Source organism: Phyllobates terribilis, unplaced genomic scaffold (genome assembly GCF_046119375.1).
Source record: "Phyllobates terribilis strain yellow unplaced genomic scaffold, ASM4611937v1 Scaffold_2__4_contigs__length_985480577, whole genome shotgun sequence".
NCBI classification, from domain to species: Eukaryota; Metazoa; Chordata; class Amphibia; order Anura; family Dendrobatidae; genus Phyllobates; species Phyllobates terribilis.
In genome coordinates, this window is record NW_027362762.1 from 198,657,294 (window position 1) to 198,945,651 (window position 288,358).

At 43.6% G+C, this 288,358-nt stretch overlaps 3 protein-coding genes across 9 annotated transcripts; all 3 read left to right on the forward strand.

Annotated features, from left to right (window-relative positions):
• Positions 1-16,247: 16,247 nt before the first annotated feature.
• Positions 16,248-193,131, forward strand: KMT2D (lysine methyltransferase 2D). Of its 3 annotated transcripts, none has more exons than XM_073663778.1 (53): positions 16,248-16,749; positions 67,017-67,101; positions 68,658-68,772; positions 68,900-69,096; positions 69,780-69,889; positions 69,972-70,134; positions 70,804-70,969; positions 73,824-73,938; positions 77,552-77,733; positions 81,467-81,630; positions 82,126-82,994; positions 91,782-91,898; positions 93,235-93,345; positions 93,433-93,537; positions 93,706-93,887; positions 96,751-96,915; positions 97,004-97,113; positions 97,217-97,261; positions 97,372-97,581; positions 97,702-97,848; positions 97,956-98,072; positions 98,233-98,354; positions 106,303-106,453; positions 106,975-107,052; positions 112,302-112,466; positions 113,523-113,586; positions 114,138-114,364; positions 114,488-114,561; positions 115,763-115,813; positions 116,042-117,799; positions 117,885-118,058; positions 118,192-118,337; positions 118,736-120,615; positions 138,179-138,302; positions 142,044-142,131; positions 147,919-147,985; positions 149,947-150,179; positions 152,583-158,228; positions 163,333-163,470; positions 164,737-164,904; positions 164,994-165,150; positions 165,247-165,322; positions 165,413-165,588; positions 175,173-175,315; positions 175,425-175,560; positions 176,325-176,458; positions 178,061-179,204; positions 182,025-182,161; positions 183,657-183,787; positions 184,615-184,900; positions 185,038-185,111; positions 185,331-185,439; positions 190,432-193,131. In XM_073663778.1, exons 2-53 carry the CDS (start codon positions 67,053-67,055, stop codon positions 190,522-190,524), a joined length of 17,589 nt encoding a protein of 5,862 aa, XP_073519879.1. In that variant the 5' UTR covers positions 16,248-16,749; positions 67,017-67,052; the 3' UTR covers positions 190,525-193,131. The 3 variants fall into 3 exon arrangements, with proteins under 3 accessions (XP_073519879.1, XP_073519880.1, XP_073519881.1); XM_073663779.1 differs by having other exon boundaries at positions 165,250-165,322; XM_073663780.1 differs by having other exon boundaries at positions 115,763-115,804.
• A 102-nt stretch (positions 193,132-193,233) lies between these two features.
• PRKAG1 (protein kinase AMP-activated non-catalytic subunit gamma 1) lies at positions 193,234-213,429 on the forward strand. Of its 4 annotated transcripts, none has more exons than XM_073663781.1 (13): positions 193,234-193,331; positions 196,896-196,950; positions 197,032-197,132; positions 198,772-198,853; positions 198,931-198,989; positions 202,278-202,323; positions 202,481-202,535; positions 202,630-202,756; positions 202,857-203,022; positions 205,499-205,536; positions 205,622-205,768; positions 210,260-210,353; positions 213,319-213,380. In XM_073663781.1, the coding sequence occupies exons 1-13, from the start codon at positions 193,323-193,325 to the stop codon at positions 213,363-213,365; spliced, it is 1,026 nt and encodes a 341-aa protein (XP_073519882.1). In that variant the 5' UTR covers positions 193,234-193,322; the 3' UTR covers positions 213,366-213,380. The 4 variants fall into 4 exon arrangements, with proteins under 4 accessions (XP_073519882.1, XP_073519883.1, XP_073519884.1 ...); XM_073663782.1 differs by lacking the exon at positions 213,319-213,380 and adding an exon at positions 210,436-211,119; XM_073663783.1 differs by lacking the exon at positions 193,234-193,331 and adding an exon at positions 193,456-193,658 and having other exon boundaries at positions 213,319-213,429.
• A 15,407-nt stretch (positions 213,430-228,836) lies between these two features.
• DDN (dendrin) lies at positions 228,837-277,781 on the forward strand. 2 transcript variants are annotated; one of them, XM_073670243.1, is made up of 4 exons: positions 228,837-228,951; positions 242,215-242,450; positions 254,566-258,158; positions 277,200-277,781. In XM_073670243.1, exons 2-4 carry the CDS (start codon positions 242,233-242,235, stop codon positions 277,229-277,231), a joined length of 3,843 nt encoding a protein of 1,280 aa, XP_073526344.1. In that variant the 5' UTR covers positions 228,837-228,951; positions 242,215-242,232; the 3' UTR covers positions 277,232-277,781. The 2 variants fall into 2 exon arrangements, with proteins under 2 accessions (XP_073526344.1, XP_073526337.1); XM_073670236.1 differs by lacking the exon at positions 228,837-228,951 and having other exon boundaries at positions 242,117-242,450.
• The last annotated feature ends 10,577 nt before the right edge of the window (positions 277,782-288,358 follow it).

Below are 288,358 nucleotides of genomic sequence, written 5' to 3' on the forward strand. Positions count from 1 at the left end.
GTTTGTTTTAAATGCTTTTAATGTTTTTTTGTATGTGTTTTGTTTGCTAATAATGTTAATAAAGATATATTGTTATTTTTCTAACTACTGGGAGTGCACGGCCTTTGTCTTTGCTCTACGTATTTTTCTCTTACTTGTGAAGTTACAAATAATAGACACAATGGTCAATGAACCTACATTATATATATATACAGTATATATACACTGTTCAAAAAATAAAGGGAACACTCAAATAACACATCCTAGATCGGAATAAATGAAAAATTTTCTCATTGAATACTTTGTTCTGTACAAAGTTGAATGTGCTGATAACAAAATCACACAAAAATCATCAATGGAAATCAAATTTATTAACCAATGGAGGCCTGGATTTGGAGTCACCCCCAAAATTAAAGTGGAAAAACACACTACAGGCTGATCCAACTTTGATGTAATGTCCTTAAAACAAGTCAAAATGAGGCTCAGTATTGTGTGTGGCCTCCACGTGCCTGTATGACCTCCCTACAACGCCTGGGCATGCTCCTGATAAGGTTGCGGATGGTCTCCTGTGGGATCTCCTCCCAGACCTGGACTAAAGCATCCGCCAACTCCGGGACAGTCTGTGGTGCAACGTGACGTTGTTTACCCACAATTTTGTAAAGGTGCTGTGAGGCAGTGACTGGGATCATATACGAGGGACGTTATATATCCCCCAGAATGTGTACAGAGACCTATTAAACCCGTTGGTGTGCATTGCAGTCACAGACACAGCTGCAATGCAGGAATGAAGGTGAGCATTGACCTGGTCAGGCTATCCAGCTAAGGCAGATTAAGTAAAACCTGGCAGGGCTTTCATTTCTTGGAGGAGGCTACAGGAAGGCAGTGGGGCGGTCTCCTCCCTCCAACCCACGTTTTCCAGTGGCTCTTGACACAGGTCCTTTAAAAACCCTGCATTGAGGGGTAGTGTTGTGACCTGCTAGGAGCATAGCAGGAAAGCTCGGCAGACCTGTGAGTGGCTGAACCCACACCTGGGAAGGCTCTGCGCCCATCAGGCTCTGAGCGGCCCAGCGCGGCCGTTGCCCCTGGCAACCATTGTTATGGACTTATGTTAACCCGGCTGCGTACTGGAGGACTTTTCTGTTTACCCATGAGTCTGCTCAATAAAAGCTGCTTATTTTGAACTTACTTGGGTCACTGCCTCAATTACTGCACGGTGTGAATACCGCCGCCCAGCAGCTAGGTGGAGAATGCGGGCATTGTGACTGAGGTATACCCCACCAGCAGCAGCATGACCACAATCCGGCCGGCCACCTTTCAGCCCCACCCCGTGGACAAAATGGAGGAGTTGTTAAAGCAGTTGGTACTCACCCAGCAGCAGCTGCAGTCTCAGCGGCAACAGCAGGAGCGGGAACAGCAGCACAATCAGCAGCAGCTGCTGTCTAAGCGGCAACAGCAGCACAATCAACAGCAGCAGCTACTGTACCAGCAGCAGCAAAAAACAAATGAACTGTTGCTGCAACAGATTGCTGCCCTGCGGGAAACGGCCACAACGCCGATCCCGGAACGTCGAGAGGCCCGGGACAAGGTTCGCTCAGCGTTGAGGAAGATGGGACCGGAGGACGACGTGGAAGCCTTCCTGACCATCTATGAACGCACAGCACAGTGGGAAAACCTACCAGCCGGCCAGTGGGCGGAAGTGGGGGCTCTGTTTTTGGTCGGCGATGCCCAGAAGGCCTACTTTGACCTCAGTCGGTAATATGCCCAGGACTACCAGAGGCTAAAGGTGAGATCCTTGCCCGACTGGGGGTCAATACATACATGAGGGCTCAGCGCGCATTTTCATGGGCTTTTGTGGAGACCCGACCCGCCCGGTCTAAGGCTTATGACCTTCTACAGCTGGTAAAGAGGTGGCTCCAGCCTGAGACTTTGACTCCAGCCCAGATGGTGGAGAGGGTGGTGGTTGACTGGCTGGTGAGGACTTTGCCGGCCGCTATCCAAAGTTGGGTGGGGCAAGGGGACCCCGGCACCCTCGACCAGGTGGTCAGCCTGATTGAATGCTACTCGGCCACTCAGGACTTTATCCGGGACTCTGCCCCCTCGTGGCTGTCATGCCGATCCCTGCCAACCCAGGAACCGGGAAAGGGGTCGCGTCCCTCTGCTGAGGATAGTCAGCACCATACCCAGGCTGAAGGGGTACCCCAGAGTGAGAGTGGCAAGACACCGGTTCCCTCCCAAACAGTCACAAGAACTAACAGTACCTCCACCACTAGGTGCTGGCGATGTCAAGGGCTGGGACATGTGGTTGCTAACTGCCCCCTGACTACAGAGCCCATGGACTGCGGGTATAACCGCCAGGTCTCACTGTACACCCATACACCCAGACCGTCTGCACTGCGAGTGCTGACCCCCCGGACAGTGAACCCCAACTGTGCCAGGTACTGGTTAATGGGAACACAACAGAGGCCCTCTTAGACTCGGGGAGCCTAGTGACTTTGGTACATGAGTCGCTTGTGGCAGGAGACAACCCCAGAGGACGGACAGTCAGGGTTGGGTGTATCCATGGGGACCTCTGAGAATACCCAACTGCGGAGGTAGTGTTGTCCACGCCATGTGGGGACACGAAACATGTGGTGGGGGTAGTAAAAACTCTTCCCTATGGGACTGTGTTGGGAAGAGATTTTCCCCTGTTCTGGACTGTGTGGAAAAACAAAAAACACTCTCCCCCGGTAAAATTTATTACGGGCGCTATACCCGAAGAACCTGAGTCAGGGGTACCTGCCGTAGGGGTGTCCAACCTAGGGACAGAGTGTGACCCCGATAGGTTTCCCCTAGAGGTGCTGGCAGGAGAGGTCGAGGAGACCCCATCGATCCCCGAGCTGGAAGTGTCCCGGGGCACGTTTGGGACAGCTCAGCTACAGTATGCCACCCTGACTCGGGCGCGGGAAAGGGTGTTAGAGGTAAATGGTGTAGCTCAACAGCCCGGTGCAGATACTGTGTTTCCACGCATGGTGGTCAACGGTGAGTTGCTCTATAGGGTAGACAAAATCAGGAACGAGGTCGTGGAACAGTTAGTGGTACCTCAGTCGTACCGTCAGGTGGTTCTGGAGATGGCACACACACCTGCTGTGTGGACACTTAGGGGTTAAATAGACGCAAGAGCGTATCTTGCAGCGGTTCTTTTGACCGGGGATTTACGTGGAGGTCCAAAGGTACTGCGAATCCTGCCCCGAATGTCAGTTGACCACACCCACCGCAAGTTTCCGTAGCCCATTGGTACCTCTGCCAGTGATAGAGGTACCTTTTGAACGGATTGAAATGGACTTGGTAGGGCCCATTGTAAAATCCGCTCGTGGCCAACAACATAGACTGGTGGTCGTTGACTATGCCACCCGGTACCTGGAGGCTATACCGCTAAGCCACACCTCGGCGAAACTGATTGCACGGGAGTTGTTTGCCATGTTCTGTCTCCTTGGACTACCTAAGGAGATCCTGACGGATAAAGGGACCCCTTTTATGTCCAAGGTGACGAGAGAACTGTGCAAACTGCTAAAAATAAAACAATTGCGCACCTCGGTGTACCACCCTCAAATCGACGGGCTAGTAGAACGGTTCAATAAAACCCTCAAGTCCATGTTAAAAAAGGTGGTTTCTAAGGACAGAAGGGATTGGGACATGTTGCTACCCTATTTGATGTTCGCCGTCCGTGAGGAACCCCAGGCTTCCACAGGGTTCTCTCCCTTTGAGTTACTGTACAGCAGACACCCTAGGGGTCTGTTGGACGTAGCCAAAGAGACGTGGGAACAAGAGCAGACTTCATATAGGAGTATAATTGAACACGTGGCTAGTATGCAGGACCGGATCGCGGCGGTCATGCCCATCGTGAAAGAACATCTGTTAGATGCTCAGGCAGCACAGAGGCGTACATATAATAAAAGAGCATCCGGTCAACTACTTTGTAGCGTCGGCGTCCCTGCCCTCTGCTAGGCAGGGACGCTGTTCCCCTCACCTCTCCGCTCCGAGCCCGGCGTCCTCCTCCCGCTCTGCTGGCAGCGCGCGCTCCTTCCCGGCCACGGTGCTTAGGGCGCGCGCGCGCTCCCCCCCTCTTAAGGGGGCCGCGCGCGCCGTCCTAAGGAGTCCCCGGCCAATAGCCGGAGGACTTCACCATATATAAGGCACCTCCTCCAAAATGGAGGTGCCCGAGCAATGTTGTTGCACTGTTCACTACTCTGCTTCAGCCCTCAGGTCCCGTTTCCTGTTACCTGCCAGTTTCCTGCCAGTTTGCTGTCTGATTCCTGCCTGTTATCCGCTTACCTGCTTGCTAGCCTGAGGTCCGACGGTCTGCCTTCCGACACCTGTCAGTCTGTCTATGGACCAGCTTGCCCGCTCACCTGGGAGCGCTCATCTGCTACCTGTCTGCTAGCCTACCTGGAGTCTCCGCCGTCACGTGCTGTGACCACCTGCCAGTCCAGAGACTCTTGCCCGCTCAACTGGGAGCGCTCATCTGCTACCTGTCTGCTAGCCTACCTGGAGGCTCCGCCATCACGTGCTGTGACCACCTGCCAGTCCAGAGACTCTTGCCCGCTCACCTGGGAGCGCTCATCTGCTACCAGCCTGTTAGCCTACCTGGAGGCTCCGCCGTCACATGCTGTGACCACCTGCTTATCCAGAGACTCTCGCCTGCTCACCTGGGAGCACACATCTGCCATCTGCCTGCTAGCCTACCTGGAGGCTCAACCGTCACAGGTCGTACCTACCCTTTACCCAGAGACTGTCCCGGTCACTTGCCGTGACCTCCTGCCCGTTTACCCAGAGACTGTCCCGGTCACTTGCCGTGACCTCCTGCCCGTTTACCCAGAGACTGCCCCGGTCACTTGCTGTGACCTCCTGCCCGTTTACCCAGAGACTGTCCCGGTCACTTGCCGTGACCCCCTGCCCGTTTACCCAGAGACTGTCCCGGTCACCTGCTGTGACTATCTGCCTGTCTTCCCTGGTCGCCACCCGCTTCCTTACAAGGACCGCCCCCTTGTATAAGTTGCTCAGAGGTTCCGCCTCCCAGACCCGTTACAGTTTGCTCGGGCCATGGAACCCGGTGGCACCCAAGCTCCCTCGCTCTCTGGACCCCAGCTTTCTGCACCTCCTCGCTTCGGAGGCGACTCCGCTCAGGCTCGGGGTTTCATAAACCAGTGCACCCTGCACTTTGAACTCCTGTCCCACCAGTTTAACTCCGACCGGGCCAAAGTAGCCTTCATCATGTCCCATCTCACGGGGGAGGCACTGGCTTGGCTGAATCCTCTATGGGAGAGAGGAGACCCCCTGGTGTTCGACTTGCCTGCCTTTCTCACGGCTTTCCGGAAAGTCTTCGACGAACCCGGACGGAAGACCTCATCCGCATCGTCTCTGCTACGCCTCTGTCAGGGAAGTCTCACCGTGGGCCAATATGCCATACGGTTCCGTACCCTTGCCTCGGAGCTGGCCTGGGATAACGACGCTCTGGTATCTGTCTTCTGGGAGGGCCTGTCCGGCTGTATTAAAGATGAACTCGCCGGTCGGGACATTCCTACCACTCTCGATGACTTAATAACTCTTGCCACCCGGATTGACCTACGGTTCCAGGAGCGTGCCAAAGAGGTCACCCGTGAGAGGAGGTTTCCACGTCTAGCTCCTACCTTCCAGAAACCCGTCACTCCCTCCGTTTCTCCCCAGGTACACTCTCCTGAGCCTATGCAGGTCGACTAGACCAAGATGGTCAAAACCCGTCAGGACTTACGCCGTGCCGAGGGGAGCTGCTTCTACTGTGGCAGCAAGGAGCACCGGATCCGTACCTGCCCGGAGAGGTCGGGAAACGCCTGTGTCTAGGTTCGCTCAGAGAGGTCGACCTAGACAAGAATAAATCCTCTCCATCTCTGCTGCTGTCAGTCTCAATTATCTGCGGGGAGAACCGTTATTTCGAACTAGCCCAACTTGACTCTGGAGCAGCCGGGAATCTTATTTCACAGTCCCTGGTAGAAAAATACCGCATTCCCACCAAACCTCTGGCTGTACCCTTATCTGTCGCTGCCGTGGATGGGGGCCTCTTACCACGTCCCATCCAACTCATCACCGAATCCATTACTCTGCAGGTGGGAATGCTGCATTCTGAGAGCATCTCTTTTCATGTTCTGCCTGGACTCTCTCACGCCCTCTTACTAGGCCTACCTTGGCTCCAGAAACATGCACCCGTGCTTGACTGGCAGACCGGAGAGGTCCTTCGCTGGGGACAGGACTGCCATAAGACTTGTTTGGTTCCCGTTCATCCCGTCCGTCCTTCTCCTACCCCAACTAATCTACCTGGACTTCCGATTCCTTATTGGTCATTTGCTGATGTCTTTAATAAAAAGGAGGCAGAGACATTACCCCCTCATAGACCATACGACTGTCCTATCGACCTGTTACCCAGTACTACGCCTCCCCGTGGGCGTATTTACCCATTATCCGCTGCTGAGACCCGGTCGATGTCCGAATATATTGAGGATAATCTGGCCCAGGGATTCATCCGGAAATCTACCTCCCCGGCGGGAGCAGGCTTCTTTTTCGTTAAAAAGAAGGACGGCTCTCTCCGTCCCTGTATAGACTATAGAGGCCTTAACCAGATCACGGTGAAGAATAAGTACCCCCTTCCGCTCATTCCGGAGTTATTTGATCGTCTGAGGGGGGCTAGAATCTTCACCAAACTGGACCTCCGTGGGGCGTACAACCTGGTCCGTATCCGTCAGGGGGATGAATGGAAGACTGCATTCAACACCCGGGACGGCCACTATGATTATCTGGTAATGCCCTTTGGTCTCTGTAATGCTCCTGCCGTCTTTCAAGAGTTGGTCAATGACATCTTCCGGGACCTTCTCTACTCCTGCGTAGTGGTGTACCTGGACGACATCTTGGTCTTCTCTTCGGATCTCCAGACTCACCGGAGGGATGTTCGTCAGGTCCTGCTCAGGCTCAGGCAGAATCACCTCTTCGCTAAATATGAGAAGTGCCTCTTTGAGCAGACCTCGCTTCCGTTTTTGGGCTACATTATTTCTCAGACCGGCCTCCGAATGGATCCAGAGAAACTGTCTGCCATCGAGAAATGGCCTCGACCGGAGGGGTTGAAGGCTATTCAGCGGTTCCTGGGCTTCGCCAACTACTACCGCCTCTTCATACCGCACTTCTCTTCCCGGACTGCCCCAATTTCCGCGCTCACCCGTAAGGGCACTAATCCCAGAGAGTGGCCGCCCGAAGCAGAGGAGGACTTTCTTTCCTTAAAACAGGCCTTCTCTTCCGCCCCGGTGCTGCATCGCCCGGACGGCAACAAGCAGTTCTTCCTGGAAGTTGACGCCTCCTCCTCTGGAGCCGGAGCGGTACTTACCCAAAAATCGTCTTCCGGGAGAATGGTAACTTGTGGCTTCTTCTCCAAACTCTTCTCCTCTTCTGAGCGCAACTATTCCATAGGAGACCGAGAGTTATTGGCCGTCAAGCTGGCATTGGAGGAGTGGCGTTACCTACTCGAGGGGGCTCTTCACCCGGTAATAATTTACACTGACCACAAGAACTTGGCTTACCTCCAGCATGCCCAGAGACTTAACCCGCGCCAAGCCCGGCGGTCCTTGTTTTTTGCTCGCTTTAATTTTGTTCTTCATTTTCGCCCGGGTGACAAAAACATCAAAGCAGACGCCTTGTCCCGATCCTTTCTGGTGTCCGATCTCGAGGAAGAACCTAAACATATCATCAATCCCGCCAGAGTAATGCAGGTGGCTCCCGTGAGTCTAAATCGTCTCCCTCCCGGTAAGACGTTCGTTTCAGTACCTGATCGGGAGAAGATCCTACACTGGGGCCATTCGTCTAAACTAGCTGGCCACGCCGGTCAGAAAAAGACCCTCCAGCTTATTACCCGGCACTACTGGTGGCCTACCCTGCACAAGGACGTAATAGACTTTGTTTTTGCCTGTGTGTCCTGCGCCCGCAACAAAGTCCCGAGACACCTGCCAGCCGGTCGCCTCCTTCCGCTTCCTGTGCCTGCTGCCCCCTGGCAGCATATTGCTATGGACTTCATAACTGATCTCCCCGTCTCTGCCGGTTGTACGGTCATTTGGGTGGTCGCTGACCGCTTTTCCAAGACGGCTCACTTTATTCCCCTGCCAGGCCTCCTGTCTGCACCCGAGCTGGCTAAAGACTTTATCCGCCACATCTTCCGTCTTCATGGCCTGCCCCTCCACATCGTGTCGGATCGTGGGGTACAGTTCACCTCACGTTTCTGGAGAGCCACTTGTAAATTGCTAGACGTCACCCTGGACTTCTCCTCCGCTTACCACCCACAGTCTAATGGTCAAGTGGAGCGGATCAATCAGATCCTGACCAGTTACCTCCGGCACTTCGTTAATGCCCACCATTCTGACTGGGTGGATCTCCTGCCATGGGCCGAATTCTCTTACAACAATCACGAGAGCGAATCTTCCTCCAAATCCCCGTTTTTTGTAGTCTTCGGTCAGCATCCTCGGATCCCTTTTCCCGTCTCCACCTCGGTGGATAATCCGGCTGCGGAATCTCTTGTTAACAAATTTTCCTCCATGTGGGAGAGTACCCGGTCCGCACTCCTTCAGTCGTCCGAGCGTATGAAAAGACATGCTGACAAAAAAAGTCTGGATCCTCCTCAATTCCGTCCAGGGGATAAGGTCTGGCTCTCGTCCAAGTATGTCCGGCTCAAGATTCCTTCCTATAAGTTAGGGCCTCGGTTCATCGGTCCTCTGGAGGTCATCAGTCAGATCAACCCGGTGGCCTATAAATTGAAACTCCCGGCCAACTTGCGGATCCCTAACTCCTTCCATGTATCTCTCCTCAAACTCGTGGTACTTAACTCTTTTTCCAAGTCTACAGGTACGCCTCCTGCTCCGGTTTCCGCTGAAAACGAGTTTGAGGTAGAGAACATTCTGGCCACAAAAAGGGTAAGAGGAAAGACCTTTTTTCTAGTAGATTGGAAGGGGTTTGGTCCTGAAGAGAGAACATGGGAGCCCCGGGAGAACATCCATGCCCCTCTCATCCTTGCTAAATTTCTGTCTGGCCTAAAAAAGGGGGGGCCTAAAGGGGGGGGGGGGGGTACTGTAGCGTCGGCGTCCCTGCCCTCTGCTAGGCAGGGACGCTGTTCCCCTCACCTCTCCGCTCCGAGCCCGGCGTCCTCCTCCCGCTCTGCTGGCAGCGCGCGCTCCTTCCCGGCCACGGTGCTTAGGGCGCGCGCGCGCTCCCCCCCTCTTAAGGGGGCCGCGCGCGCCGTCCTAAGGAGTCCCCGGCCAATAGCCGGAGGACTTCACCATATATAAGGCACCTCCTCCAAAATGGAGGTGCCCGAGCAATGTTGTTGCACTGTTCACTACTCTGCTTCAGCCCTCAGGTCCCGTTTCCTGTTACCTGCCAGTTTGCTGTCTGATTCCTGCCTGTTATCCGCTTACCTGCTTGCTAGCCTGAGGTCCGACGGTCTGCCTTCCGACACCTGTCAGTCTGTCTATGGACCAGCTTGCCCGCTCACCTGGGAGCGCTCATCTGCTACCTGTCTGCTAGCTTACCTGGAGGCTCCGCCGTCACGTGCTGTGACCACCTGCCAGTCCAGAGACTCTTGCCCGCTCACCTGGGAGCGCTCATCTGCTACCTGTCTGCTAGCCTACCTGGAGGCTCCGCCGTCACGTGCTGTGACCACCTGCCAGTCCAGAGACTCTTGCCCGCTCACCTGGGAGCGCTCATCTGCTACCAGCCTGTTAGCCTACCTGGAGGCTCCGCCGTCACATGCTGTGACCACCTGCTTATCCAGAGACTCTCGCCTGCTCACCTGGGAGCACACATCTGCCATCTGCCTGCTAGCCTACCTGGAGGCTCAACCGTCACAGGTCGTACCTACCCTTTACCCAGAGACTGTCCCGGTCACTTGCCGTGACCTCCTGCCCGTTTACCCAGAGACTGTCCCAGTCACTTGCCGTGACCTCCTGCCCGTTTACCCAGAGACTGCCCCGGTCACTTGCTGTGACCTCCTGCCCGTTTACCCAGAGACTGTCCCGGTCACTTGCCGTGACCCCCTGCCCGTTTACCCAGAGACTGTCCCGGTCACCTGCTGTGACTATCTGCCTGTCTTCCCTGGTCGCCACCCGCTTCCTTACAAGGACCGCCCCCTTGTATAAGTTGCTCAGAGGTTCCGCCTCCCAGACCCGTTACATACTTGAGTAGAAAGCTTATCCCGGCAGAGAAAAACTATAGCATGGTAGAGAAGGAGTGTTTGACTATTAAGCAGGCCTTTGAATTGCTACTTTATTATTTGCCCCAATACTGTGGTATAATGAAGGGGAGGCCTGTGCCCCAATACTGTGGTATAATGAGGGGGAGCTCTGTGCCCCATTACTTTGGTAAAATGAGGGGAGGCCTGTGCCCCAATACTGTGGTATAATGAAGGGGAGCCCTGTGCCCCAATACTGTAGTATAATGAGGGGGAGCTTTGTGCCCCATTACTTTGGTATGAGGGGAGCCCTGTGCCCCAATACTGTGGTATAATGAGGGAGAGCTCTGTGCCTCATTACTTTGGTATAATGAGGGGAGGCCTGTGCCCCAATACTGTGGAATAATGAGGGGAGGCCTGTGCCCCATTACTTTGGTATAATGAGGGGGGAGCTCTGTGCCCCATTACTTTGGCATAATCAGAGGAGGCCTGTGCCCCAAAACTGTGGTATAATAAAGGGGGGCCCTGTGCCCCAATACTGTAGTATAATGAGGGGGAGCTTTGTGCCCCATTACTTTGGTATAATGAGGGGAGGCCTGTGCCGCAATACTGTGGTATAATGAAGGGGAGCCCTGTGCCTCAATATTGTGGTATAATGAGGGTGAGCTCTGTGCCTCATTACTTTGGTATAATGAGGGGAGGCCTGTGCCCCAATAGTGTGGTATAATGAAGGGGAGGCTGTGCCCCAATACTGTGGTATAATGAAGGGGAGGCCTGTGCCCCATTACTTTGGTATAATGAGGGGAGGCCTGTGCCCCAATACTGTGGTATAATGAAGGGGAGCCCTGTGCCTTAATACTGTAGTATAATGAGGGGGAGCTCTGTGCCTCATTACTTTGGTATAATGAGGGGAGGCCTGTGCCCCAATACTGTGGTATAATGAAGGGGAGCCCTGTGCCCCAATACTGTGGTATAATGAGGGGGAGCTCTGTGCCCCATTACTTTGGCATAATCAGAGGAGGCCTGTGCCCCAATACTGTGCTATAATAAAGGGGGCCCTGTGCCCCAATACTGTAGTATAATGAGGGGGAGCTTTGTGCCCCATTACTTTGGTATAATGAGGGGAGGCCTGTGCCCCAATAGTGTGGTATAATGAAGGGGAGGCCTGTGCCCCAATACTGTGGTATAATGAAGGGGAGGCTGTGCCCCAATACTGCAGTGTAATGAGAGGGAGGCCTGTGCCCCAACACTGTGGTATAATGGGTGGCAGTGTGGGCCCCATTACTACAATATATTAAGGGGTAGCCATGTGCCTCATTACTGTGGTATACTGGGGAGAACCATGTGCCCCAATACTGAACTATAATGAGGAGTAGCCCTGTGCGCCAATACTATGGTATAATGAGGGTAAAGTCCTGTACTCCAATGTTCCCCAATATTCTGATAAGATTAGAAGAATTCTTGTACCCCAATACTGAGGTGTAAGGAGGGTGAGTCTTGTGCGCTAGTACTATGGTATAACAAGGGTGTGTTCTGTGCCACAATACTGTAATATAATGGCAGGACTTCTATGCCCCAATACAGCGGTAAAATGAGGGAACCCTGTACCCTAATACTGTAGTATAATGAGGGGAGGCCTATTCCCAATACTGTGGAGTAATGATTGGGAGCCCTATGCCCCATACTGCAGTATAATGGGGGAGTGGCCTGTGCCCCAATACTGTGGTATAATGAAGGGGAGGCTGTGCCCAAATACTGTGGTATAATGAGGGGGGGGGGTCCTGTGCCCCAATACTGTGGTATAATGAAGGGGAGGCTGTGCCCCAATACTGTGGTATAATGTGGGGGGCCTGTGCCCCAATACTGTGGTATAATGAGGGGGGGCTGTGCCCCAAAACTGTGGTATAATGAGGGGGGCCTATGCCCCAATACTGTGGTATAACGAGGGAGGGCCTGTGCCCCAGTACTGAGGTATAATGAGAGGGGCCTGTGCCCCAATACTGTGGTATGAGGGCGAGCTCTATGCCGCATTACTATGGTATAATGAAGGGAGGCCTGTGCCCCAATACTGTGGTAAAATGAGGGGGGGTCCTGTGCCCCAACACTGTGGTATAATAAAGGGAGGCCTGTGCCCTAATACCGTGGTATAATGAAGGGAGACCTGTGCCCCAATACTGTGGTATAATGAAGAGGAGGCTGTGCCCCAATACTGCAGTGTAATGACAGAGAGGCCAGTGCCCCAATACTGTAGTATAATGAGGGAGCCCTGTGCCCAAATACTGTGGTATAATGAGGGGGGCCTGTGCCCAAATACTGAGGTATAATGAGGGGGGCCTGTGTCCCAATACTGTGGTATGAGGGGAGGCTGGGCCCCAATACTGTGGTATAATGAGGGGAGGCCTGTGCCCCAATACTGTGGTATAATGAGCAGGGTCCTGTGCCTCAATACTGTGGTATGAGGGGGAGGCTGTGCCCCAATACTGTGGTATAATGAGGGGGAGGCTGTGCCCAAATACTATGGTATAATGAGGGGAGGCCTGTGCCCCAACACTATGGTATGAGGGGGAGGCTGTGCCCCAATACTGTGGTATAATAAGGGGGGTCCTGTGCTTTAATACTGTTGTATAATGGGGGGGTCCTGTGCCCCAATGTTGTGGTATAATGAGGGGAGTCCTGTGCTTCAATACTGTGTAAAATGAGGGTAAGGCTGTGCCCCAATACTGTGGTATAATGAGGTGGGGTCCTGTGCCCCATACTGTGGTATAATGAGGGGAGGCCTGTGCCCCAATACTATGGCATAATGAGGGGAGGCCTGTGCCCCAATACTGTGTATAATGAGGGGAGGCCTGTGCCCCAATACTGTGTATAATGAGGGGGAGGCTGTGCCCCAATACTGTGGTATAATGAGGGGAGGCCTGTGCCCCAATACTGTGTATAATGAGGGGGAGCTCTGTGCTCCATTACTGTTTTATAAAGAGAGAAGGCCTGTGCCCCAACACTATGGTATGAGTGGGAGGCTGTGCCCCAATACTGTGGTATAATGAGGGGGGTCCTGTGGTTCAATACTGTGGTATAATGGGGGGGTCCTCTGCTTCAATACTGTGGTATAATGAGGGGGGCCTGTGCCCCAATACTGTGGTATAATGAGGGGAGGCCTGTGCCCCAATACTGTGGTATAATGAGGGGGAGGTTGTGCCCCAATACTGTGGTATAATGAGGGGGAGGTTGTGCCCCAATACTGTGGTATAACGAGGGGGGTCCTGTGCTTCAATACTGTGGTATGAGGGGGGGTCCTGTGCCCCAATACTGTGGTATAATGAGGGGGAGGCTGTGCCCCAATACTGTGGTATAATGAGGGGGAGGCTGTGCCCCAATACTGTGGTATAATGAGGGGGAGCTTTGTGCCCCATTACTTTGGTATAATGAGGGGAGGCCTGTGCCCCAATACTGTGGTATAATGTGGGGGGGCCTGTGCCCCAATACTGTGGTATAATGAGGGGGGGCTGTGCCCCAAAACTGTGGTATAATGAGGGGGGCCTATGCCCCAATACTGTGGTATAACGAGGGAGGGCCTGTGCCCCAGTACTGAGGTATAATGAGAGGGGCCTGTGCCCCAATACTGTGGTATGAGGGCGAGCTCTATGCCGCATTACTATGGTATAATGAAGGGAGGCCTGTGCCCCAATACTGTGGTAAAATGAGGGGGGGTCCTGTGCCCCAACACTGTGGTATAATAAAGGGAGGCCTGTGCCCTAATACCGTGGTATAATGAAGGGAGACCTGTGCCCCAATACTGTGGTATAATGAAGAGGAGGCTGTGCCCCAATACTGCAGTGTAATGACAGAGAGGCCAGTGCCCCAATACTGTAGTATAATGAGGGAGCCCTGTGCCCAAATACTGTGGTATAATGAGGGGGGCCTGTGCCCAAATACTGAGGTATAATGAGGGGGGCCTGTGTCCCAATACTGTGGTATGAGGGGAGGCTGGGCCCCAATACTGTGGTATAATGAGGGGAGGCCTGTGCCCCAATACTGTGGTATAATGAGCAGGGTCCTGTGCCTCAATACTGTGGTATGAGGGGGAGGCTGTGCCCCAATACTGTGGTATAATGAGGGGGAGGCTGTGCCCAAATACTATGGTATAATGAGGGGAGGCCTGTGCCCCAACACTATGGTATGAGGGGGAGGCTGTGCCCCAATACTGTGGTATAATAAGGGGGGTCCTGTGCTTTAATACTGTTGTATAATGGGGGGGTCCTGTGCCCCAATGTTGTGGTATAATGAGGGGAGTCCTGTGCTTCAATACTGTGTAAAATGAGGGTAAGGCTGTGCCCCAATACTGTGGTATAATGAGGTGGGGTCCTGTGCCCCATACTGTGGTATAATGAGGGGAGGCCTGTGCCCCAATACTATGGCATAATGAGGGGAGGCCTGTGCCCCAATACTGTGTATAATGAGGGGAGGCCTGTGCCCCAATACTGTGTATAATGAGGGGGAGGCTGTGCCCCAATACTGTGGTATAATGAGGGGAGGCCTGTGCCCCAATACTGTGTATAATGAGGGGGAGCTCTGTGCTCCATTACTGTGGTATAAAGAGAGAAGGCCTGTGCCCCAACACTATGGTATGAGTGGGAGGCTGTGCCCCAATACTGTGGTATAATGAGGGGGGTCCTGTGGTTCAATACTGTGGTATAATGGGGGGGTCCTCTGCTTCAATACTGTGGTATAATGAGGGGGGCCTGTGCCCCAATACTGTGGTATAATGAGGGGAGGCCTGTGCCCCAATACTGTGGTATAATGAGGGGGAGGTTGTGCCCCAATACTGTGGTATAATGAGGGGAGGCCTGTTCCCCAATACTGTGATTAGGGGGAGGATGTGCCCCAATACTGTGGTATAATGAGGGGAGGCCTGTGCCCAAATACTGTGCATGAGGGGAGGCCTGTGCCCCAATACTGTGGTATAATGAGGGGGAGGCTGTGCCCCAATACTGTGGTATAATGAGGGGGAGGCTGTGCCCCAATACTGTGGTATAATGAGGGGGTCCCTGTGCTTCAATACTGTGGTATAACGAGGGGGGTCCTGTGCTTCAATACTGTGGTATGAGGGGGGGTCCTGTGCCCCAATACTGTGGTATAATGAGGGGGAGGCTGTGCCCCAATACTGTGGTATAATGAGGGGGAGGCTGTGCCCCAATACTGTGGTATAATGAGGGGGAGGTTGTGCCCCAATACTGTGGTATAACGAGGGGGGTCCTGTGCTTCAATACTGTGGTATGAGGGGGGGTCCTGTGCCCCAATACTGTGGTATAATGAGGGGGAGGCTGTGCCCCAATACTGTGGTATAATGAGGGGGAGGCTGTGCCCCAATACTGTGGTATAATGAGGGGGAGGTTGTGCCCCAATACTGTGGTATAATGAGGGGGGTCCTGTGCTTCAATACTGTGGTATGAGGGGGGGTCCTGTGCCCCAATACTGTGGTATAATGAGGGGGGTCCTGTGCTTCAATACTCTGGTATAATGAGGGGGGTCCTGTGCTTCAATACTGTGGTATAATGAGGGGGGCCTGTGCCCCAACACTATGGTATGAGTGGGAGGCTGTGCCCCAATACTGTGGTATAATGAGGGGGGTCCTGTGCCCCAATACTGTGGTATAATGAGGGGAGGCCTGTGCCCCAATACTGTGGTGAAATGAGGGGGGTCCTGTGCCCCAATACTGTGGTAAAGCTGAGGACAAAGAGGGCCGCTCATGCAGTCACCCAGCTTTCCCAGGACCCGGCTGATTACACTTGGAGGACACCTGAAGGACCGGTATGAGGAGAGGCCACGCTTCTTTGTGTACCTGCCGCACAGGTAGCTGCTCCACAGTGGCCGCCCGCACAGTTTTGACCGTCAGGCTGTGCGCTGCACAGGCCTCGGTGTTATTGTTGTTATTATTGTGGTTCTCGTCACCTCCCGCCCACCACTTTGGACGGACACCGGCAGCCTCCCATCTCTGTTTCCCACGTGCTTTCGCCCACCACTAGAGCCCGGCAGTGAAGCAGTTAATCCCCCGGCGGAAGCATCCTGTGCGGAGCCGCGTCACTGCACAGTCACATCCCGAGCGGTCGCGCGTATCCCTCCTCCTCCTACTCCGCTGCCGCAGCTCTAATAAAGACCCGGTGCTGGAAAAGAGCAACGAAATCCGCCAACCGGATACACCGACAAAGACATTGGCTCCGCCCTCGCTGCCGCCTTCCCCCTGCTTCCGGACTGTTTCCCCCTGTGTGTGCCGGGAGGGGGGGGCCTGCGGCCTGAGCGCTACGATCGGGGACATCCCGGCTCCACTGGACTATTTTATCTCCGGGCAAAGGAAAATGGCGACTGAATTCTGAACGACTGAGGATTGGAAGGTGGATATCACGACAGGAAGCGAACGGCGAGGCCGGGAGGACGCAGCGGGACGGCAGAGCCGGGGCATGGAGTAGAGGAGGCCGGGGAGGCCGTAGCTGCACTCTGGGGTTCCCCAGTCCCGGGCGTAGTGTCGGGTGACGGGGTGAGATGCTGCCCCGGCCACTGTAGAGGTGAGCGGCGGGGGACAGGGTGGGAGTGTGCGGCGCCGCGCTGCCTCTTTGTGCGCCAGTCCTCGGCCTGTGTGTGCGGCCCGTCCGCTGCCCACGTCAGTACAATGCCCGGTGCCCGGAGCTGGCAGCAGCAGAGGGGGCACCGTGTGACGTGCCGGCCATGGGCAGGCGGCCCGGCCTCCCGCGGGGCTTTGTGCGCCATTTATACTGCTCCTTGCACAAGTTTTATAGTTCTCTGTTTATTCTGCCACATTCGGTGATTCCCGGTCCTGGAGGAGCAGTGGGCACAGCCCGGGTGTCAGACCTGTGCTCCCTGTAACCATGGCCGGGTCACCCGGTGCCATGTCCGTGCCCCATACCTGGCGGGCACCTGCACGTACAGCTCTGTGTGGCGGAGGTGCCATGTGCTGGGCAAGATCCTCTCCGCTGGTGTTTATGGCAAAGTTTTATCCATCATCTCACAATGCAACTTTCTTGTTGACGCATCATCTCCCTGGTTGAATGGTAAACCCGCCCCATGGCGGGCATGTGAGGTGTACGGCGTGGACAGGGTGCGTACCGTGGGCATGGGTAGCGTACGGCGGGTGTCCCTACATGTGCTGGAGGGACTGATCTATGTATTTCTAGAGGTAAGAGGAGCGTTGGTACCATCACTAGGACAAGTAGATGGGATCCAGTACTGGCGCCAATGGATCCGGTCACGATAACAAGGCCGATCCTATATAATGCGCAGGGGACATCATGTCACCTAAGAAAATAATCAGAAAACCTTCTCCTGAGGTGGCACAGAGATTCTGACACGTTGTAACCTGGTGGGCTGCCCTGTCAGTGTGTGGTTTGTGTGGCCGCGGCATGGGGTGATGATAGGATGGCGCAGAACAGCAGGGCATAGTTTTCATATCATCGCTGCTATCTGTTTTTGTTCTGATATAGGAACAGAATTGTCACAATACCACCACTGCCGCCCTCCTGCCCTGGCACCTGGTGAACCTCCTTTGTTTTTTTGTTATGGTGCCACACGTTGTACCTGAACAAATAGTGCAGTGAGTTGAGTTTAGTGGTGGTGGGGATCTGTGACTGAGCCTCATACTGTTAATGTGAACAGGGCTTTGTAGAAGCAGCTGCTCCCGTCTTCTGGCACTTGCAGTGTTGGTAAGGCCGTGTGGCTCTAGGCTGGAGTCAGACCAGCGTGCGACAAAGCGTCCGATTATTGTCATATGCGGGATCAAATACAGTTTCTGAGGTTAATAGCAAAAATTGGATGCTATATGGTTGATCCGGATGGGATATATTTATTTTTGCGCGCCCATAGACTTGAATGGGGGAGAATAGTGCATGCTGGGATTTATATTTTTCCCACACAGATACTCATACTACTGTCATCTGAACGCCCTATTGGATGACATTGGTCAGCGTGCCATCTGATTTTGACCCACACAGCGCACGTTTGTATAATACGCTCGTCCTTAGTCATATTTGTTGCCTCTTGTTTATATATCGGCAACATATTCTGCAGCACAGTACAGAGATTGTCCCCCTGTTGTGTGTGGGGTTTTTTTTTTGATTGTTGGAGGAAACACATGCGTTGAATCTGACCTGTAGTGTGGATTATCACATCTGCAGCATGTTATGGAGTCTCCAGACAAAGATTTCACCCCGTTTCAATAAAGTGGAGAGGTCTGCCGCCTGTGAATGTAAGAGAAGTTCTTACCAGTGTCTTTTTGGAATATTAATCATTGTGGTAGTTTCTCTACATGTACTTACAGTCTATGGGGGAAAAAACTGTAGCAGGCAGTGGAGTGGACTCATCCTCCCTGTTTTTTTTTTTTTTTTTTTTTTAAAGAGCTTTTGTCTTTTCTGACATGTACATCCAATCTAATATTGAGCAGCTATTGTTGCACGTGTTTTGGTGAGATGGTAGCCAGGGTGGTCATTCAGATGTTGGCAGGGCTGTGGAGCTGTTGGAGTTGGTCCATTTTATACCGACTCCACCAAAATGGACTCGGACTCTGACTCCACAGGCATGCTTTCTGATCATCACGGTGTCATCCCACAAGCCATCATGACGTTTCTTTATGAAGGATGGTGATCTCGAATCAGTGCCCGCTAGTTGTAAAAAAAAAAATGTAGCAGTTGTAAACACAGACCACTCTTTAGGACTAAATTTAATAAAGATTTTTTTTCCCCTGATCATATCTGGTCCTTTAGGCATCACTTGTAATGATTGTTGCTCTTCACTGGCGCATCCAGAGCCATTAGATCTGTGACTGGCAGCTCTGTTGGTCTATGGTGCCCTTTTCACATGTAGAATTATGTCAATAGGACTGTTTATCTGTGACAATTTTATTTTTTTTTTTTCTTGACCATATTGACTGTCATTATATAATGAGGCATAATGCAAGGAGTAGGGAGCTCTTGGCAATCACATGGACTCTATGAATCAAAGCGGACTACGGCTAACCCTGGTGTCATGGATGGAGTAGCATAGCCAGCTACAGGCATCTTCCTGCAATGCACACCTGACAGAAGGAAGGCTTATTGGTGACTTTTTTTTTTTTTTTTTTTTTAACTAGCTTATTAAAATCAATGGGAATGTAAAAATAACGAGTCAGAATACCCTAAGAATTGTTGCTATGGATAACTATGTCTAATTTTTGTACACTAGGCCAGTGCTGAGCTATGGAACACACGTTCATTAGTGGTTCTGAATGTTGGGTGTTCTTTGCCTGGTAGTTGCCGTGTCTTCATATGTTTAGAGTCTCGTTACCCTTTGCCCAACTTTATTTAAATAAAATTTTATAGAATTTCAATTGCATAGGTTGACTTAATAATAATCAGTAGCAATGATTAAATTCAGCACAGAAGAGTTCATATCTTAGAATTAAACATGGACAGGACAGTGACACAGAAGGAAGAAAAGGGAGAAGAGTTGAACAATTCTAGTCCGACACTTACGTTTTGTGACCATGTTCAATAACAGTCTCTTTATACCCAGTATATGTCCCAGGGGGCCCAGACCACCTCCTAGTGCTCGGTTGTGTTATTTAATAAGGCTGTGAGATATTCCATGCTTCACACATCCTATATACGCATGTGTATTTCTGTATTTGATGGAGGTTGAGTCAATCTACACTTTCACGCAATCCGACATCTAGCAGCAGTGGTCATGTGAAGTAAAAGTTGTCGGGTTTTACGACTGATTTGAAATGATGGGATGTTAAATACATTTTAGGATCGAGGGGTACTTGAAGACCAATGATCTTTAATAGATTTCCAAAAGCGTAGAATACCTGTACAAGACCAGAATAGGTGCGGTAAATCCCCCTCAGAGGTGACACATCTCCAACAGCAGTTGGGAATATTAGGATTAAGTTTCTGTAATAGGGAAGGAGTGTGATGCCAATACATAAGTAGCTTATATTGATTTTCCCTATGGGTGAAGCATGTGGAAGTTTTAACTGCGCTCTTCCATATTCCTTACCAAGCACTAGGTAAGAGGGATTCCCTCAGAAAGCTTTCCCATTCGCTCATGTATGAGTGTTTAGTGTGATCATCTATGTAGGGGTTAAGTAATATCCGATAAATATCTGATATTAATCCTTTAGTTGATTCACCAGCTCTACATATCTTTTCAAAGTGGGTAGGCTGGGAGACTGAGGGAAGAGAAATGAGAGGACATATAGTGATAAATAGGGTATGTAAGCAACATTGTAATGTTGTAAAACCCTAGAATGCATATAAACTACAGTCACAGCCGACAGTGTTGGCACCCTTGAAATTGTTCCAGAAAAGAAGTATTTCTTCCAGAAAATTATTGCAACTACACTTTGTTATACCCATGTTTGTGTGTATTGGAACAACATAAAAAGAGGGGGGGGGGGAATTGGACATAATTTTATACAACCCCAAAAAATGGACTGGACAAAATTGTTGGCACCGTCAGCTTAATATTTGGTTGCACACCCTTTCTAATAACTGCAATTAATCGCTTCTTACATCTCTCAACTGGAATTTTGGACAACTCTTCTTTTGCCAGCTACTCATGGTCTCATATTTTGAAGGGTGCCTTCTCCCAACAGCAATTTTAAGATCTCTACACAGGTGTCCAATGGGACTTAGATCCGAACTCCTTGCTGGCAGTGGCCACTCCAAAACTCTCCAGCGCTTTGTTTCCATCCATTTCTAGGTACTTCTTGAAGTATGTTTGGGGTCATTGTCCTGCTGGAAGACCCATGACCTGGGACGCAAACCCAGCTTTCGGACACTTTTCTGCAAATACATTGTGACCCAAAATCCTTTGGTGATCTTCAAATTTCATGATGCCTTTCACCCAGTGCCAGAAGCAGCAAAACATCCGTGAACCTCCACCATATTTGACTGTAGGTACTGTGTTCTTTTCTTTTGTAAGTCTCATTCTGTATTCTGTAAAAAGTAGAATGATGTGGTTTACCAAAAAGCTCTATCTTGGTCTCATCTGTCCACAAGACTGTTTCCCAGAAGGATTTTGGCCTACTCACATACATTTTGTCAAACTGCAGTCTAGCTTTTTTTGTCTGTGTCAGCAGTGCGGTCCTCCTGGGTCTCCTGCCATAGCGTTTCATTCAAATGTTGTCAGATAGTTCGTGCTGACACTGATGCACTCTGAGCCTGCAAGACAGCTTGAATTTCTTTGGAACCTGATTAGTGCTGCTTATCCACCATCCAGACTATTATTCTGTGTTGCAACATTTCATCAGTTTTTCTCTGGCGTCCACTTCTAGGGAGATTTGCTACATCGCCATGGGTTGTAAACTTCTTTATATGTTGCGCACTGTGGACTAAGGAACATCAAGATCTCTGGAGAAGTACCCTTGAGATTGTTGATATTTTTCAACAATTTTGATTCTCAAATCCTCACAGCTCTCTCCCCCTCTTTCTGTTCTCCATGCTTAGTGTGGCACACACAATGCAAAAATTGAGTCAACTTCTCCCCTTTTTATCTGGTTTCAGGTGTGATTTTCATATTGCCCACACCTGTTACTTGTCACAGGTGAGTTTGAACGAGCATCACATGCTTGAGACAAAGTTGTCTACCCACAATTTTGGAAAGCTGGCCCATTTTTGGATTTTGTGTGATTTCCAATTTGCTTATATATATATTTTTTTCTTTGTGTTCCTATACACAAGGAATTAAACGTATATAACTAAATGTGTAATTGCAATAATTTTGTGGGTGCACTGCATTTTCTGGAACAATTTCAAGGGTGCCAACACTTTTGGCCATGACTGTATGCCTGCAAAACAGAAAAGTTGCTCATTAAACCACGGTGTTCTGAAACTACCATTCACACAATCAGGTATTGCAGTATTAAATGGGAATGAGGTCATAGGGGAATGCGCAGACATTAATGGGAATTTCTTAGAACATGTATCCCAAATCATTATAGTAAAAATGATTAGTCCCAACATGTGAGAATCCTGCTTATTAGAAAGTCGCCCAAAGGTAAGAATTTGGATGGATTGGGGCTAGCAGCCATCCGGTACACCTAACCCACCCCGCATTTTGCTTGTTAATAGAATTAGATTTTATGCCTTTTTATAGGCCCAGATGGACTGGAGAATAGATGACTACAAGCTTTGTAATTCCCTATAGGGAACATGAAGGGGTAAAGTTTCAAATAGGGATAGAAGCTGCGCTACTGTCCTCTACCACCCTCCATCCCTCATGTTTTTTCTAAAGTGGTGACAAGTTTGTTTCTTGTTTAGAATCCAAGAGAGATGATGTTGTGGCGTTTTTCTCCATAGGCTTTTCTCGTGCTGACAAAGCTGCAACTGACCCCAAGGCCTCATTCAGATGTCCGAATGGCACGTACATGCTCTGTCTGTTTTTTTTTCACAAATACAGTACATACCCATTATAATCTACGGTGCTATTCTCATGACTTTTTTTTTTTTTTTTTTTTCTTACGGACCATGTGTGCATGCAAAAGTCACGGAGATATGTCCTCCCTTTTTTTTTTTTTTTTTTTTTTTTTTACTTTGTGTAAACTGGCCTGTGGTGCCTGTTTCAAATCCACAACATGTCCAATTTATTTTGCAGGAATGCTGTTTTATTTGTGGATTCTTCATAGACTTGTATTAAATGCAGGTTAGTCCACACACGTTTTTTAGTGTTACCACATAAGAAATGTATAAAAAACAACCTGCATTTAATCCGCACATGACTGTATCGATACAGTTTTGTCAAAGCCGAATACCAGGAAGTATCAAAAACAAAGCAGCGTTATTTAAAACCTGACAAACCGCAGCGTCAAACATGATAAAAATGCATTTTTAAGTTCAAGTGACCTACAGTAATTTACCTAATGGCTACAGAAGTAAAATATGCTAAAAAATTCCAAGAACCAGAACGCTGTTTAGCGTCTGAACAGTGTCATTAGAGTAAGATTCACATGTTGAGGATTTTCTAGTAGGATTTCTGTGACTGAAGATCTTTCATTCTTGTGAATGGGGTCGTTTCAGACGAATACGACAGTAGCATAACTTTCTATAACCAAATCTGCAGTAAATCCACATGAACGCCTCCAGAAATATAAACGGTGGCTGCTGGTTTTGTATTATAACTAATGGCTATTCCCTGCACTACCTGTTACCTCTTCCAATATAGTTTTCTCTTAAACAATTATTTGACCTAATGTAGATGGCCCTTTTTTTCCCATGGATATTTAAAAGTACTGATCCCTTTAATAGCAGCTGACGGACAGCTATACCTACCGAGTCTAGTGTGCATGTGTTTCCACTGGGGATGCTGGAGTCAGTCGCTGCCAAGCGCCTCTGGTGGTAGCTTATCTCCATTGATAATAGGCTTGACTATTCTGTTCCTTCAGACATCACCGTCCCAATGATATTTACGATCATGTGTGGCTACCCTTTTAAAGCTGTGTTCTTGTTATTCTTCTTGTTAGTCTTCTAATGAAGGATAATTTTGTGATAGTCATCTTCAGCCAAAGGCTATGACCTGCAGTTTATAGATAATGTGAACAGAGCCTAAGATGGCAGTCAAACAGGTCTCTCCTGGCTGACTAGTAAACGACAGGCTAGCTTGTGTCACTGGTTAAAGAATATGCTGTTGTTAAGCCCCCATTTACATTAGACTAATGTTGGCTCAACCCAACGATTTCGACAGGTTAGTCTGACAAGTCTAATGTGTATGGGAGCCCCGGATAATTTATTGTCAAGGGAGAAATAACGACCCATCGTGTTCAATTTTTGGACTGCCAATCGTATTGTTTCACACAGATAAGCCTCCAGCAGACAAGTTCACACGTTGCATTTTTTTTTAAGGCTATGTGCAAACAAAGCGTTTTTTTGATTTGGAAATTTCCGTTCAGGATTACCATTGCGGGAAAAAACGCAGTTTCCACCGCAAGTTCACGCCCATTGACTCGAATTCAACCGCAGCAAATCCGCAGGTATAATTTTTATACCTGCGGAGCTGCAATTCAATTAAAGCCAATAGGTGCGAATTCACGGCGGAAATGCGGTGCGTGTGGTACCGGGGATGGGAGAGGAGGACTACTACTCATCCGACCGCTGCTCCCGCTGATAACAGCGAGAGCGGGTCGGCTGGGGAGAGCAGTAGTCTGCTCTGCTGAGCTGGCGTGCCTGCGGAAAAGAAAAGTAAAAATTAAAAAACAAACAAAAAAAAAAAACAACAACTCGCTATACTCACCTGTCCAGCTCTCACCGGTGTCCTCGGTCCCTGGCGTTGCTCTCTGGCCGGTGGTACACTGCGGGGAGCATGCTCGCTCCCAGCAGTGTACTGCGCTGCCAGGACCTGCAGTCACATGATCGATCAGCTCAGAATGTTCCCATGGTGTTGAGCTCATCGGGGCCGATCTACTGCTGATGAACCCCAGTGACCTCATTCTAGCATGTACACTGACAGGAGTGATTTTACACCCCTGTCAGTATACATTTTCTGTCTTCGACAGCAGTGACATCAGTGATTGCTGATGTCACTGCTGTAGAAGTGCCCCTTATCGCCGAGGTACAATCATTGGCGTAATCGTGGACTGCTTCGTGACAGCGGACAGGTGAGGGATATGGTGGTTTTGTATTTTTACTCATTTTTTCAGAAGATCGAGGGCTTCATTTTATTTCTTTAAAATACTTTATTCTGGCCGTGTCTTTTATTGAAAAAGCGGCGATAACTTTACTACGCAGTTAGTAATGGGGACGTCTTATGGACGCCCTCCATTACTAACCTGGGCTTCACATCAGCCGCCAATACAAGGCTGACGTGAACCCCAACCCCATTACTCTACTTTCCTCCACTACAGGGCAGTGGGAAGAGCAGAGGCTAAGCGCCAGATTTGGCGCATCTTATGGATACACCATTTCTGGGACTGCTGAGGGGTGATATTAATAGCCGTGGAGGGGGCTAGTATCCATGGCCCCTTCCCTAGCTATTAATATCAGCTGTCTGTTTAGCCTTTTCTGGTTAGATTTGATAGGGGAACCCCATGTCAACTTTTTTTTCTGGCGTCCTTCTGTAATGCCAGTAAAAGGCTAAACAAACAGCTGCCATTCATTGAAAAATGCTGGTATGAGGATACGTGTCTCACCAGCTTCCTTCCATTTGTGGGTGTCAAAAATTTGTTATACTCATGTGTAATCAATCGTCAATAAGAAAACGATTAAAACAAACTTGATCTTTGCATTTTCTGTAAAAATAAGAGATTTCTAAACACTAGGGTATAGGAAACCCCACATCACCAGTTGCGTGACAAAAACCCCACCTCACCAGTTGAGGGTTATTATCCAGGGAACATTTTTGGCTAATGGCCCCTTCCCCGGCTACTAATATCAGCCCCCAGCGGTCGACTTTCCCTCTGCTGGTTATAAAAATGATGCGTGAGCCCATGCCACTTTTCTTTTTGAAATTTTAGGCTCTCCGCCCACGATCCGGACGTAGCAGCTCTTTGGACTGATATTTTTTGCTGTGTCCAAAACTTTGCATTCTATTGAACGCAGGCAAATCCACATGTGTTCACTGAACCATGCGGATTTAGCGCATTCAGTACATTCTAGTGGACAAATTTGTGTTGCGGAGACTAGTGACTCTGCAAGAAAATTTGACATGCTGCTGTCGTGAAAGACGCGCGGCATGTCTGTGTCCAAGGGTGATCCGCAGCCTCAGATGCACGCATAGTGGACATGGGATTTTTAGAGATTCCATCCACAATGCTGTACCATCTGGACGCTGCGGGTTTGACGCTGTATAAACACGCATCGTCAAACCTGCAGCGGCTCCTTACCGTGGCCATGTACCTAAACTCACCCGCAGCATGTCAATTTCTGTAGCGGACACTTTAGTCTCCACTGCAGATTTTGACTGAAGTGTAGTTATATGCGTTGTATTCACAAGTACCGACAACAAAATTGTGGCGTTAGAACGCAGTGTTTTGGACGCAGCAAAAATACGCTGCGTCCAAAGCCCTGCTGATTGCTGATCGGGGGGATGTAGTGGCTAACGAAACAGCTGTGAGCTGTTAATAATGGCCAGGGACCATGTTTGCAAATGGCACCTTCCTAGGCTAAAAATAGCTGCTCACAGCTGCTGCATAAATGAGATGAATGGAAATGCTAATGAGATTGGGTGAATGTGATTAGCTGACACCTAGCTCTTAGGTTTGGTGATGAAGGGGTCTGATTAACACCTTGTCATCACCAAACAAAATTAAAGTAAAGTAAACACGCAAACAATTTATTTGAAATACAACAGACACATTATTTAATCATTTAAATTAACCAATATACTCACCCCAGTTTTGATGGTAATCCAAGGGCTTAAGCAATGTCCGACCAAATAAGTTTATTTAGCTCCAAAAATCATTCACTGATGTACAAAAACGTGTCAAAACCGCGTGGTTTTTCCACAGCGTTTTTGCTGCCAAAGAGAGGCAGAGACGCTCAGGAAATTTCTGCTTCAAATCCTGACTATGCGCACATAGCCTTAATTTGCAATAGGCTATGTGCCCACGATGCAGAAATGAAGCAGAAAATTTCTGCGTCTCCCTGGCAGAAAAAACGCATGCAGATTGTGCATGCGTTTTTCCTGCAGAATACATGCGCATTCACATGCTTATCCACATGCGTTAACGCATGTGTTTCCGCATGCGGACTGACAAGCACTTTCCAGGCGATGTCAAGCACTTTCCAAGTGATGCTAACTAGGTCACACTGTATAAATCCATGCAAACGGCATGGATTTATACAGTGTGACTGTAAAAATAAAAAAAATAAGCTATACTCACCCCCGATGCCCCGGCGTGTGCTGCAGCGCTCATCCTGGCTTCTTCCGGGTTGCCGGCATCTCGCGAGACAGCCTGCGGTCACATGACCGCGACGTCATCTCAGGTCCTGGAAGGAGAAGCGCTGCCGGCATGCAGAGAGAAGCCGCCGGACAGGTGAATATAAACTTTATTTATTATTTTATTCTTTTTTTCACAGGTACAATGGTACCCAGGTCTGGATGAGAGTCTTCTCTCCTCCAGAACTGGGTACCATCCGCACATTGAAACGCATATAATCCGCGTGTACAAATGTACAGACGCGGATATAATGCGTCTCAATGCAAGTCAATGGCGGCGCTTCCGCAAAATTAATGAACATGCTGCGGATTTATGAGCGCTGCAGAAACGCTGCGGAAAAATCCGCAGCATGTGCATTGACATTGGGGACCATGGGGTGCGGATTACCATGCGTTTTTGATGCGTTTCCGCTGCGGAAATTCCGCAGCGGAAACGCATGAAAAACTCATCGTGTGCACGCAGCCTAAAAGTTGCTTTTTACAGTACCAGCAAAAGATGAGATTTCAGAAATCTTATGCACATGTGTGGCTTTTTTTTTTTTTTTCTCTCCCCTCCTGACAGAAATGACAGGCTGCGGATTTCCAATTCAATCAGTGACTTTTTGCAGCTTTTTTTTTTGCCCTTAGCTGCGTTTTTGCACTCATTACTTTCTATCTGTTTTTGCTGTGTTTTTGGTGAATAAAACTAACTTTTTATTAAACATGTATGTACTGTAGACAAAGTACACAAGTAACCTGCACCAAAAGAAGAAAAAAAAACACAGCAAAAACGTTGCGAAGATGCTTAAAAATGAGCATTTTGAACTTGGTGTTTTTTTTTTTTTTTTACTGCCATGAGAGCGGGTTTTGGCTGTAGAAAAAAAAATGGCAGAAGCGCAATGTCTGAACATAGCCTACTACTGCTCCGGTGTATGGGAGCGCTGGCAGAACCATCCTTTTGTCCTTTTGCCAACAGCCATCTAATGTGTATGGCGGACTTCAGATATCTCTGGCTGCACTTATCACTTGTGAAAGAAAATAATGGGGCCTACTGAAAACCAACCTGCCTGATCCTCCTTTACCCAAATGACAGACAGCAGATGCCTTCAATACACATATAGCTAATAGAGTGGAGCAAAAAGGTTTGCAGCACCCTGGCCTAGGTAAATACCTCCTGAGAGCAGCGCTATCGCTGACCACCAGGCATCACCTGACCCCATCTGCAGCCGGCTATGGCAATCGCTAATGTCACGTCAAGTTCTGGCTGCAGCCAGGTGTGACCCAGTGACCCGCTTCCCACTGATTGATGGGCTGTGGGCGGGGTTTCACCACATGTCACAGCCCAGCATCTACGGCGCGCTTTCCCTCCTCTGCATTCATTGGGAAAGCGTGGGCTGGACAACCTTTTAACTGTACAAACATGAATGGTGCCAGGTGAATAGTAAGTGGGCATAGGTTGACAGGTGTTTTTGTTCCACCTCTATTCTCAGACCATTGGTTGCTGTGAACATCACATCCGCACACAATAGTTTTGGTAAGGTGTGTGTGTGTGTGTGTGTGTGTGGTTTTTTTTTTTTTTGCTTTAACTCTTTTAACTCTCCAAGTTTTTGCCGAGTTTCTGCTTGAAAAACAGGGCTGAGGGGTCGGTACGCCAAACCACCGACTTCCGACTACTCAGTTTCCCTGACTTCCGACTCCACAGCCCCGCTCAACACTGAGCGTCTACATAAAGTTCAGCACAGATTCATCTCAACTAAAAGTCGAGATCCTTAGATCAGGAACAGAACAGACATTTATAGGACATTTCATAACTTTCCCAAATTCTTATGAAAATATTTACAGCACATCCTGCGCTAAACTAATGTACCAATTTATTATGTATGTTTGGAGTCTGTCCATTTTATACAGACTCAGACTCCACCAAAATGGACACCGACTCCACAACCCTGTTTGAAAACTCAACAAAAAACTGAACACACCTATAGGACGTGTTCATACTTAGTTTAAATCCTGTGGTTTTTTTTGGCAGAAAATCCATATGTGATTGTCCAAGCAAAGTGGATGTGATTTCATGAAAACGCACAGCGGCATGTGTTTTGAGAGTTTCACAGATTATAATGGGTGTGTGTTGTATGTAGCTGTTCACATGCCCATGATGTGGTTTTGATCCCTGTTGTGTATCAAAATTACCTATACAAGTCTATAGGTCTGTGAAAATCAGACAACACACGGATGGCATCAGCTTGCAATCTGAGGTTAATATTACAATAAATAGGAGAAGCTTTGCAACTTATTTTTTTTTCATACGTGTGCATTTTTGTTGTGGGTTTTTTTTCCTCCTCAAAAGGGAGCCCAAAAAAAAAAAAAATCTGTTGCTTGAAGTGCAGAATTTAGTTTTACTATACTATAATGGTTTCAAAAGTCAAATCGGCACCAAAAAACATCAAATAAGTGGGAAAATGCATAATAGAAATCCTTCAAGAACCAAAGATAATTATCTTGTCTAGTGCAGATATCTGCAGTAAAAACTCAGCATTTAGACTGTGTGAACAGTGCCAGAGGATGAAAAAATAACCATGCTATACAGTTTCTTGTCCTCGGATGGCACCATATGAAGAACAGAGTAATGATTAATAGCTAGGTATCCTATAGTGTGTGTGTGTTTTTTTTTTTATTTTTTTGAGGGGGGGGGGGGTGTCTTGCAAGTGAATAGTTTGTGAATTTATTTGCGCTTCTCATTTGATCATTCACTGACCTGCCTCCTATTTTTCCTAGCCCCGCACTACTAAATGCATTAGGTAAAATGGGAGGCGGGTCAGTGAACGATCAGTGAGCTGTCATAAGAGCATACAGATGAATATGTAAGCGGAGCAGCAGATAGGGCGCCCACCACAGGCACCCCAGAGCATGAGCATATCATTATCATCAAACTGAAATGAAAGAACCACAGGATGGATTTCATCAACCAAGGTATCATTTTAATCAGTGTAATGTTGCCCACCTGACAGTGTATGTAGTTTGCTGAGCATAATCCTGCTGACAGGTGCGTGTTAAGAAGAAAAACAAATGGGTGTTTAGTTACTTTTTAACAAATGTTAAGTTGGGTAAATTATCACAGCCCTTGTTACCACCATATAAGAAAATGTGACCATTTCAGGACTTGAAAGTGAGTTTTGTTCGTTTTGTGTGTCCTAGCAGACTAGATTATTCCCTTGTAGGAGCTGAGCATTGCCGGTATGAAAGCATACATGGAACAGTCAGGTGTCGTCCTTTCAGAACGCGTTCAGTATTGGCCGTAGTACTGCTTGTTCTGACACGTGAAGATTGGTATGAAGGTGTTATGGCAGATTTTACACATGATAATATTTTCACTTTCCTGTGAAATGTATAAGAACACAATAAGTGTACACTGAGGGCCCGGATACTTTACATCATGCTGTCAACCTTCATTTAATTCTTTTTCCCGCCTGTTTTAAAAACTGACAGCAGACGAACCAATGTAAATGACCTGGGTAGTTCAGGTGAGCGTCCGCCTAGTCCTACATGGATGGAAATGCAGTATGTGTAGTGTGGTGTGTGTGTTTTTTTTTTTTTTCTTATTTTAACTGTGGATGTAAAGTGTATTCTTGCTGTACTGCTCTCCGAATTGGGCATATACATATGGAAAAAGACATACGGATGAAAAGTTGCCCCCCCCCCGGACATAAACAAAATCAGACAATACTTGATATGCTTGCCTAAACCCAGGTTATGGTGCTTTACCTTGCTACTGCAGAATCTGTCTGTACGACTCTTTTTTTTTTTTTTTTTTTTTTTGTTTCCCTCTCCAATTTAGTGGTAGTGTGATTAAATTGTCAGAGATGGCAGATATTGATGCAGGCACCAATTTTGTTTTTTAAAAATTCGCTAGTGGAAAGATTTGTACCTTCATAGAGTAAACAGTTGTTGGGTGCCTCTGTATTGAGTTTATAAAAAATCTATGTATTGTGCTATATATAATTTCCTACACAGCCTGTCTTTAGAAGCATTATATGTAATGACTCTTTAACGTTAAACGGGGAGGAGTGAAGTCTGGCCCTGAATTATGTGAGATTTAGGCTGGGGCTACACAGCAACTTTGGCTGCAATACAAGCTTCCTAGGTGCAGGGCTGTGGAGTCTTTAAGCCAAACCCCCGACTCCTCAATTTCCATGACTCCGACTCCCTCATACATGGCTCATGTTTAAGTGATACATTTACTGTAGAACAGATTCATCTCAGCTAAAAGTAGAGACCCTTAGATTAGGAATAGGACAGACATTTATAGGACATTTCATAACTTTCCCAAATTCTTATGAAAAAATATTCCCCACAAAATGCATTGAACTACTGTATCCAATGACTGACTGTGAACAACTAACATCTTTGGCAACATTGCGTGATGATTTATCTTCTTTTAAGAGTTTGATAATCCTCTCCTTTGTTTCAATTGACATCTCTCATGTTGGAGCCATGATTCATGTCAGTCCACTTGGTGCAACAGCTCTCCAAGGTGTGATCACTCCTTTTTAGATGCAGATCTAATTTGTTGCAGGTGTTCATTTTGGAAATGAAAATTTACAGGGTGATTCCATAATTTTTTCCTTCTGCTTGGTCTGATAAAAATTACCGTTACGGAGTATCACATTTTTAATCTTGATTTTCTTTGTGTTTCTTAAAGCCCTAAAGTTGCCATTTGAAATGACTTTAGTTTTGTGCCATGTCTGTGATCTGCTTTTTTTTTTTTTTTTTTCAACATTAAACAACTGAATGAACATCCTCCGAGCCCGGTGATTCCATAATTTTTGCCAGGGGTTGTAGCTGTGTGTTGACTCTGCACCGCAGCTCACAACTTGTCTCCTCTTTCCTCCTTTTATTGTTTCCTTTGAAAATTGCATTTCTTCTGGCCTGTTTTTATTTTCCATTAAAATCAATGGTGTTAAATCGCATGAAATCACTGAGATGGAAAATCTATTTCATTCTTGGCTGTTAAATAGTTATTCCCAACACTGAACAATAACACCGAATAGGATAGGTGATCACTTTCTGATCGTTGTGGTCCCACTTGAATGGACTTCTGAAAAGCTTGTGCACCACTGCTATATTTATGCTTTATGGCTCTGCCAAAGAAAGCCCATTGGTGTGGACCCTCACTGATCATATACATTTTCAGAAATGCATTAAAGCTATATTATGAACTTCCCCCAAAGAAGGTTGGTGGTAAAAGTGTAAGAAAACATCACTTTATTTAAATTTGTTGTACAAGTGAATATTGATCATCGTCTGCTTTATTTTATATGCAAGTTGTTGCGTTTAGCTCTGATGTCGCTATTTGGATATGTAGCTGATGTGCCTTGTAAAATCAGACTAAAGGCAGCAAATCCATGAAGGCATACACGTGGAAACACGGACTAAAGAAACGCATATGAAGGGAGACTATACGAGAATATCGTATATTCTTTCTTAAATTCCATAAAAATTCCCCCTTTTACTCTGACAGCTTTTACGGTACTTTTTAGATGTATATTTTTCAGCCAGGAAATGTATTTGTTTAGGCTCATTTACACTCCTAATATTCTGATTGATATCCTTACTTGTAATATGTATCTCTTTATGGCTTTACCTGATTGGTTCTGAGCACAGTAGTTTGATTGGAGCAGGAGGGGGCTTCACACAGGAAAATAACTGCACATAGATCACATCATGTTACATATGTGCCAGATGTTTTTCTGTGACTAGTCTTGGGCCCTGTGTTGGCTACTGGAATGATAGAACTGGCCCCTAAAGTGCAGTATCTTGTTCACCTTGTTATTGGGATGTTGTGTTTTAAGTTTGTGAATAGAAATAGCATTCCCAAAGCAGCAGTCCTAGCATTGACCTTTCCTCACATTTAAAGGGGTTGTTTATTTAAAACAAGTAAACCCGTATACACCTGATAACTTACTTATCAGTTGGGGTTTGGCCGCTGGGACCCGCAGTGATTGGCAAAAGGGAGAACTTTTATAACTGCTTGAGTGGAGTGGCAGGGCGAATGTGCGACTTTGTCCGACAGCCTTTTAAAGAATGAATGGAGCTTTGGTGAGGCGTCCAACCTGCCACCCCATCTTGTAACAGAGGTAAAAGTTCCCCGTCAGGGATAAAACTTCCCCAGTCTGCTGATCAGTGCCTGTCCCAGTGGTGGGATACTCATCTTGTTGGGTGATAACTTGTTCTGACTGAACAACTCCCATTAAGAGGGCTTTCCAGTCTTCTGATATTGATGACCTGTCCAAGCAATAGATAATCATTATCTTATCGGTGGGGGTCCGAAACCCCCACAAATCATGAGTTTTCTGCTCTGTCTGGATGAAAACTGTGCACGGAGCCAGAACAGAACATATGTATTCGCTGTGCACTGACCTTTCCTGGGTGCTGACTCCCAGCTCCCATTGAAGTGAATGCAGTGTGCAGTTTACATCCGGCCGGAGCTGAAAACTGCTTTTTGTTGGGTTTGTCAGACCCCCATCGATCTGATATTGATGACCTGTCCAAACAATAAGTCATCAGTATGTTAATACTGGAAAACCCCTTGAATCTCTAAACACCATTTTACATAGAGACTTAATCTCTAATATTGAAGAAAAAAACAATGTATTGCAGATACATTGCTTTAATTTTAGCTGTAACCACAGTTTTGCTAGTTACTACTAGAAAAGTGAGCTCTCAGGAAAGGAGGGGTAACTATGACTATGACAGGGGTCTCCCTTTTAGTTAATAAATAAAAAAAACAGCCCGCCCCAAAAACATGGGAACTGCATCTTTTGGAAAGTTACAATTTACTGTTGCTTTGCAATAATGTTCCTACAACGGAACACTCCTCCCTTTTTAGGACATATGTGAATTGATCAAATGACGAGCGGTGATTGAATAGTTTGTTGGTCACCTCTTTCATGCCAAAAAATAGAAAAAAAATCAGTTTTTTTTTTTTTTTTTAAATTGGTAAGTGACACCTTCACTTGTGTAAATGGACATCTGCCTTTGTTCACGCATATCTCATCTTCCCTCCTTTCAAGCTCCTTTCTTACAATCATAGTTACAAAAAAGATACAGTATTTGTACTTTGTAAACAGGGCTTTTGGAATCTGTATAAAATGGACTGACTCCTAAAATATATATAATTAAATTGGGTACAGTAGTTCAATGCAGGATGTGCTGTAAATGTTTTCATAAGAATTTGGGAAAGTTATGAAATGTCCAATAAATGTCTGTTCTGTTCCTGATCTAAGGATCTTGGCTTTTAGTGGAGATAAATCTGTGCTGCACTTTATGTACACGCTCAGTAGTGAAGCAGGGCTGTGGAGTCTGAGTCTGTGGTTTGGCTTACCGACTCCACAGCCCTACCTGTAAATGCAGGTGCCTGTTAGTCTTTGAAGACTTGTTAGAAATATCCCTTTTATACGTATTTGAAACAGAATAAAGAGGGTTCTAGGTGCAAAATCTGCAACTAACTTTTTAATATAAATCCATGATGTGTGAACTTGGTGCACTAAGGTCTCTAGTCTGGAAACGGCACTTTCTGTGCTGCCTGCACTATTAGGTATATAGGGGTGTGTAAAATATTAAATATTTTTATATATACGAAACGGCAAACATTATCTTTTACGTAAAGCCCACGTATAGTTGCGTTGTATCGTCATAAGGAAAGATTGGAGAGTGTATGTAGAGAAGCTTGGATGGATTGCCTTTGCCATATGTGCTGATTCCACTTTTGGAAAGAAACTGTTAAATTTACTTTAAACTTCTTGATTCCCTCTTTTTTTTTTTTTTGTTGGAGCTGGGTGAAAATGGCATGAGAATCCTGTAAAATGCAAAATTTTAGTGCAGCCTCATGTTGCAACAAAATAATGCGTCTTTTCAAAGCTTTTTACTCCAGAATTCTGGCGTAAAAGTTTTGGTGAATTGGATCCTACAGAGGACAGAGATGGATGGAATACCAGTAGGTTGGAAGGTGCACTTCTTTGATCGCGTCATCATGCCCCGATCTTTTGAACAGTCATTTTGTGCTGAAAGACACTCTTTAAATTAAATAAAAAGAGCAGCCCAAGAATAGTGATGGATACTTTTTTAAATAGGCCGTTCTCCATTATCCCATCTCTCCAGTGTAGGACTGGATTCCATAGTGTTTTTGATGTTGGTGTCTTTAATTGTCACGCGTGCATGATAATTCATCAGATTCCACAAAATTTAGATTTAAGGAGTTGCCTCTAATTCTTAAATGGTTAAAATTGCTAAATATTTCTCAAAACAAGCAACTTTGCAATTTACCTCTTATTAACAATACTCTATTCCCATGGAAAGACTAGAGGAAAAATTTTTAATTCTATAGTTTAACCTAGGCAATAAGTAGTAGTAATCTGTTTGTGACCAAGTTGAGGAGCGTGACACTTGCACAGAGGTGCGACCGGGCCGAACTGTCAATTTTCAGTTGTGCACTCCCAGCTCCCCCCCCCCCCCCCCATATTTCTGAACCGTTGATCACCAGTTTGGGCAAACATGTCCTACATCCTGAAGATCAGAACTTTTTTTTTTTAAATATAGTTCCGTGACAAATCTGAGGTGTACACAAGCCATATATACAGTTTAGTCTTATTTATTATACTTAAACAGCGCCATTATTTCCTCAGCACTTTACAGACATTATCGGCACTGTCCCCATTGGGGCTCACAATCTAAATTCCCTACCTGGGTACGTGGAGTAAACCCACACAATTTCCTTTCAGATGTTGTCCTTGGTGGGATTTGAACCCAGGGCTGCAAAGCTATAGTGCTAGCCACTGAGCTACTGTGCTGCCCAGGTTTATTAAACAGGTTTATTGTTATTCGTCTGTAATACAGATTAGCAATTAGGATATATAATGAAAGCGGATGCATCCTTGAGTCGAATTTTTCCCTCCTCCCGAGTTCCCACACTCCTACTCCAAAAAAGCATTGAATGCAGAAACATATCCAGTACTGATGCATCTGTATACTAAGGCTGTGTGCCCACTATGCGTTTTCCAAGCGTTTATGCTGCGGAATTTCCACAGCATAAACGCTTGGGAAACGCATGGTAATCCGCCCCCCATGGTCCCCAATGACAAGCCGCAATGTCAATGCCCATGTTGCAGATTTTTCCGCAGCATTTATGCTGCGCTCAAAAATCCGCAGCATGTCCATTAATTTTGCGGACACTCAGCGTAATCTCCGCCATTGACTTGCATTGAAACGCATAATATCCGTGTCAGTACATTTGTACACACGGATATTATGCGTTTCTATGTGCGGATGATACCCAAGTCTGGAGGAGAGGAGACTCTCATCCAGACCTGGGTACCATAGAAAACTGTAAAAAAAAAAAAAAAAAAAAAAAAAAAAAAAAAAAAATGAAGTTTATACTTGCCTTCCGTTGTCCTCCCGGTGTTTTGTCTGCTCCCTCCGATGTCTTGCAATGTTCGCGCTGTTGTGAAGGACCTGCCATGACATCACTGAGTCATGTGACCCATCACATAGCTCAATGACGTCACCGCAGGTCCTTCACCCCACCGGGAGCATTGCAAGACGCCGGAGGGAGCAGACAACGGAAGGCAAGTATAAACTTTATTTTTTTATTTTTTACCATTCTTATTCCTTTTTTTTTTTTTTTTTTTAACTACAGTGGTGGCCAAAAGTATTGACACCCCTGCAATTCTGTCAGATAATACTCAGTTTCTTCCTGAAAATGATTGCAATCACAAATTCTTTGGTATTATTATCTTCATTTAATTTGCTTGCAAGGAAAAAACACAAGACTGAAGCAAAAATCAAATCATTGATCATTTCACACAAAACTCCAAAAATGGGCCAGACAAAAGTATTGGCACCCTCAGCCTAATACTTGGTTGAACAACCGCTTCCGGTAACCATCAATAAGTTTCTTACAATGCTCTGCTGGAATTGTAGACCATTCTTCTTTGGCAAACTGCTCCAGGTCCCTGATATTTGAAGGGTGCCTTCTCCAAACTGCCATTTTGAGATCTCTCCACAGTTGTTCTATGGGATTCAGGTCTGGACTCATTGCTGGCCACCTTAGAAGTCTCCAGTGCTTTCTCTCAAACCATTTTATAGTGCTTTTGGAAGTGTGTTTTGGGTCATTGTCCTGCTGGAAGACCCATGACCTCTGAGGGAGACCCAGCTTTCTCACACTGGGCCCTACATTATGCTGCAAAATTTGTTGGTAGTCTTCAGACTTCATAATGCCATGCACACGGTCAAGCAGTCAAGTGCCAGAGGCAGCAAAGCAACCGCAGAACATCAGGGAACCTCCGCCATGTTTGACTGTAGGGACCGTGTTCTTTTCTTTGAATGCCTCTTTTTTTTTCCCTGTACACTCTGTTGATGCTTTTCCCCAAAAAGCTCTACTTTTGTCTCATCTGACCAGAGAACATTCTTCCAAAACGTTTTAGGCTCTCTCAGGTAAGTTTTGGCAAACTCCAGCCTGGCTTTTTTATGTCTCGGGGTAAGAAGTGGGGTCTTCCTGGGTATCCTACCATACAGTCCCTTTTCATTCAGACGCCGACGGATAGTACGGGTTGACACTGTTGTACCCTCGGACTGCAGGGCAGCTTTAACTTGTTTGGATGTTAGTCGAGGTTCTTTATCCACCATCCGCACAATCTTGCGTTGAAATCTCTCGTCAATTTTTCTTTTCCGTCCACATCTAGGGAGGTTAGCCACAGTGCCATGGGCTTTAAACTTCTTGATGACACTGCGCACGGAAGACACAGGAACATTCAGGTCTTTGGAGATGGACTTGTAGCCTTGAGATTGCTCATGCTTCCTCATAATTTGGTTTCTCAAGTCCTCAGACAGTTCTTTGGTCTTCTTTCTTTTCTCCATGCTCAATGTGGTACATACAAGGACACAGGACAGAGGTTGAGTCAACTTTAATCCATGTTAACTGGCTGCAAGTGTGATTTAGTTATTGCAAACACCTGTTAGGTGCCACAGGTAAGTTACAGGTGCTGTTAATTACACGAATTAGAGAAGCATCACATGATTTTTCAAACAGTGCCAATACTTTTGTCCACCCCCTTTTTTAGGTTTGGTGTGGAATTGTATCCAATTTGGCTTTAGGACAATTCTTTTTGTGTTTTTTTTTTTTTCATTGAAGACAAATTAAATGAAGATAATACCAAAGAATTTGTGATTGCAATTATTTTCAGGAAGAAACTGAGTATTATCTGACAGAATTGCAGGGGTGCCAATACTTTTGGCCACCACTGTAACTTGATCACACTACTATAAATCTATGCCGGTTGCATGGATTTATATAGTGTAACCAAGTTGTCAAGCACTTTTCCAAGTGATGCTAAAATCGCTTGGAAAAGCACTTGATAACCCGCATGCAGAAATGCATGCAAAGACGCTTCTACCTGGCGGGAAAAACGCATGTAAAAAAAACGCATGCGTTTTTCCTGCCAGGGAGAAGAGGAAAAAATATGCAGCATTTCTGCATCGTGGGCACATAGCCTTTGGCTGTGTGCCCACGTAGCATTTTTCAAGCGTTTTTGATGCGGAATTTCCGCAGCGTAAACGCTTGAAAAACGCTTGGTAACACGCACCCCATGGTCCCCAATGGGATTCCGCAAGTTCTATGCACATGCTGCGGATTTTTCCGCAGCGTTTATGCTGCGTTCAAAAATCCGCAGCATGTCATTTAATTTTGCGTTTCCGCAAGCAGAATTGCCTTTGTTCAATGCATAAAAAACGCAAGGCAATTCCGCATGTGGAAAACGCGTGATAAACGCGCGAAAAACGCGCGATAAACGCGTGCGGAATTCCGCATGCGTTTTTCCGGGAGAGGACTTGCATTAAGGCTGTGTGCCCACGTAGCATTTTTCAAGCGTATATGCTGCGGAATTTCCGCAGCGTAAACGCTTGAAAAACGCATGTAGATCCGCACCCCATGGTCCCCAATGGCATTCCGCAATGTCAATGCCCATGCTGCGGATTTTTCCGCAGCGTATATGCTGCAGTCAAAAATCCGCAGCATGTTCATTAATTTTGCGGAAGCGCAGCGGAATCAATGTGCGGATGGTACCCAAGTCTGGAGGAGAGGAGACTCTCATCCAGACCTGGGTACCAAAGAACCTGTAAAAAAAAAGAATAAAATAAAGTTTATACTTATCTTCTGATGTTTTCCCTCCGTCGCGCTGTTGTCTGAAGGACCTGCCACGTCATTGAGTCATGTGACCCACCACATGACTCAATGACGTCACCGCAGGTCCTGCACACAACAGCGTGAGCCGCTCAAGACTCCGGACGGGGCAGAGAATGCATCAGAAGGTGAGTATAAAGTTTATTTTTTTATTTTTTACCATTCTGAACAAGTTGTCAAGCACTTTTCCAAGTGATGCTTGGAGAAGTGCTTGATAACCCGCATGCGGAAATGCATGCAAAGACGCCTCACAAACGCTTCTACCTGGCGGGAAAACCGCATGTAATATCCGCATGCGATTTTCCCGCCAGGGAGAAGCGTAAAAAATATGCTTCAGGTCCGCAACGTGGGCACATAGCCTTAGACTTCAACAGGTGTTGTATAAAAAGTTATCAAAGTAAAACATGTTACATTAAAAAAAAGAAACAAACTGCCTCAAATGCCCATGTGAGTAGCCCTATTGGTTTACACTGACACATTAGTATTTCAATCTGCAAAAAACTGATGGAATATAGATTAAGATGTGCTCTTCTGAAAGAGGCATAAGTCACTTTCTCACTTTGTTACAAATGTCAGTTGGAGGTAGTTAGTAATGAGATTTTCTGATAATGAGACTTGGCAAAATAAATGTATGGCTGTATACACAAATACTGGATTTAAGCTACAGTTTTATGTTGTGCAGCTTTTTTATTTAAAGAGAACCTGTCACCAGGTCAAAATTGACCAGTCTCTGCTCTTAATTTAATCGAGGAATAGCGGGAAAAAAATATTTTTTAAATCCGCTATAAAGTTTCATAAATGGTTTTTGATTTTTTTTTAAAATTTAATGTACCGTATATTCCGGCGTATAAGACGACCTGGTGTATAAGACGACCCCCCTACTTTCCTGTTAAAATATAGAGTTTAGGATATATTCACCGTATAAGACTACCCCTTTTCCAACGCATACCAAACACCGGTAAAAAAAAAAAACAAAAAAAAACAGATTTGAATTTAACATGGTCCTTTTTTAATTTAAATTCTTATGACATGCAGGTATATAGCAGGAAAACTGTCACTCATAAACATAAGGCATACAACAACAACATTACTATCATCCATTTTCATCAGCGGCATACACCGGTACCCGACAATTTACAACAGAAAGAATAGAGCTTCACACATAGATTAGATAGATAGAAACATGTCAGTCACATATATATGAAGTACAGTGACATTGTTGCTTACTGTACTTGTCATTTAGTGTAAAGGATTTATTAAAAAATATAATAGTGTTTTCGTGCACCGTCTCTTTAAAAAAGCCGGCCGGCAATTCAGCATCTGTACCCGACAATTTAGAATAGAAGGAATAGAGAATCATACATAGATTAGATAGATAGAAACATGTCAGTCACATATATATGAAGTACAGTGACAGTGTTGATTACTGTACTTGTCATTTAGTGTTAAAATAAAGGATTTATTTTAAGAAAAATTGGATTGGGATCCCCCATAATTATAGTCTCTAGCGGAGGTTAAGCAGACAGCTGGGGCAGATGTTTGAAGCCTGGGAAGGGGGTAATACCCACGGAGCTTCCCAGGCTACTAATATCAGCCCCCAGCTGAATACCTAGCCTTTACTAGCTATTAAAATGGGGGACCCCCCCCAAAAAATGACGTGGGGTCCCCCCTATTTTAATAGCTAGCAAAGGCTAGGCAGACAGCTGGGGGCTGATATTAATAGCCCAGGAAGGGTGGCATGAATATTGGCCCCCTCCCAGGCTAGAAACACCAGCCGTCAGCCGCCCCAGAAATGGCGCATCCATAGGATGCGCCAATTCTGGCACTTAGCCTCGCTCTTCCACGCTGCCCTGGTGGGGTGGCAGGGGGTAATAGGGTTGGGGTTCATGTCAGCGCCAGCTGCCATGAAGCCCAGGTTAGTAATGATGGGCGTCTATAAGACACCCCCATTAACTAACCTACAAAGTGTTAAAAAGAAAAAACACACACTACACCAAGAAAAAAATAATTTATTTGAAATAAACCACACCATTTTATTTAATTCTTAGTTTACTAAAAAAAAAAGTTACCTGTCCACGTTCCTGCGCTGATCTCCCATGCACAGCTGTCACATCTGGAGATGGTGACAGCTGTGCATGGCTGCTGTAAGCTCACGCTGCCGGGAACACGTCCGCTCCCGGCAGCGGGAGCCCCTGACTGAGGTCACCGGAGTGCATTCAGTCAGCGCAGCTCCGGAGACCTCCTGTACCGTGGGAATTTCTCACGATACAGCAGGGCCGTAAAGCAGCTAACCGGAGCAGTGCTGCCTGAACTCCGGCGAACCCGCTTATGCAATGACGGGGCTGCTTTACGGCCCCGTCATTCTAGCGGCGGCAGCGGTTCAGAGCGGTCACATTCTATGTGGCTGCTCTAAACTGGAGATCATCGTGGGACACTCGTGGACTACTACGGAGGGGTAAGGATAAGGTTGTGGTTTATTATTTTATATTTTATTACAGGAGATCGATGGCTTCGGGGAATTAAGTGTCTAGGTGAGTATAGGTGTAATTTTTTATTTTTTACTTTATTTTTGGTGGCGATCGGCGGGGACAGGTAATGAACTAATTTATTGTAGGTAACCACTGGCCACCAATGACATGTATTTAACATTTATTGGGGACACAGTAGGGCAATTTATATAGCAGTATCAGGCTGATGGGAACTACTGCTCCCATCGAGCTGATCCTGCTGGCAGGAGTGGACGGGGGACAGACATAGGCCGATGGGAGTAGTAGTGTCACATCGGCCTATGTCTGCCTGCACGCACACACCCGCAGACATCGCACAGACACCGCACACACCCCCAGACATCGCACAGACACCGCGCACACCCGCACAGACACATCGCACAGACACCGCACACACCCGCACACACTCGCAGACATCTCACAGACACTGCACACACCCGCAGACACCCCACACACACTCGCAGACACACGCACAGACACCTGCACACACCAATCATGACGGGTCTGGGAGGTGAGGCTGACCTGTGCGGCCGTGGGAAAGTTCATGTGAGTTCATGCAATGCAGTCAAGCATGAACTCACATGAACCCTCTGAGGGCACCGCGGCGACTTCAAATGAACAGCTGATCGGCATCACCTGATACCTCAGCTGTTCATTTGAAATAACCGGCGGGAAAGCGCAGCACAGAACGGGAAAGCCGGCGGTGAAGTCTTTTCACTGTCACTGCCGGCTTCCCCGCCCGGGTCCTTCACTCCCCGCTCCTTTGTGCTGCACTCCCCGCCCGGTCCTAACTTACGATCGGGATGGGAGGTGGCGAGGGGAGCGGAGGATCGGGGTGGGAGGCTGCGGGGAAGCAGTATGGGGCTGTATGATTGTTTAAAAGCCGGCGGCTTTTTACCGCCCGCCGGCTTTTAAACAATCAGGAGAATTCTCCCACGCTGGGATGGCATTCTGATGACAGGCTGGATCTCAGCTGAGCTCTGCCATCCAGCTTGTCATCCTTCAGAGACACTGCAGAGCGCAGGCATTATGGGAACTTCCGATTCCGGTATTCGATATTGTAAAAGTATCGGAATTAAGTATCGGAATTCCGATACCGCGAATATCGGCCGATACCCGATATTACAGTATCGGAATGCTCAACACTACTTGTCACAGAAGCGATGCGAACTTCCCAGCTCCGGACACAGCGCAGCGCTTCTGTGACAAGTGAAAGCTGTGAAGACACTGCGATGTGTCAGAAAAGTTCGCTAGGTTCTGTCTGTCTCCGCTGCTGGGAATACGCTGCGCTGTGTCCCAGGCCTGAGAAGACACAGCGCAGCGATGTGTCAGTTTCAGCACAGAAGCGCTGACTGTCTGGACCCACCGCCGCCGTATTTTAACTCCCTCCACCTTATATTAACTCCCACATGGCAGGGATACGGCCACGGCAGCTTATTAACACCCCCAGAGTATCCCCGCATGTCAATTTCTGAAAGTTCAAAAACATTACCGGCGTATAAGACGACCCCAGACTAGGCAGAAGATTTTTCAGTCTTCAAAAGTCGTCTTATACGCCGGAATATACGGTAAATTTTTGCCTTAAAGGGGGCGTGGTCACATGATTCTCTGGGGACGTGTCTTATGTCTACTCTGTAAATTTACCTTTAATGAGAAATGCATCCTGGGTGAAGACAATAAAAATTAGTGGTACATAACAGCCCATATCTCTGGAACTGTATGGTGGATTTAATAGTCAGGAATAAAGTAAGAAAACTGGACAGTTTTGACCTACTGAAACGTCCTTTTTAAAAGGTTATTACCAGAATCACAATTTTCTTTTTCCCCACATTGCACAGTTAATGCATACTCCTTATTAACATTCAGATTAAAGGGGTTGTATACTACTTTATATTACCCCCTCCCATACCCCCCCAATGTCTCTGCCCAGGGCCCCTAAGACTCTTTGTAAATACCTTCCATTGCAGCTAGCGCCGCTCACAGGCATCACGTAACCCCCGGCTGCAGCCGGCTCTGACATCCGCTGCTGGGTGTGTCGGTCTTCCGCGTTCCACGTGGATGCCAGGCTGTGCCCCCCCCCCTCCCCCGTGTCACACCCAGCATCCACCGTGCGCTCTGCCTCTCCCCATTCATTGTGAAAGCGCGCGGTGGATGCTGGGTGTGACGCGGGGTTTAACCCTGACCACAACCCAGCAGCCACCGCGTGGACCCCAGCACTGAGTCACGCCTCACATGTCATGACGTCAGTGCGGGGGTCACGTGATGCCTGTGAGCGGCCACCAATAGCGCCGCTCACAGGCATTATCTGCAACAGAAAGTATTTACAAAGTCTTAGGGGCCCCGGGGGGATACATTGGGGGGGGGGGGGTAATATAAAGTAGTGTACAGCCCCTTTAAGCTGAATGTTAACAAGGAGTATGCATTAACTGTGCATTGTGGGGAAAAAGAAAATTGTGATTCTACTTGGGGGGGGGGGGGGGGGGTAATATAAAGTAGTATACAACTTCTTTAAGCCCAAAATAACGTTTCTTGTACCCTCTTTTTTGTTTCTTTCATCTTTCCTTCATTTACGTTATGCTTTTTTTGCGCTGTCTTGTCTTATATAGTACCACGCCAGACCAATTTTATTTTCTACTTTGTGCATCAGTAAAGCTGCAATTGGTTTTGCATCATTTACTGATTACAGCAGAAATCAACTACTGTGCGATTTTCCACAGCGACAGTGCAGTGTTATGTTTGTCTCCTGCTGCAGACAGATCTGTGATGTGAAACTGCAAATGCTGCTCTATTGATGCATATGAGAGAAGATAATCCTCTGCCATATACATCAAGAGAAAAGAATATGCAGTTTCACATCACTGAACTCCGCAGCAGGCAACAAACAACTAAACTAATCTGCCCCTATACACAGAGCCCCATGCTACCCATTTTTGTTTGTCGCCTCTATATACTACCCCATCCTGCAGTATATTCACTTCTTTAAGCCCACTGTATACATAGCCCCCTCCTGCAGTATATCTTCTGTCCCCTGTATATATATAGGCCATCATACAGTACATTATTCCACTTGGTTACCAGCACACAAGTTCACCGCTTCTTCCTGGTATGAACTCTGCACTGTAATGAAGGAGGCTACCTCATCCCTCAAGGTAGAAACTCTATTGTGGACACAGTTCTGCAAATCAGGCCAGCATGGCTGAGAGAGACTGCTCTTTGCAGGATAGACCCTGGCTCTTGAAGCTACAGAATAGTTCCAATGGCAACTAAAGGATAACTGGAGTGGCATCCTTAGGGTGATCTGTGCAAAACGAATGCAGATTTAAAAATGGACTATATTGGCATAAATTAATACTTGTGTACATTATTATAAGACCACATTGTGATTTTGGGAATAGCCCTTTAAACCAGAGCTACCAAGCTGCTGTGACAATGGGACATTAATCTGAACCTTTTGGACATTTAGTCATAAACTGCATTCGACTTTGCATATTACTTGAGTTATAATCCATACAATCTGGCTCTCTGTGTAGCCTTAGGGTGCTTTCACACAGCGTTTTTGCCCACACTCGTTGGTCCCGGTGGGGCCCACGTCAACCCCCAAATCCCACCCCCCCCACCACCACCCCTTCCCCGCGAAAAGGGATTCAGATATATGCCCCAACAGGGCCATAAATTAGAATGGTGCCTACAGTCATCGGGTGTATATGCTCACTGGAGGTGGACAACCTGACATAGTAGACTGTGCCCGAGTGTCCATCTCCAGTAGTTGTAGAGTGTCCATCTCCAGTAGTTGTATACGCCTGTAAATGATGCATGACAGCTCACACATGGACTTAGTCTGCGCATATATATATGTGTGTGTGTGTGTGTGGGGGGGGGGGGGGGGGGGTCTGGGGAGTTCGGACACAAGTCCTGGCAGGACCAACTAACATGGGCAAAAACGCTGTGTGAAAGTGTCCCTACCCGTATTGGTTTCTGTCAAATCTACATGCAACTTTTGCAAGACTTGTGTTGCTGATTGTGACTGGAACAGTTCCAGCCAAAATCAGCAATACAAAGTGTCATTCATTGAAAAGACTCGTAACCCTATTAATTTACTTAATTTATTCTCTAAAAGTTCTGGTGCTTTTTTATGACCCCGCTGACATTGTACCATTTCCAGTTTTTATCTTTGTTTACTGTAATTTTACTGTTATTTAAATAAAACATCAATCTGTTTATCATGTACACACACTTATGTAAACACTCATGTTGTGTTTGTGTGTGACATATATTATATTGTATAATAATGCTGTGCACTATGAAGTCTATAATCCAGGCAGGCATGTATCTCTAATTACTGCCGGTCCCGAGAGCAGTGTTCAGTTTCACTTCACCTATCTGGATGTGGAGAACAGGAAGCGCTGCCAGAAGCCTTTGTGTTCCTCGGCCATGCGGCTCCGCCAGCAGCATGGATTTGGAAGAAAACTTTGTTCTACTTGCTTGACTCACATTGTTGCATAAAAATACATTTGTTTCTTTGAAAAATTTATAACAGGTAGAATTAATACGAATGAAGTTTTCCATTGTCTGTTATTTATTACTACTGAGAAATTCCCGTAATCAGAGTCTAATACATGTTTATTTCTAGGTAATTGTAAGTTTATTGACCAGAGTGTCAGCTATAGGATGCCCTGACTGTGTATTGTATATGACCTTACTTACCAATGGGTCTGCATTATATAGATGATGCAGCATAATCTGTATTTCTGCACACTGGATTATGTATGGAGAATCTTTTTAGTGATTGTCCTCTAAAACACGACTTCCTGAATCATGTTTCTTGGATAATCTGTTCACATCTTGTCACGTTCGTTTTACCTGCCAAGTTTTTCCACATTTCGTGGAGCAGACTTGTGTCACGAGTGTATATTGAAGTATATAGTCTCTTATTGCAGAGGTGCGCTGCAGAAGAAGGGTCTTTTTCATTTCTTTACAGTAGGTAATGTGCCACTGTGTGACTTACATTTTGCATACATTCAAGCTTTACTTTTGATTACAAATGAGATGTGAACAGAGCATTACTAGCATCATGTTAAATATGGTGTCTCCTTTCTGAAATCTTTTCTGCATAGGCTCATTGAAATAAAATATCAAACTATGCTTTACATACCCTGCTGGGTCTGTTTTGTTTGGCTGCAGTGCTGACGTGTTGTAACTTCTGTAGCCAATCGCTGAGCTCCATGATTGGCTGCAGCACTGTCGACTTGACATCATCGCAGCAGCCAAACACCACAGTCCAGGGCAGAGGTGGAGACAGTACTTGACTCTGGAAGGGTAACTAAAGCTAAAGCGTTGCTTATTTTACAATGGACTGAGCCTATGCAGAGACATTTTCTGGAAGAGGACAACCCCTTTAACTTGTTGCAGGAAATGGATCATGTACAGATCTGTTGGCTTATTTAATGGGCATTTTCTTTCTGTATTACCCTTTTTATCCCTTTTACCCACTGCCACTATCTTTGATTATCAAGAAAGAAGGAATTGTGCGGTGTTAGTGAAGCGCTAGAACAACTAGACAGGGGATTGGGTTATAACACACAAACCTTTTGTTTAGTACGCTCTCTAACGCCACGACGCGTTTCGATAGCAGATGCTATCTTCCTCTTGGCTGAGGCGAAGCATTTTAGGCTGCGTGTCCACAATCCTTAATAGCAGCGTTTTGGACACAGTTCACCTGCGCTGCGTCCAAAACGCTTGAAATCCAATGCCCACTTGACACTGCGTAAACTCATCGGCGGTGCGGGATTACGAGCCGCAGCATGTCAATTTCTGTTGCTGAGACGCTAGTCTCCAATACAGAAATTTCCCCATTAGAATGTATAGGGTGTGGTAACTCCCCATGTGTTCAATCAACACATGTGGATTTACTTGCGTGATCGGCGCAGCTGCGTTCAAAGCGCTGCTATAACCTGATCATGGGCACATACCCGGACTGGTTGTGGCCTCCCCACCCCCTCTCAACACCCACACAAATGACTTTGGTGGGCATTTCAATATTTCATTTATTTTTTTTTATACTGCTAACTCTCATGTAACAGTTACTGGGCAAATACAGCCTCCTATCTTAACTATGGAGCTGATCTGGGTTTGTTGGTACACAGTGGCTACTGTTCCCACCTGGCATACAATGTACTATATACACAGCACTCATGAAGGTACAGATGGCAATAAACCATCTCTGCTGTCTCTATTGTCAGTCCAGCCATGTTTGACAGCTCCTGCTAAGCTATAACTTACCAGGGTGTTAGTCGGCTCTATGTGTACACTGGCAAGAAGTTGTCACCTCTCAAAGCAGCAGCAAACCTGCTGGGACCTGTAGTTGTCTGCTGTGGTCAGGTGGCTTCTGCGGCACGTATTTTAATGACATCACTGACGCACTGCAGAAGTCACCTGACCGCTGAGACCAATCAGATGCCGGTAGTTCTGCTGCCGTTTTGTACAGAGACGGCTTCCTGCCAGCCTAAAGAAAAATTGCAGAGCGGCCTGCGCTGCAGCCCTGTATAGTCCAACTTCACATAACATTGTGACTCGGGAATTATTTTTTTATTCAATGAATTTAAAACCTACATTTGCGCAGAAAGTCGCATACGAGCAGAATAATGTAAGAGGTTTTTAAAATTAATTTATACCACATATGCTGAAAGAGGTCATCCATTAATCTTATACCCCAAACACTATTTCTGCCATAATCTACCTTGTGAGTTCATAACATGTTAATATTTAAAATACACCTTCATGCAGTTTTGCATCCGAAAGTGATTGAGCCAAAATTGCATGAAAATGTCAATTTGTGACCATAATGTCCATTGTGCAGACCTCCTATGCCAACATAATGCCTCTGCAAAACCTAAAATGTCAAAGAGTTTACACATCTGCAAAGTCTCATTTAAATGTCCTTTTCTTTAGTCCGTGTGCTGGAATTCAATTTTCATCTATTTTTGGTCCATGTGTGTCCAACATCATTGTGCCATCTCCTTTCTCATATGCAAAAAAACCCAATCTTCCATCCATTTGACCGTAAGAAACTGGCAAAACGTAGATGATCTTCAAGTGTAATCCATTTTTTTTTTTCCACTGACCTAGTCACTTGAACAAAAGAGCTGAATCCGCAAGTTAGATTCGAAAACTGACTTTTTTTAGTTTTAACAAGTCCATGGAATATAATAGTTGTGTTCTTTCACTGAAACGATTGTCTGAAGGAGACCATAACTGCTTAAAGGGAATCTGTCACCAGGTTTCTGTTATGTAATATGAGCAGCTTAGGCTATGTGCCCACGATGCAGAAATGCTCCGGATTTTTTCCTGAGCGTTTCTGCATCTCCCTGGCAGAAAAAAATGCATGCGGATTGTACATGCGTTTTTTGCTGCCAGGGACAAGCGGACGTGAAGCGTTTTTCACATGCATTTCCGCATGCGGGTTGACAAGCTCTTTCCAAGCGATTTTAGCATCACTTGGAAAGTGCTTGACAACTTGGTCACACTATATAAATCCATGCAAACAGCATGGATTTATATAGTGTGACCTTTAAAGAATGGTAAAAAATAAATCTATACTTACCTTCTGATGGCCCCCGGAGTCTTTATTCGCTCCGTCCTGGCTTACCGGCAGCTCGTGGTACATTGAAGGACCTGCCGTCACATGGCGAAATGACGTCAGCGCAGGTCCTTTAGTCCACCGTGATCTGCCGGCAAGTGAAGACAAGGAGACCGGGGGCCATCAGAAGGTAAGTATAATATTTATTTTTTATTTTACTCTTTTTTTTTTTTTTTTTTTTTTTTTAATGCAGGTTCTATGGTACCCAGGTCCGGAGGAGAGTCTCCTGTCCTCCACACCTGGGTACCATCCGCACATTGAAACGCATGGATTCCGCATGTACAGATGCAGTGATGCGGATTCCATGCGTTCCAATGCAAGTCAATGGCGGCGAAAACGCAGCGCTTCCGCAAAATAATTGGTAGTGCTGCGTTTTTTTTTCCGGAATGATAATCCGCAGCGGAAATTTCCGCAGCATGTGCAGAGCACATGCGGATTATCATTGGGGAACATGGCAGGCCTTCTACCATGCATTTTTTTAAGCGTTTCTGCAGCATTTTTGCCGCTTAAAAGCTTAAACGCATCATGGCCACACAGCCTTAATGTAGAGCCCTGATTTTAAGTGATGTGCCACTTATTGGGCTGCTTTCTTTAGTTTTGATAAAATCACAATTTTATCTGCTGCAGATCTAGCAATTCTCTGAATGCTGAACTATAATCCTTCCCACAGCACTGATCTGCAGCTTTCTGTCAATGCACAGTGTAATCAGTGGTGTGGGCGAGGTTGTATAGACCAGGAGGACTACATGGCAGGAGACAACTGGTCCTTTAGTGATGATCTCCTGCTGATAAAACACCGATTTTATTGTAACTGCAACCAGCAGCCCGGTAAGTGATACACTGCAGAAAACCTGCTGACAGATTCCCTTTTAGTAAGCTATGACATACATTTTCGTCACAGGTCGCTAAGGCAAGTATGAAGAAGACTAAGGCTGTGTGCCCACGTAGCATTTTTCAAGCGTATATGCTGCGGAATTTCCGCAGCGTAAACGCTTGAAAAACGCATGTATATCCGCACCCCATGGTCCCCAATGGGATTCCGCAAGTTCTATGCACATGTTGCGGATTTTTCCGCAGCGTTTATGCCGCGTTCAAAAATCCGCAGCATGTCATTTAATTTTGCGTTTCCGCAAGCGGAATTGCCTTAGTCCAATGCATAAAAAACGCAAGGCAATTCCGCATGTGGAAAACGCGCGAAAAATGCGCGATAAATGCGTGCGGAATTCCGCATGCGTTTTTCCGGGAGAGGACTTGCATTTATGCAGCAGAAATTTTCTGCTTCATAAATGCAACGTGGGCACATAGCCTAAAGAGCTGAACCTGCTGCATACCTTCATGCTCTGAACACAGATGCATATTTCAATGCATGTCTTCTCACAGTGTGAAATTAATCGCTAATGACATAAGGTTTATAGAACTCAAGCAGTGGGAGGTCTTCTTTATACATAACATAGGACTCACTGAGAGAGACTGCTGTATATACATCACATAAGGAACACTGAGACTGCGGTGTATACATCACATAAGGGACACTGAAGGGGAAATTTGCAGCCTGCAGATGCTAATTCAGTTCAGACTGACTGGCTGCAGAGCTACAATGGTAGAAGCGGGACAGCCAAGCAGTGTTTTAACTCCGCCAGCAAAGAACATACTGACGCCAATGTCTGACTTAAACCAGTGTTGGTGTGCTGTGGTGGTAATCTGTTCTGTGTTCGCACTTTGCAAAGAAATTAAAGGGCTGGTAGCCCACTATGCATTTAAGCACTGCAGCCCACCAGGAATCTTCAGGAGTGCTAGACCAAATATGACCTGTGGGCTAGACGTTCCCCTCACTCCTAACCATCAAAAAGCTTCTTTCACCACTCAACTCTTCTTTTGCAGACTGCTCCAGGTCTCTCATATTTGAAAGGCGCCTTCTCCCAACAGCAATTTTAAGCAGGTGTTCAAAGTGATTTAGAACTTCAGAACTCTCCAGTGCTTTGTTTCCATCCACCTCTGGGTGCTTCTTGATGTATGTTTGGGGTCATTGTCCTGCTGGAAGAGCCATGACCTAGGACAGCTTTCTGACACTGGGCACTACATTGCGACCAAAATCTTTTGGTAACTTTCAAATTTCATGATGCCTTGCACACAGTCAAGGCGCCTAGTGCCAGAGCAGAACAACCCCAAAACATCTTTTGAATCTCCATCCATATTTAACCCCTTTAAAGCCTGGGGCGTATTAGTACACCCCATGCCATCACCACTGGTTCAGTGAGGGCTCCGGCGCTGAGCCCGCACTGAACCGGGCACATGTCAGCTGTAAGAATCAGCTGACATGTGCCCGCAACAGCCGCGGGTGGAATCGCGATCCACCCGCGGCTGTTAACCAGTTAAACTCCGCTGTCAATCTCTGACAGCGGCATTTAACAGCATCGTCGTCACGTGATCGTGGGTCACTGATGGGTGGGCATGGCAACCTGGGGTCTGCAGCAGACCCCTGTGTTTGTCATATCTCGCTAGCTATGAGTGCCACCTCGTGGTCGGCGCTCATAGCACAAGAGCATTTCTCCTGCATACAGGCGATCTGCTCCTCGCCTGTATGCAGTAGAAACGATCAGGAAACTACAGCTTCTAGTTTCCTAGAGACTATTCAAGCATGCAGAAAGTGTGTGTGTGTGTGTGTGTGTGTGTGGGGGGAAATGTTAAATCACCCCATTCAAAATAAATTAATAAAAGAAAAATTCCCACATACACACATTTGGTATCGCCGTGTTCAGAATCTCCCAATGTATCAATAAAAAAAATAATCCGATCGGTAAACGGCGTAACGAGAAAAAAATTCTAAATGCCAGAATTACCTTTTTTTGATCATCACAACATTGCAATAACGGGCGATCAAAACATCGGATTTATCCCAAAACAGTATCAATAAAAACGTCAGCTCGGCGCGCAGAAAATAAGCCCTCACCCGGCCCTAGATCACGAAAAACGGGTCTTGGAAAATCTCGCCTTTTTTTTTTTTTCACCACTTTAAATAAAAAATAACCTATACATGTTTGGTGTCCACGAACTCGTAATGACCTGGAGAATAATAATGGCATGTCAGTTTAAGCATTCAGTGAACGTGGTTAAAAAAAAAAAAAATCCAATCAACAACTGTGGAATTGCATATTTTTTTTTTTTTTTTTTGCAATTTCACCGCACTTGGAATTTTTTTCCAGAGTTCCAGTACACGATATGGTAAAACCAGTGATGGTGTTTAAAAATACAACTCGTCCCGCAAAAAATAAGCCCTCACATTGCCATATTGACCGAAAAATAGATAGGCTATGGCTCTGGGAAGAAGGAGAGCAAAAAATGAAAACTGGAAAACCCAAGGTCCTTAAGGGGTTAACTCTAGGTACAGTAGAATGATGTGCTTTACCAAAATCCTCTGTCTTGGTCTCATCTGTCCACAAGACGCTTTCTCATGTACATTTTTGGTAAACTGCAGTCTAGCTTTTTGTCTGTGTCAGCAGTGGGGTCCTTATGGGTCTCCTGCCATAGCGTTTCATTTCATTCAAATATCTGATAGTTTGCGCCAACACTGATGTACCCTGAGCCTTCAGAATAGCTTTTTTTTAATTGGAACTTGATTTGAGCTGCCTATCCATCATCCAGACTATCCTGCGTTTCAACCTTTCATCAATTTTTCACTGCAGTCCACATCCAGGGAGATTAGCTACAGTGCCATGGGTTGTACACGGTGAGCAACATAATCAAGAAATTTACAAAGGAACATCAAGATCTCAGGAGATGCACTTGAAAACCAAAATTGTTGAACAATAACAATCTCAAGGTTACAAGTCCTCAGACAGTTCTCTTCTCCTCTTTCTGTTCTCCATGCTTAGTGTGCCCCACACACACACAATGCCAAGATTGAGTTAATTTCTCCCCTTTTTATCTGGTTTCAAGTGTGATTTTTCATATTGCCCACACCTGTTACTTTTCATAGGTGAGTTGGAAGGAACATCACATGCTTGAAACAGTTGTTTACCCACAATTTTAACCCCTTAATGGCCAAGTGTCCCTTTGAGGTAGCAACTCTGTAATGCTTCAACGGATCCCAGTGATTCTGAGATTTTTTTTGTGACGTTTTGTACTTCATGATGTTGGTAAAGTTTCTTTGATATGAATATGTTTATTTGTAAAAAATAAACTAATTTCGTGCAATTTTTAAACGTTGAATTTTTATGCCCTTAATTCAGGGTTATGTCACACAAAATAGTTAATAAATAACATTTCCCACATGTCTGATTTACATCAGCACAATTTTTGAAACAATTTTTTTTTGTTAGGAAGTTATGAGGGTTAAAGGTTTACAAGTGATTTCTCATTTTTTCCAACAAAATTTACAAAAAAAAAAAAACATTTTTTTATGGACCACATCTTATTTGAAGTGACTTTGAGGGGTCTATATGACAAAAAATACCCAAAAGTGACACCATTCTAAAAACTGCGCCCCATAAGGTGCTCAAAACTGCATTCAAGAAGTTTACTAACTCTTCATATGCATCACAGGAACTGAAGCAACGTGGAAGGAAAAAAAAAAAATGAACATTTAACTTTTTGTTCAAAAAATGTTTACTTCAGACCCAAATTGTTTTATTTTTACAAGGGTAATTTTGTTTTGCAATTTCTCCTGAGTACACTGATACCCTATATGTGAGGTAAAACTACTGTTTGGGCGCACGGCAGAGCTCGGAGGGGAAGGAGCACCGTTTGACTTTTTGAGTGCAAAAATGTCTGGAATAGAAAGCTTATGCCATGTTGGTGTGGAAACCCTCCACAAGAGACACTATTTTGGAAGCTAGATATATTCTTTGATGTGTCTAGATATTTGGTGGGCATCTTGAACCCCCAGGTGCTTCACAGAAGTTTATAAAGTAGAGCTGTGAAAATTTAAAAAAAAAACAAATTTTTCCCACAAAAAATGTACTTTTAGCCCCAATTCTTTTATTTTCACAAGGGTAACAAAAGAAAATGGACCCCAAAACTTGTTGTGAAACTGCTCCTACGTACAAAGATACCCCATATGTAGGGGAAAACTATTGTTTGGGTGCACGGCAGGGCTTGGAAAGGAAGGAGTGACGTTTGGAACGCAGACTTTGATGAAATGGTCTGCGGGTGTGTGTGCATTTGGAGAGACCCTGATGTGCCTGAACAGAATTGCATAACAAATTATGGGGTCCGTTTTCTCCTAACTTGTTGATTCCCCATATGTCATCAAAAATTACTGTTAGGTCACACGTCAGGGCTGCGAAGGAAGGAGCACTATTTGGCTTTTGGAGCATAGATTTTGTTAGAATAGTTTGTGGGTGACATTTGCGGAGCCCCAAAGGTTTCAGAACAGCAGAAAAACACCAAAAGTTACCCCATTGTAGAAATTGCACATCTCAATAAACACAGGTCTCCAAAAAATACAATTTCAAGGGCTGTTTTGGTTATTCCACTTTAATCCTTTGTTTTTTGGTGCGCTGAATCAAAAAATTACCTCCGTTTTGTCATAGGACATCACGTTTCCTGACAATTTAGGTAGCTATGTTAAATAAGGCAATACCGCCAAATAAATGAAAATAGACTAATAAAATTCATTTTTTATTACAAATTTTTCATAAATCATATTTGAACTGAAATGAGCTCACTAAAATCAATTTTTTTTTTCTCCCCTGTGAGGCTCCTTTTGGTACTTGCGCTTGTGAGTAGCATTTGGAATGTCTCTCTGAAGCATCCAACAATAGTCTGCCATCATTGTAATGCTCCATTTTCCCTGGTATCTCTCCATCTCTTTAATGTGTTGGTGGAATCGTTCACCTTGCTCTTCACTCACAGCTCTTCCCTGTCTCTTGGAAGAAATTTTACGAATTACTTGAAGCCCAATTTTATATGGAGAGGTGGTAGAAAAACGTTATAAAAAGGTACCAAAGTTTCTCGGAGGACATTTTTTTTCACCGACTGTGAGCACCCTCGGCTGCCAACTTGGTCGAGTGATTTTGTCCGTCTCGACTGTCCCACAGACACAGAAAACAAGGGTATTTGGTATACCCAACTTGGTGCCAGAGCAGCATGCACAAGACCTTCAAATCCAAACACATTTTCCAACTGTGGTCTTCATATTTAAGATTACGAAGAACCAATTCTAAGTTCTCGTATGTTTCCTTCAAGTGTATGGAATGGCCTACAGGGATTGAAGGGTAAAAAACGCCATTGTGGAGTAAAATTGCTTTGAGGCTGAGTGCCCACGTAGCGTTTTTCAAGCGTTTATGCTGCGGAATTTCCGCAGCATAAACGCTTGTGAAACGCTAGGTAATCCGCACCCCATGGTCCCCAAGGGGATTCTGCATGTTCTATGCACATGCTGCGGATTTTTCCGCAGCGTTTATGCTGCGTACAAAAATCCGCAGCATGTCATTTAATTTTGCGGAAGCGCAGCGGAACTCCCGCCATTGACTTGCATTGAGACGCATAGAAACCGCGACTGTACATTTTTACAAGCGGCTTCTATGCGTCTCTATGTGCGGATGGTACCCAGTTCTGGAGGAGAGGAGACTCTCATCCAGACCTGGGTACCATTGTACCTGTAAAAAAAGAATAAAATAACAAATAGTTATATTCACCTGTCCGGCGGCTTCTCTCTGAATGCCGGCATCGCTTGAGGACCTGCGGTGACGTCAGTCATGTGACCGCAGGCCCTTCACCGCTCTGTCTCGCGATATGCCCGCATCCAGGAACCAGACAGGAACGAGCGCTGCAGCCACGCCGGGGCCTCGGGAGTGAGTATAGCTTTATTTTTCATTTTTACAGTTCACACTATATAAATCCATGCTGTTTGCATGGATTTATACAGTGTGACCTAGTTGTCAAGCACTTTCCAAGTGATGCTATCGCATGGAAAGCGCTTGTCAATCTGCATGCGGAAATGCATGTGGATCCGCATGTATTCTGCAGGAAAAACGCATGCACAATCTGCATGCGTTTTTTCTGCCAGGGAGATGCAGAAATGCTGCAGAAATTTTCTGCTTCATTTCTGCATCGTGGGCACATAGCCTGAGACTTCTTTTTGAAGAATCTATAAAAAGACCCCATTGCGCTGAATCATATTGGATTTTGAATTGACCCATGAAACCTTTGACATCGATGCAATAAACCAACTTGTCTTCCTGAGCAAAGTAAGGAACGAACTCTTTCACGATCTCTGAACCATAAAAAAGACATTCCTGGTAAAACTAAATTCCTGCTTTTGAGCCTTGATCTGAGTAACTCGGTGGCATCTTTGGGAAGATTCAAGTTTCTTACTAAATCCTTCATCTCCTCCTGGGAAAAAATGTTTGGTCTTGTATCCTCTTCAAAGTCAGAACTTGATTCGTCATCAGGTTCAGGTATGATTCCACCTTCATCTGAGCTAGGTGTCTCTTCCAAGGTAGCAGCGGCCTTGGGTACTGGTATATCTGTGCCATGGGGGGATTGGATTTATTGTTGAGTGAAGATTGTGGTATGAAATGGAATGCTTCCATTTGGAATTATACCCTTTCACATTGCATGGTTGCAATGGTTCTTTTGCTCTCGCCATACCATAGGAATCCCATAGCGGAAAGCTTTTTTTTTTTTTTTTTTTTTTTCTTTTCTTCTTACCCTTGAACCAATTTCAGAGGTCCAAACACACCTTTTGCACACTTTGAGGCACCCAAACTTTATCTTGATCTCCAAGTTTTTGTCCGAAGTATGCGGAGTATACTTTTTTCACAAAGTCTGTAATATTCAGCTGTTGATTCAACACTGTATATTCACCACAAATGAAACAAACAGTCAGGCGAATGAATACACTTCCGCAAAGCCATAACGCTAATTTGGGGAGACACGGTTGATGAATGAAATTCCAAGCATAAGGACCTTTCATTATGTCACTAACCACCTGACTGCCACCAACCAATCAAGCAGTTCCTATTGATGTTAATGGGGAAAGAAAATAAGCTGCCTGCTAATGATTCAAACCAGAGTTTGCCGAAGAACCTATAGGTTTGATGCAAGTCCTGACTTTTAGGACTTTTTTCAATATTTTTTTCGTTATCTAAACACCAAAATACATGGAAATTTTATATGAAAATAATCAAACGCCTATCTACGGCTGCAGTGCCTATTATGTGACATCCAAGCCAGGCTTTATTCTGGAGAATTGCAAATATGCCAGTTTAGTGCCCATACATTGTGCCCCCATACATTTCTCCTGGTGACAGACACTCCGTAAACTAATTGCTATCCCCTCTACAATAATGCCAAACATGTCAAACAGGAGAAACAATGGAGTATCTCTTTTTTTTATAAAAATATACACGTTTTTTTATTAGAGAAAATCACATTGAAATCACATAAAAATAGACATGATAGACAGAAATGGTAATAAACATTCCAGGTACAAGCCACAGTGACCAAAAGTTTGATTGTCACATTAATAGTAAATCTAGGATAAGGAGCAGAGGTAACATAAATATAAATTTATATGAAGAGTTGTTTTTTTTTATAGTATAGAAATTATGCCCCAAGTAATCCTAAGATCTTCATGAATAAGTAACCTTACCCATTATTAGGAAACCAATCTGGCCCAGCCCGGAGTGCAAAAGGCTGAAAAATGCTGCCCCAACGCACGTTTCGCGTGCCACCCGCACGCTTTCTCAAGGGGAAGTGAGCAGAAAGATCACCTGCAGGACCTTTATACCATGTGACCATGTCACATGGTTTCCCACTCACCAATAGGAGCAGCCGTCCTGCGCATGCGTCAATCGTCGCCCCCGCGGCACGCTCACCCCGGCCGTCAAGCCAATCACAGCAGGCCCGGAGTCCGAAGCACACCCGCGCCCGACGGGACTGACCTAAAGACGCCGGGGAGCGGCGCACACACGGGGGAGGAGAAAAGAGGCGCGCGCACACTGCTCCCACAGTGAGTGCATAACAAAACAGATAACAATTTGCTTTAAAGTGCGATTATCCAAAGGATCAGTACAAGACATTATCAAACCCTGAAGTATGGGTAATCATGAGAAAAAAGAGGGGTAAGGGAAAACAAGAAGGAGAGGAGAATTAAGGAGCTACATTAAACAGCAAAAAGGTATATTGGCAATATAAATACATCTCTTTAAGTAAAAGGCACATATAATTGCTAGTTTAACATGCATTATGTATAGACAGCAGTATATATAAACTGATGCAATTGCCGCCGATGTCCATCCCGACTCATCATCCTCAAATCCTCCATGCAATATCCTCATGTATGCATGTGTAGGTCCATAATTCACCAAAACATGCAACCAATACCGTATAAGGGTTGATAAAAAAAAATAGGGTGTGGAGCAAAAAAGGAACTGCAGGTAAATCAACAGAAAAGAATCATAAATGTCAAAACTGAAAAAAATCATGAACAAACATAAGGTGTTAAAATATATATTAACCCCTTCAGGACCCAGCCTATTTTGACCCTAAAGACCTTGGCATTTTTGTCAATTCTGACCAGTGTCCCTTTACGAAGTAAAAACTCTGGAACACTTCAACGGATCCTAGCGATTCTGAGATTGTTTTTTCGTGACATATTGGGCTTCATGTTAGTATTAAATTTAGGTCGATAATATTTGCGTTTATTTGTGAAAAAATCAAAAATATGGGAAAAAATTTTAAAATTTTGCAATTTTCAAATTTTGAATCTTTATTCTACTAAACCAGAGAGTGATGTGACACAAAATAGTTAATAAATAACATTTCCCACATGTCTACTTTACATCAGCACAATTTTGGAAAAAAAATAAAATTTTGGTAGGAAGTTTGAAGGGTTCAAAGTTCATCAGCAATTTATCTTTTTTCCAGCAAAATTTACAAAACCATTTTTTTAGTGACCACATCACATTTGAAGTCCCTTTGAGGGGTCTTTATGACAGAAAACACCCAAAAGTGACACCATTCCAAAAACTGCACCCCTCAAGCTACTCAAAACTACATTCAAGAAGATTATTAACCCTTCAGGTGCATCACAGGAACTAAAGCCACATGGAAGAAAAAAATGAACATTTTTATTTTTCTAACAAAAATTTTCTTTTAGCCTAAATTTTTTAATTTTCACATGGGTAACAGGATAAAATGCATCCTAAAATTTGTTGGTCAATTTCTCCTGAGTACACTGATACCTCATATGTGGTCATAAACCACTGTTTGGGCACACGGCAGGGCTCAGAAGGGAAGGAGCGCCATTTTACTTTTTGAATGGAAAATTAGCTCCAAAAGTCAAATTGCGCTCCTTCTCTTCTGAGCCCTGCCATGCGCCCAAACAGTGGTTTATGACCACATATGAGGTATCAGTGTACTCAGGAGAAATTGACCAATACATTTTAGGATGCATTTTATCCTGTTACCCATGTGAAAATTAAAAAATTTAGGCTAAAAGAAAATTTTTGTGAAAAAAAAAGTACTTTTTTGTTTTCACAGATCATTTTGTGAAGCACCTTGGGGTTCCAAGTGCTCACTATGCATCTAGATAGGTGCCTTGGGGGGTCTAGTTTCCAAAATGGGGTCACTTTTGGGGGAGCTCCACTGTTTAGGCACATTAGGGGCTCTCCAAACGCAACATGGTGTCCGCTAACAATTTGAGCCGATTTTCCATTCAATTTGTTAGCGGACACCATGTCGCGTTTGGAGAGCCGCTATGTGGCCAAACATTGGAGCTCCCCCACAAGTGACCCCATTTTGGAAACTAGACCCCCCCCAAGGCACCTATCTAGATGCATAGTGAGCACTTGGAACCCCCAGGTCCTTCACAAATTAATCCGTAAAAATAAGTGTGTTTTTTTCCACTTTTTCATTTTTATGAATCAATTTGTGAAGCACCTGGGGGTTCCAAGTGCTCACTATGCATCTAGATGGGTGCCTTGGGGGGTCTAGTTTCCAAAATGGGGTCACTTGTTGGGGAGCTCCAATGTTTGGGCACACAGGGACTCTCCAAGCGCAACATGGTTCCAATTTGTTAGTGGACACCCTTGTGTAGTGTATGTCAGGTTGGTGTGCGGTGTGGTATATTGTAGTGTATACACCACACACACACACACACACACACACACACACACACACACACACACACACACACACACACACACACACACACTACAACACACACACACTACAACACACACACTACAACACACACACCAACCTGACATAGCCTCCTAAGCTGAGTACGCCCTAGACTGGGATGAGTGGGACGGGCGGGACATTTTGTGTGCTGTGTGCGTGTGTAAAAAAAAAAAAACAAAAAAAAAAAAACGAAACTTTATTATAGTGTGAGTGTGTGTGTGTGTGCTTGGTGTAACCTTCTGCAGTCACGTGTGGGGGCTGTCAGGCGTAGGGGGGGGGGGCTGAAGAGATGGAGGAGCCAGCAGCTGCAGCAAGGGGGGTGATCACTGGGGAAGGAGCCGGCAGCAGCAAGGGGGGTGATCACTGGGGCAGGAGCCGGCAGCAGCAAGGGGGGTAGGAGGCCGGCAGCATCAGGGGGGTGATTACTGGGGAAGAAAGCTGAGCAGGAGCCAGCAGCAGGGGGGTGATTACTGGGATGGGGGGGTGCACACTGGGGATGGGGAGTGAACACTGGGGACAGGGGGGGGGGAGAACACTGGGGACAGGGGGGGGGTGAACACTGGGGACAGGGGGGGGGGTGAACACTGGGGACAGGGGGGGGGGTGAACACTGGGGACAGGGGGGGGGGGTGAACACTGGGGACAGGGGGGGGTGAACACTGGGGACAGGGGGGGGGGTGAACACTGGGGACGGGGGGGGTGAACACTGGGGGGAGGGGTGATTATTGGGAGGTGGGGTGATTATTGGGAGGTGGGGGGTGATATCACTGGGACTGGGGGATGGTGGGCTTGATCACAGGAGCAGGGCATTTACACTGAGCCTGCTGCTGCTGTGATCACAGTCCACCGGCTGTCAGAAGGAGAGCAGCAGCCGGTGGATGAAGACGTGGGAGAGGGAGCGGAGGTCGGGGTGCAGGTATGAAAGTGGAGGGGGGGTCGGGGGTGGAGAGGGGGTCGGGGGGGAGCGGGGGCAATACTACCTGATGCAGATCAGCGGCGGCAGAAGCGATCCACGGGGGGGGGCAGCTGCAGAGGGTCCACGGGGGGGGCAGCTGCAGAGGGTCCACGGGGGGGGGCAGCAGCAGAGGGTCCACAGAGGGCAGCAGCAGAGGGTCCACAACGGCCGGCACACGATCCATGGACGGGCAGTTGCGGCCATCATTAAAAACTCCCTCCACATCTGATTGGGGCTAGTATCCATGTGACGCTCGCCCCCCAATCAGATCTGGGGGGAGGGGGGGGGGCAGAGGTGACAGTCCCCCCAGCCAATGGCTGATGCTGTAAGCATCAGGCCATGCCCAGATTTAAATATTACACCAATTTTCATTGGTGAAATATTTAATTCATACCGATTGGCTGTTTCATTTTCACTTTTAATGAAACTGCCAATCGGAGGGGTCCCAGGCACGGGGGGGTTAATCCACCCCCCGGGGGGTCGACTTCAGGATGTCCAGTTGCAGTAGCAACTGTGAAACCTGAGCGACCCCGCTCGCAGGCGCTGCAGGGGCTCTTTCCCTCCATGTCACAGACGCTGTGACATGGGTCGGGAAGGAACTGTTTTCCATGTCACAAACGGTGTGACACGGGTCGGGAAGGGGTTAAAAACAAGCAAAATAATAACATAGCGCACAAAATGTACAGCCCAGTTATAGTGATGGCAAGTGTGTCAATTTACAAAAAGGACGAAAAACTGAGTGACTCATTAAGGCCAGATGGTGCCAACGTCCCCAAAGTGACAATCCATCTGGTCTCACATTGTGCCAGGCGTTTGCCTATATCTCTTCCCCTTATACCAGTATGGATGAGATCAATTCCTCTCACCCGGAAGGATTTGGGGCTACAGTCATGGTGCATCTTGAAATGTCGGGAAATGTTTTTAATTCTGACATGTCGGACACTGACCTGGCCGCAGCAATGTCCCTCACGTGTTCCCTCACCCGTATTAATTCACGGGACGTAAGTCCAATATAAATTTTAGAACATCCACAAGTTGCGTAATGAATTACGTTTATGCTAGTGCATGTGATATGATGTTTTATTTCAAAATGGCGGAGTCCATCTGCTGAAGAGAATGAGGAACTACGGATGACATTGCTGCAGGCCAGGCAGCGGCCACATGGAAAGAATCCCCAAATAGGACCTCTGCTCCCGAACAAATTTACCACAGGAGGTGTATAGTGGCTTTTGACAAGTAAATCTTTTAGATTTCTACAACGTCTTTGTGTCATCAGGGGTGCGGTGGGAAGGCTCGACTGAAGAGCAGGCTCGGTTTTGAGAATGGGCCAATGTTTTTCTAATATAGCTCTCATATTACGCCATTCATGATTGTATGTCGAAATAAAACGAGTCCTCCCATCGCAACCCCGCCGTTTCCTTGATGTATAGAGGAGCGAATTGCGCGTAGCATTTTTCGCCCGACTATAAACTGCCTTGATGCACCTCTGACTGTAGCCCCTATCCTCAAACCGAGATCTCAAGTCCCTCGCCTGTTCTTCAAACCTCGCATCGGACGAGCAGATCCGCCTCATCCTGTGGAACTGACTCACTGGGACAGCCCGAATAGTTGCTGCACAATGTGCAGATGATGCATGTATAAGCGCATTGACAGAGGTGGACTTCCTGAATACATCTATCTGCATGAGTGCATCATCATCCACCTCAAATTTTATGTCCAGGAAGTCCAATTTCCTCTTGTCAGCCCTATACGTTAATTTGATGTTAAATGAATTCGCATTAAGGCGACCCATGAACTGGTCAAGCTGCTCCACGGTGCCCTTCCAAAGAAAAAATAAATCATCAATATATCTATACCAGCACTGGATGGGTTCCATGGCATGTGCGCCCTCGTCACGAAAGAGCGTCCTCTCCCAATAACCAAGGAAGAGGTTGGCGTACGAAGACGCACATGCCGCACCCAGTGCAGTGCCATGTGTCTGTAAATAAAATGAATTTTTGAAAACAAAAAAATTATGAGTAAAGACAAATGCCAAACATATGGCTGCTTACTGCGGTTTAGGCACAGAGGGGTTCTGAAGGAGGGGGCATTTGGGTTTGGGGGCGCAGAATTCACTGTATTTTATTTTAAGGGGGTGGGAACTGTCGCTTTTCCAGAGTCTTTGTTCTACCAGTAACGTGGGACCCCTATAGTTCCAGTGACAGATGACGGACCTAAGTGGGGGCTGGTATTGTGTGTGATAAATTAGGGTTTTATTGGTAATATTTTGGGGTACATAATTTTCGATTGTTTCCAGAATAAGACTGGATCGCTAGGCTACGCTGAGCACTTACGTCTGTTTTCTGTGTAAATTCCACAAAAATGCGATTCAGATGGAACCACCCACCATAATGAGGCAAATGGAGACACGTTACCATTTTGATGTGTATATGTTTGTGTTTATATTTTTTTAGGATTTGCTATTTTTACATACTAAAAACAATATTTTACAAAAATGAATTTGGTTTTGCATTGTCATATTCTGAGAGCTTTAATTTTTTTGGCCGAATGAGCCATATTATGGCTTGTTTTTTGTCTTTCGAAGGTTTGGCGTTATTTGTATAATTTATTATTATTTTTTTTTTAAATATACATACAGGTGCATATCACTAAATTAGAATATCAAAAAGTTAATTTATTTCAGTTCTTCAATACAAAAAGTGAAACTCATATTATATAGAGTCATTACAAAGAGAGTGATCTATTTCAAGTGTTTATTTCTGTTAATGTTGATGATTATGGCTTACAGCCAATGAAAACACAAAAGTCATTATCTCATTAAATTAGAATATGTTATAGCAACAGCTTGAAAAATGTTTTTAAAATCTGAAATGTTATCCTACTGAAATGTATGTTCAGTAAATGCACTCAATACTTCGTCGGGGCTCCTTTTGCATCAATTATTGCATCAATGCGGCGTGGCATGGAGGCGATCAGCCTGTGGAACTGCTGAGGTGTTATGGAAGCCCAGGTTGCTTTGATAGCAACCTTCAGCTCATCTGCATTGTTGGGTCTGGTGTAGTGTTGAGCGAATATGTTCTAATAACCCTTTCGCCGAGTATGCTCGGGCCGAGCTCCGAGTATTTACAGCTGCTCGGTGATATGTTTGAATCGCTCCTGTGTGCATGATTTGCGACTGTTTGACAGTTTTACTACATGTGAGGAATGTCTATTTCTTACACATTCCTCACATGTAATAAAGCTGTCAAACAGTTGCAAATCATGCACACGGGAGCGATTCAAACATATCACCGAGCAGCTGTAAATACTCGGAGCTCGGCCCGAGCATACTCGGAACAGAACATACTCGCTCAACACTAGTCTGGTGTCTCTCATCTTCCTCTTGACAATACTCCATAGATTCTCTGAGGTTAAGGGCAGGCGAGTTTTCTGGCCAATCAAGCACAGTGATACTGTTGTTTTTAAACCAGGTATTGGTACTTTTAGCAGTGTGGACAGGTGCCAAGTCCTGCTGGAGAATGAAATTTCCATCTCCAAAAAGCTTGTCGGCAGAGGGAAGCATGAAGTGCTCTAAAATTTCCTGGTAGACGGCTGCGCTGACTTTGGTCTTGATAAAACACAGTGGACCTACACCAGCAGATGACATGGCTCCCCAAACCATCACTGATTGTGGAAACTTCATACTAGACCTCAAGCAGCTTGGATTGTGGCCTCTCCACTCTTCCTCCAGACTCTGGGGCCTTGATTTCCAAACTAAATGCAAAATTTAATTTGCATTAACTTAGTGTGTTAATGACTGCCTTCTGGACATCTGTCAAGTCAGTAGTCTTCCTCATGATTGTGGCGCCTACTGAAACAGACTAAGGGACCTTTTTAAACAGGTGGGCAGCCTTTACATGTCTTTTTTGATAATTATTCTAATTTACTGAGATAATGACTTTTGTATTTTCATTGGCTGTAAGCCATAATCATCAACATTAACAGAAATAAACACTTGAAATAGATCACTCTGTAATGACTCGTATATTATATAGCGTTTCACTTTTTGTATTGAAGAACTGAAATAAATTAACTTTTTGATGATATTCTAATTTAGTGAGATGCACCTGTATTTTTATACATATATTTCACATCTTCACAAAGTCCCACTGTGGGACGTGTCATTTTCAGTTTGATCGCTGGTCTCATACACTGCAGTACTCCTGTACTGCAGTGTATGAGACCTGTCAGTGAGTCACAGCCTCCGCATCACTCTGCCTGTGAGATCGCGTGTGTGTGTGTGTGTGTGTGTGTAAAAAAAAAAAAAAAAAAAAAAAGGGTAAAAGCCTCCACCAAGAACATGTGAGTTTCCGCATTACATACAGGTAGAGCAAACGCTGCTAATGTCAATGTATTGTGTCCTGAAACAGGAAGTTAGTCTTTAAAAAAAACAAAAAACTGCAGTGTGAAAACTGAGCGAATACAGTTTTTACTTTATATGGACATTTTTATGGGAAGTTTGGTCTTTTTTAATACCTAAATACATGCAGATTTGTCTGGAACTCAGTTTTACAACCTGGTTTTATTAACCCATTTGGTCCTTTTTATATATCAAAGGACATAGCTGGCTGTAGAACGAGTTTACCTTTTAATCCATTCTGAGGAGTTTCTCACTGTTTTCCATCTTTGCCTGAATTTTTTAAGCTGATTTATGACTTCATCTTGGTTTATCTCAACTTTGCATAACTTTGCTATGTACATATTTTAACAGTAAATATAGTATTTTCATAAATCAGCAGTACTAGTGAAGATAAGAAACTGTCATATTTTATTAGAGAAAAATGTACAGTCACTTTTTGTTTCCACGCACTGATTGTTCACACTCAATCTGCTCATATCTGCCCACAAATCTGTCTGCAGTAAGGGAGCAAATTAAACTGCAACTACTCTTTTCAGAAGTTAACTGAAAGTTCTGGCCTTGTCCTATAGTTTGCGCTCGTCACATGGGCTGTAATGTCCCACATTTCACCCTTGTGGTTTTTTAATCCAAACTGTACTGACCAATGTATGGTACTGCTTCAGTTAGTCTGTGCCCTGTGTAGAAGTTCTAGGATCGTTCATCAGCGATGCCCGCTCTGTGTCCTTCATAGTAGCCAGGATCGAGCGTGAAATGAGTGAGGAATGCCACAATAACCATATAGTAAGATGTGATTAATCATTATACTTTTGGAGGTGGAAGCCAAAAAAATTCCCATGTTTTATCGGTATAAGCACTGTGATTTTAAAAATTAAAAAAAAAGGCGAACCCTCCAATAAATCTATCAAAATTTCCTTTGCCATGGTGTATTGAGGGCTTGTTACATTTCATCACCTCCAATCCGCTGTGCGGCACTGTGCTTTGATATAAAGAATTATTAGTATAATTTCTATTGTTTCTTTTCTCAGGTTCTCAAATATAGGAATGTTTTTGTAACTGTTATTTATATTTATCTGTAGGTCGCCCTAAAAGGGATAGTCAGTTTTCGGCCAGGGATGGATGATCAGAAACCATCCAGCGAGGACAAAGAATCTGAAGCGTCAGGTAATGAAACTTTAATTTAGCAGAGGTTATTTATTAAAATGCTGCATGCTACTCTTACCCTTCAGCAGATCAGTGTGTGGGATTTATTAGGTGGCACATTGTGCCATTCTAATTTTCTTTAAAAACCAGCTGTGGTCTAGACTGGCATAGTAAAGGTCCTATTGTATAGAGCAGGGGTGGGCAGTTTATTTTCCTGAGGGGCCACATGAGAGACCGTGACTGTTGTGGAGGCCGAACCAATAGGCTGAAATTAATGCTGCTCAATAATTATATAAATATATTAATTATTATATAAACAGAATTAACTATGCTGACATCCCCCTATATGTTTAGTTTGAACCCGAATACAGCCCCTTCTATATATCGTATGAGCTGCGCACGGCCTCCCCGTGTCCAGCGTGAGCCGCGCACGGCCTCCCCGTGTCCAGCGTGAGCCGCGCACGGCCTCCCCGTGTCCAGCGTGAGCCGCGCACGGCCTCCCCGTGTCTAGCGCGAGCCGCGCACGGCCTCCCCGTGTCTAGCGCGAGCCGCGCACGGCCTCCCCGTGTCTAGCGCGAGCCGCGCACGGCCTCCCCGTGTCTAGCGCGAGCCGCGCACGGCCTCCCCGTGTCTAGCGCGAGCCGCGCACGGCCTCCCCGTGTCTAGCGCGAGCCGCGCACGGCCTCCCCGTGTCCAGCGCGAGCCGCGCACGGCCTCCCCGTGTCCAGCGCGAGCCGCGCACGGCCTCCCCGTGTCCAGCGCGAGCCGCGCACGGCCTCCCCGTGTCCAGCGCGAGCCGCGCACGGCCTCCCCGTGTCCAGCGCGAGCCGCGCACGGCCTCCCCGTGTCCAGCGCGAGCCGCGCACGGCCTCCCCGTGTCCAGCGCGAGCCGCGCACGGCCTCCCCGTGTCCAGCGAAACCTCCCATACACATGGGGGAAAAAAAATAAAATCTCATATTCTCCTCGCTTCCCCCGGCGCTCTGCTTCTGCTCTTGTTTCCAGTGCGCTGACTCTCCGCACTACACCGCTGACGTGCCGAAATGACGTTATCGTGTCAGTTGTCTCACGACCGTGGGTCGCACTTTGCCCAGGTCTGGTATAGAGGGTAAGGGTATGATCACACATGACATTCTACAGCTTTCTGTCTGCAGTGGAATACTCGTAAAGTGGACACGATTTTTCTAACCTCATCTACAGGCTTCTTTTATTCTCATTCCCCAAATTGTCCTATTTCGCTACACAAAACCTGCAAGTAGAAAATTGGAGAAGAGGGGGAATGAAGTTTAAAAAATAAGTTGCATGTGATGAAGCATCGCTCCAAATGCACTGCCACGGATGCCCCGCTAGGAACAGAGGTATAGCCAGTGGAGGTGCATGCTACATTCACATGATTTCTAAGTATCTGCCACTTGGACTTCACTACAGACTGCTGTGAAAAGTGTTTGCAGCAAACCAAAAAAAAAGAAAAAAAATACTGTTAGTGTTTTAAAAAAATATATATAGATTTTTATAGTGAAACTATCGTAATGAAAGTTATAAATGTGTATATGTGAACCCTGTCATTTTTTGCACTTAGCTGATGAAAATGCCTCCGATGTGGCCTGTGAAGCGGAAGCAGATGAGCCCTGCAATCTATCGCCAGCCGCATGTTTTGTAGGGGATGGCGCTGTCCCGGACTCACCACGTGGCAGGTACATTGTGAGAAATGTGCTTATTATGTATGTACTTTATTGTAAATCCTTCACCTTACTCTTCATTACTGCAGACAATATTCCTCATTTGATTACGGTTCTGATTATCTATTGGTTGCCCCTGTAGGCGCTGTGCTCTCTGCAATTGTGGGGGATGGAGTCCACAAGGACAGCGGGAACTGCTGCGGTTTGATCCTTCTCCAGGCCGCCCACAACTGGATCCTGCTCTCTGTCGGGTACCAGAAATTGGCACGGAGTACTTGGACCCTTCGGTTATTGGGTTTGCCGAGTCTGTGTTACCGGAGGAGCTCTTTGAACCTTCAGGTTAGGATGAAATGTAACGTGCCTAGCTTATCCTGCATTTGGCAGATTATTGATTTTTTTCTCCCCGCAGTCTATTTCATATTTTTGCATTGCCTTCCAGGAGCCATAAGGTTGTGTGTGTGTTTTTAACATTACGTATGAGGGCTTGTTGTGTTTTTTTTTTTGCAGGATGAGTTCTCTTTAAATAATACAATTTTTTATTCTACATAGTGTGCTGAAAAATTTGGGAAAAAATATTTGTGATAAAATTTTGAAATGGTACTGCCAGGTTTAGATTTAATATTAAAAATGGGAAACTTGTAAACTTCTCTTTTTTTATTTTTTTTATTAATGTATCACCTCTGTCAAACCATATAGATACTGCAGTTGTGTATGATCTTGTCATCTAAGTGGTTAAATTGCAAGCAGTTGCAGTCACGTGTCAGCTGTGCATCGGGCAGGCTGCGTTCACTTCTTGTGCAAATATGGCGTACATAACGTCGCCAAGGGTTTATTTAAAATAAAGTTTTTGTGCTGCTATTCCACTGACCTTCTACTGGGGGGTTTCCTTTTTATAGAAGTTTCTTGTTTTCTACCCTTGTAGTACAGGACTGGTGATTAACATTCCAGCTTGTTAGATTGAAGTAATAGAGACTTGATTTCCTACGAGCTCTTATTCAAGCTTCCATTTATCCCATACACAGGTCACTGCTGGGTTCACTACTGGTGTGCGTCTTGGTCCTATGGAGTCCAGCATGTGGAAGGAACTGGACTGACTAATGTGGATATAGCTGTATTCTCAGGGATATCACAGGTTTGTAAGCGACTGAGCGTTACAGCCTTTGTCAGATTTGTTTTTAATACAAAGAGATCAAGCTTCTTATTGTCTCTTCTAGAAATGTGAATACTGTAAACGGATGGGTGCTACCATTCAGTGCCACTCGACAGGGTGTTTGCGCCGATATCACTTTCCATGCGCAGCTGCGAGTGGATCCTTCCAGTCAATGAAGACCTTAAAATTGCTGTGCAGCGAACATGTGGCCGAAGCAGCCGCAATGGGTTAGTTCAGACTCCTCTTTACGTTACATGTTGTCATCCCATTTTCTCTTTTTCATGCTAGTTTCAAATGGGAAGTGTATTTTCAACAGATTTTGGTTAATTTAACAGTACAGGTGAATTTAGAAACTTTGTTAAAGATCTCAACAGAGAAATCTGCTTCTTTATCCACTTATGAGCCAGTTTTTACTCTCTTCCTGCCTGCTGAACTTGCCATCGACTATGAAAAAAAAACACCCAAATCAATGCCAGCTCAGTGAGGTGTCCGTTTACACTTACTAATATACTCTATATAGAGGAGGAGGAGGGAGACCCAGGAAGGTGCTGCTGAGCTTTCTAACAAGTCATTGACACCACCCAAGAGCTGGATTTACATTTACACTGCTCAGTACTGCTGTTCAATTTCCTTTGTGCTGCAGCTTTTGTCTGCGTGCCAAGAAAATAGTGAATAATGTAACAGATCTGAGATTCTCTTGTCAAAAATTTCAAGTACTTTACATCTATTTTTACATTTATTATTTATTCTATGGCTCTTTACATGTGAAATGTATAGATAGATAGATGTGTATATAGATGGAGATATTTTTATGAATTGCTCGCTTATGGTTATAAAAAGGAATATTAGTCGTTCATTATGTAATATATTTTATTTTCCTGTTCGTCATGTGTTAGACGACTCTTGTTGCGTGCTATGTAACAAGCCCGGTGACCTCCCAGACCTCCTGTTCTGCGCCAGTTGCGGACTGCACTATCATGGTTCTTGTCTGGAGATTACCCCAACACCATTGAAGCGGTCTGGCTGGCAGTGTCCTGAGTGTAAAGTGTGCCAAAGTTGCAGGTAGGAAATAAAAACAAATTGTTTAATTAGTTGCACAATGATTTTAAGCCAAGACAAAAAAAATAAATAAATAAATAACAATCTAAATATGTGATGTAGATCATCTTGGAATAGTTAGTAGCGGAGAGAAATGAGTGACATCTTTACCTTCCTTGGAATTTTTTTTCTCTCACTCTATAGATTCTGGTAGACATTATATCTCAGGATGTGCATTACCTTTGTAAATTTAAATTCTATGTAATACAGAAAAAAAAAGTGAAAAACAAATTGCTAGCATTTCTGATTCTTATTCTCATTTTCCTATCTTTGGAATGTGTTTGTTATGCATTATAACTCCTTACATAAGAGCCTTGATCACCCGTGTTATTTTGGAAGTTCTGAGCACCTGCAGTATACATGGATATTGGCATTTTATCATTTTTCTAGAATATGTTTGGAGCTCAAGTTCACAAGGAGGTTGGTAACCTATACTGCTCTAACTCCTCAGCTGCTCCAAGACCAGGCAATTTTTTCCCAGTTCATGAACAGGTAGATTTTTGGGAGGTTTTCTACATGCAGATTAAAGAGCTGTAAAAAAAAAAAAAAAAAATTCTCGTTCGGATATTCAAACAAACTTGTGGATTTTTTTGTGTTATGTGGGGCCTAATTGTGTTATTTTCATGCTCCCCTTTTTTGCTGATATCTGTGGGAAAATAAAGGAGATACTGGTCTGTTTCCACTTTTTTGATGACTCGAAAAGACGTCTGTGTCTACCTACCTACCTACAGTTAAAACCAGAAGTTTACATACACTATATAAAAAGACACATATGCATGTTTTTCTCAATATTTGACATGAAATCAGAATAAACCTTTCCCATTTTAGGTCAGTTAGGATTACCATGATTTTTAATATTTGCCAAATGCCAGAATAATGAAAGAGAGAATGTTTTAAGGCATTTTTATTACTTACTGCAAAGTCAAAAGTTGACATAAATTTTATTAGTATTTGCTACCATTGCCCTTAAACTGAATGACTTGGGTCAAATGTTTGGGATATCCTTCCACAAGCTCGCACCTGCCTCTTCAGCTTTGCCCATAATTTTTCAATAGGATTGAGATCATGGCTTTGTGATGGCCTCTAAAAAAAACATTGACTTTATTATCCTTAAACCACTTTGTTACCATTTTGGCAGTATGCTTCAGGTCATTGTCCATTTGGAAGACCCATTTCCGCCCAAGCTTTAATTTCCTGGCTGATGTCTTGAGATGTTGCTTCAGTATTGCCCCATGATCTTCTTTTCTCATGATGCCATCTATTTTGTGAAGTGCAGCAGTCCCTCCTGCAGCAAAACAAACCCACAACATCAGGGCTGTGGAGTCAGTAAGCCAAACCTCCGACTCTTCAATTTCCATGACAGCAAATCCAACTCTGACTCCGACTCCCTCATACATGGCTCATGTTTAAGTGATTAAGTTTACTGTAGCACAGATTCATCTCCGCTAAAAGTCTAGACCCTTAGATCAGGAATATGACAGACATTTATAGGACATTTCATAACTTTCCCAAATTCTTATGAAAAAAATATTCCCCACAAACTGCATTGAACTACTGTACCCAATTTATTACATATTTTAGGAGTTGGAGTCGGTCCATTTTATACGGACTCCACCGAAATGGGCTCCAACTCCACGACGCCTACTCCACAGTCCTGCGCAACATGATGCTGCCACCCTGTGCTTCACAGTTGGGATGGTGTTCTTAGGCTTCCAAGCCCTTTTTCCTCCAAACGTAGCGATGGTCATTATGCCCAAAAAGTTAAATTTTAGTTTCATCAGACCACAGGATATATCTCCAAAAATGAAGGTCTTTGTTCCTGTGTGCATTTGCAAACACGACTCTGGCTTTTGTATGTTTCTTTTGGAGTAATGGCTTCTTTCTGGCTGAGTGGCCTTTCAGCCCATGTTGATACAGTACTCGTTTCACTGTGAATATTGACACAATCTTGCCAGCTTCCACCATCATCTTCACAAGGTCTTTTGCTTTTGTTCTTTGGTTGATATGCACATGTTGGACCAAAGCACATTCTTCTTTGGGACACAGAACCTGTCTCCTTCCTGAGCGGTATGATGGCTGGACATTCCCATCTTGTTTGTACTTGCGTATAATTGTTTGTACAGATGAACAAGGCACCTTCAGGTATCTTGAAATTGTACCCAAGGATGAGCCAGACTTGTGCAAGTCCACAATTCTCTTCAGGATATCTTGGCTGATTTATTTACACTTTCCCATGATGCTACACAAAGAAGCAGTGTGTTTCAGGTGTGCATTAAAATACATCCACAGGTGTGTCTCTAATTAACTCAGATACACTATACAACTGATTGTGCAAGGAGCCACCAACATTTTTGCATGGAGGTGCGAGTGGCTGAGAGTTAAAATTATGGCATACAAATGATATGCGACAAATTTCACTTTTTTTTTTACACCAGCTTTTGGTATAACATTTAGAATTTTTTTTTCACCATGTACCCCAAAATAGTACCATTAAAAAAATATAACTTGTCCAGCAAAAAACAGGTCCTCATATGGCTTGTTGGAAAAATTAAACGGCTACGACTCTTAAAACACAGTAACTTTAAAGTAAAATAATTAAAATTGCTATGTCCTTAAGGCTACAAATAGCTTACGTGGTTGTGGCCAACACCTTCTGCTCTGTCTTCTTTTATTTTATTTTCAGTGCCCTAATTTTAAAGAGTAGCTGAAAAGGAAGCGAGCACTTTAGACATGTTGCCATATGTTACATGAGCTGTGCATCCAATGGTGACACTAATATGCCGTGTCTCTTATTTACTCCATATCTTCTCCTCTACAGAAAACCTGGCAAGGATTCAATGATGTTGGTGTGCCATGCTTGTGACAAAGGATATCACACTTTCTGTCTGAAACCTGCTATGGAGGATCTGCCTGCCGGCTCCTGGAAGTGCAAGGTATTTAGATGTAGATCACGGTTCACATCATGTTGGTGTGATGTATGTTGAGCGTGTACACCCCCAAAAGTCTCCCAAGTTTTACATAGCTCTAATATAGGCCTGAAGAGTGTCACTTTGGCCTTCATCCTGCTGGTATATTTCAGCCTAGAGGTTACATTTGCCCTCTGTCTTGCCTTAGTTTACCTTACATTTTTTTGGGCCTTCATCAACCTGTGGAATAACAAAAAAACAAAACAACTATAAACATTTTTCCTACAATTGCACCCTTAGTGGGACAAATTCCACAGCCATAAACGTGTAGTGATCTGGGTTTTATTCATGTTCTAATTGTAATATCATCAAAGCGAGCTGTTTCTCCTCTGTTGTAGAGGCTGTAAACTTGACTGAGCACGCCAATATGTGTATGGGGGTTCCCGACTTTCTCCCTTGTGATGATTTGCACATGAATCAACGGTTAAAGGATCTGGGAATGTTTAGCTTGCAAAAAAGAAGGCTAAGAGGAGACTTAATAGCTATCTACAAATATCTGATGGGCTGTCACACTGTAGGGGTATCATCCTTGTTCTCATTTGAACAAAGACTAGAAGCAATGGAATTAAACTAAAAGGGAGAAGATAAAGATTAGATATTAGAAACAACTTTTTGACAGTGAGGGTGATCAATGAGTGGAACAAGCTGCCACAAGAGGTGGTGAGTTCTTCTTCAATGGACGTCTTCAAACAGAGGATGGACAGACATCTGTCTGAGATGGTTTAGTGAATCCTGCATTGAGCAGGGGGTTGGACACAATGACCCTGGAGGTCCCTTCAAACTCTAACATTCTATGATTTCCGAGAAGAACAGGATCAGGATGTTGGATTTCCAACGACCGATCCTTCTGTCCTCCTTGAAAATAAGTCGCTGCCAGGAGTCTGACTGTGACTCTATCGTAGAACACCAAGAAAGCTGTCAAACAAATGATCACCTGGTTTATAGCAATATAATGTGTAAAGTGGCCTTAAGTTTTGCCATTGATTAGCCTAGAAAAGCTATCGTAGAATCGTAGAACCCCAGTGATATTTTTATGTATGACTTTTTTTTTTTTTTAAACCTTTTATTAAAGCAATTTTTTTCCCTTCCCCATCTTATATACTTTACACCAATATAACATGGAATCAAAATGAAACCAAACACCCTCCCCAAAGTAATTTAATTTAAGAAATACAAAATGCTTTTCAAAGCATATAAAGTACTAGACTTTAGCATGCTGTCAGCTGAGGAAAGGTTTGGCCGATTTTTCAGCCAGCAGCCACCTCACCCAATTCTCCTATACACACGATCGGTCCTGTGTTCTGAGAGCCGCTACCAAGCTTCTCTGAAGGCTGCTTATCTCTAGAGAATAAAAGGATCGGCAGTCTGAAATCGGACTGATCACTATCTTCCCCAATAATCTGTTAGGATGGTGATTGGGGAGGGGGGGTTCTACTTCTTCCTCCTCCTTCCACCTGAGCTTGCCTTCCATTCTCAATAAGGAACCTGTCAGTTGATTCGTGCTGTCTGGCCCATGGGCAGCATGAATCGGACAGCGGATACTGAATTTTAACCCCTTTACAGCCTGTGACGTATTAGTACGCACAGGCTGTAATCCCCCGGTTCAGTGAGGGCTCCGGTGCTGAGCCCGCACTGAACCGGGCACATGTCAGCTGATTATTACAGCTGACATGTGCCCGCAACAGCCGCGGGTGGAAATGTGATCCACCCGCGGCTGTTAACAACATGTTAAATGCCGCTGTCAATCTGACAGCGGCATTTAACAGAGCCGCGCCGGAAGCTCATCGGTAACCCTGTCACGTGATCGCGGGTCACCGATGGGTGGTCATGACAACCCTGGGTCTGCAGCAGACTCCAGTGGTTGTCATGAGCTGGTCGCTATGAGCGCCTCCTAGTGGTCGGCGCTTATAGCACAGGACCATTTCTGCTACATACAGGTGATCTGCTGATCATCTGTATGTAGCACAGCCGATCAGACAAGTGCTGCTTCTAGTCTCCTATGGAGACTATAGAAGCAAGCAAAAAGTGAAAAAAAGTGTTTAAAAAATATAAAAAAATATAAATGTTTAAATCGCCCTCCTTTCGCCCCATTCAAAATAAAATAATAATAAAAAAACATACATACACATTTGGTATCGCCGCGTTCAGAATCGCCCGATCTATCAATATTAAGAAAGAATTAATCCGATCGGTAAACGGCGTAACGAGAAAAAAAATTCTAAACGCCAGAATTGCGTTTTTTGGTCGCCGCAACATTGCAATAAAATGCAATAACGGGCGATCAAAACATCGGATCTACCCCAAAATGTTATCAATAAAAACTTCAGCTCGGTGCACAAAAAATAAGCCCTCACCCGGCCCCAGATCCTGAAAAATGGAGACGCTACAGGTCTTAGAAAATGATGCCTTTTTTTTTTTTTTTTTTTTAGCAAACTTTTGAATTTTTTTTCACCACTTAAATAAAAAAGAACCTATACGTGTTTGGTGTCTACGAACTCGTAATGGCCTGGAGAATAATAATGGCAGGTCAGTTTTATCATTCAGTGAACGTGGTAGAAAAAAATAAAAAAAACCATCTGTGGTATTGCACTTTTTTTGCAATTTCACCGCACTTAGAATTTTTTTCCCGTACACGATATGGTAAAACTAGTAATGGCATTGAAAAGTGCAACTCGTCCCGCAAAAAATAAGCCCTCACATGGCCATATTGACCAAAAAATAAAAACACTATGGCTCTGGGAACAAGTGGAGCAAAAAGCGAAAATGCAAAAAACGGAAAATCCCAGTGTTGCGAAGGGGTTAAGATTTTAGCTTTTACTCTGAAGCGCTGCATCATTTCAGAGAAAAACACAGTGGCAGCACAGCCAGGAAAGAGGTGACTAGATAATGGGGCAGTTTCCCACCTCCTCCTAGTCTGCTCAGCTAAACTGTCTGGTCTCTACCTATACACACACATAGGGAGAGCCTGTCATTCTGGCTTAGTGAGCGGGTAGAAGCCAGTGGGTATCTTCCTCTTGGACTAGTAAATTTTTTTCCCAGCCATACTTTCGACTATTTTACAGGAGTCTGCCTCTGTTGCATTCAAGCACTATGAATCAGCTGACAGCTTTCCTTTTAAACTTTTTGGAAGAAGGGGGTAGATATGAAGAGCAGAGTGATAAAAAAAAAAGGGATGCAGCAGAGGCAGACAAGACAGGACTATCATGCTACAGTCATGATTTTATGTTATGCCAAAGCTGGACTCACAGCCACACAGCTTAGTACTTCTGTATAATCTTTCATGCTGCTACTTTTGAACATGTGCTAAACAGAGAAACAGGAGGGATAGTGCTTCTTTCTGAGTACTGTCTATCGGACACCTCACCGCAGCTTTTTACCCACTGGTTCAGATAAAACTGAAAATTAGAAATGGAGCTTGCAGGGGAGAAACTGGTGTGGGATACAAGTCATATAATGGGTAGAAGTAGTGTCACTATCATGACTTCTTTTTCTGAAATGTTACTTTGAAATGACAGGAACTCTGTAATAATTTGAATAATCTTTATTCCTGATAAATGATCGTTTTTACAATGTTTCTTAGAATTGCCGTGTCTGTCGACTCTGCGGCTCTCGCACATCACAGTTGGAACCTGGAAGTTTATGGTATGAGAACTTCTCTGTGTGCAAGAAATGCCAAGCGCAAAGATGCCTAGTGGAGACCTGTGTTCAGTGTAATCAGTCCGGCTCCTTGGAGAACATGAATCAGTGCCCCAAATGCTTAAAGTATGATTCTCTTCTATTTCCTTCTTAATTATTTGTGTGAAAACATAGAACACACACTATACAGAATTTTTATATGGTGTTCAAGATTTGTCATTTTAAATCTGTCACCAAATGTCATAATGCAAACTGCTTATATTATTAAATGGATCTCTCAGACTTAATGAAGCTGGTGGATTTATTTTGAAAATCCGCCAGAATATCTGTACAATAATATGATAATATTGAGTCCAGCTATGGAGGAAAAAAAAAAAAAAAAAAAAAAGGATTCATTAGCTGTTTGAATCTGCCTGACTGCCCGCTCGCTATTTTCCTAGGCAGTGTGATATCTCCACAGCAGGGAGGAGGGACACTGAGGAAGCTATCAATCATCCTAGGTCGGCGGAAAATAATACTAAAGCATTATCCTGTCTTTCTGACGTGTGTTTTCAAAGTAAATATAGGATTCTTATCAAGTCCAAGAGATCTATTTAGTAATTTATGCAGTTTGTATTGTGAAATCTGATGACAGATCTGCTTTACAATGTTTATGAAATTGTGTCCCAATGACTGAAATAAAAATGGCTGTTTAAGCATTGCTGCCGATGCCTAACATTTCTTGAATTGCAGTAAGTTGTACCATTTGTCATGATACCAATTCATTACAATTATGTAATATCTAGTAAAAGAGTGTATTCAAATTGAGTGCACACTCCCGAGGTGATGCGAATATGAAGTATCTTATTCATATAGTAAGTGTCACACAAGGATTAATCGGGTCAATTCAGTGTTACTGGCGACAGTAAAGCTTGTTCATTATTTCTACCCTCCCGATTTTTTTTATCATGGTGTCTCAGCACTAGTGTGATGAAATGGGCCAGGAGGAAGTGTTCCCTGTGCAGCGCCAGGTACTGCTTCTTTATGGTTTCAAGAAACACTGAATTAATCTGATTATACTTGTGATAGCCTTGTATGATTTGCCTACTATACAGTGGTGGCCAAAAGTATTGGCACCCCTGCAATTCTGTCAGATAATACTCAGTTTCTTCCTGAAAATGATTGCAATCACAAATTCTTTGGTATTATTATCTTCATTTAATTTGTCTTCAATGAAAAAACACAAAAAGAATTGTCCTAAAGCCAAATTGGATATAATTCCACACCAAACCTAAAAAAGGGGGTGGATAAAAGTATTGGCACTGTTTGAAAAATCATGTGATGCTTCTCTAATTCGTGTAATTAACAGCACCTGTAACTTACCTGTGGCACCTAACAGGTGTTGGCAATAACTAAATCACACTTGCAGCCAGTTAACATGGATTAAAGTTGACTCAACCTCTGTCCTGTGTCCTTGTGTGTACCACATTGAGCATGGAGAAAAGAAAGAAGACCAAAGAACTGTCTGAGGACTTGAGAAACCAAATTGTGAGGAAGCATGAGCAATCTCAAGGCTACAAGTCCCTCTCCAAAGACCTGAATGTTCCTGTGTCTTCCGTGCGCAGTGTCATCAAGAAGTTTAAAGCCCGTGACACTGTGGCTAACCTCCCTAGATGTGGACGGAAAAGAAAAATTGACGAGAGATTTCAACGCAAGATTGTGCGGATGGTGGATAAAGAACCTCGACTAACATCCAAACAAGTTAAAGCTGCCCTGCAGTCCGACGGTACAACAGTGTCAACCCGTACTATCCGTCGGCGTCTGAATGAAAAGGGACTGTATGGTAGGATACCCAGGAAGACCCCACTTCTTACCCCGAGACATAAAAAAGCCAGGCTGGAGTTTGCCAAAACTTACCTGAGAGAGCCTAAAACGTTTTGGAAGAATGTTCTCTGGTCAGATGAGACAAAAGTAGAGCTTTTTGGGAAAAAGCATCAACATAGAGTGTACAGGAAAAAAAAGAGGCATTCAAAGAAAAGAACACGGTCCCTACAGTCAAACATGGCGGAGGTTCCCTGATGTTTTGGGGTTGCTTTGCTGCCTCTGGCACTGGACTGCTTGACCGTGTGCATGGCATTATGAAGTCTGAAGACTACCAACAAATTTTGCAGCATTATGTAGGGCCCAGTGTGAGAAAGCTGGGTCTCCCTCAGAGGTCATGGGTCTTCCAGCAGGACAATGACCCAAAACACACTTCCAAAAGCACTATAAAATGGTTTTAGAGAAAGCACTGGAGACTTCTAAGGTGGCCAGCAATGAGTCCAGACCTGAATCCCATAGAACAACTGTGGAGAGATCTCAAAATGGCAGTTTGGAGAAGGCTCCCTTCAAATATCAGGGACCTGGAGCAGTTTGCCAAAGAAGAATGGTCTACAATTCCAGCAGAGCATTGTAAGAAACTCATTGATGGTTACCGGAAGCGGTTGTTCGCAGTTATTTTGGCTAAAGGTTGTACAACCAAGTATTAGGCTGAGGGTGCCAATACTTTTGTCCGGCCCATTTTTGGAGTTTTGTGTGAAATGATCAATGATTTGATTTTTGCTTCATTCTCTTTTGTGTTTTTTCCTTGCAAGCAAATTAAATGAAGATAATACCAAAGAATTTGTGATTGCAATCATTTTCAGGAAGAAACTGAGTATTATCTGACAGAATTGCAGGGGTGTCAATACTTTTGGCCACCACTGTATGAATGAAATGCTTCATATTTGCATCACCTTGGTTGAATTTCAATACATGAATTAAAGGGAACTCAGCCATGTCTACTTGTACCCCATTATTATGAGGGCACTCCAAATTATCCTGATTCTGTACTTAAAAAAAAAAAAAAAAAAAAAAAGTGTGCGCTTAGAAGCCTATGTGTGGTGAGCAGCTTACATGCTATTTTTGTTTTTATATTTAACATGGCAGCCAGCAGGTTATAAATGAGTTTTGGGTGGCACAGTAGCTGTGGTTAGCACTGCAGCCTTGCAGCGCTGGGGTCCTGGGTTCAAATCCCACCAAAACATCTGCCAACAGCTGCAATGAGTTTGTATGTTCTCTCCATGTTTGTGTGGTTTTCCTCCCACTCTCCAAAGACATCCTGATGATTGTGAGCCCCAATGGGGACAGCGTTGATATGGTCTGTAAAGCGTTGTGGAATTAATTGCTCTATTTAGGCAAGTAAAATAATTGAATGCATAAAAGTTTTTGCACCACCTACAGTAGATATGCCAGGTTTAGGACGCATAATACTTCCTAACATGTCCTACAACACAAAAAACTTAGTGGTTGACCACTACTTTACCACTGATGATCTATCCTTAGAATAGGTCATCAGTGTCGGGGTCCGACACCTGGCACCCCCGCCAATCAGCAGTTATAGGTGTCAGCAGCTGCCGGCCGGGAATACTCACTTGTGGAGCTGCTCCATCTTCTGATAGTGGCCGAGGCTGGGAACTACACATCCGCCTCTTATTCAAATCAATTGGATGACAGCTGATTGGCAAGGGTGCTGGGTGTCAGCCCCGACCGATCAGACTTTGACCTATCCTAAATGTAAGTCATCAATACTAAAGTGGTGGACAACCTTTTTTTAAAGAGCTAAAAACCACATGCGGCAATGGAACAAGATGTGTAGACTTGCCATAGCTTTTTTTTTTGTGTAGTGTTTTAGTACACCTTGTTCCTGCGTAGGAGCTGACCTTTTTGTAAGCTAGCATGTAATTTTAGTTTTTCCTTAGTTATTCCCATGCTTAACAGTGTTTTGTGCTCTATGTACCTGGATTATGTAATTTTGTGCACTTGTCTTAAACGACTCTATTTCTTTTGTGGGCTTCTCCAGGTTCCATCATTCACTTTGTGCACAGAAGTGTGACTCGCTAGCACGCAGCACGAGTTGTCCGTCATGTAGCAAACAGCAGGCTGCCTTACAGAAGAAAGATGAAAAGGACAAGAGTGTTGAGATCCCAAATACAGCCCTCTCAGAATGTGAAGCCATACCACTAGGTTGGTATTAAGTAGATGTCTTGTTACTTTTGCACATGACATTTCTTACAATGGAATATTTTTAGTAGTGTATTTTTTATTTGCTTCTTCCGCTTTAAGGATGTAATATGGTTGGTGTGGGGTTGTACATTCTGCATATCGTAAGGCAACTTACATAAATGGTTATGATGGCATATATTACTTTTTAGATGGCAGCTTTCTCCAGAGACCATTGGAATAAGTGGTAGTCTAGGACAGAGATTAAGTTGATGTAACAAGCATCACTTTTGTATATGCACGAACATTAAAGACGAGCACGCTTGTGTTCTGTGTAGGAGAACTGGTGATACATAGGCAGAAAGTAGTTACTCTGGATGATTGCAGTACTTGTGCATCACTGTATAACATTGATACTTTGTCAATAATAGGGAATACGTATAATATGTAACCTGTTATGTTCCCTTGGGAAGTAATTAATGTTACTGCACAATTTTTTTTTTTCTTTCAATTTTCTAGAAGTTTTAACAGCAGATGATGATTATGATGATGGGCTTGGTGCCTCGGACAATGAAGCTGCTGAGGCTCCAGACATGCTTCCTAACACACCCTCGCTGCCAATTGAGACCAGAAGTCCTCCTCCTTTGGAAGCAGAACCATCACACCAGGAGAGGACATTTGACCCATGCGCATCACTTGAGGAGGCTCCTGTACTAGTTACAGTGGAAGATGAAGATATGGAAGTTGAGGAAGAAGGCACAGAGAACATTAAGGAACAGAAACAAATCGTTTCTTCACTTTCACAAAGTCCTCCTCGCCAGACATCATCAGTTATACCTTCACCTCCTGATAGGACTCTAGATGAGGATACACAACCTATGGATTCGCTGAGCATAGATGATGGAACCTGCCAGAGTCCTGCCAGGACTAAAGAGAACCCTTCCAATATTTTTTGTCAGCATCCTTCTGTTTTAGACTCTGAAATGATTGTGGACTCTGAAGAGCCTCCCTGTAAGTCTAGAACGAGAATATTAAACAACGATAATGCAATAGGTCAAGATGTTGCAGGGGATTTCTCTATGGACAGAGTTCGAATGCCCATCAGATGCACGATCATCAAGTCAGACATTGTAAATGAGATCTCCAATTTGAGCCAGGGTGATACAACTGGTAGCTTTCATGGCTCTGATCCTTTAGGTTCACCTGACCCCGAGGGCGGGTCCCTCTGTATGGAGATGTGCTTGCACAAGGAGGATGGGTCTTTGAGGCTGTGCACAGACTCTATGCCAGAAACGGACGACTCTCTATTATATGACCCTTCTATTGGGAAATCGGATGGTGAGAAGTCAAGGCGAAAATGCTCTCCAGGTCGATCAAGAGTCAAACATGTAAGTGATAATTGTGTCGGGAGTGTGACGTGCCTTCAGAAAATGATCTGTTCATAACATCAAGGGTTTATTTTAAATGCTTTTTATTGTTGGTATTTTCTTTTTTCTCCTCCCTTGACTTGACCTATAACAAAATCAATAAAGTTCCTGATCCTTGCAAATTACACTTTGGCAACTAAAATTTAATGTCACAAAAAGTAATAATACAGTATTGAATCCAAAGGATTTTTAGAATCAATCGAGATTTCTATAGCATACAAGAATCAAGTGTTCATCCATATAAATTGTGACTTCTCAAAAAAAAAGTGAAAATGTCAGCTGTGACTTTTCAATAAAAAAAAAAAAAATATATATATATATAAATATGTGGTGGGTTGGCTTACATGTGTGCGGTAAATAGTCATGTGGGAGGAGTCAAGTGTTTAAAAAAAGAGAAAAAGAAAAGTGACTTGGTGCTTTGGAATATGTGGCTGTATGTATAATGCATAATGACATTGTGAAGGATGATAAACTACATGGATATGTCTGTATTAAATTTAGAAATGGTAATAAACAAAGACATTATGTAGAAAGAAAAAACACGTATGAGTAAAAAGGGAACAAGATAAGAGGTGTAGAAAAGAAAAATCATATTAAATGAAGTGGAAGAAAACAAAAATAAGAAAATGGGGAAAAAATTGCTGGAATATGTGATAAGCATTGAAGATCGAAAAGACCAAGAAAGCCAAAGTATGAGGTGATGGTTATACTACCTGGCAGGAATCAATCAACTGGGTTAATAATTGCGATCAGATCATCAATCATATCCTCTATTGAGTCCTCGAGGTTTGAGTGTCTTCATGGTGTGTATCCAGTAGGACTCTCGGGTTTTTTAGGGCCCTAATGTGATTGCCACCACGTTTGCTCAATAATCTGGAATCTCAGTTGAGATAGTGTTTGGCGTTAATAAAATATTCAGGGAGAGGGAGCCATGTTTTCATACAACGAATAGTGGATTTATGGTTCGAGATCCTGTCCTTGATCATTTGCGTCATCTCTCCTATATATAGTAATCCACAGACATTTTATTAAATAAATCACGTTTCTGGGTTCGAATGTGTAATTGTCCTCTAATGGAGAGAAATTGTCCTGTGTGAGGATGTAGAAACGAGTCCCCTTTTATAGTGTTAGAGCAGGCTTGGCATCTAAGACACGGGAAAGTGCCATTATGCCTTGCTTTAAGGAATTGTTGATATGTAAGTTTTTTTTAAAACTGCCTATATCCGCTCTTATAATGCGGTTTTTAATATTAGGGGGTCTCTTGAGACACATCAATGGTTTGCTGAAAGTTTAAATTTCCGGATAAGCTTTGTTCAAAATTAACCAATAATGACTTGTTGGATCTTGGTAATAAAAGGATGACACCTGTGGATACATGGTAATCAATTAGCATTATACCTGGTAGTTCTTAATTGTTGGAGAGATGTAGATTCTATTAATTCTTTATTTAGGAGATTTTTTTTTTTTTTACTTAAATTTAATGGTCAGACCTCTATTCTGTAGAGATCCCCTTTCAGTAGTCATCTCATTATTGCCACAGGTTGGATTACATTGAACGATCGAACACAGGGTTCATTATTCACATTAGGTGATGTTCACAGCTCACCTCATCCCCCTCACTGCACGATGACCTCTGAACAGATCACAGAGCATGCCCAGAACAATCTCCATTAGAAGTCCATAAACCTCTGTAGATTACTGCTGCCTATGGTCCATATTGCTGTCCTATAACATATCTCCACACTAGTTCAGGCGAGAATGCCGCCCCATGTACAGAGAATAAATGATCTGGTTTTAATCCAATTAAAGCTACTGTACGTGATACATTCTCTTGAGGTTTACATGTGACTAGTTAAGGTAGGACTTGAGATCTACAATTCTGATGCTCATTGCGTATTAGTACAAGAGCATGCAGTCACCATAACCGTTTCTAGGCCGTAGAATGACGCTTACTCAGCTTTTAGTGACTGCCATAGCTACCACTTTCCTAAGGCAGTTTATGATTTTGCTTTCATGGTGTATGTAGTTATTTCCACCTCACAGTAACGGTGCAGTCATGATTACTAGGCCATACAAGCCCACAAGATGGGAACGCTGAGTGGTGTATTGCTTTAAATAGTCTGTGCTTCATGGCGCTCCCTGCTGAATGCCAAACTGGCTGTGAATGCGGCAGCAACATAAGAAGCGTCGGACTGTGGAGTGGAAATGCACTTCGCGGGGAGATTCCCCACACTCCACTATGTGGCAGATGCACATACCAGATCTTCCTTTTTTTGGCTAGATCTGCAGCACGAGAGAAGTCTAAGTTTGGGTCTGGTTGTTTTTTTTATTTGAAACCAAGGAGCTAAAGCCCAAATCACCAGTGAAGGAAAAGCTTAATGTTCTAGCGTATAAAGACATTCCAGAGCAACGTGCTTCTAATGTTGTGGCTACAGTTTGGGCAAGGCCTTCTCCTGCCCATGACCGTGCTGCTATGCACAAGGGCCAGTGACAAAGCTTCAGATGCTAATGCACAGTACAGTGCAATGACTTGCCGACATATCTTTGTGCGCAGCCTTAAAGGGGTTATCCAAGATGGTGATATTGATTCCCTATCCTTTTCCATAGGTAATCATTATAATTAATGGAGCACCCACCAACTCTATTAATCGGCTGTTTGTAGCTTTTGGCAGTAACCAAATATAGACCGTATAGGGAGTCTGAACAGTGCGGCTCCGTACACTGTGTATTTGCTGTTTTTTGGGTTCCCATTCACTTCAGTACGAGCAGAGGTGCAGTACCGGGAGCCATCACCAGTCTGTGTTTGGCGCTGTCCGATGTTCTCCATGGACTCATTGACTTGCATGGCTGAGTGTGATCATCAGACTATCTGATGAAACCTGGGCATGCAGTGTTTCCTTCCCCCCCACCCCTCCCCGTTCCTTCCATCTCCCTTGGATGGACTCTACCTGAGATAAAATAAAGAAAAAAAAAGTGCATGGCCCCATAGCATTAGTCCGAGTGCAATCCAGTGCTTTGTCCCTTAGGTTTATCCATTTATTATGCTGTTAGAATCCAACCACTGCCATCCCCCTGATGGCTCACACAAGGACATGAATTCAAAAATCATCACAGAAAAGAAACAGGCCTTCCCAACACCAGGTCAGATTACCAAAGCACAAGCAGGACGCGGCAGACCTGGTAATCTGACCTGGTGTTGGGAAGGCCTGTTTCTTTTCTGTGACAATCCCCACTGATGCCAAGAACGGGGGAGCCTTGCCCTCTTGTGAGCTTGGACTAATTGTACATACCCATACAATAAATCTATACCATTATTTATTCCACACAGTGAACGGCGTAAAATGAAGAAAAATGGCACAATTGCTGGTTTTTGCTCATCCAATTTCTCACACAAATGAAATCCAAAGTCATGTACACAAAAAAGCACCAGTGAAAACTACAGCACGTCTCTCGCAAAAAAAACAAAACAAAACAAAACCCAAAAGCCTCATATAATGCTGTCCTTAGAAAAGAGTTAAAAAGAAAAACAAAATATCTCAGCATGTAGAAATCCCCCCCCCCCCCAGAACACTGTAATACCACTAATGAGGTACTGTCATTATTCAGATTGATCTGCAGAAAGTTAACATGTCAATTAATACTATACGAAGTTGAGTTTAAAAAAACAAAAAATCAGGATTAGTTTTTCACCACTCAAAAAGTGTGTGATCAAAAAGTTTGTATTTATCAGAAAATAGTACAACTGAAAACTACATTTTGTCACTTAAAAATAAGTTCCTTTGACAGAAAATTGTAAAAGCGTGTGGGTCTCAGAATACGGCAATACAAGCACAAAAGACATACGGTATATATTGAAATTCCAGAAAAACAGCTACTCTGCCCAAGTGGGTGCAAATCTCCCCCAAGATAACAAAGCTTCCTGGGAAAGAAATAACATTACATACACAGTGGCATGTAAAAGTTTTGGCACCCCTGGTCAAAATTACTGTTATTGTGAATAGTTAGGCAAGTGGAAGATTAAATGATCTCCAAAAGGACTAAAGTTAAAGATGACACATTTCCTTTTTGTATTTTAGGCAAAAAAAATATAATATAATGTATTATTATTATTATTATTATTATTATTATTTATATATATATATATATATATATATATATATATATATATATATATATATATATATATATATATATATATATATATATATATATATATATATATATATAATATAATATAATATAATATAATATAATTTTCATCTTTTTTACATCACAGCTTGTAAACGCTTTTTGTAGCCAGCCATGAGTCTTTCAATTCTTGTTTGAAGGATTTTCATCCATTCTTCCTTGAAAAATTCTTCCAATTCTGTGAGATTCCTGGGTTGTCTTGCATACACTGCTATTCTGAGGTCTAGCCACAGATTTTCAATGATGTTCAGATCAGGGGACTTCAGCTTGCTCCTTTTGAGGATTGTGGATTTTGATGTGCATTTAGGATCATTATCCATTTGTAGAAGCCATCTTCTTTTCAAGTTCAGCTTTTATTTTTTTTTTTTCTTCTATACAGCTGGTTTGCATCAAGAATTTGTTGAAATTTCATTAAATCCATTCTTTCCTTTACCATGAAATGTTCCCCATTTCATTGGCTGCAACACAACCCTAAAGCATGATTGATCTACCCCCATGCTTAACCCCTTTCTGACATGTGACCTAATAGTCATGGTGACCTGGGCCGATTGGACCAATGACGCACTATTGGGTCATATGGCAATCGCCGCCAGGTGTCAGCTGATTGTCAGAGCTGACACCCAGTACTATGTGCAGGGAGTGGTCCCGCACCGCTCCCGGCACATTAACCCCCTCAATGCTGCGATCGAAGTCTATCGCAGCATTGCGGGGCAAGGGGAGGTGATCGCAGATACTCTCCTCTCCTGCCGGCGTCCAACGCTGTGTGCTGCGGCTCCCGAATGTTGCCATGACGACCCGATGTTGTCATGACAACATCTGGGTCACCAAACAGCAGGAAGATACTTTGGTCACGCGCAGTGCATGACCAAAGTATCTTCTCCCTCCATACAAAAAAATGCAATAAAACTCTATCAAAAAGACTAATGCAAATAAAAATTGTACCGATGAAAACGTCATCTTGTCCCGCAAAAAACAAGCCGCTATACAGCTCCATCGGCCGAAAAATAAAAGTTATAGCTCTCAGAATAAAGCGATACAAAAAAATATTTTTTCTATAAAATATTTTTTGTGTAAAAGCGCCAAAACATCAAAAATAATATAAATGTAGTACCGCTGTAATCATACTGACACGAAGAATAACGCTGCCTTATCAATTTTACCACACATGGAACGGTATAAAAAATAAATAAATAAATAAAATATTCCGGAATTGTTGGTTTTTGTTTATTCTCCCTCCAAAAAATTGGAATAGAAAGCGATAAAACGCCATGTGCCCAAAAAATGGTACCAAGAAAAACGTCAACTTGTCCCGCAAAAAACAAGCAGTCACATGACTGTCGGCCGAAGTATGGAAAAATTATAGCTCTCTAAATATGGCGATGCAAAAACCTAGTCTTTGCAAAAAAAAAAAAAAAAGTCTTTTAGTGTGGGACAGCTGTCAATAATAAAAAGCCGCTATGAATCTGGTATCTCTGTAATCGCACTGACCCGAAGAATAAAGCTTTCTAATCACTTATACCGTATGAGGAACGGCCTAAAAAATAAACTCTATGGTTAGGGTTAAGGTTGTGCTAGGGTTGGGATTGGGATTTTTTCAAAAGTTAAAAAAAAAAAAATACGATATGGCGACTAATGTTGAGCGCAAGTGCTCGCTACTTGAGTTTGCATCGGGTGCTCTAGTATGCACCGAGTATAGCGGGTGCAGGAGTGACATGCTCGAGTCTCCTCCCCATATGTTTTGCAGCTGTTATACCGCCCCCAAAAAAACCTTGCGGGAATTGCCTGCCATGCACGAGCGATCCCTGCATATTTGTGTGTTCTTTTGTGTCTAATAACCGTGAAACATGTGGGCGGGGACTCGAGCATTTCACTTGAGCACCCGCGATACCTGGTGCATACCTGAGTACCCGATGCAAACTCAAGTAGTGAGCACTTGCGCTCAGGACTAATGACAACTTATTCAATATGATGACCTAATGTTATCAAATTCTGTGTCGTACCTCTGGGTTCAAAATGTTCACTATACCCCTTTGATAAAATCCTTGAGGGGCTAGTTTCCAAAATGGAGTCACTTGTGGGGGGTTTCCGCTGTTTAGGTGCATCAGGGGCTCTCCAAAAGCAACATGGCGTCCGCTAACTATTCAAGCAAATTTTACATTCAAAAAGTCAAATGGCGCGCCTTCCCTTCCGAGCCCTGCCGTGCGCCCAAACAGTGGTTTTCCCCCATATATGGGGTATCGACGTGCTCAGGAGGAATTGCACAACAAGTTGCATGGTGCAATTTCTCCTGTTATCCTTATGAAAATGCAAAATTGGAGGCTGAAAAACATTTTTGTTGCAAAAAATGTGAAAATTTTATTTTTACGGATCAATGTTCTAAACTTCTGTGAAGCACCTGGGGGTTCAAGGTGCTCACCACACATGTAGATAAGTTCCCTGAGGGGTCTAGTTTCCAAAATGGTGTCACTTGTGGGGGGTTTCCACTGTTTAGGCACATCAGGGGCTCTCCAAACGCAACATGGCGTCCGCTAATTATTCAAGCAAATTTTACATTCAAAAAGTCAAATGGCGCTCCTTCCCTTCCGAGCCCTGCCGTGCGCCCAAATAGTGGTTTTCCCCCACATATGGGGTATTGGCGTGCTCAGGAGAAATTGCACAACTCATTTTGGGGTCTGTTTTTTTTTTCCTGTTACCCTTGCAAAAATAAAAAAAAATTGGGGTCTAAATTAACATTTTTGTTAAAGTTAAATGTTCATTTTTTTTTCTTCCACATTCCAAAAATTCCTGTGAAGCACCTGAAGGGTTAATAAAGTTCTTGAATGTGGTTTTGAGCACCTTGAGGGGTGCAGTTTTTAGAATGGTATCACCTTTGGGTATTTTCTGTCATAAAGGCCCCTCAAAGTCACTTCACTTCAAATGTGATGTGGTCCCTATAAAAAAAAAAAAGTTTTGTAAATTTTGTTGGAAAACTTAGAAATCGCTGGTCAACTTTTAACCCTTATAGCTCCCTATCAAAAAAAAAATGTTGGTTCCAAAATTGTGCTGATGTAAAGTAAACATGTTGGAAATGTTGTTTATTAACTATTTTGTGTGACATCTGATTTAAGGGCATAAAAATTAAAATTTTGACAATTGCTAATTTTTCGCCATTTCCGTTTCTTTCACAAACGCAAGTGATATCGAAGAAATTTTACCACTATCATGAAGTACAATATGTCACGAAAAAACAGTCTCAGAATCAGGGGGATCCGTTGAAGCGTTCCAGAGTTATTACCTCATAAAGTGACAGTGGTCAGAATTGTTAAAATTGGCCCGGTCATTTAACGTGCAAACCACCCTCGGGAGTAAAGGGGTTAATGGTTGGCGAGATGTTCTTTTCCTGAAATTCTGTGCCATTTTTTCTCCACACATACCTTTTGATCATTGTGTCCAAAGAGTTCTATTTTAACCTTATCGGTCCACCGGACTTGTTTCCAAAATGCATCAGGCTTGTTTAGATGTTCTTTTGCATACTTCTGATGCTGAATTTTATGGTGAGATGCTGGAGAGGTTTTCTTCTGATGACTCTTCCATGAAGGCCATATTTGTGACTGTCTCTCTGAACAGTAGAACAGTGTACCACAACTCCAGAGTCTGCTAAATCTTTCTGAAGGTCTTTTGCAGTCAAGTGGGGGTTCCGATTTGCCCCACTAGCAATCCTACAAGCAACTCTCACTGAAATTTTGCTTGGTCTTCCAGACCTTATCTTGACCTCTACTGTTCCTGTTAACTGCCATTTCTTAATTACATTTTGAACTGCGGAAAGGACAACTTGAAAACGCTTTGCTGTCTTCTTATAGCCTTCTCCTGCTTTATGGGCCTCCACCATTTTCAAAGTGCTAGGCAGCTGCTTGGAAGAACCCATGGCTGCTGCTTTTTGGCACATGGTTAGACTAGGCTGGGTTTTTATAAAGCTGGGAAATTTGCATCACCTGGCCTTTCCGAACGATGATGGTGAACAAGCCATAACCCTAACAGGCTAAGGTCTGAAACCTTGGTCAAAGTTATCTGAGCACACAAATCTGCAAGGGTGCCAAAACTTTTGCATCTGCACATTTTCCTTTTAGTATTTTTTTTTTTAATGTAAAAAATTATTATTCTTTTTTTGCTTTTTTTTTTTTAATGGCTAAACTACAAAGGAAATATCTTTAACTTTAGCACTTTTAGAGATCATTTCATCTTCAACTTGTTTATCTGTTCACAAGAACAGTAATATTGACCAGGGATGCCAAACCTCTTACAGGCCACTGTATTTCCTCCGGGATAAATAAAGTATATCTTATCTTATTATATATAAAATTATACATGATATTGCGGTGAGACTTTGCATGTGAGTTATTGTGCTGGTAAGGGGATCATGTTCTGGAGTGTAATGCGCTGCTCTCGCGATGTGCACGTGGTAGAGCATTGTCCCTTTTTATTAGAGATGCAATACTACAGCTTGTTTCATGTGCTAATTCTCCATGTTTGACAGTGTTTTTTGTACGTTTACATTTTAATACTGTAATGTCATATTTATAGGGTCGAAGCAGCAGCTTTCCTGGAAGACGGCGACCTCGAGGAGGTAGTGGTGTTGGTAGTAGGGGTAGAGGCAGGTCGAGATTAAAGTCTACAACCTCTTCCATTGAAACTTTGCCGGTGAGATTTGAGAAATGCCTACATACATACTCAAACTTGTGTTTTAAAAAAGATTCTTATGGGACTACCAAGCAGACCCAGATGTGTACTGTTGGGGTGGGAAGTTTGGGAATGTCCTTTTTTTCATGGGAAATGAACCAGATATTTTCAAACCTGCTAGAAATTGTTAGGAAATCTGTCATTCATTTTAGCCAAAAATGTAGAGCGGAATATAATGCCTTACCTATGACGCACCAAAAAAAGGAGTATGTGCAAGACGAATTGTGGTAAAAGCATCATGATTTCATTAATAAGCTCATTAACACACACAGATGATATTAGAGGGAATCCAGAGAGAGCTATGAGGGAATATAGGCAGAAGGAAATGTGTGTAAATAATGACAAATTAAAGAAATAGTACAAGCCATAATGGTCCCTATTACAGAGCAAAATGCAGATATGACCGACATCAAGCAATCAGACATGATCACATACTGCCTTAAGGCGCAGACAGCCAACCTTTCCCGAAGCGCGTTTCAACTGAAGCCATTACATGGACTCTGCAAATGGCATCTCCAATCCAGCCAAATCTGGTGGTGCTTACCTTCAGAGCCCTGCCGTGTGCCTAGAAAGTAGTTTCTGAAATTCTGTAACTAAATTGTAGTGTTTAATTTCTCATTTTACCCCTTGTGTAGATTAATTATTTGGGGTGAAATCACCATTTTAGTGGGAAAAATTAAATTTTTCATTTTTTTTTTTTTTTTTTTTTACTTTTCACTTTGATAACCAGTCAGGTGTTTCACATAAATTAAATCACACTTTTTTCATTTATGGATTTGAGGTCTTTGAGGGTTGCAGTTTTTTATAATGTCTTGCCTTTTAACAGTATTTAGAGCCCTCAAAGTCACTTAAAAAAATGAATCTATATATTTCCTTGACGATATGAAAAACTGCTGCTGAGTGATTACATTTTCTTAAAAAATTAAAATGCGCTTTAAATCATGCTGAGTTAAGTATATACATGGTAAATGTTAGTTAACTATTTTGTGTGGTACGACAATTGGAATTTGTTTTTCCCTTTAAAACAAAGTTTGAAAATGTGCTCATTTTTCTTAATTTCTGCAAATGTCAGATATTTCATAAAATGAAAACCTATATCCCATTAAATGTACCACTAACCTAAAGAACAATGTGTCACAAAGAAACCCAGTCTGAGAATCACTGGGATATGTAGGAGCAGAGTTATTGCCCCATGAAGTGACACTGGTCAGATTATAATAATGGCGCTGAAATGCAGTCTGCTTCTTAGGATTGTCATCTGGCATTTCTCCTTTAAATGTAATCCCTGTATTGTCAGATGGCAGATGCTGAATGCTCTCCAGGTAAAGAGGAGGAGGAAGAGGAGGATGATACCATGCAAAACACAGTGGTGCTCTTCTCCAACACAGACAAATTTGTGCTCATGCAGGTAAGGTGTTTTTATCCTTCAGGGTCATTTTGTCCCTTTTTTGTCAATGTTCGATTTCAATGGCTTTTTATTTTTTTTGTCTTTTAGGATATGTGTGTTGTGTGTGGCAGCTTTGGACGTGGGTCAGAGGGGCATCTTCTCGCTTGTTCCCAGTGCTCACAGTGCTATCACCCCTATTGTGTGAACAGCAAGGTATGTGCTCTTCTCTTCCCTCCCTGTATAATATTCTCCTTTTTCTTTCTTTCCCTCAACCTGCAATTTGATGTAGAGAAATAAAACCGGTGTATGTCGCAATTGCCAAATTCATCAAAAATTCTTCAATTCTTATTTTTTTTTCTTACAATGTGCCTATATATCCAGATTACAAAGGTGATGCTCCTGAAGGGCTGGCGATGTGTGGAGTGCATTGTCTGTGAAGTGTGTGGGAAGGCCACAGACCCGTCCCGCTTGCTGCTCTGTGACGACTGTGACATCAGTTACCACACATACTGCCTCGACCCTCCTCTGCACACCGTACCGAAGGGAGGTTGGAAATGCAAATGGTGAGTAAAGCCTTGAAGAATAATATCTTTAATAATTTACTATATCAGAAGTCTGTTTTGTCCACATTCATAACCTGTTTGGCTTTGTTCTTAATCTTAAAGGGGTTGTCCAGTCTAAATTGATAAGTATGCAGTCACTTTGTTTGGGCGTGGCGGCGCTCAATACAAGTGTATGCAGCGAGGTCGCGTCCACTAGATGGGCTCTGCCCAGGAGTATGTATAATGCATACCTACCCTCTGGTCCTGTGCGTGCGCTGGGGGGGATTCAGAAGTCTGCTGTGATGTAGAATGCCTGCAGACTTAGTGATTTAGACCAGACAACCCCTTTAACCAATAAATGTTGTGTAGAAGCTCAATCTGCTCCCCTGGTATGTTGTAGTAATTGCTTAGATGATTTTTTCATTCAATGACCAATCTGGAGCATCTTTTCTTATTAGTGTATTTAGCTGTTCCTCTGTGGTTCCTACTAGAAATTTACGAATAGGCTAGGGCTATGTCACTGCACTCTCGGGTGCTGGCTGTGCAGGGACTTGCCCCATTATTGCAGGGAAAATTGCAACACCCAGTAGTCTCTTTATGCCGTTCCAGGAAAAATTACAGGGTAACAGCACAGCAGAGTCCTGATGCCAAGAATGGTGACTATTGCCCTTTAAAGGGAATCTGTCACCAGATTTTTGCCATGTTGTGTGAGAGCAGGTATATTTGATGTAATGTAGGGGCAGAGACTCTGATTCCAGTGATGTCACCTGCTGGGCTGCTTGCTGTCATTTTGATATAATCACGGTGTTCTCTTGCAAATCTAGCAGTTATGAAGCATACACCCAGTAGCACTACATTGTGACACATACAAAGACCGCTCCGCTTTCTTACATCACATTTTTTCTCCCCTTTTTGAGTGACTTTGCTATATTCTAGAATATACCAATGGGTAAATTGGCCTCTTATGAAATTGGTTGTCTTGTGAAAAATGCTATTGTGAGTCCTATTCAATATGTGCAATGTTCTAAAAACCAAAGCCTACTCCATTATACCTAATGTACAGGGTATCTAGCACCCCTAGTTTTCTCCACAAAATGGGAATTGGGCCCATTCTGTGTCCTAGTTGTGGTAAGGATAAAGCCCATGTAATGCACATGCTATGAGAATACACCAGAACTGGAGCAATTTGGAAAGAGGCGGTACCTCTGATAGAGTGGGAGTATTGTATAAAACTTTGGTTAGATCCAAGAGTGTGTATTTTGGGTGTGCTGGAAGAGGAGATGGACCCCGGGGCCTCGATAGTGATAGTTGTGCTTCGTATTTTTATTCCAAGCTTGCAAATGACTTGCATTACACTGAATAGATTCTAGTCCTACTACTACTGCAGAATTAATAAATAATATAAATAATACACTGCTTTTTCAATTATTAGATCTAAAAAGAAGTGCTCTACACAAATTGAACATTTTTTGAGGAAAAATGGTTGCGGTTGCCCTGTATTGCTTTAGTGAAAGAAGGGATGATGCAGACTTTTTCAGCGCTTATATATGATGTATCTAAATGAAAACTGATAGCAATTGCATTTGGCTTTTGAATATAAATCCTATACTAATGGAAGGCTGGATTGGGGAGGAAATTGCCAGTTTTCCTTTGCCTAGACATAGAAAATACTTTTATTTAGTACTTTGAGTTTAACGATAGGCTTGACCCAGTGTTCACATAACACAATTTGAAAGTTTCATTTTTCTTATCTGGATAATGCCTTAAGTGTTACTGTATTTCCTTTTAGTGTTTTTGTTATGTTTTGGAAAATGTAATTTTTTTTTTTTTTTAATGAAAAAAAAAAAAAAAAGATCCTATTTAGAAGCAAAAAAACGGACTTCCTCTTCTGGAAGTGAGGCCAGTCCAGGTTCCAAGGAGAGCAGTTAAAGAGGTTGTCCATTACTTTTAATATTGATGGCCTATTCTTAGGATAGGTCATCAATGTCTGAAGAGTGGGGGGTGTGGCACCCGACACCGCTGCCGATCAGATGTTCTGTGTCAGCGGTGGCAGGAACTACCCACCTAGTGAGCTGCACAGCACATCTCCTGCTGAATAATTTGCTGCGTACTGAACATCCGACCCCCTATTCAAATCAATAGGGGGCTCATGTGCAGTACCCGCTACGGCCACTATTCTGCCGACACCAAGAACAGCTTATCGGCTGGGGTGCCGAATGTTGCACTCTCACCGATCAGGCATTGATGACCTATCCTAAGGATGGGCAGCACGGTGGCTCAGTGGTTAGTTCTACAGCCTTGTATCGCTGGGGTCGTGGGTACAAATCCCACAAAGGACAACATTTGCAAGGAGTTTGTATGTTCTCCCCATGTTGTGTGGGTTTCCTCCCGGTTCTCCGGTTTCCTCCCACACTCCAAAGACATACTGATAGGGAATCTAGATTATGAGCCCCAATGGGGACAGTGCCGATATTGTCTGTGAAGCGCTGTGGAATTAATAACGCTATATAAGTGAGTAAAATAAATAGGCCATCAATGTGGATGTAGTGGGCAACCGATTGATGGAGCTGAACCAACAAAATAAGTTTGTTTACAGAATTGTGACAGTGCGCCAAGGCCTTTTTGCTGTGGTTTCCCCAATAGTGCAGCTCCCCCATCACTGGGACCTATCTAATACAAGAGTCCAATACTAGGCAGCCTAATAATCTCTTTCAGCGCTTACTCATTTTAGAGTTTAAAGTCTCAATCATTGAGCCAAATTTTCAAGTGTAATACCTGTGCTCCTGAAAAATCACCCCTTATTGTATGGTTTTCCATGTGACAAAAAAAATCAAATGGGATTTAAAGCTGTGAAGACAATCAGAGTAAGTTGTGCTTGTTGCAGGTGCGTGTGCTGCATGCAGTGTGGCTCCATCAGTCCGGGATTCCACTCAGAATGGCAGAACAATTATACCCACTGCGCACCCTGTGCCAGCTTGGTCTGCTGCCCTGTATGCCACCTAAACTATATGGAGGGTGATCTACTGATCCAATGTCAAAACTGCGAGAGGTAAGCAATGACGGATGCGCTGTCATTTTGCGCCTTTGTACTTCCATCTACAGTGCGCACTAAGTGATTTTCTGCCTCTGGTAATCAGGTGGTTGCATGCGGTTTGTGAGAATCTGTTCACTGAAGAAGAGGTAGAAGATGCAGCCGATGAAGGCTTTCACTGTACATCCTGTCAGCCATTCATTATAAAACCAATTGGTATGTAGAGATCGGAGTTCAGTTTGTTTCCTTTATTATTGTGTTACTTGCAGATACGCATTAAATCCACTTTTTCCCCCCCCCCGTACCTATATTCCACTAGTTCCAGTAATCCTTCCACCAAGTCCAATTAAGGTGAAAGAACCTGGTGAGTTTGTCGTACTCTTCTTAATTTTTCCTGCCTCCTAGCACTATACTTTCCTTGGAAAGAATGCGGTTATTTTTGAGATAGCTGATTATAATCACCTTTGCTTGCAGAGCCTCAGTATTTCCGTTTTGAGGGAGTTTGGTTGACCGATGCGGGCATGGCATTGCTGCGTAGCCTCACATTATCACCTCTCCAGAAAAAGAAACCTAGGCGGTCCCGACTGAGTACTGGTGGAGAGATTTACTTGGACGGTCCGGAGCATGGCGCATGTGATGACAGGAAGGAAGGGGATGCCGAGTGTGATGAACAGAAAGCAGACGGTGAGCCCTTTTGGCAGAAATGCGCTGCCTGCACTCTCGTTCTCTGTGCTTATGTTTGCTTAGTTTGGTCTTGTGAACTTGTCTATTCTCCTAAGACATTTTTTTTCTAATTTTTATTAGGTGGCAATAATGAACCCATGGAGTGTGAGATCAAGTTAGAACCCCCCGGCACTCCTGAGCATGAAGCTGGAGGAGAAATGGAGGTCATAAAGGGGGCTGAAGATGCAGAAGACTTAAAGAAGAAGAAAAGAAAACCATATAGGCCAGGTAGGAACCTACAATGGTTTGGGCTTGAAACATACATACTTTATTTGATCAGTTTTGTTTTTTTTTAGTTGCATTACTAGGTCACATATAACATAATTGTTGTTTAGGAATTGGTGGATTCATGATCAGACAGAGAAAAACTCACACACGCTCCAGGAAAGGCCACGCAGCATTTTTGGAGGTCTTTCGGGAAAACCCGAACCAAGATATTCATCCAGATGATCGTGAGTTTCTTCCTATAAACACAAACTTTCTTTTTTTTAGCCTGTTATGCATCTTACATTGAATTATTTATTAGCTATACTAATATAAATACACCTTCCACATATCCCTAAATTTGTATCCATGGGGTATAAGACTAACGTGACACTTCATTATTTACAGCCTCTCAAGAGGCCCCTGCAGAAGGTGGCCCAGAGCCAGGGACAACCGAGACAGAAGAAAAGAAGAAACGAAGAGGCAGAAAGAAGAGCAAACTTGAGGATATGTTCCCAGCATACCTGCAGGTGAATGTCCGTGTACTAAACTGGGTCGTGCATAATGTATATTATTCCTGTGAGTGTCTAAGTTACTCATACTTTGTAAACTTTGTTAATTAAACCTACTAAGGACCAGGGAACTTTTTCTTTTTGTCTTCATCACCTTCCACCATTGTACTTGCAACATAGACATATGAGGACTTGCTTTTTTTGTGGCACAAATTGTAGTTTTGACTGATCCCATTAAATTTGCCAGTATAATGTACTGATAAACAAGGAAAAAATTCCAAGTGGGATGAAATGATGAGAAAAAAAAGAGTAACTGCATTTTTGGGGCTTTTGCTATGATGGAGTTCAATGTGCAGATACAGTGTCCTGGTAACATGAAATTACCAGGTAGGTGCACTTACGGCGATGACAGAATTTCACCTCCCCCCTCCCCATGATTTTAAGTGATTAAATAAAAAAAATTATTTCTGAGTCTCCATTTTCCGAGACCCTTAACATTTTTATTTTTCTGTTGATGGAGCTGGGTAAGTGCTTTTTCTTTATCGCTTCATTGGGGGACACAGGACCATGGGTGTATGCTGCTGTTGCTAGGAGGTTGACACTATGCAAAAAAAGGAAAATAGCTCCTCCTCCGCAGCATGCACCCGCCTACAGTCACCAAGCTCACCAGTTTAAGCTTAGTGTCTGTAGGAGGTAGACCTGGATCTTCACAGATCCAACCCTGTTGTGTTTATTAACCTTTCTTTTTTCTTTTTCAGATACAGCTCTTCAGGCTAACAGGGAACATTGCGTCCCCTGTTAACCCACTAGCGACCGAGAGAGCAATGTGGCTACCCCTACTTATCCCCTGTCACCTTAGAGTGTCTCAGGGTGATCTCGGTGGCCAGTCCTAGCCTGTTCCCCACCCCAGCCCCCTCCTCGGAGCGGCCTGGGTGGGAAGACGGTGGTCCCTGCCGGTGACCTTCCCCCAGTTTCCTGGGGTTGACACCCTCTCCTGCACTGTCCAGGACTGGACAGTGCGGGAAGGAGGAAAAGCCAGGATCCCCCCCCTATCCAGGAAGGCATCCTGAGACCATCCTCAGAAGGAGAAAGGAAGGGACGGTTCCCAGACCCGCTAAGACAGGTACTCCCTGCCTTCTAGCTGCAGGTCCCACTCCCCCGGTGTTACCTGCCTCCCTCCCCCTCTCACCAAACATGGCGCTTAACAGCTCTTCCCTAGGCCGCATCCTCCTTCTCCTTCATAATGCGCGGCAAATCTGCCGCGCTTTTCTCCGTCAAGGGTGTGTGTGTGTGGGGGGGGGGGGGGGGCGTGTCCGGCTGCTCCGACGGCTATAAGCCCACCCCTTTTGACCAACCAGGGCCGAGGTGCATAGTGACGCTTCCGTCACGCCGTCGTGCCTTCGGCGGACCTATCACGGCGGGCTTCTCAAGCCCGCCCCCCCTTCCCATCTACCTATCGCAGCCTCGTCGCGCTCCGTCATCAACTCTGCGTCCTCTGCACCGACGCCATCTCTCTGCCGCACGCAGCTCCCCGCTCCGTCGGCACCTATTGACCCGCTCCAGCCTCACCTTCGGAGCCTTCAGGGGGACACGGGACCGCTTCTCTACAGGATCGGGTAAGCTCTGTCCTGACACAGACTCCCCTGCTCACAGAGCTCCCCTCTGCAGTATCCCTGGTCAGGCACATATGCCCAAACCCAGGGAGCCCCCAGTCCGTCCCTCTCACATCGTCACATACTACGCCTGTGCTCTTTGCGGTACTAAGTGGCCCCTGGGTCTCACTACGGCCTTCTGCTCGACCTGCAAACCTCCCGCCATGCTGGCACCCCAAGATTCCCCCGCCGCTCAGGTCGTGGTAACCCCCGCCCCTCCGGAGTGGGCTGTTGCTATGTCACAGTGTGTCTCTGACCTCACCAAGGTTTCTCAATCTCTGGTGCAGGTCTTAGAACGCTTGCCAGAACGTTTGCCTATGCTATCCACGGCCACCAGCGCTCCGAACGTCCCCACAGACTATTCGCAGGCACCCCTGCCCCCTCCTCAAAGGGGCAGACTGACAGCACGTTCTCAAAAACGGACCCACGCAAGCTCATCCTCCACCTCTCCAGACTCCAAGATGCTCCCTGCGTCTCACACCTCTTCCCCGGAGGTCGCCCAGGGATCTAACTCTGCTTCAGATTCAGACTCTGGTTCTGACTCAGATCAGAATTCCAAGGTCCAGGACATGATAGACAGCCTTATAACGGCTGTCAATCAGACTCTGCATGTTACAGAAGACGAGAGCCCTTCCCGGGATTACTCAGTTTCCTTCAAAAAGATTAAGCGTCCTGCACGCTCCTTTTCTAACCATGCAGAATTTGACAGTGTTTTTCAAAGCATCCAGAAAAGCGCTTTACAGGAAAGAAACAGTTAAACGTCCTATACCTATTTAACCACGACCTTGTCAGCAAATGGACGGAGTCCCCATCTGTGGATCCTCCCGTCTCTCGCCTTTCCACCAAGACGGTACTGTCTCTTCCGGATGGTTCTTCTCTTAAGGATACCATGGATAGACAGGTGGAGGCCCTCACCAAGTCAGCCTTTGAGGCTGCGGGCACCTCCCTCTGCCCTTCCTTATCCTCAACTTGGGTATCAAAAGCGGTGTCCGCATGGGCCAAACAGCTCAGACAGGGCATCCTAGTAGGCGCCTCCCTGGACGATCTGGCCGACTTAGCTGATCAGATCGGCCATGCCGGAAAATATTTACTTACGGCGTCCCTCGACTCCTCTGCATGCTCAGCCCGGGTTTCCAGTAATCTCGTTGCCTTACGTAGAATTCTTTGGCTTAAAGCCTGGAACTCTGACCCGGCTTCCATAAGATCTCTAACTAATCTTTCTTTTCAAGGTTCCAGGCTGTTTGGATCCAAGCTAGATCAGATCATCTCCGATGCTACTGGGGGTAAGAGCACCTCTCTTCCCCAGCCCAGACGGAGACGCCCCCTTCAATTCCGGTCCTTTCGTCAGTTCGCTCAACCAAACCCCTCCTCTCAACAGGACCGTACTCCAGCACAGCGGGACAGTCGTAGACCTTCCTTTAGGCCCACGCCTAACTGGCGCCCAAAGAATCGCTCCTCCAAGTCCTCTGGATCACGATCACGATCCACCAGGTTTTCCTCAACATGTCGGGTCACTCCCACCTGGGACTTCTCCCAGGGTGGGCGGCCGTCTCCTTCTGTTCACAGATTCTTGGCTCCCGGCAGTAGAAGATGCCTGGGTAAAAGAAATTGTGACGACTTCCGGCTACAAAATCGAGTTCAATTCCAGCTTTCTCAGGTCCCGCCCCCCACAACCATCTCTGCTTCCCGGTTTCCTCCAAGCCATCACCTCTCTTCTGCTCTCTGGAGTCATAGTCCCGGTTCCCGTTCAGGAAAGGTTTTCCGGTTTTTACTCAAATCTCTTCGTCGTCCCAAAAAAGGACGGCTCACTACGTCCGATTCTGGACCTTAAACAGCTAAACCGACATGTACGCATCCGACAGTTCAGGATGGAGTCCCTCAGGTCTGTAATCGCCTCGATGGAGGCCGGGGAATATCTATGTTCAGTGGACATTCAGGATGCATACCTTCACATCCCAATTTGCGCGTCACATCAGAAGTTCCTACGCTTTTCCTTCAAGAACGCGCATTACCAGTTCACTGCCCTCCCCTTCGGCCTCGCCACAGCCCCGAGAGTTTTCACGAAGGTGATGGCGACAGTTATGGTCATTCTTCGAACAAGGGGAATTGTAATCATCCCCTACCTCGACAACCTGTTAATCAAAGGCCCCACGTTCAAGGACTGTCTCCACAGCCTCCAGATCACCTTGAACACTCTCTCCCGGTTAGGCTGGCTGATCAACACGGACAAATCCTCCCTGGTCCCATGCCAACGCCTAACAATCCTAGGGATGCAGTTCGACACGACCCGTGCCCGGGTCCTCCTTCCGAGGGAAAAGATAAACTCCCTACGACAAGCAATCCACATCCTCTCCGACCCAGATCCACACTCCCTTCGCCTATGCATGAGTGTCCTGGGAAAGATGGTAGCGGCCATGGAGGCAGTTCCGTTTGCCCAGTTCCATACCCGGTCTCTTCAACTAGCCCTTCTCTCAGCTTGGGACAAGAATCAGTCATCTCTAGATCGACGCATCAAGTTACCTTGTCAAGTAAGACGGTCCCTAACCTGGTGGTCCCGCCCTTCTTCCTTCAGACCCTGGAGATCATTCCTTCCTCTTCGCTGGCAGGTAGTCACGACCGATGCCAGTCTCATCGGTTGGGGGGCAGTTTTCCTACAACACACGGTCCAGGGCCGGTGGAGTCCCCACGAAGTCTCCCTTCCCATCAACATTCTGGAGATAAGGGCGATTTACCTGGCGTTGCGTCACTGGCAGAAGATCCTGGCAGGGTCCCCAGTCCGGGTACAATCAGACAATGCCACGGCGGTGGCATACATAAACCATCAGGGAGGAACGCGCAGTAAGCCCGTTTTAAAAGAGGTGGCAAAAGTGCTACTTTGGGCCGAGAAAACGGTCCCGGCATTCTCAGCAGTCCACATTCCAGGGGTCGACAATTGGGCGGCCGACTTCCTCAGTCGGCAGGGCCTCGCCTCAGGAGAATGGTCTCTCCATCCCGAGGTGTTTCACCAAATCTGCTTGCGGTGGGGCACGCCGGACGTCGACCTCATGGCGTCCCGGTTAAACCACAAGGTCCCGTCCTTTGTAGCTCGGTCCCGCGATCCACTAGCAATCGCTCAGGACTCGCTAGTCATATCATGGTCACAGTTCCAACTGCCCTATCTCTTTCCACCTCTACCTTTGATCCCTCAAGTCATAAAAAAAGTAAAGACAGAAGGAGTACCAGTTCTCCTAGTAGCCCCAGATTGGCCCAGACGCGTCTGGTACGCAGATCTGGTAAATCTGCTTGTCGACTCCCCCTGGAGACTACCAGACTGTCCGGACCTCCTCTCTCAGGGTCCTATTCTTCATCAGAGTTCTTGTTCTCTGAATTTAATGGTATGGCCGTTGAGGCCGTGGTGTTGAAGACGGCGGGCTTTACTGACAATGTCATTCAGACCCTAATTAACGCCAGAAAACCCGCTACCTCGCGCATATGCCACAGAACTTGGAGAGCCTTTTTTCGTCACTGCGAACAAGATCAACTGACTCCTATGTCCTTTTCTTTGCCAGTCATTTTGGCTTTTCTTCAGTCTGGCCTAGAGGCGGGACTATCTCTCAGCACTCTCAAGGGCCAAGTTTCGGCCTTGTCCATTCTATTCCAATGTAACTTAGGTCCTGACCTGAGGATGGCTAGCTTTCTACAAGGTGTGGCCCACCTGGCGCCCCCGTATCGCCCACCAGTGGAACCATGGGACCTTAATATGGTCCTAAGCGTCCTACAACAGCCTCCTTTTGAACCCATTCAGGACATTCCAGCCTCTCTCCTTTCCTGGAAGGTGGCTTTTCTGGTGGCTGTTACCTCTATTAGAAGGGTCTCAGAACTCGCAGCCCTCTCTTGTCGGTCGCCTTTTCTGGTATTCCATCAGTACAAGGTAGTGCTCAGGCCGGTGCCTTCCTTTTTGCCAAAAGTGGTTTCCGCTTTTCACATTAATGAGGACATCGTTTTGCCGCCTTTTTGCCCTGCTCCAGTGCATCCACGGGAGAAGTCTCTGCACAAACTGGACCTGGTCAGAGCTCTACGTGTGTACCTTTCCAGAGCGGCCTCCCTTCGGCGCTCGGATGTCCTTTTTGTCATCCCTGAGGGGCATCGCAAGGGTCTCCCTGCTTCCAAGTCTACCATCGCCCGTTGGATACGTTCGACCATCTTGGAGGCACATCGCATCTCGGGCAAACCTCCCCCTCCCGGAGTAAGGGCTCACTCCACCAGGGCGGTGGGGGCCTCTTGGGCGGTTCGCCATCAGGCTTTGGCCTCTCAAATCTGCAAGGCCGCAACGTGGTCTTCTCTTCACACCTTTTCAAGGTTTTACAAGGTCCACACTTATTCTTCGGCTGATGCCAGTCTTGGACGGAAGGTCCTGCAGGCGGCAGTTGCCGAAGTCTGACATAGTCTGTGACCATCTTCTGTTCTCCCACCCAAGGGACTGCTTTGGGACGTCCCATGGTCCTGTGTCCCCCAATGAAGCGATAAAGAAAGAAGGATTTTGGGTACTCACCGTAAAATCTCTTTCTTGGAGCCTTCATTGGGGGACACAGCACCCTCCCTGTGTTTGGACTTATGTCCCGTTGGCCCTGTTGGGCATCTCATTTAGTTTTTCACGGTTGTGCCCCGTTGGGCATTTCATAGTTGGTTTTTATTGTGTGTCTCCTACTGCTCTAGCCACTAACTGGTGAGCTTGGTGCCTGTAGGCGGGTGCATATTGCGGAGGAGGAGCTATTTTCCTTTTTTTGCATAGTGTCAACCTCCTAGCGACAGCAGCATACACCCATGGTCCTGTGTCCCCCAATGAAGGCTCCAAGAAAGATTTTGCGGTGAGTACCCAAAATCCTTCTTTTTTTAATAATTTGATTAGTGAGCTGACTTTTTTTAATCCTATTTGGTGTACAGAACATATTTTGATTGCTTGTTTTTCACATTTTTTTTAGAGATGTGGAGTGACAAAAACATTGCAATTCTGGCATTTTTATTTTATATTGTATTTTGTTACTCAAGTTGTTTACCATAGAAGATACTTCTATATTTTGATCTAACTTTTACGGATGTGGCAATACAAAATGTCTTAGTTTAGGTTATTTGAATTGTTATATTTTTTACTTTAATTCCCCTTATGGGATTTGAACCTGTGATCATTTGGTTGCTTGCACTATATAGTGCAATACCATTGTGACTGAGCTTCACAGAAGTACTGAAATACCAGCATTGGAGGACTTTACGGCTGCCATTGTAACCCCTTCGTTTCCCACGATCACGATTAGAGCCGATTGACAGCAGCATCTAAATAGTTAATAGCTACTAGAGACAGATGCTGGTTATGTAATATAGCTGGTTCTTGCAGATACCTTCCCAGGATATTAATTCACTTCCTAATGTGGGAAAGGGTTAAAAAATGTTGTAAATACAAGGGAGAGAAGAGGAACATGTCCCTGTACCCCATATATTTTCTGAAAGTCTGTGTCCAGCAGCTTACACTCAAGCATATACTTTCTTGCCTTTTTTTTGTAAAAATGCACGCAGTTCTTCCATTCTGCTTTCATGTGCATATTACACCCCTCCTTTAAACAGACTAACACCGATACAGCCAGTAGACTATAAAAGGTGCAAAAAACAAAAAAAATAAACATGGATAGAACTCGTACCTGAATGAGCCTTTGACTGGTATTCCTTTCAAAGCAATTGTTTAATTTAAAGGGATTGTCCCATACTTTAATTGGATGAGTTATCAATACCTGATTGGTAGAGGTCCAGCACTTGGGACTCCCTCTGATTACCTGTGCTGGGTGAATGTGCTTAGTAGTTGAGCTGCACAGCACAGCGCTGTCAGCTGCATAGTGGCCACAGCGGGGTACTGCAGGTTCACTCCTATTCTTTCGAATATCGGGTGGTGTGCAGTCCTGGACCAGTTACTATGGTATTGATCACCTATCCTAAGGATGTTCAATACTTTAATATTGATGGGCTAACTCTTTTAATAGCATTGCATTCTTGCCAGTAAATTGCTTAATGTGCTTATGTTCCATAGGTTTTGTGCATTGTATTATCAACCTCTCTAAAATGATGAATGATGCAAACTAAGTCAATATTTTTATAAAAACCATATTTATTTGCAAGACTTTCTAAGTGACAGATTGATAATAGTCTGATAATGATTATTATAGACTTGTACTGTTGTACTTTCATGTAGAAACTAATTTTTTTTTTTTCATAGTTCTTTTGTCATTTTATTTTTTTCTTTCTTTTAAAATAAAAATCAGATAACCTATTTTGTCCTCTCGCCATAGGAAGCATTTTTTGGCAAAGAGTTGATGGAACTCAGCAAGCAAGCCCTTCTTGCTGCTCGTCCTGTACCCCAAAAAGCAAAGACTGTGCAGGGTATACCATGTCCGGCATCTGGAACTGCGCTGACGCCACATTTGCTCCAACAAAACACAGGTAACAGCCAATTTCTAGTAACTTTCTTTATTGGAAATCTTTTTAAACCAATTTATTAAAATTGTAATGGGTGGTTGTCAAATGTAAAATGATCCGCTGGTCTAACATTCATGGTAATATTATAAATGCACACTAATAAGACTTGTATAGGGCGCCAGTCAAGCTGATGCAGTGCACAGTGTCTGGCTTACAGCCTATTAGTGACTCCCATACTATTAGATCAGGCGGGCTGCCCAGCACTATATAAGTGCACCCCACAGAGACAGGCACCCAAATTTCCCAAGCCAACACCAAAGGGCCCAACTGCACCCTGCAAAAGGTGAAAAAATGTGCCCCAAAAGATGTATAAAATGCATGACACCAATAAATTTCATAGTGATCTGTTAGGACTTTATCTGTTTGAAAACTATTCTGCCATTACTGTGTTGGCACCATCATAAACATGATTATGCTAGTGTGTACGGAGCCTTAGTAGATGTCAATCACTTTTGTTTTTTTTGTTTTTTCCCCCCCTAATTCAGTGCTGACTACAGCCGCCACTAGTTCTGCATTGCCTCATGATGACTCTGACAGCAATGAAGCAAAGCTAGAAAATTCAGGTTAGTAATATCAAACCGCTCTATACGTTTTATCCTATTTACAAAGATCATGCATGTCCAGTAAAGGAGTAAACTCTTATTTCAAGCATGCATTTTACCAAATTCTCAATAATTTCCTCCTGAAACATTTCAGTTACTGGTATTCACTGTTTTGTTTTGTTTTTTTTCTCATTATAATTTGCAAATTGTTGCCTGAGACCACTGAAAGACATGTCTGCAGGAATAAATCAGTCCCTTGGCCTCCACATGTAGCCTCTTGCTGCTCTGTGCAGTCCACATTGTGCCTGTTCTATAGAAGCCCCAGCGTAAGAAAATCTGCACTGTGCCAAGGAAAGAAGACTTTGTGCCTGCACATAGCTGGAATCTATGGGGGAAAGGAAAAGACTTCCTCTAATATAGAAATAAGAGTAAAAACTGCCCAGAAAGCTTCTGGTGTCAAAACAAATGGAATGTTTAAGGTGGAAAAGCATAAAGGCTGTCAAAGCCAGACTGCAGTATTGAAGTGTTAGCATGAGCAAATAATGTTTAGGTAAGGAAGGAATAAAAGGGTTAATCTATGACATATTCCACCGGAGATCTAAATTTTAAAAAACTGCCATGACTCATTGAGTATGGATTTCGGCTAGCGTCTGTCTCTCCTTTCCTTTTGCCTGTCTTTTTGAGACTTGGGCATAGTTATTTACCTGCCATCCCCTCCCCGCAGAGGAAGCGTCAGAAACCAAGGCCCACCTGAGTATTGCAGCTTCCTACACTGGAGAGAAAATTCTGATGACTCTGCCAGAGGGAGCCCTCGGCTCGGATCTGGAGAAAATCTCCACAGAGGGTTGGTCTCTCACAATTGCCCTAAATTTCCTTCTATTTTGTGATGTGTTGGGTATGCAGTGGTTGATTTAATTCCTTTGCACCAGGTCTCCCCAAACCGTCCCTTGCTGCACATCAGCTGTCACCTTCCCTTATGTTGTAATGTGCCTCCGCATCGATCACTGCTGTCCAGCAATGTGGTGGTGTTTTTGTCTGGTAACATGAAGGGATTCAGAGCCTCGGACTTATTTCTTGATTGCTTATCCATTAAAGCAGGTGCGGGCAATTAATTTTCCCAAGGGGCCACATGAGAGACTGTGACTGTTGTGGAGGCCAAACCAATAGGCTGAAATTCTGTTCAGTATTAATATTATAATAAAATTAATTTATATTAAATCACTTTAATATTGAGTAGAATACAGCTGCTCCGGTCTCCTCTGCACTGAGTCTCATCAGCAGCGCGATGAAATAACTTTATTGCGTTTGCTGTCTCACACGCTGGTTGGTGGAAGATGGATCCGGCAGCCTCATCTTCCACCAATGTATTCGCCACTTTCTGCATCCTGAGGATGGATGGCGGGCGGGGGAGGGCATGGTGCTGCCGTGGGCCACTGTTTCAGCCATTCGGCTGTCTGTCTGCAGGCCAGACTGGAACAACCAGGGGGCCTAATGTAGCCTGCGGGCCGTACTTTGCCAAGGTCTACGTTATAGGGACTCTTCTGGAGAAAAAAAAAGACATTTTTATTAAACTTTCTATTTTTTTTTTTTATTAATTTTTGGCAGTGCTAGGGCATGAAAGTGAAATAGAAATGTTCTTTTTGAACAATGATTTCAGAAAGCTAATAGTCCTCCTACATGGAGGATTGGAATTCCGGACGGATCTTTGCTTCTCTTTATAGGCCTAGATAAGGATGGCCTGAATGGACAGGGACAATGACCAATACAAAAGTTCTGTTGATTCACACATTTTCCTTTTACAAGTTAACAAGCATTTTCTCCTGAAAAGATGTCCAAAAAGTAGAAGTCCTTGCAGCGTCCTTCCATCGTACATTTCTATGTGGGCATGACTTGGTTATAAAGTTGAGAGTTGTATGTCAACCTATGTGGTCACCATTACAGTTGGGATAGTCACAAGTCCTTGGAGCTAATATAATTTATATAGAGAACGTATGATTGATTGAATTTCTAGATGGATTTCCTATTCAGGGGTTTGGGAAAGCTGTGTGAGCGCCCTGCCAGAACGGTGCAACTAAATTGCTTGTCACTTAGCTTTACCAGGACCAGATATATTAAAAGAAACCTATGCACATACACACTTTACATATATAGGTGTAAAAATGGCATAAACATATTTTCTACCAAAGAACTCCAGAAAGCTAACTAGGTGTGAACATATCCTAAAAAGGAAAGGTGATTTAATCCTTTTCCTGATTTTGAAATTTTGGCAATGTATTTCTTCACACGGTTAGAAGAATTCCTATTCCTATATGAGGTCTCATGTTTTGCAAGACGGCTATATTTTCTTTAGGCAAAAGTTTGCCACACACATTTCAGTGTTATATTTATATCAACCTGCACTGGGCAAAGGGCACAAAACAAAGCCGATCATGTCATTTTTATTTACACCATTTATCGTTCACCAGAAATGTGTTCACTGTACTGTGCAGGTTTTTACAGTTATGGGGATGGCAACTAGGTCTTTATTTTACTGCTTTCTGGTGCTAATCAGAATTTTTTGCAACGTTATACATTGAAATATTTTTCCATAAAGTTGCTACTCTTCAGCTCCCTTTTCTTTTACCTAAAATGTACTGGTATGTAGAGAACTTTGTGTGTGTATATACCAGTATTTTATGTCTGTAAAGAATACTGTTAGAGAAAAATCTCCATTGGAAGAGGTTTTCCCTTCTATGCCACATGTGCTGGAATTGACAAAAACTTCCGATGTATTCATTATAAAAGCAACTATTTAGCACTGGAGGACCCCTACTCCAATATGTGTCATCTTGTATTGCGGAGGAGAAATTCAGTAGTCTGGTACCTTTGCTTGGGAGAGCATCTGGGTTATAATTACTAGAAATGTGGTGCCCTTGGCAAAGGAGAGTTAAAGGGGTGGTAGCATCTTGTTAAATGGGTAAAATTGGAATGTGCTCGTATAAACAAGCACTTTTGCATTTTACCTTTTGAGTAAAAAACCTCTCCGTTCTCAAGAATGGATGGGTTGTTTAATTCTATAGTTTTAGTTTGTTGTAGCAGCGGTTTCCTAGGTAATCGGCACACACTTGCAGGCTCCTTGCTAAATTTAGCCTGCAAGTACTTCTTTGAAGGTGGCCGGATAGCTGGATTCCATCAGCCGCAGTGCCCCTGCACTCCTCCCATGCTGCAGAGGAAAGTCTACCTGTGGGAACAGCATGGGAGAGCGCTCATTCCGGAACATCAATGTGACCGTAGATCGCACCAGCGGCCAGGAACGCTTCCCTCCCTCCTACCTCTAACCTGCAGAGTCTCAGCAATTCCACATAGATTTAAAATACTAATTCAAACCTGGTGAAGGATTCATGTTTACAGAGCGGTGAATATGTTGCCAATGCACTTGATGTGATTTATACATGATTTAAAGGGGTGTTCTGGTCTAAAGCTACAAGTCTGTAGTCACTTTGTGACTGCAGACTTGTAAATCCTCACATTGCGTGCTGTGAGGATTCTCCAGTGCTGGAGCGGTCCTGTGACGGAACATTTGCCATATACATACTTTCTGCCACATTCCGACTAGATGGGCTGGGTCTCGTGCAATACAAGTGTATTGAGCCAGGCCGGAAACGGTCTAGTCTGAATGTGGCCAGAAGTATGGATATCAACCGCCACTCCCAGCATCGAAGAATCCTCACAGCGCCCAGTGCGCGTGACGTGAGTGACTGTAGACTTGTAGCTTTAGACCAGACAACCCCTTTAATGGAAATGAAGAATTTGAGAATACATTGAATATAATCGGAGGAAAGTTTTTTTTTTTTTTTTTCTTTTTAATTCTTTAAATGGGTGGACTTACTGGCATCAGCCCTGTGTACAGTCACTGGGTTCAGTGGTCATGTCACAGTTGCCTATAAACATAGGCTGATGGTGGACCACAGGGGCATCGGCATGGGATTTACATATCCAGACAACCCCTTTTTCTTATATATTGTGAGATCTATTTGAAAAGGCTGCTAACCATGATTGATCTCATTTTGGGTCCAGTAGCAGGTATGCGAGGGTTTTGTCAAATTTAGAAGTTAAAGGTTTAATGCACCTTTTGCATAAATCCATATAAAAACTTTGTAGACATCAGCTCTCCTAGCCCATGTACGTCTCTTCATGTACAAGCACCTTAAAGGGAATCTGTCACCACTTTGGAGTTATCAGACCTCTACTATGGGCCATACAGGGTATAGAAAAGTAAATCTATACATACCTGTGTGGCCCATATTAGAGGTCTGATTGCAGAGAAATCTGTTTTTATAAACTCCATTTTGCACAGGCTTGGCGCCCCCCCCCCCCCTTCCCCTTCCCCCAAGCAATCCTTGCCCATCTGTTTATTATTCCCGGAGATCCCCGCCTATATGCTTAGTTATCATATCCCCGCCCCTTCCTCCCCTGCACGTCACAAGGCCCTGTGACATGCACTGTGCTCCCTAACTTCCGGTAATGCGCAAAGCGCCGCTCACATAGAGCTCACATAGCGCGTGCTTTCCTTCATCTCGGCCCCGTCTCTCCATGCTCTGCGCTGCAGGTTTCTATTGCGCAGGCGCTGGGAAGTGACAGTGACGCCCTGACGCCTGCGCAATAGAAGCCTGCGGCACAGAGCACTGAGAGACAGGGCTGGGATGAAGCAAAGCGTGCTCTGTGAGCAGCGCTCTGTGCATGCTCGGGAAGTCAGGGAGCACATTGCACATCACAGGGCCTTGTGATGTGCAGGGGAGGGGGGGAATATGATAATTAAGCATATAGGAGGGGATTTGGGAGAATAATAAGCAAATAGGTGGGGATTTCTTGGCATCCCCCGGACGCCAAGCCTGTGCAAAACAGAGTTTATAAAAACAGATTTCTCTGCAATCAGACCTCTACTATGGGCCATACAGGTATGTGTAGATTTACATTTCTATACCCTGTATGCCCATAGAGGTCGGATATCTCCCAGGGGGTGACGGATTCCCTTTAAATTGTAGCATGTGTTTTGCTCAATCTGTCCTATAAAAAGAATTGTGATGGCTTTGTTGTGCTCTTGGGGTTACTTGCTAAGAATTGGTGTTTGACCATTGTCTTGTTCTGTGGTCAGTACATGGGTGTAAAATGTTAATTCTGTATTTTGTTAGGGTGTGTTTGTCTCCTATTGTAAGTCAGTTGCTTTCCCCCTTCCCTATGTATGCATGGACATAGATAGCAACAATCCTAACTTTGCTTTGTGACCACAGAGATACCCAAGATGCAGAATACAGACATACAGCAGATGCTAAAGGATGTGCTCGGTCCTCCTGATTGTGAACAACCTGTCGCTAGGCCGGCTGGGAGAATCGAAGGGCACATGGCAACTGGATCAGTAACCCAGAGTCCAAGACCCTTTGTTCAAGCCATAGCAGGTCAGTGTTTGCATTAAGTTCATCTGCCTTCAATCTGCAGAACTGGCTGCCCTGGTATACTGAAGTGTACCAAGAGATTCGTATGAGGAGGAGTATGAAGCTTTAGTAACGTAGATCTTGTGTGGTATTGTTTGTGCTGCAAGGACTTCTCTCTAGAACAGAATCTGCATCATGTGAAAAGCCCATCTAATATATTTCTCATTACGATCTGTGGTCTTAGACAGATATGTCATGATCATTATCTGGTCCTAACCTAGTCAAATGCTCTCAATACCTTCTTTAACCCCTTAATATACATTCTGGTATTGAGGAGTGGTGCATTACTTGATCATAATGCAGAATAAAGATCAAGTTTCTCCCCTTCCATCCACAGCCCCGAATAGAAGTGAAGTAAATGTGGTACCCTCTAAATGCCTATATTAAATATTAGGAGTAGGGGCTCGTCTTGAGGATGGAATCAGAAGATTAATAGAAGGAAACTGTCCGATCCTACGGGCTTGAACACTCTGGCCCTTGGCTGTAATACCATCTGTGCGGCCCTGCTGCTGGCAGCCTTTCATCTTCTTTTTTTTTTTTTTTTTTTTTTTTTTACAGAGACTAAAAGGCAAGATTTACTACAATTGTCTCTAATTTTTAGACAGTGTAAACTTATAAGAAATAATCACACAAGCAAAACTGTTCTGAAACCACATGAGCTGCTGTGATTAATTTGGTCTTGTCCAAGTTTCCACCACCTATTGATTTTCTTACTCTGTGCCTGAAATTTGACCGGTAATGTCGGTGTACTTTCTTTCATATTAAGCCAAGCCTCTTTATCTTGTGAACCCCATCTAGCGAACCTCATAAAGTGTCCAAAATGAATAGGGGTGGGTTTTTTGTTTGGCTCGGATTCTGATGCTTTTGGCATAGTCACTCTCTGCCCGCATGTGACTAAAAACCATCCAGAGAAGGTCCGTGGAAAAAGCACTTGCTTCTGCAGGCAAAAAGTCTAGGGCCAGTTGACTGTGCATGATGGATGGTTGTGTGATTATTGATTGAATGACTTGTGCATTTTAGGTGTAACACTTTCATCGAATGTTCAGTTGGATCCTTTTTCGCCGTCTGGCTTCATGGACTCCAGGTATGTGCAACTGACCTTTTCTTTTAGGTCTTGTGACTTCATTATCGTTTTGTTACTGCAACTGCCGTGTTGGTTATTGCATTAGGTTTCATTCATTGACTTCAGCTAGAGAAAAACCTTCTAGATGGAAAGCTGATCTAAAAACCACTTGTGTGGTGTCACATGGCAGAGGTGGATTAATTTACTTCAACAGGTTTTATAATTTTTTTCCATGCCATGAAGTGAACTGCTGCCATACAGATAGCCAACCCAAAAGAAAAGAACTATAGGATGGGATTTATTGTACGGAGGCACATCTCCCAATAGCTCAGACCATAGTCGGCTGAAATGTTTTACCCATAATCAGGCAGTTCTTTATATCGGTCTTTAGCATTCAAAAAGTGATTGGTAACAAAAAGCTTAGGTGATGTGGCCTGTTGTTTGGACACATAATGAATAGCATATGTCTTCTACACCTTTCCATTGTCATCAGTTCTTACATTTAGTGTCCAGCTAATTCAGTAGGGTTTTTATAGGGTTTATCTTAACCTGGTGACCTTTTCCATACATAGGGACCGGAGTGGTTTGTTCAGTCCTGAGCACTGTGACACTGATGGCTCGTTGACAACGGCCTCTACCCCTACTACACCGACCACAGAGGGAGAAAATGATGGCCTTTCCTACAACCAGCGCAGCCTGCAACGTTGGGAAAAAGATGAGGAGTTGGGGGAGCTCTCTACCATATCACCAGTTCTTTACGCAAATAAAAATTTCCCAAATCTTAGGAAGGACTACCCAGGTGAGTTGATGCAGTTTTCTTGTATGCACGTAATTGTAGAAAAATCAAGCGGTTTACATAGTGACTTTACAGACAAAACCACCAGATTCTTAATCCCATGCTAATCTAGTCTTGACATTTTAGACTGGTCAAATCGATGCAAGCAGATCATGAAGCTCTGGAGGAAAGTGCCAGCACAAGACAAGACTCCTTATTTGGCAAGTGTTGAATGATTCTTTTAAACTTGTATTTAATGTTTCCCACTAAAACTCCATAATTTTTTCCAAATGGGTTAAAAATTAAATTTTGATTTTAATTTCTTAAAGCGTTGTCTCGTGTTGATTAATAATTAAAATTGCAAAGTGCCTGTAAAACAAGTAACTTTGCAATTTACTACTTGTTAAAAATCCTCTAATCTTAAACGGAGGGATTTTTAATTCTATTGTTCAGTGTTTGTTGCCTAGGTTACCAGCCACCTTTTAGAGTGACCAGTTTCCTATGTAAGAAGCATGCTTGCAAGCTTTTTCCTATACAGCTTGGGAGCTCCCCTCTGAAGCTGGCTGGATTGTTGGATCTGGCGAGCTTCAGTGTCCCAGCGCTACTCCCATACTGCAAAGTCAAAGCTTGCCTATAGTAGCCGCATTGGAGACTGAACAGTCCAAGCAGCGGAACAACTGTGTGGCCGGCCCGAACTGTCACTTTATGGAGTGCAACGCCCCCAGCAAGCAGGAAGCCGCAAGGCAGAGGTTCATGCCTGAACCATGGGCAACATCTAACAGCTGAGTTTTACTGTGAAACGTGTTGTGTGTCAGAGAGTACGGTTTATAAATGAGTACGGCAAAGGGAGAGTGTCACCCATGGCGACTCCATGTCGGCATCTCCCCAAATGGCTTGACTTCATTGGCAGGTTTCTCTCTATAGACAAATAGATGCCAAGCCAGGCAGAGAGAAGCCGGATGTCAGCCACCTCCTAAATTCCTCTCAATTGCTTTTCTGGTTTGTTTTTAAACTGTTTTCTTTGAAATGCTGCAGTGTTTCACACTAAGGCCACGGCCCCACTATCCGTATTCAGTCAGTATTTTTTCTCAGGAGTGGGAGCCAAAACCAGGTGAGGAACAATCAGAGAAAAGGTATAATAGAAACAAGTCACCAATTCTGCATTTATCACCCACTCCTGGTTTTGGCTCCCACTCCTGAGAAAAAACACTGACCAAATACTGGTAGTGGGGCCGTGGCCTAAGGTTGTGTTCATACATCAGTGTGTTGGGCCGGGATGTCCAAACTGACCGCAGGTCCCCAGTCCTGAACTTGACAGCCAGTTTTGCAAAAATAAATATATTTGTTTGGTAATGTTTCAGGAAGAAACCGTTTAAATGTGGCGGGTACCAATACTTATTTTACTATTGATCTTTTCTATAGCAAAAGGCCAAAGACAATCGTGCGGCACATCGTATAAACAAGGTACAGAAGGTAGGCGCCTGCTTTATAGATAGTAACTAACCTCGCCACTAGTTTCTCTAGTCTTATCTGCTGCTTGCTATACCTTATTAACCAATATAATCCAATCTTGCATATGCGTATTTATCTTCTGCCCGTTCAGCAAGCTTGTAGTCATATAGTTATATTGCATAGTAATGTATACCCTGAAGCCTATACAATATATTTTACTTGGTGTATATTTTGCTTTGGTCTCTATAGCAGGCAGAGAGTCAAATCAACAAGCAGTCCAAGGTAGAAGGTGTACGAAAAGCAGAGCGTCCAGTTCTTCAGCTTCAAATTCCCATGCACCCTGGTTCTCAGTCTGGATTAAGCCATGACTATCGAGGTGCATCTTCAGGAGGACAGGATGTCTACATGTCTAGTGGCTCTGCAATGTCTACCTCCTCAGACTTGTTTCTAAAACCTTCTTCTGCAGGCACTCCTGGAGCAGAGTCATCTGCTGACATTTTCTTCAAATTGCCTCCACAGTCTCCATCTCAGGAGCACTTTCCTAGTTCTCCTGCATATTCATTGGACTCCCGATATCAGTCTTCCTTGACACAGTCACCAGCCTCTGTAGGGGCATTTCAGACTCTTTCTGGGGCAGAGCACCAACCTGCACTGAATACACAGAATGCAGCCACTTGTGTGGAGTATCCGCCTTCCCGTGCAACCACTCCTCATCAGTCGGAGCCATTTGTCAAGCCACGATATCCGACTGGATCCCTTGATAACCTTTCATTAATAGGGAGCCCTAGTTCAAGGTCTTTTCAACCAAACGAGTCCTCCAGCAAACCTGACACCATGATGTCTCCTACACGTTACAGTGATAACAAGAGACAAACTGATGGAGTCCTCCTTCAAATAAAAAAGGAAGAAGTTGGGCTTGGATCTCCTGGCTTTCCACACAGCGCTGGTTCTGATGGAACACCTGAGATGAAATATGATGTGTTTAAAGCGCCCCTAACACCTCGAATGTCTCAGTTAGAGCCGCACAGTCCTGCTCAGTCACATCGGGAACCACATATGCAAGCACAAATGGCATCACCTCAACATCATTCAGAAATGTACAGACAGACTTCAACAACACCATACAATGACCCTTTCTCGCAGCCTCCATTAACTCCGCGACCTCAGCCCATAGAAAGTCGACCTTTGTCTTCTGACCCTTTTGCTCGTGTCCCAACAAGTCCACAATCCCAGGGAAGTTCCCATTCCCCTTTAACCCCTAGGCCATTGTCAACCGAAGCATTTTGTCCCTCACCCGTTACACCACGATTTCAGTCCCCAGACCCATATTCTCGTCCACCATCTCGACCCCAGTCGCGAGATCCATTTGCACCACCTCATAAACCTCCCCGTCCTCAGATGATAGAAACTGGTTTTAAACCAACTGCACAACTTTCTCACTCCAATCCCTCGGGTACAAACTACCAACAATCACTAGATGTTCACCAAAAAGCTCAAGTTGGCCAACAGCAAAGTTTATTTGCTCGTTCACCAGGAGCAAGTGTCTATCAAAGTTCTCAAAACCAGCTATGCTTTACTTTTCCTCATTCTCCTGGAGATGGTGTCAAAAGTTCCCCTTCCCACCAGCCGCATGCAACTCCTACCCATTCCTTGAACAGCCATTTTACCCCAAACAAGCCACAAATCTACACTTCTCCGAGCAGCAGTACCGTCTCCTCCTTCCACCCCGCAGGTAGTCCTCACTCGTCTGGCAACAGTAACACTTCAGATGCCTATGTTCAATCTCCACTCCGACCTCCTTCAGTTTTACCCCAAGATGCACCCTATCAGTCCCCAGTCTCTAACCAGCGTGCAGGTCTCAATTCTCCAGCAGAAAAACCTAGAGAAGATATGGCCGTTATTCCAAATGCTCTTGTCAGTACTGGTAGGGATGTGCCGGAGCTACAAGGAACAGCTGATGCTTCCCTAAGCAATCTCAGTCAGTCTGAGCAAGAGAAGCAAAGACAGGTATTTATGTGTTTGTGTTTGTTATAGAAATAATGTAAAAATATATATAATATTACTAATTTTGAACTGCCCTTATTTCATCCAGCGTCAAAGACTTCGAGAGCTCCTCATTAGGCAGCAGATCCAAAGAAATACCTTAAGACAGGAAAAGGAGGCTGCGGCTGCAGCTATGAATACTTCACAAACTGGATGGAGTGGAGAACCAAGCGGACAAGGCTATGATCAGTCAGGTCGTGTAGTGATGTATCCACCTACACAGGTAAGTTGATGTATGCTAGTCGTAATGGATTGTTCTGGTGTGACAATTATTATACTAGACTTCAGGTTGACTTTTGCTTAAGAGAATTTCATGGTGTTTTTTCCCCCCCCCCACACTTTTGCTTGCAATGAAGGAAAAGGGTCTTGGAGTGATCAGTGCTTCTTCAGGGGCTGCAAAAGTTCCTGGGCAGGTAGTAGCTGCAACATCATTTCCACAAGAGGAACGTTTGAATACATCTTTGCCTTCTCCATCTTCTGTTTCTGTTGATGGTTCTGCCAGGTAAGCACAAATCGTAGACGTCTGCACTTACAGAATCTGAGACAATTTACTCTAGATGGTGGCTTTCTCTATGAACACTTCTGTTGAACATAAGTGTTAAATGCCTTATTCCTATAAAAATCTTTCTTGTTTTTCTCAAGCAATAATACCATTATAAGTAATGGACAGAGCAGACTGAATTATATGACCTTTTCTTACTCGTCTGAATCGGTGCCTTGTAAAATACCGTGTTAACCTTTCAAAAGTGATCAGATGATCATTGAGAAATGTTAAAATTAAATAACCTTCAGGTCACATTTCTATGCCACTTTTGAATCATGTAATATGTAATGATCTTTTATTTCACATGGTGATATAGTCTGAATGTAGTATCTGATGATACCTGTTTCTCTCTTTAGACATTTGGCTGAAGGAACTCAAGCCCTGTTTACAAGGGGATCTTATTCTGATCAGCAGCATGTTTGGCCATCACCAGTTACAGGACAGAGGACTCTGGCTCCGATCCGTTTTCCGGAAGGGAATAGGCCACCATCAAGCCCAGCAGTAAATAGTGGAGGTGTAGTTCGCCTGCCATTTCCTGGGGATCAGGTCACTGTTGGTGGGGCACCTTATATTGAATTGCGCCATCATGGACAAAAACTGCCTATTGGAGTTCCCTTTTCACCACCTGGTCCTCTAAATAGGCCTCGCTTCTATGTGCCAGGTGAAGGTGCCAATCCCACTGTAATAACAGGAGTAATGAGAGGAGATGGAAATCCATTGCAAGTACCTGTAATGAGGAGTCCTTTAATGCAGCCCCAAAAAACATTGGCTCCAACTATTCCTCATGCAGTAAATGTAGGAGTCTCACAGGCTATACAAACAAAAGTTAGATCTGCGACAGAAATTACACAGCAGCAAGCCAATGTTCCTCCACAAATCAATCCTCCCACTGGAAGCTCTAAGATAGGATCTGCTCCTGGTCTTGTAAGTGGGAGAGTCCAGTGTGAGGATCCTTCAGAATTAGATGTTGTTTTTGATACGCACAAAGACCTGGAAGATGACGATCTGGCTAATTTAAGCCTTGATGTTGCTAAAGCTGATGATGATTTGGACAATCTTGATAATCTTGAAACAAATGACCCCCATTTAGATGATCTTTTAAATGGAGATGAATTTGATCTTCTTGCTTACACAGACCCTGAGTTGGACACTGGTGACAAAAAGGACATTTTCAATGAACACTTGCGCTTAGTTGAGTCTGCAAATGAGAAGGCTGAAGAGGAAGCAATGCTTAAGCTGGAGCCGGATATTGTAGAAGCGAAAAAGGAAAGCCTTCCAAATGAGTTGCGAGCTAGTGAAAAATTGGAAATGAGCAAAGATAGACCACCAGGGGGTATGGGACTGAATTTAGGTTCACATCTTTCAGGTAATAGTAACACTTCTCAAGTTCCTTCCAGTGAGGAAGCAAAGCAGTCTGCATACACAGGAGATTTAAAGCCAAAGCTAGAAGACAGTGACCTGAAGACCAACACCTGTCAATTTTCTGGTAGCAATAAGATAGTTAAGAATGAAATGTCTCACAATGCTGCGAAAGCCTCATTTGGAGCAAGCATATTAAAAACAGGAGCTAATGTGCACAATTCAAATTCTGTCCAAACAAGCAGTGCTACCCTCTTCCCTAGCAAAGATTCCTCTACTGCGGCTAATCCAAACAGCCTAATTTTGGGAAAATTTGAGTTAGATGAAGGCCCATTGGGTCTGCCATGTTCACGCCACTCTCCTGCAGATGATCTGGATAAGATGGAGAGCTCTCTTGTAGCTAGTGAACTTCCACTTCTTATTGAAGACCTTCTTGAACATGAAAAAAAGGAACAGCAGAAAAAGCAGTTATTAACTGCACAGCATTCAGAAAATGCACAATCCCATCCAATGATCAATACTGCAATGTCCAACCAGCCAGGGCCTCACATTCAACAGGAAGGTCATCAAGCAAACCTCGTAGGACTTGGGATTGTGCCCAGACATCAGGGGATGGGGTCTACGCAACAACTATTAACTCCTCAACAGCAGGTGCAACAAAGACTTATTAGTGTGCAAGCCAACTCTACTTTGGAGTCTCCCATGCATACGTCTGCTAACCAGAGCCATGTGCTTGGTGGTCCGCACTTGTTACAAGCTAGTGGACCTCAACAACAGTCGCTCCCTCCCAAGCCAATCATGGGGCAACAAATGGTCATGAAGCAGCAACCGATAGTGGTACAGCAGCAGCTGACAAATAACTTTTTCCCTGACACAGGTATGTGTAAGATATTAGGATGTGATGCTAAAATTGCTTTTTACTCTTTCAGGATGCAAGCTTGTTTTAGCTAATTCAAGTGTCATCTGATTATGTCAGTGCTTATAAAACTCCACTTCTCAATAGACAATCACTATAAGGATTGACCATCTCTGATGAATGTTGCTGTGTGTTTATGGCCATAATCCTTTCACAAACATAAAGGATGTTATCTGTTTTTTGAATAGCAAGATGTACTCCAAAACAGTGTGCGGTAAGGAGAGATAAATGGGCTGCTGACATTTGGCAGTAGCTTAACTGCCATTAGGTAAAAAGTGTTATATTTTTTTTTCTTTACCTAAAATTTGGGACCCCAACCCCATGCACATTAATGTTTTGATTTCCAGCTGTCCTGCCAAAATTGGATACTAAGGCCAACATTCATATCACTAATGTGTATGGGCACCCTTTAAATATATTTTGCAACAATGCAGTTGTTCGATATGCATGTGGATTAGATCAGCGATCAGGGCAGCAAAGGTTGATGTCTCATCCTGGGACAGGGCAAAAGAAGTTTTTTTTTAAAAAAATGTAAAAATATAAAGAAAAAAAATCACATTAAAGAAGTGTATATACAGTACAGACCAAAAGTTTGGACACACCTTCTCATTTAAAGATTTTTCTGTATTTTCATGACTATGAAAATTGTACATTCACACTGAAGGCATCAAAACTATGAATTAACACATGTGGAATTATATACTTAACAAAAAAGTGTGAAACAACTGAAAATATGTCTTATATTCTAGGTTCTTCAAAGTAGCCACCTTTTGCTTTGATGACTGCTTTGCACACTCTTGGCATTCTCTTGATGAGCTTCAAGAGGTAGTCACCGGAAATGGTCTTCCAACAATCTTGAAGGAGCTCCCAGAGATGCTTAGCACTTGTTGGCCCTTTTGCCTTCACTCTGCGGTCCAGCTCACCCCAAACCATCTCGATTGGGTTCAGATCTGGTGTAGCACCCCATCACTCTCCACAGCCTGGAGGTGTGTTTGGGGTCATTGTCCTGTTGAAAAATAAATGATGGTCCAACTAAACGCAAACCGGATGGAATAGCATGCCGCTGCAAGATGCTGTGGTAGCCATGCTGGTTCAGTATGCCTTAAATTTTGAATAAATCCCCAACAGTGTCACCAGCAAAGCACCCCCACACCATCACACCTCCTCCTCCATGCTTCACGGCGGGAACCAGGCATGTAGCGTCCATCCGTTCACCTTTTCTGCGTCGCACAAAGACACGGTGGTTGGAACCAAAGATCTCAAATTTGGACTCCTCAGACCAAAGCACAGATTTCCACTGGTCTAATGTCCATTCCTTGTGTTATTTAGCCCAAACAAGTCTCTTTGGCTTGTTGCCTGTCCTTAGCAGTGGTTTCCTAGCAGCTATTTTACCATGAAGGCCTGCTGCACAAAGTCTCCTCTTAACAGTTGTTGAAGAGATGTGTCTGCTGCTAGAACTCTGTGTGGCATTGTCCTGGTCTCTAATCTGAGCTGCTGTTAACCTGCAATTTCTGAGGCTGGTGACTCGGATAAATTTATCCTCAGAAGCAGAGGTGACTCTTGGTCTTCCTTTCCTGGGGCGGTCCTCATGTGAGCCAGTTTCTTTGTAGTGCTTGATGGTTTTTACAACTGCACTTGGGGACACTTTCAAAGTATGCCCAATTTTTCAGACTGACTGACCTTCATTTCTTAAATTAATAATGGCCACTCGTTTTTCTTTACTTAGCTGCTTTTTTCTTGCCATAATACAAATTCTAACAGTCTATTCAGTAGGACTATCAGCTGTGTATCCACCTGACACAACTGATGGTCCCAACCCCATTTATAAGGCAAGAAATCCCACTTGTTAAACCTGACAGGGCACACCTGTGAAGTGAAAACCATTTCCGGTGACTACCTCTTGAAGCTCATCAAGAGAATGCCAAGAGTGTGCAAAGCAGTCATCAAAGCAAAAGGTGGCTACTTTGTAGAAACTTGAATATAAGACATATTTTCAGTTGTTTCACACTTTTTTGTTAAGTATATAATTCCACATGTGTTAATTCATAGTTTTGATGCCTTCAGTGTGAATGTACAATTTTCATAGTCATGAAAATACAGAAATTTCTTTAAATGAGGTGTGTCCAAACTTTTGGTCTGTACTGTGTGTGTATATATATATATATATATATATATATATATATATATATATATATATATATATATATATATATATATATATATATATATATATATATATATATATATATATATATATATATATATGAAAAAGTTTGGGCACCCTTATTAATCTTAAGCTTAATGTTTTATAAAAATTTGGTGTTTTTGCAACAGCTATTTCAGTTTGATATATGTAATAACTGTTGGACACAGTAATGTTTCTGCCTTGAAATGAGGTTTATTGTACTAACAGAAAATGTGCAATCTGCATAGAAACAAAATTTGACTGGTGCATAAGTATGGGCACCTCACCAGAAAAGTGACATTAATATTTAGTAGATCCTCCTTTTGCAAAAATAACAGCCTCTAGTCGCTTCCTGTAGCTTTTAATGAGTTCCTGGATCCTGGATGAAGGTATTTTTGACAATTCCGCTTTACAAAACAATTCCAGTTCAGTTCAGTTTGATGGTCGCCGAGCATGGACAGCCCTCTTCAAATGATCCCACAGATGTTCAATGATATTCAGGTCTGGGGACTGGGATGGCCATTCCAGAACATTGTAATTGTTCCTCTGCATGAATGCCTGAGTAGATTTGGAGTGGTGTTTTGGATCATTGTCTTGCTGAAAGATCCATCCCCTGTGTAACTTCAACTTTATCACTGATTCTTGAACATTATTGTCAAGAATCTGCTGATACTGAGTGGAATCCATGCGTCCCTCGACTTTAACAAGATTCCCAGTGCCGGCATTGGCCACACAGCCCCAAAGCATGATGGAACCTCCACCAAATTTTACTGTGGGTAGCAAGTGTTTTTCTTGGAATGCTGTGTTTTTTGCCGCCATGCATAACGCCTTTTTGTATGACCAAACAACTCAATCTTGGTTTCATCAGTCCACAGGACCTTCTTCCAAAAAGAAATTGGCTTCTCCAAATGTGCTTTTGCATACCTCAGCCGACTCTGTTTGTGGCGTGCTTGCAGAAATGGCTTCTTTCGCATCACTCTCCCATACAGCTTCTCCTTGTGCAAAGTGCATTGTATAGTTGACCGATGCACAGTGACACCATCTGCAGCAAGTTGATGCTGCAGCTCTCTGGAGGTGGTCTGAGGATTGTGCTTGACTGATCTCACCATTCTTCTTCTCTGCCTTTCTGATGTTTTCTTGCCTGCCACTTCTGGCCTTAACAAGAACTGTCCCTGTGTTCTTCCATTTCCTTACTATGTTCCTCACAGTGGAAACTGACAGGTTAAATCTCTGAGACAGCTTTTTGTATCCTTCCCCTGAACAACTATGTTGAATAATCTTTGTTTTCAGATCATTTGACAGTTGTTTTGAGGAGCCCATGATGCCACTCTTCGGAGGAGATTCAAACAGGAGAACAACTTGCAAGTGGCCACTTTAAGTAGCTTTTCTCATGGTTGCATACACCTGGCTATGAAGTTCAAAGCTCAATGAGGTTACAAAACCAAAAAAAGTGCTTTAGTAAGTCAGTAAAAAGTAGGTAGGAGTATTTAAAACAAGAAAATGATAAGGGTGCCCATACTTATGCACCTGTCAAATTTTGTTTGAATGCAGATTGCACATTTTCTGTTGGTACAATAAACCTCATTTCAAGGCAGAAACATTACTGTGTCCAACAGTTATTACATATATCAAACTGAAATAGCTGTTGCAAAAACACCAATTTTTATAAAACATTAAGCTTAAGATTAATAGGGGTGCCCAAACTTTTTCATATAACTGTAGATAGAGAGATACACATTATATATCTATGTAATTTCACACACACACACATACACCTATAAAATTGCCCCACTAGTTAACCCCTTCAGGGAACACCGTAAAAAAAAAACTGCTTGTTCATCAGACCGCTGAACAAAAAAAAACGCAGTCAAATGTAAATGAAAAAGGTATCACTGAAAATGTCATCTTGTCCCTTAAAAAAACAAGCCGCAATACAGCTCCATCAAGCAGAAAAATAAAAAAGCTATAGTTCTCAGAATAAAGCGATACAAAATTGTTTTTTTTATTTTTTATAAAATTGTTTTTATTGTGTAAAAGCGGTAAAACATGAAAATTTATATAAATGTGGCTGTAATCGTACTGACCTGAAGAATTAAGCGGTCTTATCACTTTTACCACATGGTGAACAGCATAAAAAAACAAACAAAAGACAATTCCTGGATTGCAGTTTTTGTTCTTGCTGACTCCCAAAAAGCAGAATAGAAAGCGATGAAAAAAATGTGACCGAAAATGGTACCAATAAAAACGCCAACGCATCCCGCAAAAAAACAAGCCCTAACATGACTGTTGGCCGACATATAGAAAAATTATAGCTCTCAAAATATGGCGATGAAAAATGGTTTTACAAAAAGTGTCTTTTAGTGTGTGACAGCTGCCAAACGAAAACATAACAAACAATATGTAAATCTGGTATCCTGTAATTCGCACTGACCCAAAGAATAACGTCATCTAATCACTTATACCGCATGAGGAAAGGCATAAAAAATAAAACCAATTCTTCACCTGTTGATTTTTTTCGTTCAGTCTCCCAAAGAACGCAGTAAGGCTCAGCTCATATTTATCCTGCTCTGATCGCTTACACCGGGGTTTCCGTGTAAATCTCTGAAATGCGTGATTCAGACTGAACCCACGACAGAAGATTCCCTATGATGAGGCAGATAGGGACACTGTGGATGCCAACTCGCCTATGATCCGGTGATGCCCACAGTTTTGTGCACCTCTGAAAAGGACACAGAGGCCAGACAGAGTAACTCTACTGCATCATTATAGTGAATGGATCCCTAGGGGGTTTCATCTGAATCGCGTCTTTCAAAGATTTAGATGGAAACTCCAATGTAAAGCTTCAACTCAAGCCACACAAAAAAAAAATAAAGTTCCCACTCAGGTCCATCATCTGTCAATGGAAATATAGGGGGCTTCCATGTTACTGGTAGCACAAAAGCTCTAGAAAAGTGCTATGGGCTATGGCTCCTCACCCCCCCCCCTCTCCCCCAGAGAAATCCAGCGACTTATGCTCGCTCAAATCGAAATTCTTCTGAGCCCCATAGTGTGCCTAAACCACATTTAGCGCCTAAATGTTTGGCATCTCTGTAGCGATGAGAGCCTGTTTAATTTACGGGGTCCATGTCTCCAGAAGCAAGAGCTGGGTACAATGTACGGGCACAACAACATACAGCGTCAGATTTGCAGTATTCACTGCTCCTTGTTTCTGACCACCTGTAGATAAATTCGCAGAGGGGTGTAAATTCCAAAATGAGGTCACATGAGGGGGATTCTGCTCTTCTGGCACTTAGGAGCTCTGTATATGGAGTCCGCAAACTATTCTACAATAATTTGTTCTCCAAGAAGCAAATAGTTGCCCGTCCCTCCTGAGTCTCTCCATGTGGCTTAGCAGTACTGTACAGCCACATATGGGGTATTGCCACGTTCAGCAGAAACTGTGATAAATTGTATGCCATTTTACCCATTTCCCTATTTGAAAGTTTAAAATCTGAGTCTATTTCTTCACCGCCGAATGGTATAAAATTGTGACACACCTGTGGTGTCCATATGATCACTGCACCCCTAGATGAATTTATTGTGAGGTGTAGTTTGTAAAATGAGGTCACTTATGGGGGGTTCTGCTGTTCTGGCACCTCAGGGCCTCTACCAGTTTGACTTGGCACCCTCAAACCATTCCAGCAAAATCTGCACTACAATATGGCGCTCCTTCCCTTCTAAGCTTTGCACTGTGTCTCAAAAGTTGTTTTCGACCACATATGAGGTATTTTGTGTTCTCAGGAGAAATTTCATAACAAATTGTTAATTGTCCATTTTCTTCTATTATCCCTTTTGAAAATGTAAAACTTGGGACCAAAGTAACATTTTAGAAAAAAAAAATGTTTTCCTTTGACTCAGCCCAATGTTATACAATTCTGTCTGTCGCCTGAGTGTTGAAAATGGATGAATTCCTCAAGAGGTGTAGTTTCCAAAATGGGGTCACTTATAGGGGTTTCTCCTGTTTTGGCATGTCAGGGGTTCTTCAAATGTGACATGGCTTTCCCAATCTATTCCAGCAAAAATTGTGCTCCGGAATTCAGTTGGCGCTTCCCTTCCCTGCCATGCGCCCAAATAATAGTTTTTCCCTTCACCCATGACAGCACACCTGAGAGAGAGGGATCCGCCCACCAAGGACAGGAAATCTTCTGAAATAAAAGGGCTGTACCCCCCCTCCCCGCTTCAGTTGGTTTCCTGTCCTTGATGGGGATCCTTGTATAGAAGACAGCGGAAGAAGAGGAGAAGTACTCACCCAGGCCCGTCCCGGCGCCGGAAGAACGGGCTACGTGCCTGTGGCGCCGGCCTTCGGGTGTCTGGAAGTGCCGTTCACAGGTTCCCTGGGGACTTACTGCACGTGCTGGTGGTGGAAAGGTCCCGGGCTTCTATCGGACCCTTGCTGCACGCCCCAGTCCTGCTCCGGAAGTGGCTGGGGAGCTCAGCGGTGTTGCGTTCACCTCTGATGTCACGGCGCAAGGCACGCTGGGAAGGGCGTGCCTGAGTGATGTTGGGGACGGCGCCGGAAACAAGATGGTGGCGCCCTGTGCTTCGCCGGCCGCCACTTAAAAATGGTGGCCGCAGCTACGATGGGGGAGGGGAAACGTTAGAGGACTGGAAGATGGTGCTTACCCCACCCATCCCCTTGTTTAAGAAGGATCAGCAGTGTCAGGAGGCTGCTCATGTGGTCTGTTCACTATGGACGATCAAGACAGGGAGCCGCAGCCACCACCGCCACTATCATCTGCTCGCCATCCGAGAGGCAGCCGCTCGAGTGGTAGGAGCATCAGCGTTCCAGCCAGAGGAGCAGAGCTTCTCAAGACTCCTCGGTATCCAGAAGGGATGCGTTGCGTTCACGTGACAGCCTCCAAATCCAGTATCTTCAGTGAACAGCGGGGGTGAGATCTTTGTGAATGTCACCATATTTTTGCTAGTGGGCCTCTTGTGTGCTTTAATCACTAGGAGTGGGGACCCAGGAAAGTTACCGCCAAGAAGCGGAACAGGGAATGTGTGCTATGCAAAAAACCTGGTAGCAGCCGACTGGCAGAAAGCGCTCTGCTCAGACTGCATTCACAGGACTATCAGTGAGGGTACCCCTGACTTTGCAGCTAGCCTCAGGTCCGTCATCAGGTCTGAAGTAGAGGGTTTCCTGGAAACACTATTGAAGAAAAGGAGAAAAATCCTATTGGAAATTTCTTCTGATCCTGACTCCTCTACGTTGTCGGAAGGGCAGTGTTATAGCAATACCTCACTCTCATCCTCCTCGGACAGTTACAGAGGAGGCAGGCCGTACTTTCCAGTAGAGGATACTGACAAGTTGGTAAAAGCTTGAAAGAGGACAAAACAGCTAAGTCCCCAGAGGACATAATGTTTGGAGGGTTAGAGGAAAAAAAAAAATGCACCTTTCCGGTAAATTCTAAGGTCCAAGCACTCATTAAGGTTAAGTGCACACTGTGCGTTTTTGATGTGTTTTCGCGGCATTTTTCCCCCCGAAAATGCATCAAAAACGCTATGTAATCCGTCTGCCTGCTAATGCAATGACAGTCCTGATGTGCTGTGCACATGGTGCGGAAATTTCCGCTCAGGATTGTCATTGCATTTAAATACGCAGCATGTCCATTCTATATAGCGCTTCTGCAGCGTTTCCCGGCCATTGACTTTAATTGAACCACAGCAAACCTACAGGTATAAATATACTTGCGGATTTGCTGCGGTTGTTTGCTGCGGATTTGACTAGTCAATGGGTCAAATACGCAGCAAAAACGTACATAGGATGTACCCGGGCCAGCTGGGGAAGACTATTTCTCCCATCACCCGACCACCGCTCCCGCTGATTACTGCTTCCCTCAGCCACGCCACTCTCGCTGTTGTCTCCTCAGCCGGGGCTGTGCGTGGTGAGTGTAAATAAATAATAAAAAAAAAAAATCTATGCTCATCTGTCCGGCATCCTGATCACCCGGCGGTACAATGACGGGAGTGCGCTTGCTCCCAGCAGTGTACGAGAGTTCACAGCTGAAGATCAGCTGAGAGCTCCAGGACCTCAGTTTACGACATCGGTGCTGCGTGGGAACATCATGAGAATGTTCCCACGTACCACTGATGCAGTATGGGGTCATCAGAGTTGATCAGCTGATGAACTCACCTGACCTCAGCCTGCAGCACAGCCATGTACTTTTACACTCCTGTCAGTGTACAGTGCTGTCTTCTACAGCAGTCACATCAGTGATTGATGTGGCTGCTGTGGAAGTGACCCGGATCGCTGAGGAACAATCTAGATTACGTCGTGATCAGGGCTGTGGAGTCGGTAAGCCAAACCTCCGACTCCTCAATTTCCATGACACCAACTCCGACTCCCTCACACATGGCTCATGTTTAAGTGATAAATTTACTGTAGCACAGATTCATCTCAGCTAAAAGTCTAGACGCTTAGATCAGAATTCTTATGAAAAAATATTCCCCACAAACTGCATTGAACTTCTGTACCCAATTTATTATATATTTTAGGAGTCGGAGTTGGTCCATTTTATACCGACTCCACCAAAATGGGCTCGGACTCCGACTCCGACTCCACAGCCCTGGTCGTGACGATGGACAGGGTGAGGGATATGGCTTTTTTTTTGGGGGGGGGGGGGGGGTTTACAGAAGAACAATGGCTTCGGGGACTGGCAGTATACTGTAATAAAATGAAAAAAATTATTAAAACCGTGTGGAATTTTATTTCAATAAAATACTTTATTCTGACCGTGTCTTTTATTGAAAAAGCACAATAAACCTTACTACGGGGTTAGTAACCATTACTAACCTGGGCTTCATGGCAGCTGCCAATACACGGCAGTGGGAAGAGCAGTGGCTAAGCGCCAGATTTCGCGCATTTTATGGATGATTGGCTGATATGATTAGCCGTGGAGGGGTCTAGTATCCATGGCCCCTTCACTGGCTATTAATATCAGCTCACAGCTGTCTGCTTAGCCTTTGCTGTTTAGATGTTATAGGGGGACCCTACGTCAATTTTTTTCTGGGGCCATCATGTAATCTAGCCAGTAAAGGCTAAGCAAATAGCCGTGAGCTGATATTAATAGCCAGGGAACATTTTTGGCTTATGGTTCCTTCCCCTACTACTAATATCCGCTCCCAGCAGTTGGCTTTCCCTCTGCTGGTTATAAAAATGACGCGGGAGCCCACGCAATTTTTTTATTTTAATTTTAGGCTACATGCCCAGAATTCAGACTTGGCAGTGCTTTGGACGCATATTTTTTGCTGCGTCCAAAACGCTGCCTTCTATTGAATGCAGGTAAATCCACATGTGTTCACTGAGCCATGCGGATTTACCGCATTCTATACATTCTAGTAGTCAAATTTCTGTTGCAGAGACTAGCGACTCCGCAAGAGAATTTGACATGCTGTGGTCCTGAAAGACGTGCCACATGTCAGTGTCCGTGGGTGATTCGAGCCTCAGATGGACATGGGATTTCTAGAAATACCATCCACTATGCTGTAACATCTGGACGCTGCTGGTTCAACTCTGTATAAACACGCAGCTTCAAACCTGCAGTGGCTCCTGATCGTGGGCACGTACCCAAACTCACCCGCAGTATGTCAATTTCTGTAGCGGACACGCTAGCCTCCGCTGCAGATTTTGACCGATTTGAAGTGTCATTATATGTGGTGGATCCCCGCGTATTGACCACAAAAGTGCGGCATTAGAACATCGCATTTAGGATGCAGCAAAAATGCGCTGCGTCCAAAGCGCTGCTTGTTGCTGATCGTGGGGACGTAGCGGCTAACGAAACAGCTATGAGCTGTTATTAATAGCCAGGGAACATGTTTGCCTAATGGCACCTTCCTAGGCTAAAAATAGTTGCTCCCAGCTGCTCCAGAAATGACTTGAATGGAAATGCTAATGAGCTTTGGGTATATGGGATTAGGTGACACCTAGCCCTTTTGTTTGGTGATGACAAGGTGTCAATCAGACCCTTTTCATTACCAAGCCCAATTAAACTGAAGTAAAGAGTTAAACACACAGACACAGAGCAAACACTTTAATGAATGTGTTTTGTATTTCAAATAATCATTTAAACTAACCAATATACTCACCCCAGGTCTGATGGTAATCCAAGGGTTAAAGCAATGTCCCACTTTTCTTTTTTCAAATAACTTTGCTCCAAAAGTCATTCATTGATGTACAAAAACGCATCAAAATCGCAGCAAAACGCATGTTTTTTTTCTGTATCGTTTTTCCTGCCAAGAGATGCAGAAACCTCTGCAATCAAATCCTGAACGTGCACACACAGCCTAATACAGAGTGGAGAAAACTGGTGCCTTGCCTTCATCCTCAGAGGAAATATGCCTTTGAGGAAAAAGACTCGGAATCTTGGGCTATGGGTCCTAAAATTGATGGTGCTGTATCTAGGTCCTCAAAAAGATCAGCACTCCTCTTTGATGATTCAGGAGTAGTTAGAGACCCCTTAGACAAGAAGGCAGATACATTCGTAAGACATACGTGGCAAGCGGCGGCAGGAGATCTAAAATCCGCAATCACAGGAACTTGCACTGCCCGTTCCCTTATGGTTTGGTTGCAACAGCTGGAGGATAAAAAGACCTCATGGGATAAGATTCTGTCAAATCTACTCCTGTTACATGGTGCTGCAGCCTTTCTAGCGGACACATCTGCCGATTCTGTGAAACTTTCAGCCAGATCGGCCGGATTTTCAAACGCGGCAAGACGGGCCTTATGGCTTAAGGGATGCCTGGGGGACCTACAGTCAAAAAATAGGTTGTGTTCCATACCTTGTGACGGCCAATTTCTTTTTGAAAAGACATTGTATGATGTCCTTGAAAAGGTGGGTGATCAGAAAGGGAGTTTCCCTGGGTTTTCGGGGGACTCAGGGAAAAACCTATTTTCGGAGCAGGAAATTTAATAGGGGATGCCCCCCCCCCCCCCCAGGAGAAACAAAGGGAAGTGGGATTTTAAGAATAAAAGGGAATCCGGGTACATGTTCAGCGATCCCTCCTCCACTTCCAAGAAACCCTCCCAATGACACCAGGCCACGAGTAGGGGGAAGGAAGGCTGTCCCGCTTTGTTCAGGCCTGGGAGAACATCTCCTCCAGCACCTGGGGCCTGAATATAGTGAGGGAAGGCCTAAAAATACAATTCTACCAGCAACCACGGCATTCATTAGTAATAACCCCCATCAGGAAGTCGCCAGAGAGGCAACTTGCCCTGGAAACAGAGATCTTGCGCTTAGTAGGAAAACAGGTCCTATGCGAGGTCCCGGACAAACAAAAAGGAAGGGGATTATATTTCCCCTTTTTTTAAAAAAAACTCGACGCCTCATTCAGAACAATTATAAATTTGAAGAGAACCATACGCTCAAGATAGTCAATGAATTCGGCCATAAAACTCCTATCACAACTGTTTTATAGTGTAATCGATCTAAAAGATGCATATTATAACATCCCAATTCATCTAGATCATCAAAAATACCTAAGAGTTACTCTTTACGTACAAGGCATGTGCAGCCATTTCCAATTCCAAGCCCTCCCTTTTGGGTTGTCAATAGCTCCAAGAGTATTCACCAAACTGATTGCCGAGATGACTGCTTTTCTACGCATTCAAAATACAGTCCTCGTTCCTACCTAGATGACTTCCTTATAGTGGGGAGTTGAGAACCACTGTGCTACATAGTTACAAGAAGCGACAGTCGTCTTGTAAAACCTAGGCTAGATGGTGAATACCCAAAAATTGAGACTAAAACCCGCAAGAGTTCAGACCTTCCTGGGGTTTATGTCCTTAAGGAAAGCTATGTCCCTACTAGGAACCCTAACATCCGGCAGTCAGATGGGTCCCATTCCACACGAGACATCTCCAGTGAGAAATCCTGTCTGCACAGAAATTGTTGAAAGGGTGTTTGGAAGGGAAGGTGCATCTCTCCTTAGAGGTCAGAAACTCCCTCTCATGGTGGACAAACAAGGCGAATTTAGCTTTAGGAGTCCAATGGGAGACACCAATATAAAATCTCATAACAACCGATGCAAGCAACTCAGGTTGTGGGGCACATCTGAGGAGCCACATGATTCAGTGGTCTTGGACATCCCCCCGAGAAAAGAAGGTCCTCAAGCCTAAAAGAGTTGTGGGCAGTAAAGAACGCTCTAGAGAGCTTCCTCCCTCTACTCCGGGATCGCCATCTTCAAGTTAAGTCGGACAACCGAGCTACGGTGATAGATATATATATACTGTACAGACCAAAAGTTTGGACACACCTTCTCATTTAAAGATTTTTCTGTATTTTCATGACTATGAAAATTGTACATTCACACTGAAGGCATCAAAACTATGAATTAACACATGTGGAATTATATACTTAACAAAAAAGTGTGAAACAACTGAAAATATGTCTTATATTCTAGGTTCTTCAAAGTAGCCACCTTTTGCTTTGACTTCTTTGCACACTCTTGGCATTCTCTTGATGAGCTTCAAGAGGTAGTCACTTCACAGGTGTGCCCTGTCAGGTTTAATAAGTGGGATTTCTTGCCTTATAAATGGGGTTGGGACCATCAGTTGTGTTGTGCAGAAGTCTGGTGGATACACAGCTGATAGTCCTACTGAATAGACTGTTAGCTGCTTTTTTCTTGCCATAATACAAATGCTAAGTAAAGAAAAACGAGTGGCCATCATTACTTTAAGAAATGAAGGTCAGTCAGTGCGAAAAATTGGGCAAACTTTGAAAGTGTCCTCAAGTGCAGTTGCAAAAACCATCAAGCGCTACAAAGAAACTGTCTCACATGAGGACCGCCCCAGGAAAGGAAGACCAAGAGTCACCTCTACATGCTTTACAGATGGCGTCAGGCACTCTTCCAGCATCTTTTCAGTTGTTCTGTGTCTCACAAATGTTCTTTTGTGTGATCCAAACACCTCAAACTTTGATTCGTCTGTCCATAAAACTTTTTTCCAATCTTCCTCTGTCCAATGTCTGTGTTCTTTTGCCCATATTAATCTTTTCCTTTTATTAGCCAGTCTCAGATATGGCTTTTTCTTTACCACTTTGAAGGCCAGCATCCCGGAGTCGCCTCTTCACTGTAGACGTTGACACTGGCGTTTTGTGTGTACTATTTAATGAAGCTGCCAGTTGAGGAGCTGTGAGGCGTCGATTTCTCAAACTAGAGACTCTAATGTACTTGTCTTGTTGCTCAGTTGTGCAGCGGGACCTCCCACTTCTCTTTCTACTCTGGTTAGAGCCTGTTTGTACTCTCCTCCGAAGGGAGTAGAACACACCGTTGTAGGAAATCTTCAGTTTCTTGGCAAATTCTCGCATGGAATAGCCTTCATTTCTAAAAACAAGAATTTGTTTTCACATGAAAGTTCTCTTTTTCTTGCCATTTTGAGCGTTTCATAGAACAAACAAATGTAATGCTCCAGATTCTCAACTAGATCAAAGTAAGGTCAATTTTAGACCTTCTCAAATCAGCCAAACTGTTTTCCGCTGGGCTAACATACTTGTGCAAGGGCATCTAGGGTTTTCTAAACATCCATTAGCCTTCTTACACAGGTAGCAAACACAATGTACCATTAAAACACTAGAGTGGTGGTTGTTGGAAATGGGCCTTTATACACCTATGTAGATATTGCAACAAAAACAAGACCATTGCAGCTAGAATAGTAATTTACCATATTAACAATCTATAGAGTGTATTTCTGATTCATTTAATGTTAGCTTCATTGAAAAAAAAAAATACCAACATCCCGCTCCCTAATGGAAGCAGTGAGCAGACTTTCAGATAGCAACGCAACATCTTCTGTCCCTTACAGCACTACACATACGGGGTAGAGAAAACACTAGGGCAGACTTTCTAAGCTGCAACAAGCTAAGGCAGAAGGAATGGGCCCTCAACCCTGGAGTATTTCGTATACGTAGTTGAGCTATGGGGGTTGCCAGAGATGGATTTGTTTGTCGACAAGAAAAACAGAAAGGTTCATTAGACCCAAGGGGAAAACCCGTATGCGAAAGATGCTCTCCAGATCCCCTGAACTTCGAGATGGCTTATGCGCTCCCTCCGATATCTGATTCCAGTGGTAGTGTAAAAGATCAGGGAGGATCAGGCGAGAGTGATTTTCATTGCCACCTTTTGACCAAAGAGACCATGGTTCTCCCTGCTGAGGATAATGTCACTATCAGATTCATGGATCCTGCCAGAGATCCCAGACCTTCTTGCACAGGGACCGATATTCCACTCTCGAGTAAAGGGCTTCCATATTGCAGCGTGGAATTTGAGAGGGCGATATTGAGTAGCAGAGGTTTCTCACCAGGCTTGGTTTCCATTCTGTTAAAAAGTAGAAAGCCTGTAACTACTAGAATTTTTTTTCACGTTCTACTGTAAATTCTTAGATTTTTGGGGGGAAACCGTTGAATCAAAAGCCTCCAGTTGATTCCATCTTGGAGTTCCTGCAGAAGGGATTCGAGTTGGGGCTAGCTACCAGTACGCTTAAAGTCCAGGTATCAGCCTTGGGGGCATTATATAACTGTAACCTTGTGGCCAATAAGTGGATTGCAAGGTTTATAAAATCCTGTGATAGATCCAGGACGGTCTCAATCCCTAAATTTCCCCCATGGGATCTGAACCTGGCGCTTGAAGCATTGACCAAGGGAACCATTTGAGCCAATTTAGGAGTTGTCGGCGAAATACCTTCCCCTCAAAACTATTATTTTGATAGCTTTGACATCAGCCCGTAGGGTAAGCGATATACAGGCCCTGTCTATAAATGCTCCATATACATAAATATATGAGGATAGAGTACTGTTAAGACCTGATCCAGCATATCTCCCTAAGGTAGCGCTGAAATTTCATAGTAGTCAAGAAATTGCTCTGCCCTCCTTTTGTAACAACCCGAAGAGTCCAGGGGAATAGAAATATCATGACCTTGATGTTAGAAGGGCACAATTGCGATATTTGCATGTAACTATCCAGTGGAGACTAGCCCAATCCCTGTTCTTAGCCTTTCAGGGAAATAGGAAGGGTTACGGGGTAACAAAAGGCAACATTGCAAGATGGATTAGGGAGGCCATTAGTTTAGCCTATTCTGCTAGTGGCACTCCGATCCCTGACGGCATCAAGGCTCACTCCACCAGAGCCGTGGCTACTTCCTGGGCTGAGAAGGCCGAGGCATCAATAGATCAAATCTGTAAGGCCGCTACCAGGTCTTCACCATCTACCTTCTTTAAACACTATCGGCTGGATCTGTCCTACTTGACTGACTTAACGTTTGGTAGAAGGGTGCTACAAGCGGTGGTTCCCCCTAAAGTGTTTCAATTCTCCAGAAGTCTCAGGTGTGCTGTCATGGGGGGGAAGGGAAAACACCAAGGTTTCTTACCGGTAGCTGTTTTTTCCAGAACCCTTGACCGCACCCATATATCCCCCCCCCCCCCCCCCCCTTTCTCGCCATATAGGTGTGCACTATAGTTTGGGTGTTATGTGATGTGGTGATGGTTCTTTGTTTAATTTTTTTTTTATGGAGGTCCTCTCATGCTCTCTAACCAGTTGAAGCGGGGGAGAGGTACCACCCTTTTATTTCAGAAGGTTTCCTGTCCTTGATGGACGGATCCCTCTCTCTCAGGTGTGCTGTTATGGGTTCTGGAAAAAACTGCTACTGGTAAGTAACCTTGGTGTTTCAACCACATATGGGGTATCGGTGTACTCAAGAGAAATTGCACAACTAATTGTATGGTCCATTTTCTCCAGTTGCTTTTGTGAAAATTGAAAAATTTGGTGCTAACGCAACATATTTGTGGGGAAAAACGTGTTTTTTTCATTTTCCCGGCTCAACGTTATAAAATTCTGTGAAGCACGTATGGTTTGAAAGTGCTCACCACACCTCTAGATAAGTTCCTTGAGGGGTGTGGTTTCCAAAATGGGGTCACTTGTGAGGAGTTTCCACTGTTTAGGCACATTAGGGGCTCTGCAATCGCTACATGGTGTCCAGGGCTGTGGAGTTGGAAGCCAAACCTCCGACTCCCAACTCCTCAATTTCCATGACACCGACTCAGACTCCCTCCTACATGGCTTATGTTTAAGTCATACATTATCATGAATCTGTGCTATAGTAAATTTATGTAAAGCGCTGCAGAATGTTAGCGCTATATAAAAATAAAGATTATTATTATTATTATCGTTCATCTCAGCTAAAAGTCTAGACCCTTAGATCAGGAATAGGACAGACAATTATAGGACATTTCATAACTTTCCCAAATTCTTCTGAAAAAATATTCCCCACAAACTGCATTGAACTACTGTACCCAATTTATTATATATTTTAGGAGTTGGAGTCGGTCCATTTTATACAGACTCCACCAAAATGGACACCGACTCCAACTCCACGACTTTGACTCAGACTGCACAGCCCTGATGGTGTCCGCTATCTATTCCAGCCAATTTTGCCCTCCAAAAGTCTAGTGGCGCTCTTTCCCTTCTGAGCCCTGCGTTCTATCAAACAGTAGTTTTCCACCATATATGATGAATCTGTGTGCTCAGGAGAAATTGCACAACAAAATGTTCATTGTCTCCTTGTAAAAATGCAAAATGGGACTAAATGAACATTTTTGTGGGAAAAATTAAATTAAAATGTTTTTTTTTTTTTTCCTTCCACCTTGCTTTAATTCCTATGAATCACCCAAAGGACTAATAAACTTCTTGAATCTGGTTTTGAGCACTTTGAGGGGTGCAGTTTTTAAAGTGGTCACTTTTGTGTTTTGTTTTTTTTTTGTCATACAAACCCCTCAAAGTCACTTTAAACATGATGTGGTCCCTAAAAATTGAAAAAAAAAAAAGGTTTTGTAAATTTTATTGTAAAATTGACAAATTTCTGATTTAACTTTTAAACCCTTCTAAATTCGTAAAAAAAAAAATTGTTTAGAAAATGATGCTGATGTAAAGTAGACATATGGAAAATGTTATTTATAAATTATTTTGTGCAACATGATTAACTGGTTTAAGCATATAAAAATTAAGTTTGAAAATTGCGATAATTTTTGCCAAAATTCCAACATATTCACAAATAAATGCAAAGCAATTTGACTGAAATTTATCACTAACATAAAGTACAATGTGTCACGAAAAACAATCTCCGAATCAGTGGGATACGTTAAAGCATTCCAGAGTTATTACCACGTAAAGTGTCGCTGGTCAGAATTGTAAAATTTGGCCTGGTTAGGAAGGTGAAAACCGGGTCGGGGCAGAAAGGGATAATAGTAAAATCTAAGTCTACCATTCAGTTTAATTGTAATTATTCAGTGTTTTTTTTCTTTTTAATAATTGCAGATCTTGACAAGTTTGCTCCAGAAGACATTATTGATCCAATTGCCAAGGCAAAAATGGTTGCTTTAAAAGGAATAAAAAAGGTGATGGCACAAGGTAGCATTGGTGTCACTCCAGGCATTAACAGGTATGAAGCAATTTTCCATTTTTTCCCCTTCCTTGTAGTAAATAGTAATTGTGTATGAAAACCCCCTGTGACTTACTCCACAAGTAACCGAGGGCTGTATGCACACCACAGTGCTGAATGTACAAATGCATAAAATGAAAATTGTTATATTAAATTGAAAAAAATAATTAAGGGGTCGTCAAGTTTTTTTACATTTTTTTTTTTTATTGTGGTTAAAATTGGAAGGAGCTTGTAAAAACAAGCAACTTTGCAGCTTACCTTATTTTTCGGACCATAAGACGCACCTAGGTTTTAGAGGAGGAAAATAAAAAAAAGAAATAAAAAATTAAGCAAAAAATGTGTTCATGATGCACTTTTAAGGGGGAGGGGGTCTTCTGCTGACACTGGTAAAGGGGTAATGTCCCCCAGTTCTGACAATATCCCCCATCCTGGTATATATGCCCCCTCCCCCTTCCTTTTACGCGCGGTCCCCATCCCCATCCTGGTATGCCTGGCATCCCTCCATCCTGGTATGCATGGCACCCCTCAACCCTATCCTGGTATGCATGGCACCCCTCAACCCTATCCTGGTATGCATGGCACCCCTCAACCCTATCCTGGTATGCATGGCACCCCTCAACCCTATCCTGGTATGCATGGCACCCCTCAACCCTATCCTGGTATGCATGGCACCCCTCAACCCTATCCTGGTATGCATGGCACCCCTCAACCCTATCCTGGTATGCATGGCACCCCTCAACCCTATCCTGGTATGCATGGCACCCCTCAACCCTATCCTGGTATGCATGGCACCCCAATCCCCATCCTGGAATGCATGGCACCGCAATCCCCATCCTGGAATGCATGGCACCGCAATCCCCATCCTGGAATGCATGGCACAGCAATCCCCATCCTGGAATGCATGGCACAGCAATCCCCATCCTGGAATGCATGGCACAGCAATCCCCATCCTGGAATGCATGGCACAGCAATCCCCATCCTGGTATGCATGGCACAGCAATCCCCATCCTGGTATGCATGGCACAGCAATCCCCATCCTGGTATGCATGGCACAGCAATCCCCATCCTGGTATGCATGGCACAGCAATCCCCATCCTGGTATGCATGGCACAGCAATCCCCATCCTGGTATGCATGGCACAGCAATCCCCATCCTGGTATGCATGGCACAGCAATCCCCATCCTGGTATGCATGGCACAGCAATCCCCATCCTGGTATGCATGGCACAGCAATCCCCATCCTGGTATGCATGGCACAGCAATCCCCATCCTGGTATGCATGGCACAGCAATCCCCATCCTGGTATGCATGGCACAGCAATCCCCATCCTGGTATGCATGGCACAGCAATCCCCATCCTGGTATGCATGGCACAGCAATCCCCATCCTGGTATGCATGGCACAGCAATCCCCATCCTGGTATGCATGGCACAGCAATCCCCATCCTGGTATGCATGGCACAGCAATCCCCATCCTGGTATGCATGGCACCCCTCATCCTTATTCTGGTATGCATGGCACCCCTCATCCTTATTCTGGTATGCATGGCCCCCCTCATCTTTATCCTGGTATGCATGGCCCCCCTCATCCTTATCTTGGTATGCATGGCACCCCTCATCCTTATCCTGGTATGCATGGCACCCCTCATCCTTATCCTGGTATGCATGGCACCCCTCATCCTTATCCTGGTATGCATGGCACCCCTCATCCTTATCCTGGTATGCATGGCACCCCTCATCCTTATCCTGGTATGCATGGCACCCCTCATCCTTATCCTGGTATGCATGGCACCCCTCATCCTTATCCTGGTATGCATGGCACCCCTCATCCTTATCCTGGTATGCATGGCACCCCTCATCCTTATCCTGGTATGCATGGCACCCCTCATCCTTATCTTGGTATGCATGGCCCCCCTCATCCTTATCTTGGTATGCATGGCCCCCCTCATCCTTATCTTGGTATGCATGGCCCCCCTCATCCTTATCTTGGTATGCATGGCCCCCCTCATCCTTATCTTGGTATGCATGGCCCCCCTCATCCTTATCTTGGTATGCATGGCCCCCCTCATCCTTATCTTGGTATGCATGGCCCCCCTCATCCTTATCCTGGTATGCATGGCCCCCCTCATCCTTATCCTGGTATGCATGGCCCCCCTCATCCCCACCAGGCTGCTCATAAAAAATAAACACTCCTGCTCTCCTTTCTTCTCTCCTCCAGCGCTGCGTCCTGTCTGCCCTAACTGATCTCTCCATGTGAGCCGCACATGACGTCACTGCCATGCGCGGCTCACAAAGAGAAAGATCACCTGCCGGAAGTCACTGCTCCCCACGCCGGGACTGTGTGTGCGGGGAACCGTGACTTCATGCTCCTTAATAGCTGACACACAGCGTAGCCGCAGCATGGCTCCTGCTGCTGCCGGGCTATCGCATGTGCCCGCTTATTAAAGGGCATGAATATTCACCCCTTCCCACGCCCATAGGTGTGGAGAGAGGTTGAATATTCATGCCCTTTAACAGCGGGCACAGGCGATTCCGGCATTAGCAGGAGCCATGCTGCGGCTACACTGTATGCCGCTATTAAGGAGCATGAATATTCGCTGCTCCCCACGCCCCACGGGCGTGGGGAGCAGTTAATATAATATTCATTTTCTTTAGCAGCGGGGACAGTGTAGGCTGCAGCAGGCGGCTGCTGCCTCCTGTGCCCCGCTCCGCTACCGCACACCCCACAGTGTATGTATGTGTTATATAATATATACGTGTGTGTGTGTATATATACATACACACACACTCACAATATACATACACCCCCACGCGCCCCCAACATTCAGACTATAAGACGCACCCCCCATTTTCCTCCAAAATTTTGGAGGAAAAAAGTGCGTCTTATAGTCCGAAAAATACAGTACTTATTTTTAAAAATCTGCTCCATTCTAAAGAACGGTGGCCCTTTTAATTTTTTAGCGTACATCTCTGCATCCTGAGAGTGACCAGCTACTTAGGTCAGGAGCTCGTGCTGCCAGCTGGCTCACTGCTTTATATTCTTGCACCGTTCTGAGGCTGGCAGGATACAAGCAATCTCCGTCTTCTTGCACTTCTCCCATACTGTAGAGACAAATCTGCCTCTGCCAGCACAAAACTCAAATCAGACCAGTGGCACCACCATGCTGCTGCTCCATACTGTCACTCTTCAGTAGTGCACTGCCCTCTGCAAGACAGTAAGGTGGGGGCGTTGCAGTGTGTTTCTGAAGTAAAGAAGCTGAGACAACCCCTTTAATATAAATGAGTGAGTGCACTGATGACCTGATTTCACTGCCTACCATGTCACTGGAAGTGCAGCTTCTTCTGTGTAAAGTAATTCGTTTAAACACAATCGGAGATCTTCCTCTTCTCCCTGTGTGTCAGTGACGGGCATTAAGGAACTGGCCAAGCCCCTTCTGCATAAGCAGCGATCGAGAAGGTGGCTGGCATAGCTAATGAACGGAGCCCAGCAGTCAGCACTGCCTTACACATCGGTGATGCACTCAGAAGGGAAGAAAGCTCTTTACTATGTCCTGATATCTATTCTCGTATAGCAGAATCTCCAGATCCTTGGCCATGACTTATGCAGTTATAGGCATTTTTTTCAAATGTTTGTATCTATCATTACCATACAGTGCAAAACAAAGTGTAGGCGTGACAAGAGCCGAACTATGGGCCACAGTTAACAAAAACGTTTCTCCTAATACTAGCCTGTCTTTTTGTTTAGGCAACAGGTATCTCTCCTTGCCCAAAGGCTTGGAGTTTCCGGAGCCACTGATTCTACCACCCAAGGTCCAGGTACTGCAACTTCTCAAGTAAGTTTTAGTGTAGAATTACCCATATATTAGATGAAACTTTGTCAGTGTCCACAGGCTGCCATTAATCTCAGCAGTGCAGGTTCTGTTTACACAGGACTATGTGCCACTCAAAAGCTAATTTCACTTGATGAACAAATGTTTTGCTCGGTTGTCGACTCATTTGCAGCCTGTTTAGACTGCAAGACTATCATGAAATGAACGTTCTTAGGAAGGAGTTTTCATGACAATCTTGCAAACGGACATGAAAGGTGATGTGATCTACTTTCAATAACGTGGTCACCAAAATGTGTAACGTACATAAGATAACAAACTTATCATGTACTCGAACTCCCTGACTCCAGCGCAGTTTTCCCGCTGCTGGAGTCCCAGTATTGACGTCCCATTAACTGCACGCGTTCTCCATCTAGCCAGTCACTGAACTCCGTGCTTTTGCAGTGGATGACAGTATGCGTTGCTGAATCCAGTGACTGGCTAGAGATGTGACGTTACTACTCCAGCCAGCCAGTCACGGTGTTCCCTGGCTCATGCTCTGAGCTTAGCGTCACGTGCCGTAAACCTCTGCGTGAGCACGGAGTTCAGCGAATGGCTGGAGCAGTGACGCGCACTGTTGACATGACATCACCACTCTAGTTCCAACACCGTGACGCGCTGGGAGGGTGAGCACTGTTGTTGAGCGAGTATGTTCTATTAACCCTTTCGCCGAGTATGCTCGGGCTGAGCTCCGAGTATTTACAGCTGCTCGGTGATGAGGTTAAATCGCTCCCGTGTGCATGATTTGCAACTGTTTGACAGCTTTATTACATGTGAGGAATGTCCATTTCTTACACATTCCTCACATGTAATAAAGCTGTCTAACAGTTGCAAATCATGCACACGGGAGCGATTTAACCTTCTCACCGAGCAGTTATAAATACTCGGAGCTCAGCCCGAGCATACTCGGACAGAACATACTCGCTCAACCCTAGTGAGGACCTAAGTTTTTTTTTTTTTTTTTCTTTTTATGTACTTTATACACTTTGGAAACCAATTTTTTGATTGGCCTCAGTCTACCTTTTTTATAGAACAATATAGATATAAAGAAATAGTCGGCACTCCGTAGTCCTTGTTAGTGGTTGGTGGTGCACGTGGAGAGATAGATTGCAAGCAAAGAAGAAAGATTCCGGCACTCGCGTGTATACGATCAATTCATTTATTCCACATGTAGGAAAACTACAACAAAACGTTTCAGCCCCTTGCAGGCTTTTGTCAATTGTGGATAACAAGACAAATTCCACACATATATAGAGAAATTTAGAGGAAATGACCTCATACAAAGGAAAATATAGAAAACCACAACGGAGCATTACACTACAATCACAAAATATAACCTCATACATTAAATTATAAATAAACAATAAAACAAAAAATAGACATCAAAAAATGACATCATAAATTTAACATAGTATCTCCATACCAGTACAACAAAATACTGAATACAAAAACCTGAACATTCTTGTATAGAACACCAAAATTCCTCCAAGTATCAACCCCTTTACAGCCTGGGGCGTAATAGTACGCACCAGGCTGTCACCCCCTGTTCAGCGCGGGCACCGGCGCTGAGCCCACACTGAACCGGGCACATGTCAGCTTATTTATACAGCTGACATGTGCCCGCAACAGCCGCAGGTGGAATCGCGAACCACCCGCTGCTGTTAACCAGTTAAATTCCGCTGTCAATCTCTGACAGCGGCATTTAACAGCGCCGCTCCGGAAGCGCGTCACTGTCCCCGCCCATCGGTGACCGTCTCACCTGATCGGGGGTCACTGATGGGTGGGCATGACAACCCTTGGTCTGCAGCAGACCCCAGTGGTGTCATGTACTGATTGCTATGAGCGCCACCTAATGGTCAGCGTTCATAACACAGGAGCATTTCTGCTACATAGAGGTGATCTGCTCATCACCTCTATGTAGCAGAGGCGATCGGACAGTTGCTGCTTCTAGTCTCCTATGGAGACTATAGAAGGAAGCAAAAAGTGTAAAAAAAAAAAAAAAGTTTTTAATTTTTTTTTAAAAATATAAAAGTTTAAATCACTCCCCTTTCGCCCCATTCAAAATAAAATAATAATAAAAAAAAACCCACATACACATATTTGGTATCGCCGCGTTCAGAATCGCTCGATCTATCAATATAAAAAAAAATTATCTGATCGGTAAACGGCGTAATGAGAAAAAAAATTCCAAACGCCAGAATTACGTTTTTTGGTCGCCACAACATTGCAATAACGGGCGATCAAAACATCAGATCTACCCCAAAATGGTATCAATAAAAACTTCAGCTCGGCACGCAAAAAATAAGCCCTCACCAGGCCCCAGATCCCGAAAAATGGAGATGCGTTTTTTTTTTTTTATTATTTTTTTTTTTCACCACTTCAATAATATCCCGAAAAAATTGCAGCATTGGATGAGGCCAATAAGAATGCGACCTCCAGATATGGCCATATTTTGCAGCAGTGAAACATATTATAAGGGGTATAATATTATATTCCTGTGATTTCTCTTATTTTTTGTTGGTTATAATTTAATGTAACCTATTTTGACAATAGAATTAGTGGTAGGAGTGACTAGGAACATGATTAGGTGGAAATTTAATAGTTTGTGATGCTATAATTATGGCATGATCTTCTATAAAATGATCCGATTATCGGTACTGTTTCTTTGAGGATTAGTGTCAATGAATTAAAAATAATAATTAAACTGAGTGAGCATTATAAAATTAATAAAAATTATAAAGTTTTTAAAAAAATCTTTAATAAAACAACTTTCAAAAAATATTTTCAAAGTTTTTTTTCTATAAAATTGCATTAATTGTAATAATTATGGATTTGATATATGTATGTTTATACACTGTGGCCCCCATGCTCCCCTGACCTCAACCCCATTGAGAACCTCTGGAGCATCATCAAAAGGAATGTCTATGATGGCGGGAGCCAGTTCACATCTAAGCAACAGCTCTGGGAGGGTATTCTGTCCTCATGCAAAACAATTGAAGCAGAAGAGTTTTTTATTTTTTTTAAAAATATACTGTTATCATAGGCAGTTTGTACAAAAACCTTTCAATTGTACTCTAATAGTTATTTGACTGGAAAATTACAATGACTGCAATTCATATAGGTAATTTGGGAAAATCTGAGAAAATATTATTTGCATAATAATTTGGAACACAGTGTATATTCTAGATAGGTGAATTAACAATGGGATATTTAATACTTGGAGGAATTTTGGTGTTCTATACAAGAATGTTCAGGTTTTTGTATTCAGTATTTTGTTGTACTGGTATGGAGATACTATGTTAAATTTATGATGTCATTTTTTGATGTCTATTTTTTGTTTTATTTATTTATGATTACTTATTTAATGTATGATGTTATATTTTGTGATTGTAGTGTAATGCTCCGTTGTGGTTTTCTATAATATTTTGTATGATGTAATTTCCTCTAAATTTCTCTATATATGTGTGGAATTTGTCTTGTTATTCACAATTGACAAAATCCTGCAAGGGGCTGAAACGTTTCATTGTAGTTTTCCTACATGTGGAATAAATGAATTGATCGTATACACGTGAGTGCCGGGATCTTTCTACTTTACCTTTTTTATAGAAACCCTCCCAGCAGGAAATGTTATGTGACTCCTATGGGCTGAGATACCAGTGTGTTATGTCTCATAATTTTCAGTTACTTTTATCAACATTTTCGGTGGAAAACTGATTGCAGTTGATCTCTGTAAAGCATTTTCTGTTTTTTTTCCCCCCTAAAATAATTAGGTCTGGAAACTTTTTGTTGCGGTATCCCAATTGTGTTTTATAAATGTTTTTCCGAGTAATCTGGTAAAATGAGATTAGATGGCTGATTGTCTGGATAATCGTTTAGTGTAAAGCCCCCGTCTCACATAGCGAGATCGCTGCTGTGTCACGGTTTTGGTGACGCAACAGCGACCTCACCAGCGATGTCGCTATGTGTGACACTTTGCAGCGATCAGGCCCCTGCTGTGAGGTCGCTGATGGCTGCAAAGTGTCCTGGACCATTTTTTGGTCGTTGCTCTCCCCGCTGGTCAGCACACATCGCTGTGTGTGACCAGCGGGAGCAGCGATCAGGCTGGTAACCATGGTAAACATCGGGTTACTAGGGGCACACGCGCACCTAGTAACCCGCTGTTTATCATGGTTACGAGCCTGCTAAAGTGAGCGGTAACCTCCCGCTCACCGTAGCAGAGTGGTAACCATGATAAACAACGGGTTACTAGGTGCGCGTGGGCCCCTAGTAACCCGATGTTTATCATGGTTACCAGCCTGCTCCTTCAGCAGGCTCGTAACCAGGAGCAGGACATCGTGGAAAGATTCTTTCCACGATGTCGCTGCTCCCCTGATCGTTGGTGAGCCTGCCTGTTTGACAGCTCACCAGCGACCACATAGCGACGCAGCAACGATCCCTGACGGGTCGTATCGTTGTCGGTATCGTTGCAGCGTCGCTAAGTGTGACGGGGCCTTAAGGCTATGTTCACATGTTGTGTTTTAGCAGCGGTTTCCCCCTGCAGACAAAACTTGCTCTCTTTACATTAAAGAAGCAACGTAACAAGCCTTTTTGCGTCGGTTTTGCTTTTTTTTTTTACTGTGGTTTTGTCAGTGTTCATTTGGCACCAAAAACACAGCAAAACCTGATACCTTTTGTTTTTTGCAGCGTTTTATATGCTTTCCATGGGTGAAAAAGGCTGCAAAAATGCTGACATAAGGGACATGCTGCATTTTGCAAAAACGCAGCTCTTTAACAAAACAGGAAAAAAAAAACAAGGTGTGCGCATGAGATTTCTGAAATCTGAGGCTTTGCTGGTACTGCAAAATGCAGCTGAAAACTTGCATAAAAAAAACAGGGCCGTGGAGTCAGTAAGCCAAACCTCCGACTCCTCAATTTCCATGACAACAAATCCAACTCTGACTCCACGACTCAGACTCCCTCACACATGGCTCATGTATAAGTGATAAATTTACCGCAGCACAGATTTATCTCAGCTAAAAGTCTAGACCCTTAGATCAGGAATAGGACAGACATTTATAGGACATTTCATAACTTTCCCAAATTCTTATGAAAAAATATTCCCCACAAACTGCATTGAACTACTGTACCCAATTTATTATATATTTTAGGAGTTGAAGTCGGTCCCTTTTATTCCGACTCTACTAAAGTGGACACCGACTCCACAGCCCTGAAAAAAATGCTGCAAAAACGCAACGTGTGAACATAGCCAATAGTTTTAAGTTTTACCTAATCAATAGAACAAAGAAAATAAGCACATTTTGTAATGGATCTCATCAGGGAAATATGATTTATTTATTTTTTTTTTTTTCTCTTCTGGATTGATCTATTTTTTATCATGGATAAAATCTGCATTCAGTGGAGACAAATTATCCCATTACTAAGATAGATGACAGTGCTTTTAAAGTTCTATAGAGGCAGACCGACATTCTACTGCACGGTCTCCTGAAATACAGTTACAGTTCTCCATAGATCTTTATGAGCACCAACTGTCTCTGCTATCTCAGTAGTGGGATTATCTGTAATCACTAAAGACAGATTTTACCCGTGAGTTAAGAATTTTGAGAATAAATGATCTATCCAGGAGACAGACACAGATTTCTCTAAGATATATTACAAAGATTCTTCTTCTCAAATATGTAATTGATTTATGGAAAAAAAAATATTTAAAACAGTTACTCTTCGGTCATTTAATATTTGTGCTTTTTCATCTTTTAGGAAAGAACGCCTCTTGATCCCACTCAGCCTCGACCCAATCCTCCTTCGTTTGTCCAGGGAGTGATCAGTATGTACTGACTTCATTTAGTTGGTTCTTCTCTGTTTCAAAACTGAGGCTTTGACCAGAATATTGCCATTCTTTTTTGGGCCAATTACGTCCTCTGCTTGGTGCACTCTTCTTTATTGAAAAATAGTCGCTGCCTGCCATAAAAATATATAGGCAATGAATGCTGCAATTTTTTTCCTCAACCCTCCCCCCCCCTCCCAACACAGAGCTATCGAGGGAGATGTGTGATCTTTTTGCAGATGCATCCATACACATGTTAGTTCATATTTGCTATTGCAGTCCTTCAGAATAGCCATACAATGCTCCGGTGAAGAACTATCTTTCTACGTGTATTATTTCAAAGAAACCTTTTTCATCTCCCCATTTGGACCAAAAAAAAAAAAATTCAAATAGCCCTTTTGTGACCAGTCGGCTAAAGCTGTCCTGCATTGTTCAGTTTCACTTGATGAAAATTAGTTATGGTTGTAATGGTCCATTTTCCTCAACTTTTTAGTTTAATTTGTAGGAGTGGCATTAAAGCCAACAGAGATTTCTAGGAAAGTTTTACTTTAGGAATGGCCAAAATTGATGTTAACATATCTGGTTTATCAATGGTCTTGCTGGTAAAACATATGCTCTATGTAGTTTGTACAGTGGTCCTTACTTATAACTTACAATATCTATCTATCAATGTCTTTTCTTAAAAGGGCAGATTGGTGATCTTTAACCAGTTCAGGACATTTACCTTCCAAATCAGACACTTTATTTTTTTTCATACATGCAGCTTAAGGAGCTGTAAAAAAAAAAAAAAAAAAAAAAAAAAAAAAAAATATATATATATATTTCCGGTTTGGATTGTCAAATCATTTTTGCCTCTTTTTTACATGATACATGGAACGTAACGTTTGTTATTTTCATGTTCTCTTTTCTGAAATCAGGTGATATCAGCAAGAAAATGCGTTTTGTTGTTCAGATTTCTCTTCTTTTTATGACCACAAGTGACCACCACGATACGGTTTTTAAAATGTGTCCCCTCTCTCTGTAACAAGTGTGTGTATGTATGTATGTGTGTATATATATATATATATATATATATATATATATATATATATATATATATATATATATATATATATATATATATATATATATATATATATATATATATATATATATATATATTAAAAAAAAAAAAATATATATATATTAAAAAAAAAAATATATATATATATTAAAAAAAAAAATATATATATATATTAAAAAAAATATATATATATATATTAAAAAAAATATATATATATATAATAAAAAAAATATATATATATATAATAAAAAAAAAAATATATATATATATATATATATATATATATATATATATATATATATATATATATATATATATATATATATATATATATATATATATATAATATAATTTGTTTGTTTCGCATATGGTGTCCCACTCTCCCATGACCTATTTCAGGCATTTGAACATTTAAATACTTTTTTTTTTTTTCCCTTGCTACTAGATCTGGTACATTAGCCCCAGTTACAGTGGAAATGCAGCCTCCTGCCTGTATAACAGAGCTGACTGTGTCCCCTAGGACTTAGCCGCTCCTACTACCTCCCTACACCCAGCGGTCACATGACCTCTGGGTCAGGTAGCACTCCTATTTCTGTATACACAGAGCTTCTTTACCGCCATGTAAACAGCAATTGAGAAAGCAGAGACCGTAATAAATCTCTGCCTTCTCTATTGGGAGCTCAGTGGTGTCTGACAGCAAACTCCCCACTTCCACAGCTGTTTCTGCTATACTATGCAGTGATGTTTTAGAAGACCACTGCAGATAAGAATGCGGACCGGCCAGACGTTTAAAGGCTTAGGGGGTTCCAGAAGTGTTTTAGGATCTTTCTAGATGGTGTTAGTGGTCTAATGTTTTATATTTTTAGGGCTACTTACACTGTTTGTTGCTATCTTGCAGATGAAGCAGACCAACGTCAATATGAAGAGTGGCTTTTCCACACTCAGCAGCTATTACAAATGCAACTGAAAGTGTTAGAAGAGCAAATTGGGGTCCATCGGAAGTCCCGCAAAGCTCTGTGTGCGAAACAAAGAACTGCCAAGAAAGCTGGGCGAGAGTTCCCAGAGGCAGATGCGGAGAAGTTAAAACTGGTCACTGAACAGCAAAGCAAAATACAGAAGCAGCTGGACCAGGTGTGGATTCAACTGAATAAATACCAACTCACCTGATACTTGACTAAAAAGTTTAGAGGTTGTCCACTACTTTAGCATTGATGACCTATCCTTAGGATAGGTCATAGTATAATCTCTTTTTATTGAAATAGAAATATATAACATACATTAATAAATGCCGGTGTTTAGTCATGGCGATCAAAATAACATATTCTCTATGACTTCTCTGATAAGACTCCTACACCTCTTATCTAATAATGTAAACATTACTTTTTATCCTATCCAACAGTGCAGACCACTACATAAATCAACAATACAACAGTACAAAAAGAGAAAATAAAGAAAGGGGGGGGGGATAAGAAAGGAGGGAAGGATAGAATGGAAGAGAAGGAGAGCATAAACTAAGGCTCATTTTTAGACTCTCTAATTAGTTCCCAGCACCAACCCAGATCCAATTCGCCAATTCATCAGTCTCGCACTCAAACAGCCTATGAAACTCCGATGAGTCCTGAAATAGAATCCAGACACTCCAGATCTTCCTGAATTTATCAGCACATCCATTAAAGTCAGCAGAAAGTTACTCCGTTCTGCAGATATTAACCATTTCATTATACCATTCTGAAATTTGGGGGACTTGAGGTGATTCCCAGTAACGTGGGATCAACGTGCGAGCTGCTGTTAAACAGAAAATCTTAAGATCTTTTTTTTTTTTTTGAGATCCTATTGATGAGGGCAGGATAGAAAGCAGAGCTATCTCAGGACGATTTTCGACCCTACTTCCGGTAATTAGATTATAATTGGAAAATATTTTTTCCCACAAAGGTTTGATCTTACTACACTCCCACCATATGTGAAGCATAGATCCTTTTTCCACTTTACATCGCCAACATAAGTCTGAGGCTGCTGGAAATATGGTGCGAAGTTTTACAGGATACTGATACCATCTTGCCATAATTTTGAAATTTTTCTCCTCCGCATAACATGTGACCTACATTTTGTGTGTAAACAAGAATCCTTTTTCCCAATCTGTTGAAGATATGACTACCCCCAATTCTTGTTCCCACATGTGTTGAAATTGTAACTTTCTGAGATACTTTCCCCCAAAAAATAATTATAAAGCACGGATATTATATGATTGGGGGGAGATTCCTGTAAGAACAACCTCTCAAAAGAAGATGGTATACACTGGAATGGGGGTGCCATCCTCTGAGAAAACAAGAATGATTGCAACTGTAAATATTTCATCCACAGCAATTTTCTAGATGGAGACCTATCCTGTAATGTATTGAATGACGGCATTTTACCATTTTCTAATATCTGTAGGAGGCGAGTGTCCTCCATAGCTCTCCATCCTAAGAAAGATTCTCGCAGATATCCAGGAGGAAAGGAAGGATTAGAGAAAAGTGGCGTAAGAGGGCTGAATGTTCTAGAGGGATGGTATTTTTTCATGGTTGCATGCCAAACTTTAATTGTTCCCCTAGTCAATTCTGTCAAGCCTCCTATCGAGAAAACATCAGAGGCAAAAAGCCAAGGAAGGTGCTTCAAAGGAACACTCACCCCTCCCTGCTCACTAGTGACCCATTGTTTTGTCAGAGAGTTGAAATGCCAGTCTATAAAGCGACCTAAAACAGAAGCTTGGAAATATACTTTAAAATTCAGAAATCCAGCTCCACCAGCTATTTTAGGGCGGTTTAATGTCTGCTTACTTATCCTGGGTCTATATTTACCACACACAAACCTGATTAATGCTGTACATAGTTTGCTGAAGAAGCTGCATGGGGTAGAAATGGGAACAGTTTGAAAAATATATAAAAAGTGGGGCAATATATCCATTTTTACCACGTTCATTTTCCCAAACCAGGATAGTCAGTTTACTGTAATTCTGTAGGTCTTTATATGTACGATCCAAAAGCGACTGGTAATTTAGTGCAAAAAGTTTTGAAAAGTCAGGAGAAATGAGCACGCCGAGCAGGTGGAGGCCGCCGGCCGGGAATACTCAGTTGCGGAGCTGGCTGTCTTCTGATAGTGGCAACGGCTTGGTACTACACATCCGCCTCCTATTCAAATCAATAGGAGGCGGATGTGCAGTACTCTTCGGAGGCCACTATCAGAAGACAGAGCAGCTTTGCAAGTGAGTATTTCTGGCCGCTGACACCGATAACAGCTGTTCAGCAAGGGGAGCCGGGTGTCGCACCCCGACCGATCAGACATTCATGACCTATCATGAGCATAGGTCATCAATGCTAAAGTAGTGGACAACCTCTTTAAATAGTTATAGCTGCCTGTTATATAATCCAAGCATGGTTAAAATATTAGTTGTGTGAGCGTATCATCCCACTTCATAATTGTACAGTATTGCCTTCTCCTCTTTGCAGAGAATACATTGTTACCTCTTTTAAGTTAATGTCACCTTTTTAATTTCAGGTTCGTAAGCAGCAGAAGGAGCATACAAACCTAATGACTGAGTATAGAAACAAGCAGCAGCAACAACAACAAAACTGCGGTGTCCTTCCTGTTAGTCCCAACCAAAACTCGAGGGTGTTAACCAAAGCTCCAGGTTCAATTGTCGGTGGACATGGTATACAGCCACACAACCAGCTTGTCACACAAGCTGCAAATCTACGTGGTCTGCAGCCAGGTTTAGCCATGCAAACACAGCATGGTGCTACTTATGTCAAGTCAATACCCCAGCAGCATCAAGCTCAGGGAAATAATACTGTCATTCCTGGAACATCAGGTGCTTTTTATTCAACGCCTCAGTCTCTACAGGGACTTACTGCTGAGCAGCGGATGATTCAGCAGCAGAGGCTGCAGTTGGTACAGAAGCAGCAACAACACCAGAATTTCCCACTTTCTTCTCAGAGCAACTTATCTCAAACCATGTTGGCCAAGCAGCATGGGTTGATTGGAAACTCACATGGATTGGTGGTACAGCAATCTCCCTCCCAAGTTCCTCAGACTGTTATGGGTCACCCTCAGCCATCTGTTTTACAACATCACACAGCCCAACAAAGACATATCTTAATTGGACAGCAGCAGCAGAGAATTTTGGGCCCGTCACCTATGGCACAACAAAATGTTGTGGGATCTCACCTTGTTTTGTCCCAACCGCAGCAAAACTTGATTGGCATGACACATATCCAACAGCAGCCAGTGTTAAGTCAAGGAGGAGGCATATTAGGGCAACAAGCTTTAACTGGGCAAACTCAGTCTGCAACTTTAAACTTACCTGGTCATCCTCAAAATATTCACACACCCCAAAACATGAATGCAAAGGATACCAACTTGAGTGACGGCTCACTGCTTCATGACAGTCCCGAAACTCAAGGACAGCAGCTTGTTATTCAGCAGGCAAACAGCAGCCCTGGAACACAAGAAACTAGTGATCAGTCAACTTGTGAACCACGAAGTCATAATTCTGTTGGCCCAATGAATCAAGAAACTGATATGCAACCTCCTTTAACAGCAGAGGACGGCCATAAGTTAAATCAGTCTTCTGATCAAGAACATGCTCTCTATGACTCACGCAGTCCATTGCAGCAATCCGTAAGACAGCAGCAGCATGGTATTTTGTCTCCTCAACAACCACATGTGCAAGGTCTTGGGACACAGTTGAGGTCAGATCAGGTACAAAACTCCACTCAAAATCCTCTCAATCAAGAAAACCCACACATTTCTGCTGCAGTATCCCAGCAACCAAATTTGGTTCAGGTACAGAGAATTGTAGGCCAAAGTCCAGTACAGACGCAGGGAAATGAACAGGCCAAAGATAATTTGGGGCAGCACCTACCCAATACGTTAGGTCAACCAAGACCAACGCTAAGTGGGCAACAGAATCCATATGCTTCTAATCTAATGACATTACAAAACACACAGCTCATGGCTCACATAAGAGCTCAGATTCAGGGTATTATTGCAAAGAATCCACAATTACATCATTTAACGCCACAACAGCAGCAGCAATTACAGGCAATTCTTATTCAGAGACACCAACAAGCTCAGAACCAAGCTCTTAGACAGACTACAAGCCAGGATCCACTGCAATCTGCACATTCCAGTTCTACAGTTCAGAATGGAACCACCGGAAGTCAGACGCCCCTAGGGGGTGCTTTCCAAGTACGCCAGGTAGGAACTGAGCAAGTGCAGTCAAATTTCGGTGAAGAAAATTCTTCTGTAACTACACAGAAAGTTACTCCAGAAACCACCAGTGAAATGCCTCAAGCTGCTGAACTTGATCAGTTAAAATCTTCAGTGGCAAGGTATAATTCTAGTCAACATCAGGAGAATTCTTCAAGTCAGCAATCTCAGACTACTGCAGGCCTAAGACTTATGTCGCATCAACCTCCACCTCAGTATAGATTGCCTCAACAAATACCACCTTCTCACAAAAATGCTCCACAGTATCAAATGCAGCAGCAGCAAACCCCACATCATCAGCTGCAGCAGCCTCAACAAAATCAGCAGTTACAGTTGCAGCAAACTCCACAAGGTCAGCCGGTCCAAATGCAGCAAGCCCAGCAAATACAACAGGTGCAGCCACAGCAGATTCCACAAGTACAGCAAGTTCAACATCAAATTCAACAGCCCCTCCAAAGTCAACAGCAGCTGCAGCAAATACAACAGTCTAAGCATCAAATACAGCAAGTACCGCAGCAGCTCCAGCAAGTGCGACAGCAACAGTTGCATGTAACTCAGCAGCAGTTACAACAAACCCAAATGACGCAAGTGCAACAACATCCGTTACAAACACAGCCATTGCAACAGCAGCAGGTCCAGGTTCTACAGCAAACTCCACAACAATTGAACTTGACTCAACAGCAGCAATTGACTCAGCAGTTGCAGCACATGCAGCAACAGCTTCAGCAGTTACAGAAAACTCGGCAGCAACTTCAACAGTTACAGCAGTCTCCTCAGCAGCTTCAGCAATTGCAGCAGGTACAGCAGCAACTGCAGCAAACACAGCAGCAACTACAACAGTTACAGCAACAGCTACAGCAAATTCAGCAATTGCAACAAGTGCCACAATCTCAGCAGCAGCAACAAATTAGTCAGTTAGCACAGCAGCAGCTCCAACAGTTGCAACAAGCTCAACAGAAACAGCAACTCCAACAATTACAGCAGACACAGCAATCCCAACTCCAACAGATGCAACAGTCCCAACTCCAACAGTTGCAGCAGACTCAACAACAGCAGCAGCAGCAGACTCGACAGCAACAGCTCCAGCAGTTGCAGCAGACTCAGCAGCAGCAGTTCCAACAGTTGCAGCAGACCCAACAGCAGCTCCAACAGTTGCAGCAGTCTCAACAGCAGCAGCAACTCCAGCAGGAGCAGCAAGCTCAACAGCAGCAGCTCCAACAGTTGCAGCAAACTCAGCTCCAGCAGTTGCAGCAGACTCAGCAGCAGATCCAACAGCTGCAGCAGACGCAGCTTCAGCAATTGCAGCAGACTCCGCAGCAGTTACAACAGACTCCTCAGCAACTCCAACATTTACAGAAGTTACAACAAATGCCACAGCAGCTCCAGCAGTTGCAGCAAACCCAACAGCAGCAGCTTCAATTGCAACAAAATCAGCATCAAGCTCAAGCACAGCAACATCTTCAGCTGCAGCAGACACAGCAACTCCAGCAGAATCAACAGCTTCAGAAGTTACAGCAGTCTCAACAGCAGTTTTCACAAATACAGCAGACTCAACAGTTGCAAAATGTCCAACAGCAGCAGGTGCAACTCCAACAGCAAGTTCATCAACTGCCACAAACACAACAGCTGCAACTTTTACAACAAGCAAAGCAACAGCAGCAGCTCCAACTGCTGCAAGTGCAGCAACAACAGCTGCAGCACTTGCAACAAAAACAGCAGCTGCAGACAGTTCAGAAAACACAGCCAACACTAGAAACCCAGCAAATACAGCAACAGATACAACAAATGCAGCAACAGTTACAGCAAACACAGCAGCAGCAACAGTTGCAGCAACAACAATTACAGCAAACACCGCAGCAGCAACAGTTGCAGCAAACACAGCAGCAGCAACAGTTGCAGCAACAATTACAGCAAACACAGCAGCAGCAACAGTTGCAGCAGCAGCAATTACAGCAAACGCAGCAGCAGCAATTACAGCAAACGCAGCAGCAGCAACAATTACAGCAAACGCAGCAGCAGCAATTACAGCAAACGCAGCAGCAGCAATTACAGCAAACGCAGCAGCAGCAACAATTACAGCAAATGCAGCAGCAGCAACCGCAAACGCAGCAGCAACAGTTACCGCAAACGCAGCACCAGATTTTGCAGCAAACACAGTTAACACAGCAGGTTAAACAATCACAGGGGCCACACATGCAGCAGGCTGTGTCTCAAGTACAGCAGCATTTACAGATTGGTCAAGCAAGAGTTCAACAATCGCCAAAAGTAGAAAATTTAAATCAACAAAATGAAATACAACAGAACGAGTCCCCGTCGCTTACTCATCAAATACCACTAACACCAGAACAGGAGAAACAGGAATCTCCACATCTTGAAAATCCGGAGACAAGCCAACACATTGACCAAGCACAGGATTCAAAAGAGACTGAACTGGCGAGCCAACAAAAGGAGCATGGTCTGATGCAGCAGCAGACACAGCCAGTACAGCTGCAACAGGGACAAAAGTCATTATCCTCTTTTCCAGTGATGCCACAGCAGGGGCCTGCTCAGCAACATCTACAGCAAATACAACCGTTGCAGCAGATTAATTTGACTCATTTGCAGCAGAGTTCCCAATCCGCGCAGCAAGGTCATCAGCTACAAGCCTTGCCAAATCAAACATCTCAAGCCTTACAGCAGTGCCAGCAAGTGCAAGCAACAAACGTACAACAGCAGATGCAGCCTCAAAACAAAAATAAAGCGCAAATGCAACTTCAGCTGCAAAATATGCAAGTAGCCCAGCAAGTCTTACACCAACAAATGCCCACACAAAATTCACAACTGATTCAGCAGATGGCACATCAGCATAACCAAATACAGCAAAATCAATTGAAACAAATGCATCAGAAACAAGCTGGGCAGATACAGCTTCACCAAACCCATCTGCAGACTGTCACACAGCTGTCTTGCGAAACAAAAACTCAGCTGCAACAAAATTTAGTTTCGATGCAGCAAGTTCAGCACAATCTACAGCAGCAGTCACCTCAGGTTCAGCCACAGCAGTTAAAGCCGAGTCCAATGCAGCATCATAAGCAGCTTCAGCCTCATCAAATTCAGCAAGTGCAGCACATTCTACAATTAAAACAACAAATGCTCAATCAACCACCCCAGAAACAGCTCCAGTTACAGCAGCAGCTTCAGATGCATATACAGCAGTTACGCCAGCAACAAGCACAGATGCAACTAGTGTCTTTACATGAACCAAAGAAAGAGCCTCCTGAAACCTCAGCTGCATGTTCTGCGCCAGCCCCAGAAACAGAAGGTCAGAACAGATCCCCCAGTGAGCAAGGAAATGCTGCAGAGTCTGGTGCAAATCCAGTAGTGGATCAATCTGGCCAATACAGTTTGGTACAAAAATTAACAGAAAATTCTGATTTACCGGCAACTACTACAGTTGAATTTACCCAGATTGAGAAAATGGCTGAAGTGAATACTTCCACTGATATTACAGCTGGAGAGCCACTATCCCCCGTAAAGGAGTCAAAAGAGATTGAAGATGTTGATTGCAAGTCTTGCCCCAATGAAATGGCAGAACCTTCCTCCAAGGAGGAGGGCATGGAAATAGACCAGACTGTTCAAGAAAACAAAACTGGTCCTGTTGATCCTCTTGACAGTCCAGAAGGGGTCCAGATGGCAAAACCGTCTGAAAAGTCTGTGGAGGAGAGTCTAACTGGCAGTGAGAGCATTAAAAGTGAAGCAAACAGTGAGCCACAAACTATTTCAGCCAAAGGAGAAGCTAGTCATCTCCTCCTGCAAAAACTGCTGCGCGCAAAGACTGTCCAGCTCGCATCACAGCGCTCTTCAGACGGCATCCATGCCGACATAAATGGTCATATTGACAATAAGTTGACTGTTCTGGAGCAGAAACTACAAAGTGCACCATGTGTTAAGGAGGTATGTTACTCTTTATTTTTAACAATATTTTATTTTAATGCATGTTTCAAACTCATTTAATGAAGCATTTTGTACGCAGGTATGGTCCAAACAACTTTAGGGTGGTTACAAGTCCTCTTCGCTTTCCCCTCGTAAAACAATTTAATATTGGCTTTTTACACCTTTTTAGAAGTAAAGCTCAGATATAACGTCTCCAGTTCTTAACCCCTTCCCGACCCGTGTCACACCGTTTGTGACATGGAAAACAGTTCGTTCCCGACCCATGTCACAGCGTCTGTGACATGGAGGGAAAGACCCCCTGCAGCGCCTGCGAGCGGGGTCGCTCAGGTGTCACAGTTGCTACTGCAACTGGACATCCTGAAGTCGACCCCCCGGGGGGTGGATTAACCCCCCCGTGCCTGGGACCCCTCCGATTGGCTGTTTCATTTTCACTTTTAATGAAACTGCCAATCGGTATGAATTAAATATTTCACCAATGAAAATTGGTGTAATATTTAAATCTGGGCATGGCCTGATGCTTACAGCATCAGCCATTGGCTGGGGGGAGTGTCACCTCTGTCCCCCCCTCCCCCCAGATCTGATTGGGGGGCTAGCGTCACATGGATACTAGCCCCAATCAGATGTGAAGGGAGTTTTTAATGATGGCCGCAACTGCCCATCCATGGATCGGGTGCCGGCCGTTGTGGACCCTCTGCTGCTGCCTCCTGTGGACCCTCTGCTGCTGCCCCCCCGTGGACCCTCTGCAGCTGCCCCCCCGTGGATCGCCTGCTGCCGCCGCTGATCGCCTGCTGCCGCTGATCTGCATCAGGTAGTATTGCCCCCGCTCCCCCCCGACCCCCCCTCCACTCCACCCCCGACCCCCCCCCCCCCACTTTCATACCTGCACCCCGACCTCCGCTCCCTCTGCTCCCTCTCCCACGTCTTCATCCACCGGCTGCTGCTCTCCTTCTGACAGCCGGTGGACTGTGATCACAGCAGCAGCAGGCTCAGTGTAAATGCCCTGCTCCTGTGATCAAACCCACCATCCCCCAGTCCCAGTGATATCACACCCCACCTCCCAATAATCACCCCTCCCCCCAGTGTTCACCCCCCCTGTCCCCAGTGTTCACCCCCCCCTGTCCCCAGTGTTCACCCCCCCCTGTCCCCAGTGTTCACCCCCCCTGTCCCCAGTGTTCACCCATCCCAGTGATCATCCCCCCCCCCCGCAAACCCAGTGATCACCCCCCTTGCTGCTGCCGGCTCCTGCCCCAGTGATCACCCCCCTTGCTGCTGCCGGCTCCTGCCCCAGTGATCACCCCCCTTGCTGCTGCCGGCTCCTGCCCCAGTGATCACCCCCCTTGCTGCAGCTGCTGGCTCCTCCATCTCTTCAGCCCCCCCCTACGCCTGACAGCCCCGTACGCCTGACAGCCCCCGTACGCCTGACAGCCCCCGTACGCCTGACAGCCCCCGTACGCCTGACAGCCCCCGTACGCCTGACAGCCCCCGTACGCCTGACAGCCCCCGTACGCCTGACAGCCCCCACACGTGACTGCAGAAGGTTACACCAAGCACACACACACACACACACACACACACACACACACACGTACACTCACACTATAGTAAAGTTTCGATTTTTTTTTTTTTTTTTTTTTTTTTTTTTTACACACACACACACACAGCACACAAAATGTCCCGCCCGTCCCACTCATCCCAGTCTAGGGCGTACTCAGCTTAGTAGGCTATGTCAGGTTGGTGTGTGTGTTGTAGTGTGTGTGTGTGGTGTATACACTACAATATACCACACCGCACACCAACCTGACATACACTACACAATGGTGTCCACTAACAAATTGGAACCATGTTGCGTTTGGAGAGTCCCTGTGTGCCCAAACATTAGAGCTCCCCAACAAGTGACCCCATTTTGGAAACTAGACCCCCCAAGGCACCTATCTAGATGCATAGTGAGCACTTGAAACCCCCAGGTGCTTCACAAATTGATTCATAAAAATGAAAAAGTGGAAAAAAAAACACTTTTTTATTTTTACGGATTAATTTGTGAAGGACCTGGGGGTTCCAAGTGCTCACTATGCATCTAGATAGGTGCCTTGGGGGGTCTAGTTTCCAAAATGGGGTCACTTGTGGGGGAGCTCCAATGTTTGGCCACACAGCGGCTCTCCAAACGCAACATGGTGTCTTCTAACAATTTGAGCCGACAATTTGTTAGCGGACACCATGTTGCTTTTGGAGAGCCGCTGTGTGCCCAAACATTGGAGCTCCCCCACAAGTGACCCCATTTTGGAAACTAGACCCCCCAAGGCACCTATCTAGATGCATAGTGAGCACTTGGAACCCCCAGGTGCTTCACAAATTGAGTCATAAAAATGAAAAAGTGGAAAAAAAAACACTTTTTTATTTTTACGGATTAATTTGTGAAGGACCTGGGGGTTCCAAGTGCTCACTATGTATCTAGATAGGTGCCTTGGGGGGTCTAGTTTCCAAAATGGGGTCACTTGTGGGGGAGCTCCAATGTTTGGCCACACAGCGGCTCTCCAAACGAAACATGGTGTCTTCTAACAATTTGAGCCGACAATTTGTTAGCGGACACCATGTTGCTTTTGGAGAGCCGCTGTGTGCCCAAACATTGGAGCTCCCCCACAAGTGACCCCATTTTGGAAACTAGACCCCCCAAGGCACCTATCTAGATGCATAGTGAGCACTTGGAACCCCCAGGTGCTTCACAAATTAATTCATAAAAATGAAAAAGTGGAAAAAAAAACACTTTTTTATTTTTACGGATTAATTTGTGAATGACCTGGGGGTTCCAAGTGCTCACTATGCATCTAGATAGGTGCCTTGGGGGGTCTAGTTTCCAAAATGGGGTCACTTGTGGGGGAGCTCCAATGTTTGGCCACACAGCGGCTCTCCAAACGCGACATGGTGTCCGCTAACAAATTGAATGGAAAATCGGCTCAAATTGTTAGCGGACACCATGTTGCGTTTGGAGAGCCCCTAATGTGCCTAAACAGTGGAGCTCCCCCACAAGTGACCCCATTTTGGAAACTAGACCCCCCAAGGCACCTATCTAGATGCATAGTGAGCACTTGAAACCCCCAGGTGCTTCACAAAATGATCTGTGAAAACAAAAAAGTACTTTTTTTTTCACAAAAATTTTCTTTTAGCCTAAATTTTTTAATTTTCACATGGGTAACAGGATAAAATGCATCCTAAAATGTATTGGTCAATTTCTCCTGAGTACACTGATACCTCATATGTGGTCATAAACCACTGTTTGGGCACATGGCAGGGCTCAGAAGAGAAGGAGCGCAATTTGACTTTTGGAGCTAATTTTCCATTCAAAAAGTAAAATGGCGCTCCTTCCCTTCTGAGCCCTGCCGTGTGCCCAAACAGTGGTTTATGACCACATATGAGGTATCAGTGTACTAAGGAGAAATTGACCAACAAATTTTAGGATGCATTTTATCCTGTTACCCATGTGAAAATTAAAAAATTTAGGCTAAAAGAAAATTTTTGTTAGAAAAATAAAAATGTTCATTTTTTTCTTCCATGTGGCTTTAGTTCCTGTGATGCACCTGAAGGGTTAATAATCTTCTTGAATGTAGTTTTGAGTAGCTTGAGGGGTGCAGTTTTTGGAATGGTGTCACTTTTGGGTGTTTTCTGACATGTACACCCCTCAAAGGGACTTCAAATGTGATGTGGTCACTAAAAAAAATGGCTTTGCAAATTTTGCTGGAAAAAAGAAAATTTGCTGATGAACTTTGAACCCTTCTAACTTCCTACCAAAAATTTTTTTTTTTTCCAAAATTGTGCTGATGTAAAGTAGACATGTGGGAAATGTTATTTATTAACTATTTTGTGTCACATCACTCTCTAGTTTAGCAGAATAAAAATTCAAAATTTGAAAATTGCAAAATTTTCAAAATTTTTCCCATATTTTTGATTTTTTCACAAATAAACGCAAATATTATCGACCTAAATTTAATACTAACATGAAGCCCAATATGTCACGAAAAAACAATCTCAGAATCGCTAGGATCCGTTGAAGTGTTCCAGAGTTTTTACTTCGTAAAGGGACACTGGTCAGAATTGACAAAAATGCCAAGGTCTTTAGGGTCAAAATAGGCTGGGTCCTGAAGGGGTTAATGTTCATGTTAAGGGCTTGTTCACACTTATCATTTTTTATGCATTTTTTGATGTGCGGATTAAACTTGGTTTATAATAGCAAGATCTAATGAACATTTTAAAATGTAATTCAGTGTTTTTTTTCCTTGTGTTTTTTGACTTGCGTTGCGCTTAAGAGAAAAAAAAGAGAGGAAAAAAAAAAGATCAATTCTTTAATTTTTTCCCTTTTGAAATAAAACTGGATTAACATTAAAAAAAAGCCTCAAAACCTCCTTAATTTTAATGTAAAAAAATGCATGAACAAACACTACGTGTAAACATGTCCCAAGTTTCTACATTACGTCCATGACTCCATATTTGGTTCCGTCTGCATTCTCAAAAAATGTTTGCAACTTTGAACCTAGTTTGAACTTTCATTCTGGTGATATCTGTATTTTTAGCTGGAAAAAATAACTAATAAGTCATGGATGGAAATCAAAAGCCTATGGTGACCCCAGCTTCTGGGATCTTGCTCTGGCAAGAATATTGGTAGGGAAATTGGTAGGTTGCTCCCTTTTGTTCACAGATGTTAATTGTAATGCAGATAGGTTTTCTCAATCTAGAAACAGGCTACTAGATCACTAGAACACCATAATGCGCATTCACACATCCATGCTGATGGTCCAAGGACGGACTTTGAATCACGGACTGGGGCACAGGTCTCTTCACCCAAATGGACAACCTCTAAATTAGGAAAAAAGCCATTGTGAGAAGCCTGCAATAACTCAGACTACGGACTACAGGAAAGCTCTGTGCATACAAGTTTTTACCTGCTCATTACCTTTACAATTTTCATCTCCTTCACCCTTTCATTGGTACATACAGCCCTATAATTTTTTTTTCATGTCTGATGGTTTAGTCACTACAAGGCAGAATGTCGGTCTTGATTAATGTTGGGTCTTGTAAATCAAAATTAAGTTTTAATTTTATTTTTTTTAATTAGGACATTTGTGCAAAGAAGACTGCGACCAAACCAAAAAGGACACAGAAAACCAATGAGAGAGTACCCAACTCCCGCAAAAAGATTCGTAGGGAGGACAGTCTGAAATCTCCAGAAGCAATTGTGAAACAACTGAAACAGGTATTTTACTGAGAATTTGGGGAAAAATTACTTATTGTATAGCAAAAAAAAAAGTTAGTGTTTGGTTGTATCAGCTGGAAGTCGTAGGCAAAACAATGAATCATCCTCAAAAAATGATGAGTTTTGCATGTTCATATATCAATAATATATGCATTGTGTGTACTTCTCATATATAAATAATGATGATAAATACCAATATATATGTGGCATCTGCTGCCAAAGTCTGCGCCAACATCTGTCCTCCGCCAGTTTTTCACTCTATACTGTATAAAGAGCGGGCATGAAGAATGAACATGTCACTTATTTTAAATGCTTTAGGGTTTACAAAACTTGAAGTGGTTAAAAGGGACATTAACTGGAACATGTGCAGAGCAATGTGGTTTTTACATTACTGTGCACTATGATCAGTTTTATGGAGCGTTTTCTGAGATAAATTTCAATTTCCCAGACATAATTGTGAAATAATTGAAATGGGTATTTCACTTACATTCAGGACATAAAAGAAAACCTATAATTTACACCCCAAAAGTATTGGAGGGTGTAGTCTCACGTGTTACAGGAGTAGAAGCCTAGATGCATCTTACCAGTCACTTCCTGCTGTCTCTAAGGGAGGGCGCTGTACTCAATCACATTAGTTGTATGTTCACACGTTCAAGTTCTCCACTTCAAAAACCAGGAATGGATTCAAGAGGAATGATCTATTCCTGGCTTTTAGTTTCAAAAGTGGCATCAAACGTGGCATTTTACCCCATGTCCAGTTTTTGTTTTAAAAGTTAAAAAAAAACAAAAAAAAAAACTTTTTTTGTTTTTTTTTGTGTAGATGTATAAATTTTATCCTCCAAACTTCTACCTATTAAACAGTAAAAAATGGACAGCACTAGGATACTAAGCAGATGGCGTCTGTGTGCGGTCTGAGTTTTTCATAGGCTTGAATGTGCCATTTTTGGTCTGTGAATCAGATCCAAATCAATGTCTATTGTCTTCTGCTTTTTTCTTCCAACACTGCGTCAAACCTCGGAGCTTTAATTCATTTCCTTTGTTGACAAGCTGCACGGACTGTACAGGAACATGTAGGGAGCAAATATGTTTGTAACGTGAAGAAAATGGTCACATAGAAAAAAATAATCTTATGTGGTTAAATTTATTAAAACTTAAAATAATTGATATGTTCCTTTTAAACAAAATTGTTCTTTGTTTTTAAAGTGTGGATTTAAAAATATATATATTGGTCTTTAACATTTATTGTATCTTCTGATCCGTTTCCAGGAGCTTTCCCTGTTGCCTCTGATGGAGCCTTCAGTTACAGCAAACTTCAGCCTATTTGCTCCTTTTGGCAGCAGTACACCAGTTAATGGGAAAAGCCCACTTAAAGGGTCGTTTGGCAGCGGCGCTCTGGATAGTATCCCAGACTACTACACTCAGCTACTAAGCAAGGTACTTAGATGTATCTGATACCTAGATGGAATAAAGTTTAACCAGGGCTGCTTATTAAATGTGTAACTTTGGCTTAATTTATTTTAAAGAACAACCTCAGTAATCCCCCTACACCTCCTTCATCCTTACCTCCAACTCCACCTCCTTCGGTGCAGCAAAAAATGATGAATGGTGTAACAGCAACTGAAGATCTGAATGAAACAAAAAAGGAATCTGAGAGCAGTGCAGAAGCAGAAGTTAAAAAAGGTGCTCGGAGTCAGCTAGAATACAGTACACGTACATGACAAGCAGCGTAAGGAAAGTCTATTTTATATCTAAGCAACTTCTTATATCTTTGTTCAGCAGGTACAGATGAACGGAGCCTGGACCTTTTGGCTGCTCTTCCCACTCCCCCACACAACCAAAGTGAGGATGTCAGGTGAGATAACTCTGAACGTGTCTTGGTAGACTGTTTACTTCAAGCAAGTTGGTCTTATGTCGAATTATTAATGTCTTTTTCTTCACTTAGGATGGAGAGTGATGAAGAAAGTGATTCCCCGGACAGCATTGTTCCGGCCTCTTCCCCGGAAAGTGTTATTGGGGAGGACACACAACGCTTTCCTTCCTTGTGCGATGTGAAAGAGGAAGAGGAAGAACGAGCCTTGTCGCCTGTCATACCGCTCATTCCTCGATGTCCCATACCAGGTTGGCTATCATCATACAGCTTTCCAATCTTAAAACAAAACAAATTCACCAGACAATTAGCTAATCTCCACATGTTCTTCTCTGACCTAAAAATTAGACAACCATGTAATAAATGCTTACACCAGGTCCACCAGACCATCTCCCTTAAGGTATATTAAAATAGATTTTCTATATGCAAAAAAAAGTCTATGGTTTCGTTCACATGATGAGTTTTTGTCCCTGAAAATTTTCATTTGCGTTGTGTTTTTGATTTCCACAACAGGTGCAAAAAAAAATCTTCATCAAAAACTCAAATACTCATCATGGGATCGTAGCCTGAAGGGTATGCTTTCTAAAGACACTCTATGGAAATGGATTCCCGTGGGTCCAGCTTCTCCAGCTCTGGCCCATACACTTCCTCTGCATTTTGCTGTGGAAATCTGTTTTTACCTGGCAGCCATTGATAGGAACAGCTGTCCGTTTGATGCATGGACAAGCGTGGTCTGTAAGAGTAGGAGTCTCTTATATAGGGGGGCTTCCAAATAATATGTGCCAGCCATGTGCCTTTTGTATGGTCACCAATCTAGTTTACAAAAGTATAGTGCCAAAAATGTGCATTGTATAGCCTAGTCAGGGGTTCCCCACCAGCGGTCCATGGCTGGCTGCTCAGGTGAGTGTTACTCTCAACTGTATTGGGACACACAGAGGGTATTATTACTTGGTATGGGAGCATTTTGGCATTCTAACTTTTTTAAGGGGCACTTAATACATTTTTACGCGATAAGGGGCACAAGCAGGTACTAAAAGTTTTCAAGGGGTCACTAAATGGGCATTGTTACTTTATAAGCGGCACTCGGGTCATTACCACTTTTTGAAGAAGTCTTAATTTTAAAGAAGGCTCATATTACTGTATAAATGGCTTACTCAGGCCATTACTACTTTTATAAGGGGACTCTTGGGGAATTGTTATATTATAAAGGGACACTCGTAGGTATAAGCATTTTATAAGAGTAAGGGTTTTCGGCAATTGTAACTTTATAAGGTGGCACTCAGTGCTTGGGCCATAATTATTTTATAAGGGGGTATCACAGCATTATTACTTAATGAGGGAATACTCGAGGAATTATACCATTCAATGAGGCACATGTAGCTTTTCGGATTTCTCGGTCGCTTCATTGGGGGGACACCGAATCATGGGATAGTCTGCTGCCATCTGGTGGCTGGCACTATTACATTCTAAATAAAAATGTTCTCCTCCCCAGCAGACTTTACCTCCCCTGCTAGACTCAGGCTCCCTCAGTTTTGTGTAGTGTCATTTGGAGGCGAGGTCTGTCTCTGACTGGTCTTAGTCGTTAGGTCTCTATTGATTTTTTACAGCTGGATTGTGTTCAGGTTAACAGGGTGTAATTGTGCACTCTGCGTGGGTGAAACAGTGACTGAGAGTACAGGCTGCAATTGAGCAGTCCGTATCCTCTCACATAAGTATGGCTGGACCAGATTACCTAGACACAGTCTGTGTCGGGTACTGAGGCGACGGTTCGTAAGCCAGCAAGCTCCTGTCCGCCCCATATAGTTCGCGTGTTGCATGGAGTAGAAGATTGAATTTCGAGTCTTCAGGACAGGTACAGTGCTGGCCAAAAGTATTGGCACCCCTGCAATTCTGTCAGATAATACTCCGTTTCTTCCTGAAAATGATTGCAATCACAAATTCTTTGGTATTATTCTCTTCATTTAATTTGTCTTCAATGAAAAAAAACACAAAAAGAATTGTCCTAAAGCCAAATTGGATATAATTCCACACCAAACCTAAAAAAGGGGGTGGACAAAAGTATTGGCACCCTTTGAAAAATCATGTGATGCTTCTCTAATTCGTGTAATTAACAGCACCTGTAACTTACCTGTGGCACCTAACAGGTATTGGCAATAACTAAATCACACTTGCAGCCAGTTAACATGGATTGAAATTGACTCCACCTCTGTCCTGTGTCCTTGTGTGTACCACATTGAGCATGGAGAATAGAAAGAAGACCAAAGAACTGTCTGAGGACTTGAGAAACCAAATTGTGAGGAAGCATGAGCAATCTCAAGGCTACAAGTCCATCTCCAAAGACCTGAATGTTCCTGTGTCTTCCGTGCGCAGTGTCATCAAGAAGTTTAAAGCCCATGGCACTGTGGCTAACCTTCCTAGATGTGGACGGAACAGAAAAATTGAGAGATTTCAATGCAAGATTGTGCGGATGGTGGATAAAGAACCTCGACTAACATCCAAACAAGTTCAAGCTGCCCTGCAGTCCGAGGGTACAACAGTGTCAACCCATACTATCTGTCGGCGTCTGAATGAAAAGGGACTGTATGGTAGGATACCCAGGAAGACCCCACTTCTTACCCCGAGACATAAAAAAGCCAGGCTGGAGTTTGCCAAAACTTACCTGAGAAAGCTTAAAACGTTTTGGAAGAATGTTCTCTGGTCAGATGAGACAAAAGTAGAGCTTTTTGGGAAAAAGCATCAACATAGAATGTACAGGAAGAAAAAAGAGGCATTCAAAGAAAAGAACACGGTCCCTACAGTCAAACATGGCGGAGGTTCCCTGATGTTTTGGGGTTGCTTTGCTGCCTCTGGCACTGGACTGCTCGACCGTGTGCATGGCATTATGAAGTCTGAAGACTACCAACAAATTTTGCAGCATAATGTAGGGCCCAGTGTGAGAAAGCTGGGTCTCCCTCAGAGGTCATGGGTCTTCCAGCAGGACAATGACCCAAAACACACTTCCAAAAGCACTATAAAATGGTTTGAGAGAAAGCACTGGAGACTTCAAAGGTGGCCAGCAATGAGTCCAGACCTGAATTCCATAGAACACCTGTGGAGAGATCTCAAAATGGCAGTTTGGAGAAGGCACCCTTCAAATATCAGGGACCTGGAGCAGTTTGCCAAAGAAGAATGGTCTAAAATTCCAGCAGAGCATTGTAAGAAACTCATTGATGGTTACCGGAAGCGGTTGTTAGCAGTTATTTTGGCTAAAGGTTGTGCAACCAAGTATTAGGCTGAGGGTGCTAATACTTTTGTCCGGCCCTTTTTTGGAGTTTTGTGTGAAGTGATCAATGATTTGATTTTTGCTTCATTCTCTTGTGTTTTTTTTCTTGCAAGCAAATTAAATGAAGAGAATAATACCAAAGAATTTGTGATTGCAATCATTTTCAGGAAGAAACTGAGTATTATCTGACAAAATTGCAGGGGTGCCAATACTTTTGGCCAGCACTGTAGGTATAGCCCAGTTGTGACTGTGTGACCCTCACCCCATCCCAGCACTTCTCTACCACTTCCTTCCTCACTTTTTTCCCTCCTCCCCCACTCACTGTCTTTTAGAGTAATTAAGAGGGTGCGGATGGCTGGGACTGGGGGTCAGTGGTTACAGGGAGTGCTCAGGTCTTTGCCCAGCTGTTGGGTCCTGCTGACGGCTCAAGGTTCTGCTGCGCTGCAGGGTGGGGTGAACATTTTCACTGCTGTGGCGGCGAGTCGTTTCGGTCCGCTCTGCTAGCCTACAGGAATCTCCTCCCTATTTTCTGGAGTGGATTGTGCGCTGCGGTCCTGTATGCGGTGGTCCTGTATGCGGTATCGCCGGTGCTATGGCAGCGCTGTAGCTGGGCCTCCGACTCGCTGCTGGCCAGTCGGATTCTACTGCGTGCTATGGCCAATCCGCGCAGCCACTGAGTTGACCAATCAGTGCGGCTAGCAGCCAGACACGTCCTATCAGCAGCGCTTTCCAGTGCCTACCTCTTTAGCCCTGCCCCTTTTTTTCCAGCGGCGCTATATTGTGCTGCAGTAGTTTGAATATGGCAGGGTGTCCAGGACACTAGTTACTGTTGTGGAGCGTTTACCAACAATTGCTGCCTTCCTGGGAGCCCCGACCGCCGCTATGAGTCGGACCCTCCTGCGTTGCCGCACCACTAAGACCGATCCCGGACGAGATCCAAGCTGCCTTGTTTTCCTCATCCTCCAGGTCTCCCTCTTGGGGAAGACGTCCAAGATCTTTCTCCCCCTCTCAGGACATACACTCCCCCCAACGCTTTGACTCTAATTCCAGCTCTTAGTCCATGTGAGACCCATATCAGATGGGGAAATTGAGGGAGATGGTAAAAGGTCTGGTCTTGGCTGTTGACTCATCTCTAGGGGTGTTGTCAGAGGACCCCGCCCTCCACTGAAGCATGTTTTTTTTTTTTAGGAGAGGCAAGCGCGTGGCTACATATTTTTCTAATCACAAGTTATTTTAAGAAGTCTTACAGAAGACATGGGAATGAGAACACCCTGACAGGAGTTTTAAAAAATGCAGTCATATGGAGGTGTTATACCCGTTTTCTGCGGAGTTGGTGGCATTCTGTTCCGCCCTGCCTGTGGTAGATACGCCTGTATCTCGCCTATCGAGGACAACCACATTACCTCTTGCCGAGCTAGCGGCACTTAGAGACCCCACAGACAGACTTATAGTGTCTGTGGATAAGTCAGACTTTGAGGCAGTGGGCTTTGTCATCTGCCCTGCTTTCGCTGCTTCTTGGGTGTGCAAGGCAGTTACTGCTTGGACGAAGCATTTACGGCGCAGTATTCTGGCTTGTTCCCTGGAGGTGAACCTTGCTTATTTTAAAGATCAGATCGTGCCGGCAGATATTTATGTTTGGCATCATTAGATGCGGCTGAATGCTCTGCCCAGGCGGCAAAAGATAGTGTGCCCATTTGTTGTATTTTGTGGCTCAAAGTATGGAGAGCAGATTTGGCTTCAAAGAAGTCACTTACAGGTTTACCCTTCCAGGGGTCTCGCCTGTTGGGTACTAAATTAAACAAGATTATTGCAGATGCCATCGGCAGTGGAAGCACACTGCTTTCCCCGGCCAGGCCCAGCTGACCATTTTGAAGACGGAGGGCTTTGCAATTTCATCCCTTTCGTCAGTTTACTACATCAGAAAATTCCGGTCCTCAGGTCAAATCCAGAGTCTCAGAGGTCGTGAAGATCATCTTTTAAACCCACCCCTGCCGTGTGTTCCCTCGGTCTGGGTGGTAGTAGAGGAGTTAACATATGAAGGGCGGCCCCCACTCAGGGTTTCTTCCCGGGTGGGTGGCCACATCTTCCTCTTCAGAGAGGCATGGCTGGGGGCAGTCAGCGATTTATGGGTCAGAGTTCTGGCTACAGAATAGAGTTTGTCGCTCTCCTGCTAGAGTTTTTTCAGATCTAGTCCCCCCCCTGCTTCGATCAGTCATGAGGGTTCCTCCTTCAGAACATTTCAGAGGGTTCTATTCAAACCTATTCTTCATCCCCAAAAAGGCTGGTTCAGTTTAGGTTCTAAGACTTGTGAACAAATGGGTACAACTCCATTACTTCAAGATGCTGTCGCGCCGGTCAGTCGCGGCATCCATGGAGGCCAGCAAGTTTCTGTCCTCTGTAGACATTCTGAACACCTATCTTCATGTACCTATCTTTCTGGCTCCATTTCTTCGCTTTGCTGTCAACCAGGAGGATCACTTTCAGTACAGGGCTTTTCCCAGAATCTGGAGCGTTTGCAGATTGTTCTAGATACCCTGGAACAATTCGGATGGATTGTCGACAGGACAAAGTCCGCTTTAGTACCCACACAGCGGCTTCTGTTCCTTAGGATGATTTTTGATACAGTTCAAGTGTCAATCTTCCTTCCAGAGGAGAACAGGCTAGCACTGCAATCCTCTGTTCGAATTCTGAAGTGGCCAGAGAGACTTTCTCTTCGGTTTTGCATAAGAGTCTTAGGGCAGATGGTAGCAACGTTCAAGGCAGTCCTGTTTGCACAATTTCATTCAAGACCACTACAGAACACCCTTTTGGCCTGTTGGGACAGGTCAATACAGTCTCTAGATCAGGTGTTGAGGAGAGCCATAGGATCAAATACTTAATTAACCTCAAGACATAGATTGAGAGAAAAGACCCATAAAGTGTATTATTTCACCTTACATAAGCTTGTTTAGATCAAAATATGGCTGCCATTTCCTGTTTCATCACACCATGCTCTGTTATGCAAGATGGCAACTGGACCTATGACTACATCCTGTTGTACGACAGGATGTAGTCATAAATAAAGTCTCCACCTTTGCCACATGTACAAGGAAGTTCCAAGAGGAAGCTGAATTCTATAGAAGGACTAACCAATCACAGAGCGACACATCGCTTGGAGACACCCACCCTGATGACCTCATGGGTGACCTCGTGGACCACGCCCACCCCGACGACCTCGTGGACCCCGACGACCTCGCGGACCACGCCCACCCCGACGACCTCGCGGACCACGCCCACCCCGACGACCTCGCGGACCACGCCCACCCCGACGACCTCGCGGACCACGCCCACCCCGACGACCTCACGGACCACGCCCATGGACTAACCAATGAATATTTCTGGTTACTCACATTCTAGGGCTAACCGAGCCCCTATTTACAGTATATATATTTACAGTTCGCGTTGAATAAAGACACGTGGAGCTGTGCCATAGCTGATCAAGGAGAGCTTACATCCAACTGTGTGTGTCTGATGTTATTCTTTCTTGCATGCACTTGATCATATACATTAGGCCAGGAGCAGGCAACTAGTGAACATATCAAAATGTTCGCCCTAACACAGGGATGTCAAACTCCAATACACAGAGGGCAAAAATTAAAAACTTGGGTAAAGTCGCAGGCCAACCTTGATATTTATTAAAAACATGTCTACAATTGAGGAAATTTTTCCCTATCATTCCAACAGAATAATGGGTCCCACATAGTCCTCCATACTTTATAGTGGCTCTACATAGTCCTCCAAAAACAACAATAATAATAACAAAAATAATCACCCTGCGGTCCAAATTTTGTCCCTCGGGCCAGAGTTTGACATGTGCTCCTTCGACTTCAATTTCGCCAGTCTCTTAGGTTGTGGTTGACGTCACCCCTATTAATCCACGGTCGCTCCTTCAACCCAATCCAGTGGCATGTTCTGACCACAGATGCCAGCCTTATCTGGTGGGGTGGCCATCTTCCTCCACTTGTTGGTTCAGGGATCTTGGAACAGTCAGGAAAGACTCGGTGTGTTGTAGCTCAGAGCGATCCTTCTGGCTCGCAGCACCTGGTGCTAGAATTGCCCATCAGGATCCAGTCAGACAATGCCATGGTAGTGGTCTATATCAACCGTTAAAGAGGGGCTCAGTCTATCCGCCATGTCAGAGATGGCAGAGATACTGGGATGGGCAGAGGACAAGGTTCCTTTGATCTAAGCGGTTCATATACTCGGAGCAGCAGGTAGCTGTGGGAGAATGGGCTCTTCACCCAGAGATTTTCAAGCAGATTTGTCGTCGGTGGGGCACATCGGCCGGTTATCTGTTGGCATCCAGACTAAACCACAAGGTACCAAGATTCGTCGCAGGATCTCTGGATCCTCAGGCAGTAGCGACTGACACATTGGCATTTCCCTGGTCCCAGTTCTCCCTGACTTGCCTATTTCCACCTCTACCTCTTGTATTGAGACTCCTCAAGAAGATCAAGGCAGAGGGAATTCCAATTATCCTCACCAGATTGGTCTCGGAGGGCCTGGTACGTGGACGTGATCAACCTTTTGGTAGATGTCCGTTGGACTCTTCCACACTGTCCAGATCTTCTGTCTCCGGGTACGTTCTTCCACCAGAATTTACAGTCTCTCAATTTATTTAACGCCATGGCTGTTGAAGCCGCGATTCTGAGGAAAGCGGGTTTGTCAGAATCCGTTATCCAAACCCTGATCGGGCACGGAAGCCCTCCTCGCTGCACATCTATCACCGCACTTGGAAGGCCTTCTTTCGTTTTTGTGAGTCTTCTGGAATTTCTCAAATGTCCTTTGTCTGCCTGTACTACTCTTTTTCTTGCAGTAAGGGTTGGTGCTTAGTTCTACCAAAGGACAGGTGTTCGCCTTGGTTGTTTTGCTTCAGAGAGATGTGGCCTCTAGACCGCAGGTCAGGACTTCTCTTCATGGAGTAGCGTTCGCTAGAACACCCTATTGGCCTCCCCTTGATCCTTGGGACCTTAATCTAGTCTTGGAGTCTCTTCATTCTCCATCATTTGAGCCTCTCGGAGAGATTTCTGTGCTTCATCATGCCTATAAAGTAGCTTTCCTTATAGCCATCACCTCGATTAGTTGAGTATCGGAACTTGCTGCTCTCTTATCGAGCTCCTTTCCTCATACTACACCAGGATAAGGTAGTGTTAAGACATTTACCGGTCTTCCTCCCCAAGGTTCTGTCAGCTTTCCACCTTAACGAGGACATTGTCTTGCCTTTCTTTTGCCCTGTTCCTTCTCATCTGATCGAGAGAAGTCTGCACAAATGATATGTTGCCAGGGCCATATGGTGCTATTTATCAGCCACGGCCCCATTTAGACATATTCCTTGTTTGTCATACCAGATGGCGTCGGCAGGGGCAACGAGCAATCGTAGTCTTAGAACAGCCATCATTCAGGCCTATAGAACGAAGGCCAGGGCGCCTCCTTTTAAGGTTAAGGGGCACTTTACGCAGATGGTGTGGGCTTCCTGGGTAGTTCGCCACCAGGCATTGGTCCTGCAATTCTGTAAAGCAGCAACTTGGCCACCAGTTCATATTTTTTCCAAGTTTTACAGGGTCCACACTTTTTGCTTCTGCAGATTCAAGTCTTGGCAGGAAGATTTTGCAGGCGACAGTCGCTCATGCTTCGGCCTGAACAACAGTGGAGAATTTTGTGGTAAACAGTATTTTATTTATTAATTTTCCAACCCCAGAGACTGCTTTAGGTTCTGTGTCCGGTAATGAAGCACCTGAGAAATTAAGATTTTTGGTACTCACCATAAAATCTGTTTCTTGATAGTCTTCATTGTGGGACACAGGACTCACCCTTTAGAGGGGTTTTCCCACGAACAAAAGTTCATTTTAAAAATGGTCCATCTCTGACCATGTATGGAACATACCACATCTCCTGGGCAGGGGAGGAAGACAATAGAGACATTACAGCAGGGGATCGCAGAGGATTAATTTTGTGAGGTAAAATATTTCACTGCCAGTTTATAAATAATATTTTACCTCAGGAAATGAATCCTCTGCGATTCCCTGCTGTAGTGTCTGTATTGTCTTTTGCTTCCTCCCCTGCCCAGGAGATGTGGTATGTTCTGTATACGGTCAGACACAGACAATTTTTTAAATGAACTTCTGTTCGTGGGAAACCCCCTTTAAATGCACGCCCAATGCTTCTTCTTTGCGTCTCCTACTGTTTTCTCACTAAGGCTATCGGGCAAGGTATAATCTGCTGGGGAGCTAATTTCATTTAAAATGTAATAATAGTGTCAGCCTCCAGGTGGCAGCAGACTATCCCATGGTTTTCTGTTCCTCAATGACAACTATTGAGAAACAGATTTTACCTCGAGTACCAAAAATCGTAATTTCTTTGCATAGAATGCGGCTTTCGACCATCTTTCAGAGCAGAATCTTTTTCTCAAGGTTTCTAATATTTAGTCTAATGATGACATGTAGTCAATGGTAGGGCCTGTTGGTGGAAGATTTGTGTTCAATAACATAATTTTTCCTTCCTCCACCAATTATCATTAATAAGTTATTATTACAGTGTTCCCAGATGTGAAACCTACAGAATCCCCGGAGTCGGCTGATAAAACAATTTTAAATGTTTCTGGAGGAACGGTATCGTGGGATAAAACGAAGGGCAGCGAAGTGTCTGTCATGTTAACAGTGTCTGCAGCTGCAGCAAAGGTATATTATGTTGTACCCATATATATATATATTTATATACATGTGTGTGTGTATGTAGATATTTTGCACCATGAGTTGTTTAACTTTTGGATTTACCTTTTCTCTTTAGAATCTGAATGGTGTAGTTGCCGCAGTGGCCGGTTTACTGAGCATCAAGTTACCAAATTCATACGAAGTGCTTTTCCCAGAGAGCGGTCTAAAAAGTAGTGTCGACATCGAGAAATCTTTAGACGCTTCCACAGAAGGTGAGCAGACTCTAGTGTACCATGTTTTTTTTTTTATAACCACTTTTTCATATTCCCCTACAATGAAGTTAACAATATGCTTTAATAATATTTAGTACATATTAAATAAAAGCTATTTCAAGCAATTCGCTCCACCAAATAGTGTTTAACCACTAACCACTTCACTCCTGGGCCATTTACCTTTTTCTTTTTTTTTTCCCTCCCCTTCTTCCAAGAGCCATAACTTTTTTTTATGTATCCATCGATATAGACATATGAGGGCTTGTTTTTTGCGGGACAAGTTGGAGTTTTGAATGCCACTATTGATTTTACACTCCGCTGTCATGGCAACCCATGGGTGCATGCAATGACGCGCGCCCCGCTTGCACGTGTAAAATGTTGCTGTCAGAGATTGACAGCGGGATTTAACAGGTTAACAGCTGAGGGCGGAGCATCCGCTTACATGTGCGGGGAAAGATGCAGGCTCATCGTCGGAGCCGCATCAAAGTCAGGGACACGACATACGACGTAAATATACGTCATATGTCGTGAAGGGATTACATTGTTGTTTTTTTTTACGTTTTCCAGCTTTTGAGAAGTTAAAATGCTACATGAATGCTATGAAGACCCAGACTGAAGGGATATTCATTCCCCTTTTGTAAAGTGATGACATGCAGATATTTCTAGGATATGCCAACACTTTCCGATCTATTAGGGCCTAGAGCGCTGGTTCAGCACTACATGTCCTCCTATGTCCCTTCTCAATCAGCGCCGTATGATTGCAGGTGATTCCAGTGACAAGGACAAATCTCAACCAGGAAAACTAGAGAATAGCACAGACTGGCTGAAGCAACTTGATGCAGTACTTCCCGGATACACTTTAAAGAATGAGCTGGATATTCTGACTCTTCTAACACAGGTATCTTTTGTCATTTTCTCATCGCATATATTCTGATGGTTTAATTTTTTTGAATAAAAGAACCAGCAAAAAACTTGTATTATATTTCCCAGACAAATGCTATTATGATTTCCTGATGTGCAACTTCATTGCATAAATTTTGTAGTGAGAGTACGTGTCTCTGTATTTAAAGGAGGTTTTCCACCATTATATTTCATATTTATTGTATAGATAATAAAGAATAACAATATTGGCTAGTGAAGCATCACTACAATTAGGCTACGTTCACACTAACATTGAAGCTCCTATCTTTATAATGTAAGCTTCAACACACTTCTGGATCCGTTGTATAATTTATGCCACTGGTGCCCAACAGGCTTTATTGACTTCTAATAGGATCCATCAGATTCTGTGGGAGACTGTTGACAACTTAACCAGTTTAAGATCAGACCATTTTTCCCTATTCCTGACATTTTCTGGGTGTTTTTTGTACCTGCAGTACATTTAAAATGAAAAAAATTCTCACTCGAATGTTCAAATTTTAGCTTTTTAATATTGTGAAACCTATGACCTAATTTTTATATTCATATTTTTTGGGGGAGGAAAATGTGTGATATTTTGGGTGGGAATAAAGGATGTGTGTGTCTGTTTTTCATATTTTTTTTCTTCCTTCTGATCGCAAATGACCACTAAAATAGGCTAGCTATTTGGATTGGCTTTGTTTGTTTTTCCTGCCTTTTTATTATATTTTTTTTATTTATTTCAGATACTATTCCCCCCCTCCACCCCATCCAATAGGTCATAATAGACCTTTGCGTGATGGCATTTCATCATTTTAAATAATTATCTGATTTTCCCTGTAACTGAGACTGGTACATTAACCTCAGTTACAGGGGAAGTTCAACCTTCTGTCTGCAGAGCAGAGCTGAATTGGTCTCCTGCTCCCTCTCTACACCTAGTGATCACATGACTGCTGGGTCCAGAGGAGGAAGTGCTGTCATCTCTGCCTATTACTGTATACATGTCTTGTTCAGCGATGGGCAAGGCAATAATAAACCTCTGGTTTCTCTATGAGGAGTCTGCCTGTCTGACAACCTTTCCTGCTCATGCAGCTGCTTGATCTCGTGCAGCTGCTTGATCTCGTGCAGCTGCTTTACTATACAGTGGCAGTTTAGAACATTACCCTGCAGTAGAACATGGACAGTCTGGACGTTTAGTCTATGGGGAGGTCCAATACTTGAACTTGAAAACCATGTTGTCAGCTTCCAGAACTTGTTGTCAGCAGCACAGATTATTGGAACCACCAAGGGAGGCAGAATAAAGAAGCAATTATAAAGAAAAAGTTGTTTGTTTTTTTTTCATTTTTTTTTAAGCCAAAGAACCCCACAAATTACTTTACAATGGCTATTGATAGTCCTTTAGAATTTTGGCTATAACTGTGATTGCTAGAGAAGGCCTGTGGCTTCATAAGCATTAGAGAACTGCTCACTCTCCAGGGTTCACACCCACAAGTCCAGGGTACACACACAAGTCAAGTGTCTTGTATCCGCTATCAATATAACCTCATTTATAAATGGTAAACTTTGTGCTCTCGCCTTAAATTATGTATCTGATGTTTTTTAGGAGGAGACGATTGTAGAGAAGGCTGTAAATCATTGTTACATTAATAATGTGTCCAATCTGGATGTTCGCCAACTTCCTGTGTTACCTGAAGAAACTTCTCCTCCGCCTTCTCCATTTTCACCTTCACCTGCTAGTCCTGTTGAACCTCCTGCACCAGAACCAGAACCAGTTCCCACTCCTATACTGTGTCTTCTGCCTCCACCTCAGTCACCGAGTATTGATGAATCTATGGAAGCAGCTAAAATTAAGCAACGTGCACGTCCTTCTGAGGAGGGTGTGGAAGAATTGCGGCCAAAAATTAAGAAGTGGAAAGGTCTTCGTTGGAAGAGACTGCATATCCTAATCACTTTCCAAAAAATCAACTCTCGTAATTGTGAGAAGGAAGTGTGTGAGGTAATAGAAAGACTTGGCACTACACTAAAGCCTGACACCTTGCCTCAAGATCTCCGAAAGTGTTGCTTCTGTCATGAGGAAGGTGATGGGGCTACTGATGGACCTGCACGGCTTCTGAACCTTGATCTTGATCTCTGGGTTCACCTTAACTGTGCTTTGTGGTCTACAGAGGTATATGAGACCCAAGGGGGTGCACTGATTAATGTGGAAGTGGCACTGCATCGTGGGTTGCTTACAAAGTGCAGCCTGTGCCAGAAAACTGGTGCCACAAATAGCTGCAACCGCATACGTTGCCCAAATGTATATCACTTTGCCTGTGCCATCCGTGCCAAGTGCATGTTCTTCAAGGACAAGACTATGCTTTGTCCAATGCACAAGTTAAAGGGGCCTTGGGAGCAGGAACTGAGCTGCTTTACAGTCTTCCGGCGAGTATACATTGAACGCGATGAAGTCAGTCAGATTGCCAGCATCATTCAGCGAGGAGACCGAATTCACATGTTCAGAGTTGGGGGACTTGTTTTTCATGCAATTGGCCAGCTTCTGCCTCATCAAATACAAGACTTTCACAGTGTCACCGCCTTATATCCTGTGGGATTTGAGGCCACCCGAATTTATTGGAGCATGAGACATAGTCATCGTCGATGTTCTTATCGCTGTAGAGTGTGTGATAACAATGGTCAGCCTGAATTCACTGTGCAAGTTATTGAATATGGTTATGAGGATGTGGTGCTGAAAGATTCCTCTCCCCAAGGTAAGGGTTTTTTTTGTTTGTTTTATACATAAATGTGATGACATTTGGTAATTCTTTGCCAATTAGAAGTCCCAGCATATTATAGGAGACCTTTCACAGTTTAGACCTTAAAGTGCCTATACACCAGGTTTTGGGGACAGATCTTCTACTTGATCTATTGGCAGGGGCTGATCTCCTTTTAGGAGCAATGGATTAGGCATACTGAAATTCAACCTGTCTGATCATTCTATCCACCAACTTTTGCTGTTCAGCCAAAAAAAATGCTTTGGGCTCATTCACACTGACCCAGGTCTACGCAGCTTGAAAGCACCACTCCAGCAGTTTTTGCTTTTTCTGTGCCGGAGTTGTGCCATCACCGCTGCATCCGTCAGTTTGTGACCTGCCGGCTGCTCTAGTGTTTCATGCAGCGAGCCGGAGGTCACAACTCCATAAAAGTTTGAGAGCTTCGTTCTGGCTCTCATAGACTTGCATTGAGAGCTTGTGACATGACTTCCGGGCAGTCAGAAGTTGCGGTCGCAAGATAATGCTGCAGGACTGGAGCAGTGCCATAAAAAGGTGAAGACTCCGGAGTATAAGACCGGGGGCAGGACTTTACATTAGAAGCACCACTCCAACACTGCAAAGGAAAAAAAAAAACACAAGCTGGAGTGGTGCTTAAATCTGAAGGGCTCTTTCTTCTAGTAAAAAATATATACTGTTCTCAAACTGACCTATAGCCATGTAATAGAGTTAGTAGACTGGCGGATAATCTGGTCTTATAAGCGTTAGTAAAATGTAATACATTGTTAGAGAACTTTCCCTGACAAAGGGGTTTTCCCACAAAAAAAGTTCATTTTATTCAATATATATTGGAATAATAATAATTTCCACAATTGGATGTATTTAAACAACAAAAAAAAAATCTTCCTGTGCTGAGATAATCTTATAAAATGTGTGCCTGCTGTGTCCTGTATAATGGCTACATCTGACCGTACCGGAACATGGTCTGGTCATACCACAGCTCCTGGGCAGGAGAGCATGTAAAAAAAAGTATACAGACATTACAGCAGGGGATCGTAAATAATAATTATTTGAGGTAAAACATTTTTTAAAAAACAGGCAGGGAACTGTTTTACCTCACAGAAAGAACCAGCTGCGATCCAATGCTGTCCTGTCTGTATGCTCTCTTTTGTGTGTTCGTCCCCCCCTGCCCAGGAGATGTGGTGTGATCAGACCATGTTCCTGCACGTTCAGACACAGCCATTACACAGTACACAAAAGGGGCACATTTATAAGATTATCTCAGCACAGGAACATTTTTTTTTTAAAAAAAACACATCCAATTGTGGAAATTATTACTTTAAAATTAACTTTGTTCATGGGGAAACCCCTTAGGTCATTTTCAAATTTAAGTCCTAGAGTCTGTCTTTTTGTGAATATTTTGGTATATACACAAGTTTTTACCAGCTTCACACATGAGCAAATCAAGACGTCCACGAAACCTAGTCAGAGCGTGGAGCATAATGTCTGGACCGGCCGTGTCCCTCCTGACTCTGACTCAACAGACTAAGGGCTCTTTTGCACATGGCCGTATTTTCGTTCTGTGGGCAATCTGACAAAACAGCAGATCGCTCTCGGACCAGTGTTATGCTATGGGGCCGTGCACATGTCCGATTTTTTTTTCCTGGGACCAAGTCTGTCCGAGGAAAAGAAAACGCTGCAAGCCCAGGTTTGATCTGATATTCGTATTGAACTCAGCCATGCAAGTCAATGAGTGCTCCAAACCCTCAGACTGCACTCAAATTTATTTTGAGTACACTTCGATTTACACGGACTGGTAGAATGGAAAAGAGGGAGAAAATGGTTTTGCTCCACCTTCTCCTCATCTGAGAGAATCTGATCACACTGATCAAACGCCTGATCAGAGTGTGATTACAATAATCGGCCCGGGTGAGAAAATATACGATCTTATGCACTTGGCCTAATATGAATTTATAATAAACCTAAAATGTGTAAATAAATGTCCCAAAAGAAGACCTGACAAATACAAAGCACAATATCGCTACACAAAAAAACCCATGGGACATTAGACAAGGTTGAAATCAAGTGGAGGAGTACACAGGCCAAACAAAGATGGCATTTACATACAACATGTTAATTGAATAGAAATAAATAATTGAGCAATAGTAGTTATGATAATGTATCCATGCTTAATTATCCCACAACATATTAGTGATAGAAGCTGGGTGAAAAAAAAGAATACTTTTATGATTTTAATAATTGCTAATTCCCAGGAAATAAAGAGAACAGATGTGGCTGAATAACAATATACCACTGATTTGAAAAGTGTATTATAAGGTATAAAGTGGCAAGTGCTGCAATTATAGTAAGTATTCAAAGTGGGAAAAAATCGGAGTAGTTGAAAAATAAGGTTGAACAGTTCATATTAACAGTTGAATAACATGGGCTGCTCCCCCTCACCAACACTCCAAAGCGTGTTTCGCTACCTTCCTTCGTCAGGGAGTCAGAGTATGGACCATGATGTCCCGACCGGCCGTGTCCTACTTGACCCAGACTCAACAGGCTAAGTAGGAATTTTTTAAGGCTGTTGTGCTTTGGTCAGCAGACCCTCATCTAGTCCGGACATTATGGTCTGTATATGTGCTGTTTCACGGATGTTTGAATTCTGCCTTATTCAGGCTTTTAGTTAAGAAGAATAGCTCTGGCTAGAATCTGAAGACTGCAATGTATCACATTCTTTCTGTTTTATATGTATTTTTTCTAGTTCATTGACAATAACGACAATTAAAAAATAATAATTCTGTTTTCTATCCACCACAGCTCTCTGGAATCGCATTGCGGAGCCTGTTGCACGCATGAGGAGAGAAACTGGAATGCTTCGCCTTTTTCCAGAGTATTTGAAAGGGGAGGAGATGTTTGGACTGACATTGCATGCGGTGCTGCGCATCGCTGAATCTGTAAGTTATACAAGGTAGTGATGAGCGAAAAGATTCGCTTTATCCTGGTCCTGTGTCTTTTGAAACTCCGTGGCAGCCAGTCCAGGGCAGTGCAAACTTCCTTGGCCATCACGCTAATGCATCCTGGGCGCCTCTTGGGACTACTAGGTCTCTGCAATGTGCAAGAGGCACTCTGAATACTGGCCCGAGAGCGACGGCTGAGGAAGCTTGCTTTGCCTTGGTCCAGCTGTCACAAAGCTCCAGACCAGGGTAGTGTGAATCTTTGCCTGTCTCTAAAGTTGTTTTTTTTTTTTTTTTTAAATCTGTTTTTTTCACTAAAAATGCAAAAAGTCTATTTATACAAAGATGATTCTTTTTCATAATACCAAGCAATTGTGCATGAGAAAAAAAGAACCCGCTGATTTTTGCTCCTATAACAGCCCTCCTCTTCCACTCCTTCTCCACCCTCAATACGGCTACTTTCCCATATTGATCAGTCCAGAGTTGAGTCGTGTGGCCTTGTTTCCATGTCAAAAATATGGCTTTTGGCCTCAATTCCTCAATGAAGACCACTTCTGGACAGGCTTTGTAGATTATTAGCTGGGTCCCACATGTTGCTGCCAGTTCTGAGTTGGGGACAATGCTGGCCATTTTCCGATTTCGAAGAGGTATAAGCATGATGTGTCTTTCATCCATTGCACTGTTTCCTTGGCCAAGCGCTGCACCTACAACCACTGTGCCAGGTTGAAATTCACCATGTCTGATCCGTCTATCCACCAACTTTTGCTACTCAACCCCAATAAAATGCTTTCGGTTCGTTCACACTAACTTTTGACTACCCTGCTTTAATCTGATGAGTGCTTTCTTCTAGTACAAAATATACTGTTCTCAAAAACTGATATACAGCCATGTGATAGTTTGCAAACTGATAGATAATCTGGTCTTTTAAGTGATAGTAAAATGTTAGAACTTTCCTCCACAACAGTACTCAACATTGCCCATTTCTTGTTGCTTCTTCAAAAGTGTGAACAGCACATCTTGAAACTCCAGTCTGTTTTGAAGACTGGCTGATGCAGTATAACTACTGTGTGTCTTGTTGCTGTACTCAGTCTTCTATGGTGTATGACCTGTGATATGAAACTGTCTTCCACAACCTCACCTTTGCTGAAGAGTTAGGCTGTTCCTCTCCCAGTTTAAAGACTCCAATACAGTAGTTTCCATTAATAACTGTTTTAAAGTACATATGAAACTGATGATCATTATCACCTGTTCTGTATAAATGGTTACTCATACACATGACTATAATTTTACAAAATCACTGACCTGCAGTGTACCTTGACTAATTAATGCTGTTTTGAAGGCAAAAGGAGGTCACGCCAAATATTGATTTGATGTTGATTTCTCTTTTGTTCAAAAGGGGGACTAAAATTGCATTACATACTTCATCAGTTGTGTCCAACGGAATCTTATTTATTGATAGTTTTCATCTTGTATTTTTTTTTTGTCTTATTTCTAGTTACCTGGAGTAGAGCATTGTCAGAACTATCTCTTCCGGTATGGTCGACATCCTTTAATGGAGCTGCCGCTCATGATCAACCCAACTGGCTGTGCCAGGTCTGAGCCCAAGATCATGACCCACTATAAAAGGTAAATTTTCTAATAGGAGGTTGAAATCGCTGCTATAATTGCCTTTCATTACAAGTGGCGTTTGTACTGCTATATGGTTTGAAAAGTTTTCCTCATGAAATATTATAAAATAACTAATACCCCTTAAATTCCCCATTTCAGCACCACTGCTTTGATGGTCCTTGCCGGTTCTGCAGGTGCCACAAACTGTGTCATTCATGGGACTGATCTCAGAAGTGACACCTGCATAAACTGCACATAAATGATGTCCGTATGTGATTGTGCAGGACCAGTGGAACACCCTGACTTAGAGGTTGTCCACTACTTATACATTGATGCCCTATTAGTAGGATAGGGCATCAATGTCTGATCTACCGGGGTCCAGCACCCATGCTGATCAGCTGCTATCTGTGTCGGTGGCAACGGCCATCTGCCAGAAGTACTTACATGCTGAGCTTGGCCGTCTAGTTGTAGTGACCGCCGTGGAGTACTACACATCTGCCTCCTATTCAGTTCAATGGGAGGCGGATGTGTAGTACCCCGCGGCGGCCACTACAACTAGACTGCCAACCTCAGCAAGTAAGTAATTCCGGCCAGCGGCCACTGACACAGATAGCTGCTGATTGGTGGGGGTTCCAGGTGCCGGACCCTCGCCGATCAAACATTGATGCCCTATCCTATGAATAGTGGACTACCTCTTAAATTCCTGAATAGGTTTTTAGGTTTTTTTTTTAATGGTTTGTTTTTTAAATTACATTTTCTACCCAGGAATGCATGTATATTTTTGTTTTGTTTTTTTTGGGGGTGTGAATTTTTTTTTTTACTTTTTTTTTTTTTTTCCCTTACAGGCCTCACACTCTTAATAGCACTAGTATGTCCAAAGCTTATCAGAGCACCTTTACAGGGGAGACAAATACACCTTACAGCAAGCAGTTTGTGCACTCAAAGTCCTCCCAGTACCGTAGGCTGAAGACCGAATGGAAGAACAATGTATATCTAGCTCGTTCTCGAATACAAGGACTAGGGCTATATGCTTCCAAAGATCTGGAGAAGCACACCATGGTGATAGAATACATTGGCACTATCATAAGAAATGAAGTTGCAAACCGTCGAGAGAAAATCTATGAAGAGCAGGTGCGTAAATTCAGGAAATATCTCAGCTAGTGCTTTGTCAGTGTTCCCTCTAATTTGTAGAAAAGCATAGCTTTTTTTTATTTTAATCTCACAAATTCATGACTTTAAAAAAAAAATAAAAAATCCTGTTTTCACAGAACCGGGGAATCTACATGTTCCGAATTAATAACGAGCATGTGATTGATGCCACGTTGACTGGTGGCCCTGCTAGGTGAGTGTACAGGTTCTAGACAGAAAAGAGAAAATTGGCAGAAGAGACTTATTGAAGTGTTGCCTCGATGTTCATGGACTTTGGTAGATATTCTTTCACCACATCTGTATAGCTGACATTACCAAGTCTGTCATTTCTCCTGCTTAAAAAAAAAAATGAACCACATGCCATTTACACATTGTAAATTAATATCTTTCTCACTACTGTTCAATATTACAGGTACATCAACCATTCCTGTGCCCCTAATTGTGTTGCCGAAGTAGTCACGTTTGACAAAGAAGACAAAATCATCATCATCTCTAGTCGTAGGATACCAAAAGGAGAGGAGGTACGGATTCCACTGTTTGTAGGGGTCTTCTAGTTTCCTGTAGCCTATTCTGTCGTTTGTAAGGCACGCAGCCCAATTTTTAGAGGGGTATTCCCATCTCCAAGATCCTATCCCAATATGTAGTAGGTGTAATAATATTAGAAAATGCCTCCAATTAGAAATGTAGTACAGTTCTTCTGACTCGCTATGTTGCTTACCCCGTACAGTAGCTTAGGTATCCATGGTTATGACCACTCAGTGACAATTAGCTGTTAGTGGTTGTAACCATGGATGCCTAAGCTACTGCAATGCCCTGCTCATGGGGTAAGCAACATAGCGAGTCAGCAGCAACTATACCACCTTTCTAATTGGAGGTATTTGCTAATTTTATTACACTTACTACATAATGGGATATGACTGAGTTGTAAATAAATGTAAAGTTGCATGTTGTGTGCCACTTGCATTTAAGTCTATGGCAGTTATGTCTCGAGCAACTTGTCAGAGGATCCAACACATCTGGAAACATTTGCAACTCTGTCTTATTCACAGGTCGCAACGTGACACAATAGTAAATTATTACATCAAATGTTGCCATGTGTTGCTGCAATTTCAATGTCGTGTGACAGCTGCCATGAGGCCCCAGCTTTAAAGGGAGCCTGTTAGGGGGAAAAAATGTTATTAAGCTGGAGATATGGGGTTAATCTGCAGATTAGTAGTGTTCAGACTGTGCAGCTGCCGCACTGAAAGCCTGGCCCCCATGTGGAATTGATCTTTATTCCTCCCGGCAGCCTCGGGCTTTCAGTCAGAGGTTTGTCGGTGCGGCTTTAGTCACCACTCAGTACATAGTGAGTGACGGCGTCAGAACACAATTAACCTGCAGATTAACCCCATATCTGCAGGTTAGTAGCTGTTTTTCACATGACAGGTTCCTGTTTAAGCCAAATAGGCCCAGGTTGATGTTAGAAATAAAAATTTTAATATATGTACATTACTCCTGGACCCGCGTCTCTACTCACACAGTACTGTGCCCCCCAATAGTCGCCTGGCATCAACATCCACTAGCAGTGTTTCAATCTGCGGTTGCAGCTTTCATGTTGCTTCCATACAGAAGAGAGACTAGACTGTGTGTGGAGGAGGGGTATTGGTCTAGGAGGTCATACATTTATATTTCTTACACCACACTCAGCCTACTGAGATTAACTTAGTCGTGCAAAGCCCATTTAAACTGAATTTGTCGGCTGTTTCATGCTGCCCAAACCATTGACAACATAATGTGGAAAGGTTCCCTCATTACAGAAATCTGTTTTCTCTGAAACCCTGCAACATTTCAGAGAAATTATAGCCAAAAAAGAAGCCAAGCCTAGGGCGACAAGGCCCCTCTGCGTTCTGTAAAGAAGGAGCTTGTCTGTAGGTTATGCTGCCATGGTTTGGTCAGAATGAAACTGACAGGTTCCCTCTAAACATGAATGTTTCTAAGTTACCAACCACATCAGGTAGTGTTGTGATCAGAATTTTTCTAACTCCCCCTCCCCCCAATCGCAAATTGCATAAGTTGAAAAAGACGCAAGACAATCAAGTAACAAGAACAATTATCAAAATTCATCACAAAATGCCACTTTTATTGACCACTGCAATCTCCGAAATATTGAACCCCTACATGATCAAGCGTCTTTAGTACCTAGTAGAGCACCTCTTGCTGTTATGACCTGCTGCAAATGTGCATCACCAGACATCCGTTTCTGTCAGCGTTCCTGTGGAATCTTAGACCATTCCATTGGAAATGGCCTCCGGGTCATTAGTATTTGTGCTGCAACAGCTGCCTTCACATCCCGCCAAGACACCAGTCAGGTGACTCGCGGCCACACCAGAATAGTCCAGGACTTCTTATGAATCCAAGCCTTGTGTGTGATCATTTTCCTATTAAAAAGGTCTGTTGAGGCCCAAGTTTCAGCTTCCTCACAGAAGGCATGACATTTTCTCTTAGGGTTTCCTGATACTTAATTAAACCCATGTTGCCCTTCCCAAGTTTCAAGTTTCCAGACCCAGAGCATCACTGAGCCACCACCATGCTTCATTGTAGGCAGGGTGTTTTCAGCTTGTGCTTCATTCTTCTCCCTCCAGACTTACCGCTGATCCATAACTATGAAAAACGTGCTTTTTGCTTCATCGCTCCATAGAACAGAATCCTCAAACTTCTGTGGGTTATCTATATGGTTTTGAGCATACTGGAGTCAAGTTTTCTTGTGCTTTTGTCTCAGTGGAGGTGACATCTTTGAGTGGAAACGGACAGTGTTTAGTATGTGACTAAGGCCTCATTCAGACTTCTGTTTTCTTTTAATGTATCTAACAACGGACAGAGTTTCATCCGTGACATTGGTCAGAGTTTGGGCAAACAATCAGATTTTTTTCCTCGGACCGAGTGGTACACGCAAAATTATGGAGATGTCCAATATTGATCCGAGTGTCAGATTAAAATCAGCAATGCAAGTCTGGATCAGTGAAAAAAAATTGGACAGCATTTGGATGCCATCCGTGTGCTGTCAGTTTTTCACTGACTGATGCATAGTAGAAGGTGGAGAAACGGGTTTGCTTTGGTTTTTCTTTTTCTCATCAGTGAAAAAAACTGATGAAACTGACCAAACTCTGCTGAAAATCTGACGTTCAGCCTGTTTTTCTTGTACAGCCAAAAAAACTGATGCATGAATGAGTCCTTACTGTGCAAAATAAAACCCCAGTCCCTGCTGCCACCAAGTCTTACTGCAGGTTTTTTGCAGTTGCTCGAGATTTTGCACCAAACCAGGAATCGGGGCAGTCTGTGATCGCTTCCTCTTTCTGCCACGTTGGGTAGTGTAGTCAGTTTTTTTTTTAAAAAAAAAACTTGTGAACTCTGCTTCCAACATTGTCTCCGGAAATACTTAAATGCCTTAGTTATCTTTCTGTATTTTTCTTGTTTGTGTGAAAGGTAATGATCGCTTATCTTACCTTTTTGGACCGCTCTCCTATTTCTAACATGCAATCAAATGTCCCCCGTAACCAGTCCAGGTGATTGATGGTTTCTCAGTCGCACCTGATGCAACTAATGAAGCCCTTAATTGTTGGCATCAGGTTTAGAGCTTGACAGCATACGAGTTGTACTCGTATGACGGAGTCTATTCAGGGGGATGAATTATTCTGAGACTGCAGTAGTCATTAAAACTGGCATTTTGAATTTGGAGAAATGTTATGTTCTACTATATAAGGCTGTGTGTCCACGATGCGTTTTTTAAGCGTTTTTGCAGCGGCAATTTCTTGGTTAAAAAACGCTTGGTAGAAGGTCTGCCATGTTCCCCAATGATAATCCGCATGTGCTGTGCACATGCTGTGGAAATTTCTGCTGCGGATTATCATTGCGGAAAAACACGCAGCACTACCAATTATTTTGCGGAAGTGCTGCATTTTCGCCGCCATTGACTTGCATTGGAACGCTTAGATTCCGCATCACTGGATCTGTACATGCGGAATCCATGCGTTTCAATGTGCGGATGGTACTCGGGTGTGGAGGACAGGAGACTCTCCTCCGGACCCGGGTACCATAGAACCTGTTAAAAAAAAAAAAGAATAAAATAAAAAGTAAATATTATACTTACCTTCTGATGGCCCCCAGTGTGCTTGTCTCCGCTTGCCGGCAGATTGCAGGTCCTTCAGTGTACCGCGAGCTGCCGGCAAGCCAGGACGGATCGAATAAAGACTCTGGGGGCCATCAGAAGGTAAGTATATATTTATTTTTTACCTTTCTGTACGGTCACACTATATAAATCCATACCATTTGCATGGATTTATATAGTGTGACCAGGTTGTCAAGCACTTTCCAAGTGATGCTAAAATCACTTGGAAAGCGCTTGTCAACCCGAATGCGAAAATGAAAGTGAAGAACGCTTCACATCCGCATGTCCCTGGCAGGAAAAACGCATGTACAATCCGCATGCGTTTTTTCTGCCAGAGAGATGCAGAAACGCTCAGGAAAAAATCCGGCACATAGCCTTAATCATTCTTGTTTTGGTTTATTGCAGAAAGCTTTAAAGCACCACTCCAGCTTTTTTTTTATTTTTTTTTTTATTTCAGCCCTGGAGTGGTGCCAAGTTCCCTGACGCTGGTCTTATACTACTGGCCATAATCTTCAGCTGTTCCTGGCGCTATCTTACGACCGGAACTTCTAACTGACCGGAACTTAGAGGTTAACAGTCGTTCTTGCGCTCATAGACTTGCATAGAGCTGTGACTTCTGGCTCGCCGAGCAAACACTGGTGCGATCCGGCAGGTCACAAACTGCCAGAGATCGACCAGAGCGGTGCTGGGAACAGTTGAAGACTGCGACTGATAAGTAGAAGACTAGCAGCAGGGAACTATAATTAGTAGCACCACTCCAGCCCTGCAATAAAAAAAACTACTGGAGTGATGCTTTTAATTTTGATAATGAACCTAATTTGCATTGGGGTTTTAATCATCTTGAGCACAATTGTGTCTTGAAAGTAGAGAAGCATTAAAATCCAGAGTATATAAAAGTGGACCTATTTCTTGCTCAGAAAAATTGAGATAAATGCCTTGTAGAAATCCCTGAGCTCCCCTGATTCTGCTGCTTTTTTCTGTTTTGCGCTGCATCACTCCTTTGCAGAGAGTCGCATTTATTTCTTCTGGAGTACAATATGTGAAATCTCTACTTTGCAGTCCAACTGGGTGTTACTTCAGTCTTCTCTGGGGACGTGTACTTTCACCCCTCTCTCCCAGATGCTGCCAATCATAGCTCAACAAAGCAGAGATTTGACATGGTGCGCTCCAGAAAAAAAACAAATGTGACTCTGCAAAGGAGTATCAGAATGGAGAAATCGAAGGGATTTTTACAAGATATTTAAGTAAATTTTTCTGAGTGAGTGACAAGTCCTCTTTAAAAAGTAGCAGAACTTTATTTTAGTTTCAGATTGTAAATATGAGACACAGCTAAATTGTAAAACTTGTTCTCCTTTATCTTTCCTCCTAGCTAACCTATGATTACCAGTTTGACTTTGAAGATGATCAGCACAAGATTCCTTGTCACTGCGGGGCATGGAACTGCCGCAAATGGATGAATTGAACATGGTGAACTTCAACTGCCTCCAGTCATCCCTCATTAATGTGCCCTGTCTATGAAAAGCCTAGGAGCCGAGCACAGAACATCAGCGTGTCTCTACCATCACTTCATCCTGTTATCTTTTGAGGCCTTCCTGGCCAGTTTTACACGCTCTCTGCATCATGATAATAGAAGGTGTGGTGATGTTACCTGTCCGAAGGCTTTCACTGTAGTGGATGGAAGAAACTGCAGGAGGACGCTCTTCTGCAAACACACGTTCTAGCGGGGCATATGTTTAGTGTGACACCACTTTCTTCCTCCAAGTAACATATGATCTAACTAGGAAGAAAGGTGGTTTTTATTTTTTTTCCTTTTGGTTTTTACCTAAATGAATATTTTGCGCTATCGTCTCAAAGTAAACGAGAATACATAAAAAGAGAAAAAAAAATAGTCATTAGTTAATAAAGCAGTTTGACAATCCTAAATCTACAGGACCCTCCGAGCGCAAAAGAGAGCACATAAGACTGCAGAATAAAGAGCACAGGAGATGCTTTCGTTGAGCGCGAGAGACAGTCCCTTGACTGTTACCTGTCACAGCTACCCAATCCCAGAGGCACCTGGCCAGCACCTACCTCATCTGCCTGTTGGATACTAATGTGTATATGTGACACTCCCACGGCAATCTAAGATAGATAGCACCTCATAAACATGGACACAGCTCTTATGATGGGACTGTAATTGAGACCTAAACCACCCATCCCAGACGGTCACGACTAATTTTTTAAAAAAATTTTGTTTTATTTTAAACCCCCTCAACTGAAGCTTTTTGACCTGCTTCTCGGCCATAAAATGTCTCCTAGCAGGTAGGAGTGCACTAAGGATCGTGTTTTCTGCTAACTGCCTGCTTGTGGTCTGTCCTAAGCAATCCATATTCTCCCCTATTCTGTGCCTGAAACCTCACCCTTCTCTATACAGTATATGGAATATGAAGTGTAGTAGAAACACCTAATTTGTGATGGGGTAAACTGCTTTTAATGGCAGACGTATGTGTGTGACTGTATGTTTACCTTGGTTTATATTCTTTTAAAAAAACAAACAAAAAAAACCCTGTGCGTTTCATGAAACTCGGTAATCACAGTATTTCTGTAAAGTCCCTGGTGGAGCGGGCAAAGGAAGTTAGTATATTTTGTCACCATGGGCTTCTGGTTGTAGAAATGCACTGCTGCGTCTTGCCCAGCCGTAATTTTTCCATTTTCTTTTTTTTTTTTCCACTTGCATTATTCTGACGCTGCTGTCCTTCTCTTCAATATATGTAATTCATATCCTGATTATTATTTTAGCACAGTACACGGGGTGGGAATAGGTGAAGGGGCTTTATTTATTTGTACATGTAATTATATTTATGTATTACAGCCTTGCGAGGGAAGTACAGGGTCATTTTCTATGACTGGCATGGTGTCCTAGATTTTGGCATATGCTACACACTCTGTGATCAATAATCCTATCCTATGGAGGAGTAAAATAGGGTGACGCTCCAAGTGTCTCATCCGCCGCAGAGTAGGTCACAATCCTCTGGCTTCCATACTAGATTTGTTTCTAGATCTGATTGCTTCCTGCACCTGAGCAGAGAGTGATCTTCTACCCACCTCTACCCCTACCAACCTACTATGAGCTGCATTTTTTTTTTTTTTTTATTAACCCCCCCCCACCCCCATCCCCAGCAGTTTAAGGTGATTTTTTTTTTTATGAGCGCACAGAGAAAAAAATAAATAAAGGAATCAACGGCGATCCGCATCCAAGGGCATTTAAAATCAAACCTAGTGTGAATATGATAAAATATTAAGTGCTGTTGCTTTTTAACACAAAGCTGCTTCCACAACTGTTTAAAAGCTGCAAAATTGTACAAAATAAAGAGAAAATGTAAATAAACGATACAAGAAAAATACCTTAAAAAAAAAATAAAATTAAATGTTGTGCATAGTCGGACACCGTATTATTGAGAAACCACTGGACACTATGAAAAGCCTGAAAATTTGAATTTTTCTTTTTAAAACCATAAATTTGGAAAGATCCTCAACCTTTTCATTGGAAGCTGGCGGACTATCCCCGTCAGTGCTATTAGCCTATTCTAGATATGACATATTGTAATGTAGCTTTTAGGTAAACCCTATACAGTTTTTATTTTTTTTATATATATAAATATATATATAAACTATAATCAAACCCATGCTTGAAATACTTGATTTTATTTCCCCTCCCCTGCTTGTACAAACACTTTAATTTGCCGTGTTTTTGGTTTTTATTTGGTCTCTATTTGCAAGTACGTTTTTCATCCATTGTTTTGTTCTTTTCTTTCTTAAACCATTTCCCCTTTTTTTTTGTGACGAGATTCCATAGGGAGCTGTAATTTGTGCGGTGAGGATTCTGTACAGAAGATTTGTCCTTCGTAGAAAACATAAAATTATTCCTTTTTTAAAAAAAAAATAAAATAAAAACTTGTACGTGGCATGTTTTGTATTGAATATAATTTTGAAATGTATATAATTTATGTGAAAGAGGCAAGTAAGAAAAGCTTAATTGCTTCTTTTGGTTTGTTTTTAAAGGACAAATAAAAATGCATTTTAAATACTTCGAGGTGGAGGAATTTTTTTTGTTCACATTTGTACTTGCACTCATCGGTGTTGTAGTGGTTAACACTGCCCCAACAAAGATGGCGGCCGGGCGCACCCAATCAAGGATGTGACGTACACTGAGGGCGGAAGTTTACTTAGCTTAAGGGCGGAAGTTGCCTGCGGTGTGTTGTGTCTGATGAAGAGGCCGCAATGGATTCGGTGAGTGTGGCTGAGCTGAGCTCCGGACTCGCGGTGTCAGTGACTGGGGATGGGCTCAGGACGAGTCTGCGCTCTCCGCTCTCCTGGCCGTTAAAGCGTGCAGCCTGCACGGTGGCTGCCGGGAGCCGCACTTCCGCCTTCAGTCACTGTGCGGCTGGTATTAGAGGGAGCTGCTGCTGCTGGTGGGCGGCCACAGGTTGTGGTTAGCCCCGGACAAAGCGGGCGAGCGGCCAAGCGTCATATGGCTTGTGGCTGAACGTGACTGGCCCGGGGTTACTGATACACTGGTAACGACTGCTCCTATACTGTATACAGCCCGGATCACTGGTAATGACTGCTCCAATACTGTATACAGCCCGGATCACTGGTAATGACTGCTCCTATACTGTGTACAGCCCGGATCACTGGTAATGACTGGTCCTATACTGTGTACAGCCCGGATCACTGGTAATGACTGGTCCTATACTGTGCACAGCCCGGATCACTGGTAATGACTGCTCCTATACTGTGTACAGCCCGGATCACTGGTAATGACTGCTCCTATACTGTGTACAGCCCGGATCACTGGTAATGACTGCTCCTATACTGTATACAGCCCGGATCACTGGTAATGACTGGTCCTATACTGTGTACAGCCCGGGATCACTGGTAATGACTGCTCCTATACTGTGTACAGCCCGGGATCACTGGTAATGACTGGTCCTATACTGTATACAGCCCGGGATCACTGGTAATGACTGCTCCTATACTGTGTACAGCCCGGGATCACTGGTAATGACTGCTCCTATACTGTGTACAGCCCGGGATCACTGGTAATGACTGCTCCTATACTGTGTACAGCCCGGGATCACTGGTAATGACTGCTCCTATACTGTGTACAGCCCAGATCACTGGTAATGACTGCTCCTATACTGTGTACAGCCCGGAATCACTGGTAATGACTGGTCCTATACTTTGTACAGCCCGGATCACTGGTAATGACTGCTCCAATACTGTGTACAGCCCAGATCACTGGTAATGACTGCTCCTATACTGTGTACAGCCCGGGATCACTGGTAATGACTGCTCCTATACTGTGTACAGCCCGGGATCACTGGTAATGACTGCTCCTATACTGTGTACAGCCCTGGATCACTGGTAATGACTGGTCCTATACTGTGCACTGCCCAGATCACTGGTAATGACTGCTCCTATACTGTGCACAGCCCGGATCACTGGTAATGACTGCTCCTATACTGTTCACAGCCCGGATCACTGGTAATGACTGCTCCTATACTGTGCACTGCCCAGATCACTGGTAATGACTGCTCCTATACTGTTCACAGCCCGGATCACTGGTAATGACTGCTCCTATACTGTGCACAGCCCGGATCACTGGTAATGACTGGTCCTATACTTTGTACAGCCCGGATCACTGGTAATGACTGGTCCTATACTTTGTACAGCCCGGATCACTGGTAATGACTGGTCCTATACTTTGTACAGCCCGGATCACTGGTAATGACTGCTCCTATACTGTGTACAGCCCAGATCACTGGTAATGACTGCTCCTATACTGTGTACAGCCCGGGATCACTGGTAATGACTGCTCCTATACTGTGTACAGCCCGGATCACTGGTAATGACTGGTCCTATACTGTGCACTGCCCAGATCACTGGTAATGACTGCTCCTATACTGTGCACAGCCCGGATCACTGGTAATGACTGCTCCTATACTGTTCACAGCCCGGATCACTGGTAATGACTGCTCCTATACTGTGTACAGCCCTGGATCACTGGTAATGACTGCTCCTATACTGTGCACTGCCCAGATCACTGGTAATGACTGGTCCTATACTTTGTACAGCCCGGATCACTGGTAATGACTGGTCCTATACTTTGTACAGCCCGGATCACTGGTAATGACTGGTCCTATACTTTGTACAGCCCGGATCACTGGTAATGACTGGTCCTATACTTTGTACAGCCCGGATCACTGGTAATGACTGGTCCTATACTGTGTACAGTTCGGGATCACTAGTAATGACTGCTCCTATACTGTGTACAGCCCGGGATCACTGGTAATGACTGCTCCTATACTGTGTACAGCCCAGATCACTGGTAATGACTGCTCCTATACTGTGTACAGCCCAGATCACTGGTAATGACTGCTCCTATACTGTGCACAGCCCGGATCACTGGTAATGACTGCTCCTATACTGTGCACAGCCCGGATCACTGGTAATGACTGCTCCTATACTGTGCACAGCCCGGATCACTGGTAATGACTGCTCCTATACTGTGTACAGCCCGGATCACTGGTAATGACTGCTCCTATACTGTGCACTGCCCAGATCACTGGTAATGACTGCTCCTATACTGTGTACAGCCCTGGATCACTGGTAATGACTGCTCCTATACTGTGTACAGCCCGGATCACTGGTAATGACTGCTCCTATACTGTGTACAGCCCTGGATCACTGGTAATGACTGGTCCTATACTGTGCACTGCCCAGATCACTGGTAATGACTGCTCCTATACTGTGTACAGCCCGGGATCACTGGTAATGACTGCTCCTATACTGTGTACAGCCCAGATCACTGGTAATGACTGGTCCTATACTGTGCACAGCCCGGATCACTGGTAATGACTGCTCCTATACTGTGTACAGCCCGGATCACTGGTAATGACTGCTCCTATACTGTGTACAGCCCGGGATCACTGGTAATGACTGCTCCTATACTGTGCACAGCCCGGATCACTGGTAATGACTGCTCCTATACTGTGCACAGCCCGGATCACTGGTAATGACTGCTCCTATACTGTGCACAGCCCGGATCACTGGTAATGACTGCTCCTATACTGTGTACAGCCCGGGATCACTGGTAATGACTGCTCCTATACTGTGTACAGCCCGGGATCACTGGTAATGACTGGTCCTATACTGTGTACAGCCCGGGATCACTGGTAATGACTGGTCCTATACTGTGCACAGCCCAGATCACTGGTAATGACTGGTCCTATACTGTGTACAGTTCGGGATCACTAGTAATGACTGCTCCTATACTGTGTACAGTTCGGGATCACTAGTAATGACTGCTCCTATACTGTGTACAGCCCAGGATCACTGGTAATGACTGGTCCTATACTGTGTACAGCCCGGGATCACTGGTAATGACTGGTGCTATACTGTGTACAGCTCAGGATTACTGGTAATGACTGCTCCTATACTGTGTACAGCCCGGGATCACTGGTAATGACTGCTCCTATACTGTGTACAGCCCGGATCACTGGTAATGACTGGTCCTATACTGTGTACAGCCCGGGATCACTGGTAATGACTGGTCCTATACTGTGTACAGCCCGGGATCACTGGTAATGACTGGTCCTATACTGTGTACAGCCCGGGATCACTGGTAATGACTGGTCCTATACTGTGTACAGCCCGGGATCACTGGTAATGACTGGTCCTATACTGTGTACAGCCCGGGATCACTGGTAATGACTGGTCCTATACTGTGTACAGTTCGGGATCACTAGTAATGACTGGTCCTATAATCCATGCCATCATTCTGTATTTCAGGGTTCTGTTGTGATACAAAACAATGAGGAAGGGAAATGTGTTTCTCCTTCAGAAGGTGAGATCGCTCGCTGTGTTGCATGGCCAATATTTGAGCAAGAATGACCTCCAGGGGTAACCTCTGTGTATTAATCCTCAGAGTCCGACAGTGAAGTGTACACTAGGTTTATGAAGAACCACAAATGCTACGACCTTATCCCCATCAGCTCCAAGCTGGTTGTGTTTGATACCTCCCTGCAGGTGAGATGACTTTGTGCCAGCGTTTGGTGCGGACCATATTTGTACTAAAATGTCGGCTTGCCTCCACTTTTGGAAAGTGGGTGGAATTAATAAGAGGGGACTTGCTGCCTTGCCCCACTCAGATGTATCATTAAGGAGAGCGAATTATGCACCTTCATGCGCAAATCACAGTTTTATTTTCTGTCGTTAGAACACTTTTAGACTATATATGAAATGCCGGACCTTCGCGGATCAGTCACCAGCTTTTACTGTTATTTTCTTCTCACTTCTCTGAGCCTTTTTTATTTTCTTTAATCCTAACATCTAGTTCTGGAAATATTCAAATTTTACGGTCCTTATCTGGAGGGTGTTGCTTACAGGGTAATAATGAAAACTGCTTAAAGACCCCTTCAAAGAGTTCTGAGAGTCACTGCCCCATGTAAAGCCCCAAAACTTTGCACTAAGTACAATAGCCCCTATCTGTGGAACCTCTTGTTGGACTAAATTAAAAGAAAAAGGCTATATTCAGTGGAGTAGTGGGAGCAAAAACTTATCACTTTTGACCTGGTGACAGGACCTCCTTTAAATGGAATCTGTCACCCCCTGGGCGATATCAGACCTCTACTATGGGCTTGCAGGTTATAGAAAAGTAAATCCATACTTACCTGTATGGCCCATAGTAGAGGTCTGATTGCAGAGAAATGTAGTTCTCTTCTTGGTTTTTCACAGGCTTGGCGTCCCCCGGACGCCAAGCTATCTCCACCCATCTGCTTATTATTCCACCAAATCCCCACCTATGTCCACGTTTACCATAAACCCCCCCCCCTCCCCGCACGTTACTGTGACTCCCGGCGCCTGCGCAATACAGCACTGCTGCACTGTGCTCATCCTAACGGGCCCGGGAGGAAACCCAGCACACTCCCTGTTAGCCGCGCTTTGCGCATCTGCCGGGAGGTGAGGAGGAAAAAAGTGCACGTCACAGGGACCTGTGACGTGCGGTGAGGGGGGAATATGGTAAACGTGGGGATTTGGTGGAATAATAAGCAGATGGGCGGGGATAGCTTGGCATCCGGGGGAAGCCAAGCCTGTGAAAAACCAAGGAGATAAAACTACATTTCTCTGCAATCAGACCTCTACTATGGGCCATACAGGTAAGTATGGATTTACTTTTCTATACCCTGTATCCCCATAGTAGAGGTCTGATAACTACAAAGTGGTGACACATTCCCTTTAATAATTTCATTTTACCCTCTAGACATTTGTAGTTTCTTTTATTTATTTTTTTTATTTTAGAACCGAACATGCAAAAAAAATTTTTTTTTTCTGTTCTAAAACAGACCCCATAATAATCAATGGTCCCCGCTGCTTCCATGTATATAACTAATGTAACCAATCATTTGTTATCCTAAGGCCACGGCCCCGCTATCAGTATTCGGTCAGTATTTTTTTCTCAGGAGTGGGAGCCAAAACCAGGAGTGGATGATAAATGCAGAATTGGTGCACTTGTTTCTATTATACCTTTTCTCTGATTGTTCCTCACCTGGTTTTGGCTCCCACTCCTGAGAAAAAATACTGACTGAATACTGATAGTGGAGCCGTGGCCTAAAACTGAAGAGACAAGAGGAATGTCTAAACCAATCAGTTTTAATGAATCTTTCAGGTGAAGAAGGCTTTCTTTGCACTGGTCAGTAATGGTGTAAGAGCTGCGCCCTTGTGGGATAGCAAGAAGCAGAGTTTTGTGGGTAGGTCACCAAACTACATAACACTCTTCATTTCTGAATGCCCTTCCTGATTGCGTTTTGTTGTTTTTCCAATGAAGGTATGCTTACCATCACTGACTTCATTAATATTCTGCATCGATACTACAAATCTTCCATGGTAAGTTTCCTGGAAAGCACTGCATAATAATTATAATAGTAAGTCTAATAATTATAGTCCAAAAAAATCACTGGAGTCTTCATGTACATCACAAGCCATCCTTTTAATTTCTCTTTTCTTTTGGTTTTCTTTGAGCTGGCTCCATTGAAGGGGTTGTTCCCTTTCAGAAAATATTTTACCATATGCTCAGTTAGTTGTAAAAAAAAACCAATGAGCTTTCCTTGCCCTCCCACTGGTCCAGCGTGGTCTCCGCTGCTGCAGCCAATCCCTGAGCTCAGCGGCTCTGCCGATGCACTCGACCCCGGGAGGGTAGGTATGGCTCATTCTTTTTTATAATCACGCCCCTGTAGTAAGCCAACAAGGGTCTGTGCTGTGAATGTCAAAGAATTGTATTTATTGCTTATATAGCGCCATTAATTCCACAGCACTTTACAGACATTATAATCACTGTCCCCATAGGGAATCTAGACTATGAGCCCCAATTAGTATGTCTTTGGAGTGTGGGAAGAAACCCACACAAACCCGGGGAGAACATACGGACTCCCTGCAGATGTTGTACTTGGTGGGATTTGAACCCCGGACCCCAGCGATGAAAAGGCAGCAGTGCTAACCACTGAGCCACCATCATGCTGTCTAGAAGTATTGTATAAGAGTTTAGGAGTCTGATGGATGCGTCACATTGCAGAGCACAGACAGTTTGCTGACTAACTTCAGGAAAGTGAAAGTGTGTTCAGAGATAAGAATTACAGCCCCATTCACTAAAACCAACATTTCGTCGGGGCATGCAGGAATAAGATATGCTGAATTTAAGAGGTGGCTGCCACTTAAGATGCATCAAACTCATTATCAGTGATGTGCGCCTCCCCAGAAATGTTACTCCTGTCAGAGACTGGAGTGACATTTCTGGTGTAAGAAACGCTGCCAATATAGATGACCACGCCTTGTCCGGCTCCTCCCCTCCCATTTTGAAGGAGCAGCCTAAAACTTGCATGCAAACACCTAAAATTGCAAAATATTTGTACAACGCAGTGTGAGTACCTTGTTAAAGAATCACTCCTACTCACTCTTCTATTCAGTAAATGTGTGTAGGTGCTTGTAATGTAGTGAGTGTTTTAATATACTCGCCTACTTCTGCTTTCTCTGGGATACAGTGCTATCCCGCTCCTTTTCGCTGTGACGTCACCTCTCTGCATACTGGCCGGATCATGCTGCGTACAGAGCATCGGGAGTGGCTCTATGGAGCGTCAGAACAAGGCCCCATAGGCTTTCATTGTAACAGCGTCTTCCGGCTCTGCATAGACTGAGCTGGGTAATCGCAATTGCGGTGATGTCACTGAGAAGAGAAGAACGACGCAGGACACCGGAGAGAACTGCAGTAGGTGAGTATATTAATACAGTCAGACTACATTACATGCATATACAGTTAGGTCCATATATATTTGGACAGAGACAACATTTTTCTAATTTTGGTTCTAGACATTACCACAATGAATTTTAAACAAAACAATTCAGATGTAGTTGAAGTTCAGACTTTCAGCTTTCATTTGAGGGTATCCACATTAAAATTGGATGAAGGGTTTAGGAGTTTCAGCTCCTTAACATGTGCCACCCTGTTTTTAAAGGGACCAAAAGTAATCGGACAATTGACTCCAAGGCTATTTCATGGAGAGGTGTGGGTAATCCCTTTGTTATGTCATTCTCAATTAAGCAGATAAAAGGTCTGGAGTTGATTTGAGGTGTGGTGCTTGCATTTGGAAGGTTTTGCTGTGAAGTAAACATGCGGTCAAAGAAGCTCTCCATGCAGGTGAAACAAGCCATCCTTAAGCTGCAAAAACAGAAAAAACCCATCCGAGAAATTGCTACAATATTAGGAGTGGCAAAATCTACAGTTTGGTACATCCTGAGAAAGAAAGAAAGCACTGGTGAACTCATCAATGCAAAAAGACCTGGGTGCCCACGGAAGACAACAGTGGTAGATGATCGCAGAATAATCTCCATGGTGAAGAGAAACCCCTTCACAACAGCCAACCAAGTGAACAATACTCTCCAGGAGGTAGGCGTATCAATATCCAAATCTACCATAAAGAGAAGACTGCATGAAAGTAAATACAGAGGGTTCACTGCACGGTGCAAGCCACTCATAAGCATCAAGAATAAAAAGGCTAGACTGAACTTTGCTAAAAAACATCTAAAAAAAGCCAGCACATTTCTGGAAGAACATTCTTTGGACAGATGAAACCAAGATCAACCTCTACCAGAATGATGGAAAGAGAAAAGTATGGCGAAGGCGTGGTACAGCTCATGATCCAAAGCATACCACATCATCTGTAAAACACGGCGGAGGCAGTGTGATGGCTTGGGCATGCATGGCTGCCAGTGGCACTGGGTCACTAGTGTTTATTGATGATGTGACACAGGACAGAAGCAGCCGAATGAATTCTGATGCATTTAGAGCCATACTGTGTGCTCAGATCCAGCCAAATGCAGCCAAACTGATTGGTCGTCGTTTCATACTACAGATGGACAATGACCCAAAACATAAAGCCAAAGCAACCCAGGAGTTTATTAAAGCAAAGAAGTGGAATATTCTTGAATGGCCAAGTCAGTCACCTGATCTCAACCCAATTGAGCATGCATTTCACTTGTTAAAGACTAAACTTCAGACAGAAAGGCCCACAAACAAACAGCAACTGAAAACCACCGCAGTGAAGGCCTGGCAGAGCATCAAAAAGGAGGAAACACAGCGTCTGGTGATGTCCATGAGTTCAAGACTTCAGGCAGTCATTGCCAGCAAAGAGTTTTCAACCAAGTACTAGAAATGAACATTTTATTTTCAATTATTTAATCTGTCCAATTACTTTTGGTCCCTTTAAAAGCAGGGTGGGACATGTTAAGGAGCTGAAACTCCTAAACCCTTCATCCAATTTTAATGTGGATACCCTCAAATGAAAGCTGAAAGTCTGAACTTCAACTGCATCTGAATTGTTTTGTTTAAAATTCATTGTGGTAATGTCTAGAACCAAAATTAGAAAAATGTTGTCTCTGTCCAAATATATATGGACCTAACTGTATACACAGATTCAGTGAATGAAAAAATTAGTGGGAGTGCATCGTTAATGTATCTACCAATATGACGGTCCCCCGGGGCACTGTATCATGGGGGGTTACTGTAGTAATACAGTGGTTGTCGTTGAGCAATTACTGTTACATTGACTAGCAGAGTGACTTTTTATACAACTTGCGATTGATGAGTAGTTAATAGTTACCTTGTTATCTCCGTGTTGTCAGGTGCAGATTTATGAGCTGGAGGAGCATAAGATAGAGACGTGGAGAGGTGAGTGCTTACTGGGTACATAGTTAATATTTGGCAGGAGGCTATACCTGTATTCTATTGTAGATGGACAGTTCTGATTAGCCACAAGGTCATATTTTCTAATGAAGGGATCAGATTGCTGCATTTTTATAATTATTCAATTGTCTGTTTTCTCCAGAGGTTTATTTGCAAGACTCCTTCAAGCCTTTAGTCAGCATATCGCCCAGTGCCAGGTGAGGAGGCATTTAATGCCAGCCTTTGTTCCAGTAATAAGAATGATTGTTGCATTGCTCAAACACACTCATACATATATTTTTTATCCATTAGCTTGTTTGATGCTGTGTCTTCCCTGATAAAGAACCGTATCCATCGCCTTCCCGTCATTTCTCCGGACTCTGGAAATACTCTGTATATATTAACACACAAACGCATTCTTAAATTCCTCAAGCTTTTTGTGAGTCCATTTCCTTTCTTGATGATTTTTTTTTTTTTTTTTTTTTTGCAATTTTTGATTCTTGATTACCTTATTCCTGACCTTCTGATTTTATCCACAGATGTCTGAAATGGAGAAGCCAAGTTTTGTGAATCAAACATTAAGAGAGTTGAAGATTGGCACTTATGATAACATTGCCAAGGTTCATCCCAACACTCCTGTATATGTTGCTTTGGGGATTTTTGTGCAGCGTCGGGTCTCTGCTTTGCCCATTGTGGACGATTCTGGTAAATATGGAATAACCTTTATGGAAAGTTTTTTATAGCAAAATATTAAAATGTATTTTTTTTTTTTTTGCTTTACGGATATAATCCTTATTCATACGCAGGCTCGGTTTCAAAGATAGAAGTGTGGCATTCCAGTACTGCAGATCCTCTTCTATCCTTTTGGGGCTGAACTGCAGTACCAGGCACACTCGCCCCTATAGAAAAGCCAGCGTGCCCGTGTAATCTGTGCCGATAATACAGTGCTCAGAAAAGCACAGTGGTGGCCCCCTAAGGTCATCTGATCAGGCCTTCATGGTGTATTTTAAGTGCTGGAAAACCTGTGTAACGTATACTGTATGTGCCTTCTCAGAACTTAGTTTACAGCTTAAATCACAAAATACTCAGCAGTCCTGCAACCAAAAAAAGAAAAAAAGGAGTTTATATATTTCTAATTAGCACCGCATGGACATGGATCGATGGATTGGTAGATACCTAAATGTCTGAGCAAGATTAGTGGCAGAAATGTCAAGGGTCACTACTCCTTACCACCGACTATTGACCCGTCTTATTAGGCCAGCAATAGCCCAACAAATGATCAAAACCCTTGTTTGTCGGGTGCGAGGATTTTAATAACATGATATTCTGGTCGGCAGGTCTAAACGGGCCATTAAAGGGAAACTTTTAAATGATACATGCTGCTACTCTTTCATTAAAGCTTTATTAGCAGTGATGAGCGAGTATGTTTTGTTAACCCTTTCGCTGAGTATACCCGGTGCTCGCCCGAGCATACTCGGCGAAAGGGTTAACAAAACATACTCGCTCATCACTATTTATTAGACGCTTCATTGAATGAGACCGGAATCATGGGTATGCTGCCACCTAGAGGCTTAGAGTAAGAATACATTTTAGAAAAAAGCTGACTCTTCCCAACAGCCTACACCTGACACCCAGCTATTCAGTTAAGCTTAGTCTTCCGTCCACATCTTTCCTGAGATCTTACCTTTGCGTCTATGGATACAAGTGTTGGCAGAAGGTACCATAAGCCGCAGTTGCTCAGGTAGTTACCTGAAGAATTGCTATTCTTCCTTCTGCAGTACTGGTATTCGTTTTCCCACCCGAGGTGCAGCTTTAGGACATCCCATGGTTACTGTGTCTTCCCAATGAAGCGTCAGAGAGATGTAAATTTTTGGCACCGTAAAATCTTTCTCATAGCCTTTAATGGGGGACACAGCACCCTCCCTTGTTTTGGGGGGTCTTGGTTTTGTTCCTCCTGCTTTTGCAGAAACTGAATAGCTGGGTGTCGCTTGGGCAAATGTAGTCTGGTGGGCAGGAGTCAGCTTTTTTTCTAAGATGTATTCTTGGTGTCAGTCTCCAGGTGGCCAAATATATCCCCTTGTTCCGGTGTTCCCCAATAACAAAAATCTTCATTTTGCCACACACCTTTAATTAGCCGCCCCAACACATTGATTTATGTATGATATATTGACAAATGTAAGCCAAACAGTATGCTCTAGTGGGCAAGGAAGGATTGTGCATGTTGAATATCAGCATGTGCAGTCTTTTGGGCTGAAAGATAAGATGTTGCCAGAAGGATCACATATGCTTATGAACTTATGAATGGACATTTCCATCATTACCATTACTGCTGCCATTTTTGAAAACACATCTGATTGTGACTACGTTCCCAAAGTCTGAAGAAAGCATTTACGCTGTACAACTTTACAAATAATGGTAATTTTTATGCATGAAACATGTTAAAAGCGGCTGTGGAACTCTGAAACCTCACGTTACATAGTTAATATGGTTGGAAAAAATGACAAATGTCTACAAGCTCAGGGATGGGACATAATAAAGGGGACGGGGTATATGTACCACCATAATACATTGTCCAGTCTGCTCCAAAAGAGCTAATACTTCCCTCCTGTTCCTAATTGTCGATTATAAGATAATAGCGTTGCAAAGCTGCACTGAAAGCCGGACTACTGGGAGGAAATTAACTCTTTTCATGCCTTTGCATTGACTGATAGCCAGCTCTGTACTTATGCACTGCTGAGCCGGCTGTCAGTCAGTGCCGGGAGCGCGGTTACAGCTGCTGCTCATTATGTACTGAGCAATGACTGAAGCCGCGCCTCCATGACTGAAAGCCGGAGGCTGCCGGGAGGAATCAAGTTAATTTCCTCCCTGTAGCCGGGCAGCTTTGGAACGCTATTAAACTGCAGATTAACCCCACATCTGCAGGATAATACTTCTACTATGTAATGGGGTGTTTTCACTGTTAAGACTGGAAATATGTAATGCAAAGGGTGATTTGATTTATTTATTTTTTCAGTTTGCTAAAATGCAGACTACTTATATTCTCCTGAAAATCATTTACGTTAATAAATGCAAAACTATGTAGAGAAAAATGCAGCTGCGTTTCATATTTGTCTCCCATGTATTGTCTTTTTTCTTTCCTTTTCATTGTAAATATGAAAATTCTTGATTTATTTCCCTCCAGGCCGGGTAGTGGATATTTATTCCAAGTTTGATGTCATTGTAAGTAACCTTTTAGTTCCTACCTCTATTAATTCCTAGCATATTTATATACAGTACCCTTTACTTTTATCACTTTATGACCTAGAATTTAGCAGCTGAGAAGACCTACAACAATCTGGACATCACAGTAACGAAGGCTCTTGGACATCGTTCTCACTATTTCGAGGGTGTTCTTAAATGTTACCAGCATGAAACTTTTGAAACCATTATCAACCGCCTTGTAGAAGCCGAGGTAATGTCTAGCCCATATAATAGAGGCGTTATTTCTCGAAACGGCAGAGGTGTTAAAACCTCTAGTCAATAGTTTAAAGAAAATCTGTCCTTAGATTTAACAATACAACCTGCAAGCTTTATTAAATGGCTATCTTAATGGGCATTTCCATTGCAAGATTATCAAAAATGAATTCTCATAGGAACGCTCATTTCCCGATAATCTTGCAGCCTAAGCGGGCTGCCAATCACCTGATGGATGAGCAAAACATTTGTTCAGTTGAAATGATCTTTTTGTTTTGCACAAAAAATCATTGTTCTTGACAGCACCTTGTTCTGTGTAAACAGGACGCGTGCTGCCGAGCACAATGTCAGCCTGTGTGCACTGAGCGATCGTTCACTGCACATTAAGCACGGCCTTCCGGACTATTAAATAACCACCAATCGGTATATGATCAGTGAACGTTTAACACTTCAAAATTGCGTAATGTAAACCCACCCTTACACCCAATGAGGCTGTTGAACTTGGTGTGAAAATCCACATCCAAATGGTTGCATAATTCTGATACTAAAATGAGGCTGAAAAACTGGAAAAAGTATTATGCAGCCGTTCTGTGATGGATTATCAGTAGTGATGATTGAACGTTTTCTATTAACCACTTCGGCGAGCACGCTCGGGTACTCGCCGAGTATTTTGGCGTGCTCGGAATTTCTTTTAATGTCCCCGCACCTGCAAGTGTGACAGCTGTTTGACAGCTGTGACACATGTAGAGATTGCTGTCTGACAGACGAAGGGGTTAATTGAACACGCTCGATCATCACGAATTATCAGCTAAGTCTTAGATCTATTCACTATTGTACACCATGTTATAATGACACTTGGTGACCGCTCCTGGTTTTACATATTCTACAAAAGTTAAACAGTGTTAGCAGATGTCCTAGGGAATGTGCAAAAAATGAGAACGATCATCACTAAGGTTATTCTACACGGATTGTGATGCCTAATGATCACCTGGTTATGTATTGCATGGCTTTGATGGAAGTTTTGCATATTGTATACTGTATATTTGAAGGTATTGCTTTAACACATGCAGTGCACTTGAGAACTGGAATTGAGGAGATGAGTTGTATGGATCGGTGCCTGAGCAATGAAGTACTGAAATTTGTTTTTGCTATGTATACCCCTTTTTCACATGTAAAGCGCCATGGAATAAATGGCGCTATAATAATAATACACGAACGGGTCAGCCATACTTGCTATTGGTGAAGGGTCCTAACATCTCAGCCCCATTGGATCTTACATTTTCACCTATCTAGTGGATAAATGTAAAATATTTAATATTTTCGACCAAACTTGTGGGCCTGTGTCCTGCAAATAATCTGTTAGCATTTTTTTTTCGCAATCTAGTTGTGCATTAGGCACCTTTCACACCTCTGATTTTTTTCAGTGTTTTTTTTTCTGTATTTTTCACGTATAAAATACATTCCCGGATAGTCTATGGGGCTGTTCACAGGTCCCTGTTTTATTTGGAGGTTAAGTGTCTTCCTTACAACCCCCCCACTCTCCCTAAAAAAATCTAATAAATGAAGATTTGATCCAAGTCACTGATTAAACTAACCCATACAAGTCTATAGGTATGTGAAAAACAGAAAAAACTGATGCCATCCTAGTGCTGTCCGTTTCATTGACTGCGAGTAGAACCTTGGGAAGTTTCCATAAATTTTTTTTTTCTTTTTTTTTTGCTTATGAGATAAAATGCTAATGGTAAAAACTGACATACTGATGAAAATTATTTTGTTTTTCATGAAAAAAATAGACCTTATTCACAATGGACTAATAAGTTCTACATTTGGACGTTCTAGAATACAAAGCTAATGCTCGTCAGGACAGCTATTCTCACTAGTATTTTACATCTGGAATTGAAATTGAGATTTTTTTTTTAATTCCTTCTCACCCCCCTTTAGTGAGAATTAGTGCCACGGCCCCACAATCAGTATGTGGTCAGTATTCGGTCAGTATTTTTTCTCAGGAGTGGGAGCCAAAACCAGGTAAGGAACAATCAGGGAAAAGGTATAATAGAAACAAGTCACCAATTCTGCATTTATCACCCACTCCTGAGAAAAAATACTGACCAAATACTGATAGTGGGGCCGTGGCCTTTAAAGCACCACTCCAGCCTTTTTTATTATTGCAGTACTGAAGTGGTATTACAACCCCTGGCAACAATTATGGAATCACTGGGCTCGGAGGATGTTCATTCAGTTGTTTAATGTTGTTGAAAAAAAGCAGATCACAGACATGGCACAAAACTAAAGTCATTTCAAATGGCAACTTTATGGCTTTAAGAAACACTAAAAGAAATCAAGATTAAAAATGTGGTACTCAGTAAGGGTAATTATTTTCAGAACAAGCAGAGGGAAAAAATGATGGAATCACTCAATTCAGAGGAAAAAAATATGGAATCATGAAAAACAAACACACAAAAGAACACTCCAATACATCACTAGTATTTTGTTGCACCACCTCTGGCTTTAATAACAGCTCGCAGTCTCTGAGGCATGGACTTAATGAGTGACAAACAGTACTCTTCATCAATCTGGCTCCAACTTTCTCTGATTGCTGTTGCCAGATCAGCTTTGCAGGTTGGAGCCTTGTCATGGACCATTTTCTTCAACTTCCACCAAAGATTTTCAATTGGATTGAGATCCGGACTATTTGCAGGCCATGACATTGACCTTATGTGTCTTCTTTCAAGGAATGTTTTCACAGTTTTTGCTCTATGGCAGGATGCATTATCATCTTGAAAAATGATGTCATCATCCCCAAACATCCTTTCAATTGATGGGATAAGAAAACTGTCCAAAATATCAATGTAAACTTGGGCATTTATTGAAGATGTAATGACAGCCATCTCCCCAGTGCCTTTACCTGACATGCAGCCCATATCATCAATGACTGTGGAAATTTGCATGTTCTCTTCATGCAGTAATCTTTATAAATCTCATTGGAACGGCACCAAACAAAAGTTCCAGCATCATCACCTTGCCCAATGCAGATTCGCGATTCATCACTGAATATGACTTTCATCCAGTCATCCACAGTCCATGATTGCTTTTCCTTAGCCCATTGTAACCTTGTTTTTTTTTCTATTTAGGTGTTAATGATGGCTCATGTTTAGCTTTTCTGTATGTAAATCCCATTTCCTTTAGGCGGTTTCTTACAGTTCGGTCACAGACATTGACTCCAGTTTCCTCCCATTCGTTCCTCATTTGTTTTGTTGTGCATTTCCTGTTTTGGAGACATATTGCTTTAAGTTTCCGGTCTTGAAGCTTTGATGTCTTCCTTGGTCTACCAGTATGTTTGCCTTTAACAACCTTCCCATGTTGTTTGTATTTGGTCCAGATTTTAGACACAGCTGACTGTGAACAACCGACATCTTTTGCTCATTGCGTGATGATTTACCGTAACAGCTCTCCAAGGTGTGATCACTCCTTTTTAGATGCAGACTAACGAGCAGATCTAATTTGATGCTGGTGTTAGTTTTGGAAATGAAAATTTACAGGGTGATTCCATAATTTTTTCCTCAGAATTAAGTGATTCCATAATTTTTCCCTATGCTTGGTCTGAAAAAAATTACCCTTACTGAGTACCACATTTTTAATCTTGATTTCTTTTAGTGTTTCTTAAAGCCCTAAAGTTGCCATTTGAAATGACTTTAGTTTTGTGCCATGTCTGTGATCTGCTTTTTTTCAACAATATTAAACAACTGAATGAACATCCTCCGAGCACTGTGTTTCCATAATTTTTGCCAGAGGTTGTATATGTAAGTCCTCTACACTTGGTCTCATACTTACCAGCCGACGTCTTCAGTTGTTCCCGGTGCCATTCTTGACGGTATCCAGCAGTTTGTGACCTGACGGATCTCTCCAATGTTTGCTGGGTGAGCCGGAGGTCACTGTTCAAGGTAAGTCTAAGGGGCAGAGCAAGGATCTCATAGACTTGCATTGAGAGCTTGTGACCGTTGCCTCGGACTCCCAGTCAGTTCAAAGTTGCAGTCACAAGATGGTGGATCGGGACCCGAGCAGCGCCGGGAACAGTTGAAGACGGTGGCTGGTAAGTATAAGACTAGGGGCAGGGAACTTTGATTAGTAGCACCACTCCAGTGCTGCAATAAAAAAAACACACTGGACTGGTGCTTTAATGGACTGAACCCATAGTTGAGCTGGTATAGATTCTTTGATGGAATAAGCAATAATCAGTTTTGTTAGGGATTTGCAGGCTCAGCTTTAAAATCCCTTCACGGCTAGTCCTTTAATGGTTCCATTGTGATCTACCGATCTGTTTACAAATCTGCAATGACGTGACTTCCCACCACGTGGCTGTGGCCGCAGCTGGCCGTGGTAGTGGCGCACCAGCGTGAACTCACTACTACACTCAGTGACTGCTTCAGTAGGGACACTGTACCCCAAAGAATCTCAGGAGCTTTGACTTGATTATCTCTTTTCTGATTAGGTGCACAGGCTGGTGGTGGTGGATGACAATGATGTAGCCCAAGGAATCGTTTCTCTCTCTGATATTCTACAGTGTCTGGTTTTGACAGCTGCAGGTGAGATGTCACTGAAGGGTTACATAAGGTGCAAATGACGTGTGGGGGTATTTCACGCCATGTATCTTGATTACCACTGTAGATGTGAAGAGCCTGTGATTGACCTGAACCTGTTCCATCACGTCCGAGCTGTAGGAAAGTCCATGCTCCTCTTCAGATCTGGACTTTGATTAGCAATAAAAGGACCGGGCATCTGGCTGCAACCTGAGGAGCGTCCTGTATCTGCAGAATTGATCTTAAGCAATACTTGAGGGCATTACTACAGATGAACCAATAATAAGAATTGTGAGAGCCTGGTAGACCAGTCATGGTGAAGTACACAGTATTGACGACTGAACAGGAGTCACTCTGAACTCTGTTTTCTATACATGGCACTACTCTTTCTACTGTTTTATATAGCCTTTTCATATTTTGGAGAACAGAATGGAGATGACCCAATGATTTTGGCAGCTTTGTTCATTGTGGTTTATATGTAATAAAGTCCCATGATAAGTTTGCTGCACTTTACATTGGGGACTAATCCAAACTTTCCACGTGAGGTTGAATATACTTTGCACTTGGCTGACTGAAGTCACATGCCACTTTCTTTTTGTATTTTCATATTTTTTTGTCGACTGTCTCTTGGGAAATGTAGTTGCTGTTGTTTGCGTAGAAATATATATTCCCTATTTTTGAAGCCCAGTTAGGAGATTTTTCATGTCCATAATTTCAGAGTGGACAGGATGTCCCCATTGTGTACAATTAATAAAATTGACTTATTTGCTAATTGGTATGTATTCTTGACAAATAGGCTCCACACCACAATGTATAACTAATGGTGTTAAAACATTTGTGCACAGGATAGATCTCTACCTACCTATGACCACATACCTATCCTCTTCATATCTATCATTTGGGCTATTATTTTTGATTGGTGGCCCATGTTAGTCATAGTGGCTTATATAGCTCTGTATGTCCGGTGCAGGATCAGTATATGCCCACATCTGCTCTTAACCATGTTCCTGTCATGTAAAATATTAGCCATCTTAAAGCGTTGTTACAAGATCTGCAGGTTTTGTATTCTGCTTTTCCCAAAAGCATTGTAGGACGCAGCATACTAGACTGCCCTATTTCACACACAGGCATTCAGTAAAAAACAGTGTGTGGTGTACGCTCTATTAGAGACATATATGACTGCAAAGCTATACATAACAGCCTTTTTAGGGTTTTACCATAATGAAAGAAGACTTAAAGGGGTTGTCCATCTTTAGAGGCCTTTTTTTCCGTTAAATGTATGTATTTTGGGCTAAAAAAAAAAATTGCTGTTTCTTTAAAATTAAAAATTTTGCTCCATTTGGCTTTTGCAGGCTTTGTTTTCCTGCGCATTGAGACTTTGATGTGGATTGAGCTTAAAAAAAAATTACACTTAAGCATTACAAACTCCCCGTTAGACTGTCATGGGGAACTCACTGACAGATTCTCAGTAAACTCATTCTGCAGCCAAAATAGACAGAGGCTACAAAAGGCAAATGATGCAAAATTCTTAATGAGAAACCATAGCAAAAATTTATTTTAGCTCAAAATATATATTCTTTTAAGTAAAAAAAAATATATAATTGACCTCAAAGGTGGACACCCACTTTTAAATGTTTTGAAAGAATCTTACAGTACATGGAAGTGGGCAACAAGCAAGCTGATCCTCCCACAGGTAGAGCAATATAGATGCATGAGCACCTCAGAACTGTGCTGTGTGTATAGGCAGTAGTTGATGCATGAATGGTGATGGCTTGTCAGAACTTGGGTTGCTTTGATCAGTCTGCAGAAAAGGGAACTTCAGTCCCAATACAAGTGCTCATGTAGGGTCCAATCCCTTATACCATAGTATAAAAAACTTGGCACTCCCTTTCTAATTGCAACGTTTCGGTCAGACTATATGACCTTACTCATACATCGGATTGCAGGAGCTAAGCAGAATGCAGTAGAGGAGCGGCCGGTGGCGGTGTGACCGCTCTGGTGAGAGGCGCATTTCCTCTTCTGGCTCCGGTAATGACAAAGCTGTCAAGGAAGAGTGGAGCAGAAACAGGTGGAAAGGTGCGCGGAGCTCTGCCAAAATATTACATATTTAGGGAAATTAGACATGGTTTGCATAAATGAATGTGCACTTGTCAAATGTTTTCCAGGTATTTGACTATAAAAAAAAAAAAAAAATCTTCTATAAACAAATCATTTTCTGGTTTCCGACTGTGTAGAGCAAATAAAACATTATGCATGTATTTAGTAAACTGCAACTCTTCTCTTTCCACAGCAAGAACAGACTTGTTAAATTTCAGCATGCCTGATCTTTTGCACACTACCTATTCAAATCAAATACGCGCTCGGCTGAACCAAGCATTTGGCTGTCAGCTGTTGTGTGTTTGTCCCCCTTTTAATTAAAGTTCATAGTCTAGTTTATTTTCTATGTGGACTAAATAGACAATTTTTGCTGATGCCCCAGAAACTTGTACTTATCAGGGCTGTGGGGTCGGTAAGCCAAACCTCCGACTCCTCAATTTCCATGACACCGACTCCACGACTCCGACTCCCTCATACATGGCTCATGTTTAAGTGATAAATTTACTGTAGCACAGATTCATCTCAGCTAAAAGCCTAGACCCTTAGATCAGGAATAGGACATACATTTATAGGACATTTCATAACTTTCCCAAATTCTTATGAAAAAAATATTCCCCACAAACTGCATTGAACTACTGTACCCAATTTATTATATATTTTAGGAGTTGGAGTTGGTCCATTTTATACAGACTCCACCAAAATGGACTCCTACTCCACAGGCCTGGTACTTATTGTTCCTTGCCTTTCAAATCAATTTTTATTTATATTGCTTATACAGCGCCATTAATTCCACATCACTTTACAGTCCTCATCACTGTCCCCATAGGGACTCGAAATCTAAATTCCCTGTCTGTATGTTTTTATACTCTGATAGGAGACCCACGCAAATACCGGGAGACCATACAAACTCCTTGCAGATGATGTCCGTGGTGAGATTTGAATCCAGGACCCCAGCGCTGCAAATCAACAATGGTATCCACTGAGCCACCATCAGAATTTAGTGTAAAAGAGCAATCTACAACCAATACTATGTTTTCCTCTGTTGCTTCCAAAAATGACAAATCTTTTCTATGCAAATGGTCATATAAAGAGAATCTCTACAGAGAATGAACATTTGCTTGCAGTTCAGCAGATTACTATAATCTGTATGATCTTCTAGTCTTAAAATGGAAGGTTGGAAGGTTCCTCTACTGACTTGATTGTTCTTGGAAAGTCTGTTAATAGACTGTTGTTAAACTCCAGATTTACACTAAGGAAAATCCATAGAATATCCAACCCTTTGAACATGGGGTTTCTTAATTATACAGCAATAAAATATTTAACCTCTTCATGATTACATAGTGTAAATATACATCATATTGATACGGACCGCTCTATATAACGTAGTAGCCGGCTGTATAACACCTATGTCAGCAGCGATCAGTGCTAGCTCTGATCACTTTGGGACTGCAGCGTCCAATCTTTCAAAATCTAAAATTATTGATTAGAGATGAGCGAACCCGACCTTGAAAGTTCGGCTTTTGTACCAGACCGGTACCAGAACCCAAACTCCCACTATGGGTCTTTAAATATGATGACGAAAAACCAAAATTTTCTTTACAAAGTTCTGAGTTTTTAAAAGCTTTAAGTTAACAATTTCTTTATTTGTTTTTGATTGCCTAATCATTCTAAGGCTATGGTCAGACGGCGGTAAATTCTCTCATCCGAGATAATCGGGCCGATTATGCAAATGACACTCTAATCAAACTCCAATCAGAGTTTAATCTGAGTGTCAACATAGTATGATCCGATTCTCTCGGATTGGATGATCTGAGAACACTGTGAGAAGATGGAGAACAAAATTTCTCAATTCTGTGAGTCCGCTGAAAGCGGACCGCACTCGGATGTCATCCAAGTGCACTCTGATGTTTTACTATAGATTTTAATGAGTTAGTGGCATCCGATTTCAAAGTGAAATCACAGCGTGCTGCGATTTTTTTCACTGACAGATTCTGCACCAGCACTGCCCCATTGAATAACCTTGGTCCGAGTGCTATCCGATAAAAAATCTGAACGCACTCGTCCAATGTATACGCAGGTGTGAGCGAGCCCTAACCTGGAGAATCAAATTACTGCGTCATTGTTGGAATTGCAGGTTTTTTCTTTCACTATTTCCTCACACTTAGATTTTTTTTACTATTTCTGAATACATTATATGGTGTTATTCAAAGTTACGAGTTCCACAGAAACAAGGCCGCATACGACTATGTCAATGGATAGAAAAAGTTATGGTTACTCCTGGAAGGACGGAAAAATGAAAGCAAAAGTACGAATACGATCATTGGTGCCGTCAGGAGGGGTAAAGCGTTTTCTCCATTACACCGTATAAGCGCATTTATTATCAAAGTACCAAGCTGAAAGTATTGCTGTGATTACACTGAAGATGGCACAGATGCCGACACTAAGCCCGCTGCCCCTCTCCTCTTCTGTTCCGTTAGCTGGGGAGTTGTTTTCTCTGTTGTGCTAGTGGACAGGCTGAATTCTGCTGAGTACGAGGACCTCTTGTGCAGCTAAATCCCTGTCTGTCCAGTCCAGTGAATTCTGTACAAAGCAGTGTCCTTTGCTGAGTTGCGGCACAGTTGGATGGAGGCTTGTACAGTGAGGTTTTGCAGTCCCTGCAGGTAAGTGTATACGTGTCCGGCCATACATGCAATGGTACACAAGTCCAGAAGGTCCACAACTAGAGCATTGTGGATTTTACGAATAACAGAATGTCTCCACACTGGACAAATAACAAGTCCTCACAGGAGAACAGACTTCTTGTGTCTTAGCTATCAGAGGGCTGGTCCTGATGAAAAGGTGACATCCTTGAAAGGTCTATAGGCACCTAGTTCTAATAAGTGATTTAACAGCCTTCCTTTTATAAATGTACAGAGATGGTGGGCAGTCACTGATTAGGACCTCCCCCTTGACTTTTAAGCCCAGAATGAGCAGGGATTACACTTAATAAATAGTTATATACATTTGTAAGAAAAAGTTCAGTATATCAGTCTGTTCATCTTCTTGTGCTCTATAACTTTCCATACATAGATTGCACATTGTTTCCAAGCTGACTTTAATCATTGGTAAAAAGTTGTCATTCATACATACATAAAGAAATATTACTGTATATTGAACTCGTGGTAGGAGGTCAGGCAATGTAATTGGCTTCTGATATTGTATGGTGCCATCTCCTGTCGAGAGGCAGGCTGTAAGTGTACATATGAATTGCATGTTTTTGCGTGTGTGTACACACACACATATATATATATATATATATATATATAATGTACATACAATACCATTCAAAAGTTTGGTGTCACCCAGACAATTGTGTTTTCCATGAAAACTCATACTTTTAGTCATCAAATAAGTTGCAAAATGAATAGAAAATATAGTCCAGAGATTGACAAGGTTAGAAATAATGATTTTTATTTGAAAGAATAATTTTCTCCTTCATACTTTGCTTTCGTCAAAGAATGCTCCTTTGCAGCAATTACAGCATTGCAGACCTTTGGCATTCTAGCTGTTAATTTGCTGAGGTAATCTTGAGAAATTTCCCCCCTTGCTTCCTGATCCCCTCCCACAAGTTGGATTGGCTTGAAGGGCACTTTTTGCGCACCATACGGTCAAGCTGCTCCCACAATAAGCTCAATGGGGTTGAGATCTGGTGACTGCGCTGGCCACTCCATTACAGATAGAATACCAGCTGCCTGCTTCTTCCCTAAATAGTTCATGCATAATTTGGAGGTGTGATTTGGGTCATTGTCCTGTGTAAGGATGAAATTGGCTCCAATCAAGCGCTGTCCACAGGGTATGTCATGGCGTTGCAAAATGGAGTGATAGCCTTCCTTATTCAAAATCCCATTTACCTTATACAAAACTCCCACTTTACCAGCACCAAAGCAACCCCAGACCATCACATTACTTCCACCATGCTTGACAGATGGCATCAGGCACTCTTCCAGCATCTTTTCAGTTGTTCTGCGTCTCACAAATGTTCTTCTGTGTGATCCAAACACCTCAAATTTTGATTCGTCCATCCATAAAACTTTTTTCCACTCTTCCTCTGTCCAATGTCTGTGTTCTTTTGCCCATATTAATCTTGAAGGCCAGCATCCCGGAGTCGCCTCGTCACTGTAGACATTGACACTGGCGTGTACTATTTAATGAAGCTGCCAGTTGAGGAGCTGTGAGGCGTCGATTTCTCAAATTAGAGACTCTAATGTACTTGTCTTGTTGCTCAGTTGTGCAGCGGGGCCTCCCACTTCTCTTTTCTACTCTGGTTAGAGCCTGTTTGTGCTCTCCTCTGAAGGGAGTAGTACACACCGTTGTAGGAAATCTTCAGTTTCTTGGCAATGTCTCGCATGGAATAGCCTTCATTTCTAAGAACAAGAATAGACTGTCGAGTTTCACATGAAAGTTTCTCGTTTTCAGCTGGGCTAACATACTTGTGCAAGGGTTTTCTAAACACCCATTAGCCTTCTTACAAAGTTAGAAAACACCATGTACCATTAAAACACTGGATTGGTGGTTGTTGGAAATGGGCCTCTATACACCTATGTAGATATTGCAATAAAAACAAGACGTTTGCAGCTAGAATAGTCATTCACCACATTAACAATGTATAGAGTGTATCTGATTCATTTAATGTTAGCTTCATTGAAAAAGAATGTGCTTTTCTTTCAAAAATAATGAATTTTCTAAATGACCCCAAACTTTTGAACGGTAGCGTGTGTGTGTATATATATATTTTATATATATATATATATATATATATATATATATATATACGCAAGTATACACACACACATGTAAGTATTCGTATGAATTGCATGTTTTTACGTGTTTACTTATGTGTATGTATAATATATATATATATATATATATATTATACATACACATAAGTAAACACGTAAAAACATGCAATTCATACGAATACTTACAGCCTGCCTCTCGACAGGAGATGGCACCATACAATATCAGAAGCCAATTACATTGCCTGACCTACCATGAATTTAATATACAGTAATATTTCTCAATCATGGTTATTGGTTGGGTGAAGCCATTTATTGTCAGACTACTGTGTTTTCTCTTCTTAAATATTAATGACCACCAAAAACATTGAAAGGAACCCTGAACAAAAGTTCACATACCCCAGTTCATAATACCGTGTATTGCCCCCTCTAACATCAATGACAGCTTGAAGTCTTTTGTGGTAGTTGTGGATGAGGTTCTTTAATTAAAGCTGCCCATTTGTCTTGCCAAAAAGCCTCCAGTTCCTGTAAATTCCTGGGCTGTCTAGCATGAACTGCTTGAGATCTCTCCAGAGTGGCTCAATGATATTGAGGTCAGGAGACTGAGATGGCCTCTCCAGAACCTTCATTTTGTTCTGCTGTAGACAATGACAGGTCTACTTGGCCTTGTGTTTTGGATCGTTGTCATGTTGGAACGTCCAAGTGCGTCCCATGCGCAGCTTCTGGGCTGATGAGCTCAAATTTGCCTCCAGTATTTGCTGATAACGTGCTGCTTCAACTTTTACCAAGTTTCCTGTGCCTATGTAACTCACACATCCACAAAACATCAGTGATCTACCTCTGTGCTTTACTGTAGGAATGGTGTTCCTTTCATCAAAGGCCTTGTTGACCTCTCTCCAAATGTAATGTTTATGGTTGTGGCCAAAAAGTTAAATTTTGATCTCATCACTTCAAATTACCTTGTTCCAGAAGTTTGAGGCTTGTCTCTGCGCTGTTTGGCTTATTGTAGGCGAGATACTTTGTGGCATTTGCGCAGTAATGGCTTTCTTCTGGCGACTCGACCATGCAGTCCATTTCTCTTCAAGTGCCTCCTTATTGTGCATCTTGAAACAGCCACACCGCTAGTTTTCAGAGAGTCCTGAATTTCAGCTGATGTTATTTGTGGGTTTTTCTTTGCATCCCGAACAATTTTACTGGCAGTTGTGGCTGAAATTTTTGTTGGTCTACCTGACCATGGTTAGGTTTTTACAGAGCCCCTGATTTTCCATTTGTTAATCACAGTTTGAAAGCTGCTGACTGGCATTATTAATTCCTTGGATATTTTTTTTTGTATCCCTTTCCTGTGTTATACAGTTCAACTACCTTTTCCCGTAGATCCGTTGATAATTCTTTTGCTTTCCCCATGACTCACAATCCAGAAACGTCAGTGGCTGGATGAAAGATGCAAGAGTCTGTCTGCATCCCAGAAACTCACTCAGCTTTTATGCACACACACTGATTACAAGCAAACAGGTCACAGGTGAGGATGTTACCTTTAGTAGCCATTCAAACCCATTTGTGTCTGGCCAAGAATGGAAAAATTCTGCCGGGGTATGTAATAAATAAATATATATATATACATATAGACAAACTGTGGCAAAGTGCTGGTGGGGAGATGTGTAGCACTGAGATTGTTAGCTCCAGTAATATAAACATATGAAAAATATTCCAGCACCCAAAGTGATGAGGGGATAAAATAATGGTGTGGGGTGGGTCTGGAGGTGAAAGCTCTGGAGCTGTTTTCCCATGTGAAGGAAAGCTAAACCTTGGGGTTTTTGTTCCTGAAGCGGGTAGCAACAAGGACTTTGCCATATGTTATGTTTTGTTTTTCCTGGTAGGCCATGTTTATTTTTGCAAACATTGCTGTGGTCTATGTAGTTCCCTTAATAAACCACAACAGAGGATTTAAAGAGACAGTGTTCCTGTGTCTACCTCTTTGTTCAGCCGAGTGAGGTGATCTACCACAGTTGGTGTTAGAAGTGTGGGCAAGATCCCCAGGAAGCAAGTGTGACGGCTGGGAACAAACTGCATGCCCTGTGTGAAAGCGACTGTAAGGTGGTAACAGCTGTCAGACAAAATGGAGAAGTTGATCAAGCACCTGGTCCAAAGCCTGCAGCCCCAGTTCCAGCAGCTGCAACAGCCGGCACAACAGGAGACAATTAAGCTGCTTATGCAACAGCACCAGCAACAACACCGACGATAGCAGCAGATTTATTTACTCAGAGAGGTGGTTTGTGGCACGACATCAGCTTTGACTTTAATGTCAGCTGATGATTCCTCTGTCTGGAAGGGCGGGGAGGAGAGCCTTGCAGAAAATGACCCCGGGTGATGACATAGAGGCCTTTTTAACCATTTTTTAAAGAGTCGACGATGGGGAGAAACTCCCGCCAGAGCAGTGGGCGGAAGTCCGGGCGCCATACTTAACGGGAGAGCCTCCAAAAGCCTACTATGATTTAGCCTTACAGGATGTCAAAGATTGTGAAAAATTGAAAACAGAAATTTTAGCATGCTTGGTGGTGACAATGTCCGTCAGGGCACAACTGGTCCACCGCTGGGAATATCACTGTGAAAAACCCCCCTCGCTCCCAAATGTTGATCTGCTGCACCTCATCCAAAAGTGGTTACAGCCGGAGTCCTCTACACCAGCCCAGATGGTGGAGCGAGTTGTAATAGACCAGTTTCTGCAGTCCCTTCCGAGCCCGGTGCAGACTTGGGTTGCCCAGGGAAATCCCCGGAACGCCGATGAGTTGGTCAGACTGGTCAAAAGGTATCAGGGGATCTACTGGTCTTTGGGGAGACAACCCATTCCATACTGGGGGGCGGAGGTTAAAAAAGGGGTGGGGCGGAAGAGGTTATGCCAAGGCCCTCATCGGGGGGATGTAATTTGCTGGAGATGTCACAACCCAGGTCATATAGCTGCCCATTGTCCCCTGACCACTGAGTAAATGGACTGTAGCATGGCACACCGATGTTCATTCTACGCATATCCAGCTTGCAGTGTGGACTGTCCAAGCTTGTCCTGTAAAAGTGAATGGCCTGCAAATGACTGGACTACTAGACTCAGGTAGTTTGGTGAACCTGCTGAGGGCACACTCCCTTTTGAATTGATTCCTGGGAAGAAGGTGGGCATCCACTGTGTTCACGGGGATGTTAAAGACTATCCGGTTGCCAGAGTGGTCATTGAGACGGCCCGAGGTACTGAGTCCCATGAGGTCAGCGTGGTCCAGGATTTATTGCACCCAATATCATAGGCCGGGACTTTGTGTTGTTTTGGGACTTGTGGGGGAGGAGCGGAGACCTCGATTGCTTGGTAAGAAACTGGCTGGCCCTAAAAAATTCCCACCAACCCCAGAGTCTGACGAGTTTCCCTTCTGTGAAATAGGTGAAGAGGAGAAGATAGTATCCCCTGAGGCAGACATTCCTAAGATAGGGGTGACCAGAGAAAATTTAGGGCTCACCCAACATAGGGACCTAACTCTAAAAGAGCTGTTCAATAAGGTAACCGTTATAAATGGCATAACACAGGGGTCGGGAGCTGACACCAGGTTTCCCTATTCCTTGTTGAGTGGGGACTTATTGTACCGGGTTATTAAGGTGAGGGAGAAGATAGTGGAGTAATTGTTGATACCAGGACCCTAGAGACAAAGGGTGTTGGACAGAGCCCATTCACATGTCTTGGGTGGCCATCTGGGGGTAGACAAAACTCAAGAACGGTTTATGCCGGAGATACTATTGGCCCAGATATTATCGTGAAATCCTAAGATATTGCAGTTAACTGCTGCCACCTCTCCCTTCCAAAATCCTCTTGTGCCGCTATTCGTCAAGGCAGGGCAACAGAGAGACCCCGTTGAAACTCCATGTTGGCTGGACAGTTCAGAAGGTGACACTAAAGGTGTCACCATGGCAGAAACACGGTCACCGGCCCAGAAACAACAGTGCCGAGAACTGCTTCAGCAGAACCAGGAATCTGTTTTCTGAGTTGCTGAGACGTACGTAGGTTGGTGAACATGGAATCCTGACGGAATCACATGTGCAGGTGAACCAGAAGCGGTATTGAATCCCCGAAGCCCACTGCAAGGTGATTTCGAAGGAAGGAGCTTATTTTGACGTGTATCCGGTACCCCGCGACGATGAACTCATATCGAAGCTAGGGTCAGCCAGATACATCATCTCCCTGTTCCTAACGAAAGGTTACTGGCAAATCCTCCTCTCTCAAAGTGCCAAGAAGAAGACTGCTTCTTTTACACCTGACGCTTGCTTCTAGTATACCAGAAGCCCATTCAGGCTCCAAAGAGACCCAGCTACCTTCTGGAGGGGCAGAGACCGGATATTAGCCCCTCACAAAAAGTACGCTGCATCTTACCTCGACATACACAACACATTTGGCGGGCACCGCTCAATGATTAGCTATAAAAAATTTTGCACAAAGGGAAGCTACAGTAAACCCACACTTGGAATCAATTAGTATACAGAAGAGAAATGGGCGTAGGGCAAACAAAGACCATGCACTCCCAAATGTAATGCAAAATATCAAAAAAAAATTATTAATACTACATCAACAACACAAAACAGACAAGTTTTTTTAAAAACACATAACTTGTGTAGAAAATATTCAGATACAAGAGGTATGTGAAAATACTCCAGCAATGCAGAAAACCTCTAAACTTTGTAGGTACTGTGAAAAGTCAACTATTTATTGAGTCCAGCTAGAAAACAATACCTTAGGTCACTGACCACTGGATCAATATATTAATAAACAATATTTGCGGTAAAAAACATGACCTTGGCAGATGAAAGCATTATATATAGGATCAATACATATAGTTACCTACAAAGTGAATGGACCCAACGCGTGTCGCTGCTCACCAGCAGCTTCATCAGGGGTAATGAGGTAGTGTGTTTCTCATGTTTAAATACCCATAATCAAAGGAGCATGTGACCATTGTCAGGTGTAATGAATGAGAGGGAAAAGGCATTTGCAGTCCTGGTACAGGTATACGTACCAGGACACAAACCGCGCAGTGTAGATAAACCGCCATATAGGCAGCAGCGGTGTGAATAAACCGCCATAGAAATAGCCGGAAGTGCCATGCGTTCCACCGTGTATCACGTCTTACCTCGACGATACTGTGATATTCAGCCCGGATTGGCAAAGTCATCTGCAGAAGGTCCAGGCCATGCTGGATGCGCTGAGGAAAGAGGAGTTTACCATAAACCCAAAGACATGTGCCATCACGAAAAAGAGTGAAAATACCTGGGCTAAATCATTGGAAGAAGCAAAGCCGCAAGTGAATAAGGTGGAAGCAGTCCAAAATTGTCCAAAACCAGTCTCCAAGGATCAGGTTCGGGCATTTCTGAGAATGGTGGGATGGTATCAGCGGTGTATCCCGAATTTCGCCATGGTAGCGCACACCTGACCGACCTTCTTAAGGGCACAAAGACATCAATGGGCAAATGGCCTCTTGAAGCGGAGATGGCGTTCCAAGAGTTGAAACTCAGGGCTACAGGTCTTCAACTTTCCTGTGAAACACAGGCCTGGGAAGCTGCACAGAAATGGCAAAGTACTAGAGGCGAGCTACGTAGCACTGAGATTGTTAGCTCCAGTAATATAAACATAGGAAAAATGTTCCAGCACCCGAAGTGATAAGGAGTAAATCAGCCATGTTTAGTGCTAGGGTGATTAAACACCTGGAGAGAGGGAGGAGTTAAGAGGATAAATTCCCAGCCTTTTAGAGCATTTGGTGTGGGGTGGGTCTGGAGGTGAAAGCTCTGGAGCTGTATTGCCTTGTGAAGGAAAGCTAAACCTTGGGTTGTTTGTTCCTGAAGTGGGTGGTTGCCCGTAGCAACAAGGACTGTGCCATACGTTATGTTTTGTTTTTCCTGTTAGGCCAGGAATGCCGTGTTTGTTTTTGCTAACATTGCGGTGGTTTATGCAGTTCCCTTAATACACCACAACGGAAGATTTAAAGAGACAGTGTTCCTGTGTCTACCTCTATGTGCAGCCAAATGAGGCGATCTGCCACAATACATATATATATATATGTAGAAATTACTGATGGGTTTTGAGTGTGATATCATCCCATTCCATGTTGCTCCCTGTGTGAAGAGTAAGCTCATGATGGCTGTTGCTTTTTAGTGTAAGAAATAAGAATTTTTTTTTTGGGGGGGGGGGTGGAGGCTTTTGAATTAGGCCAACGCATAATAAATGATCAGATTGATCTGGTTGGTCGGGGAGTCTTAAGACTAAGGGCTCGCTCACACTGTTGTATCACATAGCTGAGTGCTCTCTAATGTTTTATTGGATAGCACTCGGACCAATGTTATTCTATGGGGCTGTGGTGATCTACGTTTTTTTCTCATGCTTAATTCTCATGCCCGAAACAATCACGGTATGCTGCAATTGACTCCGCAAATCGAATCATGCATACCCATACAAGTCTATGGGTGCGTGTAAATCATCGGACTGCACTCGGATGTTATTCGATTTATGTGGACTTGGGCAATGGAAAAGATTTAGAAATGAAGACCTCCGTCTTCTCCACACTTGTGATAGAATTCTCTCATGCGAGAGAGTCGGATCACAGTAAAGTGAAACTCTGATCAAACTCTGACAGAGTTTGATGAGGGTGTCAGTACTATAATCAGTCCTGATTGTCCTTAAAGAGAGAATAATCACTCGTGTGAGCAAGCCCTTACAGAGATCGTCACTTTCAGGAAAATGTGACCCAAACTTTGAAACATACCTAAAATAAACTAGGTATTCTCACCTTCCCTGGGTCCTGTACTGGCTATCCGTCGCTGCTCCGGTCTGAGTTTTGGCTGTAGTGGTGACGTCACCGCTGTAGCCAATCATTGAGCTCAGCCACACATACCGTTTAATTTTTATTCCCTAGCGTGTTTACGTGCAGTATCCCTTTTCATTACATAATCAGAAATCGGTTTATCTGATGAAGGTCAGTTGTGACCAAAATGTTAGTGTGGATTGCAATAAAATATCACTTAAGCAATTTATTCAGTACCAAGTTTTGTTAATGATTTTAATCCAAGTCACAGATCAAAATCACACATACAAGTCTATGACAAATCACTGACAGCACACTGATACCATCAGTTTTTAACATTACATTGGATAGGAGAAGCTATGCAATATATGTTTTTGCATACGAGAAAATCACTGATGAAACAGTGATAGTAAAAACTGTAAAGATCTGGGTTGTAAGTAATCACCTAGGCAGGTTAACGATGCAACAATATTTTATTAATCACAGCCGTGGTAATAAAGCAATTCCAGGTAAATGGCCAAAATACAGTTCTCTCAGTCCTCAAGTTCCCAATCTGGGTTCAGTAGTTCCACTGGCTTTGTATCAGGCCATACTCACTGTCTCCCAACTTTTGGTTGGCCCACAGATTTCGTATCTCCAGCCAGTATAGTCTGTAGCCACAGTCCATGTTCCTCTAGACAACAGATAAAACGATGAAAGCACAGGTATCCAGTAAGTGGTATACTTAGTCTTTAGTAAGTGGGCAGCTCCTCACATACCTCCCCCACTTTTTCAGCATGGACACGAATGTAAGAGGTCTCGCCTTTATGAGAGCGAAACTTTGTATCATCCAGTTTCCTCAAAGCATATTCCATGTCGTCCTTGCGAATATACTCCACAGTCCCCATTCCACCCTGGTAAATGTCAGTGTAATAGACATCTCCAGCTTCTCTCATATGGTCTTTCAGATCCTGCCAACTTCCCGATGGGGGAAGCCCCGAGAAAAGGACTCTGTATTTAGTTCTCTGGATCAGGGATCTGTCCTTTCCACGGGGTCCTCCATATCCTCCCCCTGATCCCCAGTTTGTCCTGGGAAACTCCACACGTGCCCGATGAGAACCAAACTTGTATCCACTGCGACCCACCCCAGAGTGCGGACACCCAGTTAGGGGGATGGTCACTTGGCGGCCTGGTAAAGGGAGCTCTGGGGGAACAGTATCTGGGCTGACCAGGGTGAGGGTAGATCCAGTGTCCCGAAGTCCCTGGGCCTCCTCCCTGATGTCATTTAGCTCCCCCAGATTACATTCCTTCATTGTGACAGTCATTGCATTTTGTGAATTACCACAGGTGGGGGGTTAGTCTGCAGATAGTGCCGCTCCCTCTCGGCTGAAGCAGTGAGAACCGGTCTTTGGCTTTGGGTTACGACATTGGCCCAGTGGCACACCAATCCTCGTCCTAGATTGTGATGTGGGCTAGAACGTTCCCAGCATTCCCTGGCAAAATGCCCCATGCGGCCACAGTTATGGCAGTTTAGCCCTCCTCGCCTCAACACAGACCGAACTTGGGGGCTTGGGAAACCTCCCCCTCTTTGTGAAGTCCAAAATCCCTGCAGTTCCTCATCTGGCCGATCCATGGGTCTCGATGGCCTCCCTGTAAAATCCTGTTCCTGACTCGCTGGGGCTGTACTTCCACGTTGCCCTGGTCAATTAGCAGACCAATCATCAGCCAATCTTGCAGCCTCATCCAGGCTGAGTGGTTTTCTATCTGCCACCCATTCTTTTAAATTACCTGGGAGCTTTGACGTAAATTGTTCCAGCATGACTACTGTATATCCATTACATGTTCTGCTTCCCGAGCCCCTAGTCCTTCTATCTACTGAGTGCATGCCGTACGTAGTGTGTTAGCAAACTCCCGATGCGTGTGTGCAGCGGGCTTGTTAGTCTCCCGAAACTTCCTCCGGTAGGTTTCCGGCGTTATGGCATACCTCTCTAGTAATGCGCTGCGAATGGTATAGTAATCTCTGATCCCCAGAAGACAAGTTATTAAAAGCTTCTCTTGCTTTTCCGGTCAGGCCAACACTCAAAAATCTGGGCCAGTCACTGACTGATACATCATGCAGCATGCAGAGGTTCTCAAATAACCGGAGATGTTCATCAATATCCGAGGTGTCCTCATTGAACTGTGGTATATCCCGGTACCTTAAAGATGCGGGCCCTTCTCTCCTGTTATCCACTGTCCTCTGCAATGGGGCGGGTTGGGGTACTGCTACATGCACACCCAGATATTTGCTTAACACTGCCGCCCGCTCTATCTCCGTAGCCCGATCCTAGTCCTAGCGCATCCAGCAACCGCCTCAACTCAGTCGGTCGATCCTCCACCATCTGGATGACAGCCCTGGGCTGTTGTCCCTCATCCACGTCAGAACTGACCTCATGTGGATGTTCCTGATCCCAATCGTCCAAGCGTTGCATTAGGATCGCCCGATTGTCCTCCGGCAACCACTCTAGTTCTCTCTCAGAGCAAAGGGCTCTCAGATCCTCCTTATTGAGCCTCTTGTAGATGGAGTCTACCATCTCTTCTGCCAAGTCACCTCTCAGTAACTTTCCCTGGTATGCTGTCCAGAGATAGGTGATCCCACCGCTTGCCACCACTTGTAAAGATCTGAGGTTGTGGGTTGTAAGTAATCACCTAGGCCGGTTAATGATGCAACAATATTTTATTAATCACAGCCATGGTAATAAAGCAATTCCAGGTAAATGGCCAAAATACAGTTCTCTTAGTCCTCAAGTTCCCAATCTGGGTTCAGTAGTTCCACTGGCTTTGTATCAGGCCATACTCACTGTCTCCCAACTTTTGGTTGGCCCACATATTTCGTATCTCCAGCCAGTATAGTCTGTAGCCACAGTCCATGATCCTCTAGACGGCAGATAAAATGATGACAGCTCAGGTATCCAGGAGCAGCAGTACTTTTAAGAAAGTTTAAATTCAAACGACATAATCCATAATGGTAACATGTTTATCCATCCATCCTTCCAAGTCCACGGTCTCCATCTCCTTCCTTCACTCCTTCCACACAACTCTCACTAAAAAATGTCTCTCCTCTACTTCCCTGGGGTCAGCCCCCTCCCAGGTCAGAAGTGCTGACACCCTTCCCCTTAAGCATTTACTGTTCGCTAAAACAATGAAGAATATTCTAGAAGCCTTCATCTGAGACTGCATGTAAGACCCCCTGTGGTGACGGCTCCACTGTGTCTCAATCTACACTCACCTAATGAGATTATTGGCTGTTGAAAAAATGGACTCCTGAGATAAAGATGATATTAGTGGAATGCTGGACATTTTACAAGTGAATCTTACATACTGACAAAGTAAGCAGAACTATATAAAACATAACAAGTAAATCACTAATAAAACACAATAATAATATTGACAAAAATGGTGGTCCGTTGCTGGAAAAGTATCATAGTCTTTAGTAAGCGGGCAGCTCCTCACAAAAACTGACACACTGACCAAATACTGATGAAAATCTAATTCAAAACACTGATGAAAATAAGCCTGGTTTTAACGGATTAAAAGTATACAAAGAAAGAAACTTGTGCGGTCAAAGGTTTGTTAAAATGTTACCGAAACGCCGCACTACAGCTATCAAACAAAAAAAACGCTGTCAATAAACATGTTCCTATTCTTCATTCTTTCCTTCTATTCTGCTTTTTCTGAATATCACAGCGAACCTGGATCCCGGCAAATCAATTTTATTATTAAGGTCTCTTTAAGATGTCCATTTTTTTATGTATGTGTTCTATTTGTATTTTTCACAGATAAACCTTGTAACCGTTATAGTCTATGGGGCTACTTAGGTATATGTTTTTTTTTTTTTTTTCTTTTATGGACCATGTGCCCGACTCATCAAGGTTTTCACGCCAAAATTCTGGCATAAATGCTTTAAAAATGTGCAAAATTTAGGAGCAACTTGGAAGTACACCTAAATTTTGCAACTTTTAGCGTTTTCACTCCGGTTTCTCCCAGCTACGACACTATGGGCTGGGACGGGACGCCACAACTAGTCTAGTTCATAATGGCTGTAGCGTTCCCTACTCCAGAAATCTCACTCCGACTGGAGTAAGATTTCTGGTGTGGCTCATGGAGACACACACCGCTTGTCAGATGTCCCAGATTCATAAAGAGGCGTGCACCTCTTTATGAATATGGAGCATCTGAATTGAGCGCGCCCCTTCATCAAGACCGACATGAATAACGCTGGTCTTGATAAATCAGGCCCTGTGTGTATATGCTAAAATTTCGGAGACCTGTCTGTTTTTTAACATCACAGATGAAAAGTACCAATACATGTCTATGGGTCTGTGGAAATCAGGGACAGCACATGGATGGCATCAGCGAGCGATCTGTGGGCTGTCCATGATTAACGTTTTAATGAATAGAGGAAGCTTTGTAATGTATTTTTTCCTTACATGAAAATCACTGATGGTAAAAACTGACACACTGACCAAATACTGATGAAACTTGGATCTAAAACACTGATTACATTCGTACTGTTTTTTTGCATATGTGAGCAAACACGGACGTTTGAATGAGGCCTAAAAGAAATATTAAGATGATGCAAACGCCTTTATGTTTGTGCCTCTTTGGATCAGCTGTCGTGTGCACCCTCTCATTAGAGAACATGGAGGAGTTTGTATGGCGTTAATGAGACTTCATTATTTGTTTGCCTACCACATATTACAGACAATAATTGGGATTCCTTCGTTCAGAGGAGGCAGCCCCAATAGTGATATAACTCGAGGAAGCATGCTGACATTGATATTTGTGTGCACTGTCGTGTGCTGCGGTGCCTGCGCTGAGCTTATAGTTTGCATATTCTCTTAATCCAGCTGTAGGAATTGTGCTGTTACATCCAGTCCTCGGTGTCTTGCAGTAAGTACATTTTACTTTCCATATTTAACTCGTATGTATTATATTTCAGGATGATTTTACTTTTTCAAGTGCACGGTATATCCACCTGTTTAGTTTATGGGCGGCATTAACGGCCATTCTAATACTGAATTTAAAAATGCTGTCATTGTTGCAAATATTAAAAGAAGCTAGCCATATAAAGAAAGAAGAAATGTCATCTGTGTGCTAGGTTATGCTATATATTGCAGTGGATCAGGAAAAAAGAACTCCGCATAGAGTAAAAATCAATTTAATAATAATAAAAAAAACGTACCCAAACTGTTAATCACTTTACAGAATTTGTAAGGATTTGGCAACTTTTACCTTCAGTATTTTTGTCAGGATCTGCACATTTAAAAAGCCATGATTTTTTTAAGTCTATTTTTATGTTGATGTAAGAGCATGATGTAATTTTTGCTGGCTATTAGGGTCACAGCTATACAAAATTAATATTACTACTTTTGTTTTTTTTTAAATGGTGAGTGAATTTCCTTTATCAATTCTTTGATTTGATAGCTTCATCAGAACAATACATGTGAAACTCTCGTATTAGTTTTTATTTGAGGCGGATGCTTGAACAAATAACTGCATTTCTGCCATTGCTTTTTTATATGGTATTCATTGCGTGGGATAATTAAATCTATAATTTTCTACTATTTGTTGTTAGGGTTGTTGCTATACCAATTATGTGTTGTTTATTTTTAACATTTTTTTTAGTCCCACCAAGAGAATTCAACATGCAAGACTTTGATTGCCTCAATAATACACTGCAATACATACGGACTACTAAGCTCACAGACATGGAGGCTTATAGCGACCTCTACAATAGCTTTGTGGACGCACAGATGAGTCCTTTCCCTGTCTAACCTTTTAAAACTCATGTGGCATCTAAGGGGTTAAACAGATATGATCAGAATTATCTCCAGTCCTTGTCAATGCATTGAGTTGTCAGGTGCAAATAATCAACTGATGAAGGTGCAAGGAACAGTTATTGAACATGCTAACGGGTTAGTGCTCCAGACGATGGGAGGAAGAAGATCAGTTGGTGGAGCATTGTATCTTTCCATGTGCTTTAGGAACCCGCTTAAACGGGTGATCCAAAGCTAACATTTATTTTAATCCTAAATCTCTACCTATTTAGTGTCCTAATTTAATCTTTTTTTTTTCTAATATATTTTAAGTAAAAAGTCTCTATTGTTCCATCACTACTCTAACTGCTTTATTTATTTATTTTACTACTTCCTGTGTGGTGACCGATCGTTTGACAATCTCAGTGAATGTTCTCCTTACAATGAGCACTGACAGTGCACTCTCTTGCCCGCTCGTCACTTCTCATCAGAGACAGAAAGAGAGTGCACTGTCAGTGCACATTGTAAGGAGAGAACGAGCAACAGAGGCCAGTGCCACCTCCACAAGAGTCGGCGAGAAAGTGCATTGTCACTGTGCACTGAGAAGAATAGTGCACAATGACAAGACCCTACTGAGCCTCTGTCGCAATTGACAACCGACACAAGCTCAGTACAGCAGGGACTAGCCCAGCACCCCGAAACGGACGTCACTGATGACGCTTCGTTTCAGGGAGGGGCAGAGGCTGCGGTCACTGCATGCACTAGAATTCTCAAACGAAGCACCATCAAACACGAAGTAGTAGAAAAAATAAATAAAGCAGTTAGAATAGTTAGGGAACAATAGGGACTTTTTAATTAAAGTGCATTAGAAAAGAGATTAGATTATGACATTAAATAGACATTTAGGATTAAAATACATTTTAGTTTTGGACCAACCTCTTAACAATGCTAACAACATGGAGCATATCAAATGACACATGCTTGCCCCATACATAGTGCTAGACACATGCCCAACCAAAAGTACCTGCGTTATGTCCTCCATATACAGTGCGGACACATGCCCCCTATATTTCCCAGTCACAGCTCCTTATCCCTATGTGGAATACTCAAGAGCTCATACAAAGTCCTCATTAATGGTCTTGGCGTATATTTACACAGTGCCGCAGTTGTAGCAGGGCATCCGAGAACCACGTCGTAAAAGCTGCACAAGGTTTTATTGCACAGAGCAAGTACAAGTTTGGTTTAAAAAAATATATATAATGTATTTGAACAATTTTGAGAAAAAAAAGCTAACATATCCTCAAAAAGCAACAAAATTTTATTAATGATAATTAAAAGCGGACATGACAAATACCCAAGGTGCGAACATACCCAGGACACTTATGGACCACCTAATACCCAAATAGGGTGATTAACAAGGTTCAGGCCTGGAATTATGCCTCTATCACTCCTGCTGACCAACTCCACTTTAGTGTCCTGAGTTAATAAAAGTGACAAATGTGCATAAAGTGATGAAAGGGTATACATAAAAACAAACCAGATAAGTATCATATATATACAGTGCCTACAAGTAGTATTCAACCCCCTGCAGATTTAGCTGGTTTGATAAGATGCAAATAAGTTAGAGCCTTCAAACTGCAAACGAGAGTAGGATTTATGAACAGAAGCATAAATCTTACAAACCAAAAAGTTATGTTGCTCAGTTGAATTTTATTAAATTTTAAACATAAAAGTGTGGGTCAATTATTATACAACCCCTATGTTTAATATTTTGTGGAATAACCCTTGTTTGCAATTACAGCTAATAATCGTCTTTTATAAGACCTGATCAGGCCGGCACAGGTCTGTGGAGTTATCTTGGCCCACTCCTCCATGCAGATCTTCTCCAAGTTATCTAGGTTCTTTGGGTGCCTCATGTGGACTTTATTCTTGAGCTCCTTCCACAAGTTTTCAATTGGGTTAAGGTCAGGAGACTGACTAGGCCACTCCAACACCTTGACTTTTTCCCTCTTGAACCAGGCCTTGGTTTTCTTGGCTGTGTGCTTTGGGTCGTTGTCTTGTTGGAAGATGAAATTACGACCCATCTTAAGATCCTTGATGGAGGAACGGAGGTTCTTGGCCAAAATCTCCAGGTAGGCCGTGCTATCCATCTTCCCATGGATGCGGACCAGATGGCCAGGCCCCTTGGCAGAGAAACAGCCCCACAGCATGATGCTGCCACTACCATGCTTGACTGTAGGGATGGTATTCTTGGGGTCGTATGCAGTGCCATCCAGTCTCCAAACGTCACGTGTGTGGTTGGCAACAAATATCTCGATCTTGGTCTCATCAGACCATAGAACCTTGAACCAGTCTGTCTCAGAGTCCTCCAAGTGATCATGAGCAAACTGTAGACGAGCCTTGACATGACGCTTTGAAAGTAAAGGTACCTTACGGGCTCGTCTGGAACGGAGACCATTGCGGTGGAGTACGTTACTTATGGTATTGACTGAAACCAATGTCCCCACTGCCATGAGATCTTCCCGGAGCTCCTTCCTTGTTGTCCTTGGGTTAGCCTTGACTCTTCGGACAAGCCTGGCCTCGGCACGGGAGGACACTTTCAAAGGCTGTCCTGGCCGTGGAAGGCTAACAGTAGTTCCATGAGCCTTCCACTTACGGATGATGCTCCCAACAGTGGAGACAGGTAGGCCCAACTCCTTGGAAAGGGTTTTGTACCCCTTGCCAGCCTTGTGACCCTCCACGATCTTGTCTCTGATGGCCTTGGAATGCTCCTTTGTCTTTCCCATGTTGACCATGTCTGAGTGCTGTTCACAAGTTTGGGGAGGGTCTTAAATAGTCAGAAAAGGCTGGCAAAAGAGATCTTTAATCCACACATGTGAAGCTCATTATTCTTGGTGCCTGAACTACTTCTTAATACTTTTGGGGGACCAAACAGAATTCTTGTGGTTTGAGGGGTTGAATAATAAATGACACTCTGAATTAACTTTTAACGTTTTTAAAAAAAAACAAAAACAAAATTTGCTGCAGTGCATTTCCCACTTCCAGGCTGATCTACAGTACAGATGTCACAATGCCAAGTTAATTCCGCATGTGTCAACCAACTAAATCTGCAGGGGGTTGAATACTACTTGTAGGCACTGTATATATATATATATATATATATATATATATATATATATATATATATATATATATATATATATATATATATATATATATATATATATATAATGACTATCCAGGTCCTGAAACAACAAGCCAGGGAGAGCTGCCGTGGAGCGGAGGCGCCATATCGCCAGCTTTAACTAGGGTGCCAACCTCTGCTACTAGGCAGGTATCAGTGGATAGGCATGTTGTTGCAGGGCCTGGATAGTCTATCTATGTGTATATATATATATATATATATATATATATATATATATATATATATATATATACAGTTAGGTCCATATATATTTGGACAGAGACAACGTTTTTTTAATTTTGTAATTTTGGTTCTAGACATTACCACAGTGAATTTTTAACAAAACAATTCAGATGTAGTTGAAGTTCAGACTTTCAGCTTTCATTTGAGGGTATCCACATTAAAATTGGATGAAGGGTTTAGGAGTTTCAGCTCCTTAACATGTGCCACCCTGTTTTTAAAGGGACCAAAAGTAATTGGACAATTGACTCCAAGGCTATTTCATGGACAGGTGTGGGCAGTCCCTTTGTTATGTCATTCTCAATTAAGCAGATAAAAGGCCTGGAGTTGATTTGAGGTGTGGTGCTTGCATTTGGAGGGTTTTGCTGTGAAGTAAACATGCGGTGAAAGGAGCTCTCCATGCAGGTGAAACAAGCCATCCTTAAGCTGCAAAAACAGAAAAAACCCATCCGAGAAATTGCTGCAATATTATGAGTGGCAAAATCTACAGTTTGGTACATCCTGAGAAAGAAAGAAAGAAAGCACTGGTGAACTCATCAATGCAAAAAGACCTGGGCACCCACGGAAGACAACAGTGGTGGATGATCGCAGAATAATCTCCATGGTGAAGAGAAACCCCTTCACAACAGCCAACCAAGTGAACAACACTTTCCAGGAGGTAGGCGTATAAATATCCAAATCTACCATAAAGAGAAGACTGCATGAAAGTAAATACAGAGGGTTCACTGCACGGTGCAAGCCACTCATAAGCATCAAGAATAAAAAGGCTAGACTAGACTTTGCTAAAAAACATCTAAAAAAAGCCAGCACATTTCTGGAAGAACATTCTTTGGACAGATGAAACCAAGATCAACCTCTACCAGAATGATGGAAAGAGAAAAGTATGGCGAAGGCGTGGTACAGCTCATGATCCAAAGCATACCACATCATCTGTAAAACACGGCGGAGGCAGTGTAATGGCTTGGGCATGCATGGCTGCCAGTGGCACTGGGTCACTAGTGTTTATTGATGATGTGACACAGGACAGAAGCAGCCAAATGAATTCTGATGTATTCAGAGCCATACTGTGTGCTCAGATCCAGCCAAATGCAGCCAAACTGATTGGTAGTCGTTTCATACTACAGATGGACAATGACCCAAAACATAAAGCCAAAGCAACCCAGGAGTTTATTAAAGCAAAGAAGTGGAATATTCTTGAATGGCCAAGTCAGTCACCTGGTCTCAACCCAATTGAGCATGCATTTCACTTGTTAAAGACTAAACTTCAGACAGAAAGGCCCACAAACAAACAGCAACTGAAAACCACCGCAGTGAAGGCCTGGAAGAGCATCAAAAAGGAGGAAACACAGCGTCTCACAGTGCTAAGCATCTCTGGGAACTCCTTCATGATTGTTGGAAGACCATTTCCGGTGACTACCTCTTGAAGCTCATCAAGAGAATGCCAAGAGTGTGCAAAGCAGTCATCAAAGCAAAAGGTGGCTACTTTGAAGAACCTAGAATATAAGACATATTTTCAGTTGTTTCAAACTTTTTTGTTAAGTATATAATTCCACATGTGTTAATTCATAGTTTTGATGCCTTCAGTGTGAATGTACAATTTTCATAGTCATGAAAATGCAGAAAAATCTTTAAATGAGAAGGTGTGTCCAAACTTTTGGTCTGTACTGTATATATATATATATATATATATATATATATATATATATATATATATATACACATACTAGTCTTTATCGTAGAGACTGGTGGGATACTTATCTGGTTTGTTTCTTTGTATACACTTTCATCACTTTATGCACATTTGTCACTTTTATTAACTCAGGACACTATAATATGCTATATCCAGGCTTCATCATAGTGACTAGTGGGATACTTAGCTGCTATTTTTTTCCTCGGACAGACTTTCTGGGGTTATGTTTTTTTGCACCATTTTCAGCAAATTGGCACGTATTTATTTTGATTTAACACTAGTTGCTGTAAAAACTTATCAGCGCCATCCAATTATACCCTTACAACCAGAGAACTGCTCTTATCTGATCTTTAAGAAGAGGGAGGGAATGTCTGATTTCCTGATACAGTATAAACAGTTTTTTTTATTTTGCAGGGTGCATTTACACTGGGCGATTATCCTAGGAATGGCCTTTTCCCGATAATCACATAGTGTAAACAGGCTGCCAATCACCTGATGAGTGAACAAAAGAATTGTTTGTTGGGTGGAATGATTTTTAAAATCATGTTTCTTGGAAGCACATCATCCTGTGTAAACTGGTCACCTGCTGCCGAGAACAATGACAGTCCACGTGCACAGAACGATTGTGTTAACAATCGTTCTGTGTGCATGGAAGTGTGTTCGATCTATCTAAACAAGTTATAAGTAGTGTTGAGCGATACCTTCCGATATCAGGAAATATTGGATCGGGCCGATACCCAAAAAGTATCGGATATCGCCGATTCCGATACCGGAAACCAATGCAAGTCAATGGGACACAAATATCGGAATGAAAATAAACTCTTTCTTTCCTTGTAGGTTAATTCTACATGAAGGAAAACAACGAACTATAATGTAGAATATATTGGGGGAGGTGGTTGCCCAAATCGATGGGAACAGTGCTCACAGTGAAACATGAAAAGCCGGCAATTCAGCAGCGGCATACACCGGTACCCGACAATTTAGAACAGAAAGAATAGAGCTTCACACATAGATTAGATAGATCGAAACATGTCAGTCACATATATAATAAGTACAGTGATAGTGTTGCTTACTGTACTTGTCATTTAGTGTAAAGGATTTATTTAAAAAAATATTAGTGTTTTCATGCACCGTCTCTTTAAAAAAGCTGGCCGGCAATTCAGCAGTGGTACCCGACAATTTATAACAGAAAGATAGAGCATCACACATAGATTAGATAGATAGAAACATGTCAGTCACATATATAAGAAGTACAGTGACAGTGTTGATTACTGTACTTGTCATTTAGTGTTAAAATAAAGGATTTATTAAAAATAAAATTGGCGTGGGGTTCCCTGAAATTTTAGTCTCTAGCGGAGGTTAAGCAGACGGCTGTTGCAGATGTTTGAAGCCTGGGAAGAGGGTAATACCCACGGAGCTTCCCAGGCTACTAATATCAGCCCCCAGCTGAATACCTAGCCTTTACTAGCTATTAAAATGGGGGACCCCCCAAAAAAAATGACTTGGGGGTCCCCCCTATTTTAATAGCTAGCAAAGGCTAGGCAGACAGCTGGGGGCTGATATTAATAGCCCAGGAAGGGTGCCATGAATATTGGCCCCCTCCCAGGCTAGAAACACCAGCCGTCAGCCACCCCAGAAATGGCGCATCCATAAGATGCGCCAATTCTGGCACTTAGCCTCGCTCTTCCCACTGCCCTGTAGCGGTGGCAGTGGGGTAATAGGGTTGGCGTTGATGTCAGCTTATAATGCCAGCTGACATCAAGCCCAGGTTAGTAATGGAGACGCGTCTATAAGACACCCCCATTAATAACCCCACAGTCAAAGTTAAAATAAAAACACAAACACCCAGAATAAAGTTCTTTAATTGAAATAAACACACAATTCTTTATTGTTCTAAATTAAACCATACTTACCATCACGCCCATTCCAGCTGAAGCCAACGATCTCCTGCAATAAAAGAAAAATAATAAAGCAACATCATCCTTACCTTTCCATAGTTCCCACGACAGCTTCAGCTCTGCTGCATCGAGATGACAGGCTGGACCGCAGCAGAACGCTGCAATCCAGCCTGTCATCCCGCAGACACTGAGAAGCGCAGGCATGCTTGCGCTCCTCAGTGTCTGGCTGTGACGGCATCCAGATGAGCCGACAATGAACTCAGCTCACCTCATGCACGTCACTGACAGTGTGGGAGAATTCTCCTGCGCATGCGGTGAGCGTGAGAGACTCGGCTCATCGGGATGCCGTCACAGCCTAACACTGAGGAGCGCAAGGTATGCCTGTGCTTCTCAGTGTCCGCGGGATGACAGGCTGAATGGCAGCTTTCTGCTGCGGTCCAGCCTGTCATCTCGATGTAGCAAAGCTGGAGCTGTCCTGGGATCCATCGAAAGGTAAGGATGAAGTTGCTTTATTATTTTTCTTTTATTGCAGGAGATCGTTGGCTTCAGCTGGAATGGGCGTGATGGTAAGTATGGTTTAATTTAGAACAATAAAGAATTGTGTCTTTATTTCAATTAAAGGACTTTATTCTGGGTGTTTGTGTTTTTTTTTAAATACTTTACTAGAAATTCATGGCGGTCATGTCTAATATTGGCGTGACCCCATGAATTTCGGGCTTAGGGCCAGCTGATAATGCCAAGCTGGCCTTAATCCCTTTATTACCCAGTGAGCCACCGCACCAGGGCCCTGGATGAGTTGGGTACAGCGCCAGAAGATGGCGCTTCTATGAACGCGCCATTTTCCGGGGTGGCTGCGGACTGCAATTTGCAGCGGCGGGGGCCCAGAAAGCTTGGGACTCCCTGCGCTGCGGATTCCAGCCCCCAGCTGCCTAGTTGTACCTGGCTGGACACAAAAATAGGGCGAAGTCCCACATATTTTTTTTGTTAATTATTTCATGAAATTCATGAAATAATTAAGAAAAAAAGGGCTTCCCTATATTGTTGTGTCCGGCCAGGTACAAATAGGCAGCTGGTGGTTGGGGGCAGCCCGTTCCTGCCTGCTGTACCTGGCTGGACACAAATATAGTGCGAAGCCCCACATCAATTTTTTTTTAATTATTTCATGAATTTCCTGAAATAATTAAAAAAAAATTGACGTGGGGCTTCGCCCTATATTTGTGTCCAGCCAGGTACAGCAGGCAGGAACGGGCTGCCCCCAACCACCAGCTGCCTATTTGTACCTGGCTGGACACAACAATATAGGGAAGCCCTGTTTTTCTTAATTATTTCATGAATTTCATGAAATAATTTAAAAAAAAAATACGTGGGGCTTCGCCCTATTTTTGTGTCCAGCCAGGTACAACTAGGCAGCTGGGGGCTGGAATCTGCAGAGCAGGGAGGCCCAAGCTTTCTGGCCCCCCCCCCCGTGGCAAATTGCAGTCCGCAGCCACCCCGGAAAATGGCGCATTCATAGAAGTGCCATCTTCTGGCGCTGTACCCAACTCATCCAGGGCCCTGGTGCAGTGGCTCACTGGGTAATAAAGGAGTTAGGGCCAGCTTGGTATTATCAGCTGGCCCTAAGCCCGAAATTCATGGGGTCACGCCAATATTAGACATGACCGCCATGAATTTCTAGTAAAGTATTTAAAAAAAACACAACACCCAGAATAAAGTCCTTTAATTGAAATAAACACACAATTCTTTATTGTTCTAAATTAAACCATACCTACCATCACGCCCATTCCAGCTGAAGCCAACGATCTCCTGCAATAAAAGAAAAATAATAAAGCAACATCATCCTTACCTTTCGATGGTTCCCAGGACAGCTCCAGCTCTGCTACATCGAGATGACAGGCTGGATCGCAGCAGAAAGCTACCATCCAGCCTGTCACCCCGCAGACACTGAGAAGCGCAGGCATGCTTGCGCTCCTCAGTGTCAGGCTGTGATGGCATCCAGATGAGCCAAGTCTCTCACGCTCACCGCATGTGCAGGAGAATTCTCCCACGCTGTCAGTGACGTGCATGAGGTGAGCTGAGTTCATTGTCGGCTCATCGGAATGCCGTCACAGCCAGACACTGAGGAGCGCAAGCATGCCTGCGCTTCTCAGTGTCTGCGGGATGACAGGCTGGATGGCAGCTTTCTGCTGCGATCCAGCCTGTCATGTGAATGTAGCAGAGCTGAAGCTGTCCTGGGAACCATGGAAAGGTAAGGATGATGTTGATTTATTATTTTACTTTTATTGCAGGAGATCGTTGGCTTCAGCTGGAATGGGCGTGACGGTAAGTAGAGTTTAATTTAGAACAATAAAGAATTGTGTGTTTATTTCAATGAAAGGACTTTATTCTGGGTGTTGTGTTTTTTTTAAATACTTTACTAGAAATTCATGGAGGTCATGTCTAATATTGGCGTGACCCCATGAATTTCGGGCTTAGGGCCAGCGGATAATACAAAGTTGGCCCTAACCCCTTTATTACCCAGTGAGCCACCGCACCAGGGCCCTGGATGAGCTGGATACAGCGCCAGAAGATGGCGCTTCTATGAACGCGCCATTTTCTGGGGTGGCTGCGGACTGCAGTTCGCAGCAGGGGGGGCCCACAAAGCTTGGGCCACCCTGCGCTGTGGATTCCAGCCCCCAGCTGCTTAGTTGTACCTGGCTGGACACAAAAATAGGGCGAAGCCCCACATATTTTTTTTTTTTAAACTTATTTCATGAAATTCATGAAATAATAAAAAAAAAGGGCTTCCCAATATTGTTGTGTCCGGCCAGGTACAAATAGGCAGCTGGGAGTTGGGGGCAGCCCGTTCCTGGATGCTGTACCTGGCTGGCATACAAAAATATGGCAAAGCCCACGTCTAAATTTTTGGGTAAAATTAATTAAAAAATAAATAATAATTTAGGGACTGCATCTTTATTAACCCCTCAAGTGTTATTTAGTGTTAAAATAAAGGATTTATTAAAAAAAAAATTGGCGTGGGATCCCCCATAATTATAGTCTCTAGCGGAGGTTAAGCAGACAGCTGGGGCAGATGTTTGAAGCCTGGGAAAGGGGGTAATACCCACGGAGCTTCCCAGGCTACTAATATCAGCCCCCAGCTGAATACCTAGCCTTTACTAGCTATTAAAATGGGGGACCCCCTCAAAAAAATGACGTCAGGTCCCCCCTATTTTAATAGCTAGCAAAGGCTAGGCAGACAGCTGGGGGCTGATATTAATAGCCCAGGAAGGGTGCCATGAATATTGGCCCCCTCCCAGGCTAGAAACACCAGCCATCAGCCACCCCAGAAATGGCGCATCCATAGGATGCGCCAATTCTGGCACTTAGCCTCGCTCTTCCACGCTGCCCTGGTGCGGTGGCAGGGGGTAATAGGGTTGGGGTTCATGTCAGTGCCAGCTGCCATGAAGCCCAGGTTAGTAATGATGGGCGTCTATAAGACACCCCCAATACTAACCTACAAAGTGTTAAAAAGAAAAAACACACACTACACCCAGAAAAAAATAATTTATTTGAAATAAAACACACCATTTTATTTAATTCTTAGTTTACTAAAAAAAATAGTTACTTGTCCACGTTCCTGCGCTGATCTCCCATGCACAGCTGTCACATCTGGAGATTGTGACAGCTGTGCATGGCTGCTGTAAGCTCACGCTGCCGGGAACACGTCCGCTCCCGGCAGCGTGAGCCCTGACTGAGGTCACCGGAGTGCATTCAGTCAGCGCAGCTCCGGAGACCTCCTTTACGGCACTGCTGTACCGTGGGAATTTCTCACGGTACAGCAGGGTCGTAAAGGAGCTGACTGGAGCAGCGCTGCCTGAACTCCGGTGAACCCGCTTATGCAATGACGGAGCTGCTTTACGGCCCCGTCATTCTAGCGGCGGCAGCGGTTCAGAGCGGTCACATTCTATGTGGCTGCTCTAAACTGGAGATCATCGTGGGACACTCGTGGACTACCACGGAGGGGTAAGGATAAGGTTGTGGTTTATTATTTTATATTTTATTACAGGAGATCGATGGCTTTGGGGAATTAGGTGTCTAGGTGAGTATAGGTGTATTTTTTTATTTTTTACTTTATTTTAGGTGGCGATCGGCGGGGACAGGTAATGTATAAACTAATTTATTTTAGGTAACCACTGGCCACCAATGAAATGTATTTAAAATTTATTGGGGACACAGTAGGGCAATTTAAATAGCAGGATCAGGCTGATGGGAACTACTGCTCCCATCGAGCTGATCCTGCTGGCACGAGTGGACGGGGGACAGACATAGGCCGATGGGAGCAGTAGTGTCACATTGGCCTATGTCTGCCTGCACGCACACACCAATCATGACGGGCTGATGGTCTGCGAGGTGTGGCTGACCTGTGCGGCCGTGGGAAAGTTCATGTGAGTTCATGCAGTCAAGCATGAACTCACATGAACCTTCTGAGGGCACCGCGGCTACTTCAAATGAACAGCTGATCAGCATCACCTGATACCTCAGCTGTTCATTTGAAATAACCGGCTGGAAAGCGCAGCACAGAACGGGAAAGCCGGCGGTGAAGTCTTTTCATTGCCGGCTTCCCCGCCCGGGTCCTTCGCTCCCCGCTCCTTGGTGCTGTGCTCCCCGCCCGATCCTAACTTACGATCAGGATGGGAGGTGGCGAGGGGAGCGGAGGATCGGGGTGGGAGGCTGCGGGGAAGCAGTATGGGGCTGAGTGATTGTTTAAAAGCCGGCGGCTTTTAAACAATCAGGAGAATTCTCCCACGCTGGAATGGCATTGAGATGACAGGCTGGATCGCAGCTGAGCACTGCCATCCAGCTTGTCATCCTTCAGAGACACTGCAGAGCGCAGGCATTATGGGAACTTCCGATTCCGGTATCCGATATTACAGTATCGGAATGCTCAACACTAGTTATAAGTGACCATCCATTGATTTCTATGTAGCCATTCACTGGTCGTTTAATGCCGTGAATCAGCTATTCTAAATCACCATTAGTTTTGAAAGCCATTTGGGGCAAAATAGGATAAAAATTATTAAATTGTGTTTTAACTGAATTTTACAGATGTCTTTATATTTTCTACATTTACTGTTATTTTAGATCAATTCAATGTAAATCATTCATGGCTTCAACTGGTGTTTTTCTATATTTTCTATTCCGTAAAACACTTGGATAGAGTTATATTCTTCCAATTATACTTTACCGAAGTGAAAAAAAAACATACAATCCTAAACCATCTGGGTTTGGTTAATGAGACAATAGTCTTCACAGCACGGCTAAACAATATCCTTACATGCATTCACAAGGAAGTGCTGGTTACCCCTCATGTGAATAATGTTTCACTAAAGAATTCCTATTTTTCTGCAGTTTTTATAACCTTTTACGATGGACAGCCACAGAAGGATGGACTTGGACGGCTCATGGGTGTACAGTACAAACCCCAGAAGGCAACCAGACAATCTCCTCAAATACAGTACTTTACCAGACAATCTCCTCAAATACAGTACTTTACCAAGCCGAAATCACGATAATTACAGAACAGTCGCTGATGGTCATGGAAGATCATTAGAGGACAGAGGGAAATATGGCACTATACCCGGCAGGTAATATATGTATGGAAGTAGTTATTTTGTAAATAAAACATTATTTTGTTTATTTGGTTGTTATTTAGGCTGTATTGGGGTTTTGCTTTCACATTACTATTATTCTACAACTGATAATGAGTAGGAAGGGTTGGAAACAAATGTTTGGTATTCATGGCAATTGAAGCCTTTGCTATTTTCCTTGTGTATATTTCATGCTTTTTTCTTTTTTCATCTTTTTTTTTTTTGCTTTATAGTGTTGGTATATATATTGGTATATATATTTTTGTTATAATAGCTTAGTCGTGGAGGCTGCTTTGGGATCAGTTTATTCAATATTAGAAAATTGCTGAGCATCTCAAGAGATTCATACGATCCATCCCATTGTGTGCTTTGAAACATGTAAGACTTATAATGCCTTATTAGATTACTAGGAGGTTGTGGATCCAAAGAAGAAAATTCTAAAAATCATTAGAGAGGAGTCACACTAAGCAGAAATAGAAGAAGGAACTGAATTTTAGCTTATGTATTTATTTTATTTATTTCTTACTATCTCGTTCTCTCTCTTCCATCCATTTATTCATTTGTTCTTACACTCAAAAGCTGAATAATTACAAAATAAATCAAATTACGCCCCATTTCTATTTTTAAAAATATTTTAAAAGTTGGACCCAAGCAGAGATGTAAACACTTCCTCAAGATAAATATCCAAGGTGTGCAGAGTTCATATTTCCCACATGTAATTCCTGATTGGTAATAAAGAAAAGTTCCTGTATCAACCTGTGATTAGTGGAAGCTATACAGTGGGAGAGATGACCGTAACAGGCTGTGATCTTTCTTTCTGATGTTATTTGCAATTTCCCTTCTTCCACACCAATTCTAACTTTTTCCCGGCTCTGAAGAAGAATTGCCGCCCAAACCCTGCACATAAAATATCGAGCCAGATAAAATTCTGGGCTCTAATATCATGCCAGGATGTTAGCTCTAACCCTAAAATCTAGCTGTATTCATGGCAGTGAGAGGGTTAATGGGTTTGGAGGCTTTATGTAAGTTACAGGAATATAGAATAATAATAAGAGTTAAGCACTGTATAAATAAATGTTCTACAATTTTGTAATATTCTTTTGCATTTCAATTCCTCAACATTTCCAATATATTTGCTAATAATTAAGGAGAACTCAGTAATTCAGGGGGCATTCAGACGTCTGTACAAATCGGTCTGAGATCAGACCCCAAAACACGGACTGGTCGCATATATTTTTCTGAAACTGTCACGCTCGGGTCGGGAGACTTGCGGCCAGTCCATGCACTACAGTCCAGTCTTGGACCGATTTGTACAGACGTCTGAATTATGGTCAGACGGTCATAGATTCTGTCGTCCGAGAGAATTGGGACGATTATGTAAATGACACTGAGATCAAACTCTGATCAGAGTTTGATCCGAATGTCAGCTTAGTGTGATCAGATTCTCTCAGATGAGAGAATCGTAGCACAGGTGAGAACAGCATTTCTCCATCTTCTCCATTGTGTGAGTCCGCGGAAATCGGACTGCACTCCGATGTCATCCGAGTGCAGTCTGAAGATAGACTTGAAAGGGTACGTGCCATCCGATTTGCGCAGAAACTCGCAGCACGCTGTAATTTTTTTTTTCATGCCGTTTCAGAATGAGGAAAAAAACGCTGATCAGTACTGCCCCATAGAATAACATTGACCTGAGTGCTATCCAATAAAACATCGGATAGCACTCAGCCGAACGAGCCCTTACATTTAGTGGCAGCAAACCATTACATACCAAGTCCTGTTCTTATGTATACACATGTATACCATGGTATATAGTCTAGGGTCAGTTACAGTAGTAATCGGACTGAGATGCACTTTGGTTGCCCCATAAGGTATCAGCAACAAAGAGGTCGGTAACTGTATTAGTCTACTAATCAGTGGTTGGCATCAGTCTGCATCGGAGCCCAAGATTCTCAAGTTGCAACTCTAACTACGCAGTTTACACGGACTTTACCCTTACATTAAAGGGAGATAATACAGTATTTAAAATCATGGTAGCCATGCAGTCTTAGTATGTAAATTATAAAATGAGATGAGGAACAATACGTGGACCCAGACTACTGGTAATTCCATGGATCTGGGCCAGTATAAAGCTACAGAATATATTGATTGCCCATCTGTACAGTATGTCTTTTATGTATCATACAGGTTTATGAGCGTTAATGCAGTTTTATACTAGGAGAACAAGTCGAGAAGTGTTTATTGCTCCTTCGCTATATCTCATTAAATAGTAAGTTGTAAGATTACATTTGCTTGTGCCCTTTGAAGCTGAGATCAAAACTAAACATATTCCACCCGGGTGGAGGAATGAATGTAGGCTAGCCCGTCAGAGCTGCAGGTGGACCACCGTCCCTCAGGATGGCAGAGACCTGCTGCCCAGGTGAGAAAAGGTTTTGATACAAAGTTTGGACATGTCTGTGTAATATCAATTCTAAAGTTTTCCTAAACTGCAGAGATGCTGTATCTTACTTTTTTTTTTTAATAACTAGTCAAAGTAAATACAGACTGATACATGTGGTAAATGTATAGAAATACATAGATTGCAATGCATGCGTTTGGAGTTATTTATAAAACAAAAGTAAAAAATATGATTGTAGCTACCAATTTCCATAAACTAAAGTGTTACTGGCTATGACAATAGTTTGTTATATGTTTTTGGCAGGTGGCAGATCCTCATGGATTGGGTAGGATTAGTAATGTCTTTTTAATATCACTTGTATGTTTTGATAAACAAAGCAAATCTATCTAACATCCAAAGTTATGGAGATTTACTATATATTTTTTTTATTTAAAGTTTTCTGTGATGTTAAAGACCTACAGAGCACAGATCACCTTGGAGCTTGTTTTCGAGGGACCAGAGTGTATTCTACTAATATTGCTCAGAGTACCACTTTAAAGAGGACCTGTGACCAGCATCAAGTGTGACCAGTTATTGCTCTTAATTTATTACCGCTGCACCCTGAGTATTCTGTTTTTTGTTTTTCTGAAATCCACCATATAGTTCCAGAGAAATGGACCTTTTTATTTAGTGCTAATTTTTATGATCGTTACAAGGGGGCGTGGCTCACAGAACTATTTGGGGGCGTGTCATTAGACTGCTCTGCATTTTACACTGTTAGCCACGCCCCCTTGGCAAAGATAATAAAAATTAGTAACAATTAAATATGCCCATATCTCTGAAACTGTATGGCGGATTTCAGAAAAAAAACAAAAAACTGAAAACTCAGGGGAGCAACGGGAATAAAATTAGACCTAAAATTGAATACTTTTGACTTGGTGAAAGATCCTCTTAAAGATAATATTACAGCTTTAAGCATTTAATACATATCCACCTCCCCAGTCTCATTACCGCAACTTGGAGGAAGTTCAGCAGACGGGTGGTCAAACCTGGAAACTGACAATCCATTCAAAGACTGACAACCAACCAACCCCACCGACCTACCATCTACTCCTGATCTAGTGCTAGATGGTAATTGCTTCTGGTTGCAATATCTTTTACATAAATATTTTCCATTGATAGGTATAAAAAAATTATATCGAGTGTGATTCAATGTTGAAACGTCGAACAAGTAACAATGTCGAATCGCAGACAATCTGATTATAGTTTTATAAAACTTATAATTTTACTTGTTTCTTTGAGTTTAATTTGCCTGAGTGGGTCCATAATTAAATCTGGAAATGGAGCAGCACTTTCATGAACAACTTGGAATTCAACACAAATAGTTCTTCAAGTGAGACCCACAAAACCACATTAATAACGGTGAACCTTTGCAATTCTAACATCTTCCAATTTGCAAGCATATGTGTCAGAGTGCAACTCTTAAATCAATATTTGCCAACTTTTTTTTTAAATTAAAGCATCACACTACTGTGTTTTTTTTTTTCAGCTCTGGAGTGGCGCTTTTAAGTGTAAGCACCTAGCCCCCCGGTGATATACTCACCTTCCGGCGTCTACCCTGGTTTTTAGCACCGCTCCGGTCCCGCAGCGCCATCTTGTGAGTACAGCTTCTGACAGCTGGGGAGTCTGAAGCTCCGCTCACCAGCTCTCAATACAAGTCTATGAGAGCCAGAACGAGGCACTCATAGACTTGTATTAAAAATTGACCTATATATAGATATATATATATATATATATATATATATATATATACAGTATAGATGTATATAGATATAAATATATCTATATATCTATACATATATAGATTGTATATACCTTCTGGTATAAGAAGTCAGTAGCCGCTGGAGAGAATGAGGCATTACAAAACAAAATGTAATTAGAGTAGCCGGGAGAAAATTATATTATTGTTATTAGATTACAAATGATATATTTTGTAAGCAGAATTAGTTTTGAGCACTGTATATTTAAATATTTAGGGCCAGATAAAGAGGGGTCAATCTGAGCAGTTAGGCTATGTTCACATGCAGCGTTATGGTAACTTTTTTTTTTTTCCTGCATTTTTTTTCTGCAGAAAAAAGCTGCATTTTACAGTATCAGCAGAAGCTCTAAGATTTCATAAATCCCATGCACACGCTTGTTTTTTTCTTGGCTGAATTTGAGCACTGCTGCAATTTTGAAAACTGCAGCATGTAAATTCTTTCAGCGTTTTTGCAGCGTTTTTCACTCATGGAAAGCTATGAGGAAATGCAAAAAAAACCTGCAGCAAACAGGTTTTACATTTTTTGCAGTTTTGTTGCCGCGTTTTTAGTGAATAAAACTAAAGTTATTAAACATGCATTGTAGACAAATCACACGTAGTCTCCGCAGTAAAAACACATTAAAAAAGAAGCAAAAATGTAGCAAAACCTGCGTTTTGAATACTGCATGTGAAATAGCTTTCTAGGTCCAATCTACCTATATTTAGTTTTTTTTGCAATGAAATTAGAGTGTAAGCAAAGGACACATTAGGGAAATGCTTCATATTACTGTTAGTGTTGAGCGATACCTTCCGATATCAGGAAATATCGTATCGGATTGGATCGGGCCGATACTCAAAAAGTATCGGATATCGCCGATTCCGATACCGGAAACCAATGCAAGTCAATGGGACACAAATATCGGAATGAAAATAAACCCTTTCTTTCCTTGTAGGTTAATTCTACATGAAGGAAAACAACTAAGAATAATGTAGAATGTATTACATGAAAAGCCGGCAATTCATCTGCGGCATACACCGGTACCCGACAATTTACAACAGAAAGAATAGAGCTTCACACATAGATTAGATAGATAGAAACATGTCAGTCACATATATATGAAGTACAGTGACAGTGTTGCTTACTGTACTTGTCATTTAGTGTAAAGGATTTATTTAAAAATATAATAGTGTTTTCATGCACCGTCTCTTTAAAAAAGCCGGCCGGCAATTCAGCATCTGTACCCGACAATTTAGAATAGAAGGAATAGAGAATCATACATAGATTAGATAGATAGAAACATGTCAGTCACTTATATATGAAGTACAGTGACAGTGTTGATTACTGTACTTGTCATTTAGTGTTAAAATAAAGGATTTATTTAAAAAAAAATTGGCGTGGGGTTCCCCTTAATTTTAGTCTCTAGCGGAGGTTAAGCAGACGGCTGGGGCAGATGTTTGAAGCCTGGGAAGGGGGTAATACCCACGGAGCTTCCCAGGCTACTAATATGAGCCCCCAGCTGAATACCTATCCTTTACTAGCTATTAAAATGGGGGACCCCCTCAAAAAAATGACGTGGGGTCCCCCCTATTTTAATAGCTAGCAAAGGCTAGGCAGACAGCTGGGGGCTGATATTAATAGCCCAGGAAGGGTGCCATGAATATTGGCCCCCTCCCAGGCTAGAAACACCAGCCGTCAGCCGCCCCAGAAATGGCGCATCCATAGGATGCGCCAATTCTGGCACTTAGCCTCGCTCTTCCCACTGCCCTGTAGCGGTGGCAGTGGGGTAATAGGGTTGGGGTTGATGTCAGCTTATAATGCCAGCTGACATCAAGCCCAGGTTAGTAATGGAGAGGCGTCTATAAGACACCCCCATTACTAACCCCATAGTCAAAGTTAAAAAAAAAAATACAAACACCCAGAATAAAGTCCTTTAATTGAAATAAAGACACAATTCTTTATTGTTCTAAATTAAACTCTACTTACCATCACGCCCATTCCAGCTGAAGCCAACGATCTCCTGCAATAAAAGAAAAATAATAAAGCAACCTCATCCTTACCTTTCCATGGTTCCCACGACAGCTCCAGCTCTGCTACATCGAGATGACAGGCTGGACCGCAGCAGAACGCTGCCATTCAGCCTGTCATCCCGCAGACACTGAGAAGCGCAGGCATGCTTGCGCTCCTCAGTGTCTCTCTGTGACGGCATCCAGATGAGCCGAGTTCATGTCCAATGAACTCAGCTCACCTCATGCACGTCACTGACAGCATGGGAGAATTCTCCTGCACTCAGCGCTTCAGCGGGAGAATTTTCCCACGCTGTCAGTGACGTGCATGAGGTGAGCTGAGTTCATTGTACATGACCTCACCTCATTCACGTCACTGACAGCGTGGGAAAATTCTCACGCTGAAGCACTGAGTGCAGGAGAATTTTCCCACGCTGTCAGTGACGTGCATGAGGTGAGCCGAGTTCATTGGACATGACCTCGGCTCATCTTTATGCCGTCACAGAGAGACACTGAGGAGCGCAAGCAAGCCTGCGCTTCTCAGTGTCTGCGGGATGACAGGCTGGATGGCAGCGTTCTGCTGCGGTCCAGCCTGTCATCTCGATGTAGCAGAGCTGAAGATGTCGTGGGAACCATGGAAAGGTAAGGATGAGGTTGCTTTATTATTTTTCTTTTATTGCAGGAGATCGTTGGCTTCAGCTGGAATGGGCGTGATGGTAAGTATAGTTTAATTTAGAACAATAAAGAATTGTGTGTTTATTTCAATTAAAGGACTTTTTTCTGGGTGTTGTGTTTTTTTTAAATACTTTACTAGAAATTCATGGTGGTCATGTCTAATATTGGCGTGACCCCATGAATTTCGGGCTTAGGGCCAGCTGATAATTCCAAGTTGGCCTTAACCCCTTTATTACCCAGTGAGCCACCGCACCAGGGCCCTGGATGAGTTGGGTACAGCGCCAGAAGATGGCACTTGTATGAACGCGCCATTTTCCGGGGTGGCTGCGGACTGCAATTTGCAGCGGGTGGGGCCCAGAAAGCTTGGGCCTCCCTGCGCTGCGGATTCCAGCCCCCAGCTGCCTAGTTGTACCTGGCTGGACACAAAAATAGGGCGAAGCCCCACGTATTTTTTTTTTTAAATTATTTTATGAAATTCATGCAATAATTAAGAAAAAAAGGGCTTCCCTATATTGTTGTGTCCAACCAGGTACAAATAGGCAGCTGGTGGTTGGGGGCAGCCCGTTCCTGCCTGCTGTACCTGGCTGGACACAAATATAGTGCGAAGCCCCACGTCAATTTTTTTTTAAATTATTTCATGAAATAATTTTTTAAAAAAAGGGCTTCCCTATATTGTTGTGTCCGGCCAGGTACAAATAGGCAGCTGGTGGTTGGGCGCAGCCCGTTCCTGCCTGCTGTACCTGGCTGGACACAAATATAGGGCGAAGCCCCACATCAATTTTTTTTAATTATTTCATGAATATTGGCTCCCTCCCAGGCTAGAAACACCAGCCGTCAGCCGCCCCAGAAATGGCGCATCCATAGGATGCGCCAACTCTGGCACTTAGCCTCGCTCTTCCACGCTGCCCTGGTGCGGTGGCAGGGGGTAATAGGGTTGGGGTTCATGTCAGCGCCAGCTGCCATGAAGCCCAGGTTAGTAATGATGGGCGTCTATAAGACACCCCCATTACTAACCTACAAAGTGTTAAAAAGAAAAAACACACACTACACCCAGAAAAAAATAATTTATTTGAAATAAAACACACCATTTTATTTAATTCTTAGTTTACTAAAAAAAAAATAGTTACCTGTCCACGTTCCTGCGCTGATCTCCCATGCACAGCTGTCACATCTGGAGATGGTGACAGCTGTGCATGGCTGCTGTAAGCTCACACTGCCGGGAACACGTCCGCTCCCGGCAGCGGGAGCCACTGACTGAGGTCACCGGAGTGCATTCAGGCAGCGCAGCTCCGGAGACCTCCTTTACGGCACTGCTGTACCGTGGGAATTTCTCACGATACAGCAGGGCCGTAAAGGAGCTAACCGGAGCAGTGCTGCCTGAACTCCGGCGAACCCGCTTATGCAATACCGCAGACATCGCACAGACACCGCACACACCCGCAGACATCGCACAGACACCCCGCACACACTCGCAGACACACGCACAGACACCCCGCACACACTCGCAGACACACGCACAGACACCCACACACACCAATCATGACGGGCTGATCGTCTGGGAGGTGAGGCTGACCTGTGCGGCCGTGGGAAAGTTCATGTGAGTTCATGCAATGCAGTCAAGCATGAACTCACGTGAACCCTCTGAGGGCACCGCGGCTACTTCAAATGAACAGCTGATCAGCATCACCTGATACCTCAGCTGTTCATTTGAAATAACCGGCGGGAAAGTGCAGCACAGAACGGGAAAGCCAGCGGTGAAGTCTTTTCACTGCCGGCTTCCCTGCTCGGGTCCTTCGCTCCCCTCTCCTTGGTGCTGCGCTCCCCGCCCGGTCCTAACTTACGATCGGGATGGGAGGTGGCGAGGGGAGCGGAGGATCGGGGTGGGAGGCTGCGGGGAAGCAGTATGGGGCTGTGTGATTGTTTAAAAGCCGGCGGCTTTTTACCGCCCGCCGGCTGTTAAACGATCAGGAGAATTCTCCCACGCTGGGATGGCATTCTGATGACAGGCTGGATCTCAGCTGAGCGCTGCCATCCAGCTTGTCATACTTCAGAGACACTGCAGAGCGCAGGCATTATGGGAACTTCAGATTCCGGTATTCGATATTGTAAAAGTATCGGAATTAAGTATCGGAATTCCGATACCGCGAATATCGGCCGATACCCGATATTTCAGTATCGGAATGCTCAACACTAATTACTGTACATTTGATAAAATGATGTCCCTAGGGATAGGGGAATAAGAGGGAGCATTGTCTAAGCGTAGTTTTTTAGTTGTACATGGAATCAGATGACAGATGATAAATATATGTTCACCTGGTATGGTTGTGCTAGCTAAGGCACAACTCAAGAATAAGATCCAATGTGTGATCCTGATGTGGATTGCAGCCGACTTAGTAGAACGTGGAAGTTCCTCCAATGGAGTTCCAGCGGCACTAGGAGAATGGAAATGATCCAGGAATTGGTGCTTCCACCATGAGTTTGTTGGTAATAATCAAGTAGGGAAAAATAATCACAGATCAATGGACCCTCAAAAACCGGTAGTGTTTATTAAAAACACAATGTGTTTCGGCTAGATCAGCCTTCATCAGGGCCCATTGCTCTATGATGGTTTTTCCCTTCTTGATTATTACCAACAAACTCATAGTGGAAGTGCCAATTCCTGGATCATTTCTATTACTGTACATAGTGACCTTAGCTTATCATAGCTTTTTTCCAGCACTATTTTTCTGCATGCAATAACTAAATTTAATGTAGTATGGAAATGCAAAGTGTTCTTGAATGTGGGATTATTCAATCGTATGCAAGAAGAAAGAAGTATGTATGGACAGGGATCACCAATATTTAATCATATAATTTTATTGAACAAACAACTAGACAAACATTCCAAAAGTTAAACACATTTAAAAAGCTCAGAGTTTAAATGTAACAACAAGCCACACCACAATATTGTGTGGACTAAACCTCAAGAATAGGGTCATGGTAAATACAAGCTGGCACACTCCAAAGTTATAACATTACACCTAATACCCACTTAAAATACAAAGTAAGGCAAAGGACATGAGAAGTAATACGATTGAATTATAGCCTCTTAGTATGTGACGGGTTGAACATTACAGCATATTTTTATTGTGGTGTCCTCCTTCTCTCTCCCTAATAGTTGAATGTGGGATTATGGGATTTCAGGGAATATTTTTTAACTGATTGACTGGTTTAAAATAATTAAAGGGGATTATTCCAGAATCTATTTTGGGTCCCTACTCCCTGAAGCCAAATAACCTCTCTAAAGTAATCCACCCATGCCTTCAGATCCTCGCTGCCTACACTCTTACTCCTCTTTGTGGCTCCTACTTCTCCATACCTGCGCCTCTGCTCATTGTGAAGTGGGCGATCCATCAGTTCTGACCATGTGACCAGGGTAAGGTACATTTCCCACAAGAACCTGCTTCTTCTTTAGGCTCCCTACACTTTCTTGTGCACAGCTGACATTAGCTATTCCTCCAATCTATTCTGCGAGGGGCAGAGATGACAGGAGAAGACATCAGTATGGCAATAGTTATGAATTGTTTTTTTTTTTTTTTAATAGTTACATCAATAAATTTAACTCTTTTCTGTCCCCACCATGCTGTGCATATGTATATATAAATCTTCCGCCGAATAATTCTTTATGAGTTTTAGATATATTTCCGCTATGTGTACTTTCCTGCTTTTTGTTGCCTATAGCAACCAATCACAGCACAGCTTTCATTTCACTTGTGCTTTTTAAATAATAATCTTTTTATTTATTTAGCGCCAACATATTCCGCAGCGCTTTACAATTCAGGCAATTTACAGACATTATCAGCACAGTCCCCACTGGGGCTCACAATCTAGATTCCCTATCAGTATGTCTTTGGAGTGTGGGAGGAAACCAGAGAACCCGGAGGAAACCCACACAAACAAGGGGAGAACATACAAACTCCTTACAGATGTTGTCCTTGATCAGATTTGAACCCCGGACCTCAACACAGCAAGGCTGCAGTGCTAACCACTGAGCCACCATGAAAGCTGAGCTCTGATTGGTTTCTGTAGGCAACAAAGACTGTTTCTCTTTCCAATAGTGCAGACAGAGGCCCAGTTGTATTTATATTGTGTATATGGGTAGGAGGTGTCATTGTAACAAATATGGACAGAAAAATTCATGCAATTAATGAGCAAAACTATCACTAGTTTAGTAGCTGGTATTTCTGCACTTGCTCTGCTGCATCTACCATACAGCCGAGCAGCACAGTCGGAGAGGAGGCAAGCTGTACCTTCTTTGATTGTAGCTGGCGCATTGTGCTCCTGTCCACCCTGTACTATGCATGCGCTGCCTCGCTGCACAGTAAGACTGCTAGAAGAATGACGGTATCTACTAAGCATGTGCGACCTGTCCATAAAAGAAATTCAAAGACATATCCATGGACAACTAGATGAGTAAAATTGATTGCATTTGACAAGACTGGTGCTCACCTAGTTTCTGCTAGTTTATTTCCTTGTATTGTCCTGAATACTCACTGTAAGCTGTCAGAAATGCCCACTAGCATTTCTGTTGTGTCTAGGACTGTACTAACAGGGATTAAAGGGAATCTGTCATGTCCAATAACACTATTAACCTGCAGATATAGGGTTAATCTGCAAAAATGAACATAATTTTTCTCGAAAGCCACTGGCTTTCAGTCATGCAGGCATGCCAGAAGTAATTACAGTCACTGCTCATAGCACTGAGAGCGCCGGCTGTAAGCATGCCCTGGCACTGATTGCCAGCTGACTCTGTACTGATGCACTGCAGTGCCAGAGCGTGCTCTCAGTGTTGTGTGCGGTGATTTTAATTGCTCCGGGCGTGCCTACTTGACTGAAAGCTGGTGGCTTCTGGGAGAAATAAAGTTATTTTTTTTCCCAGTTGTTCCTAAGAGAAAAAGAACTTTATTTCTCCCAGGTGCCTCTGGCTTTCAGTTCTGCCACCAGACACTTTCATGACGCTGTTAACCTGCAGATTAACCCCATATCTGCAGGCTAATAGCGTTATTGGACATAACAGTTTCCCCATAAAAAATCAATAGACAACTCCTTCATTTAGGTTTTAACTGGCTACAATGCAATGTCAAAGAAATGTTAAACAGGACTCATAGAACACAAATACGGCACATGAAATTAGTTTAAATAAAGCCAAGTATAAGAAAATGTTAACGAAAAGTTCTTTTTAATAAGGCTAAATATGGTCTATTTATTAATTTGTTTCTAAGGTACGTTAACAAAGCACCAATGAGAGGTCAGTCTCCTCATAGATTATGGTCTGCCGCCAGACTGCAACAAGGAGCAGTTTTGCAAGATTCAACAAACTGGGATTCCAATCTACTGCCAATTCATAGAGGATCAAAAGTAGGAAGAATGTATCAAAATGCTGATAAAAAAAGAGATGCCCAAATAAGAGAACAGATTCATTATAAGTGGGACAGCAACGTAGCTGGCACGTATCCTGCTGAATTTGAAAGGAACAGACAAAACTTTTCTAGTGATCCATGTGGAGAACTAATAAACCATTCCCTTCCCAGTAGGCAAAGGCAAAAAGGGAAACTAATACAGATGGACTCTATTTATGGAAAATGGGAAGCAGATTATATATTGGAGAAAAAGATGAAAGAGCTAAAGTATGATGAGTGGGAACCATTACATATTCTGCCCAAGGCTCTACAAAACCAACTCTTATCACAAACAAGCAAAGTGGAATATCCAGAGACTGAAAAAATGAAATCTGCTGTGACAAATTCTGGAGATACAAGTCAGGAGAAAAGAAGTTGGTGGTCTAAACTTGTTAAATCGGCTAAATCAGGAATAAGTAATCCCGCTATTTCAGAGACCTCTCAGGACAAAGTAGCTAAAACATTTGTGGAACAAAGCCCCTCAATAAATCACAAACAGGAAATTCGAAAAGAAAACCAGCCACAATTAAGAAAACGAAAAGTTCCCCCACCTTATGTTCCTCCTCCCTCTTATGATTACCCACATCGTATCTTTCCTATTAACAAAGAAAAAGTTAATCACTCTAAAGGATTCAAACAAATCCTAAGTAATCAAATTCTACTTTTACATGACACAGAGGACTGTCACGAAAGTAGAGAAAAAGTGCCAAGGTATAGTATAGAGAAAAGTAGAGCTGCCAAGACAAATTTAACATCAAGTACAAATATGCAGAAAGTGGAAGCAGGGGATAAGCAAAAGTTTGACCCAACTTTGCAGAGCATTATACAAGGCAGAAAACTTCCTCGAGCTCATAGCACGTGGACAGGACCCAAGTCTGATGAGTTTCTTGATCATATATATGAGAGTGTAGAAGGCAGAAGTTCTCCTATTGCTAACAATATACCTAACTTTCCAAAAACAAAGTCTAAACTTGAGTTCCAGACTGATAACTTGATATATGGAACAGTTTCATTTCCTCTTCAAAGGGACATATCAATCCCGTACACAAGTAACAAAGCACTTTATGATATGAGTGAGGCACCTAACAGGAAAAATATGACTTCTGCAAATAACAACCAACTCCCAATGCCTCATTTTGATGCTCGTCCACCAATTCCTCTGCATGGAGTAAAACTGCCAAGAGAATTAGGTTTTAGTTATGCAAGTGGAAACTTTCAAAATGCTGATAAAACGATAAGAGCGGAACATATAAACATTAATAAACAAGATAGGGAGCAAGGACATGAGTGGAGAAGACCATTAAGAGTTATATCAGGCAAAGAATCAAAGACAAGAGGCCCAATAAAGACGTCTACAAATAAGGTTGACTTTGGACGATACAGTCATACTCTTCCCTTGAAAAAACAATATATGAAACCATATATATTGGATGAAACAAAACATGGTGATTCTAAAAAGCAAAGAATGACTTATAAAGATACAGAATTTCCTAGGTGGAGAGAGCCTGGAAATGTCAACACTTTACCAGGAAGGAGCCGTGATCAAAACCGTTGGAGAAGTCATGATGGGTTGAAATTTAGTAAGAAATACAATACACCTGAACATTCTTCTATACATCAAAGTGATCGAGGCAGAAGTCATGCAAAGGAGCTTATAACAGAGAAAATTCAGCCTGCATTATCTAATGAGGGTGAGGGACTTTTTGTCATTGATGCAACTTGTGTAGTTGTTAGGGCAGAGTTTATTTTTCCACCAATAACAGAGCAAGTTAAATTAGTACCTAATGAGAAATCTAAAGGGGAAACCTTGGCCACTCAAGGTCATTCTAAGAGTCTTGTCAAGAAAGAGAGAGCACCTTACTCCTCTTCACATTCAAAGCCTAGTTCAAGTTTACCACTACAACCGATCCCTCAAAAGAGCTATTCGAAAGCCCAACATTGCAATTCACGTTACACAGAGAGAGAACCTTCAACCCTCAAAGAAAGAGCAGTCCGTATTTTAGGACTTTCCATTGGAGAATTAGATTATCTGAGTGAAGCTCAATATGGGCCCAAGTCCAACATATCACAAGCTGACAATGCTGATCATGGACACGCAGATAATGAGCACGAGCATGAAGTATTAATTAAAAATGGAAGTTATAGAAAAGAGTGTAAAATCGGGAATTGTAAAAAAATTCCATGCATTTTAGAGGATCCTCTGTCAGCGGCTTCAGTGGCTGGTACTGATAGTGTATGCATGTATAATTGCCCAAAATTTAATAACAGTTCTGAAGAGATTAAAGAACATGGGTCGGAAGTACATGTGCTTATTCCTGATATACAGAACGCATGTACCAATGAAAACGGCTCAGAATTTTCTAACATAAGAGTCCAAAATGATCAAATTCTTGAAACATCAAAACCCCAAGAAACTAACTCGCATATGGTAAACTCTGTTGGAATAAGTACATACCCATATGTGGTTTTCCACCATATGGAACTGGATTCAACCATCAAGGAAGAGACTCAGGAAGAAGTGGAAACTATTGTAACTGAACAGAACTGTAAACCAATAGCTGAACCATTGGATTTACAGATCCAAGAAAAGGTCAAACAAGGTGAGGGTATGTTAGCTAAGTCAGCGGAGGAAGACTGTATTGTTAAGCAAAAATCAATATCGATGGTCACTGAGAAGAACATAAGTGAAGAAAATGTTATGATATCAATGAGCACAGAGAACAGTCTTCCTAAAGAAAATCAATGGAAAACAAAAAATTGCATTCCTACAAAATATGCACCAAATTTTACAAATTATCGCTTATGTGAGGAACCAGCTATACAGCGTAGGCAAACGAGTGGCGGTGCTTTCTTGGATTCTCAAATAAATGAAACATCAGCCTCTAGGTGCCCAGTGAAAGTGTATTCAAGAAGACCAAATTACTATGCCAAAGATCTCAGGGAGGCTGTCTCCCGTATCAGGCGCCACACGGCCCCAGATTCTGACACAGATGAAGATCTGGAGACACCTTCTTCTGACTCTATAGAGCAAGCTTCAGAAGAATGTGTGACTTCGTGCAGCTCAGACACTTCAGACTCTGAAGTGACAGTAATACTGAGAAAAGGTGAAAAGGAAGATGACACATTACCCCTCACTGAAGAAACAGGTAGCGAAGGAATAAATGGACATGATAAAGATGTACTCACAAAGGACCTTGTGGTAGCAGAACCTTCACCACTGACATTGCATGAAGGTGAAGTAGCAGGACAGTCTAATATATTCCAAGTGCCTGAACAAGAAGCTGTATATGATCTAAACAGCTGCATTAAGGAAATTCTTCAAGACCTGAATAAAACCGAACAAGAATTCTTCCCAAGCCATGAAGATCAAAGTAAAATGTCGGAAAGTTCTGGTGTTCAAGACCTGCTAACAACAGGTAACTCATTTTATAGAGGAGCTGTAAGCTCTCATGTAATGTCTGTTTTAGTAAATATGCGTATTTCACATGCAACAACAATCCTGGAGCATCCTTTCTCAGAATTGTGCATTGTCATTTGGTTACTCCTCCTGAGAATGTATGATTAACTAAACAACTGGGTTTTACCATTCTCATTATCAATGGAGCATATTCCTGCAAACTTATAAACTATCCAATCATTGATGAATGCCAGACTAAGCAGGGACAGCCCGCTATTGACAATAGGAATTGCATCACCTATTTATCACTTTTTAACCCCTTCAATCCCAAGCCTGTTTTCACCTTCCTGATCATGCCAATTTTCTCAATTCTGACCAGTGTCAATTTATAAGGTAATAACTCTGGAACACTTCAACATATCCCAGTTATTCTGAGATTGTTTTTTTCATCACACATTGAACTACATGTCAGTAGTAAATTTTGGTTGATGCGGTAAGCATCTTGAACCCATAGGTGCTTCACAGAATTTTATAACATAGAACCGTGAAAATAAAAAATCACATTTTACCTACAAAAATGTTGTTTTAGCCCCATTTTTTTCATTTTCATAAAGGTAACCGGAGAAAATGAACCATACATTTTTTTGTGCAATTACTCCTGAGTACACCAATACCTCATATGTGGTGGAAAACTACTGTTTGGGCTCATGCCAGGGGTCAGAAGGAGCACCATTCAACTTTGGGAGCAAAAATTGTCTGAATTAGATAGCAGACGCCATGTCACGTTTGCAGAAGTGCCTGAATAGTGGAAACCCCCAACAAGTGACCCCATTTTGGAAACTACACCCCTCAAGGAATTTATCTAGATGTGTGGTGAACACCTTGAACCCGCAGGTGCTTCACAGAAATTTATAACATTGAGCCATGAAAATGGAAAAAATAAATTTTTCTTAAAAAATTAGCCCCAAATTTTAAATTTTCACAAGGGTAACAGGAAAAAATGGGCTGTACAATTTGTTGTTCAATTTCTCCTGAGTACACCGATACCCCATATGTGGTGGAAAACTCCTGTTTGGGCGCACGACAGGGAAGGAGCACTATTTCAATTTTGGGGCACCATTTTGGCTGGAATAGCTTGCCAGTGACCCCAGTTTGGAAACTACATCTCTCAAAGAATTCATCTAGGGGTGTAGTGAGCATTAATAACCCTCAGGTGATTCACAGCCTGTGCTCTAACTGAGCACTTACATCGGGGTTTCCATCTACAGTATAGACCAAAAGTTTGGACACACCTTCTCATTTAAAGATTTTTCTGTATTTTTATGACTTTGAAAATTGTACATTCACACTGAAGGCATCAAAACTATGAATTAACACATGTGGAATTATATACTTAACAAAAAATTGTGAAACAACTGAAAATATGTCTTATAATCTAGGTTCTTCAAAGTAGCCACCTTTTGCTTTGATGACTGCTTTGCACACTCTTGGCATTCTCTTGATGAGCTTCAAGAGGTAGTCACCGGAAATGGTTTTTACTTCACAGGTGTACCCTGGCAGGTTTAATAAGTGGGATTTCTTGCCTTATATATGGGGTTGGGACCATCAGTTGTGTTGTGCAGAAGTCAGGTGGATACACAGCTGATAATCCTACTGAATAGACTGTTAGAATTTGTATTATGGCAAGAAAAAAGCAGCTAAGTAAAGAAAAACGAGTGGCCATCATTACTTTAAGAAATGAAGGTCAGTCAGTCCGAAAAATTGGGCAAACTTTGAAAGTGTCCCCAAGTGCAGTTGCAAAAACCATCAAGCGCTACAAAGAAACTGGCTCACATGAGGACCGCCCCAGGAAAGGAAGACCAAGAGTCACCTCTGCTTCTGAGGATAAGTTTATCCGAGTCACCAGCCTCAGAAATCGCAGGTTAACAGCAGCTCAGATTAGAGACCAGGTCAATGCCACACAGAGTTCTAGCAGCAGACACATCTCTTCAACAACTGTTAAGAGGAGACTTTGTGCAGCAGACCTTCATGGTAAAATAGCTGCTAGGAAACCACTGCTAAGGACAGGCAACAAGCAGAATAGACTTGTTTGGGCTAAAGAACACAAGGAATGGACATTAGACCAGTGGAAATCTGTGCTTTGGTCTGACGAGTCCAAATTTCAGATCTTTGGTTCCAACCACCGTGTCTTTGTGCGACGCAGAAAAGGTAAACGGATGGAATCTACATGCCTGGTTCCCACCGTGAAGCATGGAGGAGGAGGTGTGATGGTGTGGGGGTGCTTTGCTGGTGACACGGTTGGGGATTTATTCAAAATTGAAGGCATACTGAACCAGCATGGCTACCACAGCATCTTGCAGCGGCATACTATTCCATCCGGTTTGCGTTTAGTTGGACCATCATTTATTTTTCAACAGGATAATGACCCCAAACACACCCAAACACACCTCCAGGCTGTGTAAGGGCTATTTGACAAGGAAGGAGAGTGATGGGGTGCTATGCCAGATGACCTGGCCTCCACAGTCACCAGACCTGAACCCAATCGAGATGGTTTGGGGTGAGCTGGACCGCAGAGTGAAGGCAAAAGGGCCAACAAGTGCTAAGCATCTCTGGGAACTCCTTCAAGATTGTTGGAAGACCATTTCCGGTGACTACCTCTTGAAGCTCATCAAGAGAATGCCAAGAGTGTGCAAAGCAGTCATCAAAGCAAAAGGTGGCTACTTTGAAGAACCTAGAATATAAGACATATTTTCAGTTGCTTCACACTTTTTTGTTAAATATATAATTCCACATGTGTTAATTCATAGTTTTGATACCTTCAGCGTGAATGTACAATTTTCATAGTCATGAAAATACAGAAAAATCTTTAAATGAGAAGGTGTGTCCAAACTTTTGGCCTGTACTGTACATCTCCAAAATACGTGATTCAGATGAAACCCCCAATGGATCCATTCACTATAATGAGGAAGTGGGGTTACTCTGGACTTGGTTTGGCCTCTGTTCAGCGTTGTCCGACTTTTCAAAGGTGCACAAAACTTTTGTTGACCATGCTTGTGTGCATGCCTAAAAAATGCGTAAAAGGAACAGACACAGCCAGATGACCCCCAGACGGGAGTTCAAAATGATTCCACCTGCCTCATTACAGTGAATTTTCCGTCTGGAATTTTGTGTGAATCACCTTTTTCAGAGATTTACACTGAAACCCCGGTGTAAGCGCTCAGCTTAGAGCACAGGATAAATGTGCTCCGAGCCTTACTGCAATCTTTGGAAAGGCAGAAAGAACAAATCAACAGCAGGTGAAGAATTGGTTTTATTTATTTATTTTTTTTAACACTGTTCCTCGATCAGTGTAAGTGATAAGACGGATTTATTCTTTGGGTCATTAGAATTATAGCAATACCACATTTATACCGATTTTTTTATGTTTGTCTACTATCACATTAAAAACACTTTTTTTTACAAAATAAAGTTTTTTGCATCACCATATTTTGAAGGCTATCGTTTTTTTATTTTTCTGCTGACAGAGTCATGTGTAGGCTTGTTTTTTGTGGGACGAATTGATGTTTTTATTGGTGCCATTTTTGGGCACATAGCGTTTTTTGATCACTTTCTATTTTGCTTTTTGGGAGGCAGAATGAACAAAAAAAGCAATTCAGGATTTTTTTTGTGTTTTTTTTTTTACCACGTTCACAGTGTCATAAAAGTGATAAGACAGCTTTATTCTTTGGGTCGGTACGAATAAAGCAATACCACATTTAGATTGTTTTTTTTATGTTTTGCTGCTTTTACACAAAAAAAACAAACAATTTTTATAGAAAAAAAATGTTTTTGCATGGCTTTATTCTGACAGCTATTATTATTATTTATTTTTATAGCGCCATTGACTCCATGGCGCTGTACATAAGAAGGCGTTAAATACCAAATACAGATATCACTTACAGTAAACAAACTAACAATGATAGACTGGTACAGAGGGAAGAGGACCCTGCCCTTGCGGGCTTACATTCTACAGGAATGGGGAAGGAGACAGTAGGTTGAGGGGTTGCAGTAGCTCCGGTGTTGTTGAGGTGGCAGCAAGCAAGGTCATGGCAGGCTGTAAGCTTGTTTGAAGAGATGGGTTTTTAGGTTCTGTCTGAAGGATCCAAGTGTGGCAGATAATCGGACATGTTGAGGCACAGAATTCCATAGGACGGGGGTTATTCGGGAGAAATCTTGTAGGCGATTGCGTGAGGAACGAATAAGTGTGGAGGAGAGAAGGAGGTCTTGGGAGGATCGGAGATTATGGGAAGGAATATATCGGGAGATTAATTCAGAGATATACAGAGGAGAGAGATTATGGATGGCTTTGTAGGTCAGTGTTAGTAGTTTGAAGTGGATACGCTGGGCTTTCACTGTAGGGGTTAAATAGTGTAACAGTTTTATAGATCAGGTTGTTTTGGACTTGGCGATACCAAATATGTGTACTTTTTTGTTTATTGGCATAATCATTTTTTCTATTTTTGTTGTTTTTTATTCTTTTACAGGTTTTTTTTCAAGTTTTTTTTTTTTTACTTTTTTACTTAGTCCCTCCATGGGGCTTGAACTTGTATTACTCTGATCACTGATGGAACATGCCAAGAGCTGGTGCATTGCAATGCATTATACCAGGCCACCGTAGCTGGCAGACCAGTAGGTGGTCATGACAACAATCGACAGCTCGCAATGACATTGCGGAGATGTTGATCGCATGGCAGAAGGATGCTCCTCCCTCACCCAGCCTTCTAAATGCTGCGATCGCTAATGATTGCGGCAGTTAGGGAGTTAAACAGTGGGGGCAGCATGGGCACCACCCCTGGCTGTGACAGCTGGTGCTCGGCTATCACTTAATCCGAGCTCCTGGCGGCAATCAACGGGCACAGCTCCTGTGCCCTCATGATGACCATGACATGTCCATTTGTGGGAAGCACCTGCAAAATATGACGTACCGATAAATCAAAAGTCGGTAAGGGGTTAATACATTTACAGAAGGAGAAACAGAGGATCATCCAAAATAGTTTTAATGTTTTATTTCTGTAATATGTGTATTATGTTCACTAGTAAAATTTGTATATATAGAATAGATTTTATTTTATATACAAATAGAGCAAAAATAAAAAAAATAGTAACTATCATGCTGCACCTAGTATTCTAAGTGATAAATTGCTTTAATCAGGGTCTTTGTCGGTACCTTATAGTGCTGTCAGATTATATATCAAAAAAACCTGCTGACAGATTGCCTTTAATATGTTAAAATGTCCTCCAAAGGTGAAATAAAAGAAAAAAAAAAGTCACCACCAGTCCGAATCACTATTTGTAGCCCCGACGCCATTGAAAAAAAAATGTTCGATATGTAAAAATAATTTCTGTGGAAAGGGCAATGCAATTTAAAATGTTTTTTAGCATCCTTTGAGGTAGTAAAAATAAATAAATGTAAAAAATCAGCACATATTTTATATTTTCTTTACATTTTCCCCCAATATCCACTAAAAAAGAGAATGAAAAATTGACATAAAATCGCATGTACGATAAAACCCCAAAATGTGCCTGCTCCTGAACTGGTTAAATAACAATGTTTGGCAATGTTTTTTGTTTTGTGTTTTTTTCATATCACAATTTTTATTAAAGAAGAAAAAAAATGAATTATGCAATTTTCACACAGGCTGCTGAGACTTTTTTAGACTTATACTTCCTGTCCTTTCAAGAAGAGTTTACAGCAGACTCCTTATCATCAGAGGCAGAATTACAATGACTGATATCACAATAGATGATGTGACAGCGAACCCTTCTCCCCTTCCTTCACAATGACCTTTGCACACACTCATTAGTTGCTTCAATACAAATTACAGGGTCTGAATCTGTTCCTTGTGGCTGGACATGTGTTATTTCCTTAAACAGGAAGTTACAGTCTAAAAAAAGCTCAATTAACCAGTGTGAAAAGTCCCAGGTTTCTATTTTTTATTTTTAAAACAGATTGTGAATATTTTTGATAAATATAACAATAAACCAAGTAATCGTATTATAATTCTGTACTCCATACAAAAGTAAAAAAATATGTGAATATTATCTTTTAGAGCAAAATGTATAGTAACTACAGTTGAAACCTGAAGTTTACACACACTTTATAAAAAGACACGTATGCATGTTTTTCTCAATATTTGACATGAAATCAGAATAAACCTTTCCCATTTTAGGTCAATTAGGATTACCATAATTTTTAATATTTGCCAAATGCCAGAATAATGAGAGAGAGAGAGAATGTTTTAAAGCATTTTATTACTTACTGCAAAGTCAAAAGTTTACATACACTAAGATTACTATGCCTTTAAACAATTCTGGACTGCCCATACGATGATGTCATGTGTTTGGAAGCTTCTGAGTTAATTAGAGACACACCTGTGGATGTATTTTAATGCACACGTCAAACACACTGCTTCTTTGTGTAGCATGATGGGAAACTTTAAAGAAATCAGCCAAGATATCAGGAAGAGAATTGTGGATTTGCACAAGTCTGGCTCATCCTTGGGTACAATTTCAAGATACCTGAAGGTGCCTCCGTTCATCTGTACAAACAATTATATGCAAGTACAAAGAAGATGGGAATGTCCAGCCATCATATGGCTCAGGAAGGAGACGGTTTCTGTGTCCCAGAGATGAACGTGCTTTGGAACGACATGTGCATATCAACCCAAGTACAAAAGCAAAAGACCTTGTGAAGATGATGGTGGAAGCTGGTAAGATTGTGTCAATAACCACAGTGAAACGAGTACTGTATCAACATGGGCTGAAAGGCCACTCTGTCAGGAAGAAGCCATTACTCCAAAAGAAACATAAAAAAGCCAGATTAATGTTTGCAAATTCACACAAGAACAAAGACCTTCATTTTTGGAGATATATCCTGTGGTCTGATGAAACTAAAATTGAACTATTTGGGCATAATGACCATCATTACGTTTGGAGGAAAAAGGGAGAAGCTTGGAAGCCTAAGAACACCATCCCAACTGTGAAACACGGGTGTTGCAGCATCCATGTTGTGGGGTTGTTTTGCTGCAGGAGGGACTGGTGCACTTCACAAAATAGATGGCATCATAAGAATAGAAGATTATGTGGCAATACTGAAGCAACATCTCATGACATCAGCCATGAAGTTAAAGCTTGGCGATGGACAATGATCCGAAGCATACAGCCAAAATGGTAACAAAGTGGCTTAAGAATAACAAAGTCAATGTTTTGGAGTGGCCATCACAAAGCCCTGATATCAATCCTATTGAAAATTCATGGGCAAAGCTGAAAAGGCAGGTGCGAGCAAGACGACCTACAAACCTGGATCAGTTACACCAGTTTTGTCATGAGGAATGCTGACCAACTATTGTGAGAACACCAAGAGAAAACAGAAAACCGGCACCTTTGTACTGGGCAGAAAATTGCAAAGAGACTTGCGACACCTCTCCCTTTGGTACCGGGTGCTTATCCAGAAAAAGTAGTCAATGACATCATGTAATCAAATAAGAAAAAAGAGGATAGCACTCGCCGGTCCATAAAACGTACTCCTTTATTGTATCACTTTAAAAGCAACATGCGATCTAGACAGCAGAACACTATTCCTGGACAACAGCTGTTTCGCACGTGTCAGCGCTTCTACAGCTCCGATCAGGACCTGTAGAAGCGCTGACACGCGCGAAACTACTGTAAGTAATGAAAATGCCTTAAAACATTCTCTCTCATTATTCTGGCATTTGGCAAATATTAAAAATTATTGTGAGGAGCTGCCCATTTTCTAAAGACTATGATACTTTTCCAGCAACGGACCACCATTTTGTTAATATTATTATTGTGTTTTATTAGTGATTTACTTGTCATGTTTTATATAGTTCTGTTAACTTGTCAGTATGTACACTAGATTCACTTGTAAAATGTCCAGCATTCCACTAATCTGTATCTCAGCAGTCCATTGTTTCAACAGCCAATGGTCTCATTAGGTGAGACACAGTGGAGCCACAGTGGAGCCGTCATCACAGGGGGTCTAACATGCAGTCTCAGATGAAGGCTTCTAGAATATTCTTCATTGTTTAGCGAACAGTGAATGCTTGAGGGGGAGGGTGATCACTTCTATGCTGGGAGGGGGCTGACCCCAGGGATGTGGAGGGTGGATGGAAGGACACTGGAGGGATAGGACCATTGGCTGTGGACGTGGAGCTGATGGATGGATGGCTTATGGAGTGTTGGAGATCAGTTATCAACTGGGCTGGATAAACGTACTACAGTTGTGGATATGTCGTTGGGTATCAACTTTATTCTAGGACTGTTGCTACTGGATATCTGTGCTTCCATTGTTTTATCCGTCATCTGGAGGATCGTGGACTTTGGCAACAGACTATACTGGCTGGAGATACAAAATCTGTGGGCCAACCAAAAGTTGGGAGACAGTGAGTATGGCCTGATACAAAGCAAGTGGAACTACTGATCCCAGGTTGAGAACTTAAGGACTGAGAGAACTGTATTTTGGCCATTTACTTGGAATTGCTGCATTACCATGGATGTGATTAATAAAATATTGTTGCATCATTAATCTGCCTAGGTGATTACTTACAACCCACAACCGCACATCTTTACAATTATGGTAATCCTTATTGACCTAAAACGGGAAAGGTTTATTCTGATTTCATGTCAGATATTGAGAAAAACATGTATATGTGTCTTTTTATATAGTGTATGTAAACTTCTGGTTTCAACTGTATGTGGAATCTTTTGTTTCAAAGCTCAGCTGTTGGTGCTGCAGACATCTCTTTCTTCCTAAAGGCCCCATGCTCATTAGATGGCTGTCAGCCCAATAGGTGGTTCTAACAGGTCATTCGGCTGTCTCTCCCATACACAGGATCGTTCGTTCGGCCGAGTGCTCCTCTGTTCTGTATGAGAAAGCCATCGGCAAACAATTTTGGTGGCTTATCTCCAGGAGAACAAAGTGAAATCTGACATGACCGATCATTATCTTCTCTGACAATCAGTGGTCCTAGGCCCACATACACATTAGACTATTGGTCAAACCAGTCAATATTGGTGAGTTTGGCTGCCATTAGATATGGGGACTTTAGAGTGGGTCTACACAGCACGACCAGCAGGGCTGTGAAGTCGGTAAGCCAAACCTCCGACTCCTCAATTTCCATGATACCGACTCCACGACTCCTACTCCCTCATACATGGCTCATGTTTAAGTGCTAAATTTACTGTAGCACAGATTCATCAAAAGAATCAGATTCAGCTAAAAGTCTAGACCCTTAGATCAGGAATAGGACAGACATTTATAGGCCATTTCATAACTTTCCCAAATTCTTATGAAAAAAATATTCCCCACAAACTGCATTGAACTACTGTACCCAATTTATTATATATTTTAGGAGTTGGAGTCGGTCCATTTTATACCGACTCCGATTCCGACTCCACCAAAATGGACTCCGACTCTACAGCCCTGATTAAATGACCACTGATCAGCAGTCATTTAATAGTCTGTTGAAATAGGCTAACCAATTGCTATGCACACAGAATGTTTTGTGTGCATAGGCTGCCATTGATCTCGGCAGCCCAGGTCCTGCTGAGAATGATAATTTTTAAGCACTCTTAACCCCTTAACAACCAATGATGGATGTCAGTTCCCCCATCATAACGTGCTATGTTCTTCACGGATTAAAACTGTCACTGTGTGAAAACACACAGTGACAGCTCCGTGCCGACTGTGGTCACTGACATCTGAGACACATGGCCAGAGATGCCGGGACTCATTTCAACGGTCCTCGCTCTCTGATTGATATGATCGATCAACCTCCAGATGTCGTGATCAATAGCGATTGCGACATTTGGAAGGTTGTGAGAGAGAGGTGGCTACCTCTCTCATTCCCATCAGCACCCCCACGACAAAATCACGGGGAGCCCATAGGTGTCATGGCACCTGGAGGTCAAACAATGACCTCCTGGTGTGCCCGGTACGATGTGGCCGGTGAGACCTAGCCATAGGCAGGGTTTAACAGGCAATCTGCCTATGTAATATCATAAGTCTCAAGCATTGCAGTGCTGGTGCATTGCAATGCACGAGACCGGTGATCAGACCAATAAAAGTTAAAGTCCCATAGAAGGACTGAGTAAAAATGTAAAAAAAAAAAGTTAAGATGATTGAAAAAATTATTTAAAAAAACAACACAAATAAAAAATATTACACCAATAAATACATATTTTGTAACAACAAAAATAAACAAAAAAAGTACACACATTTGGTATCGCCGAGTTCAGAACGATCGAATCTATAAAACTTTCACACTAGTTAACCCCTACAGTGAACGCTGTACTAAAAGAAAAAAAAAGTGGCAAAAACCCATGTTTTTCTATCATACCGCTTGAAAAAAATTAAAAGAAAACGCGATCAATAAGACGAATGTGAATAAAAATGATATCACTGCAAACGCCATCTTGTACCGCAGAAAACGAGCCACCATATAGCTCCATCAGTGGAAAAACAAAAAAGTTATAGCTCTCAGAATATAGCGATAGAAAAACAATATTTTTTTCTATAAAATAGTTTTTGTGTAGAAGCGACAAAACATAAAAATTATATAAATGTAGTATCGCTGTGATCGTACTGATCCGAAGAATAAAGCTGTCTTATCACTTTTACTACACAGTGAACAGCATAAAAAAAACTATAAAAATAATCTCTGAGTTGCTAGTTTTTGTTCATTCTGCTTCCCAAAAATCAGAATAGAAAGCGATGAAAAAATGTTATGTGCCCGAAAATGGTACCAATAAAGACATCATCTCGTCCAGCAAAAAACAAGTCCTCACATGACTCTGTCGGCAGAAATATAGAAAAATTATAGCAATGCAAAAACTTGTTTTTGTAAAAAAAAAAAAGAAGGGTTTTTTAGTGTGTGATAGCAGCCAAACATAAAAAACTATATACAACTGGTATCGCTGTAAACGCACCGACCTGAAGAATAAAGTCGTCGAATCACTTATACTGCACGAGGGACAGCGTAAAAAATAAGTAAAAACAATTCTTCACCTGTTGTTGATTTGTTCATTCCGCCTTCCAAAGATCGCAGAAAGGCTCATCTCACACATATCCTGCGCTCTACGTTGAGTGCTTACACCGGGATTTCCGTGTACATTTCTGAAATACATGATTTAGACTGAACCTCCAGTGGAAGATTCCCTATAATGAGGCAGATGGAGCCACTGTGGACTCTACCTGGCCTATGATCTGTTCGTGTCCTTCTTTTTAGACGTGTATAAAAGCGTGGTTTGCCACAATTTTGTGCACCTCTTAAAAGCCGGATACTGCCAAATAGAAGTCCAGAGTAACTCTGCTGCCTCATTAGTGAATGGACCCTTCTGAGGTTTCATTCAATTCATGTACTTTGTAGATTTAGATGGAAATTCCAATGGAAGTGGTCAGCGTAGAGCACAGGAAATATGTGATCCAAAATGTTCTGTAACCCAAAATACCACCATTAAAAGCTTGTACTCAACCCACAAAAAACAAATCGTCACTCAGGTTCGTCATCTGTTAACAGAAATATAGGGGGCTTCCACATTACTGGTAGAACAAAGGCTCTGGAAAAGTGACATGGCTCCTCCAAAAGAAATCCAGTGAGATCTGCTCTCCCAAATCCAAATGCCCCCTCCTCCTGAGCCCCACAGTGTGCCTAAACCGCAGTTGGCGTCCATGTGTTTGGCATTACTGTGGCGAGGAGAGTCCACTTAATTTACGGGGTGTGTGTCTCCAGAAGCATGAGCTGGGTCCAATGTACTGGGCACTACAATGGCATATTTACATTTTTGCTTAGCAACATCCATTGCTAGCTAAATCGTCACTGCATCTGTAAATTCCCAGAGGGGTGTAATTTCAAAATTGGGGTCAATTGAGGGGGATTCTGTTCTTCTGGCACTTAAAGGCTCTGTATATGGAGTTTGCAAACTATTCTACGAAAATTTGTTCTCCAAGAGTCAAATAGCACTCCTTCCCTCCAGAGCTAAACAGTACTGTACAGCCACATACAGTGGTGAAAATAAGTATTTGATACATTGCCGATTTTGCAAGTTTTCCCACCTACACAGAATGGAAAGGTCTGTAATTTTTATCGTAGGTACACTTCAACTGTGAGAGACAAAATCTAAAAAAAATCCAGAAAATCACATTGTATGATTTTTAAATAATTAAATTGTATTAATTACACCTGTTTGAACTCATTACCTCTATAAAAGACACTTGTCCACACACTCAATCACACTCCAACCTCTCCACCATTGCCAAGACCAAAGAGCTGTCTAGGGACACCAGTAGTGCTGAGCCACCCCCGTAGTGTTCGGGTTCTGTTCGTCGAACACCGGGATGTTCGTGGAACTGTTCGTCGAACACCTTAGAACACTGTGGAACACCGTTAAAACCAAAGGCAGGCAACTAAAAACACATAGAAAACACCTTCAAAGGTGTCCAAAAGCTGACAAACTGCTCAGAAGACACTCTCTTTAAAAAAGCCAGCCGGCAATTCAGCATCGGTACCCGACAATTTAGAACAGAAAGAATAGAGCATCACACATAGATTAGATAGATAGAAACATGTCAGTCACATATATAAGAAGTACAGTGACAGTGTTGGTTACTGTACTTGTCATTTAGTGTTAAAGAATTTATTAAAAAAAATAATAGTGTTTTCATGCACCGTCTCTTTAAAAAAGCCGGCCAGCAATTCAGCATCGGTACCCGACAATTTATAACAGGAAGAATAGAGCATCACACATAGATTAGATAGATAGATAGAAACATGCCAGTCACATATATAATAAGTACAGTGATAGTGTTGATTACTGTACTTGTCATTTAGTGTTAAAATAAAGGATTTATTAAAAAAAAAATTGGCGTGGGGTTCCCCGTAATTTTAGTCTCTAGCGGAGGTTAAGCAGACGGCTGGGGCAGATGTTTGAAGTCTGGGAAGGGGGTAATACCCACGGAGCTTCCCAGGCTACTAATATCAGCCCCCAGCTGAATACCTAGCCTTTACTAGCTATTAAAATGGGGGACCCCCCCAAAAAATGACGTGGGGTCCCCCCTATTTTCATAGCTAGCAAAGGCTAGGCAGACAGCTGGGGGCTGATATTAATAGCCCAGGAAGGGTGCCATGAATATTGGCCCCCTCCCAGGCTAGAAACACCAGCCGTCAGCCGCCCCAGAAATTATTTTAAAAAAAAGGGCTTCCCTATATTGTTGTGTCCGGCCAGGTACAAATAGGCAGCTGGTGGTTGGGGGCAGCCCGTTCCTGCCTGCTGTACCTGGCTGGACACAAAAATAGGGCGAAGCCCCACGTCAATTTTTTTTTCATTATTTCATGAATGTAACAGAACTGGAGCCGTCCTGGGAACCATGGAAAGGTAAGGATGAGATTGGTTTATTATTTTACTTTTATTGCAGAAGACATTGGCTTCAGCTGGAATGGGCGTGGTGGTAAGTATGGTTTAATTTAGAACAATAAAGAATTGTGTGTTTATTTCAATGAAAGGACTTTATTCTGGGTGTTTGTGTTTTTTTTTAACTTTGACTATGGGGTTAGTAATGGGGGTGTCTTATAGATGCCTCTCCATTACTAACCTGGGCTTGATGTCAACTGGCATTATAAGAGGACATCAACCCCAGCCCTATTACCCCACTGCCACCGCTACAGGGCAGTGGGAAGAGCGAGGCTAAGTGCCAGAATTGGCGCATCCTATGGATGTGCCATTTCTGGTGCGGCTGACGGCTGGTGTTTCTAGCCTGGGAGGGGGCCAATATTCATGGCACCCTTCCTGGGCTATTAATATCAGCCCCCAGCTGTCTGCCTAGCCTTTGCTAGCTATTAAAATAGGGGGGACCCCACGTCATTTTTTTGGGGGGTCCACCATTTTAATAGCTAGTAAAGGCTAGGTATTCAGCTGGGGGCTGATATTAGTAGCCTGGGAAGCTTTGTGGGTATTACCCCCTTCCCAGGCTTCAAACATCTGCCCCAGCCATCTGCTTAACCTCCGCTAGAGACTAAAATTACGGGGAACCCCACGCCAATTTTTTTTAAATAAATCCTTTATTTTAACACTAAATGACAAGTACAGTAATCAACACTATCACTGTACTTATTATATATGTGACTGACATGTTTCTATCTATCTAATCTATGTGTGATTCTCTATTCTTTCTGTTATAAATTGTCGGGTACCCTGTTGAATTGCTGGCCGGCTTTTTTAAAGAGACGGTGCATGAAAACACTATTATTTTTTTTAACAAATCCTTTAACACTAAATGACAAGTACAGTAACCAACACTGTCACTGTACTTCTTATATATGTGACTGACATGTTTCTATCTATCTAATCTATGTGTGATGCTCTATTCTTTCTGTTCTAAATTGTCGGGTACCGGTGTATGTCGCTGCTGAATTGCTGGCTTTTCATGTTTCACTGTGAGCACTGTTCCCATTGATTTGGGCAACCACTGTAATGCCACAACCACCATGGCTGTGACATTACAGTGAGTGGCAGACAATCCCTGCATGATGTGAAAAAATCCAGTTACGCTTTTGGTGCACGAACAGTTATCGAACATAACCTCGAACAGCTGAATTTTTTGCAAATCGTTCGCGTTCGTCGAACGACTCGAACACCGCCCAAAACAGCTTGAATTTGAGATTGGCGAACAGTTCTAGTCGAACACTGCTCATCACTAGACACCAGGTACAAAATTGTAGACCTGTTCAAGGCTGGGATGGGCCACAGGACAATAGGCAAGCAGCTTGGTGAGAAGGCAACAACTGTTGGCTCAATTATTAGAAAATGGAAGAAACACAAGATGACTGTCAATCTTCCTTGGCCTGGGGCTCCATGCAAGATCTCGCCTCGTGAGGCAAAGATGATTCTGAGAAAGGTCAGGAATCAGCCCAAAACTACATGGGAGGACCTGGTCAATGACCTGAAGAGAGCTGGGACCGGTCTCAAACATTACTGTTAGTAACACACTACGCTGTCATGGATTAAAATCCTGCAGGGCAGGCAAAGTCCGTCTGATCACGTCAGCACTTGTCCAGGCCTGTTTGAAGTTCGGCATTGATCATCTGGATGATCCTGACGATGCTTGGGAGAAGATCATGTGGTCAGATGAGACCAAAACAGAACTTTTTGATATCAACTCCACTTGCCTTTTAGGAGGAAGAAGAATGAATACAACCCCAAGAACACTGTCCCCACCGTGAAGCACGATGGGGGAAACATCATGGTTTTATGCAAAGGAGACAGGACAATTGCACCATATTGAAGGGAGGATGAACGGGATCATGTATCGCAAGATTTTGGCCAACAACCTCCTTGCCCATTGCAGATGGGTCGTGGCTGGGTCTTCCAGCAGGATGATGACCCAAAACACACAGCCACGGAAACTAAGGAGTGCCTCCGTAAGAAGCATTTCAAGGTGCTGGAGTGGCCTAGCCAGTCTCCAGACCTGAAACCAATAGAAAATCTTTGGAAGGAGCTAAAACTGAATGTTGCCTAGCTACAGACCCGAAACCTGAAAGATCTGGAGAAGATCTGTATGGAGGAGTGAGCAAAAATACCTGCTGCAGTGTGTGCAAACTTGGCAAGAAGTATCGGAAACGTCTGACCTCTGTAACTGCAAACAAAGGTTTCTGTACCAAATATTAAGTTCTGTTTTTCTATTGTATCAAGTAATTATTCAATGCAATAAAATGCAAACTAATTATGTTGAAATCATGCAATTCATGTGATTTTCTGGATTGTTTTTTTAGATTCTGTCTCTCACAGTTGAAGTGTACCTATGATAAAAATTACAGACCTCTCCATTCTTTGTAGGTGGGAAAACTCGCAAAATCGGCAGTGTATCAAATACTTATTTTCCCCACTGTATGGGGTATTGCCACGTTCATGAGAAATTGTGCAACAAAGGATGTGGTCATTTTTACCTATTTCCCCTTGTGAAAATGTAAAATCTTGGGCTAAAACAACATTACAGCGGTAAAAATATAATTTATTTTTCTTTACCGCTCAGTGGTATAAAATTTTGTGAAATACATGTGGTGTCAATATGCACACTGCACCCCTAGATGATTTCATTAAGAGGTATAGTTTGTAAAATGGGGTCACTTATAAGGGTACTGCTACCCTGACACCTCAGAGGCTCTGTCAAAGTGACGTGGCACTCTCAAACCATTACAGGCAAGTCTGCACTCCGATATGGCACATCTTCCCTCCTAAGTTTTGCACTGTGTCTAAAAAGTAGTTTTTGACCACATATGGAGCATTGCTGTACTCAGGAGACATTGTGTAACAAATTTTGTGGTAAATCTTCTCCTATTATCCCTTTTGAAAAATGAAAACTTGGGACTAAAACAGCATTTTAGTAGACAAAATGTAACTTTTCATTTTCACAGCCCAATGTTATACAATTCGGTAAGCTACCTGTTCACTACACCCCTAGAGAAATTCTTCAAGAGGTGTAGTCTCCAAAATGGGGTCACTTGTGAGGGGTTTCTGCTGTTCTGGAACCAAATGAGGCATGGCATTCACAATCTATTCCAGACAATTTTGAACCCCAAAAATCAAATAGCGTTTCTTTCCTTCCAAGCCCTGTCGTTTGCCAAAACAAGAGTTTCTGAGCACGTATGGGGTATCCCTGTACTCAGATTAGACAACAAATTATATGGTCCATTTTCTTCTGTTACCTTTGTGAAAATGAAAAATTTGAGGCTAAAACAACATTTCTGGGGAAAAAACATAATTTTTAATTTTCACAGTCCAATGCTTTTAAATTCAGTAAAGCACCTGTGGGTTCAAGATGCTCACCACACCTCTAGATAAATTCCTTGAGGGGTGTAGTTTCCAAAATGGGGTTACTTATGTGAAGTTTCCACTGTTTAGGCACATCAGGGACTCTCCAAACAGGACATTGCATCCGCTATCTATTCCACCCAATTTTGCACTCCAAAAGTCAAATGGTGCTCCTTCCCTTCCAAGTCCTGCCGTGCGTCCAAACAGTAGTTTTCCATCACGTATCATGTATCGGTGTACTCAGGAGAAATTGCACAACAAATTGTATGGTCCATTTTCTCCTGTTACCTTTGTGAAAATGAAAAAATTGGGGCTAAAGCAACATTTTTGTGGGAAAAAGCAAAATGTTAATTTTTTCCTTCCACATAGTTTTAATTCCTGTGATGCATCTAAAGGGTTAATAGGGTTAATATACTTCTTAAATTTCGTTTGAGCACCTTGAGGGGAGCAGTTTTTAAAATGGTGTTACTTTTGGATATTTTCTGTCACATAGGCGCACCACAAAGTCACTTCAAATATGCTGTGGCTCTAAAAAAATTGGTTTTGTAAATTTTGTTTGGAAAATGGCTGATAAACTTTTAACCCTTCTAACAAAAATAAATTATGTCTCAAAAATGATGATATAAAGTAGACATTCGGGAAATGTTATTTCTTAACTATTTTGTGTGGTATAACTACAGTATCTGATTTAATGACATAAAAATTCAAAGTTTGAAAATTGCTAAATTTTCTATTTTTTTGTCAAATTTTTGATATTTTCATAAATAAACGCAAATCATATCGTCCAAAATTTATGACTAAGATGAAGTACAACATGTCACGAAAAAACAACCTCAGAATCACTGGGAAACGTTGAAGCGTTCTAGAGTTAAAGAGGACCTGTAACCAAATTTTTCATGTTGAACTGGACACACGATGTCATAGTGACTGCAGATCGGAATAAAACTTTATTTTTTTTAAATTTCTCCCTTCTTTAAATTAGCAGTCAATTTATTTGGCCCCTAATGAGTTCATTTTTCAGTAAGTCCAAATGTGTGTTATTAGATTGTTTTCACTGGGGGCGTGTACTTTTTCCCCCTTGTTTGATGACTAAAGCAAAAATTTTTTTTTACTAATTTCAAATTTTTTTTTCTCCACTTAAAGGGGTTGTCCACTACTATTCAAAATAGCCCAGTGTGTTTTTATGATAAAAAGAAGCTTCTTTCTAATTACCTCCCTCTGCTGTTTCTGCCTGTGAGCAGCGCTATCACTGGCTGCTCACAAGCATCACGTGATCCCCGGCTGCCGCCGGCTCTGACATCCGCTGATGTCACGTCATGAATTTGGATGCAGCCAGGGATCTCCCTCTTCTGCGATCCACGGTGGCTACTGGGTTGTGGGCGGGGTTACCCCCCGCGTCACACCCAGCATCCACCACGCGTTCTCCCTCTCCCATTTATTGGGAAAGCGCGCGTGGATGCTGGGTGTGACTTGTGGGGTAACCCCGCCCACAACCCAGCAGCCACCGTGGGGACCCCAGCTCTGAGTCACGCCTTGACGTGATGTCTGCGGGGGGTCACGTGCTGCCTGTGAGCGGCCAGTGATAGCGCTGCTCACAGGCAGAAACAGCCACGGGAGGTAATTAGAAAGAAGCTTCTTTTCATCATAAAAATACATTGGGCGATTTTGAATAGTAGTGGACAACCCTTTCAAATTACACAAAAAAATGAAAGTTTGACATCATCATATTTTCAGGTAGTTTTTACTGCAGAATCAACAAAACCCCAAAAAACAATGATGGAATTAAATTGGCAATTTAGCCTTACTTTGATTTTTTTTCCCCATTTTTCAGTCATTTTCCAGTATATAATATGATAAAATTGATGGTGTCATATAGCTATATCGGCAAGAAATTAAAAAAGTTACGACTCTTGAGAGAAGGGGAGAGAAAAATGAAAGCTCTCGGTCCATACAGGGTTCAATTCAGATTGCTTGATCCTTCTCAGATTATGTCTGGAGAGTCAGGAGCCTATACACATTGGATAGTCAGCCGGTATCCCTGAAATCGGTGGTTTCAGACGTCTTTAATGTGTATGAGGGCCTTTAGACATACCTTTCCATGTGTAAATCTAAACCTAGGGTTAACTTGCAATACGAGATTGTGAAATATTACAATGTTCTGTTCTAATGTGCTCTTTCTTTCATCACACAATCACAGGTATTAATATGGAATCCTCTACAACAGAGTGAGAGTGAGGAGAGAAATCGGCAGAGAAAACATAAAGTGGACTTTGGGGTCTTCCCCTCTTGTCCTGGAACCATTACTGGCTTTTAAAGAAATGTTTTATCTGGATGTTGGATTGGAAAAGAAGTACATAGAATGTAGAAATCTGGATCAGTCTCTTCATTTTACCATTAGGAAGAATGCTGTCTATACAGTTGGCCGCCTTATATTCTTTGTATCAGCCATACTGAGTGACGGTATTACTTGCAGTGACATCTATGGTACATGTATGAAGATATACTAAACTAGGCAGGAATGATCTCCATTATCCTGGAGCAGTTCTTGTTGACCATTACATTTATAAGGGAGAGCAAATAATAACATAAATTCATAGTTTTCATTTTGTCTTATTCTTGTCCAGCAATATTTGTCTACATATGACACACAATATGTCCACATGGACAGACACAATTGTAGGTAATTGTTCACAAGGCAAAAAGCAATACAGTTTACTTTTATTATTACCTCTCTGATGAATGTTAATACCATTATAAATAAACTAGCTATTGAACCTGTTCTACACCCCGGGTGGCGAGCATTTTTATTGGTATATGGTCTCCCATTCTGATATGTTCTGCCCCCATCCTGTCCCCCCATCCTATCCTGGTATGCATGGCACCCCTCATCCCTATCCTGTTATGCATGGCACCACTCATCCCTATCCTGGTATACATGGCACCCCTCATCCCCATCCTTGTATGCATGTCACCCCTCATCCCCATCCTGGTATGCATGGCACCCTTCACACCCAATCCTGGTATGCATGGCACCCCTCACCCCCAATCCTTGTATGCGTGGCACCCCTCACCCCCAATCATGGTATGCGTGGCACCCCTCACCCCCAATCCTGGTATGTGTGGCACCCCTCACCCCCAATCCTGGTATGTGTGGCACCCCTCACCCCCAATCATGGAATGCGTGGCAACCCTCATCCCCAATCCTGGTATGCGTGGCACCCCTTATCCCCAATCCTGGTATGCATGGCACACCTTATCCCCAATCCTGGTATGCATGGCACTCCTCATCCCCAATCCTTGTATGCATGGCCCCCTCATCCCTATCCTGATATGCATGGCACTCCTCATCCCCCGATCCTGGTATGCATGGTACCCCATCCCTTATCCTGGTATGCATGGTTCCCCTCATCCCTTATCCTGGTATGCATGGTACCCCTCATCCCTATTCTGATATGCATGGCACCCCTCACCCCCAATCCTGGTATGTAGGGCACCCCTCATCCCCAATCTGTTATGCATGGCACCCCACATTCCTATCCTGGTATGCATAGTACCCCTCATTCCTATCCTGGTATGCATGGCACCCCTCATCCCCAATCCTGGTATGCATGGCACCCCTCATCCCTATCCTGGTATGAATGGCACCCCATCCCTTATCCTGGTATGCATGGTTCCCCTCATCCCTTATCCTGGTATGCATGGCACCCCTCATCCCCAATCCTGGTATGCATGGCACCCCTCATCCCCAATCCTGGTATGCATGGCCCCCTCATCCCCAATCCTGGTATGCATGGCACCCCTCATCTCCAATCCTGGTATGCATGGCCCCCTCATCCCCAATCCTGGTATGCATGGCACCCCTCATCCCCAATCCTGGTATGCATGGCACCCCTCATCCCCAATCCTGGTATGCATGTTACCCCTCATCCCCAATCCTGGTATGCATGGCCCCCTCATCCCCAATCCTGGTATGCATGGCACTCCTCATCCCCAATCCTGGTATGCATGGCACCCCTCATCCCCAATCCTGGTATGCATGGCACCCCTCATCCCCAATCCTGGTATGCATGGCACCCCTCATCCCCAATCTTGGTATGCATGGCACCCCTCATCCCCAATCCTGGTATGCATGGCACCCCACATCCCCAATCCTGGTATGCGTGGCACCCCTCATTCCAAATCTGGTATACAATGCACCCCTCATCCTAATCCTGTTATGCTTGGCACCCCAACTCTCATCCTTGTATGCATGGCACCCCTCATTCCACATCTGGTATGCATGGCCCCCTCATCCCCAATCCTGGTATGCATGGCACCCCTCCTACCCAATCCTGGTATGCATGGCATCCCTCATTCCAAATCTGGTATACATGGCACCCCTCATCCCAATCCTGGTATGTATGGCACTCCTCATCCACCAAGTCTGGTATGTATGGTACCCAATCTCTCATCCTGGTATACATGGCACCACTCATCCCCCAATCCTGGTATGAATGACACCCCATCCCTCATCCTGATATGTATGGTACTCCTCATCCCTATTCTGGTATGTATGGCACCCCTCATTCTCCAATCCTGGTATGTATGGCCTCCTCATCCCCCAATCCTGGTATGCATGGCACCCCATCCCTCATCCTGGTATGCATGGAACCCCGCATTCCTATCCTGGTATGCATGGTACCCCTCATCCCTATTCTGGTATGTGTGGTACCCTTCATCCTGGTATGTGTGGCACACCTCTTCCCAATTCTGGTATGTATGGCCTCCTCATCCCCCAATCCTGGTATGCATGGCACCCAATCCCTCATCCTGGTATGCATGGTACCCTTCTTCCCCAATCCTGGTATGTATGGCTCCCTCATCCCTATCCTGGTATGCATGGCACCCCATCCTTATCCTGGTATGCATGGTACCCCTCATCCCTATTCTGGTATGCATGGCACCCCTCACCCCCCAATCCTGGTATGCATGGTCCCCTCACCCCCCAATCCTGGCATGCGTAGTCCCCTCACCCCCCAATCCTGGTATGTGTGGCGCCCCTCACCCCCCAATCCTGGTATGTGTGGCATCACTCACCCCCCAATCCTGGTATGCATGGTCCCCTCACTCCCCAATCCTGGTATGCATGGTCCCCTTATCCCTCAATCCTGATATGTGTGGTCCCCTCACACCCCAGTACTGGTATGTATGGCCTCCTCATCCCCCAATCCTGGTATGCATGGCACCCCATCCCTCATTCTGGTATGCATGGTACCACGCATTCCTATCCTGGTATGCATGGTACCCCTCATCCCTATTCTGGTATGTATGGTACCCCTCATCCTGGTATACATGGCACCCCTCATCCCAATTCTGGTATGTATGGCCTCATCCCAGAAGCCTGGTATGCATGGCACCCCTCATCCCCAATCCTGGTATGTATGGCTCCCTTATCCCTATCCTGGTATGTATGGCACCCCATCCCTTATCCTGGTATGCATGGTACGCATCGTATGCATCTCGGGATTGAACTGTGTCGGCGTTATTTGAACTCTGACAGAATTCAATGCGGTGGTCACAGGAGATCCGGGCTCCGGGCAAGACGTAGCCCCGGATCTTTGACGCTATCGACCCCCTTGTATACAGTAAATGGCTTCATGTGTCCTGACCAGTGGCACTAACATAAGGACAAACTTTGAACAAAAAATGTACACCCTGATGAAATGCATAAACTGAGACTACAATTACCATCCAAGTAAGCAAGTTATCTGAAATTATTAAAATGGATGTGACTTTATTTATTTATCTATTATGCCAATAATATAAGGGCTGATTAAGTTGTTTATGGAATAAATTGACAACCATAATAGAAATAACTTTTCTCTGTGTAATCTTAACAAATATATGAGGCTGTGTGCCCACTATGCGTTTTGTAAGCATTTTCGCAGAGGCAATTCCGCTGCAGAAATGCTTAAAACACACTTGGTAGAAGGTCTGCAAGGTTCCCCAATGATAATCTGCATGTGCTATGCACATGCGGAAATTTCCTCTGCAGATTATCATTGCGGAAAAATCCGCAGCACTACCAATTATTTTGCATAATTGCGGCGTTTTCGCCACCATTGACTTGCATTGAATTGCTTAATATCCGCATGACTACATGTGCACATGCGGATATTAAGCGATTCAATGTGCGGATGGTACCCGAAGAGGAGACTCTCATCCAGACCCGGGTACCATAGTACCTGTAAAAAAAAAAGAATTAAAGTAAAAAATATACATTACTAGATGGTGGCCCGATTCTAATGCATCGGGTATTCTAGAATATGCATGCGGCCGACTGGGCGCGACTAACCAGCAAAGCAGTGTTTAAATGGGTTGTGCACTACTTTAAATTAACTTCACAATGTATCCCCTTGGTGCCCCTAATGAATTTTGTCATTACGTCATGTTGTCAATACTGCTTGTGACAACATCGCTGACGACGCACAGCCAGCACGTAATTCTCCCGCCTGCAGCCGACTCTTGCTTCGGTAGCGCCCCGAGGGCTTGGCCGCTACAGGGGTATTGCACCTCTGCCAGAGGTGTGATATTCCACTCCCAGGTAAGGATGGAGTATGGACCAGGGCTCAGTTAGCTGCATACAGCACACACACCCCATTTCCGAGGGACAGCTCAACGGTGCTCCCACTAGACAGAAGTGCAGGCATGACCGACTATGTCCCTGTCTGGAGTGGGGGGGGGGTGGAACACCCAGTGCTGTAGGGGCAGATAGGGGTTGGTTCCTGAGCGTAGGAAGGAGCTCATTGGTTGCTGGTCACCTGGGCTCATGGCTAGAGGGAAGTATAAAAGGGAGGAGCCATCTTAGAACAGTGTTCAGTTCAGTCTGTGAGGAGAGGAGAGCTGACAGGGAGCAGCAGCTCAGGCTGAGTGCTGCTCCAGAGGCAGGCCTAGAGAAGAGGCCGGAGCCTGAGAGGAGAAGGAGAAGTGGGCCTGGAGAAGAGGCCAAGGGAAGGAGGAGAAGACAGAACAGGAAAGAAGGAGAAGAGAGAGAGAGAAACAGAAGGGCTCAGGAACAAGAAGGTGGAAGGGACCCTAAGAACCCACGAGAATCCAGGGTGAAGGGTCAGGCAGATTAAGGGTACCGGATCCCAAGTTGGTGGAGGAGAAACTACCCTCAGCCAAAGACCGGTCGTCGTGATCATTTATTGGTGCGACACCTCATCAAACCTGCTAGGAAGGCACCATATAGGACAGCGGAGGACGGGGCCCATGTTTAACCTCACAAGTCCGCGGCAGCTGGACAAAAGTGGGTCACTGGTGAGGCAGGCCAGAGAAGGGATTAAAGGGGGTCCTGTGCCATGCTCCTGAACTGCCTGGGAGTTGACCGAGCCCCGCACCTGGTGGACGCAGCACGGCTCGGGCGGTCACTACCTGTACAGAAGTAACCTGGAGTACCTGAACTGTGAGTAAACAACATTGGACTGCAGTACGTTGTCTGTGTGCTCTTTCGCTCCTCCAGCACTATCAGCACGGGGACTCTCACCACCATCACTCCCACCATCCACTACACTGCCCTGGGGCCGCACTCTTCCCGTGGGGAGTCACACCATCCCAGCTGCATTCATCATTGGCCCCAGCGGACTGCCTTGCAGCGGCGGTTCCTAATAACCGCAATCCACGGGTGGCGTAGTCGGACATTATATGAAGTGCGTAACAGACTACCATTGGTCTGACCACCCTGAGCCGCGGGATCGGGCCGCCACTACTACTCCCAGCGTCTCCATATTGCCCGGTTCCGCGTGCCCCACGGCCCAGGGGGCGAGTCAGCTTTGGCGTAGTCGGCAGGATTTCGTGCCCGCTAACGACGGGTACTGCGCGCCTAAAAAGAGACTGTTTCACTGTACTAAAGATGGCGCCCGCCCTAGAAGAATGAGCGCCATAATGTGCGCACCAAAAGACCACAGGAGGCCGCCTCCCATCGTGGGCCAGGTCCCAGAATGGCGCCAAAGAAGGAGCCCGCCCCCAACAGCCATGAGCACGGATGTGGAAATGTCCGTCAATGTGGGGGGGCTGCCCCTGAGAGTGATTGTCAGCAGAATGCCCCAGGACCACCCCCCATGGGGGCGGAAAGAGAAGAAAACTGCGGGGCAGGGGGTGGTCTGGATCAGTCCAGACAGACCGCACCCGGGGATGGACGCCCTCAGCAGCACCAGCCTCCTGGCCCGAAGCCTGCTGCAGGCCGAACCGCTCTGCAGCCTAGCAGAAGTCCTAGCGCAGCTCCCCAGAGACCCGGAGCATGCGCAAGCTGCACTGGAGGACCTGGAGCGGAGGATGGTCCGGGCGCAGCGAGGTGCACTCACCGAGTGGAGAGAGGAACTGGCCCGGCAGGCCGAGACCCACCAGCGACAGGCCTCAGCTGCACCCCGGGGTTTGCCTGCCTCTGAGGACGGCGCAGGAGGAGAGAGGACCAGAGGCGACGCCGCGGAGGGAGCCACGAAGACGGAGGCAAGTGAAGGGGACGTCACCACCCCAAGCCCAGCACCCGCAAGCCTGCCCCAGCCTCCCGTCGCAGCACCAGAAGCCCCACTCACCGCACCTGTTGCCGCGCCGCCACTGCTCCCAGCTAGGCCTCAAGCGGCGAGCGCCGCGGCCACGCCCCGCCCGGCGCCACGCCCCTTGACCCCGGGCGCCGTAAAGCAAGAAGCGTCATCGGCCCGGTCGTAAGGCCTGGATGACCCTGGCGCCATTGCTAAGCCTGCGCCCCTGTCCCGGACGGGACTGCCACCTAGTGCAGCCGAGAGACCCCCGGCCTGGTCGCAAGGCCGAGTGCCCCCAGGCGCTGCTCCCAGATCAGGTCCCTCCACTATACCACGGCTCGGTGTGGACCTGATTGCCCATCATACCGGTCCGGATGGACTGCCGCTGGAGTGGCCGGCTGAAGTGACCAGCAGTCAGCCATGGAAAATCCAGCCCCCGCGCGAGCCTCTGATGCCGGCTCCAGAACCCGTAGAGGTCACCCCACCCCCACTGGAGGATGTCCAATTTGCGTGGGACCCCACCAGCGAGAACTTGATGGGGTTCTCTCAAGAGACCCGGGCAGACGCGGTTCGTCGTCTGGAGGCTTGTCATAAACAACTGGCGACCTTTGAGCGGGAGCGACGAGAGAGGCGCGTCAGAGAGGAACGGCTCCAGGCCCAGAGTGCCGAACAAAAACGTAAGGCTCGCCAAGACCCCCGAGCAGCCCGTGGTCCCCGAATCACCGGGACCATAGTCAAATTCCACATGGAAAACGGCTGGGGTTTCATCAGGGGCCCAGAAACCGCAGGCAACGTCTTTGTGACCCGCAGGGACATTGAGAGTCATCTACCTGAGGGACACCGTGGCCGTGACCTATACCCTGGTGATGTGGTCACCTTCACCCGCCACGTAGGCGCAAAAGGATCGTACGCCCTACATGTTCATCGGCTCACTGAGGAGGAAGAAGGAGCATATGGAGGACACCGCTACTAGTAAGTAGCCACGTACCTGTGTAAATAGTTACCCGTCAGGGTACAGAGAACTGATTACTGTTAAGAGACTGTTACCTGTGTGAACGTTATCCCCTCATCCCCTATCAGGCTGAGGACTGTGAGCAGCCATTCCCTTCCCAAAACTGGCCGAGGACTGAGAGCGGCCAATCCCTTGTATATAGTTGCGCTTCCTAAAGCGCCCCCTACTGGTTTTATAAAAAGACTACCACGTCTACCTCGGGACAGCAAGTCCCTCGTGTTTACAAGTTTGCCAAAGTTCCTGCACTTACAAGAAGAGTGCACACCTGGTCGCAAGTTGCACCGCCGCCAGGATCCAAGAATGTGCTGTAAAAATGTTTTCCTGCAAATGTTTTATATGAAAAGTTTTTATATGCTGCTAGATAGTAATGTGAATGTTTTCTAATAGTGTTTATATGTCAAAAGAGTTCCAGAAGTATTAGTAAGCGTTTTATAATAGTGTGACAAGAAAAGAAAAGCGTTTCCCATAAAGGGAATTGAACCATGTTGCCTGTTTTCTGATGTGAAAAGTTTTAAAAAGTTTGCATGTCCTGTAATTAACTGTTTTTGCTCTTTTCCAGCCCGAGGACGTGCTGTGGTTTACCAGGGGGGAATGTAGCGCCCCGAGGGCTCGGCCGCTACAGGGGTATTGCACCTCTGCCAGAGGTGTGATATTCCACTCCCAGGTAAGGATGGAGTATGGACCAGGGCTCAGTTAGCTGCATACAGCACACACACCCCATTTCCGAGGGACAGCTCAACGGTGCTCCCACTAGACAGAAGTGCAGGCACGACCGACTATGTCCCTGTCTGGAGTGGGGGGGGGGGGGGTGGAACACCCAGTGCTGTAGGGGCAGATAGGGGTTGGTTCCTGAGCGTAGGAAGGAGCTCATTGGTTGCTGGTCACCTGGGCTCATGGCTAGAGGGAAGTATAAAAGGGAGGAGCCATCTTAGAACAGTGTTCAGTTCAGTCTGTGAGGAGAGGAGAGCTGACAGGGAGCAGCAGCTCAGGCTGAGTGCTGCTCCAGAGGCAGGCCTAGAGAAGAGGCCGGAGCCTGAGAGGAGAAGGAGAAGTGGGCCTGGAGAAGAGGCCAAGGGAAGGAGGAGAAGACAGAACAGGAAAGAAGGAGAAGAGAGAGAGAGAAACAGAAGGGCTCAGGAACAAGAAGGTGGAAGGGACCCTAAGAACCCACGAGAATCCAGGGTGAAGGGTCAGGCAGATTAAGGGTACCGGATCACAAGTTGGTGGAGGAGAAACTACCCTCAGCCAAAGACCGGTCGTCGTGATCATTTATTGGTGCGACACCTCATCAAACCTGCTAGGAAGGCACCATATAGGACAGCGGAGGACGGGGCCCACGTTTACCCGCACAAGTCCGCGGCAGCTGGACAAAAGTGGGTCACTGGTGAGGCAGGCCAGAGAAAGGATTAAAGGGGGTCCTGTGCCATGCTCCTGAACTGCCTGGGAGTTGACCGAGCCCCTCACCTGGTGGACGCAGCACGGCTCGGGCAGTCATTCCCTGCAGAAGTGACTTGGATATTAACCGTGAGTAAAGACCCTGGACTGCAGTATGTTGTCTGTGTGCTTTTTCGCTCCTCCGGCACTACCGGTACTGGGACTCTCACCACCATCACTCCCACCATCCACTACACTGCCCTGGGGCCGCACTCTTCCCGTGGGGAGTCACATCATCCCAGCTGCATACATCATCAGCCCCAGCGGTCTGCCCTGCAGCGGCGATTCCTAACAACCGCAATCCACGGGTGGCGTAGTCGGACATAATCAATAGCACATAACGGACTACCACTGGCCTGACCACCCTGAGCCACGGAACCGGGTTGCCACTACTACTCCCATCGTTCCCTATTGCCCGGATCCGAGTGCCCCACGGCCCAGGGGGCGAGTCACTTCCGTTTACATCACGACTATTTGCGGCTGCAGCCAGGGGTCTGCTGTTCCGCGCACCACAGTGAATGACGGGCTGTGGGCGGGGTTATCCCCCATCGTGTCACATCCAGCATCCACAGCGCGGTCTGTCAATGTGGTTTGTATGGCTCCGTCATTCCTCTAATCCTCGTTTGTATGGCTGACTTATTTTGGATTGTACGGCTTCCTCATCTTAGCTTGTATGGCCCCCTTATCCTGGTTTTGTATGACCTACTCATTCCCCCTTCTCCACAGCACAGTTAAAAAACTAAACCCTAATACTCACCTTGTTTCCTTTTCTCTGGTCCAGCGCTGTCTGTCCTGTTTTCAGCAGCTCCTCGCAGGATGTGAGGCACAGCACGCACTCTCAGATACTGCTGTGATTTGCTGCTGTCTGTAGATTTGCTGCTTTCCACGCCGGGACTAAGTGCGTGGAGAGGCACAAATCTGCATTCAGTTTAGTAGCACATGCTGCAGATGTCGCTATGAAGATTTAAGAATAATACAATGAATACACAGAATTTTCTGTGTAAAATAATACTTTATTATTAACTATTAGTGGTTATAGAACTTAATACAACTGAACAAAATTATTAAACAGATGATCGAAATATATAAACTATTCCATGAATATCTAAGAATATTTTAAAATAAATCATCGGACAAAAGAAGTACGACCCTAGAATATATTTCTTAACAATATCAACCTAAAATATTTTTGTACACAACATTTTTGGTGAATACTTTTGGACTATCTGTAAGCAACTTTCCTTGTAAATGGGTATCCAAAACTTGCACCTTGACATTGGATCTCATTTTAACTCTTGAAAATGCAACATAGAGTTGTCCATGACCAAAAACGGGCTCCGGTAAATATATGCCAACACGGTGTAGAGTTTGACCTTGTGACTTGTTTATTGTCATGGCAAATGCTGGTTTAACTGGAAACTGTCGACGTCGAAGCCTAAATGGAAGACCGGTGTCTGAGAGACATAAATCAATGCGTGGAATGAACACTTCTTCTCCTTTTGCAGATCCAGTGATCACTCTTGATTGAATTATGTGGGAATGGAGTCCAGTAACAATAAGGCGAGTTCCATTACATAGACCATTTCTTGTATTTAGATTTCGCAGCAACATTACGATTGCTCCAACTTTAAGTTGTAGTCTGTGGGATGGCATTCCTGACGGTGTAACACTATTTAAAAATTCAACTGGATAATGCTCTTGTTCATCTTCATTGTCTACATCCACCGAATCATCACTTTTGTGCAATTTATACTCTCCAGGCATTCTATCCATCACACGGGAATTTAGCAGAGCTACGTCATCGTTCTTGGGACAGAGAATTGCATAGGAAGAGGCCCTCTCAACACTGCTTTGGTTGTTCACATCAATTTCAACGCGTTGTCCAAAAACATCACTTACGATGCAGTCAGTGCACAACATGTCTTCTGGTATTTCAATAATGTCTTCTCCAAGGTTATATTCATTGCTAAGTTCACCATTACCAAGTTTAAGAAGCCAGTTGCTGTACTCTGGGTCAGAAGATCGCATGTTGTTAATTAGTTGGAGTTTATTAAACTCTTTCCATAGGTCAGACATTTTTAAGGTGGACTCGATAATATTTGTTCTTGTTCCATTTGGTACAACTGGAAGGCATTGCCTAAAATCTCCGCCAAGGACAAAAACTTTACCTCCAAATGGAATTTCATTTTTTTCTGCAATATTTGTAGTCATAACTTCACGCAGAAGTCTGTCAATTAAGCTCAAAGCATATTTGGGTGCCATGGTGCACTCATCAAGTATCAAAAGATTTGCACTGTTTAACTGTTTTCCTGCAAATGTGTTTTGTTTGATTCTGGAAACGGAGATTTCATTGACTGGAACTGGTATCCCAAAGAGTGAATGCATAGTGCG

Coding starts and splice junctions, on each gene's coding strand:
- PRKAG1 (XM_073663781.1), top strand. Junction 205,537..205,621: donor ATTCCAAGTTTGATGTCATT/GTAAGTAACCTT, acceptor TTTATGACCTAG/AATTTAGCAGCTGAGAAGAC. Junction 205,769..210,259: donor ACCGCCTTGTAGAAGCCGAG/GTAATGTCTAGC, acceptor TTTTCTGATTAG/GTGCACAGGCTGGTGGTGGT.
- KMT2D (XM_073663778.1), top strand. CDS start 67,053: ATGGATGATCAGAAACCATCCAGCGAGGACAAAGAATCTGAAGCGTCA. Junction 175,316..175,424: donor TGTCTGCAGCTGCAGCAAAG/GTATATTATGTT, acceptor TTTTCTCTTTAG/AATCTGAATGGTGTAGTTGC. Junction 185,112..185,330: donor TTGACTGGTGGCCCTGCTAG/GTGAGTGTACAG, acceptor TCAATATTACAG/GTACATCAACCATTCCTGTG.
- DDN (XM_073670243.1), top strand. CDS start 242,233: ATGGACAGCCACAGAAGGATGGACTTGGACGGCTCATGGGTGTACAGT. Junction 242,451..254,565: donor TATGGCACTATACCCGGCAG/GTAATATATGTA, acceptor TTTGTTTCTAAG/GTACGTTAACAAAGCACCAA. Junction 258,159..277,199: donor TCAAGACCTGCTAACAACAG/GTAACTCATTTT, acceptor ACACAATCACAG/GTATTAATATGGAATCCTCT.